The sequence below is a fragment of the Esox lucius genome, chromosome 6, assembly GCF_011004845.1.
Source record: "Esox lucius isolate fEsoLuc1 chromosome 6, fEsoLuc1.pri, whole genome shotgun sequence".
Lineage (NCBI taxonomy): Eukaryota > Metazoa > Chordata > Actinopteri > Esociformes > Esocidae > Esox > Esox lucius.
Genome location: NC_047574.1, coordinates 22,869,504 through 23,157,861, shown reverse-complemented (window position 1 = coordinate 23,157,861; position 288,358 = coordinate 22,869,504). Strand labels below are relative to the sequence as shown.

Below are 288,358 nucleotides of genomic sequence, written 5' to 3'. Positions count from 1 at the left end.
GATTGAAATAGTGATAATGATGATGACAACATTTTTGCATAGGAGCTGTTTAATAAGTGCATGGATAGATTACAAATGTAATAAATCTTGTCACTTAAAAGAGATCCGTACATAATTACAAGATCCTAATGTCTATGTCCAAAAAAATATAAGACATTGGCCAGAGTAGAATAAAGTTGCCACAAGATTCGTTTGACACGGTCAGATTTCACAGCCAAGTCAAGTTCCTGCTCATTCTCACTTTACAGCTAATTACCTTCATATTATTTGGAACATCTGATGAGCTGTGTTACATGAAGCAAAGAGTAATATGCTATGCAATGCTTGGGAATATGCATAGAATAGACTAACACAACTTTTAACTGGGCCATGCTATGGTATCCTCATGAAACAATATTGCCAGGATGTCACGTATCATACTTTTATCTGTACAATGGTAGCTACATAAGCCTTCTATTTACTCAAATAAGCCTCACGTAGCAAATAATCCCTTACATTTACTGTTGACACAGTCAGTGATCTCTATACAAAAACTCCTTCATTGATGGTTGAAAAAAACTGTAATAAACGCCACCTGCTGGAGAAGACCGATTTTATTGTCAGTTGGGCTTCTCACTTTGCTTGTTCCTTGCTGCCTGTAATTATAGTGCATTTAATCCATTAAAAGTAGGGAATGTTTTTGGTACAGACACATTTTATGTATTTCACACTGAGCTTATGTAATGAATGTTCTGCAAAGTTCGTAGCAGCAGCCTTTGTGACACATTGGGCTCTTTGTGGGGTTAGTTGGAAAAACACCAGTACTCCATCTGACCAGAAGAGGGCAGTGTCAGAGTGCCAGAACACATCCACCTATGTTTTTTACATACCCTAATGAATCCTGGTAATACAGTAAACATCTTTTTGTAGTGATTTTGTGGTGGGTGGCAATTTATAGATAAAATGTCAAAAACTAATTTAAGTTGAAGTGAAATAAACTTTGAATAAATATAATTGTTTTCTGCTTTCAATACTTTTAGAGCATTGTGAGTTCATAGCATATGAAGTGGCATTCCAAAGCATGAGTGTGTATGTGTGAGTGTGTGTGTGTGTGTGTGTGTGTGTGCACATGTGTGCATGTCTTTAAGAGACAGCAAGATGAGGAGTGAGAAAAGGATAAATAGAGTGGGGGGTCATAGGGTGTGAGAATGATCCACTGTTTTGTCTAAATGAGAGATGGTATGCTCTGTATCACATTCTTCAGGGAGACCTCTCTCCACTCAGTCACTTCTAATTTTGGAGTCATGATGTGACTTTTGTCAACAAATATCCCTTGTTATTATTTTAACTGATGTGTGGTTCCAATTTTCCTTTTTGTTCCACCATAGGAACTGGGTTGTGACAAAGTTTAGTTTTCTTTTTTTGTACTTTGATGAACCTTGCAATATGTTTCATATGATTTATTTCATATCGTTGAGTTCTTTGTTACACAAAATGAATAAACGTGAAGACGTTTTTGAGGTAATTTGAGAAAATTCATTGCATGTTTAGAATAACATGCATTGTCAATTTTCATAAATGAATAATGGTGACTGTTAAAGGAGATTAATGGTTTCAAAAAAGTTTAATGTAATCCTACTGTGCTTTATATTGTAAGAACCTTTATTAAATCTGGAATAAACAATTAAAGGTAGTAACCTGGAAGATAAAGACACATTCAAAAGTTAAATCAGAAGTCACCACAAAGCATCTCTCAGAGGAAAAATAATTGTTCAGACTTACTCTTTAATAGCAACATCTTTTGAAATGAAAATCAAGGCATCTGCCCAAGATCACATTTCTAGAGTTAGACTAAACTTGCATCCATTTTGCACAGAGAGTAGGATTAATGGAAAATAACTCCATGACTAATCATACACTCAGTCTTGACTCATGTGACTGGAATTAGATTGAGACACTTAGTCCAGCGTTCCGTAATATAGTTGAAATACTTGAAAAGGAGAATTACTGGGATACATTTCTACCCCTTCCTAGTTTTGACCTGTGCATAAACATGAACAACAATTCAAATTGTGGCATAAGTGGCATAGGCGGTCGCTCAGGGCCCCCGACTTCTAGGGGGCCCCACTCCATTAGTGAGCCCCGGAACAATAGCGAAGAGGGGCCCCACAAATACAATTTTGCTTAGGGCCCCAAAAGGCTAGGGCCTGCCCTACTGATATACTAATCAAGTAAGATCATGAACCATTTCTTCTTATTCAAACAACAGCTGGATTACATCACTAATAAAATGTTTGCCTAAGAGGATCTGAGACAGGAATGCAATGTAAGCCGCCAGAATCCTGCCTTACTTGGCATTTTAGTCATCTATGAGAGCTTTGTGATTTTAACTGTCATGGATCTCTATATATACCAGACTTAATTTGGGCTAAATATTTACAAAGGTAACACTGAACAGACATCAGCTGTTAAAACAACACGTTGCTATATTGTAAGGGCACTTGCAGCTTTGCTCATATACTTTGCTGTGCTCAGAGAGCAGTCCTCCCACTAGAGCCTAACAAGCTAGGGTAGGGCCATAAAATGGCCTTTCACACCTACGCCACTGGCCACACATTGGTTGTTAGGACAGTTGCTAGGGCAGCTGCCAATGGTCTGGACATCTGCACATCCCCCATCTCTGCAGGTCACACACTTCTTGCAGTCTCCATAAACCTTGCATTCCCAGAGACGGCATGAAAACACATTTTCATTAATCTGCTTAGGGTTGTACCAGTTTTTCAGGAGCACCAGGGCCAAAAGTACATCACAAAATATTTGTCTTCACTGACGAACAACATCTAAACATAACCTGATGAAAAATGGATGTAGGAACAGCAATGGATTGTTCAGTCTGAAATGAATATGTATTAGTCAGTGACAAATGCGTGTGGAGTTCCTGTTTATGATGACTAGGTGCTTTACTGTATTATACACAGGGATTCGATATGACTAGATCGTTAAGATCCAACTGACAGCTATGCTAATTCTACCAACAGCATCACCTGATGAAAATCAAATCCGCTAATCAACAGATATTATTAAGCAAAATGTTTAGGTTACATCATCAGTGCATTGGACAGAGCTAAAATAAACCTTTGAAATATATACTGAAAAAAAGAACAATGAAAATGCCCAGAAAACGTTGGCAATTACACTATTATTTAACAGTAGCCTGCTGCATGAAAATGAGTGACTTAAAATTGGACAGCAGGCTATATCCACTAAATCTTATTGTGGTTTGACAATAACATTAAAATGTTGCCAAGGCAGGAGAAATTGTAGCCAAGACACATTCGTTTCTAACAGTGTGTTTCCATTCAGAAAAGTCTGAGTTCGAGATGCATTGTTGGGATGTTATGTTGTTTTGGCTCCAGCGCACTGCTTTTGAAGTGAAACAATGACTATGAGGTTAAAATGCAGACGACTAAGAGGTTAAAATGCAGATTGTCAACTTTAACTTTTACATCCACAATGTAGAAATAACAACATATATTTTTGGGGACCAGTAAGAAACCAGTAAATAATTGATAAATTATCATACATACACCATCTTAAAGGGGTCACATGTAATATTTTTACTATACTATTAGCATAAATACAAGCATAAATTATGAGAAAACTGTTGATATTGTTGATAAACATGAGATTTTTCCCATTGAAACTTTCTTGCTGGTCTGTCTATGAGTTGACTTGTAGTCTCCTCATATTCGCTTTAGACACTTGCATTACTGTACCCCCCCACCCTGAACCCCCTTGACCAGCTAGTATCATTACGTTCTTGTTCGGGTTAGGGATTAGGAGGAGTCGTGTCTTTGTTTTAAATTCAGTCTTGTAAACATTACAGGCAGGATTCTACACAGTGCAACTTCAAATTAAGTTATGATATTTTGTACCTGATTAGAAATCACCTGATTTATTATCAAATTTTTTCAATACACCACATGGCTATTAAAATATGTATTTTGCCATTTGAGTTCTCAGAATAGTTTTTTAACCATGAACAATGTTTGAGTGAAGGAACAACAAAATTGCTCTGGTGACTAATCTGATTGATAGTGCAGTAATGTGCAGTATAGGCTTTAAAAGCATTTTAAACTCACTTCAGTGTTTTCCAATCACCATCTGATTACGAGTATTGCATGTAACAAACGAATACGTTTACGGATACGAGTACGACGAGATCGGCCCACCACTAATCCTTACCTTCTAACTACTTGTGCGGCTCAATTCTTTTTAAAGCCTCACACAGGCCCTTTTGTATCTGATGCAACTGTTCATCACACCAACAGTTGCTATCTATCGATGCCGAAAACGATTCAGTTTTTCCAAATCCTAGAGGTTTATAGCATCAATGCACAATGTTTAAAAGGGGTTTAAAGTCCAGGATGTGCCTGTGCGTCATTGAAACTCAGAATTAGGCAGTTGCAGAGAGAGAAGCAAGCCCCTACACTCTCTACATACCATGCAGAACAGTTCAACTCATACAGAACGGTGTGTGTATATAAAAGCCAAAATGTTTCCAACCGTTCCATATACGCACAGTGTCTGCTGTGTGTGCCAATGAAGGATTGGTGCAATTGTGAGGTGGCCCCACTCCCTGCTAACTAACGTCTCTCCTTGCATTTCACAGATCAGCCCCTAATGAAGGGTGAGTCCGTTTCTATGGGCTAGCTAAATATAGGATGGCGTCCACAACTGCTGTCCAACACTTAAAAGGACGAGGGGGTGAGGAAGCAAGATTTCTTTTTTACATTAGTGACTAAATGGCAATTAAAAATGTTTGATTAAAGGGCAATTAGTAGGTCAAGGAGGCTTTTTCCCCGTGTGGAATTGCAAGAACATGATGCTTTAGTCTAAACAGATGTCCCCCTCCCCCATGGCGGTCGCGGCTGTCGTGAACTACTTACGTAGGTTTTGTGGAAATTTACAAATATTTTTCACAGAAACAGCAAGCTGCTGCTCATGTACTTCATATCTGTATATGTATATTTTCACAGAATATGTTTTTCGAAAGAAATTGTTTAGCTCTGTAAGAATGTCTTTTTTGTAAAAAAAAAAGATATTGTTACATTTTGGAGGGGCTTGAGAATTTCATTATGTTATATGATGGCGTATCAGTTCCACTCTTTGAAGCCAAAATTCAGCCTTTAATTTATAAAAAAATGGAAATAACAATTTCAGATTGGTAGTCAAGACCTGTGTTAATAAACCACATGACAAAAGATGTAGAGGTTTGTCTTCTAAATTATTAAAATGTATAATATAATAAGGATTTATGGCACTACACTTGAATTTTTGTCACTTCTAAAACAAGGTTACAGTTAACATTTGGTCCCCCACAAACGATGCAGTGCCTACTCTTGGGCCAATTAAGATATTCCATTAATCCCAATCCAGCTGCTATAGTGGGGAGAACAAGTATTTAATACACTGCCAATTTTGATGGTCTGTAAGAAGTCTGTAATTTTTATCATAGGTACTCTTCAACTGAGTGACGGAATCTAAAAAAAAAATCTAAAAAATCACATTGTATGATTTTTAAGTAATTAATTTGCATTTTATTCCATGACATAAGTATTTGATACATCAGAAAAGCAGAACTTAATATTTGGTAAAGAAACCTTTGTTTGCAATTACAGAGATCATACGTTTCCTGTAGTTCTTGACCAGATTTTCTATTGGGTTCAGGTCTGGAGACTGGCTAGGCCACTCCAGGACTTTGAGATGCTTCTTATGGAGCAACTCCTTAGTTGCCCTGGCTGTGTGTTTCTGGTCGTTGTCATGCTGGAAGACCCAGCCACGACCCATCTTCAATGCTCTTACTGAGGGAAGGAGGTTGTTGGCCAAGATCTCCCGATACATGGCCCCATCCATCCTCCCCTCAATATGGTGCAGTCGTCCTGTCCCCTTTGCAGAAAAGGATCCCCAAAGAATGATGTTTCCACCGCCATGCCTCACGGCTGGGATGGTGTTCTTGGGGTTGTACTCATCCTTCTTCCTCCAAACACGGCGAGTGGAGTTTAGACCAAAAAGCTCTATTTCTGTCTCATCAGACCACATGACCCTCTCCCATTCCTCCTCTGGATCATCCAGATGGTCATTGGCAAACATCAGACGGGCCTGGACATGCGCTGGCTTGAGCAGGGGGACCTTGCGTGCACTTCAGGATTTTTATCCATGACGGCGTAGTGTGTTACTAATGGTTTTCTTTGAGACTGTGGTCCCAGCTCTCTTCAGGTCATTGACCACGTCCTGCCGTGTAGTTCTGGGCTCATCCCTCACCTTCCTCATGATCATTGATGCCCCACAAGATGAGATCTTGCAAGGAGCCCCAGACCGAGGGAGACTGACCGTCATCTTCAACTTCTTCCATTTTCTAATAATTGTGCCAACAGTTGTTGCCTTCTCACCAAGCTGCTTGTCTATTGTCCTGTAGCCCATCCCAGCCTTGTGCAGGTCTACAATTTTATTCCTGATGTCCTTACACACCTCTCTGGTCTTGGCCATTGTGGAGAGGTTGGAGTCTGTTTGATTGAGTGTGTGGACAGGTGCAGTTAATACAGGTAATGAGTGGAGAACAGGAGGGCATCTTAAAGAAAAACTAACAGGTCTGTGAGAGACGGAATTCTTACTGGTTGGTAGGTGATCAAATACTTACGTCATGCAATAAAATTCAAATTAATTATAAAAAAATCATACAATGTGATTATCTGGATTTTTGTAGATTCCGTCTCTCATAGTTGAAGTGTACCTATGATAAAAATGACAGACCTCTACATGCTTTGTAAGTAGGCAAACCAGCAAAATCGGCAGTGTATCAAATACTTGTCCTCCCCACTGTATGTCTTACTTGCTGGTAGTGCCACCCATGGTCACGTGTTGCGGATGAAACTCCAAGGGTTGCTTCCACAGCGTGGATAGGGGTTTGGTAAATGTATCAACTTTGGGATACACTTGAGACTTGAATGATTCCATTGACAGCTCTCTTTTAGTCAATAATACATAATACATGAAACTAAAATTAACAAATATCGTTTCAGAAGAAATTAAGCTAATTAATGGTGGTGTGGAGGGAGGTGGGAAACATTTAGGATTCAGCAATTGCTTTAGTTGATTACTATTGCTCTCCCTTTTGGCCAATCAACATAATTTAATAAATGCCAGATCTCTACAGCAAGAAGCATCATTAAACCAAGATACATCATAACATGGTGAGACACTGGCAAGACAGTTAACCCTAATTGCTCCTGGCCAATCAATGTAAATTTTGTTAACATTGGGACAGTGCTGTCTCCTGTGATGTATATAGGTATGTAAGGACAAAGTGACAAATGAAGATCTATTATTAAAAAAAAGTGTTGCTGATGCGGGGAGTTTCTCTCAAAAAAGTGAAATTGCAAAAAAAGTGTTTGGACATGTTTCAAAATGTATTGTTGACTAGCTAGCTACAATAATAAGTAACCAACAGCTGATACCTTGATTATTTCTTATTTTGAAAATGCTTTATACTTATATTTCTCCTGTAAAACCATGGGACCTTCTGGGAAGGTCCACTTCATATGTTTAATGAAAAACATATGTTGAATAAAACAAGCTACGAACCTTTTCTTCTGTTTCAGTTAATACTCCTTGCTTGTTAAACTTAGTATGATGAGATTATTTTGAGGAAAAATGGGGGTACAGTAGTTGTGTTTATGGGGACCAAATATTTGAAAAGAAAACCGGTGGACAGAATCAAGCTACTTTTACGGATCATTGCTACTTGTAAACTGATTGTAAAAGTGGCAATGTCACGCAAAAAAGGTGCCCAGAAGGTGTGTGCAATGTCATCACAGCCACTGGCTTTTAAACTTGGCATTTCATAGTTAACTACACTTTGTGGTGATTATACTTATAAATGAGGCACATTTTAAAAACATATTACATTTCCATCCCAAAATGAAATAAATCTGTTAACATAAAAAATCTCAGACTGCATCTTTAACTTTTGTTTTTAGTCTCTAGATTGCTCGTCTACTCTAGATCAGAAAAGGAAAGCAATTTGAGTATGCTTAGCTAGACATCTATAAAAATACAATCGGCTTAAAATAATATTAGATTTTCAGTCCGTTTTTAGTGGTTTCCAACCTTTTTCTGTAACTGTACCAACAGAATGTTGCTCTACTCTGAGTTTCCCTTAAGTACCCCAGATATACATTTTACTAGTGAACCTATGGTGTCCTCACTGTTCTCAGATACACCCAGTTGATAGGCCAAGTACACCCATGGGTCCTAGTACCACTGATTGGGAACCACTGCTAAGTCCAGTTGCCAAGTGCCTTCCAAGTGACAAGCATTATTCTGGCTTTGGGGGATGATTAGTCAACAAATTGAGGGATAAATTGTTGGTTTTAGTAACACTTGTCTCCTTTGGGATTGTGAATCAGGGTTTGCTTAACAAGGGGTCGCTTGGTGATTTCTGCGGTTCTCGACGTCGGACAGTGTTGAGATCCTTGTCATGGAGAGAGAATTTGGCATCGTGTTTCAATAGTAATCAGAAACGAGAAGATGTCGATGGCAGTGGGAAAGCCGCGGGTTTTTGTTGAGAAGTCCAAAAAGTGTGTTTCAAAGCTTTGGAAACTGTTTCCACACGTTTTTCTTATACTTTCACTGATCGGATATGCTGTCTTCGGAGCTGTGCTATTCTCGTACATAGAGGGAAGTAGTGCGTCCACAACAGAAAGAGAATATCATGCGTTTTTGGGTGAGCTAGTGCGGGAAATTCAGAATTATACAGGTAAGATGAATCACCGGAATTCTAGATCTATGCTGATGTTTTTTTAATAACACAATTAACTTGGTTGCAATATGTGCGTTTTACAAACGTTATAAAACATGTTTAAGGCCTAAACCAGTTTAAAATAAATACTCCCTTCATGCAAATAAGGCAATTTTTTGCAGGTAATTCGTCTAGCAATTTTACTCAAGAACAAGATTTGGTAAAACACCTAGAGAACGAAATCCCCAAGCGGTTCAAATCCATATGGCTTCAACGTCCAGATAATTGGACATTCTTTGGATCCTTGTTCTTCTGTTGTACTGTTTTCACAACCGTGGGTAAGTCATACAAATGCAACAGTTTTATTGTTTGCCTCATTTCATTGTATTTGTAAAAGCACCTATTTTTTTACGTCCGGTGATGGACTACATGGGTCCAACTCTAGTAAGAATTAATTACGTTTCTTGTTAACATGAACAAGAAAATGATTTGCAACACTAGGTATAATGTTGTAAGCCGATATGGGTTGGCTCATGATGTTGGCCTGAAGCTTGATGTAGCCTTGCTTGATTTTCTATGCATCATCAGATAGCTGTCGCGGCCGGGTATACCTGCAAGTTGTATACCTTGGGGTATACCTTAGGTTGTGTCCAATCCATTATATGAATCATTATACATTTATGGGATAAAGGTAATTCCAAAGATGAAGTCAACTTAAACACACATCCATCTGAGAGTGCAGGGCCAAACAAAGATTTATATGCAAGGAAAATGTAGCCTGCACATTAATATATGCTCCACCAAGTAGCATTATTCAAAACATGCAAACAACGTTTCTATTCCTTGGGATTTTGAAAGTCCAGATATTTAAAAAAAGATAGTTGGTGGAGCTTGAGTGTGCAGGCTCGATTTTCCTGTGAATGATGTTGTACCTGTTACTATTGACTCCTGTTAAGAAGATCGATATATGATATTGAGAGTTTCAGAGTTTTGAACAGAGTGCCATACAGTTTTTATGTTTAGGTTATGAATGGTTTATGATTGACATTGTGTCATTTACTAGATCATATTAGGGTAGCTTATGACATATTCACTATCTAGTTATCTACCTGTTGTGCTGTGGTCTGTGGGGGTTACATTGGAGGCACCACTGAGATTGTTTCAGTGCCCTATATACTATTGTTAAGTCTAGTTGCACTTTTTTTTTTACTATCTACTCTTGTGAATTATACACAAACATTTCCTTAGCAGAAGCAGTAGCTACCTGAAAAATATCTACCAACTTGTTTTTCTGTTATACCTAATCTTTAATTGCACTCACCTGGTGCCCAACGTCTAAATAAGTCCTTACACTCACCATGTGGACGCCAGTCTTGATGGACTAAGAGCGGTCTTGTACCAAGAGCATCTCAAAGGACTACACCCTGTAGCTTTTGCAAGCCGAAAACGTTAAGATGCCGAAAAGAGGTACCCAGTGCTTAAACCAGAGTTTTTAGCCCATAACTGGGCTGTAGTTGATACATTTCATGACTATTTGTATGGAGTCAGTATTAAAGTATGCATCGATAACCCGCTCCACTATGTTCTCAGCACTGCCAAGCTTAGAACTACGGCATCACTGTACAACTACCAGTTCAGCCTTCTCTATTCAGTTTTAGCACTATTCAGTGCTATATTTTTGCTTTATATATATTTTTTATTTTCACTACGTAGTTGTTGGGTGCCATGTCACAATAATTTAATTGTGCAGGGTGACACTGTGTTGCTCGGTGCATTTGATGAATATGCTTTAAAACTTGAAACTATGGGCCATTCAGCCACATAGATGCTGATGCATTGTCCACACACAGGTTTGCCAGAAGTGCTCTCCACAGACGTGCAAATAGTGTTCAAACAGCTTAATGGAATTAAGACTTGAGTGCTGTGGTGTGGCAGACGTGCTTAGCATTCCCCCAGAAACGACCTTCTTTGTATGCTTTAACTACCACCATGATCATCAACCTGGTTACACTTTGGGGTAAAGAGGGTGATTAGGGAGGTACAAAGAATTGATCATGGCCGTAATGATGTGTGGGTCACCTTTGTATCTCAGGCAGTGTTATAGGTTTTAGAACCCAAAGATCGCCTGATGTGCTGTATCACACATGCCCCCCTGTCAGTAGTGGAGCAACTGGTTGGACCATTCCAAGATCTTGTCTCCACAACTAAATGGGGCACACAGGGGTGGGGTAGAGATGTGGAGCAATATGTCAGGAACTGTAGGCGATACGTTGCCATATAACTCTTCCCCACTTAATTCAATGACTAGTAATGGCCTTTAGGACCTTGTCTGCATTGATTTTCTCTTTCCAACCTCTCACTGACATGGCACAGGAAATCTGTTAGTGGTGACTAACCATTTTACACTACAGATGAACACAAAATTAGGTCATCTTGCCAATCAAATACTGACTTGGAAGATGAAATCCGACTTTATGGTCAGCAGCCTCCTTCTGAAAATCCCACACCAAGCCAACAAGATTCTAGTGAAGTCTTAGAACAAGCCATCAAAGATTCATTACCAGAAAATGAGATAAAGGATGGAATAGAAAAAAGAGGTGGCAGAGGTGACACTGTTGGCAGGATAGGATAGCCAAGAAAGTGACATATAGAGTTTAGGGAATGACAAGTTGGACCCTTGTAGGGCTCATAAGACAGTGAAACCCCCTCATAGGCTAACGTATGATTAACTAGGAGTGTCAATTTATTTGGTTTGTATTGTCACAAGATTTGCGCCATATTTCTAACTTTTGGTGACTAATTAATTGCTGGGTTGGGTTAGCTATGAATATCCAGCTTGTGTAATTGTACAAACAAGTGAGTATCTAGTCAGCCTGCCACCTGTAAGCTAGCTCAATCCTTGGTAATTCCCCTGGTGAAGACAGCAGAGGACACGCAAATGTTACAGTTTTGGAAAACTGAAACAACAGTATGTCGCAGCCCCAAGATAGTGGGTACCCAACGTACTGGGGTTACAATGACCAACAGTTGTGTTTTTGTTATACTTGAGCTCAAATGGGTTTATGTGATTTTGTTGTGGGTGTGGCGATTTAGAGGAGATGTTCTATGTCAGGTGTCAAGTATACTTATTACTGTAAAATGTACTTAGTATTAAAATAATATTTAAGTAATATTTACACTGTAATAAGTATACTTATGATAATTATTTTGAACTGCTAAATAGTATTAACATATAATTAAAATAATATTTATGTTAATACTATTTAGTTCATCCAAAATAATACTTCTTAAGTATACTTCTGTTTTTGTGTTGGGGAACTGAGCTAGCTGGTGTCGTGAGTGCAATGATCAACCCTACTGTCCAACTTAACATATTACTACTACATATATATTTTCTCTAAACAAGTGGATGAATTATATTTTTTTTTAATCTAACTTCATTTGATTACGTCAATTGAAAAATAATCTAAATAACAACAACATTAGATCAACTTACATGTTTGTTCATATAATGACTCCTTTCAAGAAGATAAAACCAGGGTATTGGGACCTGAGAGAGTTTCAGACTATTGGACAGAGTGCCGTACAAACTATATAATTTAGGTTATGAATGGTTTGAGCTGTGATTTACATTTTCAATAAAATGTCCATCCAAATTGTGTGTCTTTTACTAGATCATACTGGGATATAAAGGACGTAGAGGGTAGACATAAAATAAGGTGGTTCTGTTCAACTATAGTGAAATCTGGGACCACTACCGATATACATATTTCTACATCCTCCTGTTCTGCTGTGGCCTGTGTAGGGGAGGTTAGCTACATGTATACAAAACCTAGTGAAACAAGTGTAAATAAATGTTCATGTAATTCTTAATCATCTATCCACTTAAGTAACCTTAAGGGAATAACTATTCAAATGAATGGTTTCAAAAAGCATTGACATAGTTGTATCTAGTAGGAAATGGCCATATTATAAATGTAAATTCCTTACTTGCCTAGCCACACGAACTCCTTGTTCTTGCCAAACACTACGTCACGCCCACAGAAGTTGGTTTTCACACTTACTCTAAATCAGTGTATTATAAAGATGTGTTTTTAGAGAGGAATGATGTGAAATATAGAGTGGAGAGCTTTTATTAAAAGAGCAGAAGGTGGGATTGAGGCTCCATGTTAACTGGAGCCAGACGGAACCTCCCTAGGACACAGTGACTTCTAGATGGTTTCTATCTAAACGTTCTGATTGACCCTAGAGATTGATGGGTTTGCTTTGACACTCTAATTGATTAGAGATTATCCGATCACATATAGCACCCCTCATTGTGATAATACCTATCCAACTTTAATGGGAGGAGTCTTTAGATTTCAAAATATGTAGGAAATCATAGGGCAGCTGAGGGTTTGTGCGGTCTAACAACATTTCTGACCGCCCCCCCTAACAATAATTTTACACATGATACATTTTTATTAAATTTTCAGAGATCAAATTACTGTCAGATTAAATCAAATCTACAGAGACAGGAACTCATTTTAATGGCAGTATGCAAATCCATATTACATCAACAATTATGTAATTTAACAGATGCGCTAATCCAGAGAAACTGACTTGACTGGCCCTTGTGGAAGTCAAACCAACACCCTGGTGTTACAAATGACGTGTTAACATTTCTGAATTCAACTCTTTTCGAAAACATGCTGAAATGTTTTACGTTAAAATCCCACTACAGTATATATCGTATCAAGAAAAATTGTTAGTGCAAGGGCTGTAGCAAAACTACCTCAGGTTCCACACACACATGTTCAATAATGATGTACCAAAAAACAACACAAGGAAGAATAATCTTTAATGAGATTTGTGATACTGTACTTGGCCATGGTTTTGCACATGGTATGACAATGAGGGAACCTTTGCTGAGAGTACAGCCAAACCTGAATGGTATCACTATTGCCTGAATTGTCAAGACGTTTAAAAAATGAAACTATGTGCAAAATGAAATTATTCATATTATCTGTAAATTGTATCTAAATATACACCGATCAGCCATAACATTGTGACCACTGACAGGTGAAGTGAATACCACTGATAATCTCGTTATCATGGCACCTGTCAGTGGGTGGGATATATTAGGCAGTAAGTGAACATTCTGTCCTCAAAGTTGATGTGTTAGAAGCAGGAGAAATGGGCAAGCATAAGAATCTGAGCGACTTTGACAGGGGCCAAATTGTGATGGCTAGGCGACTGGGTCAGAGCATTTACAAAACTGCAGCCCTTGTGGGATGTTCCTGGTCTGCAGTGGTCAGTACCCATCAAAAGTGGTCCAAGGAAGGAAAAGCGTTGAACCGGCGACAAGGTCATGGCTCATTGATGCACGTTGGGAGCGGAGTCTGGCCTGTGTGATCCAATCCTACAGACGAGCCACTGTAGCTCAAATTGCTGAAAAAGTTAATGGTGGTACTGATAGAAAGGTGTCAGAATGCACAGTGCATCGCAGTTTGTTGTATATGGGGCTGCATAGCCGCAGACCAGTCAGGGTGCCCATGCTGACCCCTGTCTGCCGAAAGCACCTTCAGTGGGAATGTGAGCATCAGAACTTGACCAAGCAATGGAAGCCTGGTCTGATGAATCGCGTTTCCTTTTACATCATGTGGGTGGCCGGGTGCGTGTGTGTCGCTTACCTGGAGAACACATGGCACCAGGATGCACTATGGGAAGGAGGCAAGCCAGCGGAGGCAGTGTGATGCTTTGGGCAATGTTCTGCAGGGAAACCTTGGGTTCTACCATTTATGTGGATGTTACTTTGACATGTACCACTGACCTAAGCATTGTTGCAGACCATGTGCACTCTTTCATGGCAACGGTATTCCCTGATTGGCCTCTTTAAGCAGGATAATGCGCCCTGCCACAATGCAAAAATGGTTCAGGAATGGTTTGAGTAACATAACAAGTTCAAGGTGTTGTCTTGGCCTCCAAATTCCCCAGATCTCAATCCAATTGAGCATCTGTGGGATGTGCTGGACAAACAAGTACGATCCATGGAGGGCCCACCTTGCAACTTACAGCACTTAAAGGATCTGCTGCTAACGTCTTGGTGCCAGATACCACAGCACACTTTCAGAGCTCTAGTGGAGTCCATGCCTCGACAAGTCAGGGCTGTTTTGGCGGAAAAAGCAGGACCCATACAATATTAGGCAGTTGGTCATAATGTTATGGCTGATCGGTGTATAGGATAAACATACACTGTTTTTATTTTTTTATTGAGAGACACCTGTTGATGGTGGTACCATGTGTAATTTCTGAGATCTATGAACTTGTCATTGTGACAAATTTCTAAATAATCTCAGTCTCCACCACATTGGATGTCCTCTGGTTTGAACTGAAGAGGGTAGTCTGAAATAATATCAAGGATCTGAAAATATTCTGTTCATGCTGTTTTCCAGTCTCATTAAACATTTTCATAAAAGGTGTAGTTTGGTTTTCCTGTCAAGGTGATGTGTTGAAAGGTATTGAAAACAGGAGTAGAAATTATTTTGAACCTAAATGTATTATGAACAACATACAGCATAAACCAAATCAGGCTTCTAGTGAAGATCATATGGTAGATCAGTGACTTAGCCTCCATCCATCTTCTTTCGAAAGCCATTTCAGACCAGAGCTTCAGGACTAGTTCCCAGCTTTGAATTGGTCTTCCCATTAATGCATCTGTAGTGTCACACATGAATGTTATATTAGTGTTGTTCAAAATCAATTTCAGGTCATAAACCATTCGACAGGGATATTTTCTACTAGTGAGCCAGACTGTGTTGAACAAAACCTTAAGCCATTGTGTATTTTCAATGTGAGATGCAGAGAATTAATCCTAGATTTTTTATTTATTTTGTTATGATGTGGGAGGAGTGGGGAGTGCCTTAACAGCTTTAGACAAATGCATTAGGAAGTCTGCTATGGTCTGATATATGATAGCTTTCACGGTCTATGGTGGTCAAACAGGAAGGCCACAAATTACTGAAGAAAGCCCCTTGAAGAGTAAGATGCATTTCCTAGACCCAGAAGCAAATTAGAACACTTAAGATGTGCTTAACGCAAACTAGGCTTCAGTAGTCAGATTTTCCATTATTGAACTTGTTAAAAATGTTGTCATGGTACATGTATTGCTGATTTAGTTATGTCCACTCCTCCGTGAGATATCATTCTTAATTAGTTATTGTTAGAGTACATTATGGAACCGTTGTCTTTAGATACATTCAAGTGAGAGACAATGCATGGTAGTTTTAACTCATTCCTTCCATCCTTTTTGCAGGACCGCGTAAGCGGAGCTGGCTAAGAAGAGCGAATGTCTCTTACTGAGTGAGTGAGTGAGTGAAAGACTGTCTGACCCTAGTTAAATAGCATAGTGGTTAGAGAGGTGGGCTCCGGAACAACAGGTCCCATGTTTGCTTCCCGTAACAGTCAAAAAGCATAATGCGTTTTGACTGTTACGGGAAACGGTTCTTGTGGATATTAAGATTTGTTCAGGATGGACAAACGCTTTACGATTCTCTCATCTTTTCACTTGACAAAAAAGTCAGTTATCGTTAGTGATGGCCATTCAAGGCTTCATTACCGTTTTTTTAGCAGCAGGATATTATACTAGCAGTGCTAACTCACATTTTCTAAAAGCCATCATTAAACTATATAAGTTAATATAGTTAACAATCTTGTCTGTATATTCTATGCCTAATCTCTGTTCCAATGTTATTCTTGTCTGTTCTTTTTCACAGACTAGATCATTAACTATATTGCCTTATACATTTCAATTATGGCTTTTATTGTGATAAAGAAAATCTAGTGCTGTTAGCATAATATCCTGCTGCTAAAATAACGCCTCGAATGGCCATCACTAGTTATCGTCACCTATATTGATAGATAGTGTATCTATGTCATTCACAAATGGTTAATTAGCTGTTAAAACGGCCAGTGACAAAAGAGGATTTGTTCAGGATAGACGCTGGCTGGCTACAACCTTGAGTACGTACGTTATGGGAAGTCTAAAATGACTGTTTACTATATTGAGGATATTTCTGGTGGATTTTCTAATTATGTCTCAGGATTTGCTCAGGATAGACAAACACTTCACTGGCTACACGATGCTCTCGTCTTATCACTTGACGAACAATTAATCGTCACCTATATTGATACAGTTTTTATTGTATCAGTGTCTTTCACGAATGGCTAATAAGCTGTTTAAATGGCCATACAGTTCATAGATGCTATTTGTGGTGGAGGTAAACTTAATAAGAAATGTTACTCAGTTTAACGCTAGTTAATGGTGTCTAACGAAATATTCTAACTTGGTGTGATGTTATAATGAGTAATATAATGTGAACAGGCTAGACTAATGCTCGGCATGTGTGCAGTTTGGTGGTTGATGACAATGCCTTTCATGTGGGCGACCCGGGTTCGATTCTCGAGAGGGTTGCCACAACCCCACATTTTATTGCGGGCCGGCTGAACTAGGATTGCCTGGTTCCGTGTTTTTAATTTGAATAAAAAGAAAATTATAACATGCATCACAATATTCAGCTTCTCATTCCAGAAGTAGTGTCTTTGGCTTTCGTTAATATTTTTAAAAGAAATAATGCACCAATATTGCATTTTATAAGCATGAAGTGTCCTTTAGTCAATGGCGTCATCAGGTGTGATGTTTTTGGTCTAGCCCAGATCTTTTGATGGTCCAATATACCTAACCATTATACCTGACATTTTGTATCTACTTTATTGTGCTGTTGTTACCAAAGAATTTGTGTTTCAAGTCCGATGTGTTTAGTGTGTTGACTCAATCATTGAAGTAGCTTTAAGCTTATGAGGACCAACACCTTTCCAATTTATGCATGAATGATCCATTTTGGGACTTTACACTGGACATTAAAGGAGAATATTTTTCAGTGTAGCCTTAAAATCTATGCTCTTTCAACTACAGTAATTAGACTGCTGGACCACCCTATACCACTTGGAGCTTTTTCTAACATGCTTTAAACACATTTTCATTTTATTATTATTATGTTTTGAATGGATCAAGTACAAGGAAATGATAAAGGACAATATGGGTGAGAAATGGATGGACTTACCCTTCAAACCAAAAACTAATTAAGGGTCATTCACGCTCCAGATAGTGAAATGCCCCTTTGTCAGGCCCTCAAAGCTTTATAATTCCTTTGACGGATGCCAACAAGGCAGGCGGCAGCTAGCCTTGTGAAAACACCTGACAGTGTTAGCAAGCTACTAACCAACAGTGACTAGCTAGCTTTGGTTGAGCATGTTTGTGTGTGCTGCACCAGTTACAAGCATCCCTTTCATGTCATTATATGAAGGTATACTGTAGATACAGTGGGGAGAACAAGTATTTGATAAGTATTTGCAGGATTTCCCTCTTACAAAGCATGTAGAGCTCTGTCATTTTTATCATAGGTACCCTTCAACTTTAAGAGACGGAATCTAAAATAAAAATCCAGAAAATCACATTGTATGATTTTTTTATAATTAATTTGCATTTTATTGCATGACATAAGTATTTGATCACCTACCAACCAGTAAGAATACCGGCTCTCACAGACCTGTTAGTTAGTCTTTAAGAAGCCCTCCTGTTCTCCACTCACTACCTGTATTAACTGCTCCTGTTTGAACTTTTTACCTGTATTAAAGACACCTGTCCACACACTCAATCAAACAGACTCCAACCTCTCCACAATGGCCAAGACCAGAGAGCTGTGTAAGGACATCAGGGATAAAATTGTAGGCCTGCACAAGGCTGGGATGGACTACAGGACAATAGACAAGCAGCTTGGTGAGAAGGCAACAACTGTTGGCGCAATTATTAGAAAATGGAAGAAGTTCAAGATGACACTAAATCTCCCTCGGTCTGGGGCTCCATGCAAGATCTCACCTCGTGGGGCATCAATGATCATGAGGAAGGTGAGGGATCAGCCCAGAACTACATGGCAGGACCTGGTCAATGACCTGAAGAGAGCTGGGACCACAGTCTCAAAGAAAAACATTAGTGACACACTACTCCGTCATGGATTAAAATCCTGCAGCGCACGCAAGGTCCCCCTGCTCAAGCCAGCACATGTCCAGGCCGTCTTAAATTTGCCAATGACCATCTGGATAATCCAGAGGAGGAATGGGAGAAGGTCATGTGGTCTGATACTTTTTGCTCTAAACTCCACTCGCCGTGTTTGGAGGTAGAAGAATAATGAGTACAACCCCAAGAACACCATCCCAACCGTTAAGCATGGAGGTGGAAACATCATTCTTTGGGGATGCTTTTTTGCAAAGGGGACAGGACGACTGCACCGTATTGAGGGGAGGATGGATGGGGCCATGTATCACGAGATCTTAGCCAACAACCTCCTTCCCTCAGTAAGAGCATTGAAGATGGGTCGTGGCTGGGTCTTCCAGCATGACAACGACCCGAAACACACAGCCAGGGCAACTAAGGAGTGGCTCCATAAGAAGCATTTAAAGTCCTGGAGTGGCCTAGCCAGTCTCCAGACCTGAACCCAATAGAAAATCTTTTGAGGGAGCTGAAAGTCCGTATTGCCCAACGACAGCCCCGCAACCTGAAGGATCTGGAGAAGGTCTGTATGGAGGAGTGGGCCAAAATCCCTGCTGCAGTGTGTGCAAACCTGGTCAAGAACTACACGAAACATATGATCTCTGTAATTGCAAACAAATGTTTCTGTACCAAATATTAAGTTCTGCTTTTCTGATGTATCAAATACTTATGTCATGCAATAAAATGCAAATTAATTATTTAAAAATCATACAATGTGATTTTCTGGATTATTGTTTTAGATTCCATCACTCACAGTTGAAGTGTACCTATAATAATAATTATAGCTTTTTTTATAACTTCTACATGCTTTGTAAGTGGGAAAACCTGCAAAATAAGCAGTGTATCAAATACTTGTTCACCCTACTGTACAATCTGTCCAGGAGATCCCATAGTTGGGATGGCTTTTCACATGAGAAATGTCTACAGTTGTCTGTTAAGCATTGTTATGACACTGGACCCATCAGAGAGTTTATTGCAGTGAATTTCATATTTAATTGCTCTCATGGTATTTCTGAATAGGAGCAGTGGGTGTCTGTGCAATTCCATTTCTTCTGTCACATCTGCTTAACCCCTGTTGGAGTGTTGCAAATAAAGAGATAAAAACTGCATCCTGTCCCATTGTAAGCTAATTTTAATGTCAACTAGCTAATATCAACTTATTTCAGTCTATATTTGGGTAAAATAAATAATGTTGTTATTATTTTTCAGGACAAAGGATAATCCTAACCCAGGCTATTTCAGTGGTGGACTTTGACTCACATTTATGTACTTGTTATTTAACATTTTTATGTAAATGAATGGCTGAATAAACATATATAAATAAACATATAAATAAAACATTAAACATTCTTCATTCTGTTGGTGTGTGTCTAACTTTTTGTGGCTGTGCTGAAGGGATCAATGTCGATATATTTTAAACAGTTTCACAACATTTATTCAGCCCAGTGGATCTTTATGTTCTTTACTGTCCGAAAAATTTGTTGCATTTGGTTGGTTGTTATGTAGGTCTAATATTTAGCCTCTTTTGCCTCTATCAAGTGCCCAGTGCAGTCACATTTTCAATCTGCTATTTACTGTGCTGAAATTCATCATCATGTCATCAATTGTAATTCACTTGCCAACACCTGAGTTAACCAGCATCTCTCTGAGACCAAGATATTTTAACAATTAGTCACAATTAGGTCCGGTTTTGCAATGACAGGTTAAGCCTAGTTCTGATAAAGCTCAATCGAGACTCCCAATTAATCTGTTTTTTTAGTCCAAATCTAGGCTTAATCTGTGTCTGTGAAAGCGGCACTTTTTGGTGTTAACCAGACAGTGAACAATGCCTCCTCCGGTACAACTTGTTCTATTGAACTGTCTGGGACTTGTGGTTTCTGGGCTTAATTTGAATCTTGTCTTCCTAATGTGTGTCCCAGTGCCACTACGGTTGGGCATACAGAGTGTGCTGTGCCGGACAGCTTCTCATCGGACCTGTATACAGCGTAACATCAACGGGATCTGCAGGATCATTGCCTCTTAAATCTACTCTGCCTCTTCATATTAATGAAAATGTTTTCTGATCAAAAGATGCAGGTGGGGGCCTGTAGGGTTTTTGGGGGACAAATGTATTAATTTACTACAGGATGAAAAAAAGCACCATCGTCTTGCTGTCCCCTAAATCTCTTCCATGCATTCCTTCCTTGCCTTGAGGTTTGATGGCAGAGTTGAACCTTTAGTGGGCAGAAAAGAGCTAGATTTGTTTCTAAAATATCAAGATATAAAACATATGCAACAAACTGTAATACCAGAACTGATGTGTTTCTTTCTAACTAAGCATCTTCTTGTGCCTGGAAAAATATATATATTTTTTTACTTAACTCCATCAAAAACACAAACATAGTTATGTTTCATTACAGGGTTGTTAAACCATGTTCTTGTCAAATAAACACTATAGACTTGAATCATGGTTGATAATGATAGTAAAATATAATGGAATGCCAGTCATTGCCTCTAGACATCTGTCTTAATTTAGAATGGTTACTTTTCTCTAGCAACATCCTTAAGCTTCTCGCCAAAACAGTGACAGATTTCTTTATTATTGTTTGACTGCAGATGGCACAAAAATGATTAAAGGCAATAAACTGGACTAATGGAAACAGGTAATGTCTGTATCATTTCAAAAATGTGTTAATTCCACATTGTTGGACAACTTGTTTGTGTGTGTAAAATTACCTGTGTGAGAAACAGTGGCTGAAAACATTATTTACATTAACTTTGATTCACATATTTATAATGTTATGTGGTCCTCCTCTCAGTATGACATATAAAAAGTTAGAATTAGATTGACAGGATGGTGAAGGTTTCCCAGAATTTGCCAATTTTTGTTATTGAACGCTTCAGATTCTCAAGGATGTTAAGTTGCACATTTAAAATATTACACTGTAACAAGGAGCATCAGCAAATGCAATGTGTAGAAATGACCAAAAGATGGCAGAATAGATCCAAATACATATGTATGCATTTTTGGTATGGTATGTTGGTAGTGTACATACTGTAGAACTGACAAAATACAATTGAGTTTAGTTAGTCACATGAAAGAAAATAGATAATTGAAATGTAATTTAGACATGTTGAAAGTTAGCTACACGGTTAACCCTGTATCCTGCTGCTCTGCTTGGTCAGGTTACGGAGAAATCTATCCAGTGACGCTGTCCGGTAAGGTGGCCTGTATCCTGTATGCCATGCTGGGTATCCCCCTCATGCTCCTGGTCATCACCGACGTGGGAGACGTCCTGGCAGTGCTTCTCTCCAGGGCCTATCGTCATCTACACACTTTCATTTGCACGTTGCCCCAATCTGGCCGCTGGTCCCCCTCTGAAGACAAGGTGAAGCCAGTGGACGGAGGCCAGGATGCCATCCCAGAAGGGTCCTACACCTTCAGCCACGAGGTGGTGGTTCAGGAGCCCATGGATATCCGTCATGTCCTACAAAGCCAGCAGTCTGTGAAACGCAAATCCATCCAGCTGCACAGAAACACTGAGATCTTTGAGCGCATCATTGCACGGGAGAACTTCAGCAGGCTTAGCCCACTGGTGCGGAGCCTCTCCTGCCCTGAGCTAGATCGCATGCCCCCTCCGCCCAAGGACTTTGCGATCTGGGACTTCACAGGTATCGGGGACAATATGGACAAGCTGGACGTCCCCCTGCTCCTCCTCCTTGTGGTGGTGTTTTCCTATATCCTGTTTGGAGGCCTCATGCTGCCACTGTGGGAGGAGTTTGGCACCTTTGACGCCTACTACTTTTGCTTCATCACCCTCACCACCATTGGCTTCGGTGACATCGTGCCCAAACACCCCAAGTATTTCATGCTCACTTTTTTCTTTATCATCATGGGCATGGCCATCATGTCCATGGCATTCAAGCTTGGCCAGTCGCGCATCGTCTGCTTCTACCAGCAGTGCATGCGCTGCATCAGTGGAGGGAAGGTGGAATTGAAAGACAAGCTGGGGAGCGAATGAGCGGATGAGTTTTGACCCTCAAACGGGTGGTACAGATGTTTAGGAGTTCTTAGGCTCTGACATTGTAGGTTCGGGAAAAAATATTAAATACAGAGTTGAAGTTCTGTACGACTGATTGGAAACAGAATCTAGCTCAGGGGGGAGTGGGAAAGTTACCCTTAGAGCTGACCCCTAATCATTAGAATGAATGAAAATGTGCATGGTTCCAAAGCAGAACTGCTTTTTATGACAGTATAGATTTTAGATTAATGGGACAGCAGCTAGACTGGCATAGCTAGGCACATTTAATCAAAAAGTTCACTTAACCGTTAATCCATTCACCAAAAAGTTTACTTTGAGAACCGTTAATTCATTAAAAATCTAATAGAAGTTAGTGATAAAAGCTTGTACATTTTTATTCACTTTTTTTTTTCCTCTAACAAAATAAATACAAAATACGCCTTTTGGGGAACTTTTAAGGGCTTGCATTAGTAATAATCTGAACTGTAAATGCTAGAAGCTTTTTTCCATTAGATTCCTGACTGCCTGACTAAGTCAAATTACATTACATAGGTCATTTTCCATCAAGGTGAGGCAGTGTAAAGTGGCGCTGAAGTTACTAAATCTTTGGAAGGTCTTGCCCTAGCATAACAATGAATAGCCAATCCATTTCACAGATACTAGAGAGCCAATCACAGATGATGTTTACAACACACGAATTGCTGCATGCAAGTAATATTAGGGTTCCCAGGTGTTTTTTTACACTTTTGATCTTCAAACTGAAGCATTGAGTCCAGGGTGCAATCTTACTGCAGAGATACATTTTTTACTTTGAAAGCATCTAGATATTCAGCACAGCAAGCATGGGATTTGTTCTCGTTCACCACTCCAGACTGAAGCAAAAATTGGCTTAGATTCTAGAGGGTCTTAAAAGTACATTTATTAGATTTTGGGGCTGGCAGACTTAACATAATGGAAGTTAAATGTTCAGTAATGATTTTCACAGGTAAATCGTTAACAAAAATGTTAACTGGTGTCCAGCTCTGTACACTTGTGTTTACAGCATCTGACAAGTTACCGAAGAGTTGCCAGATTTAATTACAAACAAACAAATCTGTTCTGTCCTTAGGCAAGACAGTACATCCAAATTGCTCCTGTAAGACACCCTGGACAGTATCATCTGCTAACTGACTTAAAATGTAAAATAATATACTATATGTACTTTGCACGATTGTAGATATGCACTATTTGGATAAATATTTTCTCCGGTTTAACTTGTTGTTCCACTTAACTACCTTTGATTTTGGAAGATGTAGAGGTTGACCATGTTGGAAGATTTGACTGAAGCTGCAATGACTCCTGCCTTGGTTAGAATGTTGTAAGATAACATTGTGAGATAAGTGAACCTTTAAGTGCCTTCTCTACAGGAAATAATATGGTAGCGAGTTATTTTTACAAGGACATATCATTGTATATATCCATCTTTTATTTATTTTAAAGGTGTAATTGGCTTTTATCAATGTGTACATTCTGGTACATACATAATATAATTCTATACAATTAGTAACTATGGTGCATAGTGAGAAATTATTGTTTAATACCCTTTATTATGTATACAAAATAATAAATGTAATTATAGTTATTATTGTGTATTGTATGTACCAGCAGTAACTCCTCAAATACAAATAATTATCTTTGTATGTTAAAAAATATAATGTGTGTGGAATGTTATTTTAATTAACCTGCATGCACAAGCTAAGTCTGTCCCTAAACTGAACCTCTTGATGATCATTAAAAAATGTCCAACTCAATGTGTCATTTCTGAATGGGACAATGTAGGACATCAAGACTTCTTTCAGTCTGACTCAAAACTGTCAATTACAATCTGCAACAGATGATTTGGCATGACAGCACATTGTCAGAGAGCAGAACGATAACTGATTGTAGTAGTCTCAGCACCGAGGTTTTACACTACTATATTATTGTGCCAGGGGAGTAGGGTCAGTTCCCTTTCTCCATTGAAAATCCTTGTAAATCTAAAGAATGCGCTCTCTAAATTTTCCTTGTCTCCTGCTCTGTTTAAACTTAGGAGGACATGATGTCTTGGCCCACACCTCGGGAGTACCAGGGTCAACAGAGTTGTTGGTGTCCCTGTCCAAACTCCTCCTGGTTGTGTTGCAGATCAAGACGATATCTGATGATTCCAGCTCCCCCCGGGTTGTCCTTGTCCTTGTCCATCATGCTTCTGATCAGGACTACGTTCTATAGACTCTGGAAAAAGCCTACATGCATTTATTAATAATTACAACTTGTACTCTTAAAATCTTCACCCGGCACAGCCAGAAGAGGACTGGTCACACCTCCGAGGCTGGTTCTTCTCTAGGTTTCTTCCTAAATGTCAGCCCCTTTAAGTAGTTTTTCCTAGCCAATGTGCTTCAACACTGTTGTTTCTTGCTCCTTGGGGTTTCGGGCTGGCACTTTGTAAAAGCACTTTGTGACAACTGCTGATGCAAAAAGGGCTTCATAAATACATTTGATTGATTGATTGATTGATAGTGAAGTCTGACATAGGAACCATAGTTCATTTCCAGTAACAATATCCTGGAGTGTGGATTGCAGTGAAAGTGTATGGAACTGAACAAAAACTGTCCAAAGGTCTCAAGCGGGCTCTCCATGGTGAATCTGTTTCTGAGAGTCCTTAGAGATATACACTGTTTGAGATTGATCTGGCACTGGGAAGCCACAGCTCATTATTGGCAAAAAAATAGTATTGGTGCAAGACCAATTACTTGTGAAAGATCAGAATTGGGCTGCCTGTGTAAGTCAGCCTTTGTGTTAATTTGGCATGGTCTCATGGACATGCAAAAGACAAAATATAACACAAGATGGTGCCATTGCCATCCTTTAAGCAATGAAGTAAGCGAAACCAATGCATACAGTAAGCCATTTAACATATTAAAGGTAGATTCAGCAATATTACGTTGAAGCAGACCAAGAGTAAAAACTAAGAGCGTTGATGTGCAATTCAAACCTGCTCCAGTGTTTTGGTGTTGGCTTTACTATGCTGCAACAGTGCAGTTAACCTGTCCACATGCATGTATGCTGTGTGTGGCTGTCTGAGAGATGTGAGGCTATAGAGGCATGCCTTGTCAAGAAATATAACATGTCCAGCAGTGGATACTCAAGTGGGAATTAAATGATTCTGTTCATTCTGTCCTAATAAGTCCATCTGTCTATGCTTGCAGCTACATATCTGATGTGTCACCCTGGTCTGGAAATTGACTACACAATGTTTGTTTGCTAGGACAGTGGTCTTTTGTGGTAATATAACATTCATTTGGTAATTAATGTAATTCTAGCGACTCTTAGTGGTTATTTCTGGATGTTTGGTAAGAATCTCAATTCTCCAAGCATGTAGGTGTGACAAATACTTTGTGACGGAGTGAACTGTGTTCATCAGAGGACACGTCTTGATGTTTGACTCAAACTTGCCATGGAGGTTATGCAAAGTGATCAGGCCATAATCTTAATCAGAATCAGACATTTGGGAGGGGTGAAACATTTTGTAAAAAAAAAAAAGAATGCCTTGCTTACTGAATAAAAGCAATGTCATTTAAAGGCATGGGTGCTGGATCTGCCTGAGCACCTGGGACAGTATGTCCAGGCACCATGGCAGTTTTCTTGGATTCCCTGAGCTCAGGGAAGCATCCGTGGTTGTCACTGTATGTGATATGCCTATTGGAGAACCATGGGACAAATGCATGACAAGGATACCCTGAGCCTCCAATAAAAGTGGCGAGATGTGTTCAAGCATGTTGAAATCCTCCACTGCTGAACCTGTTGCCTGTATTATAGCCCCAGGAAACAACGCCATCAACCCCAACACAGAGGTAGGTGTGGTAACACATTATAGCCCTACAGTCCTAAACCAATTCAAGACCCAGAAACAGAATGATTGAGTCAGGCAGCTCTTCTACAGGTTCACTCTGAAGCCCAGAGATTGAACATGGGAGAGATTAACTGAAGTGGGATAAATCAATCTTTCTGATAGGCCAACATTTTGATCCCCTTTCACCTTATTGATGATAGGGAGAGAGACAATAGGGAAAGACTTTCCCCGTTTAGGTTTATGGACAGTTTTTCTTCTATTCTTAGAAACATCTGTAAGTAAAAAACACCTGTAAGTAAAAAACATCTGTAAAAACATCAGTTTTTATATGTTTTTTAATTGAATGTACTATTACGGTACTGTACTCCCAATTGAACGGTTGTTGTTTTGTCTGTAACGGTACTGTACTCCCAATAGTACTGCTGTTGTTTTGTCTGTAACGGTACTGTACTTTGTCACATTTTTGATGTTTTATGATGAGTAGATTATGTATGTGCAATAGCATATTGGGAAATCATAATTAACTAAAATAAAATGTCCTTTTGAAAGTATAAGGTAAACTAAGATAAAAAAAAAAGGTTCATTTCCCAAGGTCCTTTTTGATGGAATTGAAAATGTTTCTAGTACAACCCTTTTACATTTGCATTTTAATAATTTAGAAGACACAACATTCCCAGAGCGACTGTTCCATTGGTATAATTGGTACATTAAATTTAAGTAAAAGATTGTAGTAGTAAGTAATAAGAAACCTGTTATTTATAGTTAATTAGCTTAAGAATACATAATTAGTGTAGGCTTGGTTACTGTGCATACAAGGATTTCCTGATGATACCCATAAACATCACCAGACACTGGGTGTCTTCACTCGTGATGCTCTGCCTGGCTATTGTCCTGCTGCAAGATGAAGGATTTGAACCAGGGTCTCCCATGTGAGAGGCAGGGTCATGTGAGAGATAGCTATACAATAACTATCAATATAGGTGATGATAACTGACTTTTTCATGAAGCAAAAAGACGAGAGAATCGTAGAAACCCCTCCCATTTTTACTGCCCAAGGGGTTGTGATCTAGCCTATATTACCCCAAAAAGCATGCATACTTTGAAAAATCCACTAGAAATAGTCGCAATACAACCATGAACAGTTTTATTTTAGGCTTACTATAACGTAGCTACTGAAGGTTGTAGCCAGAAAAGTTTTTGTCTATCCTCAACAAATCCTAATGCATAATTTGTTTTGACTGTGAGTAGGCACAAACACGGGTCCTCGTACTTGGCAGTCCACGTCTCTAACCACTACCTATTTAGTAAGGATCAGCCAAGGAATCTGCACACGGGCCGCTGTTACGGGGAAGGTCTCAGACTTTCAATTGGAGTAGGGTGATGGCCGGCAAACCACAGGCAGTTTTGCGGCGGTGCTCAATCCCGTGAGCGGTGCCGCTTTTCGTGCACTCTTGCTCGCGGGTGAAGGCGCCCAAAATTCTAATTTGTTGAACTTTTGAGCACCTGCCGCTCATGTCGACCAATGAACAGTGTTCATCTTGTCAAACAATCAAACCCCCATTCCTTGACAACACCGATATATGAGAGAGAGAAAAACGAGGATAAATATATCCTGACTGGCTAGCATCAGAGTATTTCTTAGGTGGGCCACAATAAACCCAGACAAAGTAATTAATCTATCAATTTTGTTATGTTCTCAGGATGTGCTTCTCTCTTCTGAATTACTATATTTCTTAACAGCTTTTTACTTATCATAATAACAAAGTGAATCCTATGAAAGGATGCATGCTATAGCATACCAACCAACAGTACATATGCCCTGAATGGGCCAGTAGAAATTCAGTTCTGTCCTGTAGTCTTTTGGCCGAATGCCCCAGCTGGCCATTGACAAAAAAAGTTAATGTTGATCCCTGAATGTTAAGTCTTTAAATTTTTCCCCACACTTTCCTGCCATCAATTTGGTACATGTTTTTCTTAATATCATGGAATAACATTACCTCAAATTTGATGGTCTTTAAGTCAATAGTAATATCATTCAAAATCCAAAGTTGTGGACTACCGAGACCAAAATATGATTACTACTCAAATACTTTTTTAGTTAATGAAAAACTTGTCAAGAGGCAAAGCTCTTTCTTCCAAGAGATAAATGAAGAAGACAGGAACTTTGGTACTCAAAAGGTTTAAACTAAGACAGGTAACATAAATCTGAGCATTGATGGGGAGAATTTATCTGACAGGACCAAGGTGGCAGAATGCTTTAACACTTTTTTACATTAGTGGCTAAGGAACTTCTGGAGAAGATGCCTGATCACCATGGGCTGAATTGTGAAAGTGAGGTGAAGAACTATTACTCACAGCAGGGGGTGCTAGCTGACTCATTTGGTTTTGTAAAAGTTACTCAGAGCTGGTAACTAAGAGGTTAACTAGGCTAATGTATTCTAAAGCAGCTGGTCTGGACAAAATGCTCCCAGGTTTGTAATAGATGCAGCTGGAAATATATCACCTTGCATCACATAATACCATTAATCTGTCTACCAAGCACGGGAGTATTCTCAATAAATCAAAACTTGCTTACACAAGAAATGCAGTACGGTTGTCTGTTCTGGAAGTTTTGTTCAAAGATTTGGGAAAATGTATCTATGAGCAAATTGACGAATACATATCAAAACTTTTGATTATTTGCAGTCTGGTTTAGAAAGTAGCATTTGACTGATACGTGTTCAAGGCTTTTATCAACTAGAATTTCAGAAAGCCTGATACAGCAGACCACCACATGTTGCTCTAGAAGATAAGGGCCCAAAGTTTTAATAGCATGGCAGTCAAGTGGGTTAAGTCATACCAGAAAGGCAGAAATGTATTAGAGATTCAATGTCAGTGGCTCATTCTCTGAGGCCAGGTTAACTTGCTGTGAATTTCCCCAAGGGGCGGTATTAGGGCCATCCTCTTCCTGTTATGTGTTGGTGATATGAAATCTTCCTCTTCCTGTGAACTTTTATGTATGCAGAAAATTCTGCACTTTATGACATAATAAGGCAATAGTGGAGACTCAGCTTAGTTCAGAACCGGAGCGGATTAGTGGCTGGCTTTCAGATAATAAACTGTATAAATTTTGGGGAAAACTGTGACAGCTTTATTTGATTTGAAGGCTAGGTATAGCATTAGGATTTAACATCATGGTTGGTGTCACAGCAATTACAAACAAAGGCATTTAGTTACCTAGATGGCATTTTGGACAGGTGTTTGACTGGAGAGAGCATAGAACAGAAATGTATTGCCATGGCTAAACAAATATTAAATTTCTTGCCAGAAATGCATCACTTCTTTATATGGCTACCTTGAAAATTGTTGCTGTTGCAGTATGGCTATGTTTGCGCCTCGTGGCATTGAGCCCTCAAACTCTTAACCTCAAGGACATTGGTACTCCTTTTTTCATTGTAACCTTCTAATCAAGGACTTATTTAGACCTGGGACACCAGGTCTGTGCAATTATTGATGAGGCTAAACAAAAAACTATAAGCTTTGTACCTTGAATGAGAGATTAATAGCTCCCCAAAGATAATTAAAAATACAGTTCAAATGGAACAGAATAAAATGGTAAGGGTTATACTAAATCTTACCCATGTTTTCATGTGGGCTCATCTTATTCCCAGAGAACATCAGTGTCTAACAATGGAAAAACAGGTGCTACATCTTAAGATGGGATTGCCCCATACGATTCAGCATGGCTCAGTCCCCAGGTATCTTAAAGGTAATTTTACTGCAGTAAAGCAGTACTGACTTGGTACCATCCCATTTCAAGAGTTTTACTGGTCAGGACACTTTCTATATACAGCTGTGGTTGAGTGGAATGAGTTCCTGGCTGCTGTAAACAGTTTCTACCTTGCATAGGTTTAAAAAATCCCAGCCTGTAATGTTTGTTTTCTTGTGTGGACATATACTGTATATATATGTAACTATTTTATTCTTGTTGTGATTGAGGGCATATCCTTTATTGCATTTATATCCTCATAGTTTGAGGTATGTGTATCTGCTTGGTGTGGCAAATCAAATATAGTGAAAGGAATGGTGCATCCTCTATTCAAAAATAGGTCTTTTCCTCATATAAAATGGCAAAGGTTAACTTTTCCTTGTTTTACTTTCCTTACTAAGATTTGTGGTTCCCACCAGAATCTTAAAACATGTAAGACACACACACACACACAGTCTCACACACACACACACACACACACACACACACACATAATAACTTTAGGCTATGTAGGTTGGAATTGTGTTGGTTTCAGATCATGCATATAATCAAACTGCATTAAGACTCACGATTTTTGACTCACGATTTTGACTTTGTCTTTAATTATATTTTGCTCTTGCGCATCCCTCGATGCGATGCTGTAGGATGTCCATGATAAAGGTTGCATGACGTCAAGGACCAGTCAAGTAACTATAACGCACCGCATCTATCGTTCTTTTCACTACGGTTTGCAACTGCAAGGATTTTAGCTTTTTGGGGGCTAAAGGTAAGATTTCAACACTTTTAACACATTTCGGGTCACGATCTCTTTAAGCAGATGTCCCAGTTTCTACTTTATTTTAATGACAGATTGCCTAGGCGATTAATCAATTTAGTCTACCTTGTATTAAGGCATTGCCTTGACTGAAATCTACACACACCATATAAAATGAGAATAGCTACTCGCAATATTTTTTTACGTTGCAGATTGTCACTGTTGTTCATAACGTTTGTTCTTTTCCCACCAGAGGGAAAATTCGCTCGATTTGTGGACTTTAAACATGGGACGATTTGACACCATAAGAGAATTTAATTTACTGTCATGGATGAGAGAGGAAAGACAATCGAGGAAGTTGATCTTGGTCATCGTTTTCATCGCCTTGCTGTTGGATAATATGCTTCTAACGGTTGTCGGTAGGTGCAACTTTAATATTTATCGTAACACCTGTTAGCCAATGTGCGGCTCCAGTGGTGTCCAACCTGTTGGTTTCACTCATTGAAACGAAACTCGCACGAAGAAGAGAATTTCTGCAAGCTTAAATAATCAAGAAACCATTTGGACATCTGACAGATACCATTGCACTGTTTTGTTATTTTAAGAAGGGTTTATTGTCTTTTGTTTCGATTAGTGAAATTTACTAGCCTATAACATATTTAGACTACGTTATTCATTTTAAAGCCCTGGGTATTGCTTTATAAATAAGTTATGTAGGCAGTCTTAATCCTATTATTTCCTCCTGATAATAAAGCTTTGCTTGACGTTTTGAAATTATACTTCATGTTTTACATTTGGGAAGTCGTGAGCGTTAAATAATACTATGACATTAGTTGTTAATCTGTTATCTTTTTAGTTGCATACCATATGTTATATATGTAGTTAGCATAATGTCCCACCACAAATAAAATAAATAAGGAATACGTTTCTAATAAAATGTCACATTGACGTCGGTGTTTGATTTTCACATTGGATTTAGCTCTGACAGGATGTTAGTTAGAATATAGTGAACACCCCCCAACTTGCACATTGATCTAAGGTACTTTTTTGTGGCACCAAGCTGTCCATCACCGTCTAGGTTCAAGCCTTAACTGTGCAACCAGCATTGCCCAGAGAGAGGAAATCAGTAGAGATTTTCTCCTGACTCCCTCTGGCTGCTCAAGTACTTGCAATAAGCTATGGTTGTCAGGTGACTGAGAATGCCCTTACACCACATGACTTCAAGGTTGCAACAGCAGTGTGGAAAAAGACAAAATAATTTGATAGGGATGCCTAGGTGGAAGGTCGATTTATTCCTTAACCCTTGTTAATCCATTGGGAGTCAATGAGATGAGACCGGACTGTACAGTTGTATACAATGAGAAGTAACATGAGGAAATGGGGGTAAAAGAAGAAAAATAATAGACTGGATAGTATGTTTCACCATGAAATTTCTAATGGATTCCAGTTCACATCTCTCTTTTCTGATCTTTTATTCCTGGTAGTCCCCATCATCCCAAGCTACCTGTACACAGTGGATGATGCAGCAGCCAACATGGCCAAGAATCACACCGTTGGCTCCCCGCACAGCCCTTCTGCCACCTTCCAGACCATCGTGTCCCTCTATGACAACTCTGTCCGGGTAACCAGCGGGGGGCCAATGGACTCCACACACATGCCCCCAGGTCAGACGCAGGCGACCTCTCCCTCTACTTCGGGTGTCACACCACACAATTCCACACAGCCCGACTGCCCTAAAGCAGACGACCAACTGCTCAATGAGAATGTGAAGGTTGGGCTACTGTTTGCCTCCAAGGCCACCGTGCAGCTCATTACCAACCCCTTTATTGGGCCTCTGACTAACAGGTGGGTGAAAGACAGTCAGTCACCATCACATTTATCCATATTCAAACAGCAGTGCTTTGTTCAACTCATTCTTGTTCAAACTCATTATTTTATAAATATCAAATTGTTTATCATGGTTATAAAGTTGGTTGTTTCATACAGTGGACTTGATTGGATTAATAATTAGGCTAAAGCAAGTTGTTTTGAATGAGGTAAGAAAAGAAATGACAGCAAGTAAGCTGGGCCAGTGTGACTATATTCAGTTTAATAAGTAACCCTAAGTATGCAGTGGATGTCTACAGTTCAGTTCACAGTGGCTTCCTGTTAGCCCCGAGCTAAATGGAGGTTCAGCTTGGATACTCAGTTATTATTGAATAACATATGTTTTTATCTAGGATGAATAACAGTATTAAAACTGAGATAGACCAGTAACAGACCTTTTTCAATTGACACAGAGGAAAATATGATAGCATTTGTATTGCTATTTTGAGACCAAATGTCATGTCAGTTAGATCTAATCCACTCTGCTCCTTTTTAGCTGAATTCCTGTTTAGTGGTTTCTGTTTTATTAATGTGTGCATGCATGCATTCAGTATGTACCCCAGCTCATATTGCTTTACAGCATCACACTTATATTATTACAAAATACATTTGTATGTGCTGAAGTGGCAATTCATTTTTTTTGTAGACATGTGTGTTAGCACATGTATTCTGAAAGATTAGGGTGTAAGACACCCAGTGAACCCAAGGGTAAAGTGAGGATTCATTCAAACTGTGCTGTAGCAGTGCTCACTGCTCAGTATTGGAAAATGTATGAAGGCTAGTATTTACCATCTCAGCTGGGCACCACACTGTGCAGTAATTGAAGCAAACAATAGAATCCTATTAGTTTCCCCTGGACACCTTCCGCTTGAGAAAGGACACAAGACAACAAAAGGCAAATCATGCATGTCAGGTACATGAAACAAGGTTCTCAGTACATGCTCAAGTTTTAAAACTGACAAGGACTGACATTAAAGGGGCAATATGTAGTGCAAACAATAACATAGCATATCCTCAGCCACCTCTTGGTAGGGGGAAAACAGGGACAGACCATCCATGAAAACAACTGTTTTTTAACCATATAATTCGGTTATTGTCAATCCATGTTTTTTCAGAGGCATAGCACAGATTTGGCCAATCAAAAATAATACAATCTTAGGAAAATGATCCTGCAGAAAGATGATTGAGTAAATAAAAAATGTGTTTTGATAGGATAAACTTGTATTTGCACTATGTTGTGAGACCAATATCTGTCTCGTGTTAAAGCTATGTAAAATGATGGCTGTCGGTGTGTTTATCTTAAATCTGAGCCAATTTGTTTGTATAGTTGAATGTTGCAGATTTAAGACCATGGATAATTTATTTTGTCTTGTGCCTTAATATTTAAATTACCAAGAGAGAGGAAACAGCCCTTTTCACCAAAATGGTCAGTGACACACAACACTATATACTGTAAGTAATGTATTAGCTATTTAGTTATTAAAACAGAAATAAATTACTAATTAAAATGGAAGTTAATAGGTATGTCTGCTTCTTGGAAAGTAGTAACTAACGTAGTAACTGATTAGTTATAGTACTGTTTGTATTTCTTCAGAATTATACACCATAACATAGTGTGACCTCCCCTAATGTTAACAATGTATGCAAAGTCTATATACCAACATCAAATTACAGGAATCCTCGATACACACTAAGACATCAAACATTTTAGTTTCTATTGAAGTGTATGCTTTAAATTTACAAATGTTTCCTACCTGATGGCACTCAATGCTCGTCATCTAAATATGCAAAGGAATAGTCTTCTATTCACTGTTTTTGCATATTATATGCCCGCTGACTGTCTAGCTTTCATTTTGGTGATCACAAGCAAGCTGGACAAGTCAAGAAACTTAGTTGCATTATAATTTCTATATTATTGATTTGTTTTATGGAGGGTCATATGTTTGACTTCCCTGCTCCACATCATGTACATGCAGCTACAAGTTAGTTCAACTGTCTCTGAGTTAAAGCTTGTCCTGAACGATTGAAGTCAAGCATTCACGATGGTAGACCAGGATTATTCCAATTCTGTATCAAAACGGTCTGGTGACACAAGTCCCGGACTGATATTGTCATTATTCAGTGTAGTAACACAGCCCCAGATTGCAACCCACACAATCCCAAAGTATTCAACTGTTCACATCCCTCTTGTTTGTAGAGGGAAAAATGGGCTGTAGTTTAACAGCCCTTCCACAAAATGCATTTTCAGAAATGTAACAATGGTGTGATATGATACTGGGAGGCAACTCCAGAATAACTGAGTGTTGGAGTTTTAGATGCTTCACTCATCTTACCTTGGACCAGTGATTAAAATATTATTCCTCAAATAACAGTACATAGGTAGAGAGAATTATATTCTCTCTACCTATGTGGTTTTATTGACAGCAGGAATCCGAGAAACACAGGGGATTTGGCCGTACGTGTGCATTGAGCTGGGAGCATTACCCTTTCACCACACTCCACACTGCACTGTTCCCATTTGAGGGATAATATTACAGATACTTATCACAGATAGGTAGCCATTACTATGTTACTTGTCCAAATAGGTTTGTCCGCAACGTTGTACAGCATTACCCTCAACACTGTTTGACATCAGAGAGATTTAAAACCAAGATAAAACTTTGCCCACTTAACATGCTTAACCTTTTTATTTTCATCTGCAGTAACAAAGCCTGTGCCTTCATTTTGGTCAACTGACCCACAACTAAATGCATGCTTTCATGTTTTTTGAATACTACCGACAACTACCAGAACAATAACACTCTCCCTACAATCAAACATGGGAAAGTTTGATAATGCTGTCGGGTTGCTTTGCAGCATCTGTGACAGGGGGGGCTTCAATGTACTGAAGACATCAGTTATCAATGTGTTTTGGAGTGGAATGTTCAACCCAGTGTCCAAAAACTGTATCCTTTAACGGCTGCAGGTTTTCCAGTAGGATAAGTCCAAACACAAATCAAGAGTATTCTTGAATGGTTGTCAGAAAAAAAAGAAGGAAAAGTCCAGGTCTGCAAAAGAGCTCAAAACAACAGCAGAGTGGAACAATGTGCTGCTGAAAAGTTGGCCAAATCGGCAGTGAAACAGTTAACAAGAAGCACTTTTTGACAGTTATATCAGCCAAAGGCTGTGCAACCAAGTTTTAGGATGCCAATAATTCTGTCCATACAATTTGTCTTTACAGTCTAAATGACACCTATGTTAACAAAAATGACATCGGTTCTGCAATGTTGAAAATCCAGCAACACATTGTGAAGACTAAACATTCTTCCATTTTAAGTTTTTTAATTAGACAATAGATGGTGCAGCTGCCTGAGGTCCCTTTTCATAGCTGGCCACCACAGTCTAGCTCTCAACCTTGGTTGTGCTGCCAGCTGTAGAGTGTCTGAGAAGCCCCATTGACAAATTGATCAGCATCGCCTGGTAAGGGGAGAGGCCTAGTCAGTAGGAATTTCTTGGTTTCGTCACTCGAGTGACTCCCTCAGGACGCCTGGGCACCTACAAAACTAAGGTGGTGAGGTAAGGTGCACAATGTGAGCCACGTGACATCCTAGTGGAAAGAGGAGTGAGGAAAGGCTTGGTGCAGATGACCAGGAGGGAGGCTTGCGTCAATTCTACCGAACCTGTTGGGAGCTGCCATAATTGGATAACAAAAAATCTGGGAAAAATATATAAAAAGCGTAAAAGAGGGGAGACAATAAGCAAGATACGTTATTATAAGTTTCACAATGGTTATTGGGCTATGTTTTAACAGGTGACGGAAAACTCAAAACAGGTATACGGTAGATAATACTATAAACTTTAAAATACTATGTGTACATAACCAGAGAAGGGATGTTTCTCTGAACCATAGACTCAAGCAAGCCTGTTTCTATCCCCAGTCAGAGACAGCCAGCCTGATCTCACATGATAAAAGATGGGCCTGAGCGGTTTGGTAACCACTGCGTTTGCTTCATTCAAAAACTCAGGAATTTAGCTGTTACATACTAGTTCAGCACCCATATTAACAACTCTAGTTTACTTTCATGTGAAGTCAACAACCTTTAGCCTGGCTAGTGTTCTAGCCATATCATCAAGCTACAGTGTTTTGAGAGAATGGTTTTGCTGTAAACTTGTATGTTCCATGCTCCCTCCTACCCGTCAACACTGAATGTCCACATGGTCAACACTGAATGTCCACATGGTTAACACTGAATGTCCACATGGTCAACACTGAATGTCCACATGGTCAACACTGAATGTCCACATGGACAACACTGAATGTCCACATGGTTAACACTGAATGTCCACATGGTCAACACTGAATGTCCACATGGACAACACTGAATGTCCACATGGTTAACACTGAATGTCCACATGGTTAACACTGAATGTCCACATGGTCAACACTGAATGTCCACATGGTTAACACTGAATGTCCACATGGTCAGCACTGAATGTCCACATGGTCAACACTGAATGTCCACATGGTCAGCACTGAATGTCCACATGGTCAACACTGAATGTCCACATGGTCAACACTGAATGTCCACATGGTTAACACTGAATGTCCACATGGTCAACACTGAATGTCCACATGGTCAACACTGAATGTCCAGTCACATCCAGTGGTGGGTGTAAATCCAAAAAGTGCTGCTGGTTTACTTATGCTACTGCTTGTCATGCAGTTAGTTCTGTCTGGTTTTATATAATATTGTTTTACAGTGTACAATATTGAGTACATCTCTATATGTTTACAGAATTGGATACCAGATCCCCATGTTTGCCGGGTTCTGTATTATGTTCCTGTCAACCATCAGTAAGTATTATCCACATCTGTAATAAGATATCACAGCAAGTTTAAATTGTTTTCTCATTATTTTTGTTTTCTTTTGTCTTTTTGTCTGAAATGTTATTGTTATTGTCGTTGTTGTCAAGTGTTCGCCTTCTCATCGAGCTACACTCTGCTGTTTCTGGCCAGATCCCTGCAGGGTGTGGGCTCCTCCTGCTCTTCTGTGGCTGGTAAGATCCTTGGCATTAGACCAGAAGTTTACAAATGCTTTCAGTATTAGCTTTACTTTGAGACAGCTACAGAAGCACAAAAGGACTATAGTTATTATTTTTCTCAAACAGCCTGTGCTAGCTTTTTGCATAGGCCAACCTGGAAGAATTTGCGATGGTGCTGTGGCCGAGATAATTATAGCCAGTAATAAATGAACTAATCATCCTGTTAGGCACATTAAATGGTATCCATTCCCTTTTGCCACCATCCAGTGATGTTTAAAATGCATATCATCTTGACCACAAGAGGGTGATTTTTTTAACCATCTGCTTGGTTAAATTTTAAACCACATGTTTCAAAGTGGAGGTGTGCCAATATGTTTGACTAGGCTACTGATGTCACACAGAATTCTAACTGTTTGTGTATTTGCTCATCTAGTTAGTATCCTTCATTTTACTTTGATGGAAAAAGTAGGAGGATTACTTCACTGTACACACACATTTAAAAAATAAATAAAGGAAGTGACTCTTGTGTTGACAAACTGGAGTCAATAATCACTGCGGCTAGGCTAGGTTGGTTTTTGACCAATGTGATCTATTTTATTTGACTTACAATATTGTCGCTATAAGTTTGAATCCTTAGTTTGAATTCTGTTTGGAGGCCATAATATTTGTATGGAGCCACCACTGTGGGTCATCAAGTGAAGTGGAGACTACAAGCTCTAACAAAAGCCTGAAAAGATTAGTCAACTTGCCAGTAACTGTAACATGGCTGAAATCTTTAAGCTTAGCAAGTGTCACTACAGTGTGAAAACGACACAATGGTTACATAATTATTCATCTGAAATGTCCTTCCAGCTGCAAAGTCCCACATGGCAAACCAATCCTTGTTTTAGAAGACAAAATTAGGGTGACAAACACTTCTATTATTTGAAAACAAAGAGAGCAGGTTTCCCAAAAGCACTGCTCTCTGTGTATATGTTAGAGGCAGGGTGAGCTTTATGTTAAACAAGGTGAGCTAACTCTTTGAGGACAGCATATTTTTTGGAGGAGCTTGACAATTTCAATTGGGTGAATAAGTGACCATGGTGCATCTTTAAGATTGTTAAGCTCAGAAGCCTAAAAAATACCTCGTTTTAATTTAATTTGAATAATTAAAGAAGTAATTTAATGAATGCGGTTTCCTTCTCAACACAATACCACAATTAATTTAAAATGATCATCCTGCATGTCAATTAGGTCAATTTACAATGTAAGCTAATTATCCTGACACATTTCTACAGGGACTGTAGTTAATTCAATCAGAACATGCCAGTCAACCCGAGGTAAGGATGCTTTAGGGAAAAAGTGTTTGATCATATCAATAATTGCAAAGGTTTGATAAGGATTCTGGTCTTGGATAGAATTATATAATTAGCAAATCTTTCCTGGTCGGCCTATGAGCCATACAGTTTTTCAAGAAAGTTCAGTGTGCTATATGGAACCTATACGTATATTAACCTGTCTGATCTAGCCAGACATATACAGTCAGATCCTATATGATTGACATCCCTGAAAAATATGAATAAAAAATTATAATAAAATAAACAATACAAATACACAGGTATAGTACATGTTTAAAAAGGGATTATCTACATAGGTGTACAGTGTTATGGCAATTCCATCGATCAAACATTTATAGGAGTAAGTACATAGACAAAATTCTCTTGGCACAATTAATAGTTTATTTGCAAATAGAGCCACACGTCAAACGCTTACAGAATAATCATCTGAGGAGTCTCTGATGCATGAACAGAGATGCTGCCCAGCTGTCCTATGTCAATAAAACACATTCCCTTTGTTCTATTACTACCTAGTCTTCACACAAGGGGCAAGCTGTCCACCCCCACATGGGTAACCTCTTGAACTCTAAAGAGGTATTACATAATCTGGACAAAAAATAGATAGACTCTGATGAGTTATACAGATGCGCAGATTAATGAGTAACCTTATAATCTAACGATACCAGTCAATGATGCCCCCTAGGCAAATACCAGATCCCCCACTCCTACATTCCTAAGGAACAAAGGACTGATACCCTTCTTGGTTTAAGCAGAGGAACATGGTCAGAGTACCTAATAATCCTCCGATATTATACAGACGTGTGTCACAATCAAAGTAAAGAGTTACATACCAGGCAATAGAAAGACAGACATTTCTCAAATGTACCTTAGTTCAAAATGTCCATTACAACAGTGGCCCATTATCAGCAATCATCAGTCCTGTGTTCCAATGGCACTTTGTATTTGTTAATCCAAGTTTATAATTTTTTAAGCCGTTTGTGGGTTTGATTACAGGTTCAAAATGGCCAGAAACAAAGAACTTTCTTCTGAAACTCATCAGTCAATTCTTGTTCTGAGAAATGAAGGCTATTTCATGCAAAAAATTTACCAAGGGACTGAAGATCTCGTACAATGATGTATAGTATTCCCTTAACACAACAGCTCAAACTGTCTCTAACCAGAAAAGAAAGAGGAGTGGGAGGCCCCGGTGAACAACTGAGAAAGAGGACAAATACATTAGAGTGTCTAGTTTGAGAAACAGACTTACAGGTCCTCAACTGATAGCTTCATTAAATAGCATCCACAAAACAAAAGTCTCAATGTCAACAGTGAAGTGGCGACTACAGATATGTACAGACCATGTTGCTAAATAGTCATATGTTTTCTGACAATAAGCCACAAAGAAATATACTGTATTTGCTCAATATATGGGCAACCATCAGTCAGCAATGTGACCCTGCCAGAAGAATTCACCAAATTTATTTTGGTACTGTCAAACAGTGGCTTACTTTTGAAGTCAGGTCCAGGAATGGTTACTAAAACATTATACTAGTGTTCAGGTGGTCCTTCAAACTGTACATTTGGTAGATAAAAATAAGATTTAAGACCCCAGTAAGACATCACAGTAAAATATAAGGTTATATTTGCAAAAGGAAATTGTACAAATGTTACATACTGCCTTGCCTTACCTTACTGGTAAAGATTCAGTTATGTTAAATCTGAATCAAGTGAATTCAGTTTTTTTAATCAAATATACAAAAGGTATCTGTTAGTAGAAGTATCTTTGTGTCATGTCAATTAAATTGTTCATTCAGGTTCTCCAATTAAGGAAAAGGAAATTGTTTAATTAATAAGTTACGTAACCATTTGCTAGTCATGATGACTCCAAGTCAGAACATTTTCGCAGATTTCCCTATTTATGGTAGTTTGGCCTAGCCGTTATTAGAGCATCCGAGTGGAGAATAAAATGGAAGGTTAACAAGAATGGAAGAGGCTACTTTTGTCAGTGACATCCACTGTTTGCATAGGAAATAAGGTAGCATCTCAGCTGGTAGCTTGCTAGGTCATAGAGCTTCAAAAAACCTATAGGGCCACATTTGGTGACTTCCGGGAATGCTTGCAAAGCAAACTCGACAGACCTTACCCTGGTTTCAAAATTTTCTCAAAATATAAAAGGAAAACTTAGATTTGAGCCAATGTCTTAAATAGCTCAAACAAATTACAACCATGGGAAAGTGACAAACGGTCAAAATACATTTTTTGTCATTACAAAAACTGAAAGAGTGCCTTTGTTTTGACAGCCTGTGCATGCACAGTTCAACATGATAATACCATTTGACCTAAATGATGTGTATCTGCACGTCACTGTGCAAGCAAATGTTGACATGACATAGCTTATATTCGGGATCATTGATTTCTTTTGGAGAGGCAATTTATTGCTTCATACTAAACCATATTTGGCTAGATGCACAGACAAAATGCACACAACACTAATCATTGCTCCTTCCAAGCTTGCTAACTAGTCACTGTGGTTATTATTGACATAAATAAATCACAATGAATTTGTTTCCATGAAGCAGCTGCCGCTGTTTGCTGCTGAGAGGTAATGCAGAAAGGAAAAGAAATGACGGTAATTTAAAATGATAGGATGTGAATTGGATTGAGGTAGTGAAATATGTATTCCAAAAACATGTTGCAGTTTTTGAATAATGCATCTTGTCCATTCATTAGTCTACTTAGTTTCATATTTGTAACAAAGTTTGCCCACTAATTTTAACCTCACTAATCACAAATGAAACAGGCCCAAATACAGAAAATGCAGGGTATATTATGACTCCTTATGCTATTAAGTATATAACTCAACACCCCTGTTTTGCCACCTGTTTTAATGGCGAATGTCTCTAGGGCAGCAAACTCTAGAGTAGCCAAAATATAAAATGACATTTTATCACACAGCAAAAAGCAATTAGGCTAATACAACGCAGAATCACTTTGAAAAAAGAGAGAAAATTAATTACACAGCAGCAGCTTAATAAGCCATTAGTTTCCATCGTGCTCCAGGGCATTTAGAAAAAAACTAAAGGGGATTTTACAAACGCTCCAGGGGCACCCCCTCAGCACACCTACTTTATTATTTATTTTATAGTAGGATTCTTTTCAACAAATATTCATCAAAGTACATGTGACAGTCCTGTATGTGACTGTATGTTTTGCAGAAACAAATGTACCAGTGTGTGTCAAATGTACAACTCCATGTCCTGTGATTCAGACAGTAGCTTCATGTACATTGATTCGGACCGTAGCTTCATGTATATTGATTTGGACCGTAGCTTCATTTCCAGTGATTCGGACCGTAGCTTCTTGTCCACTGATTCGGACCTTAGCTTCATGTCCAGTGATTCCGACCGTAGCTCCTGTGATTCTTGTAGGGATGGGGATGCTGGCCAGTGTCTACACAGACGATGAAGAAAGGGGAAATGCCATCGGGATCGCCCTGGGTGGCCTTGCCATGGGGGTGCTTGGTATGTACACAATTCATGAGACAGTTTGAGTGCATTGTACACTACAATAACACGCCATGGTTTGGCAAAAATCATTGACCATTGTCACTTTCCTGCAGTGGGCCCACCATTCGGCAGTGTCATGTATGAGTTTGTTGGGAAGACTGCCCCTTTCCTAATTCTGGCTGTTCTGGCTGTGTTGGATGGAGGTAATGCGCCTATGTTTTTTTTCTATCAGGAAGCTAACGTAACATCTAGAATCACCTGTTAGTGACACAATCTCTCCCAACAGCACTGCAATTGTTCATTCTTCAGCCATCAAAGGTCGAACCAGAGGTGAGCGTATTACCTTCAGATTTAAAAGATCTTTTTAGGTGTTGATGATGATTTGTTTTATTATTATAAATGGGTTTACATGCAACACATCACTATGATATGAATATTGGGATGGATTTTTTATGTATTTAATAAATACAGTATTTTTACTGTAGACTTAAAAGAGAACAAGCCAGAATTTAAAGGGATATTTTGGAAAGGCCCCTGAAAACATTTTGGCCTTTAGAATTTTATGTGGATATGGTTTAGAACACATTTTGGGTTAGGTTCACCCACGGCAGTATATGGCTTGCAGTATATGCATCTAGGCAGCCAAAGAAATGTCCGAGATGGAACACTGATCAGCAACCAACTGTTGCTGGGTGATGCTTCAACCCTGAATGTAAGTGGAAAGTCAAGTCTACAATGATGTTAATATATATATATATATCCCTTTAACAGAGAATTAATGTACTTTTTTTTGACCAAACTCTTCTACAGTATGAACAGATAAGCCAAGAAATGACCTTTAGTTGTTCACAGTGACAACCATGACTATGAGCAGTTAGGTGTCTTCTAGCTGGGTTTTAAACATAAATGCTGCCGCCTGGTTTAGTGGGCTGTGTTAGTCTTTGGTATGATGGGTCACCATCCTAGTTAAGGGAGGCGTGTGCCTGTGATGGAGATTCTTATCACAGCCCCAATTACTTTGATCAATGGGGCTGATGTGTCTTTGTCACCGCAGATACCAAGGAGGCAGTGACACAGACCCAATCAGAGAGCTTAGATGGTGGCTGTGATTATCAGAGCATTGGGGCTTGGATGTCTTTTAGTTGTGGATGATAGAGGGAGGTGGTTTTCGTTTGAAAAAGGTTAGATGTCAAACCTTGAATACGGGTCGTGACCATTAACCTATAGACATTCTTACAGTAACAAACAAGCGGTTGTTGTCAGCACTCCATCATTCATTAGGGAACTCATTGGCTATGTTTGCACATTTCCTAGTCATTACTGGAAGAGCAGGAACCTCCAGCATAAAAAGAAGGGGGAAAAAATCAGTGAGACATAAGCACAGATAGTGACCAATTGTGAACATATATGTAAAAGCACAGGCATTAATATTGTAATTTTTTGCTGTTAAGCATTATTTTTAGTTGTCTTTCAAGAAACTGATTGCTGTCTGTTTGGCATTGCATTTAATGTCTCTTTATTCTCTACAGAGCCAGAAAGGGTCATCACTGTGGAGTCTGATGAAAGATCCATACATACTAATTGCTGCAGGTAAGAATGTATACGTGAATCTGAATTACAAATTGTATTATTTTAAATTTTAGTCACACTAAGTATTTTTTATCCATTTAAAAAACTGGGTGTTTCAAAACATGGGCAAGGGCTCTGCTGTCTGGACTGAAAAGAGCTTTGACTGGGCTGGCTTGTAGCTATTATTATTAAACAAGTAGTCAGAGGGATTTAGTCATTTGCAATTGTGGAGAAAAAAAATTAAGGGAAAAAGTTGTCTTCCTTCTGCTGAAGTTATTTCTAAGCATGTAATTGGCTTGTTTAGGTACTTAGCTAACTTGTTGTATCCAGCTCACATTGTATTTAGCGACAAAACTAGCTCTACTTTACCGACCAGCATACTTTGCTTCCCATAATTAAGTTGTAGGCTTGCTGCCCCCCAGAATAAGAAGCAGGATGACATGGAAGGACTTGGGAAGATTTGACACCAAGTGGGCTGCTAGTCACTGCCTTAATTAAGTTATGCAAGAATGGCATGGTTTTGTCCAGGCCCTTTGATTTCTGGGATGGCTGTGGAGTGGTCAACCATGATAAAGAGGACTAAAATGTTTCATGAAAGTATATTTTATCAGTTAAATGTTTACCTTGAGCTCATTGTCTTACATCAGATGGTGTCTCTAATCCTCAACACTTGACCATAAACCGATCTGTCTTGTTTGATGTGTAACTAATTCAAATTTGAATATATAAAACATCCGCAATCCAAAAGAAGGCAGAATGTTAGTGGACGTTTCTAGATAAGGGCAAGTGTTTCTGTGATTTTCAGTGACCAAATTGTATAAATCCAATTGTATGCAGAAAGGGCTTGGTGGAAATGGAAGCAGTGGGGATGTGTTTCATTTCTGTTCACATTAATTCTGACTGTTTTGAAGAAAATAATGGGGTTCTGCAGTCAATGCCTCATAGGCAAAAGTTTTGATAGTTCAAGAGTTGTTGCAGCCAAAACCGACTCTCTCATTACCTTTTTATAGCAGGGGGACAAGCCCTTCTGCTTTAAATGATATCTCAATTAAAGAGGGGGGGGAGTGCAAACTTATGTGTGTGTTTTAGTATGTGCACTGCTAAAGTGTTGCATCTGTGTATACTTCAAAATAGTTCAGTTACCAGCTCCTTTGGATAGGGTTATGCGTTGCATTATGTGTGTACCCCCCATCAGTTACCAGCTCCTTTGGATAGGGTTATGTGTGGTATTATGTGTGTAAGTGGGAGAGGAGAGGAGGGGGGCGGCTGACGGGAACTCAGACGTATGAAGATGCAGAATAAAGGGCCCTGTGTCCACTTAATCCTAATCACACTCTCTTTTTCCAGGATCCATTTGTTTTGCCAACATGGCCATCGCCATGTTAGAGCCAGCCTTGCCAATTTGGATGATGCAGACCATGTGCCCAAGAAAATGGCAGCTAGGTATTTTGACATTGATTGACTTTTTCAAACACCATGATAACCCTGTTTTCACATTTATATTATAAAGCAGTTTTGACTTCAGCCGTTGTCACAAATTGCCTATACAGATAAAACCCTCAAAGGCCAACCAGTAACTTGAAGCACAGTGGTTTGGAGAGAAGCTTGGCGCTACGGGCGGCTGGTCCTCTTTTGCCTGTGCCAGTAAAAAACATTTTAAGGCCAACTTGTTCATTAACTTTTTCAAATGTTCACATGACCAGTGGGTCAAGCATACATACTCCTCAGGAGTAAATGTAAATGTCAGTTTAATAGTTGACCATTTAAAATAATCACAGTGGTTATACAGTGCACTGCATAAGGTCATATTCTCTGGAGAAAATATAAATGTCTGTTGGCATTTCATCATCGAGTGTTGAGACATGAGTAGCAACCTGAGCAGTTGGGCAATGGCCAGCAATACCACTTGTTGTCGGGCAACATTTCGATCAGCAACATAACCACGTGGACAGGGGCACTGTATAGGGGGGGAAAGTTAGGACAATTCCAAGGGCCCATGACTGACAGGGGCCCAAAAAAATAAGTAACATCTGCGCAGAGGGGGCCCAATTAGATTTTTTTTTTTGTCATGGGGCCCAAAATTCCTGGCGGTGCCCCTGCACGTGGATATTGAACAGGGACAACAAGGAGTTGTCAGGCCAGGAGGTCCAGAGGCAAGGTCTTAGAGCTCAGGTCATACTGGTTTTAGAGCAAACATGAGGCAGTGTACAGTAGGAGAGAACGATGGAGATATATTAAGAGAGAAATACAATAGAATAAAAGATAAATGACACCGGACAGGGCACACGGACCGTAGCCCAAGGCTTAGAAACTGGGGACTGAGACATGCAGGTCGGGTCAAGCCCATGACTACCAAAGGGACGTCAAGTGACTAGCGACTACTAAGACAAGGCAGATTCCAGCCAACAGAGTTCTCGCCCACCACACAAGCCTCAAGGGGAGCAAAACCAGGCAGAAAGATTCTGTCAGTGACTCAGCACAAGTCCAGTATATGCAAAAAGCCTTGCATGCTGGGATGCAGCCTCCCAGCGACGGCATGAAGGAGAACGAGTAAGGCAGCCTCAATAACAGAGTCAGTGGCAGAGTATCGCTGTGTAGTAGATATGGAAGCCTGCCAAGCAGAGACAACAAGGGTGCGTTGTCAGTCCTGTGCCTTGCCATTCACCTTCATACCCCTACTTCAGATTACACTCAATCAGAGGACTAATTGGAGAGATTAGTTGATTAAACATTAGTCGACTTATTGGAGAGATTAGTGTTTGAAAACACAGCGTAACACAACTAGAAAATGTCCTGACAACGCTGTGGATTATAACTGGACCAACAATCACTTCAGGCAGTGGTTAGGTGATGACTGAACAAGATCAGAAGTGCTCCGCCTGGAACCTCATGGAACCTCCTGTTGTAGTGAAACCTAGCCAATAGTGCCCCCCCCCCCCGCTATTAATAGTTATTTTGATCAGCAACATTGATAAAGGCAGATGAGAGAGGGGATGGAGGCAGATGGCAGGACGGGGCAGGATATTACAGTGTCTTTTGTGGGCGAGTAGAATGTGGGAGTGTTCATTACTGTGTCTAGGAGATGTGCCGGAGACTTACGATGGAGACTGATAACGTGTCTGCTTATCGGACCCCTCTCTCCCTCCCCTGATCTCACACACTCTCCTGTTTCCTCTCTCTTTATCTTTCCGTCTATCTCACTCTCCTTCTGTCCCTCTCACCCTGTCTATCTTTCCCCTCGGCCAGGCGTTGCTTTCGTGCCAGCCAGTATCTCCTACCTTATTGGAACCAACATCTTTGGCGTCCTCGCGCACAAAATGGGGAGGTAGTGAGGGAAATTACTCCCCTTTTTTCCATCTCCTTATCTTCTCTCGTTTCCTGTGATATTGAGTAACTCCAAATTAGATTTCTCTGGCAGGTTGAGTATTTGCTGTTTATTGAAGTTTCAGTGTGACTGACTAATATTTGTTTGTTTGTTACAGCTCAAATGTGTGTTCAGTCATATATGAATAGTTAGATTTTTACATCACATTATAACATTACTTGTGTTTCAGGGCTTTATTATTGCATATAATCAAACCAGTATTGTTTTACAAAGTTTGAAAATAGTCACTGATATTTGAAAATAGCCACTGATATGTCATAATCCTGACTACAGGAAAACAGCTTGCGTGTGTGAAAACCGCAATAACGGTCATGTCTCAGAGGTCGCGTGTTGCGATCATCAACTCTCCCGAGCCTGCCGGGTCATAACTACAGTTGACTACAACTAAATCGGGGAGGAAAGAGGAATAAAATAAACAACAGCGTAGGGAAGGGAGGGGGACATTGACTGTTGTCACTGGCAGACTCTGAACTTCTTTGTACTCTATTCCAGATGGCTGTGCTCTCTCATCGGGATGGTCCTCGTGGGAGTTAGCATCCTCTGTGTGAGTAGGAGACCCATCTTTAACAGCTGGCATTCAGCAGCTCAGCACAATGCTGACACAGCGCTACCCTTACCTACATGGTCTTGTGGCATCCGTATCGGGGGTTCGTGTAAAGACATAGATCATGTTTGAGTAATAATACTGGTAACACAATAGATGCAAGCAAGGCCTGTACCAAACAAAGAATAACATGAGAGAAGGGAGGAAGTAAGAATGCGTTCCGGAACAGTCCCTCTGTCTTAATGTCCTGCTATATCTCATTAGTCTCCCAATCAGATAGTTAAGGGGAGTTCAGTGAGAAGTCAATTCAACAGGCAGTCAACAAACAGTCAGTTCTCTGGACAAAGACAACCTTGTTTCTTATTCAGTTGTGCTGTGTGGGCGAGAGAACAAAGATCCTGCACATACAAAGATGTTTTTTTGATTACACTGTAAACATCTAATCACATTCATCTTGATTCATTCCCTCGCTACAGGTTCCGTTTGCTAAGAACATCTACGGACTGATACTTCCAAATTTTGGTGTAGGTTTTGCCATTGGTAAGATTTTTTCTTTATTGCATCGTACAGAGAAATTGCAAATGATGAAATTGTGAATCATTATTTGTACCAGGAAACGACTGATTTTCTGAACGTGTTGTTTCTTGTCAGGCATGGTGGATTCATCTATGATGCCGATCATGGGCTACTTGGTGGACCTGAGACATGTGTCTGTCTATGGCACTGTGTATGCCATTGCTGATGTGGCTTTTTGCATGGGCTTTGCTTTAGGTAAAGAACTGTCAGATGCTTGAAATACACAGCAGAAGCACCGTAGATGCTTGAAAATAGCATCGCAATAGCATAGGCCCTTATCGAGGCCTTTAAGCTTGCACATCAAGAGAACACAATCAAACATTAAGGACGTGTTTTAAAGTGGCGTAGTGAGATCACAGACTAGACAGAAGGATAGCCTCATGATAGCCCACTAACCTTCTATTCCTGGCAAAGGTCCTTCCACTGGAGGTGCCATAGCTAGGAGCATTGGCTTTCCCTGGCTCATGACCATCATTGGCATCGTGGACATCCTCTTTGCTCCCCTCTGCTATTTCCTGAGGAGTCCTCCTGGGAGGGAAGAGAAAATGGTGAGACGAGACGAGACGAGAACTTCATACCAACTCACACATAAGGGCACACATGGGTGGTTGACCTTTAAGCATAAAATAACGAACATCTTTTTTTATATCAGGTATACCTTTTATTCTGTGTGATTGCCGCAAATACATTGCTAGAAATGTCACCCCTGGATTTCATGTGTTAATAAACTACCTGCTCATCAAATGCCTCATTCCAAACTCATTGGCATGTAGTTGGTCCCCCCCCTTTGCTGCTATGACACTCTCCATTCTTTAGGGAAGGCTTTCCACTAGATGTTGGAACATTGGAGAGATTTACTTCCATTCAGCAACAAGAGCATTAGCGAGGTCAAGCACTGATGTTGGGCGATTAGGCCCAGTTAGTAGTCTGCATTCCAGGTCAGAGCTCTGTGCTGGACATTCAAGTTCTTCCACACTGAATTCGACAGGAAATGGCCTTTGCCCAGACAAAATTGGAAGCATAGAATATTTTTTGAATTTTACTATATGCTTCAGCGTTAAGATTTCTCATCACCGGAAGTCAGGAGCTTAGGCTGAACCAAGACCATCATTCCTTATCTATCAAACTTTACTTAACTCTCAAACAGAAAAAAGGAATACAAAGTCTGTGTAATGCTTCTGCATGTTTTTTCCATTAAGATGTTGAAAACCAAATACAAACATTAATTAAACTATTACGTGTAATAACATTAAGCAATAATGAATTGGTCTTTACGGAAAAAAAGTATCTCACAAAAGTGAGTACACCCCTCACATTTTATTTGATTATATCTTTTCATATATTTGATTATATCTTTTCAACACTGAAGAAATGACACTGCTATGTAAAAGAGTGTACAGCTATTATTTTCTGTTGAACTCCATGCCCAAGTGGGTTAAGGCAGTGCTGTAAAATAAGGGTGGCCACACAAAATATTGACACTTTGGGCCCAATTTGGACATTTTCACTTAGGGGTGTACTCACTTTTTTTGCCAGCGGTTTAGACATGAATGGCTGTGTGTTGAGTTATTTTGAGGGGACAGCAAATTGACACTGTTATTCAAGCTGTACACTCACTATTTTACATTGTAGCAAAGTGTCATTTCTTCAATGTTGTTACAAGAAAATATATTATCAAATATTTGCAAAGATGTGTGGGGTGTACTCACTTTGGTGAGATACTGTATATCCAGAGTGTGACATGAAAATAGGTGTCACACCAAAGAACGTTTCATGCAGTTTGTCAATATGGGGCTTTGTGGTGATTAATGTGGGGTTCAGCTACTATACCTAAATATGTTGACTTTATTTAGATTAATGATTTAAAACATTTGGATTATTTTGCCTTTTAGTCACACCTAAGGACAAAACAATGAGTACTAAGTGGGTAGATTGTGCATGTTAATGGTTTTGCTGAATCAGAATCATCACATGACAGGATGGCAGGGTATTTTGTTATACATAAAGTTCCCCTTTGGTTGATTGGACATTTTAGTTATGATGGAGATGGAGGGTGCATTGTTTATATTTCCCATGAAATTAAATTTGATTTAAGTTTCCATTTTGCCACTGGAGCTTTGATCCTTGACAAAATTTGTGGTCCGTTGTTTGGTTATTTTATCTCCATTATTTTCTTCTCAGGCCATCTTGATGGACTCCAACTGCTCGATGAAGACCCGATCGTACTCAACACAAGGGAACACAGAGTGTGAAGAGATGGAAACAGAGTACGATGAGTAATGATGGACACCAGGCATGTATGTTACCTTCCAGAGGATTTATTTTGTTGTAGTAAAACAGACGAAAAAAACGACAAAACAAATCAAGAAATCTGTTTCCATGTGAATGTCCCACGTACAGTCAGTCACTGTTCTATATGTCATTGTTATCGTACAACTGGAGCAAACCAAAGTTGTTCTCATTGCCCCGTTGTCACAAGCGTGTTGCTTGTGTTTATTTTTAGCCTACAGCCTTATCCAATGGGACGTGTCTAAACAGGGCTTTCATGGTCATAGTAAAACGTAATGAGTCATGTTTATTGGATAGTTCAGATAAGAGTGATGTTATAGATCACCAAATTCTGTTCTATGGTTCGTCAACAAGGAGTACAAACCTGTTTGTCTTAATAATTCACCTACAGGCCATTAACAGTCTTCATCAACATATCTAATACACAAGTATGAACAAGAACATTTTCCTTAAAGGGGCAAGCAGTTGAAACAATAACATCCTGCCACTGATGAAGTCCAAAGCTGAGACATTGGTCTAGAGAAATGTAGCCACTCAAATGATTAGGTATAGCTATGGATGCAAAAACTGACCATCTATAATGTTAAAATCAGTTTTCACCCTGCGTTGAATTTAGATAGGGTTTGTTTAAATTTATATTGTTTGCAATAGAAAAGTATATATTTTGGATCCTGGTGGGAAACGACAGTGGAACTGTTGCTCCAAAAGTACATGGACAATGACAACGCTTATATTGTTTGGCTCTGTATTGTACCACTTTAGTTTTTAAATGGTACAATGATGTGGGGTTAAAGTGCAGACTCCTGGCATTAATTTGAGGTTATTTGCATTCATATCGGATGAACCATTTAGATAGTAAAGTAATTTTTGTACATGCCTCAGAGATTATTGGCACCCTAGGTAAAGAAGAATGTAATTGTTGTTTATCAGCTTCATCTTACACTCATTAAATATCAGAAACATGCCAGCTATAATTATAGACAACCCTGAATTTAGTGATTTGCCAAGATAACAGCTGACTTCTCTCCTATGTTTGATGAGGTGGGAGAACACATAGGAAGGGATTAGACACCATTCCTCCATACAGAGACCATGGTCCTTGCTTGTGAACTCCTCGTCAGCTCACCCCACAGGTCATTTTAATGGGATTTAGGTCAGGGGCGTGTGATGGCCTTTGCATTCCAGCTTAATTCTCTGATCACATTTCTTAATTATTGTCATAATAATGGGAGATTTTTTTCTCAGACTATCCAACCAACTTCTTATAGCCATTGGCTGAATTGTGAAGGTCAGCAACCTTTTGTCTCATTTCATTTGTTTTCTCTGGCCTTTCCTATGTTGATGGATGACTGGGGGATTTCAGTCTCATATACCCCAGTGAAACCGGATGTCATGGATGACCACTTTAGAGTACATTATGTTCATAAGATCTTCTAGGGCTGACAATGTGGCATGCATGTTTTTGTAGAAAAATTATTCTATTTGATATTTATTTTTCTTAAAACAATTTTCACTAAATTTAAAGTTAGATTAATATGATATGTTGAGTATAAGATCAAGCTGATAAACAACAATGACATTTTTTGTTTGTATTTACCTGGTGCACCAATAATTCTGCAGGGATCTGTAATCTCCCCATTGTTTGGTTCCAGAAGTATCTGGACAATTGGATTCACAGCTGTCTCATAGTTATGTGTGTTTGTTAGCATTGTAAGTGCATGCACAAGAGAGCTGGCAATGTCTAGTGTTGATTCTAGGCTTTTGATTTGGATTATGTTGCTGGTGTCTGACAGCATGCGGACCAAAGACGTGCCAATGCAAGTCAAGCTGGTGAGCGCAGCAATGGCAAACAACCTGGTAGACCAATTAAGACCACTATAGTGGATGAACGAAGAATTCTTTGAATGATGACGAAAACAATCAGGAACCACCTCTAAGAGGTAAGCATAGATGTGTCAAAGACTACCATTTGCAGAAGAGTGAGCCAGCAGAACTTTAGATTGTACACAATAAGACACAAACAGTAAGCCCAGTATAAAGGAAGGGTTCAGTTTTCTAAAAAGTACCATAAAGACCCTTCAGAGTTCTGGAAACAAAGTCGTATGGACAGATGAGAGGGAAATAAACGTGTATCAAGGTCATGAAAAAACGTAAGTGTGAAGAAAAGAAAAGGAACTTACCACGAGCCAAAGTGTACCACCTCATTTGTTAAACAAGGTGGTGGTAGTGTTGGAGGTGTTATGGCTGGTCTTCCATATTGATGTGACTCCAAATGGCATCAGCAGGATGGATATTGAAGTATTCTCTGTTCAGGTACAATGTCTCAAACTCACTGTAGTATCATTATGAAGGAAGACAATGACCTGAAACACACTGCCATAGCTACCAGTGGGTTTTTCAGGGCCAAAAAGTGGATAGTTCTTAAAAGCTCCTGACCAAGTCAATAACCCAATCTGGATCTAACTGAGCATGACAATCACATGCTGAAGACAAGACTGAAGGCAAAAAAGCCCCCTAGGCTGCAGTACAGGCCTGGCAGTGCATCGCCAGGGAAGATACCCAGCGTCTGGGGATGGTTATGGGTCACAAACATCAGGCAGTCATTTTGCATGTGTGACCAAGTACTGTTTTATGTTAGTCTTTCCAAGTATCTTTTTTACTCTGAAATTGGAGAACTATGTGCAGAACATGTAGTGATGTTGAAATGTTTCATCCGATATGGATGAAAATACCCTCAAATAAAAGCAGTTAGTCTGCACTTAAACCCCAGAGTCATTGAATAATTTAAATCCAAAGTGCTGGAATTCAGAGCAAGAATTTCCCATTTCAATGCTTTTGGAGTTCAGTGTATTCTTCAAAAATCAATTGGTGCATGCAACTAAATTGTAAATCCAAGTATAGTTGTAACAACCGCAGACACTTTAAATAGTTACTGACAGTATCTGAACTGTGTTTTATTGATGTAAAAGCTGAAATCAAGACAAATCATGTCTGGACATTTTTTTACCTTGAGCAAGACTATGTAACCAACAATATTTAAGTGAAAAATTGATCATATCCAGGATAAAGAATATAAATAAAAAAACTTTGATATCCAATATATATCGGTATAGAAAGAAACTGACTACAGATCAGATCCAACATATCGAACAAGGTATAATTTGATGGTTTAGGCTTTGGAGAAATAGACTCAAGGCCTCAACTCATCAGAAGTCTGCATAGAGCCCCAAGAGAACAATGCTTAGTCTTTTTCGTTGTAGGGGTTGATCCATTGTATCATGGTTAGAGATGATAAAGGATTCAGATAGGGAGTATGACTAACTGATGAGCCAAAACATTATAACCATCTGCCTAATATGCTGTTCGTCCTCCACGTGCCGCCAAAACAGCGCCAACCTGCTGAGGTATGAACCCTACAAGACCCCTGACGGTGTCCTGTGGTATCTGGCACCAAGACATTAGCAACAGATCCTTCAAATCCTGTTAGTTACGAGGTGGAGCCACCGTGAATTGGACTTGTTGGTCCAGCACGTCCCACAAATGCTCAGTCGGATTGAGATCTGGGGAATCTGGAGGCCAGGGCAACACCTTGAACTCTTCATCATGTTCCTCAAACCATTTCTGAACAATGTGTGCAGTGTGAAAGAGGCCACTGCCATCAGAGAAATACCGTTGCCATGAAGGGGTGTACCTGGTCTGCAACAGTGTTTAAGTACGATGTTTAAGTGGCATGTGTCAAATTGACGTCCACATGAACGCCCGGACCCAGGGTTTCCCAGCAGTACAGAGCATCACAATCCCTCTACCGACTGTCTTCCCACAGTGCATCCTGGTTCCATCACTTCCCCAGGTAAACGGCGCACACTTACACGGACGTCCACGTGATGTCAAAGAAAGACCAGGTGACCTTCTTCCAATGGTCCAAGGTCCAGTTTTGACACTCGTGCACCATTGTAGGCTCTTTCAACGGTGGTCACAGGGGTCATCGCGGGCTCTCTGACCAGTTTGCGGCTACGCATCCCGCCATTTCGTGATTCATACCTCGCATAAACATCATTAACATGTTCTGTGACTTACGCCGCAGTAGACTTTATGTCAGTTTGGACCAGACGGAATAGCCTTTGTTCCCCATGCTCATCGATGAGCCTTGGGCGCTCAACACCTTGTCGCCGGTTTGTGGTTGGTCCTTCCTCGGACCGCTGTCAGTAGGTACTCACCACAGCTGACCGGGAGCACCCCACAAGCATTGCTGTTTCAGAGATGCTCTGACCCAGTTGCCTAGCCATAATAATTTGACCCTTGTCAAAGTTGCTCAGGTCTTTACATTTCCCCTGCATCCAACAAGTTGAATACAAGAACTGATTGTTTGCTTATCATCTAATCTACCCAGACCTTGACATGTGCCCTTGTTTGGCGATGATTAACATTATTTGCTTCACCTGTGAGTGGTCATAATGTTTTGGCTCATCAGTGGATCAAGTTACAAGCGATACAAGTTACTCAATACATTTGGAATGAGAATTTTTAAGGTGAACCATAATGTATAGTTTGCATTTTGCGTTAAAGGTGCTCTCCGGTCACATGATCTTCTGCCCCTAATGACCTGCTGTACACCTGAACCTCATTTTGATTCTGGTTGGGATTGGTCATGTTGGATTCAGACAGGTTGAGGTACATCTTAGACAAGGGGAGAACACCTTTTTTAAACAGAAGTGGGATTTTAAAAGAGCTTGGCAATATCAATGTGATGATGTGACTGGAGTGCACTTTTACAATAATTTCTTTAGTTGATTCAATTAACAAAACTTATTGAACACAGGTTTTTTAAATGAAAAAATTCCTGAATGGAAACATGTGTTGTCATGGAAAGTCATATTTGTAGTATTTCTTTATGTATACATGCATTGGAGTAAGCCATTTGAATGGGTGGAAAACAGGCTTGTATCTGAATGAATATGGAATGAATTATTTTCGGGACATCAGCACTTTTTACAGATAACTGAAGTGAAAATTATCTAATAGTCTGGACATTCAACTCCAATGACAATTCTAGGAACATTTTGTGAACTTACTGATCACTTGCCAGTGGCGTCGTTAGACCTGGATCTTTTGTGAATAGCCCCCGATCTCAAATTGAGATATATATTTTTTTGTAATAATAATAGCCCCTGATCAATTCATCCATTATTCGGATTATGATAATGTTTGTGTATAGGCCGCTAGCATTCAGAACCCTGTACTTTCTGTCCCAAGAATGTATTGTGATCTTAGCAATGCCTCTGCCACTTGCAATAAAAATGACTACAACAATACATGCCACTCATTTATATGAAAGATTAAATAAGATTTTCCAAATTGACCAGAAGTTAATATACATGGCATCATGCCCACTTCAGTCTCAGGCTTTCAGTGGCTGACTTGTCCCTGGCAACAATGTCTTTAAGGACTTTTGTGTGTATTCAGTTACCAGTATTAACCTACAACACTGTCCTGTTTGTCCTGAAGTAGAAAATAAAAAATATAGACTTATCTACTATTCTGCTTATTGTCAAGACCACTGTGATCTTACAGATAGAGCTTGGCATACAAAGCACAGCTAATACCCATCAAATAAATGTGCTGTTGTTCTGCAAAGTATGTTTATTTCCAGTCATTATTTGCTTCTCCAAGCAAACCTACAATTTTGATATCTTGCAAATTTGTGCAAATTGCTTTTATGCCCTTGTCATTGAAAATCACATCAGCACATTTTTAAGCATATGACATTTTATTTGCATAATGTGTTTGCTGAATTACCAGTCTTTTCAGTGGAGTTTTATATTATCCAAATGATGGAAGCATCTCTGGCGAAGTTGACAAAAAGAACGTTTACTGACACCATCACTAAGTGTCACTATTTTCCCTTATATGTATATTTCTGCTTCCTCAGTTGAAATATTGTAATGTCAAGATTGCTTCTATTCTGAAAGATAACTGTTATTTTGCAATATATTGTTGGATCATGTTAGATATACAATAGATGATATATTGTGGAAATTATATCTTTCGTCATTCATTTATATCAGAACTCTATTGCACACGTGCACAAACGTGTGTGTGCATGTGTTGATGTGTGTGCCTTCTGAAATGTTGCTTGTGTGTATATCGAATACTAACTAGTACAAAAAAAAACTGAAGTTGAGATTTTATATATTCTGGACTGGTTGTTTACGTCTAAAGTGTACTGTGTAATATATGTTGATACTCAGTGGGGATGGGATACCAAAAAATAAATGTTGTATACTCAAAGTGTTTGGGTGAAATCAGTATGTGAACACTGGCTGACCATTTTAAAAACAGCAGGAAGTTCAACTGATCGAAGTCTGCTGGTGTGGTTCACTGTTGGTGACTGAAAAGAAATGCATTCCATTCTTGATTTCTTTAAGGCCGTAGTTGATGGTGGGGGAACAGAAACTGATGATGAGGGGATGTGTCATCAGAAGACACACTGTAATCATCATCTCACTACTGGGCTCCAATTACTTACCAGATGCTCACACAATGACGTCCCACTCCAACAAGAAACACACTTATAGTTCCCACAAAATCACGACAGTCTTCAGTTTCACTTGGTCTAGCAAACAGGCCTGTCTGAGACAAAGGCGATTAGACTGATGGAATGTTTCACAAAGAGAATGTATGACAGAAGGTAAATCCTTAAAGCCATGCAACATAACAGAGGATTTGTATCATTTCAGTCAAACGTAGCGCACAAGCCAAAGTGGGTCCCCAAAAACCATCCATTCAAATAAGTAATCCATTTCATATGATGTCACAAACTCTTATATGTAATATATGTTATTAATTTCTATCTGGAAAACAAATGTTAGAAGTGCTTTACATTTAAATGTCCTTTATCCAGAGCAACTTATAGGAGCAATCAAGGATTAATGCCTTGCTAAAAGGCACCTCAACAGATAACTTGATCATGTGGGCTTGAATATTCAAACAGTCAACCTTTTGGGCACTGGCCCAATGTTCCAACCACTGCAGTTGGCTACCTTCTGCCAATAACATCACGTTCAGTATCTTTCAAAGTTTACAGTACCTTCAGAATTAGTTCAGTATTGAATCTCATTCAAAGACTATACTGTAAGAACACACAACTCAGGTGACTTCAAGTGAACTTGTTTATTGAGGCTATGTACATTAGCGCTTTATCACATGATCCATCTCTAGGACTGTGTACAACATCCCTCTTACAAATCAAAATCTCAACAGCAGAAAGCCATGGCAGACACTATGTTATACTATTGTATACTGTGAGACAGGGGGAGACATCTGGAGTATGTTAATGAGTTTAAAGAGCTAAAACAGCAGAGCAGCAGTAGTAGCGGAAATAGCGAGATACAGACCAAAATTTGTTTTGTGTACTCTTAAAATCTCAATTCTAGCCCAGGGGCCCAAAGATACTCAACAGTTCAACAGGACAGTTGACTTCAGAGAGAAAAAACAGAAGAATTATCTTTGTTTCCTACAAAAATATTGCACAAGAATCTGAATGTATGCCGATTAAGAAGGGATCAACAATAAGCAGCCAAGCCAGTATCTACAAGAGTATACATCACGTCTATTGCACATATGTGGCTTTGCTTTTTGGCCTTCACTCCTTTTCTATTATCTGTAATCTGACTGCAGTCACAAATGCCTGTACCTGACAAGCTATAGTCATGTGCTAAATCAATTTCCATAAGCCTGGTCAAAATACAATAGAAGTCATAGTGATCGTATCTAGACACTTTGGGCCCCATAGGTAGCGAATTACACTATCCTTTTCTGATATTTTACATGAAACAAATGCTATCCTGCTGTGCTTGACCACATTTTTCTTAAGTTTGCATACGTTTTTGGCCGGTCACGATTATATCACCATATTGGGTTACACCAGTGTTTGCATTTCCTTAGAGGGTTTGTGCTGGACTGTATACACACTTAAATATAAATGGACATACATTTTATTAAGTACAACTTTCAAAGGCCAATGACACTATCTAACTGCTCAGAGCATTTAACAATCAATCAGACCCAACAATCATCATCAAGTAAATAAAGGCAAACACACATACACCCACACACACACCCACACAATAAAACAAAACAAAAAAAAGAGATATGATCCTGTATCTTACACAAAAACATTCATACTGAGATGAACCAGCTAAATGAACTTTCTGCCGTGAATACATAAATACTTTGCATCTAGCGATAAGAATTTGAAAGCAAGCATTTTGTCTGAAGTAACATGATTGGATAACACCACCACCATAGTTGAGTTTTCATTCAGGAATATTACATCCATAAAAAGAAATTATTCGGAAAGAGGAGGGCAAGACAAAACAGGTGGTTAATAATTAATACATTCTAAATGACAAATATAAGAAATATTACACCACTCTAAAAGCAAAAGTCAAGAGAGAAAAATAAGTATAGTAAATGTGCTGGTTAAACAATGGGTCATAAGTGAAACCTTTTGGCCTCAGTGATACAAGCTAAATTAAGGAAGTCAGGGGACAGACCATCCTCATCCCCACAACATTGTCAGTTTCATTCTACTATCACATGAGCTTGCAGTTAGCCAAAATTCAAAAAAGTCAAAAAGAATGGAAAAGTCATGGGTGATTTCTAAAATTAAATTACGATTTACAAGTAAAAGTGCTTACAAACAGAAGATGTGTGACATATCAGACAAATGTACATTTATATCTGAAACATAAATTTCCATATGGTGGATTTCTTTTTTCTGCATTTGCACACTGTTGTCTTCCATTAGACACACTGCAAGGTGTCCAATTGAACGAAATGGGCATGCTACTCACAGCAAAACAAAGTAATATTTATTCCCTATCCCAAAGACATTTTAGATTAAACAGAGCTCTTTGCTGTTTGCATAGCTCTTACTATGGTGACCACATTTAATTTGCAACATGGAATATCAGTTGCTCTAACTTGTAACAATAAAATACTGAACTGTAACATTCAAAACATATTGAATACAAACATTTAAGTTTAACATTTTCAAGCAGTATGAAAATAGAAGTTATGTTTTAAGGTGCGCGGTAAGGAGAACAATAACAATAACAATCATAAACTTAAATAAAAGAATTGTTACACAAAAAATTCTTCAATAAGCTTAAACGTACAGATTGCCCTTAAAGACTGATCCTCAGTGCCAATTAAAGGATGTCACCATTAAGTTTGACGGCTTCCTTTAAAAGGATAATTTAAGGGAAAACAAAATGCAGTTCTTTGGGACAAAAGGAGTGGTCTCCCCAAATCAAAAATGAATCAGCTTAACAACTGATTAACAAACACACAATTACACCCTAGACCAAACCACTGTTAATCTTCAGAAGTAGGTTAAAATAATTTTGCTGTGAGTCTCAAGCCCATCCCTCATCTTATTCCTTTCTACTAGTGGAGCGCCTCAACACAGATCTGCTCCTCTGTGATGTCTTCCGACTGCTGGGCCTCAACTGGGTTGCATATGTCACTGTCATAAACCTCTGGCTCCAGCAAGGCTTCTTCCAGGGCCACCCCCTTGGTCTTTAAGCCTTGCGGCTCCGAGGGGGATGTGCTGGTACTGTCCACGGACTCAAGATCCTCAATGCCTGCCCGGTAGTGGATCATAAGCAGGGTTAGAGCCTGAAGCCTTTCCCCAGATTTAGCCAGGGCGGACGCGATCAGGGCTTTTCTCCGGGCGTCCCCTGTCTCCTTCTCCTCCAGAACCAGGGCATTGTTGTGCTCCAGCTCCTGGTCGATCTCCTGCTGCAGCTTATCCAGCATCAGCTCCAGCTTCTGCGAGCGCTCGTCAGTGGGTAGGCCCCGGTACAGGTCCCGGCCGATCTCCTTCACTGCGATGAACACGCTGTCGTCCAATCCACCCTCCCGCCGTACCAGCTTGTTGCTGCCGCCGGTAGCATGTTTGGAAGGACTGGCCCCGGTGTAGGTCTCCGTGTCACTGCTCTCGTTGTCTGAGATATCCGGGGTGTGTACTGCATCCGGCACCACATCAGCCGCTTGCTCCGCCAGCCGGCTCTTGGGCACCTGGCGCAGGTTGAGCAGACGGGTGCCGGTGTTGATGATGTGTCGGCTGAGGCCCGTTGTGGCACGGTTAATGGTAGACTTGGCCTCCGGGTCAGCACTGCGCCGGTCGGTGGCGGCCACACAGAGAGGGTACTCTGCCAGGCACTTCTCCTGGCACTTCTTGTGGCAAACGTAGGAGCAGATCATGCACTGGGATGCAGCCTTGGTCCACACCTTCTTCTTGCAGTACTCGCACCAGGTGGGGTTCTGGAACTGGGTGTCCTGGAAGTTGTGACGCACCTCCACAAGTTGTATGCCGCTGTAGGCCAGGTCTTCACGAGGAATGCAGGAAACATGCTCCCTTTCCCTCAGCTCCTCGTCTGGCACACTGGCTTTCCTCTCAAGCTCGGAGAGCCCGCCGCACATGTCTGAATCTCCATCGGCCAGGTAGCTGAAGTTGAGGGTGACGTCTCCGTAGCACAGCTTCTCGTTGAAGCCCTTGTGAGTGCTGAGGCTGCGCAGGGCAGTACGGCTAACGCTGGCCCTGGGTTCTGGGGCTTCCAGTCTGAAGGTGCTCTGGTACTCGGACGAGGACGTGGACAGGCATTCCAGGGCGATGTGCTCTAATTTCAGGCTGACATGGCCCAGACACAGCAGACTGCCTAGCTTGAAGGGGTCTTTGCACCACAGGGCCACGTTAAGGTACTTATGGTTGCTCTCCACCTCAAACACCACAGAGGCATGGCCCCAATGGGCCATTCGGTTACGGAACATGATCTCCGAAGACTCCCACGTCGATTGGTCTTCCGTGCTGTCTCTGGTATTGATGGAGCTCTCAGAAACCTTGTCTCTGGCCAAGTCCTGCTTGTTCGGGGCAGGAGGGGCCACTGGCAGCTCTTCGCAAGGTTCAGGCGGTTTGACCACCGGCTTTGGTTCAGGCTGTTTTACAGGTGTCGTCACAGCACTGTTTTTGTCGCCATTAATTCCTCCGGAGTATGTTTGAGTCTTTTCTGGGGTTTTGTCAGCCATAGCGAGTGATTCACTCCCTTCTAGCAGACTTTGGGTTTCAGAACAGGCTGACGTTAATTTAATTTGGGGTCTAGGGGGCACTGGTGGGCGAGTGGGTGGGGGTGGAGGGGGTACAGTGGGGCGCTGTGGTCCCTCTCCTGACTCGGCACTCTTGTGTGGCGAGGGCTTTGGTGTGGGTGGGGGTCTGGCCGGTGACTGAAGCCCTGCCAGGTTCAGTTTGCGGTTGAGGATGGGTGATATGCTGCCGAGGGGTTTTGAGGCCAAATTGGCCACAGTCCTTTTAGGGCTTTGGTTTACAGACAGGAAGTCCTCCCTGGCCTCTGCACTGCTGCTGAGTGAGCTAGGCTTGGGGTCCACAATCAACTCTTCAAACTCAGAGTCCATGTCTTTGCTGTCGGATATGTCAGCAAGGGTGGTAATGGGGGCCGGGTCCTCCTCGTAGCCCGCCTGTGGGGGGATGAAACTGGGTTCCTCTATATGACCCAGCCCATCCTGCTGGGCTCCCAGGCCCACAGTGGCGTTCTGGTGACGCAAAGGCCTCTCGTACAGCACCAGCACCCTTTCCCCAGCTTGTTTCAGCAGTTTGGGCACTTGGACAGAGGATGTCACATTGACACCTGCCAAGAGGAGAACATTTTAGACAGATTTTTGATCTATACAACTGAACAACATGCGGTCCACTGGTACTGAACGCTATTGTTCTTAAGCCACTTCAACCATTCTGAGATCCTGCCAGTCAGTCTGACTCATACTGCACAGGCTTTGTGTCTCACCTCCGATGGCGATGAGCCGATCGCCCCGCTGCAGGTCTGCCAGGGCGGCAGGAGAGTTGGGAGTGATCGTCTCGATGCTGACATGGACAGCATCACCCTCACTGGCGGGGACATGCCTGAATGTCATACCCACACTGCCGGAAGGTCCTTTGATCAGCTCGGTCTGAAACACAAAGACAGAAATAAACATACATTAGTACTTTCAACATAGCATTACAGTAAACTTGGATCGATTTAAGAAAATAAAGTATCCTTATACTTTAGGTTCCTCTACCTGAATTAGTTGACAGACTAATATTAAAGATTGTTGATGGCAGCATACAAATTTACAACATTAGTTGAAGAATTTCATTTCTAGAACACTGAACCTCTTGAAGGCGTCTATAGCAGTAGCCAAATGGTAAAGAGATGACGAATGTTTCTGAGCAATAAGTCTGCCTCCACACTCCGGGGTGAGACTGCGGCAAAGCACTGCAGGCTAATTCTAAGGGAAAGTTTGGTCTGCAATTATGGACAATTTTCCAACCCTGGTGTTTACCAGCTGCCTCCATCACTGTCACAGTGTTCCAAGCGCAAGTCACGGAACCCACCAAGCACCTGTTTTGATGTCGGGGCAACCTGCTTTGTCTCCATGCCCCACCGCAAAGTGACACGTGATGCTATAGTGCAGTGCTCGTAACGTAGGAGTACCCCCATTGTATGTAGAACCTCATAATACCATGTCCTCAAGAAACAATTCCCATTATAAACATAGTTCACTCATCAACACAATTACAGCTTAAGCCAAATTGTGGAGGAAGTTGAAGCTGTCTGTCATATCTTGAAAGAGAGGTCAAATATGATGAGAGATGGATGGTTAAAAAAGAAGTGAAGGGGAGGATGAGGAGAGATGAGGGGAGAGGAAGGAAGGGTTCCCAGTCTGAGAGACAGAGGACATTGAGAGTGAGACAAACGACTGTAATTTTCTAGCTGTCATTTGTTGTAATTCTTGAGGAGGGCACTGATTGAGTTAGGGGCAGGGATAAATAAGCAGATGATCTGTACGAGGGGTTGTGCATTGGTTTGATTAGAACCTTGGCATAAAAAATGATAAAAAAGCTACATGTAGCCCTGTAAAAGAAAGAACATAATGAACATACAGCACTTCCACATTTTCAAATAACTATAAAAGACATTTACTGAAGGATATTTAGAGTGCTTGTTGATATAAAAAAAAGTTTTACAATTTTGAAGTGAAATAACGTGAAACATTTGGATGGCTCAAAAGATATTGTTTAGGGATTAATTAATGCTCATAAGTATAGCCATAGTCAAGAAACGGTTAAGCAAAAAGCTACTAATACTGTGTTTGACCCCCTTTCGCCTTCAGAACTGCCTTAATTCTACATGAGATTGAATCAACAAGGTGCTGAAAGCATTCTTTAGAAATGTTGGCCCATATTGATAGGATAGCATCTTGCAGTTGGAGATTTGTGGGATGCACATCCAGGGCACAAAGCTCCCGTTCCACCACATCCCAAAGATGCTCTATTGGGTTGAGATCTGGTGACTGTGGGGGCCATTTCAGTACAGTGAACTCATTGTCATGTTCAAGGAACCAATTTGAAATGATTCGAGCTTTGTGACATGGTGCATTATCCTGCTGGAAGTAGCCATCAGATGATGGGTACATGGTGGTCATAAAGGGATGGACATGGTCAGAAACAATGCTCAGGTAGGCCGTGGCATTTAAACGATGCCCAATTGGCACTAAGGGGCCTAAAGTGTGCCAAGAAAACATCCCCCACACCATTACACCACCACCACCAGCCTGCACAGTGGTAACAAGGCATGATGGATCCATGTTCTCATTCTGTTTACGCCAAATTCTGACTCTACCATCTGAATGTCTCAACAGAAATCGAGACCCTTCAGGCCAGGCAACATTCTTCCAGTCTTCAACTGTCCAATTTTGGTGAGCTTGTGCAAATTGTAGCCTCTTTTTCATATTTGTAGTGGAGATTAGTAGTACCCGGTGGGGTCTTCTGCTGTTGTAGCCCATCCGCCTCAAGGTTGTGCGTGTTGTGGCTTCACAAATGCTTTGCTGCATACCTCGGTTGTAACGAGTGGTTATTTCAGTCAAAGTTGCTCTTCTATCAGCTTGAATCAGTCGGCCCATTCTCCTCTGACCTCTAGCATCAACAAGGCATTTTCGCCCACAGGACTGTCGCATACTGGATGTTTTTCCCTTTTCACACCATTCTTTGTAAACCCTAGAAATGGTTGTGCGTGAAAATCCCAGTAACTGAGCAGATTGTGAAATACTCAGACCAGCCCGTCTGGCACCAACAACCATGCCACGCTCAAAATTGCTTAAATCTCCTTTCTTTCCCATTCTGACATTCAGTTTGAAATTCAGGAGATTGTCTTGACCAGGACCACACCCCTAAATGCATTGAAGCAACTGCCATGTGATTGGTTGATTAGATAATTGCATTAATGAGAATTTGAACAGGTGTTCCTAATAATCCTTTAGGTGAGTGTATACAAAGATAATACATAGAATAAAACACCTAAATGGACAGTCTGAAAATATCAACACTGGTTTGGAGTTGATCACTTGAGGAGATGTGTCAAGAATTTCTGGTTTTGTGCCCACCAAGTCTGTTACCTTTTTTACCACTGAAATGCATTCCAAACTAATTAGAATATTGTTAGAATTAACAATTGATAATATCAAAACCATCTTCTCAAAAACCAGTGTTGCAAAACTCTGTATTTGAGAGTTGGTTTCGTGTTGACAGCTTATATTGTTTAGGCTCTAGAGTGAGTGGGAGAAATTGGAATAATAAGGCCAAAACCAAAGCTTTGCCTTTGGCAAAAACACCTAATTATACAGTAGCACCAACATTTTGTCCACACATTGTTTATAGTTGCAATTGAGTTATGACTTAAAGTACTACAGAAAAATAAAAATCAGGTTGACATGGGACCCATGGAAAACATCATGGTGACTGGTGCAAATATGGCTGGGACCTGTTTTTAAACCCTATAAACCCAGAAACCTGCCTTTTCATTTGAGACTTTCCTAATTCATTTAACGCAGGCCTCTGCCTCAAGGCTTAACCTGATCTGTGCCCAATGCACCCCTTCCAAGAATGTTCTAACAACATTGAAAAGGGAACAGGTGTTTGTGGGGAAACTATAAGGGTTGAAAATCAATTAATGTCTTACAGCAGATATAAAGACAAACTGCTAAACAGACCATAATTCTTAGAATATTGCTACATTAGACAAAATTGTGATCATCATCAAGTCAATGATAGAGAGCAATGTATGTGTCTCTGCATTAAAATGTCTGCTAAATCTATAGTTGAAATAGTTGCGGTTCACTGACAATAAATCAATACATGTTGAGTAGCCATTTGGCAGTCTGATTAGTTGATTTTCAAGCAGGACTGGATAAACATTTTAGGTCACTTGCCATTAACAACAGGTGAAGACATTACTTGTTGTCAAAATGAATCAATAAAAATAACATTTGGTAATATACTTTTGGACACCAACATTGCAAAAACAAAACATTTTTGAGAAACAATTGAGAAAATAACAAGCAAGTTTAATTATATAGCACAATTCATACATCGAAGCAATTTGATGTGCTTTACAAAGAAAAATCTATGAAAGTACAAAAACATAAAAACAAATACTCAAATGAAAACATCAAAACAAATGAATACATCATAATAATAAAAAATACAATAAGAAAACATATAAAAATGGGATAAAAACATAGGAAGCTATAAGGCTAAACAGTGTGGTTAAGTTTAAGTGCTCAGTCATAGGCACATGAAAAGAGAAGTGTTTTTAACCTGGATTTAAAATGGATACGTTTGGGGCACGTCTAAGATCTTCTGGTAGTTTATTCCAGTTTTGCACAGCATGAGTCCTAAACGCAGCTTCTCCATGTATAGTTCGGACTCTGGGCTCTATTAGCTGACCTGTGTTCATGGATCTAAGAGCCCTGCTCGGTTTATATTCTTCAAACATATCAGAAATGTATTCAGGTCCTAAACCATTCAGAGATTTATAAACTAAAAGCACCCCCTTAAAACTTAAAATACACAAATGAAAGACATTAATAACTGCCAGCAGTTTCTTTCTGTGGGAATCAGAGAGGCTGCTGCCTTTTTCTACTGGCAATTTGGCCCACGTTTGAAAAGCAAACTGCTTAACATTTATTGAACGTTTATGTAAAACACAAATCATATGCATCTAGGAAAAATAAAAAAAGAGAGGCTTAAATGTCCTGGAATGGAAGGGTGCCCATAGAAAGGTATAGCAAGTTCATTGCTGGCTAAAATAAGTATTTGTAAGCAGTTAGGCTACCTGTTCAGGGGTAAATACAATATTTTGTTAATGTATATCTATTCCTTACAAAAAAGGCAGTTATTTAAGAAATATGTATTTGTTGTTCATTTTGAAGTCATTTTTTCCCCTTCCTCAGCAAATGAAAGTATGTTTGGGGTCATGTCCATGTATTAGCAGTGCTATGTAGCAGATATGAATAATAGGTGGGAATGTGGTTCCCTTGGGTTATATGATGGATACATTTACTGAGCTTTGCCTAGGGTTTATGGTTAGTTCAGTAGCCCCAAACACGTCTGCTATCCATTGCAGCACCATCTGATATTAGCCCTATGGCAGCTGGCAGTTAAGTCTTTTTTGTATGTCAATAAGTTGACAACACTGTCTTGTCACAATTGAGCAGCAAACTACGGTTGCCAATTTTTCAAAAACACCACCCTTTCAAACAGAAGCTTCAGAAAAGGGTTTGAAACCACACATACATTGACCAAATTCAAGCTCAGTGTAGCCGGGCATGAGTGAATATCAAGGGCTCCGCCACCATTACTGAGGCTAATATATTCTTTGTGCCAGGAGAGAGAACTGTATGATCTAACCCTGAGGCTTTCAAGTGAGAAGGTCTTCCTCTGAAAGCACTCCAATTTGGTTGCTGGTTATGAGTCATGTCAATTGCAAATCACACAGGTTGCAAGCAACTAGACAATTGAACATCAGATCAATGGTCTGCTATTCTCTACTACAGGCACTATGCAAAGACAATTGACTGAAAATCCACAGCTGGACTCTTGTGTATTAACAATTGTATCCATCCTAAAGAAACTCAGTCATCGGAATAAGACATTCAAAAAATGTGTTCATGGTATTGTACCTTGGAAGCATCTTTAGTGTTCCAGGATTAAAATACTGTGTGATTGCCAGGTCAAGGAGGATTGATGCTGATCAGTTTGCCATTAACAGACTACCAACACAATTTGAATCCGTCAAGTCTGACATATCTTGAAGGCTGTTACATAGTAGCGAACAGTCATAAAACAAAAGAAGAAAGCAGACCAAAGACCCTCTGCTATGACAGTTCTACACACTCAGACAGCAAGTCCCTAAGACAACCCATGTATACATGTCACTGTTTTCCTAATAGGTACGGGGGAGGGGTGTTCTTCCTCACACACAGAGGAGCGTCGTGAGCCACAATTATGGGTGATTTGCAAGGATGAACGCCAACTAAAGGCCAATTACGGAGGAGATGGTGGGAACAGCAGGGAGCTGTGGAGGATTCAGCCAGGTCAATAATGTCATGAGCAGGCAGACAGATGCTACCTCACCAGGGCTGTGGCGTGCAGCACTCCGCAGCACATTGATTTACACCGCGCTGTACACAGTCCACACAGACCTGGCCCAAAGATGGCCTAGCTGTCATTACCTAGAGGATACAGACACACACCTCCATAAGGACGCCTACTCTTTCATCAGCATTTCTCCCCGAGCTGTGTGTACAACATAACAATTTGCCTTTAGTGAATGGTAAATGCAGAGAAATTAGGGCAGGTTTGCAAAAAGAGGGTACTTTACTGGAAAATGTCAAAAGCTACCAGTAAACTACCAGAATATTCTGGAATTTTCATAAAATGACATCTGCTGGCCTACTTTTAGCCTTACTACAATTACATTACATTCTATATGTTTATAACAATCTTTAGTAAGTAAAAATGTACTATGTGGTTTGGTTTCAAGCCTAGGGATCTTAAGATGAGTGCACTAACAAGTCTTTCTGGATTAAACTGTCTGCTAAATGTATATTTGGAACAGATGTAGTTCATATGACCATAATTTCAATGTGGACTTTTTTCATTTTCAGTCTATTCTCCCTAACATGTGCACAGTAAAAAATAAAATAATTAAAAAAAACATGTCATCCAAAAATTAAGTGGCAATTTTTCCTGAGTTAACACCATTATATTTATATTTAATATATCACCACAACATGTCTTTAGTTACTGTTCACAGGATTAAACGTATTATGAAATCATAAACAACACGAAGCATCGCAGTAAAAACCAATGTGCCCGCACAAACAATTGTGTGCTCTACTAAGCCAACATTGGATGCCCCTATGGTGTGTGCTCTACTAAGCCAACATTGCCTTTGAACAAAATGTACAAAGACATCAAATTGTGAGCTGCAATTGTAATGACAAGCCGTCTGACAAATTACATTGGTGAGAAACAGATTACCCGTGTAGCAGATGCCAAGAAATAGAGCAAATATGCCAGGTGACATCAACAGTTGAAACACATGGTTGGTTTGGTGAGTGCCTGTGTGCGTGTGTTTGTTTGTTTGTGTGTTGAGGGACAGTCATTGAAGCCATTGTACTGACAAACACTGTAGCCTTGTGTATACACCTGTTGCTCAAGCCTCTGTCCAATCAGCCGTCTCCTCCTCCACCTCCACAGGGTCATTTGCAAATAGGGGCCCCTCCCAGAACACACACACACAGCAGATAATGACAGGATAGACAGCACCTAATAAATGAGACTGCGGCTCTCCGAGCAATTGCTCTCCTTCTGTGTTATGTTCCTTGGTACCAGTCACCTCCAAAATGTTTGTCACCCTTGATAAAGATGATCAAAAACAAATGCAACCAGTGTTGGACCCACGCCTTCATGTGCTCAAAGAAAAGCTCACAGAAATGTTCAGTTTACACAAACAGCTAATTTCTCTTGGTGCGCACACATTTGTTTACATAGTTGTTAATAAGCATTTCCCCTTTTTCAAGACAATCCATCCACCAGAAGTGTGCCATACCAAGAAGCTAATTAAACAGCCTTATTCTTTTAGTTTAGAACTGTGCGCTGAAAAGAAGCCGGGTTGGTCCCTCTCCTCTTTAGTCCGGAGGACGCAACGTTCACACTATTCCCCTAGTCAGCCCACAGGACAGTTTTCGGCCTTTTCCCATGCGTGGAGAGATTTCTCCGGATTCTTTGAATCTTTTAATGATATTATGTATCGTAGATGAGATCCTTGAAATCTTTGGAATTTTATATTGCAAAAGTTATTCTTACGTTATTCAGTCTTTCACAGAGTGGTGAACCCCTCCTTATCCTCACTTCTGACAGACCCATCATTGCATTCTGTTTTTATTTACATTATACACAACTTCCTAACTCTTTTGGAAATGGGGTTGTACCTCAAACCCGTTGATGCTTTGATGCAATTCAGCTACCAACGCAATTACAGGAGTAAAAAGTGATGTAATATACATGGTATACATCATGTCATACATATTATATACCACAGCCATCAGTTAATCAACATTAAGGATATCTAAGAACCGGTTAATAATTAGGTTGAATCATTTTGTTTCTCCACTGCCTGATTTACGAAGGTCAAGAACCATTTGTCAGTTTTCATTGGAAAGTTCTTTGCTTTTATCCCCCATTGAGATAGAAGACACTTTCACATGCACATTACCTAACTACTACACCACAGCAAAAAAAAATATCCATGGAAAGCCACAATACTGTTTTTTTTTTTTTATCCATAGGGACGCCGTACATGATTAATACTAGCATATTTCTTAGAAAATATAGGTTATTATTGTTTTTTATGGCCTATAATTGTGGACCATTTACTTATAATTCCTTCAACCTACATAACAGAAATCAACATAAATCCTCTTAAAGTGCACCCATGCTACAGCTGACCTAAGGATGATAGGAACTTCCTTTTACTATCCAAATATAAATCATATATTTTATGTCAAGCTGTTTCTGATTAAGAAACTGAAGGAGGACTCAAAATTAACCATATTGTTGGAAAAACAAACCTTGAGAATAAACAGGGGCTGAACTCTCCTAACATTGGCACTTTTCATGGATATTTTATGCTTTTAAATTCAAATTACCGTTTCTTGTCACTTAGGAGAAAAACATATAGGCAAAGTAAAAACAGTGAATAACACAATCCACTGTCTATTTCAGAATAATTATATTTTACTTGCGCAAAAACAAAGAACATAAGCAATGTGCTTTTATATGGCCGGAAGAAGTAAGACATTATTTTCCTTGATTCATTACAGAGTATCTATTTCAAATACCAGGTTTGACTTTCACCTTACTGGCCAATAAGAAAGTCTAATTCCTTATTACAATGCCTAACAAAACCATGAATTAAAAACAACAGTGGCCTAGAATACGCAACATAAATTTAAAGACTAGCCAGGTAAGACACATTTTCCTGTGCGCAATAACCAATACCGGCCCTTTCGTTTTCTTCAGCCTATATATCCTGCATGTAAGCCAAGTAGAGCAACTGTTGTAGCTAAACTGGCTTAATCAATAGTACCCCAAAATGCACACAGTGTGTTAGCCTAAACAGTGAAGAGGCTGCTGTAGTTCAGAGGGCTGTGGCTGTTGCAGCATGGTTAGGCTGAAAGCTCTGCTCTGGGGTTGCACGTGAGCAGAGCGTCTGCCGGATGCTGGCTGGGGTGAACAAATCCTTTTCCCTGTCACTGGGCTGCCCGGTAATCTAATCTAATACCACATGTCAGATCGATTTGTGTATGGTTATAGGGTACAAGTCCCTGCGAGGCAAGCAGACAGCAATTCGCTGCCATGTCCAATTAGTGGCATCGTTGGAGGAGCCTTGAATAGCCACTGGCTAGGGGGTCTACATGAGCACTGTTCAAGTTGATTAGCTCCTTCAGAGAAACACTTGGAAAGTCACAGTAGCAAATTTGAGGGCTACTAAAGGAATAACGAGTAAATCAAACATGGTGACCCCAACTATTTAAAAAGGGCTAGTAAGACAGTCTGGCTTGATTTGGGTTGTTTTGGTTCAATATACAGTAGAATAGAATGTGTGATGGTTTTTATTTGCCTTCTATTGGCTGCTTGATATATTGTGCATGTGAAGCGTTGCAATTTGACTACACCCAATAACTGTATTAGGTTTTAAGTCAACTTCATTACTCTTGTTGGGCTTGTTGTTGATGTGCCCATCTAAATGAGGCCTCACACATAAATGACAATTATTATTGCCTGTCATGTCTCTCGTTTGCCCTTTTCTCTTTTGAAAACTCAATAACAATAATTTATACTTTTCCTGTTTATACCGCCACTTTCAGATTTTCAACATCAATATTCATTCAACCTCACAACATTGTCCTATCAGTAAAAACTATTGTAAAACAAGGAAGAAAAAAAATGCATGCTCCGGATATCAATAGAAATTTGTAATAAAAACTGCAACCTATTCAGAAAAAACTCCCTTCAAATAAAAACCAGCTGAGGGTAAGGCAGATCACATAAAGAGGCACAGTTACAGATATGAGAAACAGTCTGAAAATCATGTGATCAACAACTATCTTTTCCATTTATATTTCACAAAGGTCTTGTCAAAGCTTGCGGTCAAATTTATGCTGCAGTTTGTCATCAAGAGGATATTTGAATTTCCATGTCCTCATGGTGGCTTATGATAGGAGGCCGGCTTCAAAGCAAGAGGACAAAGGAGTTGTTATGGAGACGCAGGGGAACACTAAAAAATGTGCTCTTGACAACCCCCCCCCCCCTCCTAATTTGCAATTACACATACAGCCTCTCCAGTAGGTCCTTCACCCACACGTAGTCCACTCAGGTCCATTTATAGCATGTCCATTGTCCTTCATGCCCAAGGAATTATCTCTCATCAGCATCATGCTATAGTGCAGTTCTCCAAAAGTAAAATAAAATCACCACAAAGACACAAATGTCCTTCCTTTCATGTCAGCAATTTCCTTTAAAACAGCAGAGGGCGAAGGGGATGGCATGACGCACATCTTTCTGTTCCTTATCACATTGGTATTTCATTCTTTTTTCTTGGTACTTGGTGCTGTGAGCTTGTGCAGTCTTGTCAATCAGGCAAATGCAGTATTTGCCTGGTCATATCCTTGTCTGTGAAGTTCTCAGGTGGGGGTCATGTGCGATCTTCGGATGCAACTAAGCTCTCTAGAACTTCTCAGTGCTGACTTACCTTATTAACCCCTGGCATTTACTGAGCCTGCCTTAAAACCTCATTGGATCCCGGAAGGTAAAGAGCTATAAAGTGTACTAGTCTGGTCCCGCTAAAGTTGGTGTACTAGTCTGGTCCCGCTAAAGCTGGTGTACTAGTCTGGTCCCGCTAAAGCTGGTGTACTGGTCCGGTCTCGCTACTGCTGGTGTACTGGTCCGGTCTCGCTACTGCTGGTGTACTGGTCCATCTCGCTACTGCTGGTGTACTGGTCCGGTCTCGCTACTGCTGGTGTACTGGTCCGGTCTCGCTACAGTCTGTGTACTGGTCCGGTCTCGCTACAGTCTGTGTACTGGTCCGGTCCCGCTACAGTCTGTGTACTGGTCCGGTCCCGCTACAGTCTGTGTACTGGTCCGGTCCCGCTACAGTCTGTGTACTGGTCCGGTCCCGCTACAGTCTGTGTACTGGTCCGGTCCCGCTACTGTCGGTGTACTGGTCCGGTCTAGCTACTGTCGGTGTACTGGTCCGGTCTAGCTACTGTCGGTGTACTGGTCCGGTCTAGCTACTGTCGGTGTACTAGTCCGGTCTAGCTACTGTCGGTGTACTAGTCCGGTCTAGCTACTGTCGGTGTACTAGTCCGGTCTAGCTACTGTCTGTGTACTAGTCCGGTCTAGCTACTGTCGGTGTACTGGTCCGGTCTAGCTACTGTCGGTGTACTGGTCCGGTCTAGCTACTGTCGGTGTACTGGTCCGGTCTAGCTACTGTCTGTGTACTGGTCCGGTCTAGCTACTGTCTGTGTACTAGTCCGGTCTAGCTACTGTCTGTGTACTAGTCCGGTCTAGCTACTGTCTGTGTACTAGTCCGGTCTAGCTACTGTCTGTGTACTGGTCCGGTCTAGCTACTTTCGGTGTACTGGTCCGGTCTAGCTACTGTCGGTGTACTGGTCCGGTCTAGCTACTTTCGGTGTACTATACAACCAGCCTCGTCTACATTGGATTGGTCTGATCCAGCTACAGTAAATCCAGTGTATTAGAACATCCCATATCAAGCAACCTTCCAAACCCGACCAGAGCAGACTAAACCCTTCCAGCATCTACATGTATGGTATCATGTCATGTCATTTTACTGTACCCTTACTGTCTGACATCAGAGTTCTGGATCAGAGGAAATGTGAACCACTGCAGAATGTATTTTAAGAAATTAGACATTTTCACACATATGATTTAAAAATGATAAACCGAGGAGCAAAATGTGCCTTTTCTGTAAAACATTATATGAACATAATGCTAAAGTTAACCAGTGTGATAAACTATGCAGCCTGAGATATGCTTTGATTCCAAACCAAAGCTAAATCCAAGACCATAAATACAATGATACTGGTAAAAAAAAATTGTTTTTTTAAAAACGTCAAAGCAAAGCAGTCTGCTTTTGAATGGTTTGGTTAACAATATTGGTTTATCTTCCTGAGCCTGGGACAATTCTTACCTTTAACAGCAAATAAAGTAATTCACTCTCTAATGAGCAATGCTGTCCAATGCATCAGATGAAGGCATTCGAAGCCCAAATGACAGGAAGTCAGTAATGTGGTTCTGGCAAGATCTGTCATGCACACTATCCACCATCAATTCTACATTCACTGCTTGCAGCCCTCTAGAAGGTGAATTGATTGTAAATTCAATGATGATAACAGTCAACAAGACCTGGTGCCTGTGTCTTTAATCCGTTGCTACGTCACAGACACCCAGCTGGAAAGAGAATCAGAGTGTGGCGTTGATCAGCCACACCTAGGAAGAAGGGCCTGAGAAGTGCCACATCCTGACAGTCCATTTGTTTACTCTGTAACAGATTTGAGGTGACCAACTAGAAGAACCAGCTTCAAGTGGGTATGTGATCACCAACAGTCGACAAAAGGCAAGTGGAAAAACACTGCCGTGTCAGACAAATCCAGTCAACAGACCTCAACCCAACAATGCAGGTTTGGAATGAGATTAAACGGGCCTGTTTAATCTGCAACAGGCCCGTGAGATCCTCTAGTCTAGTGTATGCCTGTTTTTAGAGGCAGCCGACACAGAAAAGAAAGAGCCCAGACCAGCTAAAGAGTGAAAACTCAGAGAAAGCACCTAACTCCAGCTACTGAGCCAACATGAACATTGCAATAGCCACAAATATTCTCTCCAGGAACTGAGCAGTGGACTATTGTCTGCCTGCTCTGTTCACATGACCACCAGCAATGATGGGTCGATGGGGGGAACGGGGGTGGGGGGGGGTAGAGACAGCTTTCTGTGGTGAAAGACACTGAGTCCTTCCTCAGTGTAATGACCTCCTAACCACTGGGGTGAGGTGATCCTTTTGAAAGAGGAGTACTGTGCCTTCAATGTATGGGAAAAGGGCTACGTGTGCTTGTGTCTTGTTATTGTTTTCATCATGGGAAAGAAAAAACACACACAGTGGACATCCATTGTCACTGAATCAGTTCTTTGAAAGCCATTCAGCCAATCACCTTGTAATGTAAGCATGCACCTTTAGGCATGTTTGAACAAAATCCTGAAGAATCGAGTTTAATTCAAATCAACTATTTATTATTAACATTGGGGTGGGAACGACACTTGCACACAGACACCAATTCACTTTTTAACGTTAACAATAGGTTACTTAAGACCCAAATAAAATGGAAACACACACCGTAAACCCATAGGTGGAATATAAACACGTACAGAAGCCCATTGTTGTCTTCCTGTCTGTTAGGCTGTCAGGAAGCATCAGCACTCAGGACCACATGATGGAATCAGTGAGGCAGATGTGCAAACACGCCTGGCGGAGCTGCCCGCACCACAGGCTTCCTATCAGTAATAACCCAGCCAAGCTCAGTAATGGAAAAGGGCTAAATTTACCCCAGCGTCCACAACATCTTCCCTGACTGCTACACACAGGTGCTGAAGTGAACCTTACATATGGAGCAGGGTGGAGGACAGTAAGCACACCGAAGGAAACGGCCTGGGTAATGCTATGATAGCTAGGAGTGTTAAAGGGAGGGAGCACTACCAAGATTAAAAAGTGTCATTATTTTTGACGAACCCCATCGTGGATCACAACGATTTACCAGTAACATTATGGTGTGAAAATCATACTAACTGTGACCACACAACAATACTCAGTATGACTACAATCAAATTAATTGATTTTCACAAACATCCCTATGTGCTACTGAAGAGCAAGCTTAGATGGATGCTCAACTGGCAGCCAGTGTTTTTTCTTTTGTATAAAACTACTAAATAGCTATTGGCAGCAGGGGATTTTAGATCTACAGGGGAAAACTATTTTGATAATATGATTTAAGAACATGAACCAATCATACTGTAGAAATGCTACTTCGTGGGCAGAGAGTAACGTTAGTGGAATAACCGCATGAAAGCTGTTAACATACATGTGCCACACATGGGCCAGCGATCATTCATGGAATAAAATGCTAAGGGGAAAGCTAAGAAAGAAAGAGCAAGTGACCTTTTTTCAGATGGTAGCGCCTTTCATCCTTAGCATGGAGTCCTGCTGGGGACACAAGCTGGAAGACGCTGATAAAGTGGCTCAAATGCCACCTTGCATCTGAATCTCTATGCTGCATATTAATGGAGAGCTACAGTAGTGACAGCACTCGATTTGGACAGGAGCCATCAGAAAGGGACACTAGGCGACAGCCATATTGGTCAGGTCCATCACTTGCCTCAGAGCTGAGGAGTTGAGGTGGTGACACATTGGAAGGAATGTTGAGGAACTTGTGGAATTAATGGGATTCATAAGCTTTGACAAAAACATTGTAAATGCTTTCAGCTATCAATTGCCCTACTCCAAAATAGTCTGAAGAGCAATGTGAAACACTAATGCTAAGCCAAACAAGCTTCATATGGGCAAATGTGATGAGGGACGAAATGTTAATGACTTTCATGTTAAAATTGCATTCAAGTATTTCTCCACAACCTGTAGTACTGCATTGAGACCCTTCACATTATTCTGTGGAGTGTGGTAGCCTAGAGGAGACAGGATTGGTAGCTCCAAGTTGGCATATCAGTCATTGTTCGACTGACCAAGGCTATTAAGGCTCTTTACAATGTGACGCTAAAATTAGCAGACAACAGCCCACCGCAACACTGACAGAATTTGTAAAAAAAATGTTAAACGTATACAATTAATAAACATTTATATGTGTGAAATAAAACAAACTGAAGTACATGAAAATAAGTAAGACTTGATTAATACATTTTTTGCCATCAGAATACACACAATACCCCATAATAACCAAGATAAAAGTTAATATAAATTTTTTCCCCAATTTATTGAAAATATAAAATATAAGTTCCATTGGTCCACTCAAAAGTATTTCCACACTTATCCCTAAGGCACTGCAGCATTACCTTTGCTGTGTGCTTTGGGTCATTGTGGTGCTAAAACATTCACCTTGGCCCATGTTCAGCCTTGCCTCAAACCTGACCAGTTTGCCATATCTCACCACTGACAAGCATCCCCATAGCATGTCTACACCACTGTGCATTACCATAGGGAGGGTTGTGCCTGTTGATGAACGGTACCTTCTTTTTGCCAGATGTAGCGCTTGGCATTCAGGCATAATTGTTCAGATTTGATCTCATCTGACCGGAGATTATTTTCTCACATGCTTTAAGAGACCTTTAGACCGTATGTCATATGTCTTATTCTCAGGAGTGACTTACAAAGAGTCACTATACCATAAAGGCCTAATCGATCGAGTGCTACAGAGATGGTTGTCTTTCTGGCAGTTTCTGCCATCTCTGCAGAGAATCTCTGAAGCTCTGTTAGAGTGGACATTGGGTTCTCTCTCACTGACCAATGTGGTTCTTGTGCGGTTACTTAGTCTGGCAGAACGGCCACTTAACAATGATGCAGCAGACTGTGCTCTGGGTAACCTTCAATGCTTTGGCATTTATAAACTTCCCCAGATCAATGCCACAACTCCATCTCAGAGGTCTATGGAGAGTCCCGTGGCTTGATGTTTGCTCTGACATACACTGTGAAGTGTAACCTTATTTAGACAGCTGTGTGCCTTTCTAAACCATGTCCAATCCATTGCATTTGCTACAGGTGGACTCCACTGAAGTTAGAGATCTCAAGGATGATCAAAGGACACAGGAGGATTAACGTTAGATTTTTGTTAGAATCCACCCATATTAAAATGAATTAGTCAGTAGTGGTCAGGTTCTTATGTTGTAGTCTAGAAAACGTGGAGTTGAATCCATCGATGATTAACGCTATGTTAAGGGCAGATCAGTAATTCTGTCCGAGAGGCAAATTCATACCTTGTGTGGAGACGGACCTCAGTATGAAATGTTCCAACTCCAGGTTACACAGGGTGAGGGGAGTGAGCTTGTCCCAGAATATTGCCTGTTAAAGCTCCACCATGTGGCCAATTGGCCAATTGACAGCGTAGACCAATGACATTTACAATTATGCAAGATTCACCTCACCATGTCACCGGAACCTGTTGAAGAAAACCACTGACGGCAATAAACACAATATTACAATAAAATATAACAATTCAATAATTGTTCTGAGAAACTGAAATTAAATTTGAGTCAATGTAAATGCCAGTTCACAGATAGGAAATCAGTGTCAAGCATGTGTGAGTGGTGGAGTCAGTAATTTAATTTGACATTTCTGTCTCAAATAATTGTTAGTTACATCCGAACAATCCCCATGTGATAATGTTAATATCTTCTAATTGCTGCAATTGGAAAAGGTTTGCCCAGGGACTTGATTTTCTTTTTTTTGTTTTGAAAATGTCACATCAGATATTAACTTGTGAAAGGAAAAAAAATCTGTGTTGATTGATCAAGTATATTACGCTTGTACTCTATAATACAATACATTTACCACTGAATATTTACAGTTAGCAGAAAAATGAATCACAAATGTAGCCAATCTAACAAGTCAAACAATATTGTCAAATATAACAGGGAGCACCAATATGATAGTTTATTGTTCTTCTTAGAGAAAAACACTGGGTTCCATAGTTCAGTGGTTCCTCTCCTTGGGGAACAACATAATGTGGAAAGGGTAATTGGGTGGTTAATACTTATGCAATCCAATGCATGTTTTAGGTTGTTATGATTGAGAAGTGAGAATTAAGTGCATTAAATACAACCCCATTTCCAAAAATGTTGTGACGATGAGTAAAATGTATAGAAAAACAGAATGCAATGATGTTCAAATTATTTAAACCCTATATTCAATTGAAAATAGTACAAAGATAACATATCAAATGTTGTAACTGAGAAATGTTATTGTTTCTTGAAAAATATATGCCCAATTTGAATTGAATTGCCTGCAACCTGTTTCAAAAAAGCTGGGACGGGGCAACAAAAGACTGGAAAGGTTGTGTAATGCAAAAAAAAAAAAAAACCTGGTGGAAGATCTCACAACTAATTAAGTTAATTAGCAACAGGTCAGTAGCATGATCGGTTATAAAAATAAAAACCCAGAGAGGATGAGTCTTTCAAAATCTGCACAGGCAATTAGTGCAACCATTTAAGAATAACATTTTTCAACATAAAATTGCAAAGATTTTGGGGATCTAATCATCTATGGTACATCATTTCATTAAAAGATTAAGAGAATCCTGAGAAATCTTGGTATGCAAGGGAAAAGGCTGAAAACAAATATCGGATGGCCGTGATCTCCTGGCCCTCAGGAAACATTAAAAACAGACATGATTCTGGAGTGAACATCACTACATGGGTTCAGGAACACTTCTGAAAGTGTGGGATGCAAGTTAAAACTCTACCATGCAGATTTGTGTTAGACCCCACCAACATTAAAATGAATTAGTCAGTAATGGCCAGGTTCTTATGTTGTAGTCTAAAAAAATGTATCCACAAATGCAAGTTAAAACTCTATCATGCAAAAAAGAACCCATTTATAAACAAGATCCACAAACTCTGCCACCTTCTCTGGGCCCAATCTCATTAAGATGGACTGAGGCATCTTAGCGGAGTCCAGGTGCTAAACTGGCCTGCCTTCAGTCCAGACCTGTCACCGATTGAAAACATCTCACACATTATAAAACAAAAATAAGACGATAGAGACCCCGAACTGTTGACCATCTGAAATTCTATATCAAGCAAGAATGGGAAAACATTTCACTTTCAAAACAACACTGTTTGGTCTTCTCAGTTCCCAAACACTTACAGAGTAGGTGATGCACCACAGTAGTAAATGCTACTGTCCCAACTTTTTTGCTGCTGGCATCAAATTCAAAAGGGGGCATGTATTTTTCCACAAACTATAAAACGTTTCAGTTTCAACATTTGATATGTCTTTGTACTATTTTCTATTAAAAACATGGACAAATTATTTGCAAATGACTGCATTCTGTTTTATTTGCATTTTACGCAGCATCACAACTCTTTTGAAAACGGGGTTGCATATAAAATCTACTATATACAATTCTTGCGTGGGAAAAAAAGTGCTCAGTACAGAGGGAAATACCCATTGGCACTGTCCAGACTTTGTCACCGTGAAACAGAATCAGTGGAACATCTGTTCTGATATCAGTGGAGGTAAACTTCTGGAATCAAGTACAGAACTGGTTGTCAGGTCACGATATCTCTATTGAGATTAATATACAGAAAGTACTGATTGTCAGTGTAAAATATGGTTACTATCTTGTGTGCAACATTCATCTTTAAGGCTGCCTCAGAATAGATGGTACAACTGGAAAGATTTTGGGTTAGGTTGTGGGTCGCTTTTCAGTGTAGACATTATTGAGTGGGGCCGGGTTGGGATCGGGTCAAGAGGCAGATTAGTTATAGGTGAGGTGTTTGTATGTATGTGTGTGTGTGTATGTAATTAAATGTAGGTATGCAAATCTGGATGCCGGTGTGTGTGTGTTTGTGTGTGTATATACGTCATATGAGTGTGTAAGCATAAATAAGCATAGGTATGTATAAATATATATAGATGCTGTGGCCATAGCGTTCTGGTCTGGGGTGAACACTGGAGGTAAGAAACCTCATGGGAGGAACTAACATCCAATGACACAACATTGTGGAAGTAGTAAGATCCCACCTTTGAAAACGGGACAACCTAAGACAGGCTCAGATGTAGGTACGCCCAGACTCAGTGTGCACATTGTGATGAATAGAGAAGACCGTGAAGATAACGCGGGTAGGGGCTGACTTATACAGAGTAATGTTCCCCCTGGCATCGGGCAAACCTCAGATTCACAGCCTAATATATTTGTCCTGGGTTGTGGGTCTCAGAGCCCACTACGGGTCGTGGTGCTGTGGTCAGCACTGTCCATGATAGTTTTGGGTTTGATTGCCGGTGTGTGTCTGTTTGAGGTGGGTGTGCGTAGGTGTGCATGCATTCAATTCTTTTTTGAAATGATGCTAATATAGATGGTTTACAGATCGATAATGTCTGCTAATATAGATGGTTTACAGACAGGTAATGTCTGTTTGATCATGGCTGACCTACCCCCTCCCAACAAAAGTGTATTGAAATCATCAGGGAAAACACAATCTTCAGGCAAACAACATTTTAAAGAAGCCCACCGTTTTGATGGAACTGCGCGTCTTCTCTTTCCACTCGTGGCTGCTCAGCTCAAAGGTGCAGTGTACATACGTCTCTCTGTCATACGAGCCCAGGATAAAAAGCCTGAATAAGAAAACACAAAAACTAATGAAAGACAGTAGATCATTATAGATTCCCTAATTCACCTAATGTACAGCAGGTAACCTTGACTTTGTAAAAATATACAAGGAACTTTGGTGCTGAACAATGATGCTGTTGTAAACAAACTAAATTCAGTTTTCAATTGTTACTAGGACCTGAAGAAGACAAACGTCAAGGGTACTGCTGCCCCCTGGTGTAGTCAAAAAATATACAACAGGGAAAAAACTAAATACTTTAGAATATCAGTAGTAGCTATGCACAACAATGTGTTGAGATTTTAAAATCCAAACAAAATGTGGACCAATGTGAAATTGATCTTTCTAGATATTTATTCTTAAAAATAAGGATATATAAATACGTCTGACAGCTGTAATTAAAAGGCATGCAAAAAAACTGTAGTGCCTTCTTCTTGCCCCAGTATCTAACTTAACTGAGTCCTCTATTACTTTATACAACTAGGTCTATCTATGGTCAGTGTACTTGATGTGCAAATTGATATAGTGGATTCTAGAGTTTATACATATACACATATACACATATACACAGACTCTGTCTCCATCTACTGGTGATGCACAACACATTTTACACAGACTTAACTTCATAATCCAGCTACTGACTAATTCAGACTAAATTTCTAAATGTCACTAAAACCACCACTTAAACTTGGGACATCCATTTACTCAGTTGAAAAGAGTGTCTTTAGTAGTTTACTACCTAGGGGCAGCAGGGTTGGATCGTTGATACACAAGGAAAAGATACATTTTTTTTTTATAAATGTTGTGTTGTGCCCTTGAGCAAGACAGCTTTAATAGCTCCTGCAAGTCGATCTGGATAACGACGTCTGCTAAATGACTAAAAATATTACATGTTGCTGATTTGAATCCCAGATCCAATTAGTTTAAAGATCTGTCGTTGTGCCCTTAGTGAAATGACAAAACTCTCATGTCTGGCTTAAAATGAGATACAAAAACACTTTTGAATATTACTGCATTATAAATCTGTTGGATGCATGCTAGGTACGAGACAACAAGCACGCTACCATCACATCGTTAAAGGTTTCTCACTATCACAAGTGTGGATACTGACCTAGGAGGCCACTGTAACCAATAAAAACAAATAGAACACAAAGAACATGAGACCGGTAGTGCTCATGTAACCGTTTTAATCTTTGAAATATTAATTGGAAGTAGTTGCTGTTGATTTCAGACCAATGCAGTCTATTACATTATTCCAATATTCAACCCAAAATGGGTTCTTAAGACAGGAACAAAATGGGTTCTAACCGTAATTCAAAGTGGATATTAAAAAGTATCCAATGACTTTGAAATGTCCCCTTTGTAAAAAAATTCCAGAGAGAGTATTACATGAATATTAAAAACTTTTATTAAAGAAAACACAAGATCCTTTCACCGACTCCTGCAGACACAAACCCAACATTGGCCCAGTATAGTAAGATGAAGTGGATGTCCATTCTGGTTCGAGGTGACTAGCTGGCCCAGTGAGGTAAGAGGGTATCCATTTGCAGCAGTTGGGGATAGGAGTGCCAGCCAGACATCACTAGGGCCTGGCCTCATAATGGGAACGGACTGTATTATTAATGAGGAGCCTGTTCGGGTTGTCCAACCGTCTGTGGCCACTCCACTACCAGACACAAGCAGCACAACAATGGCTAACACCAACATAAGCACAGGGTGGAGGAGAAGCAGCTGCTGTCCAGAGTTCACCTTTAACCTGTACACTGTGATGTGATGGGAATGAAAACGTGTGAATGGATACCTAACCTATGAGCAGGAGGTGCATAAATGAGATGTGCAGTGGATAGCCTTGCTGATTAAATTGATTAGTGCTGTATTTTCTTTGTGTGGCCAGAGAAGAAAAGGCTTTATCAAGAGCAGGCGCGGACACCTAGCTTACAGTGCCTTCAGAAAGTATTCACTTTCTCCACATTTTGTTATGTTATCGTAACATCTGAAGGAGGAGGCAGGATACAGGTACACGGAGAACAGAGAAATGTACAAAACATAAAACAAGAACAAAGGTTACAGAAGGGAAATACAATGGCTGACAATACACAAGGGAAGAAGGAATTTAAATGGGGGCAGTGAGCGGCAACACAGGCGAGTGTGACGAGGATAATGAACAGGTGGGTGGGCACTGGATCCACAGGAGCTGCAAGCCTGCCACGTCAGCACATGACAAGTTTGGCTTCATTTAAAATTCATAAAAATAGGCTAAATATTTTTTGCCATAAGTGTAAAAAATGGTACCCGATAACAACAAAGCAAAAATGCCTTTTGGAAAAACGTGTGTAAATTTATTGAAAATAAAACACTGATCTCAGGTGCATTCTATTCTTTGATCATCGTTGAGATGTTTCTAGAACATTGTTGGAGTCCATCTATGGCAGATTCAATTGATTGATTGAAACACTTGGATATACTAGGCACTGTACAGGTGCTGGTCATATAATTAGAATATCATCAAAAAGTTGATTTATTTCAGTAATTCCATTCAAAAAGTGGAACTTGTATAATGTATACATTAATTCCACACAGCCTGATATATTTCAAGTGTTTATTTCATAAAATGTTTATGATTATAACTGACAACAAATGAAAACCCCAAATTCAGTATCTCAGAAAATTTGAATTTGTGAAAAGGTTCAATATTGAAGACACCTGGTGCCATACTCTAATCAGCTAATTAACTCAAAACACCTGCAAAGGCCTTTAAATGGTCTCTCAGTCTAGTTCTGTAGGCAATACAATCATGGGGAAGACTGCTGACTTGACAACTGTCCAAAACATGACCACTGACACCTTGCACAAAGGAGGGCAAGACACAAAAGGTCATTGCTAAAGAGGCTGGCTGTTCACAGAGCTCTGTGTCCAAGCACATTAATAGAGAGGCGAAGGGAAGGAAAAGATGTGGTAGAAAAAAGTGTCCAAGCAATAGGGATAACCTCACCCTGGAGAGGATTGTGAAACAAAACCCATTCAAAAATGTGTGGGAGATTCACAAAGAGTGGACTGCAGCTGGAGTCAGTGCTTCAAGAACCACCACGCACAGACATATGCAAGACATGGGTTTCAGCTGTCGCATTCTTTGTGTCAAGCCACTCTTGAACAAGACACAGCGTCAGAAGCATCTCGCCTGGGCTAAAGACAAAAAAGACTGGACTGCTGCTGAGTGGTCCAAAGTTATGTTCTCTGATGAAAGTACTTTTTGCATTTCCTTTGGAATTCAAGGTCCCAGAGTCTGGAGGAATAGAGGAGAGGCACAGAATCCACGTTGCTTGAAGTCCAGTGTAAAGTTTCCACAGTCAGTGATGGTTTGGGGTGCCATGTCATCTGCTGGTGTTGGTCTACTGTGTTTTCTGAGGTCCAAGGTCAACGCAGCCGTCTACCAGGAAGTTTTAGAGCACTTCATGCTTCCTGCTGCTGACCAACTTTATGGAGATGCATATTTCATTTGCCAACAGGACTTGGCACCTGCACACAGTGCCAAAGCTACCAGTACCTGGTTTAAGGACCATGGTATCCCTGTTCTAAATTGGCCAGCAAAATCGCCTGACCGTAACCCTATAGAAAATCTATTGTGAAGAGGAAGATGCGATACGCCAGACCCAACAATGCAGAAGAGCTGAAGGCCACTATCAGAGCAACCTGGGCTCTCATAAAACCTGAGCAGTGCCACAGACTGATCGACTCCATGCCACGCCGCATTGCTGCAGTAATTCAGGCAAAAGGAGCCCCAACTAAGTATTGAGTGCTGTACAAGCTCATACTTTTCATGTTCATACTTTTCAGTTGGCCAACATTTCTAAAAATCCTTTTTTTGTATTGGTCTTAAGTAATATTCTAATTTTCAGAGATACTGAATATGGGATTTTCATTAGTTGTCAGTTATAATCATTACAATTAAACAAAATAAACATTTGAAATATATCAGTATGTGTGCAATGAATGAATATAATATACAAGTTTCACTTTTTGAATGGAATTACTGACATAAATCAACTTTTTGATGATATTCAAATTATATTACCAGCACCTGTATATACTAGTGACAAAAGTAAAGTCTAGATATAGATGGGTTGGCTGATAACACAAATATTATCAGAAAGCAAAGAAGCCTGTGTGTTAATGATTATGCGGGTCGGATAGCTATCAATAAGAAGTCGCCATCTGAAGAACTGTATGTGACACATTTCAGCTCATTTCAGCTTTTTTTTATACCTGTGTTATTTGAGGGTTGTCTTCCCTAAAATGGCTAGAATTCATTACTTAGCAAAACATGTTTATGTTCAAAAGGAATTATGTTGTGCACCACAATGCTGGCAAGACATAAAAATACAGGAAAGACGGATGATTGTGAATACCTAGCATAGCATTCAAACCACCTTATAGCCCAGGGCAGCCCAACCCTGTTCCTGGAGATTTACTATCCTGTAGGTTATTTGTCCAACCCAAGTTGCGACTGACCAAATTAAGTTTCTCATTGTGCTAATTATCAGAACCCAGTGTGCCAACTCAGGATGGAGAGAAAACCTATAGGACGATAGACTTTCTGGAACAGGGTTGGGCAGTCCTGTTGTAAAACAAGCCCTAACCATAACCTATACCCCAACACTTTGACCAAACAAGCTACACGCATACAACAGTGTGAAATCATGTGGAAGCAGATTTTGTCTCCCTACCAGACACAATTTCGACCCAGAGACCAAATGCCAAAGCCATACGCGAACAAACCATAAAGTCAAGTGTCCATGACAGTATACAGTTTGCTGTGCCAGTTAATTTGACCTGATAGAAGAATAAGGGAGAGTTGGGGCTTACAGCCCATTCTAACCGAAATTAAGCAACATTTTAGTGCCTGGCAAAATTGGCAAGATTATTACTTTTCTTCAGATTTCCTCAGCAATTTCCTGATTTCCGATTAAGGTCCTGCTTTATCGCAGCAACTCCCAGTGGACTAGGGACAGGAAGTCTCAACCAAAGCTCAACCAGGAAGTCTAAACCTGAAACCTTTTGCACCGGAAGGAATCAACTCCCCAGCCTTCAATCTTGCTTGGGCTCAAGTCACCACAAGGATTTTCTAGAGCCTGATCAGGGAAGGCAACCATATTCGATTACAAAACCTCCAAACCTTAACAGTGCTATCCAATTGCGCCAACTTCCATGGGAACCCTGGACTAATGCACAAGCAGGATTGAAACCATGGTCTTGCAAAAGACAGGCACAATTTTAAGACCCAGCCTTTAATGACTTGTATTTCCTACCCCAGCAACATGGTGCATCATTTGTGCAGTACAACATGGCTGTTGTTGCATTGTGTTGATATCCAAATAAACTGTTGATCATTTATTTCTGCAATTCTATGTTTAGCCATGTAACTTAGAGATTGTTTTTATTGAGATGTTCTGTTTACTGTGAAATTCTTCAAAATTCTAGGCAATTATTTAAAAGGACGTAGCTGCTGAAGATAGTAGTATAAATAGCAAAAGTATCTGGATAATGATCCAGATTCATGTGTAGATCATGTACTGTATAAGTTAATGAAGAAGGCTAGTAGCAGCATGACCCATAACTACTCTCCTGTGCTACTGACCTACAGTATATAACCTATGGCTTATGCTTTGTAGGCTAGTTTACAATGTTGGGACGTTATAACAGTCAGAACATTACTATCATACACAGGAGTTACATCTCATCTCATGTTTTGCAGTTCAGATTGGGCTGGTCCCTTCTGCATGGTCTGTGCTTTTCAATACATTTCCTTCCTCTGCATCAAATGCGCTGAAGCTAGAAATAGCACCAGCCTACTGCTTAAACTGCCTACTGCCGTTTGGCATACATTTGCCTGAGTTAAATAACACTACTTTGAATGGCCGGCTTGTCTCTTGAGAATTATTTTTATTTTTTTATATACAGCCACTGGGTTTTTACTTCGGCAGTTAAATCTCTGACGTTCAGAAATATGATACAGACATGGGCTACATTACTAGCTTCAATTAAATTACTACTTCATCAATTAGCAAAACAACATTAAATGTAGATGTATTTATTTATTTTATAATGTTTTAAGTGTCCTCTTCTTGCATAATGCTCTATTCAAAACAACTTGAAACAGCAGTTACATTTATCTTCTTAGTAGAGAGTAACAAGGAGAATAAGGGTAACATAGAAACGGTAATGGCACAAGTGTAACACCACACTTCATTCTGAGCTCACCATGCACACCATAGAGCATAGTGATGGCTATGGGGATGCTATTCAGCGGCAGGCACTGGGAGACTGGTCAGGTTTGAGGGAAGGATAAACAGAGTGAAATACAGAGAAGTCCTTGTAGAAAACCTGATCCAGAGTTGCCAGGAACTCAGACTGGGGTGAAGATTCATCTTTCAGCATGACAATGACCCTGGAGTGGCTTTGGGACAAGTCTTTGAATGTCTCTGAGTGGCCCAGTCAAACCCCAGACCTCAATCCAATTGAGAAGACTGTCACTTCCCAAAGGTCCCCATTCTATTAGCCAAAATGGTTTGAATAATGTTAATGGGAATTTACATATAAATAACAATCCCCAAACATTATTTCTGAAAGTGTGGTAGGTGTTAAATGCTTTCCAAACTAGCTTCACCCACACAATATATATTTCATTGGTTTGACATGCTGAAAAGCATCACTCAGTTACACCGAATCCCATTCCTTTTTAGCTCACTTCAGCCAAGGACAACAGCTTTCAGAATTAGGGAAGCCTGGTTCCCATGTTAGAAATGTTTTTGTGAACTTGTATTGAATTGCCACTGCCTGTTTCAGACAACAAGCTTGTATACTTGTGTCACAAGGGAACTCATGGGTCATTGAAGATGAAATATTAAACCCCTACACTTTATTCAGTACTTATTGCAGTGGGCAAAGTTGTTTTCCTAAAGTTTTTACAAAATGTTCAAATTAGTGTGGAATCAACAGGGTTTTTTGGGCCATGTTACAAAATGTATTGAGTTGGTGGAATGACCCAGAATGAGATATCATACCTGCTACATTCGACGAGCGTGACTCTAAGACGGCCTTCGACCAATCCTGAGGCTTGAATTGAGAGGTCAAACTCACAGGAGGAGGATCCAATAGGAGGTTGAACTTGGAACGGGAAGAAAGGTTTGTATCTGGAAAAACAAATGGAATACAATGATTACATTAAACAACTGTTTTGTACTGCAAATGACTTCAGAGAACATAATAGCTGAGGGATTCAACACTGAAATTAAGACAGATTTTGAAAATCCAAGCAAATGCCAATGGCTTCGCTATTGGGAGAATAAATGAGTTGATAAGCAAACCCATGAGGACATCCAATGCTTACGCCTATGTTTGAGATAATGCTGTTAGCCCACGGCAACATTTAACAGACAAAACCGGTTAGCGTCTTTGTTTTGTCATCATCATCAGGACTAAAACATGGGCTCAGTAAAACTGCTAGAGATGCAGATCAACTAGGAAAAAGCTACAATTGGCTGTTGCTTCTTCACAAAACCTTCACAAGTGCATAGCCACACAGTGTAGCACAACTTACATGAAGGTACACAAAAAGAAAAAACAGAACCAATATGTCTACTGTATGCGTGTAAACGTGTTTAATCTGTATGTGTGTAACCTGTTTAGCCTTACAGCTTTCATAGCTTCCTATGTTTTTATCCCGTTTTTATTCTAAGTTTTATTATTAGGATGCTGTTTTTTAATGTTTTCATTTGAGTATTTGTTTTTATGCTGTTGTATTTTTATATATATACTTTTTTTTTGTAAATCACATTGAATTTGTTCTATGTATAAATTGTGCTATATAAATAAACTTGCTTGCTTGCATGAAATAATAACAACAAATGTTACAGTAATAATACAGTAAGACAGTAACAATAATTAGGGGGACTAAAGTGTTAGCTAAAGCTATATAACAGTCCCATAAATGGTTTGGGAAAAGCATTGAACAAGTATTTGAGATGAGAGACATTTAAATACAATAAACACAAAAATCGTTCCAAAATAATATGTGGAAGAGAAAGGACTGATGGAAAGAGGTGTTTAAGTTTAAAAATGATGGAAGGCTTGATTAATCAAGAGCTGGCGAGGGATATTGAGATAAGATGGAGGATGAAGAGCTAGGACGCAGAACAGAGAAATAGGATGGAGGAAGGAAAGACATGATAGAGGATGGCTGGACAGGGTGAATGACAGAGAGATAAGAGAACACATGAGGGGAAAGAGAGGAGGCGCTATCCGTGTGTGTACTAGGGTTTGTCTCTCTCTGTTTCACACAATGACCTACTCTCACAACGCTTTGCCCTTGTTGCACCTCTGCTATCTCACCCTCTCTCTTGCTGTCTCCCTCTAAACATGTGTGCAGACACCCTTACAAAACACTTCTCTCTAGCCCTGACTTCCCCTACTGAGTGTGTACAGAGGCTAAAAGCAGAACCAAGGCCAACGGTTAAACCGTAGTCAGTGGGCTAATTTCAACATGAACATCAAGTTGTTTAGGACTACAGGCCTGCTTCTACTATTTTGAGCCCCTAATGCAAACATTAGATTAATGCCTCTGGCATTTAAACACTCAAAACACTACACCTCTGGCAAAAATTTAGCCTTTGCATAAAACTCGCACTCAGCAATATATTTCTACAGAATATAAAATTGTGATTTCAAAATGGTAAGGCCACTACAGGCCATTACACAGTAAAGTGGGCATGGGTGTGGCATATCAATAAACACAAATTAGTCCTGGATATTTGCACTGAAATACAATTTGGTAGACATGTTGCAAACACTGTCAAGACTCACCCTACAACAACATATCAACCAAAACGTTGGCTGACTCCAAGTGATAAAGTTTGGCACATACATTCAGAATTATGGCTTTAGTTAATCCATGTGAAAACGTACATAGCGCAGGGCCGATTTTGACAAAGCGTGGGTGAATGACGTGTTTAGCATTTCAAATAACAATGACTGGCACAAGGGGGATACTATACGAACAGGGATGTCTCAACTGGCCAAAGGAGCAGCACCCATTCAGGAGAGAGAACATGTTTACTGTTGCTTGTGGTTCTGAATTAGCCTGTGCTTTCAGGGCATGGTTCCTTTGTAGCTTTCTATATCCAGGGCACATAAACAGCTAGAAAATAGAAGCCCAGAAGAGTAATGTAACAGCGGAGACAAAGGAACATTCTGTATTACTCCGCTGGCTGGCTAACTCTAGAGCTATGGCAAAATTCAGCACATGATAAAATGAGCAATTGCGGTTAAACATTTGAGAAAGGCTGAACAATACCTAATTTCATTATGTAGAAGTAGGGCTACGATCTACAAAAGTAAATACTTAAAAGGACAGGAGTGTTGGACCAGTGAACAAAGGGTTGCTGGTTTAAATCCCTGAGTCAACAATTTATAAACACGGTCAGATTATTCAATTTGGCCCGAAGTGTCTGGGAATAAGGATTACACCTTCTCTGTCAAATTTGACTGGGAGTGTCAGTGAACTAAGATGTTCAGGTATCCCCACAGATGTTCAAAGGGTTTCCAGTCCAGGCTTTGGCAGTGCTACTCAAGAAAAGTAAGTCCAAAGCCACTTGTGTTGTTGCATTTCACTTTGCTTCTGCCAATGAGTGGAGAAGCAAAAGCTCCTTTGTCTAGTTTTATCTGTTATCTTGCAGAGTGAACATGCAACATTCTACTGTAGATATTCTTTCAGCATTCTACTGTATGGCAAGATGTTGCATCATAGCACACCAAATTATCCACATTTCAGGAGATTACAAAAATATCAGCTCCACTTGGGAGTTCGTATCAAACCTCATTGTGATGTAATATCCTTCCAGACTATCGCAAAAATATTTTATCCCAATGTTGGTACAGACGTCTTTCAGGCACAAACATTTAATGGCGTTCAGAACTCTCACCATAGTCTTTGTAAATCAATGAAAACACAAGCACAACATTTCTATTGTTATATTTGACCTTTTTTGGATTTTAGCATTTTCATTTTAGGTGCAGAGAGTGTCTTCTAATAACATTTTGGTAATTCTAAGCTCCATTATTACTAATTACAATGGGTAATAAACAATAGTTCAATAAGTTGGTAAAGAAAGGTCATGTAAGGTAGTGTTTATAAAAAAATGTAAATACTATATTGTAAACATGATGTGGACAGCAAAATGTCAAACCATTGACCCATAGCCTCTTATTTGATATCATCAATTTATGAGTCTTGTAGAAAGGTATTATCATCAAGATTAGACATAATTATGCTGGGCAAAATATTCCTTGTATTCTGCGTTTGGCATTTTTAAATTTTAAATAGACCCAATCCGCTTATGACAGCTCATTTATTTAGAAGTCATTAGCTTTGGGAACAATGCTCTGGCCAGACATTCCGGCACTAACTTAACTTTTTAATCAGAAAGCTCTTAAAAGATTAGCATTTCTTTTGAAAAAAGGACTTGGGAACGCACAAAGAGAAGCAATGTAATAGAGGGGTAAGGAACAACTGCATGCAATAGTTTTGGAATCTTTCTTGCATACTCATTAAATTGCTAACATTCAATAAATACTGAGGACAATAATAAAACATTAGCAAATAGATCTTAGGCTTAAAACTTTTAAAAGGGCTACATGAGACTAATATGGTCAATCAATCAATCAATCAATCAAATGTATTTATAAAGCCCTTTTTACATCAGCAGTTGTCACAAAGTGCTTTTACAAAACACCTGGCCTTAAACCCCAAGGAGCAAACAACAGTAGTGTTGATTTTCATTGTCTTTGTAAGCTTTACATATAACCATACTTGATATCCACAAAGCCAGACATTTAACCAGGACATACTTGGGCAGGCCTAACCAATTTTCAAAACCTGACTAAAAATACTCAGGTATCCCATGTCAGTAGTTTTAGTGGGAAAATTCTTGGTTTGCTACTGAAGATTACCAAACTCACAATTTAATTGTCCTGCTTTATCTGCAGATATTAGCAGAAGCAACCACAAAAACGCTTAAAATCAGATGGAACAGCCAAATATTTTGTGATTCACCTAAATAATGTACAAAATCTACATTACCAAGCAAAGAAGATTCCTTTTCTACTCATTTTCTTTAAAAGGTATAATTTAGAAAACAAGAAGTACGTGGCAAAAAGTAACAACAATCACTTAAGAAATCCTATTCAACACCTGTGCATTACACTAATGCGCAAAGTTTCAGGAGGATCAGGGATCATGCGTGTGCCATCATAAACCTTGTGTGCTGAAGACTAGCAAATGCCATATTATTGCACTGAAACAAATGAATTTTTTCTTGCTGTACCTACTTCAGCATAATAAATCGTAATGAACAAGGTCCATTGCAGTGGGCTGTGTGTATAATCCAAATACATGGCTCCTTTTAAATACTAGCAATCAAAGCTTTCAAAAGTAATGAGAGTACAAGGAGCACAATGTTAACTAAATTGGTGTCCCGGCAAGGAAAGAGCATGCAATGTCATTCTATTGACACAGGCTGGACATAATGGGAGATATAAAAGATGGACTTTGCACTTCCAATCTATTTATTCACCATGACATAAAATGTGCCTTACTGCAGTAACAAAACATGTCTGTTCTATGCTAAAAGTCTGAAGTACTATTTTAGATTTCACTGTTTTATAAAACGGTTGTCTTTCTCTCTGGGATTAAGATGAAGAGCAAAATAAGGCCACCAACAGTCAACCCATCAACTGGTTGTCAGATCTCTAAATCAAGCAGTTTTCCTAAGCATGTGCACCAAATTTCATAACCAAGTAAAAATTATTATGATTTAAACTTGTCAGTAATAGCCCCACCATGTGGTCAATATTAACGTGCAAATTGTGCAAATATACAGTGGGGAGAACAAGTATTTAATACGATTTTTGCAGATTTTCCTACTTACAAAGCATGTAGAGGTCTGTCATTTTTATCATAGGTACGGAAAATAAAACAAAAATCCAGATAGTATGATTTTTTTATAGTTAATTTGTATTTTTTGCATGAAATAAGTATTTGATCACCTACCAACCAGTAAGAATTCCGGCTCTCACAGACCTGTTAGTTTTTCTTTAAGAAGGGATAGGCTACAGGACAATAGGCAAGCAGCTTGGTGAGAAGGCAACAACTGTTGGCGCAATTATTAGAAAATGGAAGAAGTTCAAGATGACGGTCAATCTCCCTCGGTCTGGGGCTCCATGAAAGATCTCACCTCGTGGGGCATCAATGATCCTGAGGAAGGTGAGGGATCAGCCCAGAACTACACGGCAGGACGTGGGCAATGACCTGAAGAGAGCTGGGACCACAGTCTCAAAGAAAACCATTAGTAACACACTACGCCGTCATGGATTAAAATCCTGCAGCGCATGCAAGGTCCCCCTGCTCAAGCCAGCACATGTCCAGGCCGTCTTAAATTTGCCAGTGACCATCTGGATAATCCAGAGGAGGAATGGGAGAAGGTCATGTGGTCTGATACTTTTTGCTCTTAACTCCACTCGCCGTGTTTGGAGGAAGAAGAATGATGAGTACAACCCCAAGAACAGCATCCCAACCGTTAAGCATGGAGGTGGAAACATCATTCTTTGGGGATGCTTTTTTGCAAAGGGGACAGGACGACCGCACCGTATTGAGGGGAGGATGGATTGGGCCATGTATAGCGAGATCTTGGCCAACAACCTCCTTCCCTCAGTAAGAGCATTGAAGGTGGGTCATGGCTGGGTCATCCAGCATGACAACGACCCGAAACACACAGCCAAGGAGTGGCTCCGTAAGAAGCATCTCAAGGTCCTGGAGTGGCCTAGCCAGTGTCCAGACCTGAAACCAACAGAAAATCTTTGGAGGGAGCTGAAAGTCTGTATTGCCCAGCGACAGCCCCGAAACCTTAAGGATCTGGAGAAGGTCTGTATGGGGGAGTGGGCCAAAATCCCTGCTGCAGTGTGTGAAAACCTGGTCAAGAACTACAGGAAACGTATGATCTCTGTAACTGCAAACAAAGGTTTCTGTACCACATATTAAGTTCTGCTTTTCTGATGTATCAAATACTTATGTCATGCAATAAAATGCAAATTAATTACTTGGATTTTTGTTTTAGATTCCGTCACTCACAGTTGAAGAGTACCTATGATAAAAATTACAGACTTCTACATGCTTTGTAAGTGCGAAAACCTGCAAAATCGGCAATGTATCAAATACTTGTTCTCCCCACTGTATGCATTTAGGAGCCAGACCACCACAATGTGAATGATTATTGTTCAATAGTAGCCATGTAATGTTAGGTACTAATCAGAAAAATATTTGAGACGTATGGACAGAAGGACATAACATATGTAACATTTGTTATTCAGTAACTTTGGAGAACTGATTAGGAGGCTGAATACGTTTACAAAGCATTGTTTATCCAGTCCCGTCCCTATCAATCAATCAAACATATTTATAAAGCCCTTTTTTACATCAGCAGATGTCACCAAGTGCTTTTACAAAACACCTGGCCTTAAAGTCCCTTAAGTCATTGTGAGGGAAAATAACAATGGTAGCTTAATCAATGATGTGTCTGAAGTCCAAAAGTATTCAGAGGGGAGCCGAGAGGAGAGTTCAAGAAGAGTCTAGTATTTTACCTACATGTGAAATCACCTATTCTCAGCTGAGTCCATCCCCAATACAAAATACTAAAGAGAATACACTACTGTTCAAAAGTTTGGTGTCACTTAGAAATGTCCTTGTTTTCAAAAGAAAAGCAATTTTTTTTGTTCATTAAAATAAGAAAATAAGAAATACAGTGTAGATATTGTTCATGTTGTAAATGATGATTGTAGCTGGAAACGGGTGATTTATAATGGCATATCTACATAGACGTACAGAGGCCCATTATCAGCAACCATCACTCCTGTGCTCCAATGGCACGTTGTGTCTGCTAATCCAAATATATAATTTTAAAAGGCTATGTGATCATAAGGAAAGGCTTTTGCAATTATGATAGCACAGCTGAAAACGGTTGTGCTGATTAAAAAAGCAATAAAACAGTCCTTCTTTAGACTTATTGAGTATCTGAAGCATCAACAATTGTGGGTTCAATTACCGGCTTAAAATGGCCAGAAACCAAGAACTTTCTTCTGGAAGTCGTCTGTCAATTCTTGTTCTGAGAAATGAAGGCTATTCCATGGGACCGGGACCTCCCACTTCTCTACCTATTCTGGTCAGACCGAGTTGGTGCTGTTCTGGGAAGGGAGCAGCACACAACGTTGTATGAGATCTTCTCACATGGAAAAGCCTTCATTTCTCAGAACAAGAAGAGACTGACGACTTTCAGAAGAAGGTTCTTGGTTTCTGGCTATTTTTAGCTTGTAATCGAGCCCACAATGAGATATGCTGAAGAAGGACAGTTTTATTGCTTCTTCTAATCAGCAAAACCGTTTTCAGCTGTTAACATAACTGCAAAAGGGTTTTCTAAGATCCTATAGCCTTTTAAAATGTTAAACGTGGTTAGCAAACACAACATACTATTGGAACACATGGTTTCTGATAATGGGCCTCTGTACACCCAAGTAGATATTCCATAAAAACAATAGTAATTTGCAATGATAATTTCTACACTGTATTTCTGATCAATTTGATGTTATTTTAATGGACAGAAAATGTGGTTTTCTTTTAAAAACAAGGACATGTCTCAGTGACCCCAAACTTTTGAACGGTAGTGTAGACAGAGGGCAGGTAGAACTGAAGAGAGAACAGATGTGTAGACCGTTTTGTCTCCCAAACAGCACAGCTGACACAGATAAAGGGAGGAAGTGGGGAATGATGCTGTAATGACTCCAACATAAGGCTTCACACATTACTAATGGTTCAGTACATCTTAAAAAACAGTCCTGTTGTGAAGAAACCTGATACACTTACAGCCAAAGTTATAACAACGGGAAAGGAATGACACACTCGAAGGTTACAGAAAAGTAGCCCAATCTCGTCTGTCATCTCACAGATAAGGATCGGGACAAGGTTAAAAGGCTTTGTGCAAAAGAATGTGATCTGATCTGCTAGGTGATTGGCTCCCCAACCTGTGAGATCTGGACTGTGTTAAATTGTCTTACCCAGCACATAAAACCGACCATTGTCGTACCAAGGTATAATACATATTTAATACCAAGATGTGTCATATCCAGTCATGATGGGGAAGCTCCAATGGCAGTGCACTGAGAAAGATGGGTGTCAAACTATGGACCAGGAGTTGTGTTTATGCGGTTTTATACGTGTATGCCAAAACTCTAACAGGAAGTACCTGCCAATGGGTCAATGAATAAGTGGTTGAACAGAGTTAAACCAAAACACTGTTTTGCAGAAAAAGACTAGACTATGTTTGAGTAATTATCTAATGATTTTGTGAAGTTTACCATATTAGTGGTAACTTTACTAAATTTGTCTGTAACACAAGAGAAGCAAGACCAAGAGTTCTAATTTTAACACTAGTATTGTACTGTGATACCTAACCTTAAATCTAAGTCGTAGCATATCATACATTAAATATAATCTGTAATGTGTTTTTTTGTTAATTCATTAGACATGACAGGTTTTCATAGAATTATCTAACGTGACATATTTTTGCAAATTCATAACATTATAATTTCAGCAGCACATTGTAATGCACTCAAACATAATGTAAAATACCACACAAATTCATAAGATTTACGTACACAAAGTTACATATTCCCACGAGACCTGGTTGGATGAAAACAACAAGCTGCACGTGTCAACTAAGGCAGAATGTCATGGTGTATTCCTTATCACTGAAATGGAAAACAGACAAGAAAAACGACCATTTAAACATAAAGAAAAATTGGCTGTTTGTCACATTCCAACTCTGGATAGGAACATATGCAGATTTTGGGGTGATAAAATAGGTGTTGTTAAGGCTCGCAGGTGCTATCAAGGAGAATATATTAACATCCCCCTTCTCAAAATTAACTTTCAACAAGAGTTTGAGTTTCAAATTCAGCGTTTTTTTTCAGCTCGTTGGCTGTAGCCTGACAATAAAAAAAAGTTTGAGAGCTTGTGGGGCTGACAGTGATTCATTTAATCTTTAGATGACTGGTAGATTTCAGTTCTGAACTTGATAAAATATGTTTTGCAATGAGAAGCAACAGTAGTACATTTGAATTTGGAAATGTGTTTTATATTGTCGGTATATAGGGGCTGGATATTACATCCAGTGAAAGTAATGGAATGCTTTTATATTAAGCTTTTTTCCCTGTCTCTTGGGGACCCTAGCCGCCACATCCTTTGACATATCCATGACAGGTTATTGGTGTGCAACCCTGTACCATTGGTTGTCGGGTGTTGCTGTTGGTAACATACATTGTTGTATGTATGTGTCACTATATGTATATCTTGTTTTACTATTTTCTATCTTAGTTTTTAGTTTATTTACTTCTACCTACATTGTTGGCTCTATGTGGGAAAGAAAACAAAAAATGAACTGAACACTGAAAAAAAATGTCAGAGCATATAGCTACACCACTGGAAAGATGGGTACAACTAAATTCTTCTGCACTTTACATTGAAGACTTCAAAAAGACAGATAGCAGAAAAAGCAAAGCAGAACTCAAGGCACAATAGCACAACAATGATGCATGCAAACCAGAACACATTGGAGCCATGACGACAGCATTAACGGATACATTCACTGTAAAAAATGAATCATGGGTCTTGTAATTTTCATTAAAAAAAATAACGTGATAATTAAATATAATGGGTACATTTCATTATTGAAATTGTGATTTTGTGTTTGATAGAATATATTAAGAAGATTTCACTAATAAAACCAAGAGATACGTTTTCCTCTTTTATTTAAGAAAATGTGTGCAATTTTTAGGCTTAATTTGAGCAAAATAAACTAATAAAATTAAGAAAAATTTTACCGATTTATTTTAAGAGAATTGGTTCAATGTCACCTCGCTGGCGGGGAAGGAGCCTGAGTTAGTGCGTGAGGTTGTGAGGTTCCGATTAGAGGTAGTTGGGATCACCTCTACGCACGGCTTGGGCTCTGGAACCACACTCCTTGAGAAAGGATGGACTCTTCACCACTCTAGAGTTGCCCATGGTGAGAGGCGGCGGGCTGGTGTGGGTTTGCTTATAGCTCCCCAGCTCTGCCGCCATGTGTTGGAGTTTACCCCGGTGAACGAGAGGGTCGTTTCCCTGCGCCTACGGGTCGGGGATAGGTCTCTCACTGTTGTTTGCGCCTACGGGCCGAACGGCAGTGCAGAGTACCCGACCTTCTTGGAGTCTCTGGGAGGGGTGCTGGAAAGTGCTCCGACTGGGGACTCTATTGATCTTTAACTCCCACCTCCGGCAGAGCTTCGACTGGATCCCGAGGGAGGTTGGAGATATTGAGTCCGAGTGGACCATGTTCTCCACCGCCATTGTCGAAGCGGCCACTCGGAGCTGTGGCCGTAAGGTCTCCGGTGCCTGTTGAGGCGGCAATCCCCGAACCCGGTGGTGGACACCGGAAGTAAGGGATGCCGTCAAGCTGAAGAAGGAGTCCTATCAGGCCTGGTTGGCTTGTGGGACTCCTGAGGCAGCTGACGGGTACCGACAGGCCAAGCGGGCTGCAGCCCAGGTGGTTGTGGAGGCAAAAACTCTGGCCTGGGAGGAGTTCGGTGAGGCCATGGAGAAGGACTATCGGCTGGCCTCGAAGAGACTTTGGCAAACCATCCGGCGCCTCAGGAGAGGGAAACAGTGCCCTACCAACGCTGTTTACAGTAGAGGTGGGCAGCTGTTGACCTCAACTGAGGATGTCGTCGGGCGGTGGAAGGAGTACTTCGAGGATCTCCTCAATCCCGCTGACACGTCTTCCATTGAGGAAGCAGAGGATGAGGGCTCAGAGGTGGACTCGTCCATCACCCGGGCTGAAGTCACAGAGGTGGTCAAGAAACTCCTCGATGGCAAGGCACCGGGGGGGTGGATGAGATCCGCCCTGAGTACCTCAAGTCTCTGGATGTTGTGGGGCTGTCTTGGTTGACACGCCTGTGCAACATCGCGTGGCGGTCGGGGACAGTGCCTCTGGGATGGCAGACCGGGGTGGTGGTCCCTCTTTTTAAGAAGGGGGACCGGAGGGTGTGTTCCAACTATAGGGGAATCACACTTCTCAGCCTCCCCGGGAAAGTCTATGCCAGGGTTCTGGAGAGGAGAATACGGCCGATAGTAGAACCTCGGATTCAGGAGGAACAGTGTGGTTTTCGTCCGGGCCGTGGAACACTGGACCAGCTCTATACCCTCTACGGGGTGTTGGAGGGTTCATGGGAGTTTGCCCAACCAATCCACATGTGTTTTGTGGATTTAGAGAAGGCATTCGACTGTGTCCCTCGCGGCATCTTGTGGAGGGTGCTTGGGGAATATGGGGTCCTGGGTCCTTTGCTAAGGGCTGTCAGGTCCCTGTACAACCGAAGCAGGAGCTTGGTCCGCATTGCCGGCAGTAAGTCAGACTTGTTCCCAGTGCATGTTGGACTCCGGCAGGGCTGCCCTTTGCGACCGGTTCTGTTCATAATTTTTATGGACAGAATTTCTAGGCGCAGCCAGGGGCCGGAGGGTGTCAGGTTTGGGGACCACACAATTTCGTCTCTGCTCTTTGCAGATGATGTTGTCGTGTTGGCCCCTTCTAACCAGGACCTTCAGCATGCATTGGGACGGTTTGCAGCCGAGTGTGAAGTGGTGGGGATGAAAATCAGTACCTCCAAATCCGAGGCCATGGTCCTCAGTCGGAAAAGGGTGGCTTGCCCACTTCAGGTTGGTGGAGAGTGCCTGCCTCAAGTGGAGGAGTTTAAGTATCTAGGGGTCTTGTTCACGAGTGAGGGAAGGATGGAACGGGAGATTGACAGACGGATCGGTGCAGCTTCTGCAGTAATGCAGTCGATGTATCGGTCTGTCGTGGTGAAGAAAGAGCTGAGCCGCAAGGCGAAGCTCTCAATTTACCAGTCAATCTACGTTCCTACTCTCACCTATGGTCATGAGCTTTGGGTCATGACCGAAAGGACAAGATCCCGGATAAAGGCGGCCGAAATGAGCTTTCTCCGCAGGGTGGCCGGGCGATCCCTTAGAGATAGGGTGAGAAGCTCGGTCAACCAGGAGGAGCTCGGAGTAGAGCCGCTGCTCCTCCACATCGAGAGGGGTCAGCTGAGGTGGCTTGGGCATCTGTTTTGGATGCCTCCGGAACGCTTTCCTGGGAAGGTGTTCCGGTCCCGTCCCACCGGGAGGAGACTCCGGGGAAGACCTAGGACACGCTGGAGGGACTATGTCTCCCGGCTGGCCTGGGAACGCCTCAGTGTCCCCCCGGAAGAGCTAGAGGAAGTGTCTGGGGAGAGGGAAGTCTGGGCATCCCTGCTTAGACTGCTGCCCCCGCGACCCGGCCCCGGATAAGCGGAAGAAGATGGATGGATGGATGGATGGATGGAATTGGTTCAATTATGCGGTTAGAGACACCATTTGAAAGTGAACGGCAGTGATCAGAAGACATTTTTGGCGGAGGGGTCGAACGTCAATCACATAAGAGGTAAGCTTAGTTATAACTATGCTTCTCATTATTTCTTAAAGCTCTTTCATAGACCAGTTATGTTCACTCTTGTTCAGTAGCATCGCTGAGTTCGCATATTTTAGTCTCATGCCGATACCTATAAGGCAAAATAGATGAGATGAGTTGTCTTAAATCAACGAAAACAAATGATATGACTTGCGAAACTATGAACGATTGTCTTATCTCCAGTGTGTACAACACCACCACATGCTTGTGCTGTGGCTAGAATATTGATTGCTAAAATAAATCGTCGTCAATGTGCTAACATTATATTCTCCATAGGCCATCGGTAAGCTTGATATTGGGAAGATTAATAGATGTAACTTTTTAAAACTTCAAATTACGTCTTTCGAAATATAATAATGTATGACAATTTAAAATGAATCTTTTAGAAAAGAGTAATAATAATTAAAAAAAATATAATAATACAAATGGCACGATGTAATATTGCGTTCATACTCGAAGCAGTAGCCTGTACGCAATGTCCCAACTCGTTCATAGAAGTAGACTCTCACGCAAATATCCTCGACCTCGTGTAGAAATTCTCTGGCTAAAACGCTAAAACCATGACTAAAACATCCAGCAGTCGTGACCATGATCGTGAAGATATTATCTTGTTCTGCAAACCATCTCGGGTATGTTTATAAGAATATAGTGTATTTTTAATGTAATGTTAAATTATGTAGTATATCATACCAGATCACAGAATATGTATCGTAACTGTGGAGCAAATTTAATCTGTATCATTGCGATTTATAAATTAATTAATTTGAAATATAACTTTGTCAGACATGTTTTAGCTGCATTGTGTTTCTAAACCTCAAGGTCAATTTAATTTGGTTATTAAAAATACATTTTATGTAGACAGCCTTAACTTTTTTTGTATTTATTTATGATTGTAATTACAAATTGAAGCAGACTGAAATTTTAAAATAAGACCGCAATTAGCCCTCTAGCCCAAAGGCTTAATAAACTAACTTATATCTATTTTAATTTGGTATGCTATAAGTTTGTGTTAAAGGGCGGTGCAGGTTAACAGATTATTGTAATGATGTTTGAGGTGAAAATCTCATTAAACTGAAATTAATTATAACTTTTAAAAATGTTGCAATTAAAAAGGTTCATTATTGTACATTACACTGACATTTTACACTTGTTTAAAAAAGTGTAAGCTTTACATAAATAAAATATTCTATAATTCAACATTTTATTTTTTCTTTACAGATCAACGTGAGGCTCCTTGTAGCAGTGTCTTAAGCATTCAGCAACGTGAGGGTCCTTGTAGCGGTGTCTTTGTAAGCATTCATGTATTTTCAGTGCAAGTGGTGCCTTTTGAAATCATGGTGTGGCAGTGCAAGGTTTGCCAATTGACAGCATCTTCAAAAGGAGCTCTTTTGAGGCACTACAGACTACAGCATGAGCCATTTACCCATAGCCATACTATACCTTGCCCACATTACAATTGTCCATGCTCTTTCAAGACGCATGGTGCCCTACGCACGCATCTAAGTAGGAATCATTTAAATGAAGACACTTTGGAGCCAGGGGCAGTATCCTTTAACTGTAACATTTGTAATACACCACATTCTTCTGAAAAGGACTATTTTCAACATTTAGGTCAACACCTCAGGAGTTACGAAACTGGAGAATGTGTATTTTCTGGGTGTGATTTTAAGACAAACGTTTATGGGACTTTTGTGACACACAAAAGCAGAAAACACAATCCTCATTCTACCAATGATTTTAAGGCTGAGGTGATTGTGTTAAGCAAGTCCAGGCATCATTCATTTGCTCCTGATCCACACTGTCAGGATTCAGAAGGAATCACTGGAGAAAGCGATGACCAGATTCCAGATGACCAGATTCCAAACGTGTCACTAACAATTCTTAATAAATTAGCCCTGTTACTGTTGAAGCTGGAGAGTGTTTATAATGTCTCTGCAAGATGTATTGATAATTTGGTAGGGGAGCTCCAGTTTATTTCTTCTCTGACAGCATGCCAAGATGTGCAAAACATTGTTGATTCAAATTTAAGGAAGAATAACTGTTTTCTCAGTGAAGATAGTATCAGTGAGTTTGTTGATTAACTTTGTAAGGTTAAATAAGGACAGCACTAGATGAAAAAGGTCCCCTTGGCACTTCTTTCAAGATAAGACATTATTTTAATGACAATTTTAAGGTTGTTGAACCTGTGGAATATATTTTGGATGCTGCTGAAAGTAGATCCTATCAGTATGTACCTATTCTCCAGACCTTGCAACAGGTGTTGAATAACAAGCACATAAGCTTGGAAACATCTCCACAGTGTTCAAGTGTCCCATCAACATTCAACTCTTTTGTTCAAGGCAAATATTTCACTGAAAACAATTTTTTTGCTGAGGATGAGATGAAAATATCTCTGATATTATATGTTGATGACTTTGAGGTGTGCAATCCACTTGGAACTTCCAAGAAAAAGCACAAAATCACTGCAGTTTATTGGCTTTTGGCAAATATGCCACCAGAATTGCGATCTGCTCTTACATCGATACATTTGGCTGTTCTCAGCAAAGCTGAAGATGTAAGAAGATTTGGATATGATGTCATCTTAGAACATCTTTTGAATGATCTTTGTACATTGGAACAAGAAGGGGTTTTTATTGCAAGATACGGAAAGAACATCAAAGGGACTGTGCTCAATGTTGTAGCAGACAACCTGTTGTAGCAGACAGCAGGAACATTCTACACTGACCCATTGCTATGGTGTCAAAAAGGTTTGTCCGTTGACCAACAAACTGAAGCATTTTCACTTTACTACTGGCTATCCCCCAAACATAGCCCATGACTTATTTGAAGGTGTCATTCCTGTGGAGCTAGCACTGTGCCTCTCTGTTCTTGTAAAGAAGAAATATTTCACTTTAAGTGAACTCAATGTGGCAATTGCTTTCTTTCCCTACAAATGGACGGACAAAACGAATAGCCCTCACGCAATACCTGAAAATTTTGCCAAACGTCGAAGTGTAGGGGGCAATATGCATGAGAACTGGGCTCTTATCCGACTTCTGCCATTCTTGATTGGGTCCAAGATACCTTTAGGTGAACCTGCTTGGCAAATTCTCATGACTTTAAAAGACATTGTTGAACTGGTCGTGTCACCTGTCCACACTGCAGAAACTATCGGTTATCTGGACTCAAAAATTTCAGAACATCGGCATCAATTTCTTGAACTTTTCCCACATGAAAGACTGCTCCCAAAACACCACTTCTTGGAGCATTATCCTCAGTTGATTGAGTGTTTTGGTCCAGTAGTTGGACTTTGGACCATACGTTTTGAATCTAAGCATAGCTTTTTCAAGCGTGTAGTGAGACATACGTCAAATTTCAAAAATGTATTGCTGTCCCTTGCTACAAGGCATCAACTAATGATTGGTTACCACTTGCATGCCAGTCCTGAGAAGACCTCATTTTATGTGAATAAAGTTTCCAATATGCAATTGGAGCTTCTGCATGTGGATGTACAGCAGGCCATAAGAAACATTTCAAATCAAGCAAGTGTCCCTTTAACCACTTCAGTGACTTATTGCGGAACAGTATACAAAGTGGGGATGATTCTGCCTTATGGCTGCACTGGAGGTTTACCTGACTTTGCTGAAATTATGCAGATTGTCATTTTGGACAAAAGTATTAGTTTCATTGTCAAGACTTTCAGTGCTTTGTATGATGAACATCTGAGATCTTACTATCTTCAGTCAAGTGGGGATGTGCGTCTTGTTGAGTTTAAGGCACTTTGTGATTGGTATCCTCTGGCCGCTTATTGTTTAGGTCAAAACCGCTTGGTCACACTGAAACATCATATCTGCTGTTCTTATTAAATGGTCAGGCTGAGCAAACATTAAATGCCTGACTGCCTCTTGTACAAATAATGTTAAGCCTAAGATCCATGAATACAAGAATGGCAATGATGGAAAATTACGACATTGGATTTTATCTACAGATATCCCTAAATGGTTTACATTTTGTGGTTTGTAACTTTAGGTCAATAGTGGTTTTGTTTTTTGCTCTTACTTCAGAGTGAACAACTTTGGATGTTTTATTTGTGCAAAAAAAAAAAAAGAAAGATTAAAAGCATGTTTGATAACAAAAAGTGCATTATGTATCCATTATTATCTTAACCTGAAAAAAAGCAGTAAACGTTATAATTCAGTAAATTTCATTCATACAAATGAGTAAATTCTGCTTGATTTATTTGTGAGACAACTTAAATTAAAAAAGCACATTCCACTAATAATATTAAATTCATCATGTGCCATAGACTAAATAATTTAGGAATTTTTACTTAATTTATTTGGGTAAATTTCACTAAAAAAACCAACCTTAAAATCTACTCAAATATAATACGTGTAATATTGTTACCATCATTTTTTAAAGCAGATAGCATGTAATATTTTTTACTGTGTTCTAAAGCAATAAATATAACTACTATTTCAAGTAGTTCTAAATAGAGCATTGTGCAAGATGAGGTAAGATGCATTGTGCATTGAAAGCTAGAATGTAGGCTTTTTTATATTTGATTAATCAAAGTGGTGATCAACAGATGAATCGATTACCAAATTAGTTGTTAGTTGCAAAAAAATTAAGCATTTCTCCTTTAATCTATGGCAATATCTAGACCTTTGCCTTCTAAGAAAAGTGCGGCCTCAAAAAACTGTTGAGAACACCTACACTAAAACTGCTACTTTATTTTATTCCCCACCATTTCAGTAGATTATTCATAAGGCTTTTGATCTGACTCAAGATGGGTGTTGTAATGCCTGGATTACCTCCAGCCACCCTCCCTTCGAGAGTCCTGCCATCTGTGACATTCAGCAAAGCCTAATGTCCACTGCTCCATCCCCAAAAGCTGCCTCATATGACATACAATGGATATGATTTTGTTTTTGTATCACAAAGTGGGATGGAAAAGGACTGAATTGTGATATTTTTTGTTTTAAGATATTTAAAGGGCTTTCTAATGGCAAGATGGAAGAAACATAAAAAGTATTAATAAAAAAATAAAACAGCAATACCAGCCACAAACACCTTTGGCAACAATCACAGCTCTGGGTAAGTTTATAGAGCTTCAGTTCATGCCCTTTTCTTTTGAAACATCCTTTGTTGAAGAACATGGCTTCACAGCAATTAAGTATTATAATAGATATTTAAGCAGATTTAAGTCAAAAAGTGAAAATAATGTTCCATATTTCAGCACTACTTCCGTCTCCAGTTGCATATAGCAATGGTTCACAAACCTTTCCTATGGACCCCAAGCCACTTACAGTCATGATTTGTTTCCCATCGATAGATCAATGCCCTTCTTTATGGGGCTTCCAAAAAGCTCATTGTTATTTGAAGCTCAATAGAAATAGAAGATCCTAATTGACTAAGGGACGGTAGAAAGCATAGTAAGTTAAAACATTGTAGAAACATCTGTTACTTCACTGAGTGAGTCCAAGTAAATGATTAAATTTAGGATTATTTTAAGAAAAAAAGTCCTCCTGGACAAATGTAGGCTTGTCTAATCAATCAATTATTATACAACAAATATATTTTAGTTATTTAACTGTCAAGATACAAAAACTTATCTAAAAACAATTTGGTGACATCTAAATTAAGAAAAGGGTGTATTTAATTCTAATTACTTGCCTTCTATAGAGATGGTATTGTGTTTGCAAATCTTAGTAATGCATTTTAGACCAATTTCGAGGTTATGCCTCAGCTTTGCACACCTGGATTTCTGCAGTTTTCCCGCTCTTTCTTGCATATCCTCTTAAACTCTGTCAGATTGGATGAGGAGAAGGCATGTTGTATGCCTGTAATTTAGGGGTGGCTTCTATCAAGTCACTCTACCATGAAGGCCTGTTAATGGAGCGCTGCATTGATGGTTGTCCTTCTGGCAGATTCTCCCATCTCTGCAGAATAACTATGTTAAGGTAGCCACAAAAGGAAATTCTTGCCTGGTTACTTAGTTTAGCCGGATAACAAAAAGGTTACATGAATGCTTGGCAAAAAGTTGAACAAACAGTTGAATGTGACTATTTCCCACCAGATTGTGAAAATGTATAAGCTTTCCGAATGTAGTGACAAGAGGATCTCCTGCCTCAAAAGCATGAGCCCTGCATCAACAAAAGAGCTGATGAGTGTCTTCCTGAACACATCCTGCCAGGCAGTTCTACTCTTTAACACACAGCTCAACCAGGAGGTTTCTTGCAAAACCTACACACTTGCAGGAAGTATTCTGGAACGTGCCCCTCACAATGGGTTGCTAGAGCATGACAAGGAAAGGCAACCCTGTACAACATCAATACCAACAAACCCTGATGTGCCACCCTCTACAAGAGTCCCTGGCACTGACAGTAATCTGTGATTAAGCTGTAATGCTGAAAAAATTAAACTGAACTATTTAGCCTTCATCGCTCTCTGTTTCAGTAATTTACCTTAAATTCACAGGTGGCTCTGCAGAAGAAAGAAATCACGCTCCTCTGTCTCCTCGGTATACACAGACCACATCTGATGTTGTATGGCCAAAAACACTTGTTGCCCACAGCATTTCATCGACTGATGCTATAGTGAGCATATGGTCTCGGTTGTTTAAAAAAAAAAAGTAATCCAATCGTCATTGAGCTGACCCCAACAGTGGGCGGTCATGTCGTAGCAGAACCACTCCAATGGGAATACTTAAAATGTCATCATATCAATAAAAACATGCATCTTGTCGGCTTCTTTTCCACCAACAGTGCTTCTCCAATAGATATTTAAATGATTATCAGAATGCTGAGTTGGTGTGATCCTACAAGAAACACAGACCTTATTTGAAGTGGATTGAAAAATCCCCAATGGGAGAAATTAATGGTGTAAGAACCAAGAGAGGCAGCTTTTCCAGTGGTTGCAACCCTATTAACAGTAGGTTAATTGGACCAAATAGGTTTTTGGCATCTACAGATGTTTACATTTTATTTTACTAATAATACATGATTTGATTAGGTTGAAGTTGAAATGGTGCTGGAATTGCATAGGCACCTCTCTTTTTCTTTTGTTTTAAATGAATAGTTGTTTAGTAGTTGGATCATGTTGGAATCCAAAACTTGACTTGACCATGCTTGTAGGTCATGTACCTGATTGTCACAGAGAATGCACTATGGACAGATACTCCTCTTTGATTTGAAATTCGACAAATGGTTGAATTTATTCTGCCACTTTAGGACTATTTGTCTCTGGCTTATACAGTAACATATGTCACAGTAACGTATGAACAAATTGCTTAGAACAGGCAACATAATTTACAAAACCTATAACATTAGGCTTAGGACCTAATAACATTTTCCTGGCTTGGCATCCTGAGTGATTTTGCCCACTCACATCCAATGGTGTTATTATATACAAAATGCTATAACACAGAAATACCCTGAAATACCCAAACATGATTCTTCAAATAAATATTGTTATTTAGAGAATAATGTGAAATTACTTGTAGGGGATTAAGTGCATCTAAATAAATAAGGTTCCAACTGTTTATTTTTATTTTAAACATAACTTTTAATTGAGTAGCCTAACTTAAGTGTGACGCTTGAAAAACTTATTTAAGAATTAAGATCAACTTGAAACTTGATGAAACACATTTGAACATATCCTAGTAGAGGTACTGACTTGCAAACAGGGGATCTTAATTTGATCACCCTTTTGCAAGAGAAAATATTTGGAAATATAATGAAATATTCTAATTTGAATGGGTCATTTTGATTGTCCCTTATAAAGTATAAACCTCTTAAACGAATGTCCATTGATTATAATCCACATTGAAATGTTCTATTGCAGTAGTCTGGGACACTGCCTCCCATTCACAAGTACTACTGCAACATAAGCATGAATTGATTGCACACCTCTTTCTGGAAAAACTCTATCATCAATCTTTTCCACTGTTTGAGCAAATAATTCATGGTTCAAAAATATATATATTTAAAAAGATGTCCTATGGCAACAAGTTAATTTTCCTGATGGAGCTAAACAAGCTGAAATGAAGATTCTACATGATTAAACCGAAATGTTTATATGAACTGTACACTGGGTGGTTCAAACCTTGAATGCTGATTGGCTTAAAGGTGCATTCCAGTCACATGATCATCATCTGAAATGTCATTACAGCAACAACAAAAAATTCCTACCATACATACTAATTATTCATTTCAAATAGTGCATCCAACTCCCCAAATGTCCTGGATACGTTAACTTCATTTTGACAGGAATTGGTAGTGATATGTCTGACATAGGATCAGGTCACTAAGGTAAGATCACTTTTTTAAACAGTTTGTTTTCAGTTCGGCAATTTCAGTGGGATGATCATGGGACCGCAACTTCAAAAGCTGTGGTATATGAGACTTCCTGTTCTACATATGTTGGTAACCACTTATTAATTGCAATAATATTTGTGGTAGGCTGTATGAGCAATATACCAAGGCTAGGGGTAGTATCCAGGCACTCTGCATTGCTCTTGCCTAGGAATAGCTCAAAATAGCACAACCACTATACAACCACATCACTCTTGGTACTCTGAGCAATTTACCTGATTTTGTAATTTGGCAAGGTGTGTTTCTTCTTGATGACTCTTTTCAACTGGTTGACAATTATTGAGGTGAGTTGAGGTAAGGGCCTTCCCTCGAACTGAGACTTCACCTCAAAGTCTATCAATGGGTCTTCAAGAAACGTGAAGGACCAGTGCGTAAAGGGCACGCGAGTGAATTGCAGTTTCAGTCTTCCAACCACACGCGTCATCTTTACGAACAGGTACGCGGACTTCCCAAAAACCAGGTCTACATCAATAGCTAGATGGAACCCGCCATTATATTCAAGGTCTACCTCGAAATTGAGTTCCTCGGGCATGCCGTCTTCATTTAAACTCACTGGCTTCATAAGTTTGGCTGTTTTAAATACGGGCAAAGAATTACCGAGGGATATATCCCTGAGACTGAGTCCTTCCAACAGCCGACCAGCTGTCTTGGTTTGTAATAGCTCCTCAAACTCCACCTTGATCTTTTTGGTCAGCCAGTGTCTAACAACGGGAGTGTCGCGGAGTTCTCTGAATAGGAAAAGAAATATAGCATTTAGAAAATTGCAGGTCTCCGGTTTGGAGGAGTGGAGGGGCTCGCTTTGATAAGGCGGTGGCGGTTGTTGTTTAGGGCTACTGCTGGTGACAGACACTTCCTGTTGCCTGGTAGAGATGGAGTCCTGCTGTTTGGATGCAGCAGATGCTGTGTTGTCTTGTTGCTGTTGGCCTGATTCGGCATGTTGGTTATTAAAGTAATCCTTCAATGCGGGATCAGGCACTGCTTTGACATATTGCACTGTCCTGGCTATGGGCTCGGGGCTTCTCCGGTAAAGCAGTAAGAACTGTAACACCAATGTAATGACTGCTCCGGATAATGCGGAAATTACTATTAAGTAAATCATTTCGAGCTGTTGCCCTCTTCCCGTTTCGTGTTAAAATGTTTCATATCCGACGTTTAATCGTATTAACAAAGCAAGTTCCACCTGGTCGCTCACAAAGCTGCCATATCATCTGCTTCTTTCCTGAGGTTCAAGCTCCTCAGCTGATTGGGCGAACGTATTACGTAGGCTAGTTGTGCGTAGTGACGGATTTCACAAAACGGCGATTTTTTTCCTTATCTCAATTACTTCCTTGTCTCCGCTCTCATCGACTCTTTCTGATAAACCATTGGAGGAGAATAACTGAGGGGAGGGACGTATTGCTTTCTCATCTAATGACATTTTAAAAACGAGGTAGAAGAGCGGAGTAAGTATGAGAACAGGCGAGAGATTGCATGAAATTGCTTAGATGGCTATATGTCATCGAACTTCTCGATAGGGCGAATGGCAGCCATATTGGTCAGGGACGAAAGTATGGCCATCATATTATTGTCACACTAAATTATTGTCAGTTATTGAAGTTTTATTCAAATTGTCTGTATAAATAGCCTCAAATGCAAAAAAAAAAGATATGTCTTTTTTTTTTTGTCTTTGCTGTAATTGCATAAACTGATTGACTGCTATGAATGCTAATGAATGCTGGAAGTGCCAGATTATCTAATGGTATTAAAACTGCAAACATTTCTGAGGCCGGATGAAAAATTGTGTCCAATAGCAATTGTAAAAGTGCGCATTAGGAGTTATGGTTGGATTGAGACTTGAAATCAGTTTTCACTTGGGGCTAAATTGCAATCTGAAAGGGGATTCAATTATCTGGCCCAGTTTACCTTGTGGAGAGCCAAGACAACCATAATTTCTACAGCAGGTGCCGCAGTTTGGTCTAGAGTTGCTGGAGGTGCCACAGGCATTAAGCGCTGTGGCACGTGTTGTAATTTGAGGTATGTGTTGTGACGGGTGCAGCAATTTTGTGGGCACCTGCCTCAAGTGTTGCACCTGAAGAGTCATATTATGTCCAGTAACAGGCTACTTGTGGTTTTGGCAGTTCAGGCTAGTTGTCCATTTACTCTTTTCAGTCTGAAATCTAATTAAATGACCTGTGTTATATTCCCAGTCGACCAATGTGTCGTGTTACTGTCAGTCAAATTCATTGTCTATTGTAACTGATGGTTAGTCTTGGTTTCTCGTTTACTTTAGTAATCTGTCTGATATTGGACTAGGTGTCTAGTGTGTGCCTGTGTTTTGTCTTTATTTGTGTCTTTGATTTATCCATTACTTAAAGTGGATGTTCTCCAGGGTTTATGCGTATGTTGCCACCACTTGGTGGAGCCAATAGTATGGTGGTTCCTGACCTTTTATGATAATAGAGTTCACCTCATTCTATTAAGAGGTTGAGATTTCAGTTGTTATAGGTTTGTAACATGTAAAAGTCTACAATATATTTTAAAATAATATAACATGTTAAGCTATGAAAATACGATGGGTTTGTGTGGGGGGTTTTGTAATGCATTTGAGAATTTCGATCAGATATCCAGTGATTAGATTAGATGACACTTTATCGTAACTGAACAGTACAAGTACAGTACAATGAAATGCAGTTTGCATCAAACCATAAGTGCAAATAGGAGTGCAGAAAAAAGTACAATAATATGTCTAAACAAGTGGAATGAATAAGTGTACAATTAATGCAAATGCATACATATGGCAATTCTAAATATGGAGTGGAAAATTCATAAATGTGCAGCAAATGTATAGGTATTAAGTAAACAGTATGTACAAGTAAATAGTTGTAGCAATTCTCAATGGCATTCTGAATTTGAAAATGAGGGAAATTGAAGAGTAAGGTAGCATGTGCCACTAAAATGCAGGGACAGCAGCAATGAGGTTCCCGAGGTAGACGTGTGTAACAATTGAAAATAAAGTACAGTGGCAGTTCTAAATGTGCAATGTTCAGTGAGAGCCGGGTTAAGGTGCAAGTTTAAGGTGCAAGTCGGCATGTGCAAATGAAATACAGGAATAGCAGTAATGGTACGTGAACTGAAAAAACCTTGTCAGACTAGTCCAGTAGCGAAATGTGGGCATAGTTAGAGATGGGAAGCTACAAAGTTCAGCAGAGGTGGCAGCAGATAGAAAGAAACTGTTCCTTAGTCCTGCTGGTCCAGCATTTAGACTTCCTGTAAACCACAATGAGCTCCTTGGTTTTCTTTGCATTGAGAACCAGGTTGTTTCAGTGCACCATGCCACCAGGCACTTGAACTCCTCCCTGTAGGCAGACTCGTCATGTTACTGATCAGGCCTACCACCGTGGTGACTTCTGCAAACTTGACGATGATGTTGAAGCTGTGTATAGGAACACAGTCGTGGGTGAAGATGGAGTACAGGAGGGGCTCAGCATGCAGCCTTGTGGAAACACCTGTGTTCAGTGTCAGGGTGGAGGGAGGTGAAGTTGTCTAACCTGACAGACTTGGGGTTTGTTGGTTAGGAAGTCCAAAGTCCAGTTACAGAGAGAAGGGCTGATCCCTAGGTCATGGAGTTTGTTGACCAGCCTAGAGGGTATGACCGTGTTGAATGCTGAGCTAAAGTCTATGAACAGCATTCTAACTTAGGTGTAGGTTTTGTCCAGGTGGGTCAGGGCAGAGTGTAAAGCTGTGGAGAAGGCGTCCTCCGTAGACCTGTTTTGACCAGTAGGCATACTGGTAGGGATCCAGTGCTGGGGGGAGGCAGGACTTGAGGTGGGCCAGAACTAGTCTTTGAAGCACTTCATGATCATGGGGGTGAGTGCAACAGGTCTAAAGTCATTCAGGCTAGCTGCAGAAGACTGCCCCGGAAACTGGCACAATGGTTGCGGTCTTGAAGCATGTGGGGACCACCGCCTGGGCCAGTGAAGACCTCAGCCAGCTGACCAGCATATACACCCGGGGAATCCATCAGGACCACCAGCCTTTGCGTGCACCCCTGCTCAGTGCAGACAGCACATCTGCGGTGGATAGACTGATCTGCTGGTGGGGGACATCCGGAGGGATTTCAGCTATGATGGCTGACTCTTTGTTCTCCATGTCGAAGTGAGCTAGAACCTGTTTAACTTGTCAGTGATGGAGACGTCGCTGGATGTGGGGGTGGGGTTAATTGGCCTATAGTCTGATGGCTTGGATGCCCTCCCACATGCGTCGAGGATCAGAGTTGTTGAAGTGCTCCTCGATACGCAGTTTGTGGTCATTTTTAGCCAACTTGATGGCCCGTTTCAGGTTGGCCCTGGATGAGCTGCAGGCCTCCGCATCGCCGGATCTGAACGCAGCGTTGCTTGCCTTTAGTAGTTGTCGGACCTCACTGTTCATCCAAGGCTTCTGGTTGGGGAAGGTCTTTATTAGTTTATGCGTGGTGATGTCATTGGTTATGTTGTCGGGTAAGTTGTTGTGTAGCCACGTTTCTGGGAAAATTGCAAGCTATATGGTCAGATGACAGAATGGCTATCAAAAATATCATTAACTCTCTAGTGAATTCCTAAATATTTAAATGAAAAGCACTAATTTATTGGACTTGTGAAATGTCTAACCCACAAGCAACGAATACCCCTTTCACTGTCATGTCCATAATGTTTCATATGAGACTATCCTTTTGGAGTATTTCCCGTCTTTATTATGGGAAATACTCCAAACTCATCTGAGGGGGTGCATCATGGAATTTTAAGCATTTAGAAATGAAATAAGGCAAAATTTATGAAATGGGAAGTATAAAATCAACTTACTGGATAATAACAAAGCTTGCAATCCAACTATGGAGAAATACAAAAAATAGCTGGCAACAAACCACAAATTATTTAGCCAGTTTTATGATTCCCTTTGGGTCTAAAGCAGACCTTAGTCAATAAAAAATGCAGAACATCCTAGTGGAATGTAATCGCAAGGAGTATTCTGAGAATTGTAAAATAAAGACCTCTTGCTGGTACAAAGACAAGAAAACTTAAACTAGAAAGAACCCAGGGACAGATGTGATTATGGAGGTACATTTGTGCCTTTTTGTCAAGAAAGAAAAAATTCTGAAAGCAAAAACAAGGCGTCAAAGTAAAAAAAAAATGTTGCAAATCAAATATTTTGTAATAGAGAGCAAAACTTTATGCATTTATTCCGAAAATATATTTAGAGAACACATTTTTTATTTATCCAATACTTTTAGGCCTTTCCTTCTGACGCAAAGGAAGTCATAGTGGACACCTACTTATGAACTTGTACCTACAAGCATCTCCGGTAAGCAGCACAGCTTTCTTCTGTTCAATTTCTACATAGCTAGTAGTTAAGCTCCTACAATTCAGTTTTGGTTTGTTACAGTCTACTATATTACAATACAGTGAGGGGGAAAAAGTATTGATTTTGTACGTTTACCCACTAATAAAGAAATTATAAGTCCATAATTTTAATGGTAGGTTTATTTGAACAGTGAGAGACAGAATAACCACATAGCAATCCAGAACAACACATTGCATTTTAATGAGAAGCAATCAATCAATCAGATTCCAAACTCTCCACTATGGCCAAGACCAAAGAGCTCTCCAAGGATGTCAGGGACAAGATTATAGACCTACACAAGGCTGGAATGGGCTACAAGACCATCGCCAAGCAGCTTGGTGAGAAGGTGACAACAGTTGGTGCGATTATTCGTAAATGGAAGAAACACAAAAGAACTGTCAATCTCCCTCTGTCTGTGGCTCCATGCAAGATCTCACCTTGTGGAGTTGCAATGATCATGAGAACGGTGAGGAAGCAGCCCAGAACTACACGGGAGGATCTTGTCAATGATCTGAAGGCAGCTGGGACCATAGTCACCAAGAAGACAATTGATTACACACTATGCTGTGAAGGACTGAAACCCTGCAGCGCCCGCAAGGTCCTCCTACTCAAGAAAGTACACCTGTCTGAAGTTTGCCAGTGAACATCTGAATGATTCAGAGGAGAACTGGGTGAAAGTGTTGTGGTCAGATGGTCAGACAAAAATCAAGCTCTTTGGCATCATTTCAACTCGCCGTGTTTGGAGGAGGAGGAATGCTGCCTATGACCACACGAACACCATCACCACCGTCAAACATGGGGGTGGAAGTATTACGCTTTGGGGGTGTTTTTCTGCTAAGGGGACAGGACTTCACAGCATTAAAGGGACGATGGAAGGGGCCATGTACCGTTAAATCTTGGGTGAGAACCTCCTATCAAAAAAATTATGTCCCTCACTGTAGACATATACATACAGCCCCATTTCCAAAAAAGTTGGACGCTTTGCAAAATGCTAATAAAAACAGAATGCAATGATGTGCAAATCATTTATCTCTGTAGTTTATTGAAAATAGTATGAAGACAACATATCAAATGTTGACACTGAGAAATGTTATTGTTTTTTGAAAAATACATGCCCATTTAGAATTTGATGCCAGCAACACGTTTAAAAAAACAATATTCTGTAAGCAATTGGAAGAAGTGAAATGTTTTCCCATTCTTGCTTGTTATAGGATTTCAGCTGCAACAGTTTGTCTCCTTTGTCTTATTTTTTGTTTCATAATGCACCAAATGTTTTCAATGCGTGACAGGTCTGGACTGCAGGCAGGGCAGTTTAGCACCTGGACTCTTTTTCTAGAGCATATATGCTGTTGCAATATGTGCAGAATGTGGTTTTGTATTGTCTAGCTGAAATAAGCATGGCCTTCCCTAAAAAAGACAATGTCTGGACGGCAGCATGTTGCTCCAAAATCTGTAAGTATTGTTCAGCATTAATGGTGAATTAACGGTAATCCCATGTGCACTAATGCACCCCCATACCATCACAGATGGTAGCTTTTGAACTGTGCGCTGATTACAAGCTGGATGGTCCCACTCCTCTTTAGCCCAGAGAATGCGATGTCCATGATTTCCAAAAATAATTTCATTTTTCATTTTTCAGAACACAGGTCAGTTTCCAATTTGCCTCAGTCCATCTTAATGAGCTTGGGCCCAGAGAAGGCAGCTGTGTTTTCAGATCTTGTTTGTATATGGTTTCTTCTTTGCATGGTAGATTTTTAACTGGAATTTTTGGATGCAGTGATCTACTGTGTTCACAGACAATGGTTTTCAGAAGTGTTTCTGAGCCCACTGCAGAATCATGTCTGTTTTTAATGCAGTGCCATCTGAGGGCCAGAAGATCACAGCCATTCAATATTATTTTTCGGCCTTGTCCCTTGAATAGAGATTTCTCCGGATTCTCTGAATCTTTTAATTATATTATGTACCGTAGATTATGAGATCCCCTAACTATTTGCCTGCGCAGACAATCACAGAGTGGTGAACTCCTTCCTATCTTTACTTCTGATAGACTCATTAATACCAAATCATGTAATTGCTAGTAATTAACCTAATGTTCCACCAGAGGGATATACAACGAATGGGGTTCAACCTGAATTATTGGCTGAATTATTATCCTTACACTAGTCGAATACAAAATGGGAAATATGACCGATTTTGCCAACGATTTGTTTATAGTAATACACTTGAAGCAAATAGCCAACCGAAAACTGCACAGTGCCTTCCCACGCGATCAACATGCCTTAAAAATCGAATGAAACCGCGATCAACCTGCCTTAAAAAAACGAATGAAACGCAGCCAAACGTGGTCATCGAATGCTGCCTTGATGTACACAATAAAATTCAACCTTTTTGCTATGAAGATCAGTGAAATATGTAGGCTAAACTCTCCTCCCAACAAGCAAACAAGTATAGCAGCAATGAGAATCGAGAGAGCGCGCGTTCACGCTAGGGGGGGGTGATTTCGGCACAACACCGGTAAATATACAGAATTCCGTCAGATGAGGATCGATATATTGATTAGAGAACATCATCGGGGTAAACTCGAGTTACACGGCCTCTAAACACACTCCCACTGCGGAGTAGGTCTCTCAAAATCCGTGCGACAATGTCAATTGGTTCTTCCAAACGTGCCTGCCTTTTTGTGGGAGGAAGGGCGGTGCTTATCGAGTTAACCATGAAGGTACGCTGCATCTTTAAACTGCACGGAGCAGGTTATGTTGCCATGACAGCATACCTCTGGTAAAACGTATTCACGGGTTATTTGCTATATACCACACCCCGTCGTGCCTTTTTGCTTAGGCATACCATCGCTATCAGCCAATCGGGATTCAAATCCCTAATTTATAACAAGGGATAAATGTCCTCCAGCGTTTTTGGACCCCTTGCAAAAGAAAATAGCTAAAATGCTACGTAGACAATGCCATTGTTGTTTGTCAGCTTGATTTTAAACTCAAAACATGGGAGAAATCTAACTTTTGAGGTGAAACTGTTCAATGACAAAACAAACGCATAACCAATTTGTACATATTTTCTAGAGAGTTTTATACAATCATTGGCACTGATAGTAATTTGTATTAACCTAATCGAATAGATGTATTGATTATAATTATCGTCATCGTGTGTGTGTTCATATGAGGTCAAAAGCTCTGTGCTGAAAAGGTGTAACCCCTAATTTAGTAAAATAGCATCGCGTGGGCTTAGAAAAGTCCCAATGTCGGGTCATTATTTAGTCATGGAAGTGACTGATAAATCTCCATTTAGGTGGGTCTGTCAGCTTCCATGTATGGCTACCGCAAGTGGAACGGGAAGTTACGCGACATGAGAGACTGTTCAGAGATGCCTTGCATTGACAGCACAACTTATTTTATGTTTATTGAGCGTCATTATCACAGCAACTAAATCTCCCGCCCCCTCAGCGCAGTCTTGGGTAGGCAACTCTGTTGCGCCAGCGGTATTACTAACCACCGCGTCAACTTTATCAGCCCCTGATAATCGTAAAGCGCTACTTACCTTTCCTTCTTATGTACACAGCATTTTGAAAAGATGACTAGCTTGAAGACATTTAAGGAGCCATTCGGTAAGTCGGCACTCTTGAAAATGTTGACATTGGCTATTTACCGGTAGGCGATGTGGTTTATCGCCCAAGCTATGCTACATGTACTTTACGGTTGTGGTTTAATGTCTTCCTATGGCCTTGGTATTTTAATCTTGTGTGCTTTTTGAACAACCAATCTTTTGTTTTGAATTCTAAATTGTTTTATATACATTTTTGTGTTACTAAAACTGTTGACATTCTGGAACAGACTAATTGCATTTGACTGGTTACATTTCCATGTGCTACTATTGCCAGTGGCATTTCCCCAAATATTAATATAGTTCATATTAATGACGATGATGGGTTTATGCTTTACAAATCTCATTGGATGTATTAGATGTGGCAGCGGAAAAAATATTTAATCTCGACAGTGTTAAAGTAGGCTAAGCCTAAATGTAAAAAAAGGACCATTCATGCGTTTTCCAATTTGAGGCATTAACACATTGGACTTGCCTGAGGTTTCAAATTGAAATTGTCTGCTGCATTAATGTTCTCTACATATTTCAATCTTTCATTGCAATCCACAATGCGAGGTAAAAATCAGGGTTGTATAAGTCATCAGCGATTGGCTCAGCTTCTAACCAATTAAGCAAAGCTAATAACTAATGTTTCAAATGTTGCTTTTCCAGAGTTTCTTCTGGCTCTGGCCCAATCTATGAGTTCATCAGACCAATTGGAGATGATATATATTTTTTGCGATCTAAAGAATCAGGTCAAGCTCTGATTCTTTCATGATAATATATGCTTCCTTATGTCCTGAAGAACAAGCTCTCTACGCTTTCTTACTATTGCCTTGTCAGTGTTCAAGGACTTACAGGGTATTCTCCCTGCTGAACAAGGTGGAACACATACGCCCACACACACACTATACAAACATACACACACAAACCCAAACCGCTCAGTCATTAAGTGTGTATAGACAAACCATTTTTTGCCAAGTATTTATCTAAATTTGCTTTAGCTATAGATACTGCTTGGATTGAGTTAGGTATTATCACAGCATTGATCTTAAGCCATGTGTCGGGGGAAAGCATGCCTTTGTCACTGCATAGCAAATCTTCCGTTGCACAGTTTGATTAAATGTTTTGAAACTCGACTAATCTTAGCAGCAAAGACATGGGTGGTCAAAAATTAGAATCCAGGTTCATCTCTATGGAATCATTGCCTCAGGGAATATATTATGATGTGGTTTCTATTTCATGTCTTGAACATCTTCCAGAGCAAGTAGATACATGTCTCTGCATTCCCTGTGCAGCAGACAATGCTGAGCGGAGCTTGGTTTCTGGTTTCTGCTTACAGGTTATGAGTGGGGGACATGTGGCTGATATGTCTCAGCTTTGCACTAAAAAGAATGTTAAAATCAGATTGAGTATGCACTACCCAAGTACCTGTAGACATGTATAGCAACCAAGGACCTGGAATACATTTGTATTTCTTTCTGTCTAACAGCCATTACATGATTATTAGTGACGCTGCTGACTTACTGCACTTCATATAGGCATTAAGCAGCATCACTGTCCTGCTGTTACTGATCTTAGTAAGAGATTAATTGAGGAGAGATCCCCTCCTGTCTCACAGTCCAAATATTCAAAACAACAGAGTGGAGAAAAATCCGCAAAATGGAATAGTCTGATATATGCTGCTGTATTGTTTGTTTTGTACCCTCCACAGAACATCATAGTTTCAGGACTATATTGTAATTATGCATTTGTTCAATCAAGTGTTGAAGTGCTTGTTTAAGTCTTGTATGACAGCAGTGTGGGCTAAACATGTCATAGTTTGTTCTCATGCCACAAAAATAAACCCCTTGATCGATCACCCTTTTTATGACAGTTGTTTTCAGTCGATGACGTGGTGAGAGACTCCTGGTGTGAGTCACCTTGCAACTCCAAGTCATCAGTGATTGACTGAGCTTCTAACCAGTTAAGCAAAGTTTATGACAAATGTTCCAAATGTTGCTTTTCCAGAGATTCTTCTGGCTCTGGCCCAACAGCACAGTTTCAGGACTGTATTGTAATTATCATATAATTGTTCAATTTAAACAGATGTTTTATTGTTTGTTTAAGTCTTGTATGACAGCATTGTGGGCTAAACATTTGACAGTTTGTCTCTCCATAAAAATAGACAGTCTAACCTTTCACCCTTTTTATGGCAGATGTTTTCAGTCAATAAAATGGTCAGATATAGACTCCTGGTGTGAGTCACCTTACAACTCCATTATGGTGTTGAGTACCAACAGTAAAATCAAATACTTAAATACTGTGTGTATGCATTTACTCCACCAATGTCTGAGGAGGTTAGCCCACCCACATGGTCTGCCTGCCTACATATTGTCATTTGAGACGTCTGCCTGGTTTACGCTAGTCTAAGCTTAAGATAGTGTCAGGTTCATTGTGTATATGGGGGTAGAAAGACCATTGGTTACAGTATTGAGCTAGGTACCGAAAAGTCAGTGGTTAAAATCCCTGAAGCGAAAAGGTGAACAATTACATTTGGCCCTTGAACAAAGAACTTAATCCTAATTGCTCTTAAATGGCTCTAGATTAAAGTGTCTGCTAAATGATTGAAAGGAAAATGCATAAATTAAGAAAGGTCAAAATAGCTTTATGTTTGGAGAGCTGAAGTCTCATACAATAGCCTCATGGTGACGCAGGCTGGCCGCTGCATGTAGAGGTAAGTTTTATGTCTGGATAGAGCGCATTGTATGTTTGCAACTCATCCATGTGTATTTCTCTTAAAATGAACTTTATCAAGATTCAGGAGACTCAGTATGGTCAAATTAAATGTATTGTCTTCATGCCGATGTTTGTTGAAATATTCAGAGCAACATTGAAGTGACTTAATGCTTTTATTACATGCAGAAATGTAGTTACAAGGTTGTCATCAGATATTTAATGTTATAGCTACCATTTTCATTATTCTCATTGTGTAATCTTGCTGTTACATCTGTCCTGTTTTGACAGATAGAATAATCTCTGAACCAGTGGAGGACATAGATACTAGCAGCTTTATGGCAGAAATGGTAAGGCAGTCTAACATCAGAAACAAACTACAGCAAATACAGTAAATGTCTTGTCTGAAATTAATTGAATAGACATGTAAGTTGTTTTTCTTCCAAATAATAGAGCAAAATGATGACCAACCTTTGGTCTGTGTAGATGTAGCTTTCAGAAAAAAAGCAATCCAAGACCATTAATGCATTGTTGAGTAGTATAGCCTACATTATGCTGAGATTCCCAACAACAGACGTACTTCAGAAGCATGTTACAACAAGCCACCTTTTGCTTTACCTCAACAGTGTACAGACGTTTTATAATTCCTATCTGTCTGTCTTAAAAAAGGTATATAATCATTAAGATCAGCATACTGTATATGTATACTACAAAGATCCCAATTTATCATTGTATCAATTCCTAGGAACGGCTAACATAAAATATGCTTGTGTCTCTTAGTCCTTGAAGTCAAACTATCCAGTCCAAGTCACAGAACCTCAAGGTAGGTGCTCTATGTTAAGTAGTCTACATCTGTTCACACAAAAGATGTGCCTTTCTTTGCACTTTCTTGAGAAAGTACAATATTAACTAAAACCATCAATATGTTCTTTCCAGATACAGTGACACTGCAGCTGAGATCATTGCCATCTGGCTGCCTCTCTCCTGACAGAATAAGACAGGTAAGTGATGTTCCCTCATGTGTTTAGGGTTAACAAGCAAATGTCTGGTCTCCTGAGCAGAAACTTGCAGAAAGTTCTGAGAATTCTGTGCGACTTCCAACTCTCAATTACTGCTATACCCACAATGTAAAAGTTTCAGACTTGAGGTTATTGGCTTTTGTGGCTATGTGAGCATAATTTAGGCCTATGATAGTTGCCCTACAAAACAAAACCAGTGGAGCACATTGTTTATATCATAGCTTTTGATTTAAATTATTTAGCCTGCTAGCCTGTATGTGGTGGCATGCTTTCTCTTAAACGTTCTTTTAAAATAAATTAGTGCCTCTAAAATGGAATAGCATTTTAAATATGTTACTGCGATGAAGCAAATTATTTGCTATGTAGTCAGATACAGTGGATATAAAAAGTCTACACATCCCTGTTAAAATGCCAGGTTCTTGTGATGTAAAAGAGTGAGACAAAGATCATGTCAGAACTTTTTCCACCTTTAACGTGGCCTATAACGTGAACAATTCAATTGAAAAACAAACTGAAATCTTTCAGGGGGAAAAATAAAAAACTCACAATAACCTGGTTGCATAAGTGAGCACACCCTTAAACTAATACATTGATTTTATTATAGCACTCAGTCTTTTTGGGTACGTGTTTATTAGCATGGCACATCTTGATGTGGCAATATTTGCCCACTTTTCTTTGCAAAAGTGCTTCAAGTCTGTCAGATTGCGAGGACATCTCCTGTGCACAGCTCTCTTCAGATCATCCCACAGATGTTCAATTGGATTCAGGTCTGGTCTCTTCAGCTTTCTAACGGACACCTGAAGGTTTTGTGCTAAATTGCCTGGTATTTGGAACTGTTCATAATTCCCTCCACCCTGACGAAGGCCCCGGTTCCAGCTGAAGATGATGATGCTGCCACCACCCTGCTTTACTGTCTGTATGGTGTTCTTTGGGTGATGTGCAGTGTTGTTTTTGCATCAAACATACCTTTTGGAATTATGGCCAACTTTAGTTTCATCAGACCATAACACATTTTCCCACATGATTTTGGAGGACTTCATGTTTGTTTTTGCAAACTTCAGCCGGGCTTGGATGTTTTTCTTTGTAAGAAAAGGCTTCCGTCTTGCCACCCTACCCCATAGCCCATTCATATGAAGAATACGGGAGATTGTTATCACATGTAGCACACAGCCAGTATTTGCCAGAAATTCCTGCAGTTCCTTTAATGTTGCTGTAGGCCTCTTGGAAGCCTCCCTGACCAGTTTTCTTCTTGTGTTTTCATCAATGTTGGAGGGATGTCCAGTTCTTGGTAATGTCTCTGTTATGCCATATTTTCTCCACTTGATAATAACTGTCTTCACTGTGTTCCATGGTATATCTAATGCTTTGGAAATTATTTTGTACCCTTCTCCTGACTGATATCTTTCTCTGCTGACCATGGCTTTTGCTCTTAGATGCAACTAAGAAAATGTCAGGAAAATCCTACTAGAACAGCTGAACTTTATTTGTGATTAATCAGAGTCACTTTAAATGATGGCAGGTGTGTAATGACTTCTATTTAACATGAGTTTGAATGTGATTGGTTAATTCTGAACACTGCTACATCCCCAGTTATAAGATGGTGTGCACACTTATGCAACCAGGTTATTGTAAGTTTTTTATTTTTCATTTTCCCCCCTCGAAGATTTCAGTTTGTTTTTCAATTGAATTGTTCACATTATATGTCACATTAAAAGTGGAACATTTCTGACATGATTTATCTTTGTCTCATTCTTTTACATAAAAAAAACATGGCATTTTCACAATGGTGTGTAGACTTTTCTTATCCACTGTAAATGGGTATAAAGTCACTCTGGCTAGTTGATGTGCGCTACTGAGGGAGTGCTAACCTAGTTGATCTAGTATCTTCCTAAATGTATGACTCCTGTGGTACATACGTATTTGCAGTAAAACGTGCAGGGGATGTTGGGGCTTTAACAAACACGTTTTGGCTAATTACCTACAGTTGTGCTTTTTGCTACTGCCTGTAAACATTTCAGTGGCAAATGGCGAATTTGCATATAGTCCTTGGCTATGGCACCAAGATCTGTCTAAGGTTCAAGATTAAATTAATGAGCTCTACTTCTGCCTACAACAAAATCACAGATATATCTTACAAATTGAGATTTGTTATTATGTTTTGATGCATTGAAACCTGTTCAATTATCAATTAGGTTTTTCTTATCAATAGTGCAAAGTGAAGTTTAATTTTGTTTGTCTGCACGATTTAGCATCTTCTGCACAGCAGACCTAGAGGAGCGCCCAGGCACAGCCTAGAGAGAAAATATGTTGATACGTTTTGACAGGTTACTCCTGTACTTGTTGCTTACTAAAGTTAGCTGAATCTGAAAAGGTCACATCCTGGCCATTGGTAATGGAGTCTTGTTCAGGGAAACTAGTGGAGGGTGTCAAAACCACAAAGACGTTAGTCATCACATGTTTCCGTGAAGGAGCGTGTGAGTTGGTTGAGTTGAGTTATTTTATTGATATCAGAATCCTTTAAAGCATTCTAAATCCTGTCTGTGGTTAACTGCACTATATAATTAGAAATACATTCAAATCCAATTGTATTTCCCACTTGCTTCCTTACCTACAGGTGTAAACAAACAATGAAAATGCAGGTCAAAGTAAATGTATAATAGCATGTATAAATATATAATAACAAAAACTGTAATGCAACTTTTTGTTCTACCCAAATTCACACAGCCAGTGGAAGATAATGTGGAGTACATTTGCTCAAGCTCCATCTCACCAGGTAATTTTAATTTAATCATGTTTTACAGTGTTCTACTGTACCACATATCTGAACATTTCCCAGTACTTGCTGTAGATCTACAACACATCTTTCTAGGCAACTACATGTACACTCAAAATAGAAATTTAAAAATGTCACTGCATAATCATTGTATATATTTGAAAGGCTTGTGATAATTCCATTTCTCCTTTGCCCCAATCCCTGCCCCCCAGACTTCCCCAAGGAGCTACAGTTCTTGAACAATCCATGTGATAAGTGCTGCTGCTCAGCTCCACCTCCAAAGATCAGTGACTTAATGGATGACAAGGACTTGCTTGATTTACTCCGTCTTAAACTTGACCCAAATCATTGCACTGTCAAGAACTGGAAGAACTTTGCGAGCCGTTGGGGTATGAGTTACGATGAGCTGACTCTGCTGGAGCACCGGACCCAGGGCTCAGTGAACAGCCCCACACAGGAGTTCCTGCTGCGCAACAATCACAAGACCGTCACCGAGCTCACTGAACTTTGCAGACTCTACCAGCGCATTGATGTGCTGCGGCTTCTGCAGCAATGGATGGAGAACGACTGGCCCTCACGCTGGCAAAACGCTCATTAACAGCTTGCCCCGAAACCCTATCCCTAACCCTAAAAAACCCATCAGAAACTCCATATTAATTTTGACATTGCTATCCACTTTATAGAATTTTTAATGACAACTGGGACGTGGAAATGTTAGCATAAGCCCATTTATTTATCAGACATTGGGTTCCGGATTTGAGAACGTTGAAGACAACTGGATCACTTGTAATATGACTCCTGCGGAGTTTAGGACAGTGGGACTGATACTAACATCTGTAGTTCTGAGCATCTCAACTAACACACATTCTTTACTTTTTCTGAGGGGTTGTTCGACCATGATACATATTTGGGTGAAATTCCGCTTACCCTGAGTTGTTCTTGAAAGCGCATGGAGTCATATTTAGCAACAAAGTATTATTCAACTCTGTCACAGCCTGGAATTAGCATTATTAGGTGACTATTTTCTGTAGCCGCCACACACATTCGGCAATGATGTCATCAGTAGTTAGCAAATGCTATGTGGTTGTTTACAAAGTATGACAATTTTTTTTTTGTATTGATACCATTTGTGAACAAAACAGACCGGTAAACAAAGGAAGTATCAGTTTAGGTAAAATCAAGATATATTGTGCAAAAATTTAAACATTATTTACAGGGATACAACATTGACAGGTTAACAACACTCCTAGTCCTTTGGAGTATTTTCCTTCTAGCAATGCAGCTTTTGTGGCTCGGGACGCATAGTTTCAATTCATGAATTTGGATCATGCTACTGATGCTAACTGCAGGCCGGGACAAAGGTGAATAATGGATTGTTGTGAAAAATGACTTCATGGGCCTTCAAGAACAACTCATGGTAAGCAGAATTTCACCCAAATATGAATATAGGTTAAACTATCCCTTAAAGGGCCTTCATTCCACCTCATTTGCCGTCTGTCCAAGAGTTGGTGCGCGCACAAAAAAAAAGAGGGCTATAGAACACAAAGTGTAACTGTATTTACCAACATACCCACATGGCACATCAAGAACAAGGGAAAAATATATTAAAATGGTGAAATGTTAATCAGTTTTTACTTTTAAGAACAGTAACCATAGTAATGACAGGAATCAGTGTAGTAGATATGGCATATGTCACAGATTTGCATTGCTGTCTTTATATTCTCATACAAATATTTTTATTTCCAAGTAATGTTTGTATTCATAGTTAATGAGTCTTGACTATTTTGGTATAGTTGGGTGAAGCAGAGTGTTCCTTTTTTTATTTTTTTTTATTAGATCTCACAATGTTCTAATCCAAATTAGGACTTTACCGTTGAGTGTTTCTCTGAATGTGGTTACAATTCCCCCCCACCCCACTTAAAGCAAATAAAAGCTAGATGTTTTCCCATCTTCTTGTTTGTTTTAATAACATGTTTAAAAGTCATCATATCCTAATATAATTCATTACGTAAAAGGTATATTAATTGAAAATAAAAAAATCCATCCCAGTGTTGAATATCCAACCATATAATAATAGGGGAGACTGAAGTTTGTTGAACTCCACACACATCATGTCTCCCTTGTTTACATTTAAAAAGATCTTGTAACAAACTATTTAAGTGATTAACAAATCAATAATTTATAAGTAATAAAGCATCAGTGCCTTGGTTGCCGAAATGTGCACATCCAACAACTATATTTTGTGAAAGCTCCTTTTGTTTGTATAGGTCTCCAGGGCATCTGGATTTTGCAATGTTAGCCCACTCGTCTTTGCAGAATGGTGTAAGCTCAGGAAAAGTTTGAGGGGGTGTCTTATGTAAAGCTCTCTTTAAGGTCAATTAACTCTCTTAAGGTATTCTATATAATTGAGGTCCGGGCTCTGACTGTGCCATTCCAGGACAATCTTTTTTACAAGCCATTCTTTGGCTGTGTGTTTTGGACTGTAGGCATGTTGAAAGGTGAAATTCTTCTTTAATTTAACAATTTGCTGGGGGCATCAGGGTTGGTGCCAAAATAAAATATCTTTGGCACTTTACATTGTCCCTGTATTCTAACCAGAGCCCCTGTTCACACAGAAGAGAAGAAATAGGGTAATATTTTATTACCCAAAATATTACCCTATTTTGGTTAATAAGCTGTGTTAGCTTTATGCCAAACATATCTTTTGGAATGTAGGCCAAAAAGTTCTACCTTGGTCCTATGAGATCATAACACATTTTCTCACTCTTTTGGGAGATTGGAAGTGTGTTCTTTGGGAGGGGTTTCTACATACAGTGGGGAGAAAAAGTATTTGATACACTGCCAATTTTGCAGGTTTTCCCACTTACAAAGCATGTAGAAGTCTGTATTTTTATCATAGGTACTCTTCAACTGTGTGTGACGGATTCTAAAACAAAAATCCAGAAAATCACATTGTATGATTTAAGTAATTCATTTAATTGCTTGACTTAAGTATTTGATACATCAGAAAAGCAGAACTTAATATTTGGTACAGAAACCTTTGTTTGCAATTACAGAGATCATAGGTTTCCTGTAGTTCTTGACCAGGTTTGCACACACTGCAGCAGGGATTTTGGCCCACTCCTCCATACAGACCTGCTCCAGATCCTTCAGGTTTCGGGGCTGTCGCTGGGCAATACGGACTTTCAGCTCCATCCAAAGATTTTCTATTTGGTTCAGGTCTGGAGACTAGCTAGGCCACTCCAGGACCTTGAGATGCTTCTTACGGAGCCACTCCTTAGTTGCCCTGGCTGTGTGTTTCGGGTCGTTGTCATGCTGGAAGACCCAGCCACGACCCATCTTCAATGCTCTTACTGAGGGAAGGAGGTTGTTGGCCAAGATCTTGCGATACATGGCCCCATCCATCCTCCCCTCAATAGAGTGCAGTCATCCTGTCCCCAAAGAATGATGTTTCCACCTCAATGCTTCATGGTTGGGATGGTGTTCTTGGGGTTGTACTCATCCTTCTTCTTCCTCCAAACACGGCGAGTGGAGTTTAGACCAAGAAGCTCTATTTTTGTCTCATCAGACCACATGACCTTCTCCCAATCCTCACCTGGATCATCCAGATGGTCATTGGCAAACTTCAGATGGGCCTGGACATGCACTGGCTTGAGCAGGGGGACCTTGTGTGTGCTGCAGGATTTTAATCCATGACGGCGTAGTGTGTTACGAATGGTTTTCTTTGAGACTGTGGTCCCAGCTCTCTTCAGGTCATTGACCACATCCTGCCGTGTAGTTCTGGGCTGATCCCTCACCTTCCTCATGATCATTGATGCCCCACGAGGTGAGATCTTGCATGGAGCCCCAGACCGAGGGAGATTGACCGTCATCTTGAACTTTTTTTAATAATTGCACCAACAGTTGTTGCCTTCTCAGCAAGCTGCTTGCCTGTAGCCCATCCCAGCCTTGTGCAGGTCTACAATTTTATCCCTGATGTCCTTACACAGCTCTCTGATCTTGGCCATTGTGGAGAGGTTGGAGTCTGTTTGATTGAGTGTGTGGATAGGTGTCTTTTATACAGGTAACGAGTTCAAACAGGTGCAGTTAATACAGGTAATGAGTGGAGAACAGGAGGGCTTCTTAAAGAAAAACTAACAGGTCTGTGAGAGCCGGAATTCTTACTGGTTGGTAGGTGATCAAATACTAATGTCATGCAATAAAATGCTAATTAATTATTTAAAAATTATACAATGTGATTATCATAGGTACTCAGAGTTGAAGAGTACCTATGATAAAAATTACAGACTTCTACATGCTTTCTAAGTGGGAAAACGGCAGTGTATTTATACTTGTTCTCCCCACTGTGTATATACAAATTAATTACAATAAAATTGCATGACGTTATATATATGTGTGTGTGTGTGTGTGTGTGTGTGTGTGTGTGTGTGTGTGTGTGTTAGGGCTGTCAAAAATAGCGCGTTAACGACGTTAATTAGTTGTTTGTCGTTAATTACGTCAATTTTTAACGCATGCGCAGTGTGACAAATTATTCAGGTCAGGAAAGTGCCTCTTTACAGTTGGGAGCTAGAGGCGAGTTGGAGCAAGGTGAGCTAAGTGGGCCTATTGACGGATTCAAATATAAAAAGAATGATGATGGTACAGTTAACAAGTACAAGGTTATTTGCAAGATTTGTAACAAGGAATTTCAATTTCACCGGAGCTGTTCAAGCTTGAGGTACCATGTCAACGCCAAACATGTTTGCTGGGCCGTCAGGTTCAGCAAGTCGTTTGCGCCAGACCACGCTGAATGTTCGCAGGCCATTAACAAAATCAACCTCAGATAATTTGACCAACACAATAGCAAAATGGATTGCAAAGGATTGTAGACCCATTAGCATTGTAGAAGACTCAGGTCTCCTTGATGTTTTGCAAGTGGCGTCTCAAGACTCATCCTATAAGCCAAGAGCCACAGTTATGACGAAAATCCACGAACTCTATGAAAACGAAAAAGAAAAAAGGAAAGAGGTCTTGGCTCAAGTAAATCATATCGCCCTGACAGGAGACCATTGGACATCAGTGAGTAACAACAATTACCTCGGAGTAACTGCACATTTCATCAGTGACACGTGGGAACTGAAGTCTTTTGCGCTGACTATATTAAAAACTGAGGAGCGTCATTTTGCGGAGGATTGTAAAGGTCAACTTTACTTTCAGAAAATGTGAACAAGTTAGTTTGCCTCAGCAACTGGCTGAAAGATGAGGAAGCTCAGTAGATTTGAAAGGTGATGTTCAAACAAAAAGACCAGTTTCAGTGCAACATGTTATAGTAGTTAGCAACTGGATTTTTGAGCAACTGGATTAAAGAATGGAGGAAAAGGTAAAGATTGTTCTTTGGTTTGATTTAAAAGTTTTATTGAAAATGTTTTTTTCCACATAAAAACGCAACAGATGACTCAAATTGTGCAAAAATGTGGTAGGCCACAATTGAATACTGTAAATTGTACATCCTGGTTAAGAGGAATGCCAAAGAGGAAGCGATGGGACATTACAAAGACAAATATTATGGTGTAGTATGTTTCAGCTTGATTTAAACCACCATTATTTGGCTCTGTTAATAAACAGTCATAATATGAAAATTATGTATCTGTGTCCTGTTATTTATCTTTTGGTATGCATTTCAGAAAGAAAAAATTGTTAGGATTCAGGTGTACTTGCAAATAGTGATTCATCCTGATTAATCCACTGAAAATTCTGATTAATTTGATTAAACATTTTAATCATTTGACAGCCCTATGTATATGTATGTGTATATATATGTATGTAGGTAGGTAGGTAGGTATACAGTTCTGGAAAAAATTAAGGGACCACTCCTAATTTTTCTTACATCAGCATCTCTACATGTATGGCAGCCATTCCATTCCAGTGTGTCTGTTAAATTCCATCACAGGCACAACTCATTTTACTTAATGAGGTACTGATTAGGTGATTACCTGAACCAAATCTAATTTAACAAGGAAAAGTGTTGAAATCACTGCTGCGTTCATTACTATCCTCTTGTAATATGACCAGCTGGATGGCAAAAACAGTGCAAGTAGTACCTAAAAGGTAATTAGAATTAAAAAATTACTATTCAGCATGACAAACGATTTGAAAAAAGCTTTGAGTGAAGAAAAGAAGGGTTCAATTCTAGCTTTACTGGCAGAGGGATACAGTGAGCGTCAGGTTGCTTCCATCCTGAAAATTTCAAAGATGGCGGTTCATAAGAACAAGGTCAAGCAACAGACATTGGGGACAACAAAAATACAGACTGACAGAGGGCAAAAACGACTGCCCACTGACCGAGATGACCGTCAACTCATTTGAATGTCATTCAACAACTGTAGAATAACATCAAGTGACCTGCAAAAAGAATGTCAAAGAGCAGCTGGGGTGAAGCGCAAGGCAAGGACAGTTCAAAACAGGCTCCTAGGGGCAGGGTTGAAGTCATGCAAAGCTAGAAAAAAGCTATTCAACTATGAGAAGCAAAGAAGAGCCAGGCTGAAGTTTGCAAAAGACCATAAGGATTGGACTGTAGAGGAATGGAGTAAGGTGATCTTATCTAACGAGTCAAATTTTCAGCATTGCCCAACACCTGGTTGTCTAAAGGTTAGATGGAGACCTGGAGAGGCAGGACAATGCTCCATGCCACACAGCCAAGTCAACAATGTGTGGATGGAGGACCACCAGATCAAGACCCTGTCATTGCCAGCCCAATCTCCAGACCTGAAACCCATTGGAGACCAATTTGATCAAGAGGAAGATCGATAGTCACACCATCAAACAAAGCAGAGCTACTTGAATTTTTGTGCCAGGTGTGGCATAAAGTCACCCAACAGCAATGTGACAGACTGGTGGAGAGCATGCCAAGTCGCATGAAAGCTGTGATAAAAAATCTGGATTATTCCACCAAATATTGATTTCTGAACTCTTCCTATGTTAAAACATTAGTATTTTGTTTTTTTGAAAATTGTGAATATGAATTGGTTTTCTTTGCACTATTTAAGGTCTGAAAACAATGCATTTGCACCACAATTTTGCTTCTACTACTACAGTGTTCTATGATATATGTACAGCTCCGAATTTTAAATTACGAGAGCCCTGCACCTTTATCTTTCCTTTCCAAAAAAGTTGAAAATGAAAGTTTTGAGTGAGGAAAAGAAGCGTTCAATTTGCAGTGGTCTCTTAATTTTAACCTTTCTATTCCTCACTCAAAACCTCCCTTTTTGAAATTTTTGGAAATGAAAGAAAAAGATGCAGTGGTCTCTTAATTTTTTCCAGAGCTGTATTAACTCCTACAGGACTGGGGCTAATCAAAATAACTTCAATTAATGGCAGGTGATGGCGAATTTCCTTGGTAAATTTATATGAAATGTGATTAAATCTGAACACTGTTAAAACACCCATTATACTAAAGCATTATTTGTTTTACATGTATACAGCTCCAGAAAAAATTAAGGAAATTGGGAACTTTGTTAAGAGACCACTGCACCTTTATCTTTCCTTTCCAAAAAAGTCATAAAGGAAGGTTTTGAGTGACGATCTTTGGAAAGGAAAAATGAAGGTGCAGTGGTCTCTTAATTTTTTCCGGAGTTATATATCGTTGATTACAGGATCTTATTAAAGATGAAACATTTCTGACATGATTTTTCTTGATTTCAGCCTTTAAATCAACAAAGTTTCCAATTTGAAGGGAGTGTAAACTTTTGAAGTCTCTTGTAATTATGTTAAAGCATTGAGGTGAGTGCAATATTTGCTTTTTTCATGGGTAAATGTAAGTACAAATATTGTTATTATTTCTTAAATCACTCACTGTATTATTTGAGGATTGATTTTGAGTATTTGAGAAGTACTTTGAGTAATTCTTTAAGATTTGATGAGTATTTAATGTTTTATGTTGAAAAGACGAACAAGAAAGTAGATTTTTTTTTTTGTGCACACGCACACACTTACTCTAAAATGTAGAAAATGTATTCAATTAATGTAACCATTTAATTAACAAAAACCAATGGCAAACACTGTCACAAACATTAATTATTGTGTGACAACCAATCTTGCTATCAACCCAAGGTTTTCTCCTAATACTGAACATTGTATTGTTAGATATACTGGTGCTGAAATATACAGTAATTACTGAAAACTGTTCTCGGTCTCCCCCAAAGAAAAACATTATTGATGACAGTTATAAATTGAAATTTAATCATCAATAAATGATAAAGGGTCATAATGGACATGTTGATACAGTATTTTATTGAAAAAGTTTTATTACATTTCACTGTTAAAAAATTGCTTTAGCTTGAAAATTTCAAGACAACATGTTCCGTACAGATTGCATACCTATGGGTGAACATTTATTATGGATACAAATTATCATGGATACAATGCTGAAACATTTGTGAAAATTAAATTGAACATTGGAATACATTACCATATGTATTATTTAAATATGTTTGAGTACACATAGAGCTAAGAGCACATTTTCCTTCATTTTGCAGTCAGTTGTTTAAATATACATGCGACATAAGGATCAATATTAACAAATTACCATGACAAACCTATATAAAAAATAATTACATGAATAACAACCTCATCCTGGCATTGAGCCATGTACAAATGGAATGGTGCTTTAGATTGATATATTTACAAATTATTAGCATTTGTGTTGGTTTATTTAGAGTTTAATAACTGCATGGTTGGAAACTAGCAATAATCTGCATCAAGCTGTTTGATATTCAACCCAAGCATATTGGAGAGCCTTACTGATAAGCTATCATTTTCCTCAGATGTGTCTATCACAGGGTATTCCAGGCCTACACCAGATTCGGGTTTAGTCCCTCTTTTTGTCTTAGTGGAACTGTCTGCATCCGAGATGGAACAGACATCAAGACCAGGGGTACTGAGCTCACCTTTCACTTCTGGTAAGACATTGGCTGTTGGTATTTTAGATTGGAATATCTTCAACCGCTCCATGATGTTAATAGCTCCTTCAGTCACATGCGGACATTTGGCAGCCTCTTGGAGGGCTCTCTCAATCTTGTTCTGTGGCAGTCTATGAAAGGTAAACATTGGTACATCGATCTTATCACTCTCTGTTTCTTCCTCACTCTGCTCTTCCCCATCAACCACATCAGAATCTTTACCATTTGAGCCAGAGGAACTAAAGCTTGGCCTGTTTAACATACTGTTGCTAGTGTCTCCCTCTTTCTCAACATCTATGTCAGATAAGTTGACATCGACATCTTGCATGTCAGCACTGGCCTTAATGTCTGGAACAGATAGACTCTGTTCAGGTGAATTAATGACTTTGGGGCCTTTCATATCTGGGATACTACCTGTACTTTCTGGAGTAGAGAGATTTTGAACAACACCATTTAATTCTGATGGAACATTTGTTGGTAAATGTTGATTTACATCTGAAAAACGAATAGAACTTCTAACATCAGGAGCCGTTAGATTGTGGTCTGGTTGAGCTGCAACAAAATCTACATTTGTGATTTCAAGTTGAGTGTCAACTCTAGAAGCTGAAACATTTATGTCAGTGACATCAACATCATGTTCGGATCCCTCTATCTTTGGACTTCTGGGAAGCTTAAAATGAGGCAGCTTGAATGTCCTTGAAGGGGCCATAATTTCTACCTCTGGTGATTGTACATCTGCGTAAGGTTTTTTGGGAACACTGATATCTATCTCTGGCACATTCATTTCACCCTCAAGTTCTTTGGTAGAAAGGTTGAGCTCAGATGTTTTCAGGTTTACTTCTGGACCTCTGATGTCAGTTTTAGGCAAACTGTTACTCAGATCTGGTGCAGTTATGGTTCCCTGGATTTTCGGGGAAGAAAGGTGTATTTTTTTCAGTTCTGCTACAGGGCTTTGGAGGTCAGCTTTTAACAATTTGAGATCCAGATCAGAAACAGTATAATCCAAATCCGGGGCTTTTGGATCAGCATCAAGGTTTGGTCCTTTAATGTTTGGCCCTGTTAAATTAAATTGCTCTACTATAGGAGCATGAAGGTTAGCTTTTGGCAAATTGACATCCACATCCGTAACTGAAATATTTAACTCAGGGGCCTCTGGATTAGCATCAAAGTTTGCTCCTTTAACTTTTGGCCCTGTTATACCTAATGGTAGGGGAAGGTTGACTCTTGGCAAGTTGTATGAATTAGTCTGAACATCAAGGTCAACTTTTGGGGCTTGAACAGCTACTTCTGCTCCTTTGAGTTCAGCTTTAGGTAAGCTGATACTTAAATCTGGTACAGTGATATCTTCCTCAATTTCGTGTGCTGAAAAGTTGAGATCTGTTGTCTTGAAGTTCAGGCCTGGCACTTTCGCATCAGCTTCAGGTAAATTAACATCAACATTCAATGCTGGGTTTTTAAGATTAGCGTTTCTTTTTTTGGGCCACTTAAATTTTGGTAACTTAAATTTTCCATCTGGTACTTTCTGGTCAGTATCAGGCAAACTGACATTGACATCTGGAACAGCAATGTCTCCAACAGCTGGTGCTGCAAGGTTAAGTTTAGGGCCTTGAGGATTTGTATCTGGTAAATTAATTTTCACTTCGGGAGCTGAGAGGTCCAAATTTGGTGTTTTCAGTTCAGCATCAATATTAAGGTCAGGTTCTTTCACCTTATTTCCAGACCAGTTAATTTTGGGCATTTTTAAGGTGGGAAATTTAGCCTTTGCTGAGGGTGTCTTTAGGTCAACCTCTGGTCCTTGAAGATTTACATCTAGAACAGGGATGTCTGACTCAATTCCTGGTGATAAGAGGTTAAGATTAGAGCCTTTCAGATCTGCTTCCGATAAATTCATATCAACCCCTGGAGATGAAAGGTCCACATTTGTTGCCTTCAGATCAGCATCAACATTGAGGTCTGGTCCCTTCATTTTATTTCCAGAAAAGTTCATTTTAGGCATTTTTAAGGTTGGAAATCTTGACTTTGCAGAGGGTGTCTTTAGGTCAACCTCTGGTCCCTGAAGATCTACATCTGGAACAGGGATGTCTTCCTCAATTCCTGGTGATGACAGATTAAGATTAGGGCCTTTCAGATCTGGTTCTGATAAATTCATATCAACCCCTGGAGATGAAAGGTCCACATTTGGTGTCTTCAGATCAGCATCAACATTGAGGTCTGGTCCCTTCATTTTATTCCCAGAAAAGTTAATTTTAGGCATTTTTAAGGTTGGAAATCTTGACTTTGTAGAGGGTGTCTTTAGGTCAACCTCTGGTCCCTGAAGATCTACATCTGGAACAGGGATGTCTGCGTCAATTGCTGGTGATGACAGATTAAGATTAGGGCCTTTCAGATCTGCTTTCGGTAAATTCACATCAACGCCTGGAGTTGAAAGGTCTACATTTGGTGTCTTCAGATCAGTATCAACATTGAGGTCTGGTCCCTTCATTTTATTTCCAGTCAAATTGATTTTAGGCATTTTTAAGGTAGGAAATCTTGACTTTGCAGAGGGTGTCTTTAGGTCAACCTCTGGTCCCTGAAGATCTACATCTGGAACAGGGATGTCTGCCTCAATTCCTGGTGATGACAGATTAAGATTAGAGCCTTTCAGATTTGCTCCTGATAAATTCATATCAACCCCTGGAGATGAAAGGTCCACATTTGGTGTCTTCAGATCAGCATCAACATTGAGGTCTGGTCCCTTCATTTTATTTCCAGAAAAGTTAATTTTAGGCATTTTTAAGGTTGGAAATCTTGACTTTGCAGAGGGTGTCTTTAGGTCAACCTCTGGTCCCTGAAGATCTACATCTGGAACAGGGATGTCTGCCTCAATTGCTGGTGAAGACAGATTAAGATTAGGGCCTTTCAGATCTGCTTCCGGTAAATTCATATCAACCCCTGGAGATGAAAGGTCCACATTTGGTGTCTTCAGATCAGCATCAACATTGAGGTCTGGTCCCTTCATTTTATTTCCAGAAAAGTTAATTTTAGGCATTTTTAAGGTTGGAAATCTTGACTTTGCAGAGGGTGTCTTTAGGTCAACCTCTGGTCCCTGAAGATCTACATCTGGAACAGGGATGTCTGCCTCAATTGCTGGTGAAGACAGATTAAGATTAGGGCCTTTCAGATCTGCTTCCGGTAAATTCACATCAACCCCTGGAGTTGAAAGGTCTACATTTGGTGTCTTCAGATCAGCATCAACATTGAGGTCTGGTCCCTTCATTTTATTTCCACTCAAATTAATTTTTGGCATTTTTAAGGTTGGAAATCTTGACTTTGCAGATGGTGTCTTTAGGTCAACCTCTGGTCCCTGAAGATCTACATCTGGAACAGGGATGTCTGCCTCAATTGTTTGTGCTGAGAGGTTAAGATCAGGGCCTTTAAGATCTGCTCCAGGTAAATTCACATCAACATTGGGAGCAGAGAGGTCCAAATTTGGTGTCTTCAGACCGGCATCAACATTAAGCCCTGGTCCCTTAACCTTATTTCCAGAAAAGTTAATTGTGGGCATTTTAAAAGTTGGAAACCGTTGCTTTCCAGAGGGTGTCTTAATGTCGACTTCTGGTGCCTGAAGATCTACATCTGGACCTTTTAAATCAGCTGTGGGTAAATTGACATTAACATCTGGTGCATTAATTTCTCCATTAATGTTTGGAGTGGAGAAATTCAAGTTTTCAGCGCCTTTAAGCTTAGGTGCAGGAAGATCAGACTTTGGCTTTTTCAAAGTAAGCCATTTGAATTTTCCTGAAGGGGGATCAATATCCACGTTGGGTGCATTCAGGTCTACTTTAGATCCTTTGATACCTGCATTTGGCAAATTGATATCTAAATTAGGCTTATCAAGCCCTCCTTCAGCTTGAGGGACAGAGAGGCTGACATCAGGTGCATTTAAAACTGCATCAGCATCAATGTTTTGAGATTTAATCTGTGGTCCATTGAGCCCAAACTTATGCTTTTTGAGTTTTGGCAACTTAACCTTTCCACTGGGAGGAGGATTAATGTCAACATTAGGACCGCTGAGGTCTGCTTTGGGCAATTGTAATTGTACATCTGGGGTGTCAATATCACCCTCATTATTTGGGGCAGAAAGATCAACAGCTGGTGTTTCTAGACTGGCTTTAACATCCACACTGGGCGATTTGACTTTTGAGCCATGAAGACCAAATTTATGTTTCTTTTGATGAGGCCATTTGAATTTACTCGAAGAAGCCTCCACCTTCATATCTGGAGATAGACCCTCAACTTTTGTTGAACTCAGATCAAGATCTGGTGAACGTATCTCTCCATCAATGTTTGGATTGGTGAGATTCATGTCAGGTGAAGAAAGTTCAGCATCCATGTCCACTTCAGGTTTCTTCACTTTTGGTTCAGATAAACCAAATTTGGGCTTGGTTAGAGTTTTCCATTTGAATTTCCCTGTAGGAGCTTCTATGTCAACATCTGAGTCTTTCAAGTCTGGTTTTGGCCCATTTAAGTGAGGCCTTTTGAATTTTGTTGGCTTGGAATTTAATCCATCTGTTTTAACCTCTGGTTTCTGCAAGTCAAGTGAGGCATCTGGAGAGTTGAACTTTGGGGTTGACATTCTGACTTTAGGGACCCTGACAGTGCCATCCAGATCTGCTCCTTTCATTACAGGCCCAGACATTCCCACAGTGGACATTGTGAACTTTGCACCTCCATCAGTTCCAGGCGTGTCCAATGTTACATTGGGCAATTCCCCATTCAAAGTGGGACCATTGATTTTACTCTTAAACCCCCTTTCTGCATTTAATTGTCCACCGAGGCCATCAACTTTAATCGTTGGTGGCTCAACTGATTGCTGCACTCTGCTGTAAGTATTCTTGAGAATCTGCAGACAATAAAATAGGAATTAAATATAGTGCTATGATAGTAAGTGGGCAAACAAGTACTAAGTTATTGATCTAAAATACAGAATAGTGCAATGACTCCTGGAATAAATTATGAAGTAGGTTTGAGTCTAAAACTTACATCTCCGGGACCTTTGAGGCCTCTTTCCAATGAGCTCACACTGCTAGTCAGATCCTGCTTTTTCAGAACTCTCATGTTGTCATCATAAGGCTCAATGATTTTGAGTAATTTCATTTTTTCATCTTTACTGAGGTGGTTCAAATTTATGGTGACCGCAACAATATCATTGTCTAAAGGAATAGAAAAAAAATACAACAAAGGCTTTGTATTTATATATATATATATTTATTTATTTATTTATTTTTAGAACTTATACTGATAAGGATCTATTATTCTTCACAAGTTACAAATCTGACATTTTACCTTCTTTTAGGTCACTCTTGTCTGTGAGACCAGGGTCTGGAATTCCATTCATGACAACTCCTTCTCCTGGGTGATGTCTTTGTGGACTTTCCCCATTCTAGTAAGGTATCAAACAAATTGAATAATTAAAATTAACGGGACAGTTCACCCACATAAAAAAGTTTACATTGAATAGTATCAAATTGACCAGCCATTAAAAATTGCAGTTTAAAATATATTTTAAGGCTATACACTTTCTTACAATGGTATTGTTTACTACTGGGCTAAAATAAACATATATTTTTGTTTCTTTTGGAAACCAAAATGTATGTTTTGGTAAAACCGTTTAGCTAAAGTCGTGAAGCTTTTGCTATATATGGTTTAGCTGTTAACTTTGTTTATTCCCTTTTCCGTGGTTATGGAAAGGACCCATCAACTTCGATCCCATCTAAAACAAATGTCTGTGTTGTACATTTCAAGGATTGTTATAAGCTTTTACATTTTACTCACCATCTTTTACAAAGTTTATTTACAGCAGCATATCATGAAATATGTCCTCACTGTAATCTGTAAAAACAACAAAAATCACATTTAAGTTGACACACCTTTTCACTCAATTAGGGTTAACTGTTTGGCTCAATGAATGGACAACAGATGGTTCTGTTTTGATTTAGCAATCTTTCCTTAAAGGATAATAATAATCTTACAAAGTTTTTTTTACTCGTCAATAAAATGCACATTGGAATGTTTTTATTTTGTGCATCCCAACAAAGCCTATTCATGGATACATTTGTACAGTGAACATGTTCAAATATTGCCATTGCTACAATTACTGATGACAAACGTGCCTTACTTTGCTATAATAGCTGCATGCGTATATGTATTCTGTACTTAACATGTTGGGGAGTTGTGGTTAGCAGAAGAAAACCACATCCTCTCCTAACCTGGTGGGTAAAACAACTACACCTACTGTATGTGCATCCATACAAAACAAGAAACAAAACAACACATGACATACATGCCCTTTTTGGGACCTTATTCCTATTGAAAATAGTAATTTCCCTTAACCATACCTCTAAATCTAATCCCCAACCACTAAATCTAACAATAATTATTTTCTCAGTTTTCTTCAATGTATTTTTTTACTAAACTTGTGCCCCCTATAGTAGAACAACATGTAAACACTCATACACCCACACACTAAATGCATCCCTCCACTCATTTTTAAATGTTTAAGAATATTTGCTAGTCTTGCATCACCAGGAGGTGATGCAGCAAGACAGGAGGTGAGATTAAGGCAGGAGGTGAGATAAATATTTGATTTGCTGTTTTGTAGTGCAGTATGTTGGCATAGCCTATTCTTGCAAGGGACCCCGCTTCTCCAACTGCTCATATATGACCTCAGCTTGATCATAGATAAGATCATGTTTGTTAAAAGCCTTTTTTATATGAACAATTCATCACACATGTTTAAAAGCCTGGGAATGCCACTCAAGTGACCAAAGGCCCCCAAATGGCTAAAAATGCTTATCTTCATACTATGCCAAAGTTTTTGTCAAAGTTCTCTGCCTTTAATGCACTGTTTGCTGTCATAACAGGTGACAGGAACCCTCACACAGCCTCATGCCTCAGGAATCCCAGGCATGACCACTGCCAGGTTGCTCAGAAGAATGTTTCACAAACCAGTTGGTTGAGATGCTTGCCTATCATACCAACTACCACAACCACATACTGCCACACCCACGACAGTTAATGTGTTCACCTAAATTGTGATACTATTACAGAAAGAGGAAATGGGCCAAGCAAAAATGATGACATCTCACATGAATTGCACGATTTGGAATTGCCGTTTTCTAATTTATATAAAAGCAGGCAACACATTTCAATGTAAGGAAATTCTATGAGACAATGATGTGAAAATGAATTTGGCTTTTTTCTAAATTCAGGCCAGGACTATGTTTTATCTAGGTCTACTGAAAGACAGTTCTTGACAAATGTTTCTCTTAGTCTAAAGTTACGAGGATTGCAATTTATTTAAAATGCCTTGCAAGAGTTATGCCAAGTGCCAAAGCTTATTAGCAATCATTTAACAATAATAACCTATATGCTAAATATTACCATTAATTACTTAGGTTTGCCATGTCCATCCATAACCTACATCCACTAATGTTGAAATAATTGCCCTAATTTCACATTTGTTTCACACCAAAGATTTGCTAAGATAATGCCACTAAAATTCACTACCAGATAATAATTGAATGTGAATTTCTACGAAACAATCAACCAATAAAAACAAATACACACTAAAAGCATAACGTAAAATCAACCATCCTCTGAAACATTCAAATTTAGTTGCTGTGTTACAAAGGTTAAATTATTTACTTCAGAAATATCTACGTCAAAGCAATTTTTCTATTTACAGATGTAGGATCTAAATTTGCAGTGCAGAAAATGTCAAACTTCTAGTGTATTCCAGGTTTTAAAATATTTCAGAAGTTTGTAATATCCACGTGAAAATGTGTCATTACGAGAAACATTTTCTTGATCAATGTGATGTGTTGATGCTGCCGGGTTGCTAAATAATACCATTAATTACTTAGGTTTGCCATGTCCATCCATAACCTACATCCAATAATGTTGAAATAATTGCCCTAATTTCACATTTGTGACACACCAAAGATTTGCTAAGATAATGCCACTAAAATTCCCTACCAGATAATAATTGAATGTGAATTTTTACGAAACAATCAACCAATAAAAACAAATACACACTAAAAGCATAACGTAAAATCAACCATCCTCTGAAACATTCAAATTTAGTTGCTGTGTTACAAAGGTTAAATTATTTACTTCAGAAATATCTACGTCAAAGCAATTTTTCTATTTACAGATGTAGGATCTAAATTTGCAGTGCAGAAAATGTCAAACTTCTAGTGTATTCCAGGTTTTAAAATATTTCAGAAGTTTGTAATATCCACGTGAAAATGTGTCATTACGAGAAACATTTTCTTGATCAATGTGATGTGTTGATGCTGCCAGGTTGTCATTAGTCATCCATTCTGTTCTAATGACATTAACAGCCCAAAGTGGCCATGTTGAGCCTCTACTGAGTTTATATTTGGATATAGGATGGTAAGGACTCACCTTTTAATGCTCCTAGAGATATGTCCTCTGACAATGTTGTCTCCTCTGTAGCTCAGAAATTCTGTCAATAGAAGGAGATCTGCAAGTTAAATGCCTTCTCTGGCCATTACCTGAACAGGTTAGGCAGCACCTAGAACGCCTCCCCAGTGCCACCCCACACACACCCCCGTACCTGGAACCCACAGGGAGTCAGGAACATTTACAGGGCTGGTGACAGCCGAAACCTGCCAAGAGTTCACTCCTCCTTAACAGGCCGAACCAGGTTTATTAAGATAAACAAGAAACAGAGGCCAGCAATGATTGCAAAACATGCACCTACTCCCATCAATATGCTGTTTGAATGTACTAATTCACTCGCTCTTTCTTTCGGAAATGCACACAAAACACACGTGCACACAAACAAACCCACACGTACATACACAGACAGGCAGTCCACTGCTGGAGATATCAAAGGAATCCAAAGACTCTCGGAGTAATGCTGGTAATAATTGAAGCCTTTTTTTCTATTTCATTTTCCTTGTCACTTCTCTCCTTGCCTCCTGAAAAGCAACTGGAAGAAAAAGGCCTGTGCAAATTACCACTGTGCAAAAGAAGGAAGCAAATTCTCCTACTTGGCAAAATGAAACACTAGGCCAAATTCGGCCCTTCATCATGGCCAAAACACAACAACAAATACTGCATGCGAGTGATGAGACAAAGCAGCAATGTCCAATATCTACCCCTCCAACCTAGGCAGGTGCTTGGCAAATTTGCTCTGCCCACTACTATTTTTACTTCCAATAGTATGAAAAAAGTAAAAAACAAAGAAAAACAGGATGACGAGGATGCCCTAAGTGATGGCTTAAGTCTCTTATGCCTGGAATTCACAGTGGGGTAAGAAAGCTTTTTAGCAGTTCATAGCGTTGCATAAACCAGAAGACATGAACACTTTGGCCACACACCCCAGTGGTGGGTTTGGGGTCCAAATAAGAGAATGTAAGAGTAGAAAAGAACCCCCAGACAAACAGGACATTTCATCTTTGATCACGGGCAGCCCCAGAATGTACATTCTCCCCCACTGTATATTTATGTACGCGGTTGAGACATGGCAGACATTTTACTTCTCTGCCCCCGTCAACCCATAAACTACAGCTTAATCCTAACCATGCTGTAGCCTCATAGTGCATTTTACTGACACGCTATCTCAGGTGAGACATAACAGAGAATAGCAGGCCACAGTGCTGACAGTCAGTGTCTCGCCTTGGTAACAATAACTGAGTTAATTCAGTAGAATGTTTACTGTGTCTGCTGATCCAAAACCAGACATACCATTCTGAGTCAATGCCCTGCCCACACCATAGATGAATACAGTACATCATACCTCATTGAGGCTTTAGGTCATAGATGCAGAACCCCCCGGGCAGTGCACTCAAGGTTTTATTTCCTGATTGGGCCTGGCAAGTCAACATGAAACTGTATCTGAGGATGAAAGCTGTTGTTGAGTCATGTTACAAAATTTGCATTCAAATGTACAGCCAAGAGATTGAAAAGACACACAGTGGCGATCCAGCATTTCCTGAATATTTTAATGAAAATAGGGAACACAAAGTATATTTGGTTTGCATTTCATAAAAGTTGACCCTGTAATATACTGTATTTTGGATTAAATTTGACATTGACTTCAGTGCGTAACATACGCCTGTTTCTGGAAGACATAGTACTTGTTTACGTTAGAATAATGCTTTCACCCAATTTCACCCTCAATCCACTAATCAAAAGACAGTCTCCTTATAAAAATGCACAGGTACGAAAGTGAGTTGTCATAATATAACTGGATATAATATAAAGCCCTGTTCTGTTGGTAGAAAGCAGTACAAATAGCACATCCAGGGTGTGGGCCGGTAGCTTTGATATGCAGATTGATTTACCAGATCCACTAAACAGTCTAGTTTCTGTACTCCCTTTCCTCCAGGCAGAAAGCTGTGAGCAGGTATTTGGAATGTCAGCACATCAACTGAGATTTACTGTTTTAAAGAAGTTGAAATGTCTTCTTATCATGCTTTTCTTTTTATCATCAACTGTAATCAGAGCAGAATTATCAGGTACATATTTGATAAATTCCCCAACTCTTAAGCATATAAGTCACTCATTCTCTCCTTCTCTTCATACACTGTAATTTAATTATTATACATCTATTACTCATGCTATCACTGGAGATACATTTAATACCTTGCTTTGTCCTTCAACGGGTAATGTAAGTGAAATTATTAGGAAGGCTGGGGAATGAACACTAATAAAGCTGATTTTACACAAGTAGAATGGACAAAGACATCCGATGCAGTAAAATTACTGAAAGTTCTCATTATAATAAATACAATTTGCACAGGGAGGTTGTGAATTTGTTCCCACATGTCTTCAACCAAGTCAAATGGTTTTGCCTGAAGGGAGGATTCTGGAATCATAAGGAGAAAAAAGGACTGCTTCTTTATTCATGTATCAGCTTCAAGTCTAAACTTGTTGTAGTCTCATAGCTAGACTTGTCTTTAATGAAAGTCTCTGAAATTATGTCAGGTGATGAGCTCCACAAACCCCAAAACGATTTGTTTTGTTTGCACAGGCCCGAACACTGCACCATTATATTCAACTACAGCAAAAAGAAACTATGTTCAAAATGTCCCAAGAACTGATTTTGTCATACCACTTACATTACACAAGAGAATTCCTCATATGCTCGACTTTAAGTTTAAAACTAAATTTTTCATTTAATAACGTGCAATTCCGCTCCATCCAAGTTTTTTCTTATGCTGTTCTTTATTGAGGAATGTTAATGGGATGGGGTCTTGCTTTTATATACAGGTGAAAAGTTAGACACTGTCAACATGGTTATGGCCAATGTACTTTATCTTAAGTGGAACCCATAGTAAAGGAAGGATTCATGAGAGACACTACAGAGCTACAGTATTCCATTTGTACGATTACTTCAAACTGGAGTCAAAGGCAATCATCTGTAATGAGTTTAACACAATGGTCATGTCAACTCTTTTGTATTCATAGATTGCAACTCTGTCACTGGGTTGCAGTGTTGCCATGGTCACTAACATTATAGAGATATATTGATGATCAGTAGTAGAAAGTGTCCGATCACTTTAAACGGGGGCTAATTACTGTTCAGTTTTCTTAACACTGTAGGCTAATATTTAGTATAAAACTTTACCATCAACATCCTATTCTCTAATTTACGTGAACAGATGGCAATGTTGTTATTAGTTAGAATATTCATTCAAGAATATCTACTTTTGTTAACTTGCTAAAAATGATTACAAATGATTTGAGTTTGTATATTCTTGTCAGTTCTATTTTACAGACTAGATAGTTAACTATATGGCCTCATACATTTCAATGATGGCTTTTATTGTGATAAAGAAAATCTGAGCTCTGCCAGCATAATGTCCTGCTGCTAAAATAACGCTAATGAAGCCTCGTTTAGCCATCACTACTTTAGACCAAATCTTCATCATCTCCTGTAGAATGCGTTGGGTGGAATGCTCTGATGGACATCAGCCCCACAACAAACATTCAAAACAATATTATGAGCAAAGGTACAATCCATTTAAACATGGTTTCTTTGTTTCATTTGAAAGTGATCGATTGATAGCTTTTTGGATTGTGTTTCACACTGATCAATGACAAAGAAAATGTTTTTCATTGTAATTAAATTTTATTCAAGGAGAGAAAAAAATCCTGTCAATATATTGTATTGTAGTAAATTGTAGTAAATATATTGTATTGTATATGTTGACATAATAGGTAAATCTTTATTGTTTCTTTGCTATTGCTATCATACACCTCTTAAATCACTCCATTCTCTTTTCCAAGCAACACTTGATACAGTCTCTGGTCATTACATACTGAGAGGGAATGCTGTCAGACTGCATTCCTTTCCAGGTGAAGCACCATTAAAGGGCAATAACAAAATATATCTAAGATTTGCCTAAGTTTATAAATTGCAAAAGCAATTGTTGGATTATGTCTCTATGTACCCATATCTACCACTCTGGGAGAGCAGCGTGGAGCTAGGATGAGTGCCATGTCAGAGGGTTACATTGCTGTCCCCCTACTAAAGCGATTTGATATAGCAATTGATAAGCGATTTGTGGAATATCAATTATTTATGTGAAAAACAAATGTTTTGTTAGAACAAAAACACAATATTGCATAACCCCAATCAATTGTGGCACATACCATATACACTTAATGTGATAAATGTCAGGTGCGCGTTTTAATGTGGGTTTTAAAGGTGACCATTTCTAACATATCCATAGATTACACATGCCATCATTGGAAGAGATTATCAGTCTTGATTGTATTGTAATTCAACATTAATTATGTTTTCCTGAACCAGAAACATTGTGTCAATTTGTTTTACCCATCCTCAGTTTTCACTTGAACTACGCCAATCAGATAGAATCCAGTTTAAGTGAATTATTTGTCAGTTCTATTCATTCTAGAGGTATGTACAGTATGTATCTCATCCAAATATAAATAAACCAATATGAGTAAGGCCTAAAAAACATTTTAGGTTGCTGCCCATTGTATAGTCTGTTTGATAATTTGAGACCCGAGCACGTCAGACATCTCAGAGATTTTAGCTATTCTGTTTTGTGGCAAAGCTGAGGAATGTCCAATTCATCAGATAGGCATCTGGAAAACAACAGTTTCAATTATGGTCCATGTGCTAATAGATAATTCCTTTTACCTTTCATATAGGCAAGGCCAAAAAAGTTAATAGTTTTTTCATATTAATAAAAATTAAGAGGCAAGGAAAAAAAGGTTGTAATGTGAGTTCCTCCAATTTAGATTAGCATTTTAAAATGAATATGTGATACGTATTGGCTGTTTGCCAGTCATATATCCTAACTAAATGGAGGGGTGACATTCTTGAATTCCTCTTTTCCCTTCCGGATTGTGTGCTTGAGCAGGTAAGTAGAGGAACTCCTTAAAAGGACAGAGGTGCTCATCTCCAGAGAAGTCTACAGGCATGGATGCGAAGAATGCTTCTCTCACTAACATAGCTAGTGTATGCAGTACTATCAGATTATTAGATGGCTTAGAGCTGTTTGATGAAATGGAAGTAATTGTATAGATAACAGACTTAAAAGGACATTGCACCTTTTTTTTGGACTGATCTTAAAATGTTACCTTTCTTGTCAAATAAAACTTAGTATTTTTGTGAAACTTACCTGAGTGTCATTTATTTTTATTAAAATGGCACTTGAGAACAAATGAACCTTTAGATATTCAGTTTTTGACAGTATAATCAGAAAATGTATACAGTGCACTTCAGAATTATTGGCAGTCTAGGTACATAACATTATTGCATATCAGCTTGTTCTTACAATAATTAAGAACTGTAAAACAACTGGAATTGTAATGAACCTGCCTGGAAGATGACACATTTGTATTTTGTGGAAATCCATATTTTTTAAGTAGGTAGTCTTAATCAAAAGACAACACTTTTAAGGGAATTTTTATAAGAACAAAAAGCTATTGTATTGAAGTGTAACATCCTGCAAATTGTTGTTTCTTTATAGTTTCCTTACACCTCACGCTTAGCTAAAAATGTCATATTAAAATTGTTTCAATTACATATATTAGTTTTACCTTGCACACTCCCTTTCCAAAATAACAATTTCAAAATCAAATGTCTGCTTTACTTTTGTCTTTATATGGAGTAGGTTGTGTAGAAAAATAGATAAAATAAAATATACAGGTTTTAGATGTAATTTCAGGCATAAAAAAAAGACTGATGCGTATCTATGTCTTTAAATAATGCCTGTGTAAGAGTAAACACAAAAAAACTCCTTCTCCAGTGACTATAAAGTACAGTGAGAATGTGAGAGAGCATTTCGTTGTTAGACATTGAGCCACTGGTTCCAATAACACATTCCAGGAGGGTAGGCCACTGAGTATACACAAAAGTATGCATTGTTCATTCTTCAACAATCTTAAAGTTACAATACTTGCTACATTCATTTTCTGTAACTAAATAGTTATAAATACAGTATTAATCAAAAGTTTGGAAACACCTACTCATTCAAGGGTATTTCATTAGTTTTACTATTTTCCACATTGCAGAATTATTGTGAAGACATCAAAAATATGAAATGACACATGGAATCACGTAGTAACCAAAAAAGTGTCAAAAACAGATCAAATTACATTTCATACTGTAGATTCTTCAAAATTATTCAGCTTTGCAAATTTTTTTTATTCTCATTCTCTCAACCAGCTTCATGAGGTAATCACCTGGAATGCATTTCAATTAACAGGTGTTAATTTGTAGAATATCTTTGCTTCTTAATGCATTTGAGCCAATCAGTCCAGAACATTTCAAGAACTTTTTTCACGCAGTCACAAAAACCATTAAGCACTATGATGAAACTGGCTCTCATGAGGACTGACACAGGAAAAGAAGGCCCAGAGTTACCTTTTCTGGAGAGGTAGTTCATTAGATTTGTCAGCCTCTGAAATCAGCAATTAACTGCACCTCATATTGCAGCCCAAATAAACACTTCACAGAGTTGAAGTAACAAACTCAATAATCACCTGTTGAGACTGCATGAATCAGGCCTCCATGGTTGAATTGCTGCAAAGAAACCACTACTGAAGGACACCAACAAGAAGAGAATTGCTCAGGCCAAGAAACACAAGAAATAGACATTAGACTGGTGGAAATCTTTGCAGGTGACACACAGTGATTTAGGCACACTCAAGTAAGTCTACCATAGCATTCTGCAGCACATTTTGTTTGGGCTAAGTGAGACTAATTTGTTTTTCATCCGGACAATTACCTAAAATACACCTCCAGGATGTGTTAGGTCTGTGACCAATGAGAGTGATGGAATTCTGCATCAGATGACCAGGCCTCCACAATCACCCAACCTCAACCCCCATGAGATGGTCTGCTCAGCATATGTGGGAACCTCTTCAAGATTGCTGGAAAAGCAGTCCAGAAGACTACCTCATGAAGCTGGTTCATCGAACGCCAAAAGTGTGCAAAGCTGTCATCAAAGCAAAGGGTTTCAAATTTTAAGAATCAAAACATGTATCTCTCTATCTCAGGGTTCCCTAAACACCTCATTTTAGTTTTAACCCTACATTGGAATACTAAAGTCAATTAATTAACTAAAGACCAATTCAATCAGGTTTAGAGGAGCACAAGTACAGAACAAAATGTATGGTTTCACTCCATGAACCAGTCTGGACTAACCGTTCAGTACTTGGTTTAACTGTCCTACCCATACCATAGCCATCAAAATCCAAAATGAAACCTGTTTGTAAAGTAAATGTAAACAAACAGTATATACTCAAAACAAGGTTAAAACTATTATTTTGATATCACGGGTAGCAAGTTCACTTCATAAACTAACACATTGTGTATGAACGAGTGGCCAATCTGACAGCTTTCCGTCAGAACAGTATGCATTGATTTGATTTGTATAATCGACAGATTCTGGCTTTAAGGGGATTACATATACTTTCACTTGTCTTCTAAAGAGTTTCTTGCACTTGAATAAACATTCTATGGCCCTGAAGTATTGTGTATTAACAATTACCAATTGCATTAATCTTTGGGTTTATAGTCTACACTATGTAAGATTCACTCAAAATCCTATAAATGAACACAATATAATGTCTAATAAAGTTGTATTTATTCAAACTAGAATCCATTTACAGGATGCTTTTAAATTAATTCCACAGTAATGCACAGTGCATGAACATACACAGTATGTCGTAAATCTAAGACTTTCACAAGGTGCCATGCTTGTGAATGTTTAAAAAAATCAGTATCAGAGGCATAATGTTTCCTGAACGCTGGAGATTAAAAAAATATCATTTTCTTCAGATGTGAGGTCCTGAAAGTTGTCCTTCACAGGTGACATAGGCTCTCCCTTCTTACTGGGGTTTATCTTCGGATTTTCTCTGAAACAAAAGACAACAGACATACTTGATGTTGTTGCCATAAAATGTATGTCACAATATAGCCATGGTTATAATTCAATCGATAAAGCTGATCAATGCTGTACACCCTTGACAACTAAAAATGACAAAAGATTTGATTAGGGAAGTAATAAGGACAACTTTCATGAATGATTGATACGGTCATGGCTTGTGAGGTCGCAGGTATGTGGCATTGGGAGAGGTGCCTGTGGTACAATAGAAAGCAGTCCATTCCTGCAAACCCATTATTAATGATTCAAGCTATAAAGAAATAATTTATCTTCAGAATTTGCACAGCACCACCCAAATTATAATGGGCTAAATCATACTCATTTACATAAGCATTTAGTTACACACCAGACCTTAGAATACTGCCTCTGCTGGATTCCACCTGAGGGAATGCCTGCTGGTGTGCTAATATTTGAGACATTTGTGACAAGTGCTTTGAATTTACATTGTTTACAGACTGGGGTACAGAAATGCCTGACCATTACAAAATAATAGGGAACATTTTATTTCCAGATGCACAGTGCTCCCAAATTAAAATTCCATGTGTAAAATATTTACGCAACCAAAATGGGCCTACAATGGGGAGTTGATATACAACTTGGTGGCTTTCATTACCTATCACTTGATTCAGTATGTAGGCTTCATCTATAATTAAGCAAGGGGCTGATATGTATGGCCAATATATTATAGCTAAGGCAAACATTTTTAATGCAAACATCCAGGTCATGTGTGAAATGTTAAGACAATGTTATTTACTCCATGAAACTGTGCACTGGTCACAGAAACAACAAAACTAACTTTATAATGACAGAGAATGGAGATGTCTTTTTCATGACTAATATTTTCTTGACTTCTACAGAACAGACTTTGAAAGCTACAAAGACCCCTGGCATTTTATTAATGTCAGGTGTGTCTATAGATAAAAAAAATGCTTATAAATGACTCTAATTATCTTAAATGTTCTTGTTAACGGAATTTAGACAGGTTTGGAAAGACATACGAGAAAGTGTTACACATCATACACACCGGAAGGAGAACACTGATGATAAATACCAATCTTTCTTAGTGACAGTAATCATTTACAAAATTGGCTACTTGTATTTCAAAATGCCCCAATTAAAGATATATGGTCAAACTCATCCGTTTAAGCCTGTAAAAAAACATGAAATACCACATCGCAAGCTAAAAATCTAAGAAAACTTTCTGGGACTGCAGAAATACAGTAGGTGCTATACTGTAACATGCAGAATGCATGTCGCAATTTTAAAAACTTGACACTAAAGAGGACAGACCGGACAAGTTAATTATCTTTAGCTGTTGTTTAAATGAGAACTCAGCAACCACCATTAGGCCTCACGTAGCCCGTACGAATGCCATAATTCTCTTTCTGCAGAATGAACAAGTTAAGCGTTTCATGGATGTGACCTGGAATAGCATTAATTCTTCTTTTGTCTCTCTAAAATACATTTAAAGGAAATAAAATGGCAAAACGATAACTTTCTGCAAATAGGTCGTCTCGAACATGTCTCTGAAATCTAACATTGGTGAATCAGCTTCCCATTCGATTTTCTTAATCTATTAAAATAATGTCATAGTTTTACATTAGCCGATAATTTAACAAATTACTATATTATTGGTCTCATTATGTATGGCCTATTACAAACTGATGTCGTCAAATTGCATGAAATATCGTAGCAGGTTAAGAAACAGGAAACATTAATTACTTTTTGAAAACGTAACTCACACTTTATACTATATTTTCCACATTAACTAATCAACATTTCAGAAGAAGTTCCCTCAACCCACCACTTGGCATATTTATTCTGATAAATCCCACACTTAAAACTGATCTCACGAGTGGTTTATGCACCGACATCATAAATGAATCCCTTGGTTAGGATTATCGGAACTTACTTCTTATAACAAAAGTTTTTCCATAGGCCACTGATAGTGGCCTGGAGGCCAGGGTTGTTCTCGTTGTTTGTGCTAAGTTTCTTTCCAGGCCCTGAAGGCTTTTTACGGAGCCCGCTGGCCCTGGCTGGCGCGGAGGGTTGGATCTTTTTCCCTTTCCCTTGGTCACCAGGTCTCATCCGCGGCAGACCTGCCACCTGCTGAAAAAGGGAGAACCAAGTACTCACTGAGGGTATACAAGCTGACCTTACGATACATTCTTACACTTCTGTCACACCAAGACCACTGAAAGTAGGCCTAACATGGTCAGCTACCTTAAGTCTTATTGGGCTGGGTTTCTTGTCATGCGTCACTGGAGAGCATCTTGGACTTTCACCTGAGTCTGAATCCTTGCTTGAGTTCATTTCCTTAGAAAACAGAAAAAGCAAAGTCAAAACACCAGAACACAATACATAAGCTGGCAGTGATGCACATTCTAGTGTTATGAAGCCTCTGCCTTACTAAGGAGCCAAGGAAACAGCGGTGTTCCGGTATGAAGGCATTCTCCAGCTGAGTGGGTGTAGACGCATTCTCTGCACTGCAGGAAGAGTGGTTAGGCTGAGAGAAGTATGCACTGTCCTGAGAAGGGGGAGAGTCTGGTGGTATATCCTTGTCTTCTTGGCCCAGGATGGGCTCTGGGGCGCTGGGAGTCTTCCTAGACCTCTGGCCTTCCTGGCTCCAAGAGAAGCTTTCCTTCTTGTGCTGGAACTGCCGCAAGGACGAGAGGCCGGATGTGGGAGCTGGGGTCCTGGATTTCTCCAGGGAGCTGGCTGACCAGCGGAACACCCCCAGACCTTGGCTGGAAGGCACAGTGGATGGTGAAAGGGAGGGGGTTTGGCTAAGAGCGTCCACCTTCTCTTCTGTCTCTGCAGGCTCGCCGAAACAAGATCTTTCAACGGGGTCCTCGGTCACCTCCTGGGACTCCTCTATGGGCTCGGGGTTCAGGCGGGCCTCCTCACTGGAGATGCTGCCACTACAGAAGAACCTACAGGGGTCCACATGCCTTGACTGTTAAGTCCACAGATACAATTATAAAAACTGTAGGAAGAAATTAAATGTAAAAATAGGGACCAATCAATGGGATCAGAAAAACAACAATTTCAGGTTCAATTGTGAAAAAGGAAAAAAAGGCCACTATTACTTATCCAATCAAACTATGGCAGTTTCAAATAACACAAGACTGTAGTATAACAGCTTACCTGCTTCGTGTGCCCTGCCCATCTTCATCCTCTTCCTGGTTCCTCCTCTGAAGCAAGGTGGCAAAACGGTTGCGTGGTCGGTGATGGGTAGCTGGGGAGCTGGGCTGGCTTCCTCTGTGTCCAGGCTCCTCCTCTCCTCTGGACCTCTTCTGGTTGGAGTACTGCAGCAGGATGTCCTGGTCAGAAACAACAGAGTCTTCGGGAGACAAAGAAATCAAAAATTTATTTATCAACAACACAAATAAATAATTGATGAGGTATTTGTTAATCACGGTGGAAACAAATTAAATCGTTATGACAGAAAAGGCCGGGATCATTCTTATTCTATATGAATGCAACACTGGATGGAGCTTCAAAATCTAAAACATTTGGGTCCGGTTTTGCAGACAAAGATTAAGCCTAGTATAGGACTAAATAAAACAAGATCATTAAACGTTTTCTATTGATCTTGATTTTATTAATCGAAGGCTTAACCTGCTAAACCGGCCCGTAAGGTTGAACTACAGACGGCCCAATGAAAACGCACAAGATGAACTGGGCTGTTATGACAATTAAACTGGTTGGCCCTGAACTACACCAAATCCTCCCACATCTCAGTCAGAGCTGGTTTTCAACAAATAATCTTCCTCTCCATCGTGACTGAAAGACCAACACACAAACATGAGACAGAGCAGCAGCAAAGACATGTCTTAGTAATCTCACCTTCTCTGGGTCTTTTAACCTGGGTGTCCCTGTGGGGAAGCCCCTGAAGACTGACAACCCTCTCCTTCCCCCTGGTGGGAGGAGGCCTCTCTGGAGAGCCCACAGGCTGGGCAGCTGAGAGGTTGCCTGGAATATAACCTCTGCTCCAGATACTGAGGTGTTTGGAGGCACGCGATTCACAGCTGTCATTCCAGCCACGACTGCGGGGTTTAACTGGCTAAGAGAAACGAAGGGGTTACGTACAATGTAAATGTTATTTGAAATAACCTGTGCCTCATGAACATTCTCTACGGTTGACATGCCATACCTTCAGAACATACAGATCTGGGGCCAGGACAGGTTAAGCACTTGTGACAAACACACTTAAGGAAGAAATTAATACGACTGTACCAACTGATCAAAAATGGCTACGGCCATTTGACTGTAAAATGGGTGACATTGGGGGGAAGGGGTTGTCAGTTGCATTGTGATTTACAATTACTAAGTAACTTACAATGTACCAGTATTTATCTGTAACAGAATAGACAACACCATGACAGAACATGTATAAAGGTATAATGCAGTGCCAAGAACAACCCATATATCCTTCAGAAATCAGTGGCACGCACAATACTTGTAAATCAGGTTGCTGTGGCTGACACAGGAGCTAGGAGCTTTTCCTCGCAAGTCAATGAGTTAACTGTATACCCCCAACTGGCCGCCAATACATTAAAACTTCCTTTGTGGTAGTTTCTGGTGTAAGTTGAATGGATTAATTATACATGTTAAATAAACTACTTGTGCTTTATAGTCAGAATCACTCATTTGCTAAATATACACTCACCTAAAGGATTATTAGGAACACCATACTAATACTGTGATTGACCCCCTTTCTCCTTCAGAACTGCCTTCATTCTACGTGGCATTGATTCAACAAGGTGCTGAAAGCATTCTTTAGAAATGTTGGCCCATATTTATAGGATAGCATCTTGCAGTTGATGGAGATTTGTGGGATGCACATCCAGGGCACGAAGCATCACAAAGATGCTCTATTGGGTTGAGATCTGGTGACTGTGGGGGCCATTTCAGTACAGTGAACTCATTGTCATGTTCAATAAACCAATTTGAAATGATTCGAGCTTTGTGACATGGTGCATTATCCTGCTGGAAGTAGCCATCAGAGGATGGGTACATGGTGGTCATAAAGGGATGGACATGGTCAGAAACAATGATCAGGTAGGCCGTGGCATTTAAACGATGCCCAATTGGCACTAAGGGGCCTAAAGTGTGCCAAGAAAACATCCCCCACACCATTACACCACCACCACCAGCCTGCACAGTGGTAACAAGGCATGATGGATCCATGTTCTCATTCTGTTTACGCCAAATTCTGACTCTACCATCTGAATGTCTCAACAGAAATCAAGAGTCATCAGACAAGGCAACACTCTTCCAGTCTTCAACTGTCCAATTTTGGTGAGCTCGTGCAAATTGTATCCCCTTTTTTTTCATATTTGTAGTGGAGATGAGTGGTATGTGGTTGGGTCTTCTGCTGTTGTAGCCTATCCGCCTCAAGATTGTGCGTTTTGTGGCTTCACAAATGCTTTGCTGCATACCTCGGATGTAACAAGTGGTTATTTCTTCTATCAGCTTGAATCAGTTGGCCCATTCTCCTCTGACCTCTAGCATCAACAAGGCATTTTCGCCCACATGACTGTCGCATACTGGATGTTTTTCCCTTTTCACACCATTCTTTGTAAACCCTAGAAATGGTTGTGCGTGAAAATCCCAGTAACTGAGCAGATTGTGAAATACTCAGACCGGCCCGTCTGGCACCAACAGCAATGCCACGCTCAAAATTGCTTAAATCACCTCTTTCCCATTCTGACATTCAGTTTGGAGTTCAGGAGATTGTCTTGACCAGGACCACGCCCCTAAATGCATTGAAGCAACTGCCATGTGATTGGTTGATTAGATAATTGCATTAAGGAGAAATTGAACAGGTGTTCCTAATAATCCTTTAGGTGAGTGTATATATATACACACATACCAAATTTTATTTGGTCTTTTAAAGGTTTTGCTTGCGATAGACAACAGCAATCAAATACAAAAAATTTAAACAAAGTAGCACATAACATTATATACAAATGGGTATGTGACAACACAGTAGTAATAACGGTTATGGCCATTTAGTCACTAAGGGACTGGATGTGACATAATAGGATATGTTATGACTCAATACTGCTACCTGCAGGGTGATAACGCGACTGCAAACAGCATACAATTCACTCCACTACACATTCTTTCTACATAGAGATTCTATGGGAAAGTCCCTTCATCAGGGCTGCATTCACTTTACAGACAAAAAATTATTTCAATCGGTCCATCTTCATGTCTGTTTTATATAGAAGCACACATTCTGTGCGCATGTCATTATTTGTTCATTGGGGTATCAATTAAGAATCAGTTTTATGTCAATGGGAAGAGGTCATTTTATTTACTTACCTAACTATTCAGAAGAATTTCTTTTAAAAAAGTTATTTCAAACGTATTATAAGTAACACTAACACAAGTAACTTAACACTAACATAGATACAGTATAAAGATGCTTATCTGCACCATAAATATAGGGTTTGTCACCAAAGTCATGTAAGAAACCATTACATTTAGAAATGGGATTCTTGCTGAATAATGGAGGAATGGAAAATGTTCATCCCAGCTAACTATTCACCAATCACATTTGAGTCATCACATTTCTGAAAGTAACAATATTACAAGTTAAATAACTATACATTTATTACTTGTAATTCATGCTGATATCCTTTAGATTATTTTTGCAGGTCCCAACTAATTTACAACTTGGAGGGCATTCCTTACAATTACACATTATGCATATGCATTATGCATGGTCCCTAGACAACAGATATACATTGTCACACTTTACTGATGAGTAACAACATAATCTTTACCAAATTCCGATTACATCAAAACAATTCTGACTAAATTCAATAAATTCTAAAACTGCTACATCATTCAAAAACACATGACCTATTTTTGCGTGGACAGATTTTGGGGTGAGCAAAACGTAGTACACAAAAGCAACTTCAACCTACCAGTAGAGCTTACTGTGATAATGAGCAAGTTAGTGTTAGTGTTGATAATTCTCATTAGTGCCTTCACCTTAGGATTTGCAGCATCTGGGTTGAAGTCATCAATCCTCTCCATGGTGTTAATATCCAAGTTTCCCAGGGCCATCTGAAACCCTTTACAATCTCCCACATTACTGGAATCACTTTATTAAGGATAACACATTTCACTTCTAGTTAATGGGAACAACCAGTGAGATCTCTACATGCTGCAGTAGTACATGTGTACCTGAGGTAGCAGCTTGGCCTGTCTACAACCACCCATGGCCATACGGTATACAACAATTCTTAACTAGCATTTGTGCATCACAGACAGTCTATGGTATCTGCAAGCATGCTATCATAGGCTTCCAGTTATTGTGCTTAAATGTTTACATTTTCTTTGTTATCTTTGAATAATCTGTCTTTGCATGCTTAGCTCACAGCCTGACAACAGACACATTGGAATAGGCAGACAGAAAAACAAGTGTCAAGATCAACAAAATAACAAATCTAGCTGAAATTCTAAATTATGTTTGGGCCTGGAGAATTAAGAGGGGTGAGCGCACGCTCCAATCCAATCAAGTTAACCGATAATTCCCCAGTTAATTGGTTACAGACAGCAGAAACTGCCAATAGTGTTTTAGAGGAAACAGTGGTTCATTCTATCTGAATGACAGATTTGCCCAATTTTTTCCCCAATCACAGATTTCTATAATCCAGTAATTTGTAGAAAGTGTCTACTCCTGTCATTTAAGCCGCCTGCCACCAACTGACCTTCCATCCACACTATTTCACGACTCCAAACCCACCCACAATCACTACAAATGCAGGTTGAGTCAAGCCACCATCAACAATACCACTCCTCAAGCATAAAACAGGAGAACATCTTGACACCTGTCTTCTCCTCAAAACGCTGAGGTCCTGATAACATCAGTACTTTAAGGGAAAACATACATGTACATTTTGGCAGAAACTCATATTCACTGCAATGCACTGAGCCTAGCAATCATATTATGAACGCTCAAAGTCGCACTGAATAAGGGCGTCTGCTAAGGGACACTTAAATGAAACCCGCCACTATGTGAAAGGATACCGGCCAGCATAGCTGAGGGTAGCAGGGTCGAGGTGCTCTGGATAGGGGTTGAGAGGCACCACTTTTCTCCTAATGGGGTCAAACACCAGCTGGTAAAGGAAGGTATGATTGGCCTTAACAAAACCCTCAATGTACTCGTCTGGCACAACCACATTCATCTTCAGGTACTGGCCAATCTTCCTGATCACCTGAAAGTGCATAGACACATTGTTTAATCATAGTTCAATATCCACCACTACACAAGTTCAACTACCAATGAAGTTCAGTTTTACCCAAAGGATGTCGGGGTTGTTTGCCATCTTAAGTAGTTTACAGGCTTTGCCCAGACCAATTCCATGGATGGAGGCCAGATAGTCACAACCAGAGAGAATACACATGTGCCTGAACTTTTCCTCTGTGAAGACGTCACCCAGGGAGCGGCACCGGCCCAGGTTGTTCTGGTCGATCTCCAGACCATTTCCCTGTTTATCCATCTTTAGGATAACCTGAGAGAAATCAGAAGCAGAACACAATAAGAGTGTGGCCTCCCAGGAATACAGTGAGATTTTCGGTGACATCTGCAGGCTAAATTAGAATTCTAGTTTATGCTGTGCCAATTATAACAGATTGTTCAATATGTTGTGCGATAGGGAAAATGATTGTGCCGTGTGGTTTGATGGAACCAAACAGTGCTGTAAATTTGCCAGTGATTAGTTGAAATGGCGAACACTCTTTTGGCACTGTGACGATGGAGAAGTTGAGTCCGGTACCAGTGCTCAAGAGCAATCTTGTGACACCATACGAAATAATTTGCACGGTTAATTCCTTATTTTATGCAACAACAGTGCAGTGATTTAGCAAATTTGCAAGCCTTGCATAATACAACAACTTTGCTTAGAATACTGCTATTGCAATACCATAACCTATGTGCCACTAAAGCTGAATGACCAATCGTGAGAAATGCATTGCAGAAATTCCAGAGTCCATAATAAGCACCATCTTTAAGGGACTAATACTGTACTTTTTTGCAACCAAACGCCAGTAAGTCGGAGTCCTCAGTAATGACAGCCTGCGCGATGCCGGCCTTGTTAAGGAAGGCCAGCTGTGCATCAGCCTCATATGGAGCCACCACACAGTCCACACCTCTGGTCCTTGCAGCCTACAGGAAAGGGAGTAACACAATGTTTCAGCCGAATACATATTTTTGAGCTGATGACATGCAACCGTGAACACAATTAGTGTTTCAGTTTGATTTAACCAGACCAAATCACAGTTCAAAACCAGCATAACGCCAAGCTTGATTCAGGATATTCATACAGCACAGATGCTAACGAAACACACTCATCATTAGTTCAGGCAATCTATGGGGATAGATTGTTAATGGGATTAGGAGACCGTGCCTTGATCACGTCATGAGCCATGGAAGGGGTGACGTTTACACAACGAGTGAAGCAGTCTCTGGCCTCAGATATCTTTCCCTCTCGTAGAAGCTGCTTGCCTTTCTGCAGATTTGCCTGACGACGCCTTGAAGAAAAAAATGTTGGTTAAAGGTTAACTGAGGTTCTACTACAAGAACAGTACATACATACACATTTCATTTTATTTGAAGGCAAATACACATTACAGTAAATACACTTACTCTCTGCGAGCTTTCTCCACCTCCTGTTTTGAAGGCAGATTACAGCCATCAAACACCAATATGGGCTTCACACCAAAAGACAACAGCATGTCCACAAATTTCATGCAGTATGTCACATACCTAGGTGAAGGAAAATGTATAGGGTTAGGCAGTTAGAATAAAACAGGTACAGCACAGACATGTGTATAAGATACTAAACTTACTGGTCAGTGGGCTCCCCTTTGGCAAGCTTCTCTGCACAAGAAAAAGCCCCCTTATGAAGCCAGCAATATGTGTCTACAGCCACTGTCTGTCCCTTGAACTTCCTCACACTGATGGGCTCGGAGGCATCTTTGAGGAACTGCAACAGCCCAGGGATCCCCATTTTTTTTCCTACAGATGCAAACTTTAAAAGTCAGTATAACTGTTTCTCTATGTGCAATGATAGAAGCAAAAGTTTTTTCTACAATACAAAACCTTTTTTTAACAACATATTATAATGACATTTTGAAAATAATAGCCAGCTTGGTCATGGCAGAAAAGTTTCAACCTCCGGTTAAGCAGTAATACCCCTTCAGATGTTCTTAATTAAAATGCCTGTTATGTCACTGCCTGGAGAGTAAGCTGTGTCATGGGAGACCAATCAAAGAAATCCAGGGAGGGTGTTCCTTCCTGCGGGTAAGGATTCAGCTATAGACCGCCTGGTTAAGCAAGCATTGCCATTCTAATAGAAATAGAATGGCATTGAATGTCGCACCAAAAGACATCTCAACATCAACTGTCCTGAGTTTGCTGGATGTTGCTGCAATGAAGCAGGGCCTTATAAACGAAATGGATATTACCAAATCGAAATAAACAGTGGAAGAAAATAAATAACATACTTTTTTTCCAACATGCTAGCCTTAAGTTGAGAAAGTATCAATAGCTGCCAGAAGTGTTGTGGAATCCAAAGGAACTATAAACTTTGTTAATAAACTAGCAGTATTTACATGATTAATAAATACAGAAACACCTAGATTGTAGAATGTTTTGAAAGACTATTTGGTCAAACTCCATAGACTTCTTTACAGCGTCTCAAATACTGTACAGTACATTCAGTTGAATAAAAACTGTAACGGTAGCTAACAAGTTAAATACAAAGCTAAATTGGCTAACGTCTAAAAGTGATATGACTAGTTAGGCTAACTACCTAATTAGCTGGAACATTCAAAGATGTTCACAAACTAACGTTACTCAACTGTAAACTAGTTATTCGAAGACGTTGCATTAAGTGGGTTAGTTAGTTACCATAGCAGTTACTGACAGTGACACCGCAGTAGTCGATCTAGCTAAGTTCAATACACCTTTTTAAAACATTTTAATAAAGACATAGCTGCCAGAATATAACAGATGCTATTAGCAAAAAATAAGGTAAAATACATACCCGTGAACTGAAAAATAATAACTGCTGCACAAAATGATAAGGATAAAAAATAATTAAAGTTAGGAACACCATGCAAACGACCAGCAAAACATCAGTATGTAGTTCGATTTTAGCGGCAAAAGGGAATTCACTTCGACCTGATGCTATTGGTCGATGAAAGAAGGCGGGGGCTAGTGAGGGAATTCTATTGTCAGACCCAGGCACCCGGGAATGTTATTTTATTTTAAAGACATTTTCATTATAGTGGTTAGACAAAGATAATGTTAAAATATTGAGGAGAGAGTTAATTTTCTAAAAGAGCAGTGGGTCGGATTTAAACCCATGCTGCAGGGGTAGGTGTACCAGGGGGTTAGAATGCTGAAACACCCTGTGCCGAAAACCGTGCGTTCAGAATTATTCTCCCATCACTGAGATAGTGGTGGGACTGCAAGTTCTGGCACACTTGAAAAGCACTTGGGTAGTTCACATTTACCAATAGTGTGTGCCACAGAAAGTATTTCACTCTGGTGATAAAAATAAGGGGGGTTCGGTAAATCCCTTTGTTTTGCCTGCCGAGATTATATTCCCCTTCCTATGTTGGAACTGCAAGGTGTGGCACGCTTTAGAAACATTTGGGTAACTTATTCTGATCGGTGGTGCGTGTCTGAAGGTATTTCAATATAGTGGCTAAACAAGGAAACAGATGCAAAGTGAGACAGAATTTAGGCAAGGACATTCCTTGCCTGACGAAATAATTATTACCCTCGCCCCATATTTGGACTCCAAGGTCACTCCTGAATAACTCACGTTGACCAGTATGTGCCACATACGTAGGTGGTTAACTCACCACTGCCTCAATCATACACTTTACAATAAGATTCATACTGAAAATAAACATTATATTTCCAACGACCATTTTGGAGAGATGTTTGGATTGTACACTTGATGGCGAGCTTTCTGCTGTTTTCTTAGGATTTGACGTGTCGTCTTTCCCAGCCTCCCTTGCACGTGAACTTCCGGCTTCAGTTGCTGTGTATCGGAACCAACGATACCTTTAACAACAAGATGGAATAATTGCGAATATTTTGTGAAATAATTTCAATGACGACGTTTTATTCACTCTTGACAAGCTATTCAATGAAACCGTTTGTTTAAATGCAAGTTCTTAGGACTAGAAGGTAGTTGGCAGAACATCAACAATGCATCTCTCTCCTACGAACGGAGATTTTACCTTCGTCTCATCAACAGAAGCCGAGGGTAAATGTTAGCAGGCCGAGAATATTCATCACTTTTTCATGATGTTTTTGTTACTGTCTACCGCATTTGTCAACACTTTATATTGAAAGTTTGACGTTTTATTGAAATGTAGCATTAGTCCAGTATATTTTCTTGTGTCGAGTTACCTAGGTTCAGTCTGAGACAGTTTCAGAAAGGTTTGACAGCTTTCTGCTGCTGCTAAAGCCTCAACCATACTGTACAGAACAGTACGTCTACGATATGCTAACGTTAGCAATCAGTCTGATATCAACTATATTACTTTAAATCCAACTATCTTAAGTATTTTAATACTATACTAAAACATAATTTTACAGTCTTGAATCAGTTTTGACGAGACAGTTGTATTGCCCAACGAGAAAATAATATTTTAATTTAATTTGGACAGCAAGTCAACGACTGGAGGATAACCACATAGCTAATTATAATGTCCTTTATTTCAATGCATGTTATAATATTATTAATTTACATCAATTTCCATACAGATCTAAGCGGGACTATTGATGCCCCAGATGTTAAATTGAATATCGGAGGCTACAATGCAAAAGACCCATATGCTACCACGTTCTTAAGGAAACGAGGTTATGGCTGGCTACTGGAAGTAGAAGAGGATGACCCTGAAGACAACAAACCTCTTTTGTGCGTACCTTCAATCGATTCTTTTTGCATTACACTTTTAATTACATTTGATTTGGCCATCACTGCAAATTGAATGTGCTAATATCTAATATTGTTTTTGCTTGCTCATATGCTTGTATTATTAGGGAGGAGCTGGACATCGATCTGAAAGACATCTACTACAAGATCCGCTGTGTGCTGATGCCAATGCCCTCATTGGGCTTCAACCGACAAGTTGTAAGGGACAACCCTGATTTCTGGGGTCCTCTGGCTGTAGTGCTTCTGTTCTCCATGATCTCCATCTACGGACAATTCAGGGTGAGATGGTTGTCCAGAAAAACTGTTTATCATAAATTCTGAAGATATGTCACTAGCCTTTGCTTTATCAGTTAGAGCAGCACGTTGTCTGCAGTAGACAGTATCATTGATTGGTGGATGGTTGTGATGAAGTAGGCATTGCACCCTATAAATTAAGTGCAATTGTTTGATGACACCCCTACCCTACAAAACAAAATCAAACATGGATCTCAGTGTTTATAGCTAGAAGTTGCATTTTATGCATGCAGCAACATGCTGCCCAATTACTGGGCTGATTAGCTAGACAAACAGTTGTAAAAGACATAGAGGTGTACATTGTAAGTGGAACACAGCATAGCATGCCTGTTTGGCTTGGATTTGTCAGAGATGGTAGCATCACAAAATTGAATATAATCTTGCATATCAAACCTGCTGCTTTAACATGCACTTTGATGTATTATTATGAAATGTATTATTATACATTATTATAATTCTCTGTATACTAGTATAGTATTTCAGTGAATAAATATCTCACATGCATATCCTGGAACGTTACTGTTTAAATAACTGTAACGACAAGCTTTGTAGGGCTAGATGAGGCATATGTATAAGTAGGGATTTTTCTTTTAAATATCCTTATGTAATATGATTTAGTAATCAGAACTATAAACTATAAGGTGAACTTTAATTGTAAGGTTGAGATTTAAAATAACATTAGAAAGGGCTTTATGTGAAGAAAACCAACAAGACATTAAATGCAACCAGTGCTTGCCCATCTAACACTCTGGAAGGCTATACTGATATCTTAATGTTCGGATGGACACCAAATATTGTTGAGCATTGTTGTTTTCATTTTGAATGAATTGTTTCATAATTTTATTTCCAAAGGTCGTGTCTTGGATAATTACCATTTGGATATTCGGATCTTTAACAATCTTTCTGCTGGCTCGTGTTCTTGGCGGTGAGGTATGGTCAACATAAGTTAACGTTTAGCTTAAATAAAAAAAGAACATTCCTGTCACAGCACAAATTACGTGGTATGCTGTGAAACATTGGTTTGTATTGTTCTGTATTGTACAGGTGTCTTATGGACAAGTCCTTGGAGTTATTGGATACTCTCTACTTCCACTTATCGTTATAGCACCTTTGCTTTTGGTCATTGGGGGTTTTGATGCTGTTTCTACACTCATAAAGGTGAGCAGACAAGCAAGATAATAAAACTGGATTTTCTCACAAAATAGTCTAATTTAAATTAGTGTTGTCCATTCTAATTCAACATACACTATGGTATTGTAAAATCTGTTATATAATGAATATAATTTTTTTAAATGTCACCAGTTGACTTTTTTAAATCAGATGTCGGTGAATTTGTCTTCTATCTTTTCCAGCTTTTTGGAGTTTTCTGGGCTGCTTACAGTGCTGCTTCTCTGCTTGTTGGGGATGAATTCAAAACCAAGAAGCCTCTTCTCATATACCCTATTTTCCTTTTGTACATCTACTTTCTGTCACTATATACCGGTGTCTGATTGGACAAATGGCTACTATTGAACTTTGATTGGACACTGACACAAAGTTCCCTGAAAGACACAAGGATTCATTCCACAATGAAAAGGAGCATTAATTATGTTTTAAAGGTGATCGTCTCCCTCTTCTTTAACCTTGTTTATTGTCCTAGACTGTTGAAATACAAGGGTGTATCCTGAAACAGCATATTTAAATGTACGCCTTCCTCTGTGATCAATAAAAAGCAGAAGTTGGTATATTCTAAGGCTAATTTCTGTTCAGACTTGTAATTAGATGCCAGGTTTGCATTCAAATTATATAATAGACTTATTATTTTAATCAAGGTGTGAAATCTGATTTCAGGAATAGTGGGTTGGTCACAAACATGCCAGTCATAGATTGTTTTGCTTTTACTCCATAGAGGAAGGTGGTGTCAAATGCAGTGCAAATATGTCAAATTCTAACTAAGGGGTTAAGACATTATCTCCTAGCTGAAGTTTCCCAATTTTTTGTAAGCGAGTGTGTTAAGCATACTGTTTATTATTCACAGTATACAGTGATTAGTTGTCATTTTATGATCTTTTTACAAACCTTTATTTCTTAACTTATGGACTTCAGCTGGGGTAGGCAAGTAGATGGGCAGTTTGTGTGAAATAAAACATTCTACTAAACGTTGGTGCCTTTCATCAGTTGTTTGATACTGTTTTATCTTTTATTGAACTGATATTGTGTATTTTTAGACAACTTGCACGATTGTGTTGTATGCATTCCTACTGAACATAGCTTAATGTATTGTAAAAGGCATAAATGTTCCTAATCGTTCCTAAACTGTAGAAGATCTCAAGATTTGTCTCTGTATAACTTGCACTAGATATTTCAAACAATGTTCCCTCTAGAGTGCTTCATCATTAATCTGCATGCCTAACTAAATTTCACACCCACTTTTTATCTAAAACAATTTATGACCTATCATAGCAATTACATACTAATGGTGGAGGGGTAAATGTAGCAATTTATATTCAATTTACAGTACATATATGAATTAATAGCTGTCAAGTTTTACTGATATGTTAGTGTATATATTTAGATTTTAGAACAATATAACACTTTTTTTTTTTTTTTTATATGGTTTGACCACAATCTTAACACAAGCGTTTCTTTGCATGCTGCTTATGAAATTGTGTATCTGGTACATGCCACTAGCTTTTAGGGTTGAAGGATGTATGAAAATATAAATAGGCTATACTGAAATGCAGACCAAGGCAATTATTGTGTTACGGTTAAGTACTTTATGGGCTTTACAAATGAAAAAAGGTGCCTTGGTGCAATGGGCTTGTTGGCTGCAAGGTATGAAGGTGTGATGATTTTTGAGTCAGTGGTGTGCATTTAAGGGTTTTGATTTATTGTATGGAGTTCCAAATCCCTTTATCAATGTAAATTTACTGCCAGTGGTTATAATCCTAAAAAGTTATGGAACACTTGAAATTCTGCGAAGAATAAAAATTGCACTCAATTAGGCAAGCATAGTGTTGACTAGTATACCTAACTTTAACTTTTTGAGAACTTCAAAAGTTACTTTGTCTGACCAAGCATCTGTATATGCATTGCATACCTCTAGCTGCACTGATACTTCTACCCTCTAAAGAGTTCCCTCTCACAGCACCCACCGTTTAACCTTCTAGCAATACTGGAAAATGAGGTGCGGAATGAGTTGGACCCATACATATCAACTGGGCTGTATAATATGGGCTTGTTCTTTTTTTGATTGTGCCTCTATTGTCTATCCAAGGATGTAGAATTGTGTTTCATATTGTGGGGTTCTGATTGAATGGTTCCCTGGATAGTGGGGGGGGGGGGGTTCCCGCCTTAAATCTACACCCATGCCACTAGCTCTCATTACAAACAAATGTAATCAAACAATCCTGCAAAGCTGCTTCCGTCATTACTCCTTCTAAAGGGGGCAACAAGCATGACCTTAATTTTAGACAGATTGGGCAGAATTCAGATGGATGACACTATCCTGTATACAACTGGTCCCTCACTGAATGCTGTCCATGCTAGAGCACAGCTTTATTTACTTTTTGCATGCTCTTTGGAATTTCAGTCTGGGTATGTGTAAAAGCACTTTGTGACAACTGCTGATATAAAAAGTGCTTTATAAAATAAATGTTATTAACATCCAACATGCCTTCTTTGACTTTCACCTACTACTCAATACCAAAAACCAAAATGTTTGCCCTTTGATTAGAGCCTACCTCAACCTGCACACACCTACAAACATCCTTGTTTGAGAATGTTGACTACAAATGTCTTGGTATTTGGCTAGGCTGCTCATTCTCAATACCCACATTGCCCACCCTCAATATGAATTTATATCCAAAATCGATCCCCTACTGCCAAGTCCTTGGCTATAGCAGTGTATTCCTAAATCCTATTTTTTTTCCTGAGTTTTCAATTGTCTTCAAGCTACTTTAATCCAAGTCATGACTTGATCAAAGGTAAATCCCAAATCAATCCATTCTTCCTCTACTGCACCCTCAGCACCCTACATAGTTGTACTGAACTATGTCATGTCAGTGTCTGATTTCGAAACTTGATATATAAAATGAAATACATCTGAAATGAAAGATAAATTGTGAATGAAGTTTATTCATTAATTCGAAAACAATTAGAAAGATTTGTACATTAGAAATTCATGCTTGTTTATTTAATTAAAAGTAGACCATGAATTGCAATTACTTCAATTCACAAGTGCGTCCTGAAGTTAATGTTTGTGTTAAATCTCTAGCTACTCCATGGTCACCTTCAGAGTTTTGTCAGCATCATGACACTATGAAGAGCACTCCAAGACTGTAGGCATCAGGGTTGGATTAGGATTTGTGGCATGTTCCTAAGGTAATAAGGAGGTTTGGAGGTCTGGGATTTCCAAAATGTTTTTATTTGATGATCATGGTTATGCCGCACACATGATTATTTACAAACAATTAGTAACTCTGACATTTCTGAGTTTCTTATTTCTGACTAGCAGCTGAATGGAGCAGAGGGCATTGCCAACTGGGTCAGAATCTTTGAGAGTGGATGAGTAGGATGTTGGGCAGGGCCGCCTTTCCTCTTCACACTTTACTGAGTGTGCACCTGTATGCTAAATCATGTCTGTTGACTGAAAAATTTGCTCTCCTCCAAGCGCATATGTATAGCTGATTACTTCCCACTTGGATGAACTTGGATCTCTCTGGAGTGTGTAAAATGAAATATTTCTCTGGACCTTCTGAAAATGTTTAGTTAATCTATAGTTTAATAATTCTCAGTTGAACATGGGTCGATTCTGGTATTTAAAATGTCCAAGTTGGAATTTTCAGAGTGGTTGTGGTCCATAATATTTTCTAGTTGGTTTGTGTTCATTGTTTTCTACATGACTTTCCAAGTAGGACATATCAGAATTTCCGAGTTCCGAGTACCCTTGAACTATTTTCCAAGCAATGTTTCCAAGTCGGAAATTTCGAGTTTCCGAGTTGTCTGGTATCGCGTGATGGCCAAGCATCACTACGCCAGTTCCGTACTTCCGTTTACCTGACGTCCATCAGACAGAGAGCGGAGCTCATAGGTTTCTCAGTACTGATGGTGAATAGCTACTGCTGCGGTAACGGGCGGAGGAGCAGAAGCCGCAGAAGGAGAGTCAGCAGTAGTAGAGGAGCGTTTGTTTGGGATTCAGCTTTTACAATAATTAATCTTACTCGTATCAACGGAGCTCCCTAAAAACATAGAAGGGAAGGGAAAAATAAAGAAAGATGGCGGCCGCGGCCTCGCCGGGCTCCTGCTCGTCCACCTCCTCAGACTGGATTGTACTGAGAGACGGTTGCCTGCGTTGCGACGAGGAGGGCCTGCGAAGCCTTTCTTACCACCCGGCCCTTAACGCTATCTTGGCCGTTACTAGTCGGGGCAGCATCAAAGTAATCGACGGCACTTCTGGGGCCATTCTCCAGGCCTCGGCCTTGCATGGTAAGTCAGGACCCCCGGGACAAGTTAACATTTTAGTAAATCGGTAGGTGACGTTAATCGTTTTTCCCATAGATTCCTGTCACCGACACCGGATTGTCATAACAATCAGATGAAACAACATTGGTCATGGTACTTATTGGGCCTGCTGCTGTGTAGTTGACTTCGGTTTAGCTAGCTAGCCATAGTTAGCTAAGTTAACTAACGTTTCAATATTTAACTTACGTGAGGTAGCATTGCTAGCTAGGTTAATAACGCGCCGTTGGAATGTGTATGTGTCATTTAGCTACAGTAGTGACTGGTTCACTAGCTACCTACAACAGTAAGCTGTTTTGTAATAATCAGAGAATCACTTGAATACGAAGTTAGCTCGTAAGGTATTTAACGTTGGTTAATTAACGGTTACAGGAGCTAGTTAGTTAACATTATTGTACATGTCTGGCTGTCAGTGTCAAGGCAGTTGGAGTTTAGGCTAACCGACGTTAACTAGCGAGTGGACGTCAAGTATACCATAGTTAGGCTACTAATAGTACTGTACTATTGTTTGCGATTTGTCATGAAAACAGCTTTTGTTTTGGTTCGTCTAAAAAGCTGCTAGTTGACGTTTCGTGTTTACATTCAAGCAATTTTTTATGTGCCTATATAATATTGTGGTTCTTTCTTGAATCCATCGCACAGTTACGTATTGTTTTGTCAACTAGCTAGGTAAGTAGCATGTAGCCAATGTTAGATAATTAGTGTCAATGTGATGACACGACCCGGTGTAGGTCGCTAACATCTAGTAAACAATACATACATCGTTTAGTTTTTTGGCTTGGGGAGTATATGTACATTGACATTGTGCTTTATGTTAAGTGTATGTACATAAAGCGCCTGTGGACAAGCGTAGTCACTTCTACTACAGATATGTCAGCTAGCGCTGTCAGTTTCTTGATGATCATCTGGCCACGCGCATATGTTGTCGCAGTGAATGTAAGGTTGGTAGTTATTCACACCTCAGCAGAACAACAAAGTAAGATTCATGTTGTTAGTAATGACCTTGTGGTATTGTAATTCTGGAATGAAACTGGTAAACGAAAGTGATTTGAAGAACTGTCAATACATAAACAATTGAAAACATTGTGGTTTGTTCTCTTACACAACCACATTAAATACAATAAGGAAAACATCTGGGGATTTTGATGCTGTCTTTCACATGCTTAGTGCATAATGTATACATGCTACATTCACTATAGTAATTTGAAATTGTAGCAGCTGCCAAGTGAACTTCATTATGGAATGACTTGTAGAGGTTCTGCCCTGACCAAATTCCTATCCAGTTTTCATTCTCAGTCTGTGTAGGCATTTTTAAATGTCATACCTAAGTGGATTTTGTTACTTTGATTGTAGGTACAAAAAAGACACATGCTTGCATGCCGCATAATTTTATTTTGTTTATTATGTAAACCAACAGTGTGTCACAGGTGAATCCTGGTGTTTCACAAGTTTTGGGGTGGATGTGTGGCTAGCTTTTTATGCCCAGGATCTTTGATAGCAATGTTCAACTTGTGCAATTGGGCTGTACTCTGCTGGCAATACTCGGCCCTCATTCAGGGTGGTTGCGGTTGGTGGGTGTCCCTTTGGTTGATGCTTGGCAATGTGGGTGGATTGATTTCCTGCCTCTTGGGCCCTGTCCGGGCCTCCCCTGGGTAGGGCCACAGTGTCGCCGTCCCCCCCTGTCTCAGTACCCAGGGACTTACGCTGCTATACTATTGTGCTGGGGGATTGGGTCAGTTCTCCTTCCCCACTAAATTCTCCTTCTCCACTATAAATTGTTGTTGATATGAGGAATGCATTTAAACTTTAGGAGGACATGAGGTCCTAGTCCACACCTGCGGAGTACCTGGTTTGGGGGGCCCGTTGCTTTCCCTGTCCTTGTCCATCTGGTCATGCTTCTGACCTAGTCTAAATTTATATAGACTCTGGATTTAGCCCACATGCATTTATTAATTATTCCAATTGGACTGTTAATATCTCACCCGGCACAGCCAGAAGAGGACTGGTCCCCCCTCTGAGCCTGGGTTCTCTCTAGGTTTCTTCCTAAATTTCGGCCTTCTTATGGAGTTTTTCCTAGCCACTGAAATTCAACACTACTGTTGTTTGCTCCTTGGGGTTTAAGGCCGGGTGTTTCTGTAAAAGCACTTTGTGACAACTGCTGTTGTAAAAAGGGCTTTATAAATACATTTGATTGATCGCAAGATCATAGTCAAGAATCTAGTTTGTTTTAGTAAGTAGACACCTCAGCTGCTAGCAATAAAGCGATGTTTAGCAATGCAACATCTCTTAAGTGGCATTTCACCATCACACAACTACTTAATGTACTAATTATTAATGTTAGCAATGATACATTTATGACCTAAAAACACAAGATCCCAACAGTGTTGACTGAGCAAATTTGAATTTTTACAATGTGGCAAAAAAGTATTTAGTTAGCCACCAATTGTGCAAGTTCTCCCACTTAAAAAGATGAGTGTCCTGTCATTTTCATCATAGGTACACTTCAACTATGAGAGACAAAATATGAAAATGACATTGTAGGATTTTTAATGAATTCATTGGTAAAATAAGTATTTGGTCACCTACAAACAAGCAAGATTTTTGGCTCTCACAGACCTGTAACTTCTTTGAGGCTCCACTGTCCTCCACTCGTTACCTGTTTTAATGGCACCTGTTTGAACTTGTTATCAGTATAAAAGACACCTGTCCACAACCTCAAACAGTCACACACCAAACTCCACTATGGCCAAGACCAAAGAGCTGTCAAAGGACACCAGAAACAAAATTGGAGACCTGCACCAGGCTGGGAAGACTGAATCTGCAATAGGTAAGCAGCTTGGTGTGAAGAAATCAACTGTGGGAGCAATTATAAGAAAATGGATCTCACCCCTTGGGGTCAAAATGATCGGTGAGCAAAAATCCCAGAACCACATGGGGGGACCTAGTGAATGACCTGCAGAGAGCTGGGACCAAAGTAACAAAGGCTACCATCAGTAACACACTATGCCGCCAGGGACTCAAATCCTGCAGTGCCAGACGTGTCCCCTTGCTTAAGCCAGTACATGTCCAGGCCCATCTGAGGTTTGCTAGAGAGCATTTGGATGGTCCTAAAGAGGATTGGGAGAATGTCATATGGTCAGATGAAACCAAAATATAACTTTTTGGTAAAAACTCAACTCGTTGTGTTTGGAGGAGAAAGAATGCTGAGTTGCATCCAAAGAACACCATACCTACTGTGAAGCATGGGGGTGGAAACATCATGCTTTGGGGCTGTTTTTCTGAAAAGGTACCAGGACGACTGATATGTGTAAAGGAAAGAATGAATGGGGCTATGTATCCTGAGATTTTGAGTGAAAACCCTTCCATCAGCAATGGCATTGAAGATGAAATGTGGCTGGGTCTTTCAGCATGACAATGATCCCAAACACACCGCCCGGGAAACAAAGGAGTGGCTTCGTAAGAAGCATTTCAAGGTCCTGGAGTGGCCTAACCAGTCACCAGATCTCAACCCCATAGAAAATCTTTGGAGGGAGTTGAAAGTCAGTGTTGTCCAGCGACAGCCCCAAAACATCACTGCTCTAGAGGAGATCTGCATTGAGGAATGGGCCAAAATACCAGCAACAGTGTGTGAAAACCTTGTGACGACTTACAGAAAACGTTTGACCTCTGTTAAATAACAATATTGCCAACAAAGGGTATATAACAAAGTATTGAGATTACATTTTTGTTATTGACCAAATACTTATTTTCCACCATAATTTACCAATAAATTCATAAAAAATCCTACAATGAGATTTTCTGGATTTATTTTCTCCTCATTTTGTCTCTCATAGTTGAAGTGTACCTATGATGAAAACTACAGGCCTCTCTCATCTTTTTAAGTGGCAGAACTTGCACAATTGGTGGCTGACTAAAAACTTTTTTGCCCCACTGTATTTCCCCTTTTTTTGGTCTGTTCATGAAATGCCACAAGTTCCAGAATTCATAGATACCTTAAATACCACCTCCCTAACGAAATGGTTATTGGAGAACATGATAATTTGTAGAAGACCAAAAACATACTTTTTAAACAACACTTGGTATATCTGCCGAGGGTGATGTCAGCCTCATTTAAATGTAGTTGGCATACTCATCCAAATTTTTTTTGTTGTTGTTGTTTTTCAATACAGGCCTAGGTTTAAAACAACTTATTTTTCATTGATCTTTTAACTATATCTTCACACATTTGGCCGGTGTTCTTTTTATGGCATCCCAGTGATCTTCCAACAATGTGTTTTTGTAAATCCAGGAATGCCACAGAAAATTTAATTTAGTTGTCAATAGTCAATGGTCAAGATATATTTTCCTTGTTGTGGGACTTTCTTTAATCTGTGTAAACCGTGAACTTCCACAGCACAGGGGTTTAATGCTTTAGTCTTATTAGGCAATTGGCTTGGGGTTTGTGTACTCTCTGTATATGAACTTATGTAAAAATTATATCCATACTCCAAACCACAAACCTTTTCACTCTTGTCTGTACCAGTGCAGGGAGTGTGGTGGTGGTTTGCTTGGAAAAATCTCAGTTTGTCTCTAGAACAAAGTTTATCCACTGATAGAAGGATTACATAATTGGTAAACATTGATATTTTGAGATATTATCTACTTTGTAAACCTGAAACCGAAACTAAATGATAATGCATCAGCAGTGCGATATTAAACAAAGCATTCAGTTATTCGAAAATGTATTCCTTGTGCATGACATTCTGTACAATATTTCAATCAATTCCATTCATAAAGCATGAAACCAGATGCATGTCCAGAAGGAGAAAACTGATAGCAAAGGAGAGAAATTGAAGGATAAGTTTTGCCTAAGTTCTAATGAGAATTAATTATTTCTGATAATTCAATGTAATGCTTAAACAATGCATTTACAAACAATGTAAATGCTTAAAGTAATTAATCTGGTGCCCTCTGACGCATAAGCCTATTTTAACCTACTATTCATTTTTATATGTGTAATTTAGCAGATGCTATTATTCTGAGTGTGCATACAGTTTTTGCTGGTCCCCATTAGGAATTGAACAATTACTATTACTAACTGCGCTCTACCGGACCAGATTGTATAACACTGAGGATCAGATCTTTTGAAATTGTAAAGCAATCCTTAGAGTGACTGACAACCAATGTTAATTTTACCAATATTACAAGTAATACTTCTACTGTTCATTTTTGCCGGACCTTGTAAGCGGAGCTGGCCAAGGAGAGCGAATGTCACTGACTGACTACTCCTTGTTAAATTGCATAGTGGTTAGAGAAGCGGACCTGCAAATTATCCCACGTATGAATCTTGTCCCAGGGAAAACAAGTTATGCATTAGGGTATCAATATTATCGTCACCTGCATTGATAGTTATTGTATCAATGTCATTCACGAATGGAAGAAAAACGAGCGTTGATGTGCCGTGAAATGAAATGGCTTTGGCAGGGAAAAGTTCATCTTCAGTTGCTAGCAATTACTCTGTTTTTATGACTAATCCAATTAGTACGTTAGTAAGTACTAGTAAGCCTATTATTGGTTAATAAGCTGTTAAAACAGTCAGTGGAAAAAGCCATGCAGTTCATAGATGCCATTTGTGGTAGAGGTAAACTTTATAAGAACCGTTAGTCAGTTTAACACAATGCTTAATGGTGTCTAGCGACTGGGCAAAAGTATATCACCGTTGCATAGTGTTTAAAGACCCAGCCTCTCACGTGTGAGACCCGTGTTCGAATCCAGTGAGGACAGCAACATTTATCACTTAATTGCAGGCCGTCTGACCTAGGCTTGCCTGGTTCCTTTTCTGGTTTTTATTTGATTAACTTTTCTCTAGATCAGGTTTTCTTCAGTTACCTCCATCTCTCTGTATTTCGCACCGTTCATCCTCCATTTAATACCGACCAGTCTCTCAGAGTCTGCTGCTGAGAAGTATCCCTATAGCACGATGCTCCAACCACCACGGTCATTTTTGGATTTTGGGCTTATCAGACCAGATCATCAGTTTCTTCATGTTCCTTCAGGTTTAATTTGATATGCATTTTACTCAGCCGTGGCTTCTGTCTAGCCATTCTCCTATAAAAGCCTAATTGATGGAGTTGCAGAGATGTTTGTCCTTGTTGCTGGTTTTGCCATCACTGTAGAGAAACCCTGAAGCTCTGTTAGTGGCCATTTGGGTCTTGGTTACCTCCCTGACCAAGGCCCTTCTTCCCCAGTTTCTTAGTTTGACTAAGCGGCCATCTCTAGGCAGAATCTTGGTGATTACACAATGGTAGAGCCAACTGTGCTTCTGGGAACTTTCAATGCTGTAGCAATTGTTCCATAACTGTTCTCAGATCTTTGGCTAGACACATTTCTGGCTTGGAAGTCTACGGAGAGTTCCCTGGACTTTATGGCCTGGTTTTGCTTTGGTAAGCTTTCTGTGGGACCTTCTTTAGACGTGTGCCATCTTATCAAGTTCTAGAGACATCTTTGGGATTGAATAAAGTACACAGGATGCATCTAATCTCAATTTGAAGTGTCACTGTAAACGGTCTGAATACCTATGTGCGTGAGATATTTGATATGACAACAATGAATCTGGGTCAGCCTTTGTGATTAGACTATATTTATTTTATTGTGTACCAGGTTTTAGTTTTGCCTGAGGGTTAAGGGTTCTGCTTTGAACATATCGAATTTGAGTTGTCGACTACATCCAGCTTTGCAATTGGTTAATAATGTTGAACGCAAAGATTTAGCCTCTCTACCAAACTAGACCACCGGACAATGATTATCTTCACTTCAGATCATACGGCTTATAGTTAGACACACTGTTTAGTATCAACAACACTGTAAAAAAATGCTGCAAATCTGGCCTCTGAAAGAGATGTCTGTCAGTGACCTAAGACCTGGGTATAGTCTCACTTTTTGAATCAAATGGCAGTACAATAAGTCTTTTATTTGAGGATAGTGATCATATGAAGCCATTTATTATCACAGTTGTTTGGCTCCTGTTGAAATCATAATGATAACAGCAGTCACCCAAACGGCCCTGATCAAAAGTTAACATTCCCTTGAATGTTTGGCCTTGTGACAGACACACAGGTAAAAATTGCTATTAAAGGTGATTTTCCCACACCAATGGCTTTTTATATTGCGGTTAGTGTCTGTGTGTAAATAGTCAGTGATTTTGTTACCTCTCACGTGGATGCAGGCTGGCTAGATACTGAGCCGTGGGGAGCAGAAAAGAACTGTCGAAAGACCTGCGTAACAAGGTGATGGAACTTTATAAAGATGGAAAAGGATATAAAATGATATCCAAAGCCTTACGAATGCCAGTCAGTACTGCTCAATCACTTCAGAAGTGGAAAATTTGGGGATCTCTTGATACCAGACCAAGAAAGATTTCAGCCAAAACTGCCAGAAGAATTGTTCGGGATGCAAGGAAAAACCCACAGGTTACCTCAGGAGAGATAAAGGTTACCTCAGAAGAGATACAGGCACCATCTTTTTCCCCCTGAAAAATATGGTGCGGTTGTTTCAAGGAGCACAATTCGACAATACTTGAAGCAAAATTTGCTGAATGGTTCAGTTGCAAGAAATAAGCCTTTACTGCGGCGATGCCACAAAAAAGCCTGGTTACAATATGTCCGAAAACACCTTGACACGCCTCACACCTTCTGGCACACTAATTTGGAGTGATGAGACCAAAATAGAGCTTTATGGTCACAACCATACACGCTATGTTTGGAGAGGGGTCAGCAAGACCTATATTAAACAGAATACCACTCTACCTGTGAAGCATAATGGTGGCTCACTGATTTTATTTGGTGTGAGTTCTAAAGACGTGGGGAATCTTGTAAAAATGTATGGCAAGATGAATGCAGCATGTTATCAGAAAATACTGGCAGACAGTTTGCATTATTCTGCATGAAAGCTGTGCATGGGACGCTCTTGGACTTTCCAGCACAACAATGACCCTAAGCACAAGGCCAAGTTGACCCTCCCGTGGTTACAGCAGTAAATGGTTCTGGAGTGGCCATCAGGTCTCCTGACCTTAATATCATAGAGCCACTCTGGGGACATCTCAAATGTGTGGTTCATGCCAGATGACCAAAGACTTTGCATGACCTGGAGGCATTTTGCCAAGAAGAATGGCCAGCTATACCACCTGCAAGAATTCGGGGCCTCATAGACAACTATTACAAAAGACTGCATGCTGTCATTGATGCTAAAGGGGGCAATACACAGTATTGAGCATTTTTTTGCTCTCTTGCCATGTTTTGTTTTATGATGGTGCCATTCTGTTATGACCTACGGTTGAATGTGAATCCCATAAGAAATTAAAGACGTGTTTTGCCTGCTCACTCATATTTTCTTTACGAATAGTCTATATTACCTATTCTCCAAGGGTATGCGAACTTTTGAGCACAACTGTATGTATTTACACGTGCACATCCTGTTTATCCATGGAATAACTGAATACAACCGTATACAGAGTTTCTTGCAAATGAGTGACCCTGTCAATGCTGAAATTAATGATTTGTGATTTGGGAATTAGGCAATGTGAAAATGTAATAATACCTTTAAAAAGAAGCTCTTTCTGGCACATTGTGTTTTCTAGCTAAACCTGGTGGCCGTGTTAGGTGTCAGTACTTCCCTGCGGTGGACAAGGTCCTCTTTGTGGACGACTATGCAGTGGGCTGCAGAAAGGATCTGAACGGCATCTTGCTACTGGACACAGCCCTGCAGGCCCCTGTAGCCAAACCCGAGGACATGGTCCAGCTGGAGCTGCCCGTCACAGAGGTAAGAAAATAAGCCATCAGACACATGACACAAAGCACACTGCAGGATAGAATTTGGTGAAATGTTGATGAAACCCGTGTTTGCAATTTCATGTGATGAGAAGGCTGATGTTCACACAGATGCGCGTCTACCGTTTACAAGTTTATAGGCTACCTTTAAATATATTTTAAATAATGCTTGTTTCAAAGATGAACAAGTTCACAATAAAGCAACCATATCCCTCCTCATCTCTAAAGTTACACTTTCATGAGTACAGGCTGCCAATATCTACAGGAACTGCTGCAATCTTTGCCTGCTGTGCCATATAGCGCTTACGTCCAAACAGATGTTAGCCACAGCTGTTCACCCACCAGTCAACATGCATCTTAATCTTTCCTGTAATACGTTTTAACGGATGGTCTCGTCAATGTAATGTCTAATAAGTAGGGTTGGGTATTGTTTCAATTAAATCAATTCCGATGCTGATTCCTCTTATCTAATCTGATTGTTATCGAATCTTGGTTCCGATTCCAATATTCTTCGGAAAGAACCCAAAATGAAATATACATTTATTCTTTGCACATTTAGGTCTTAATAAGTATTGTCACCTCTGTATAATCAACTGTCAACTGTTACAGGAAGGTTTATTTTTCCCGTCATAAAAATAAATAAAAATACTTATAAGGAATGATCATCAAAAACTATTAAAAACCAAAACTATTTAAATAAATAATAGAAAAATATAACAAAACGCGAAGTCAACAAATTATTTGAAAAAAAATACAGCCTGGTGACATTCATCCTCCTTGCTCATCTTCCCGTTCATGGCTAAAGTAAAAGGAATTTCTGTACTAAAGTAGGGTCTCTGGGGATTAACCGGAGGTGGACTGATTCTCTCCGAACTCGTATATTAGATTTATTTTTATTTTTCATTGTTTGTAGTAGACATAATTCGTCTACCTTCAGTAGAAAACTAAATGTCCTTGCTGCATGTGCTGCATTTTGCGGTGTCTTTGTTTTTTTGTGTGAAGCTAAGCCACGCTTTCGACGGTTTGCTGCGGTTTGACTCAGCCATGTTCCAGGATCTGAACAGAAGTGTCGCTCCTCACATGCTTTTTTGACCTACTGAATAACAAACCACGTTAGATCCACGTAGCAAGTGCAACTTTTATTGACTGTAAAATGGTTGATGTAGTTTAGTCAGGAGCGAGCCTGGCGCAAAGTTAGGATTTGAAATGTAGGTGTCTTATCGAATCCGTGGTTCTTTGAAATTTGGAATCGGCTCCAGCTTCGAACCGGTTCTCGATACCCTACGCTACTCATAAGTGCTGAGAGGTTTTCTGCATTTAATCTCTAACGCCATGATTTAAAGCCCTTCTTGACAAGCTGCTGTTAATGTGTGTCTATGACAGTGCCCAAGGGTTCTGAAGCTGCCTAGAACTCACCGAACGAGCTGTGAAGATGGCTGTACTCATTAATTCACTCAAATTCTTGAACCCTGGGCTTAAAATCAAACACCAGCAGAGCACGCTGAGTATCAAACCGCTGCCTTACTCAAAGAACATTTAGTTAAACACCTCCATTAGATGCATAATGGTAGGGCTAATTGTAACAGGTCCACAGTCTGGATACTCAAGTTGGATTTGAATCCGTTCAACTTTTTTGTATCATCCTCTTGTAAACGGGCTTATTTTGATTTGTTTTACCTATTTCCTGCCCATGAACCTTGTGTATGGCCATTACCTTTACCAGGAAACAGTGTTAAACATTCAGTTATGACCCTGTTGTTATGGTTTAATGTATTTTGTTATTGATCTCTGAAGAAGGAACTATGCTGGAGAGTGACAAAAGAATAGTGCAACTGTTGTCATGGTTACCTGATAAGGTGCTGCCTGTTATACATTTTTCTTTTTATATTCAGACCTTAGATTCTATGATTTCTTCACATTACTTGTCAAATTTTTTGTTTTATATTCTTAATATGGCAGCTAAAAGTTGAATTGTAGGCTACATAAAAACATACATTGTTTTGAAGCTCCACTGAATGTCCATGGACTGTAAAGTAATGCAGCATCTAAAGCAGGTTTACGGTCCATCACTAGATGCCCAGAACCGGCAATTTGTATGTGCTCCTAATTAGAAAAATCCTGGCACTCACAATTTTAGAGGTACAATATTTTTTTTAATATTCTTTTGATTGTCTCTAGGGCTGACGATTTACTGCCACAATAATGGACAATAACAGACAGCTGAAAAAATTTGAGTAAATGTATATTTCAAATGTTTTGGGTATGAGAGCTATTTAAAAAAAAAAAAAATATTTATAATAATGACCAACGTCGCAATATACTTTTCAGTCAACACACCTGGATAAACAATGGTCAGTTTACTTTGGTCTTTGAAGTATTATAAATATCTATAGCGAACAAGCATATTTCATTCCATTTGAGTTATTCAATCACATGAAGTGCTTTTGCACATCAAACAAGGAATTTTGGGTCTTTGTTAATTTTTACCTACTATTTATACAAATTCTAAATGGTATAGATGGTTTTAGTGTTTATATTTGTTGTGTAGTAGACACAGTTGCTGCGCTGAGGTAACAGAGTGCACAGGCAAGCCCAGTAGCGCCTATCAGCTGATGATCACGCGTGAACCATAGACCGGGCAAGCAACATGCTGAAAATTAATTTGCCAGACATTGTGTTATGCTTCAACGACAATAGTGGCTAAACAGTGGTGCGTTCATTTAAATGATGCATTTATTAGATTTTAGCGGGGTGACTGTAGTGTCTGATACTGTACATGTGAGACTTGTAATTTTGCCGGGGAACCCATAAACTGCATGTGGGTCAGTTTGGTGATCTGCATTACATGCAGCTGTGATGGTATAAATAAATCACACAACAAGAACTGATTTTTGTGTAGATTGAGCAGAGTGTGATTCATGTCAATTGTGCAGGGTATTATGAAACAGCGTCATGGCTGTTCTATGGTTGAAATTGGCATTCGCACATGATCAGATACTCTATTTCATGCACATACATTGTTAGTTGCATGGGACTCAAATTCTTGCCCTGTAGAATAACCGCAAATGTAATGTGGAGCTTACCTGCGTATGAGTGCAGACCACACTACCCTAATAACGTACATTACTTTTCTTTAAAAAAAAAAGTTCAACTGTGATGTGATTTTTGTTCATGAGTCTAAGGGGAAGTGTTTCAAATTTCTTGCTGGACTTTCCGTAGTTTTGTGGAACTTCGCTCTCTACTACACACTGTGGGCACAACTCTGAACGCAGTTGGAAATAAATGTATCTTTCATTCATTATAATGTATTTTTTGAAATATTATTCTAAATATTTATTTCTGAATGAATTTTCAAATATTACATTTTATGTAGCTTTTGTTTAAGGTTTTGGCTATTTCGGTGTTTGGCAATAGACTGCGCAGTGCTACGACTCTTGCGACCCATGTGCAGTGCTACGCCTCTTGCGACCCATGCGCAGTGCTACGCCTCTTGCGACCCATGTAAATATCCAGCAACAATAAGCAATGCACTGCATGCCTCTAAGTAGCAGTAGCTTTTCAAAAAAAACATGCTGTGATTTTATATAAACGTGAAGGCACATTTATAAGTTTAGTGGGTTTATGCTTTTATATAAAAGGGTATGTTCATGCTAAGAGATTGGATGTGTCTTTGCTGCTTAGTCTTATCTGATCGCCTGAATTGCTCCATGGCCAGCCAGTAGTGAATAATACTTTTATTCTGGAAAATTGATAAATTTCCCTTGGACGGGTTATTTTATGGCCAATATTTATTGTAGCTCGTTGTGAATTTTTGATTTCATGTGTGTTTATTTGGTTGGTGTCATCGTTATATGTGAACCTCTTATTGTATCATCTGTTAGACCTGGAATTGGAGCATCTTTTGTGTTTAGGGTCACATTGCATTTTTCTAATTCACAGAAGGGCTGCAAATTTTTTATGTGATGTGTTCCTGGGAACCCATTTGCAAGCCATAACATGGGAGTCTTTTATATTATCTATAGGTCCATTATCGTTTCCACATACTTTTCCATGTTGAAGGCATTCTTCAGGCCCTGCTGGCGACTGTGTTGTGAGTGTGACTCTTTGTTCCTGGCAGGCTCAGCAGATGCTCTCTGCCTGCCTGGAGAAGGTAGATGTGTCCAACACAGAAGGCTACGACCTCTTTGTCACTCAGCTCAAAGAAGGACTGAAGAATACCTCTCACGAGACTGCAGCCAATCACAAAGTGGCCAAGGTGAGTCACACTCAGCGCTTTGGCAGGAGGTGAATGTGTCTTGCTTTTGCTATGTTGCAATAGAAAAATTTGAGTGTCATTCTAGAGCTCTTAATTTACAACCTGAATGTCACCTGACATCACAGTCCTCAAACTTCCTTTATTATTATTTATTATCATTGGACTTTGTCAGTCTAATTTTAAAGGGACAAGACAAGCTGTCAAACTTTGATGTATTGCTAGCCAGGCTTTTAAAATGTTTGTCCAATGACCTCAGTGGTGCAAACTTTAGGCAAATCTGCCTTCCATTATTCAAAACCTGACCACTCTTATTAGTGTCAGTTACTCATACTGAACGTCCGCCTGTTAATATCATTATCATTCAGCTTACTGAGTCAGGGGCTTACAAGAAAATGCAATCAGGTAAAAGTATACCGCACATAGCATGTAGCCCCAGCATCTAATCAGTGTCGGGTTAGGAGAGCTGATGCCGCAGAGGCTGTTCCTGGGGCCGGGTTGTCGTCTCCCTTAGCTGAGGTGTTGCTCTGGTAGTGTTGCTCTGTAGGCTCTAACGCTTGCGGTGGTGTGCGCAGTGAAGTCAAACTAGGCTAGAGGTGCTGCTGTTTTAATGACAGCCTCACAATTGAAAATTAACATGGGGACTGAAAGGCTTACTCTGCGGTCTATAGGGGCTTCTGATTTTATCGCTAGGCTCTGTCGATTTTTAGATGGTAAGGTTTGGGTCCTAGTAATGACAGACTCTTCATTTGGCTTGCTGTAACTCCCCCACGCCCTTCCAAACCAGTGCCTTTTTGGTTCACTGCATTCCTAACAAAGAAGAGGGATTGTGGTTGTGTAACATTTCATTTGTCTGATTAAGCACACAAGCACTCTCTTTCAGTGGCGGTTAGGTCCTGAGACCTGACTGCAGTCTGCGAACACAGGGAGCAAAGACTGCAGACCTCATTGGCATATTAATAGCCAGAGCAAGGGGACCAGCACTGCTCCTGCCCCACCGCCCACTCTCCTGTCTGTGTCATTTAACCTGGACTCAAACTTATCAGAAAGATGTCAAAATCTTAAGATGCACCTTACTTCCCCCTCCTTCTGTGTTCGCTCTGGCCCGAAAGGCGTCAATGTGTAACGTGAAAGCCAAGGAGTAGGGAGATCCCTATATATTCCACTTTAATTTCCTCCACAATGTCCAATTTCTCTCCTGGTATGTGCTGGGCTGAATGGGGCCTGGGGGAGCTGCCTTTGGGACTCCCTCCCAGGGTGCTTTTGCTAGATATCACCATCCATTACACAGACTCCAGTCTGCCTGTCTCACTGGTGATCAGTGAGACTAGTCCATCCCCATAGACTCTAAGACTGAAACACACAATTTCTCAGATAATGTCTGGCACCCATGAATGACAGTCAAAGAGCTGCAAGAAACTGACATTCTGTTGGTGTGACAAATCCATGAGTAGAATATGTTAAACCATTAAACCATGGTCTTTTGCCTCGGCCTTACTACTTATGTTCCTGGCATCCACCCTTGACTGTGCTCCAAAGATCTTTAGACACACCTATGTAAAGAGATTATTGTCTTACACACACAGGGCTGGATGACCTACTAGTTTAGTATTATGTATTGGCCTGTGTGTCTCTGTAACCGTATCTGGTCTTTATGTAGCGTTTGACCATGTGACATTGAATCTAATTTGTCTTTTCTTTTCTTTTTTATCATCTGATCTGCTAGGGTTAGGGTTAACCCCATCAGAAGACAGCTTTTGCGTTCAGAGATAATTGCATTCAGTGAAACGCTTTCATATTTGCATCTAGATGCCCTTTGGTAGTGTGCTGAAGTTGATTGCTCAGTTTAAATATATTTCCACTGGATGGATAAAGAGAAGAATATGCACACTAGCAGAATCGCATTAACAGAATTTCTTAATGACAGCAGAATTTGGTAGGGAAACTAAATGCATTGCCTCTACAGAAAGTAACAAATGTAGTTTTTCTTATGATTTCCGAAGACCTACATATAGTTAAGTTCAATATATTTATATTGTAAGGAATAAGAATGGGGAAATCTTACTATTATTTTGTTTGATTGAAAGTTAGGAGGGGTTGTGCTAGAAAAGGATTGGGTTTGAATCTCATGTGCACTTTTGTACCAGAAGCAGCGGAATGGTCTACCTTTTATGATTATTTGAAGGGTGGTATTTTAATCAGAAAATTAGGTCAAATGTAGTTTTTGCTAAAGAAGCGATCATTCCAACTTGGGCAGTGCATGTGCACCGGTTGCTTAGACCACTCCAGGCCACTCTGTTTTTATTCAGTAATAATGTACCTTGTTGGGTAGGCCTGACCCTCGTTTGCATGTTGATGAGAATCTGGGTCAAAGAATTTGCTTCACGGGCTTTTGGATTTCCTACCAACATTCTGCGTTGTCAATTTGTGAATGTTTAAAAAGCTGTCGTTGTTTGGTCCTGCTCTTGATTTGGAATTTTATTTTGTCTTCCTCTTTCTGTCACCATACACCCTCATTGCAAATCAAATGCAGGACCTGGGCCTGATATTGGCAGTCGACACAACATCCTAACTCTTTTCCTTGGCAGGATCCCAGTTAATGCTGCTTTTAAACTTTACTTGGCATTTTATGATGGATTCCCCTTTTCACTTTCTTGCAGATCTCTCAAAAAATGGCAAACATGATATATGTTTTTTTTTAAATGCGGAAATCCTGTTTGTTTAATCAACTTTTGATGTACTCTGTCTGTCTCTCAGTGGGCTACGGTAACGTTCCATCTTCCACACCATGTGCTAAAACTGGTCGCCAGTGCCGTCGTAAACGAGCTGAAGAAGATCAACCAGAATGTCGCTGCCTTGTCTGTTGCCTCGTCCATAATGGACAGGCTGTCCTACCTCTTACCAAGCGCTCGGCCTGAGCTAGGAGTGGGCCCGGGGCGCTCTGTAGATAGGTGAGCAGGACCAGAAACCGCAACACACCTTTCGCCTCAGGACCAGAAACCGCAACACACCTTTCGCCAAATGATCTTTCCTCTACCAATCAAATGTTATTTTGGGGGGGGGGGGGGGGGGGGGGGGGGTGGGGGGGGGGGGGTTGTGTTGACCCTAAGATGACCCTTCCCGTCTTTCTTTCAGATCGTTGATGTACAGTGAGGCCAACAGGAGAGAGACATTCACGTCGTGGCCCCACAGCGGCTACCGATGGGCCCAGCCTGACCCCATGGCGCAGGCAGGATTTTACCACCAGGTAGGCAGTGTAAGGACATTGCGTCTCCCATCATGTCTCTATGACATATTGAATAAATCTGAATAAAGCAATTAATTTAGATGACGTGTGTGTCATGCAAACATGCAAGTGAACCCCACAGTGCCCAATTTAGAGTTCCTGACCCTTTTCCGTCCTCCCTCCCTACAGCCTGCCTCCACAGGGGATGACAGAGCCATGTGTTTCACATGTAGTGTCTGCTTAGTGTGTTGGGAGCCCACGGATGAACCATGGTGAGACACACACACACACACACACACACACTACTTTACACGTTACTTTCCCCCCACTTTCTTAACAACATAGCGACCGTGCTCTCTGTCTCCCCCTTCAGGTCCGAGCACGAGCGACATTCCCCCAACTGTCCGTTTGTAAAGGGCGAGCACACCCAAAATGTGCCCCTGTCGGTCACCCTGGCCACCAGCCCGGCCCAGTTCCCCACCCCAGACGGCACTGATAAGATAGCCTGCTACGGCTTTGGCAGCTGCCCCCACTTCCTGGTAGCCGCCACCAAACGCGGGAAGATTTGCATATGGGATGTATCCAAGCTCATGAGGGTAAGGCTGTGTGCGTTGTCTGCGTGGTGGTTGCTGATCACCTGTTGACAGCACGGAGGTTTGACCTGGGCCTTGGCGCATGGCTGAAGTCAGTTTAAATGCTGCTTCCATGTTGGGCTTTGAGGCGGTTTTCGGGGTTCCGTGAACAGGATGTCCTGGTAGTCCGGGCTCATTCCTCAAGAGTTTGTTGATTCACTTAAAACCATGCCCGGTACGGAAAGACAGGACGTCTACATACGTGTGCTTAATGCTGTCACTCATGTTTCCTGTTGTCAACCTTTTACATTCCCCTCAGGTTCACTTGAAATTTGAAATCAATCCCTATGACCCGGCAATCCTGCGGCAGCTGATACTGTCTGGGAGCGAGCCGGCCCTGGGGAGCCAGGAGTCACGGAGGCCCACCTTGGCCTGGCTGGAGGACTCATCCAGCTGTTCAGACATACCAAAACTAGAGGGGGACAGGTACTAATGGCCAGGCTTAGTCAACCAAGGCGTACGTGTTCCTGCTTTGTGTCTAATACCAAACTCTATCACAAACCCACTTGACCCCTTCTTTTTTTCCTGCTCCCTGCCAGTGATGACCAGTTGGAGGACTCTGACAGTGAAGAGCATTCCAGATCGGAGTCGGTGACAGGTACCCCCTCCTCCGATCGTCTTATTCTGTTACGTTGCCTACGTTTTTTTGGGGGTGTCGGAACTATCACGTTGTCTCCTTTCTCTGTTCCCAGGCCAGACGTCCCACCGGGAAAGCATGGAGGTGAGCCTGGGCGTGACGGCGCTCAGCGTCCTTCAGCAGCCGGAGAAGCTCCAGTGGGAGGTGGTGGCCAGTGTGCTGGAGGACACTGTCAAGGACCTCGAGGAGCTGGGGGCCAACCCTTCCCTTGCCCAGGCCAAGGCCGACAAGGCCAAGGAGAAGCCCCCGGAGCACCACAACATTCCCTTCCCCTGCCTGCTGGCTGGAGGTCTCCTGAGCTACCGCTCTGCCGCCAGCTCCCCGCTCTCCGCCCCGCCGCCCTCCTCCCGCTGCGCAATGGACGGCCCACTCAGGACCCAGGGCCCCGAGCCCCCCCATGGCGTGCCCGACCAGGGCCCCATGGAGATAGAGACCTGTAATCCCCCGCCCGCAGAGCTGGGCTCTCCCAATCCGGCCCTGCCTGCCGTGCGCAGGACTATGCCCGTTCTCTTGCTCTACAGCATCAAGGAGTCGGACGACAAGTCGTCGGGCAAGGTGTTCGCCCAGATGAACAATCTGATGAGCAAGGGGCTACACGAGGAGGGCTTCACAGTGCCGCAGATCATCGAGATGGAGTTCGACAGCCACGAGCAGCTCCTGCTCCAGGACCCCCCGGTCACCTACATCCAGCAGTTCGCGGACGCCGCCGCCAACCTCGCCGCCCTGGACGGGGACAAGTGGAGTTCGATGGCGCCGCGGCCCGGAGCCCTGGTGCAGTGCCTGCGGCTGCCCAAGCAGCTGGAGGAGGAGAACCTCTACGTGGACTCCATCACGCCCTGCTCCGACGGCGTGCACCTGCTGGTGGGGCTGCAGCCCTGCTCCGTGGAGTCCCTCAGCGCCATCAACCAGGTTGAGGCCCTGAACAACCTCAACCGGCTCCACTCGGCCCTCTGCAGCCGCCGCAAGGGTGAGCTCCAGCCGCTGCCCACACTGGCCAACGGCCACGAGGCCCTCTCGTCTGCCTCGCCCCCTCAGACCCCGCTCATCCTGCCCCCCCCGGAGCAGCAGCAGCCTTCCAGGGCCCTGGGGGGCTGCGGTGGTGGGGGCTACCTGGCCCTCTACAAGCTCAACTACTCCACCCGCATCGTCACATTGGAGGAGGAGCCGGTCAAGCTGCAGCACATCAGGGACCCCCGTGACGCGGTCACCTCCCTGATCCTGCTCCCGCCGGACGTGCTGGACGGGCGGGAGGACGACAGCGAGGAGGTCTCCGAGGAGACTCTTCAGCACGGGCTTAAGAGCGACTCCGGCCTCGGCAACGGGGCCGGGTTGGGTTGCGGGCCGGCGACTGGTACTGGCAGCACGGCTGCTCCGAGCACCGCCAAGGTGAAGCAGGCGGATGTGACCGGACTGGGCCACCTAGTGGTCACCACTCAGGCCGGTTACATCATGATCCTGGACGTATCCACTTTGGAGGTCCTGGCCAAAGTGGAGCCGCCTAAGAAGGACGGTATGGTGGATGACATTGACCCTTTCGTCTCTGTAACTTACTGCTCCGGGACTGACCGCCTGTGCGCTTGTACTAACGGTAAGGACGGATCCACTCTCTAGGGCAGAATAATCGCTACTGATTTTTATTTTATATTTCACAGGTTAAATTGGTACAGGTAATGCTTTACAGTCATTGTAATAAGTCTCAACTGCTGGATTAGTGTTGAGTATACATGATAGAACAATAAAACAACTCTGTGATGGAATACTTCAAAGATGGCGTTTGGCAGATCTGTGAATGAGGCTTGGGGAGTGGTAGTGTCTTAGGGATGGGGAATTGTTTTTCCTCTTAGAGGTTTGTCTTTGAACATTTGTATTGTGGTCTGTTCCATCAGCTTTTTCACAGACTGCTGCAGGCAGGTTTTTGAACAGGAGCAGGAAAGTAACATCACAAAGATTCATATTTTATTGCTGGCTTAAGGGATTTAAGAGAAATTCAGTTTCCTCTGGTAGAACAAAAGATACAGTCTTGATTTAGTTAATTTCTTCATTCTGACCTTCTCATCCAAGCCCTTTGAATTAGAAATGTAACTTCTGGATCTTTCATATTCTGAATGTTTTCAGTCTTACTTGTCATCTAACCCTTCTAGGTGGCGAACTTCATTTCCTTCAAATTGGAGGTGTGTGTGACGATATAGATGACGGCGACATTTTTGTCGATGGCCCCGTTTCAAAAGGGGCTGAGCAGCTGCTAGAGGGGACGAAGCCTTCCTCCAACCCCTCAAGCCCAGGGATTACAGGTAGGAGAGGCCTTTTTTGCACATTCAATACATTCCATAACCATAACCAACTCTCTCATTTTAGGTTTTGTAGTGGTGAGTAGGTGTTGAGAACTAGCAAGTCTCCTCTTCCATTTAAATCATATGTTGACTGATTTCGTGTCCCAACTGTGATTAAGCAAAAATTCATTTTCCAGATAAGTTCACATCCTGTACCCTCCTTATTGTTTTACTCTGACTCACTCATCCCTCGCATAAGGAGTTGACCTCCTCGTTGACCAAGCGTTGGCCGTCGAGAGCCTGACGTCCCTGGTGGAGCTGACCCGCTTCGAGACACTGACGCCACGCTTCTCCGCCACAGTTCCACCCTGCTGGGTGGAGGTTCAGCAGGAGCAGCAGCAGCGCCGACACCCACAACATTTACACCAGCAACACCATGGAGACGCCGCCCAGCACACGCGCACCTGGAAGCTTCAGAGCGACAGGTACGGACCTGTGGGAGTGACTGAGGCCCAATCCCAAAGTCCACACTCACAGACTTTGCAGCGTGTTCTCGCTAAGTCTGTGAGGGCTTAGGGCTGTCCCACTGCCAAATCGTCAGGTGCGCGAGGGCTCTTTCGCAGACATTTTGAGCTTTTTATGCACCCTTTTCGTAAGTCTGCATTTCCTGAGGGATTTGCCCACAGTTCATAGCGTTGTGACGTGAAACACGGGGGTTACCAGAGGAAGCCCGGATGTGAGAGTAAAATCCCGGCAAACCCACTTTATAAGAGAAGAAGAACGGGAACCTTCACTCCATTAACAAGGATTTAAGATGGCACATAGAACACATTAAATCAGAGGAATGTAATCGCCTTATTACACACCTAGTATATTCAACCATTTATTTTAGTTTTTGCTTAACAATGCTGTTTTGACCAAAAATAGTACATTGATTATTGACAAATATAGATTGTTATTGACAATTACCTCTTGTCCACTCAATAGGGCAAGAACCTGCAAGACATATAAATTAGGCAGTTGGTCTAAGTGCCCTTGGCACGAAAAAAGTTAAAAAAGAAAAAGCCCCGAAACCCCAATAGGGTGCAACAGGTTATATGTTAAAAAATAAATATATTTTTGTAATGCTAAATGTTTGTAGAATATATGTTGAATAAATTTAACTTAATTCAAAGTACATTTCAGGTATCATTATGTATTTCAGCTTCAATTCTGAAACTTATTTGAAAATGTATAAATACATTTCAGTTTTGTCCAAATCTATTTCACTGTCAAAAATGCTCTCAATTACAAAATGTTTTTTGAAGCTCATATTAAAATGCATTTTTCAGATCCTTTGAAAGTAAAAAGATTAAATGTAATTACTGAAGTATTGATTATATCACATTTAGGTGCTGAAATACATTTTATACATATACATTACCAAAATAAATATCATCTTATGGTCACGAATATATTCTAACGTGCTATAGCAATCTTGGTAAGGCGATTACTTGCCCCTCAAATTGTAATAATCCTGTTTGGAGTAGTGGTTAGTGTGCCTGACTGTCGAACATAAGGTTGCAGGTTTGAAAAACAGCCTGCCCAATGCTACAATATATTTAGACATGCATTTAAAAAAATTATTAAAACATTTTTTTGTAAATATATTGTCACCCAGGCCAGACTGACTGACTGACTGACTGGCTGGCTGGGTGTCGGGAGTGACTGGCTGGGTGTCGGGAGTGACTGGCTGGGTGTCGGGAGTGACTGGCGGGCTGGCTGGGTGTCGGGAGCGACTGGCGGGCCGGCTGGGTGTCGGGGGCGACTGGCTGGGTGTCGGGGGCGACTGGCTGGGTGTCGGGGGCGACTGGCTGGGTGTCGGGGGCGACTGGCTGGGTGTCGGGGGCGACTGGCTGGGTGTCGGGGGCGACTGGCTGGGTGTCGGGGGCGACTGGCTGGGTGTCGGGGGCGACTGGCTGGCTGACTGGCTGGGTGTCGGGGGCGACTGGCTGGCTGACTGGCTGGGTGTCGGGAGCGACTGGCTGGCTGACTGGCTGGGTGTCGGGAGCGACTGGCTGGCTGACTGGCTGGGTGTCGGGAGCGACTGGCTGGCTGGGTGTCGGGAGCGACTGGCTGGCTGGGTGTCGGGAGCGGCTGGCTGGCTGGGTGTCGGGGGCGGCTGGCTGGCTGGGTGTCGGGGGCGGCTGGCTGGCTGGGTGTGGGGGGCGGCTGACTAGCTGACTGGCTGGGTGTCGGGGGCGACTGATGGGCCGGCTGGGTGTCGGGGGCGACTGATGGGCCGGCTGGGTGTCGGGGGCGACTGGCTGGCTGACTGGCTGGGTGTCGGGGGCGACTGGCTGGCTGACTGGCTGGGTGTCGGGGGCGGCTGGCTGGCTGACTGGCTGGGTGTCGGGGGCGGCTGGCTGGCTGGGTGTCGGGGGCGGCTGGCTGGCTGGGTGTCGGGAGCGGCTGGCTGGCTGGCTGGGTGTGGGGGGCGGCTGACTGGCTGGCTGGCTGGGTGTGGGGGGCGGCTGACTGGCTGGGTGTCGGGGGCGACTGGCTGGGTGTCGGGGGAGACTGGCTGGGTGTCGGGAGCGACTGGCTGGCTGACTGGCTGGGTGTCGGGAGCGACTGGCTGGCTGACTGGCTGGGTGTCGGGAGCGACTGGCTGGGTGTCGGGAGCGACTGGCTGGCTGGGTGTCGGGAGCGACTGGCTGGCTGGGTGTCGGGAGCGACTGGCTGGCTGGGTGTCGGGAGCGGCTGGCTGGCTGGGTGTCGGGAGCGGCTGGCTGGCTGGGTGTCGGGAGCGGCTGGCTGGCTGGGTGTCGGGGGCGGCTGGCTGGCTGGGTGTGGGGGGCGGCTGACTAGCTGACTGGCTGGGTGTCGGGGGCGACTGATGGGCCGGCTGGGTGTCGGGGGCGACTGATGGGCCGGCTGGGTGTCGGGGGCGACTGGCTGGCTGACTGGCTGGGTGTCGGGGGCGACTGGCTGGCTGACTGGCTGGGTGTCGGGGGCGGCTGGCTGGCTGACTGGCTGGGTGTCGGGGGCGGCTGGCTGGCTGGGTGTCGGGGGCGGCTGGCTGGCTGGGTGTCGGGGGCGGCTGACTGGCTGGCTGGCTGGGTGTGGGGGGCGGCTGACTGGCTGGGTGTGGGGGGCGGCTGACTGGCTGGGTGTGGGGGGCGGCTGGCTGACTGGCTGGGTGTCGGGAGCGGCTGACTGGCTGGGTGTGGGGGGCGGCTGGCTGACTGGCTGGGTGTCGGGAGCGGCTGACTGGCTGACTGGCTGGGTGTCGGGAGCGACTGACTGGCTGACTGGCTGACTGGCTGGGTGTCGGGAGCGACTGACTGGCTGACTGGCTGGGTGTCGGGAGCGACTGACTGGCTGACTGGCTGGGTGTCGGGAGCGACTGACTGGCTGACTGGCTGGGTGTCGGGAGCGACTGACTGGCTGACTGGCTGACTGGCTGGGTGTCGGGGGTGACTGGCTGGCTGGCTGGGTGTCGGGGGTGACTGGCTGGCTGGCTGGGTGTCGGGGGTGACTGGCTGGCTGGCTGTCGGGGGTGACTGGCTGGCTGACTGGCTGGGTGTCGGGAGTGACTGGCTGGCTTGGTGTCGGGAGCGAGTATAATCCTTCTGGGGTGTGTATAGTCAGTAAGGGCTTTGCCGTAAGTTTGTTGGCAATTGCTGGACGTATTTAATACTAAGAATCGCAATGGCTGTACGTTCCACACGCACAAGTAATAAATTCCTCACTGAGGACCACACCTACACTTAACCTCACAAATTCCTATGCAGACATAATTACACAAGCTCCATTTAAAAACAGAACAACCTTAGATTATAATGTGTGGTTTTTGTGTGAGTGAATAATGAAGCTATGCTTTCTTTGTCTGCAGCTCCAGCTGGGACGAGCATGTGTTTGAACTGGTCCTCCCCAAGGCATGCATGGTGGGCCATGTGGACTTCAAGTTCGTCATGAATGCCAACATCACTAACATTCCTCAAATCCAGATCACCCTTCTAAAGAACAAGGCCCCAGGTCTGGGCAAGGTCAACGGTGAGGACACTACAGTATAAGTTTATTATCTCTGTGCCTTGCTTGATCTTTTTTTCACCAGTATCTGGAGAAAGATAATTAAACTAGCTGCCATAAACAACTAAGCAAACATGTTGTGGTCTTTTTCAATGGTATTAAATATGTTGAGTCTCGATAGTGTTTGTGAGATATGTAGTGAATTGGTAAGATCTTCTATAAATCTGTTTGCAAGGCCATGCCCAAGTGAAAGTTTATTAGCCAATACTAGCCATTTTCTATTAGGTCAGAACAATGTAATGTTGAGTAACCTTTGTTCATAGATCAAATCAAGTAGATCGTTCATTAGATGTCTGTGTTTTTTTCCACAACTCTGTGACTGTCACGGCAGGCTTTATGGGTTCTTTAGGCAAATATGTTCCTTATGTGAAAGAGTTAAGTACAGTATTCTACAACTTTATGTCAACTTACTGTCCCATCCTGTTTTTCTTCATGAGGGACAGCTAGACTTGGTTAGGACCATATTGATACTATAATTTATGCTTATGCAGTCATCCTTGGTCCTGTTTGTGGATCTCCATGTTCACCTCTGACTGAGGTGTTCTGTCTCCCCTCAGAGACGGCAGTGGACAGGCAGATCCCGTTCCCCCTCTCCCATGTCCTCCATGCCAACGGGGAGAGGAACGGACAGACACTTTTGCCGGACTTCGCCGATGACATCCAGTTCATGGACATCGAAGAGACCCCAGGTAGAGGGCTGCATAGATTGGCGGCCAGGGTTCACGGACGCATTTCTTCCCCTTCATTTTGTGTTTGACACAGGATTGGGTCCCCTGATTTGTAGACTAGTGATATCAGGGATTCTGATTGAAGGAGTTGCACAGCCCCCTCATCACATGTCTCTTCCCCTTCAGGCTCCAGGTTGTGTACTTTCCTAGAGGACCATAAGGAGGATATTCTCTGTGGGCCTGTGTGGTTGGCCAGTGGACTGGACCTCTCCGGTCACGCCGGGATGCTAAGCCTCACCAGCCCCAAGCTGGTCAAAGGTAATGTTATCTGCAACTTTAACCAAGACTTCTCACCATGTCAGTTTCTGTCCCTCCTGTTGTCTTCCCAGTGTTTTTCTATGAGAGCAAAAAAAATGCCCATCTGCATGCTGCTCCATCTGAATCCTCTCCCCTGCCTCTCTGTATGTATTGTATGTTAGATGTTTTCAGTGTGGTTTCTACTGGTTTGTCCTCCTCGCTGCAGGCATGGCTGGGGGCAAGTACCGCTCGTTCCTGGTGCACATAAAGGCGGTGAGCGACAAAGGCATGGAGGACAGCCCCAGGCCGGTGGTGAGAATGCCCACGGCCAAGCCCCAAAGCAACAAGGGCCATTCCCTCTCCACCCTGCTCCAGAGGGCACAGGCCACCAAGGTACACAAATTCAGTTTTACACCAGCTTTTAAACTCTGCAGTCCTGCAAGCTTAAGGCATTTGTAGTTTTAGTGGTATAAATACATTTCTCAAGCTGCTTCATGATTGCCTGGAATGCTTTTCCAACAATCTTGAAAATGATTTGATAACCCTTTAGTTTTTGCACTTGTTTCAATATTCTATTTTAAAACTACAGCTTACAGTTTAAATTAAGGTATTGGAAAAGGATAAGAAAGAATGAAAACTTTCATTTATTTTTAAGAAAACGCTTGCATTCAATTCTGGAATTGATATATTTTTTCTATTTGAGTAATTGTTTAATCGAAGTACTTATCAAAATAGTTGTTAGTTGCAGCCCTGGTTAACTTCATGGGTAGCTCTGACTTTAGCTTTTGTCACCATCTGGTGGTCGTATGCTGCCATTTCCATGTATATATTGTTGTAAGCTTATACCAGCAACATAACATTTTTGACGGATTACATTTTGTTTGTTATACAGTTTATGATTTCTAAAATGTCCACATTTCCTTCTCTCTGGTGTTCACTCTGTTTTTTGTCTTCCCGTTAAGGAAAAGGCCTCCACTTCTAAAGCAGATTGTACTGCTCAGTCGAAGAAACCTGACAACCTCCGCGGTTGCGACCTGCTCCAGGAGGTATCCGTTACTATCAGAAGGTTTAAGAAGACCTCTATACCCAAAGAAAGGTGAGGCACTTTTCTTAGTTTCACTAACACACTATTATTGAACACCTACACTGTGACCAAATGTCTTCATCTGGCATCATTTGAATTCAAGCTTTAATAGGATCACCAGGAAATCACTTTTAAAGCTAAAACATGTATTTTGCCAAGGGTGGGCATTTACAGTCATGTACCACACTGTTGGAAGTTGTATTATTATTATAAGGACTTTCTTCCATATACGGACTGTTTCAAGTCCCCCACAGCATCTGTATAGGATTGACATTTTGAAACATTCTATTGCCCCCCATTTCTTCTTTTAAACCATTCTGTTCTTGCTCTGCTGGTGTGTTTTGTATCTTTATCCTACTGTAAGATCCATGATTAGAACACACTTAAACAGTGCGCTGCAAACATCCTATTAAACTACTTGTTGCTTTCCAATTACTAGGAGGTTCCTGTGGTTTCATTCAGTGAATTAAATCCCAAAAGTTTTAACTACTGTGAGAAGTGATTGTATCAAAACACTTGAATGTTTGTCATGAGAACTGATCGGTCTGTCTGTCAAAACAGAGTCCAGCGCTGTGCAATGTTGCAGTTCCCCGATTTCCATGAGAAGCTGTTGAACGGGCTGTGTAAGCGGGTCGACGAGGGCCCCGGCACAGAGCACTCCCAGAGCCTCATCTTGGACTGCCTCTGCTGGTTGGCAGGGGTCTACTCCAATGGACCCTGCAGGTGGGACTAAGAAGGAATGGAGTCAGATGTTTGAGGAAATAAGCATAGGGCTACAGAGACCTCTCTGCTCCATACATGTTGTGAAGAGATTAATGGAATTGGACTGATACAAAGGAAACGTCATACCCTCACCAATTTCTATATGACTAATTTATTCTACCTGCTTATACGAATGGTATTTATTTCCATAAAACTGGAAAAGTGCATATTTTAAGTATATTATGCAGCAGACACTGGTCCAAATCAGATTTTGGTGACGAAATTGTGGATCTGTAGAAACACTTAACCTGTAGAGGACTTGAGGGATATCTACTTTTAATTGAGTTAAATAGTTACAGCCTATTATGGCATCTTTACTTGCGTAACATTTTCCCAACGTATAGGACTCTGAGACAGGATGTGTTTGACTATTATTGGGTCTTAAATGTCTAGGCATGGTCTTTGACACCGCCTGAAGAATTAACAAAATATATATATTTTGTGGAGATTGACAAAATACATTCAGAATAATTTTTTTGCAATTATTTTATTGGAGTGTGAATTGTTATATATATTAAATGTTTTTCTTCCAGTCTGAGAGAAGGAAAGGATGCTCTGCTGACTAAAACTAGGAAGCGTCTGACAGACATAGTGCGGGTCTGCTTTTTTGAGGCTGGGCGGAGTATAGCCCACAAATGCGCCCGCTTTCTTGCACTTTGTATTAGGTGAGTTGGGCTTCTCATGGATGTTCTACAGTTTCGTGGTCTTTGGTTGTAGATGCTTGTGAGGGTGTGACCGGTTGTGTGTTATGTCTTTAGTAATGGAAAAGGGGAGCCCAGTCAGCAAGGCTTTGGCATGGGTCTACTGAAGGCTTTGCTGGACAATATGCCTTTCCTGCCTGCTGCAGCCACAGGTGGTAAGTACATTTGATATATATTTGTTATGGGCTTGGTGTATTGGTGTGGTTTTTGAAAGGCATGGTTTGTTTAACAGTGGCACATGCCTAAATCTTGCCCTCCATCCAACCCCCCATGTCCACCCTCTCTATCTCCCTCCCTCCATCTTTTAGGGTCGGTGTTCTGGTACTTCGTCCTGTTGAACTATGTGAAGGATGAGGACCTGGCGGGCTGTAGTACGGCCTGTGCCTCGCTGTTAACCGCTGTCTCACGGCAACTACAGGACCGTCTCACGCCCCTCGAGGCTTTGCTACAGACCAGGTGGGCCTTCTAACCTATCTATTGTCTTTGCACTGCAAATGGGACCCAAAAGGCGCCTAAAAGCTACCTTCCTGTAGTTTTAGTCTCCAACACCAGTTGGGACTAACCTGGTCTGTTTATTCGTTCCAGTGCCTGGGTTGGAGAGTCTTGTAGTAACGCTCTGTGCCTTATCACTCCTCCCCAGATACGGCCTTTACAGCTCTCCCTTTGACCCTGTGCTCTTTGACTTGGAGGTCAGCGGCTCCTCCTGCAAGAATGCCTTCAATAGCAGCATTGGCGTCCAGTCTGACGAGATTGACCTTTCTGAAATCCTCTCAGGTCTGCACCGCATTCGACCACAACGCTTAACGCCAAGTCCAGTTAAAAACTGTCAGATATAATCTGGGCTGTGTTGTGGCGTGTGTGTGTTCTAACGTGTCTCTGCTCCTGTTGCAGGGAATGGTAAGGTAAGCAGTTGCGCCGCGGCCGAGGGCAGCTTCACTGCCCTCACTGGGCTCCTGGAGGTGGAGCCTCTGCACTTCGCCTGTATCTCCACCAGCGACGGCACCCGAGTGGAGAGGGACGACGCCAGCATGTTCACAGGTAACCGCCTCGACCGCCGCTCTGCCGCCGTGTTACGTGTCAGAGCGACGCCCGGCGAGTTTGAGTTGACACTCCTGACCTTTGCCCCATTTTCCCAGTGAGCACGTTCGGGGTGACCCCAGCGGTGGGCGGCCTGTCGGCTGGCACGGTGGGCGAGGCTTCGACGGCGCTGAGCTCAGCGGCCCAGGTGGCCCTGCAGTCGCTGTCCCATGCCATGGTGTCCGCAGAGCAGCAGCTCCAGGTGCTGCAGGAAAAACAGCAGCAGCTGCTGAAACTGCAGCAACAGGTCAGGGACTCTGGGGCGGACACACACACCCTACACACAAGTGCTGCTATTGACCCGCGTCATCAACACCCTCTTATCTATGTCCCTAAGCAATACGTTTCTCTGTCGGGGGTCATGTGTCCGTGCCCCTCGTTAGCCGAGTAGTAATCCTGTCTGTGTTCGGAACAGAAGGCCAAGCTGGAGGCAAAGCTACACCAGACCACTTCGGCAGCGGCGGCTGTTGCCTCTGGCGTGGGGCCCATCCACAACTCTGTGCCTTCCAACCCCTCCTCAGCCCCCGGCTTCTTCATCCACCCCTCCGACGTCATCCCGCCCACGCCCAAGACCACCCCGCTGTTCATGACCCCGCCTCTCACCCCGCCCAACGAGGCCGTGTCGGCAGCCATCAGCGTGGAGCTGGCCCAGCTCTTCCCGGGCTCCATGATCGACCCGGCGCCCGTCAACTTGGCCGCGCACAACAAGAACAGCCAGAAAGCCAAGCCGGTAAGTCACGCCCTCTGCTCTCATAGTAGTTAGTAAATTTACTCACCGCTTCATAATTTTCCCCAAAATCTTTAATTTGGACTTTTTTTCCTCTTTTTTTTTTGCCGCAGAACCCCATGGGAAGTGGCCTGGCGTTGGCCATCTCTCAAGCCTCTCACTTCCTGCAGCCTCCCCCACATCAGTCGATTATCATTGAGCGCATGCACTCTGGTAAATATGTAGCAGGATGGTGGTAGCACGCTTGAGGCGTAGCTGTTTTGTGTAGGTCTTGTTTGACACCAACGACTCCACTCTTGTCCCAGGAGCACGGAGGTTTGTGACACTGGACTTTGGTCGTCCCGTGCTGCTGACCGACGCCCTGATCCCCACCTGTGGGGACCTGGCCTCCCTGTCCATTGACATCTGGACCCTGGGTGAGGAGGTGGACGGGCGCCGGCTCGTGGTGGCCACGGACATCAGCACCCACTCCCTCATCCTGCATGACCTGCTCCCGCCCCCTGTCTGCCGCTTCATGAAGGTGAGCCTCATCTGTTATCCTCCCTCCAATTCAAGGGTGACAAGAATACCCTGAAAAATGCTTCCTCGGAGATGACTAAAACTTGAAATTAGGACTAAAGTGCTTGAATTAAACTGAAAAATCTGCCAATGGGGTGAGAAAAGGTTGCCTGTAACAAGAAAGACCATTCTGAGGTCACGCAACTTGTCTGATTCAGACAAAATATATCTGAGCAAGCCTGATAAACTTGTTTTTGGTCTTGAAAAACCAACAACCTAGGGAAACAATGTGCCTAAATTTTTAACTGAAGTATCTGAAATCTGACTTTTCTTTCCTGTTATCAGGAAGAAAAAAAAAAACAGTAGCCATTTCCCCGCCACATAACTTCACCTCTGCCTCCCGCCCTCATCACCCAACAGATCACTGTAATTGGACGTTACGGCAGCACCAACGCTCGTGCTAAAATCCCATTGGGCTTCTACTATGGCCACACCTACATCCTACCCTGGGAGAGTGAGTTGAAGCTCATGCACGACCCCCTGAGGGGAGAAAGTGAGGCGGCCAGCCAGCCTGATGTGGACCAACACCTGGCCATGATGGTGGCCTTGCAGGAGGACATCCAATGCAGGTCAGAGGACTTTCCTGATCATTCACCCAGTTCGCCACCTCTGATTATGGAGACATGTAGGGGTAAACCTGCATGAGATGTGGACCTGGTAGTTGATGTGAATTGAGTTTTGTGGATATTTCATGCCCACTTGACTCATGCACCCCGCCCCACTTCCTCCTCTCCCTAGGTACAACCTGGCGTGTCACCGGCTGGAGACGCTGCTCCAGAACATTGATTTGCCTCCCCTCAACAGTGCCAACAACGCTCAGTACTTCCTGCGGAAGCCCGACAAGGCTGTGGAGGAAGACTCCAGGGTTTTTTCAGCTTACCAGGACTGTATCCAGCTCCAGCTCCAGCTCAACCTGGCCCACCATGCCGTCCAGAGGCTCAGTGTGTCTCTCGGGGCTGGCCGCAAAGCCTTGCCCGACACTTACGATACCCGGGAGCTCATCCAGAACTCGTCTACAGAGCAGCTGAGAACCATCATTCGCTACCTGCTGGACACACTGCTCAGCCTTCTGCACTCCAACAATGGTGAGAAAGAGAAGGGGTCTGGAGAGGGGTTCAGCAGGAACCAGACGATAAGAGTGTTCACCTAGAAATATGCAATGCACTACAAACATGCTTTGCTGGAGTGTGGTGTTGCAAGCTATACAGAAACTTTGGTACTTTCCTGATGCTAAAAAAAACGAAACGCGTTGGTACCAAATTGGTGACTGTTAACTTTTGGCTAACCCGCTTCAAATGGGTATAAAATGTTTTCTAAAATGCACCTTGTTTCAATTTCAGTATGTCTTGCTGATGATGAAGAACCCACACAATGGCATTCAAATATTTGTTAGTCAGACATAGACTACGATTTTCTGTTTTAAAATGTCTTGCCAAATGCATAACTACAATTTGCAGTGTATTTAATGAAATGTTACTTATTCCAATAGCCCACTAATTTAGTTGCTATACTCTTTCCCGTTTAGCAAAGTAAAGTTGGCCATCATCTAACCTAATATTGCTATCAAAAAAGCTATCAAAAAATATTGCTATCAAAAAAGATCGCTTAGAATAAGGGCATATTGCTGACAAGTTTTAGACTTTGTAATTACTAGGAATACGAACTCAAATGAATTTCTTAATGCATTTAAAATGTGATCTAGTTGCAGCTTCAACATGATTTAGATGTAATTATTCAGCTTCACAGCTCTTTTGGGGGATGTGCACTACAGAGCATTTCTAAAAAACACATTGTTCACAAACCGCACATCACTTAGAAGATTTCTGCATCCCACGTTAGTTCTGGAGAGATTTCTATCATCTCGTAAGGATGAGGCTTCTTGATAAGTATTATATATTTTAATATATTCTCCATTGTGATTAATAATCAAGCTCTTATTGTGTTTTTAGAATACAGTATGTTTTTGGTAGAATAATATCTGTTTTGAACTTTTGGAAATGGAATATTACAGTTGTGTTTAATTCCGCTAGCTCAACATTCTCACTTGGTTTCTGCTATAATTTTGCCGATTGACTTAATTTTGCCATTGATCTATGCAGAGCTGTCAACATCTTTCACCCACCAACAGGAGGTTTTATCTCTAAATGTTTACAATTTAATTATTTAAAATGCATTATTTTTTAGCAATCAATTATTTGCAGCTTCTGGCTTTCTCTGGCCTCACTTGCTTTGAGTTGAAATGCTTTGGCTACATATTTGACATGCCTTTTCTCACAACTTATTTTAATTGCTGCGTTTGGGAAGAACAATTTGACAAAAGGAGGTTTTAAGAGTTGTTCAAAGTTATTCAGAAGCCCATGGTGCTGTGAAGTGTGCTTAACAATCTCTCTCACCATCAAATCCCCACTGAGACTACCTTGCAGCTCATCCTACACTTTTACCAATCTCATGAAGGAGAATAATGCATTATCTCATTGCTGCTGGTGCTGCCTGGCTTCACGCTGTCTCTGTACCCTCAGTGAATTCCGATGGGCCGTGTTCAGAGCAGTCAAGGCCTTTCATTTAAATTCCTTCATTATACCCAGCCTTAGGTTTGTTCTCTTACTGGCTCTTCACAGAATATACCATTTTGAGATCTCTCGCTTTCAGGTCTTGATTTAAACAAACATTTATTTCCTCTTTTCCCGTGGAGGTGAAAAACTATAACTGTTTGAAAAAGCAACCCCAGCCATTGAAATGCTTTCACATTGAAGAGAGAATGGGAAAATACATTTGCTATTCAATCACATTGTCTTCTCAGAAACCTATTTTCCTGAGTTATAACTGGATTTATTCTGTCAAAGGCTATTTCATTTAGTCCAGTACATTTTGAGATAGAATTTTTGTATTTTATTTAGCCTTTGTTGTGATTTAAATTTCTTCATGTACTCTGTCAGTTGATCTCTGTGCTTGTACAGCATTTATTTGTGTTTTGCCAGATTCTTTCCCTCCCATCTCATGTTGTTCTGCTCTCCCCGCCCTCCTCACCCCCTCCTCCGGCCTCACCTACAGGGCACTCGGTACCGTCCGTCCTGCAGAGCACGTTCCACGCGCAGGCCTGTGAGGAGCTCTTCAAGCACCTGTGCATCAGTGGCACGCCCAAGATCCGCCTGCACGCTGGCCTGCTGCTGGTGCAGCTGTGTGGAGGTGAACGCTGGTGGGGCCAGTTCCTCTCCAACGTCCTGCAGGAGCTCTACAACTCGGAGCAGCTGCTCGTCTTCCCCCAGGACAGGTGGGCTTTAGAGTTTCCAATAGCCACGGTCCCGTTATGTAGACAAACGGCACCCTTCTGGCGCACAACGTCCACATCCCGTCACAAAAAAACCCTGTTGTTGCTCTTTGACCGGTGACATTCGACGCCTCTCTAATTCTACTGCCCAGCGTTTAAATCTGGGAGGCACGCATACACCATGTCCAGAGGTTGACTGTTTTCTGTGACCTCTCCCAGGGTCTTCATGCTCCTCTCCTGCATCGGCCAAAGGTCGCTGAGCAACAGCGGCGTGCTGGAGGGCCTGCTAAACCTCCTGGACAGCCTGCTGTCCCCTCTACAGCAGCCCCTGGGTGCCGCCCAGCGCAGGACTGAAGGTGGGCTAGCCGGAGGTGGAGGGTTCCCGGGCTGGCAGCAGAGATGGGGGGCGGGGGCGGTCCCTGGCCCCAGCACCGGCCTCCCGGGGCTCCGGACCCAACCAGCAGCCTATGAGTGTGTGTCTGTGTGTACGGCAGGTGTGTTAGACGTCCCCATGATCAGCTGGGTGGTGATGCTGGTGTCGCGGCTGCTGGACTACGTGGCCAGCGTGGAGGACGAGGCGTCTGCAGGCAAGAAGCACCTGGGAGGGAAGGAGAGAGAGCGCACCTCGACAGGTAGTGTAGTGTAGGCTAGAGCGGTGTTGCTCTCCCATGAGATCTGGTGCCAGTGACTTATGAGGCCAAGAAGTCGCAAAAAGTGGTCCTTTTCCCCCCCCATCCTGTATCCCATTACCTGACTTTAAGGCGTGTGGCTTTTCTCGTTCCTTAAGGAACAGCGTTATCATACAAGTGATGTTCTAGGTTTAGGAGAGAAACCTTATCTGATTACTCTCACTTGTGAGAGGCAATGACATCTTTTTTTAATAAAAAAAAAGTATATATACAATTCTGTTTCCTAGGACCATGAATCCCATTAACAGGGTAATGTGTAAGGATTTGGAACCAAACGCACAAATCTAACCTGCCCTTTCCCTCGCCTCTCTCCTGTAAATGAAGGGAGTCAATGGAGCTTTATAAATAACAACCTCCAGTCCTCCGGCACCAACAGATCCGCCAAGGGCAACAGCAGCCTTGACCGCCTGTACTCCCGCAAGATACGCAAACAGCTGGTGCACCACAAACAGGTAAATGTGTTTGATTCAAATGCCTCCAAAAGGTCCTGCCACTTGTCCTTCTGTAGTTTTTTCTCTTAATAGGCTTTATCTCTTTGACATGTCAACTGTTTGATTGTCCCTCTTGTTTGTGACGTTGCATGATGTCCTGGCACATCATTGATTGTGCAGCATGTGTATTTATCGTGCCCTTTTCATTGTAGCAGTTAAATCTATTGAAGGCAAAACAGAAAGCTTTGGTGGAGCAAATTGAGAAGGAGAAAATCCAGAGCAACAAAGGATCCTCTTACAAACTGCTGGTGGAGCAGGCCAAACTGAAACAGGCCACATCCAAGGTGAGCATTTCAGCCGCTCTGAAATGGAAAGCTCCTCTATTTTAACTGGTTAACCTGGAAATGCTATTGGCTTGCATTTTGGGAATGCAAGATTATGAAGTAAAATGCCCTGAAAGATGCATGTTAGTTCACCTTTAAACCATCCATGCCTGTACTGCACATGCACAGGTTTCAGTTATGCTAGTTTGAGTAATGACCGATGGAAACCTGCGTGTTAACTGACCCCCCCCCCCCCCCCGTCTCTGGCAGCACTTTAAGGACCTGATCCGTCTGAGGCGCACAGCCGAGTGGCCCCGCTCCACCCTGGACACAGAGGCCACAGCCGCCAAGGAGGCCCCTGAGGTGGAGCCCCTTCCCTTCACGCTGGCCCACGAGCGCTGCATCTCTGTGGTGCAGAAACTGGCTCTCTTCCTCCTCTCCATGGACTTCACCTGCCACGCCGACCTCCTGCTTTTCGTCTGCAAGGTAGCCATAGCTGCAGCGTTGAATGGGCTGACTACAGGGGGCCCTTTTGCTGCAAGTAAATGATGATGGTTATGGCAAAGATGGGGATTTAGGTAGAAGGCAACGTGAATGGATCCTCTCAGATCACACGTCTGGTCTTTGCAGGTCTTAGCCAGGATCGCCAACGCCACCAGGCCCACCATCCACCTGTGTGAAGTGGTGTCTGAGCATCAACTGGAGCGTCTGCTGCTTCTGCTGGTCGGGACGGACTTCAACAGGGGGGACATCTCCTGGGGAGGGGCCTGGGCCCAGTACTCACTCACCTGTATGCTCCAGGACATCCTGGCAGGTAGGGGGTGCCACAACTCTTCAGTTTATTGTTAAAGGCTCTGTGCAGGGAGGGGTTAGTACTGTGAGTGGAGTGTGTAGAATTCAAGTCAATACAGACGGCCAGGCGTGCACGTTTTAAATGGGGAATATGCCGGGCTCTGTGATGGAAATTCCATGTATCGACACTCGGAGTAAGGGACACAGAGACAAAGTTCTCTTGGCACATTCTAACAGTTTTATTAACTATTATACAAATAAGAGAGATCCGTCAAACGCTTACATACATAATCATCCGAGGAGTCTCTAACTCCATACATGAACAATCCGTATTTATTACATAGAAAAAGGGGTGTGGTAAGATGCTGCCATCTGTCTTGTCACAAGAGTTTACCCAAAGGGCGGGCTGTCCCCCCACCTTATCCTTCTCAACTCCTGAGGAGACACAATATCTGGATAGTCAACAGAGACACTAAAGGGTTATACAGATTTACGAGTACCCCTCTAATCCACCCGTGCCGGTCAAGGATGTCTCCTATTCAAACACCAGACCCCTCTCGGTATCTTTAACTAGTAACTCATTCATACATGTATATGACGACAAAGAATACATCCTTCTTCTAGGCAGGAGGACATGGCCCAAATACCTAATACTCCTCTGATATTATACAGACGTGTGTCACAATCAAAGTACAGATTTACATATCAGCCAATGGAAAGACAGACATTTCTCAAATGCACCTTAGTTCAACATTTCCATAACAGCTTCTTGAATGTTTTTTTTTTTTGAAAAAAAGGATTTGAAACATTAAATTGATATGTCTTCTGGTAATGAAGTACAGGAACAATCTTGTGTAGCGGTGTGGCGTTGCTTAGTATGTCCCAGCGCTTCATTCTGTTCCCTGGTCTCAGGGGAGCTGCTGTCCCCTGGGTCCCTGGATGGTATGGATGAAGGGGCATCGGGCGAGGAGGCGGGTGCATCTTCATCTTCAGCTGGGATAGACTCGGATGACTCCCTGGCTCAGCCCTCCCCTATTCCTCTGGTGGAGACCATGGAGGAGGCCCTGGCTCCTGAAATCATCGCAGGTACTCCTGGGACCTCCTCTGTTTTCCAAAGTGCGTTGGTAGGCCCGTCACCGACACCATTTTCCAAATGGACACCCTCACAATGAATGCATTTGCGTTAAATTGTTTTATTTTTCCTCCCTTTTAACTAGCTGCATGTTTATTCTCTCTGTATTTTGTCTGTGTTTTGTATGGCTTCCTGATTTTATGTTGAAAGAGAATAATGAGAGTTTCTGGAACTAATTAATTCTGAATGTCATGTTATCTTTGCCTTTTGAATTGGGAGTTTAAGCAGTCCTTCATTATTATATTTTGTTAGGAGGTGCTTTTTCAAACACTAATACATTTTTAATTTGTGTAAAAGTGTAACTAATTTATGGTAGAAATCCTGACTTGAGATTGCATACCGAAATCTTCAACAATATCCTCAAAAGCACCTAGTCACAATTTTGTCAGAGTTGTCTGATTAGTGGTTTAACCGTTAATAGGTAGGACTCCCTTACAACTGCAAATGTACATTTATGTAGGCCTTAAAATTGCCTAGTAACTTCCTAAATGAAGGCCTCTGTGAGTTTGCTGGTTTTAGTGCGCTTGCTTGGCAATATTAAAGCTCTTTTCGTTATCCAAAGGTGCTCCACCTCTGTCATCTTTGGAAAAAGATAAAGACATTGACTTTGACTTGCTACAAGACCTCATGGATGTTGATATTGATCCTTTAGATATTGATTTGGAAAAAGATCCCCTCGCCGCCAAAGTCTTTAAGGTACGTACCTGGCAAGGTTCACCCGTGTTTCATATTCTACACCTCTCCTCACTGTATGCTCTCCTGCATTTCTATCCATTTCATTCTTGATAGGGTAATCTCAGGGGCTCATATCGATTTTCCCCAACAACAAGAAATATCTGTAGTACTTTGAGTCCACTGATCAATGATGTACCTGTACACGCTTGAAAGATACTTTAGTGTTTGACTTACACTCAAAATACATTTTAAAATCATACTATGACGGTTTTCTGCAGTCATATTTACACCCTCTCTAAACCCTGCGCCCTTAAATGTTACCAATTTCACTCCGCTTAGGGACTTGGGACCATTGTATGTGTGTAGACCCAGTCAATCATCCAACTAACAAACTGGGGATAGTTATTCCCATTACTTCTGTTTCTGAGGAACCCCACTGCATGCTAAATAATGACGCGTCGGTGTGCATGTGGCGTCTGACGCGTACCTAGCATCCGAGGGGAATGACCGCATTCACCTGTGTCTCTGTCTCTCCCTACAGCCTATTAGCAGCACCTGGTATGACTACTGGGGCGCTGACTATGGCACATACGGGTACAACCCTTACATAGGGGGGGTTGGGATCGCCGTGTCCAAGCCCCCGGCTGCTGTCGAAAAGCCTGGCTCTCAGAATCTGTCTGTCTCCGTATCACAAGGTAGGGGCTCCCCTCAGCACCCTCGCCATCTCCGGATATTAGTCCCCGGGCAGGATTCCACCCTGGCGCTTGAGTGTCGTGTTTTTAAGAGGGCTTTTTGAAAATGTAACCTTTGACCTCGCCCTCAGCTCTGGACGCCCGCCTGGAGGTGGGGCTGGAGCAGCAGGCGGAGCTCATGCTGAAGATGATGGCCACGCTGGAGGCCGACTCCATCTTACAGGCGCTCACGTCAACCTCCCCCACAGGTACTGGCCGCCCAGCGACAGAACACAATCGTAAACCTGGCGAAACGTCCAGGACGGCTGAACATGTGCTCCTCTCTCTCCCCCCTGCAGTATCCCAGGCCTCCAATGGGACAGACGATTCGCTGCTGCGCGGCCTCCACGGGGGCTCTCCCCCGGGAAGCAGCCTCATGGTGCAGGCCTCTTCCATCCCCATGCTGAGCACCTGCTTCAACAAGCTGTTCTCCATGCTCCAGGTTCACCACGTACAGGTCAGTCGGCCGGCCGCTTTAGCCCAGAGTCTTGCGCGTCTCTGCGAGACTCCTGTGACTTGTTGCGCATCACTGTTTTGTTCGTCCCTCTTCACAGCCTGGTAGTGATGTGGCAGTCGAGGTAACGTACTGTACCCTTGTCAAGAATACGTTCGCTTCCCTGGAATAGTGAACGTCTTGACATCGATCTCCCCCGTTAGAGCCTCACTTGAATTTTTCTGCCACCAGCTGGAGTCACTTCTGCAGCTGTGGCTGACCCTCAGTCTCAACTCCTGCTCTGGGGGCAGTGAGGAGAGTGGATCGGACATCTTCATGTTCAACGCCAGCAGAGTGCCCACCATCCCGCTCAACCAAGGTCAGATGTCGCCTTGTGCCTCACTTCAATCCACTCCCTTCCCTGCTTAACTCCCAAACTGTCCAAGTTCTTGGGTTTCTTCAGCCAGTCACTCTGAGGTCAGGGCTAGGTGATCGCGCTGTTTGGCAGTATGGTTTGGAAGTTAAATGTTCTGTCTCTTCCCATAGCCTCAATCAGCAGCTTCCTGACGGTTCTAGCCTGGTACCCCAACACTTCCTTGCGGACTTGGTGTCTGGTTCTACACTCCCTCACCCTCATGACCAACATGCCCTCCAGCGGTGAGTCCAGCCACCCCAGGAGAAGTCTTACTGATGTTTCCCATTGAAGAAGTGTTGAAACCAGAGATCCATCAGTTGGACCAAGGGTTACTTCAACAGCGTTTGATTGAATCCATTTTGCTTCTCGGCCCTGTGTCAGCAGTGTCCAGCAGTGGAATGGGAGCTCCAGAGAGCATGGCCCAGCAGATGGTGTCCGACCCGACGCTGGTGCACGTGCTCGTTCGCTTCCTGTCCGGGAGCAATCCTCACGGCACCAGCCAGCACAGCTCCCAGGTCGGCCCCACCGCCACCCAAGCTATGCAGGAGTTCCTCACCCGGCTCCAGGTTCACCTGTCCTCCACCTGCCCACAGATGTTCAGCGAGTTCCTGCTCAAATTAATGCACATCCTGTCCACTGAGAGGTAACCTTGACTAAAGACACACAGCTGTTTTTATTCCATTGTGAATTATACACCTGATTGTAATACTACCATATTGTAGTCTAGAGTTGATCTAATGTACTGTAGTATTACCGCAAATGTCTGAATGATTATTATTTTATAGTGTTTCCCTGACCGCTTAAGCGGAGCCAGCCAAGAAGGGCAAATGTCTCTTACTCACTGACTGACTTGACTACCCCTTTTTTAGTAGCGTAGTGGTTATAGAAGCGACCCTGCAAACGAAAGGTCCTTCGTTCGAATCTCGTCACAGTCAAAACAAATTGTGTTAGGATTTTTTCTGGATACACAGAAACTTTGCTGGCTACAACCTTCAGTAGCTACATTTATAGTAAGCCTAAAATAAAACTGTTTGCAATACAATATTGCGACTGTTTCTGGTGGATTTTCGAAGTATGCTTCCGTGCATGCTTTTTGGGGTAATATAGGCTTTATCAAAATCCCTTGGCCAGTAAAAGGGGAGGGGTTTCCATGATTCTCTCGTTTTTTCACTTGACGAAAATGTCAGTTTATATAATAGTTATTTTATCAATGTAATTCATGAATGAACGAAAAATGTATGAAAAGCCATGAAATGAAATGGCTTTGGCTGTGTAATCTTCAGTCTTGTTAGCAATTGCTCAATTCTTATGACTATTCCAAGTATTAAGTTATTAGATACTATTAAGCCTATTACTGGCTAATAAGATGTTAAAACGGCCAGTGCCAAAAGCCATACAGTTCACAGATGCTATTTGTGGAGGTGGTAAACCTAATTTAAAAAAAAATCGTTTAACACAATGCTTAATCGTGTCTAGCAAAATATTCCAACTTGGCGTGATGTTAATGTGTGACAAAATGATCTAATGTCGAGATGCTATTCCGACACTTGGCAAACGTATAGCTTCATGGCGTAGTTGTTAAAGACACAGTTGGGTCTTGAGAACAATAAATTGTTGTAATACGTTATGATGTGGATTCGCAATATACCATCAAAATGTGTGGACAATGTGTGTGTGTATATATACTTACTTTTTGCTGGTTATAATAAAGTAAATTGTACTACTTGAAATGTGCCAGTGTCAATAATCCCAAAATTTCTCCTGTCTTATAGGGGTCCCTTTCAGTCTGGCCAGGGTCCTTTGGACGCCCAGGTCAAGCTGTTAGAGTTCACCCTGGAGCAGAACTTTGAGGTGGTGTCAGTGAGCACCATCTCCTCGGTCATCGAGTCCATCACCTTCCTCGTCCACCATTACATCACCTGCTCTGACAAGGTGGTCTCCCGCAGTGGCTCCGACAGTTCGGTGGGTGCCCGCGCCTGCTTCGGCGGCCTCTTTGCCAACATAATCCGACCGGGCGACGCCAAGGCGGTGTGCGGAGAGACCACCCGAGACCAGCTCATGTTTGACCTGCTCAAGCTAGTCAATGCCTTGGTCCTCCTTCCCCTGTCGGGTGACCGTGAGTTCAGCGGGCGTCTGCCCCCGGCCGGCAGTGGCGCTTCAGACAGCAGTGTGTCCGACGAGGAGAAGGTGTGCGGTAGCAAGGAGGGGCCGGCCGGAGTGTCCAGCCCTAACCAGGGCCCAGCGGCCGGAGTGGCCGACCTGGTTCTGGCCAACCAGCAGATCATGAGCCAAATCCTCTCGGCCCTGGGCCAGTGCAACAGCAGTGCCATGGCCATGATCATAGGTAAGCCCCCTCCTCTCAACTCTTCCATCTTGTGACAGGACAACCATTGCTTCTTATTGACGTCACTCACGTTTCACGTCTTCAGGCGCCAGCGGTCTCCACCTGACCAAGCATGAGAATTTCCACGGAGGACTGGATGCCATCTCTGTAGGCGACGGCCTGTTCACCATCCTCACCACGCTGAGCAAGAGGGCCACTTCGGTCCAGGTCATGTTGCAGCCCATTCTCACCTACATGGCCTGTGGCTACATGGGCAGACAGGTGAGACCGAGCTCAGCCGCCCAACGGCAGTCTACAGGTCAAACTTAAAAGACTAATCACTTTTGCTTTTATCGTACTTGTTTTAAATCACAAGCAGTCGTTGTATTTCTCCCAGGGCTCTCTGTCTACGTGCCAGCTCTCCGAGCCCCTGCTCTGGTTCATCCTTCGAGTGCTGGACACCAGCGAGGCACTGAAAGCATTCCACGACATGGGTACGCAAACGCTTGCCCTGGGACAATGGTTTCACCTGTTCCCCGGTCATTTTGTCTGAACCCCTTGTTTTTGACTTGTGTAGGTGGGGTCCAGTTGATCTGCAACAACATGGTGACCAGCACTCGGGCCATAGTGAACACAGCCCGCAGCATGGTGTCCACAATCATGAAGTTCCTGGACACGGGGCCGGGGAAGGCCGCGGACGGCAGCCTCAAGGCCCGGGTCCTGGCCTCAGAGCCCGACAACGCTGAGGGACTGCACAACTTCGCTCCACTTGGTACGCGGCGCTTAACCCCTTCGACTGGTGCTGAGCGATTATGAAAAGGGTTCCCTCTGTGGTCTAAATGTCATGTGACGTTTGTCCCTCCCCAGGCACCATCACCTCCAGCAGCCCCACGGCCCAGCCGGCAGAGGTCCTTCTTCAGGCTACGCCCCCCCACAGACGTGCCCGCTCGGCGGCCTGGTCGTACATATTCCTGCCGGAGGAGGCGTGGTGCGACTTAACCATCCACCTCCCTGCGGCCGTGCTGCTCAAAGAGCTGCATATCCAGCCACACCTAGCCTCCCTGGCCAGTAAGTACAGCACCGCAACCCTGATCTCCGGGCCTCCGGCAGAGACTGGTTGTGTGATCTGAGATTTAATTTAATATTAACAGCTCTGAGAAATCTCTCGCTGAGCAATGCTGCTGCTAGTTGTCTAATAAGCGCAGTTTTCCGCATTCTACTTTTTAAATCTCTTTAAAATGTTCCCTAGCAGTGCCCACTAGTGCCGTTTTACATAAAGACCTACAACATTTCTGTCAGCCACTGTTAGACCTTAACGGTTGAGTGACGATATGAAGTCCAGCAAATTTCACCGTTCACAATGTCATCTGTCCTCTCCCCAGCCTGCCCGTCCTCCGTGTCGGTGGAGATCAGCGCCGACGGGGTCAACATGCTGCCTCTCTCCACGCCCATCATCACCAGCGGCCTCACCTACATCAAGATCCAGCTGGTCAAGGCCGAGGTGGCGTCCGCCGTGTGCCTGAGGCTGCACCGTCCTCGTGACGCCAGCACCTTGGGCCTGTCCCAGATCAAACTGCTGGGCCTCACCGCCTTCGGCAACACCTCCTCAGCCACCGTCAATAACCCCTTCCTGCCCTCCGAGGACCAGGTCTCCAAAACTAGGTACGGGCCCTTCAAGGAACCTCTTGGGTTTTATTTCACAGTCATGTGCGCGGTTAGGAAATGTATCCGCGGCCTTTGACCTTGTCTTCCGTCTCCTGTAGTATTGGCTGGCTGCGTCTGCTTCACCACTGTCTGACCCACGTCAGTGACCTGGAGGCTATGATGGCCAGCGCCGCTGCGCCCACCGCCAACCTGCTGCAGACCTGCGCTGCCCTGCTGATGTCGCCCTACTGCGGCATGCACTCGCCTAACATCGAGGCCGTGCTGGTCAAGATCGGCCTGCAGTCCACTCGCATTGGCCTCAAGCTCATCGACATCCTGCTGAGGAACTGTGCAGCTTCCGGCACCGACCCGACCAGTACGCTTCATCTTAACAGTACGCTCCCTCCACGTGAATTAAACACATTGACCTCAACACTACGCACCCTCCACGTGAATTAAACACATTGACCTCAACACTACGCTCCCTCCACGTGAATTAAACACGTTGACCTCAACACTACGCTCCCTCCACGTGAATTAAACACGTTGACCTCAACACTACGCTCCCTCCACTTGAATTAAACACGTTGACCTCAACACTACGCTCCCTCCACGTGAATTAAACACATTGACCTCAACACTACGCACCCTCCACGTGAATTAAACACATTGACCTCAACGCTACGCACCCTCCACGTGAATTAAACACGTTGACCTCAACACTACGCTCCCCCCACGTGAATTAAACACATTGACCTTAACACTACGCTCCCCCCACGTGAATTAAACACATTGACCTCAACACTACGCTCCCTCCACGTGAATTAAACACGTTGACCTCAACACTACGCTCCCTCCACTTGAATTAAACACGTTGACCTCAACACTACGCTCCCTCCACGTGAATTAAACACATTGACCTCAACACTACGCACCCTCCACGTGAATTAAACACATTGACCTCAACACTACGCTCCCTCCACGTGAATTAAACACATTGACCTCAACACTACGCTCCCTCCACGTGAATTAAACACATTGACCTCAACACTACGCTCCCTCCACTTGAATTAAACACGTTGACCTCAACACTACGCTCCCTCCACTTGAATTAAACACGTTGACCTCAACACTACGCTCCCTCCACGTGAATTAAACACGTTGACCTCAACACTACGCACCCTCCAAGTGAATTAAACACGTTGACCTCAACACTACGCTCCCTCCACTTGAATTAAACACGTTGACCTCAACACTACGCTCCCTCCACGTGAATTAAACACGTTGACCTCAACACTACGCTCCCTCCACGTGAATTAAACACATTGACCTCAACACTACGCTCCCTCCACGTGAATTAAACACATTGACCTCAACACTACGCACCCTCCACGTGAATTAAACACGTTGACCTCAACACTACGCTCCCTCCACCTAAATAAAACACATTGACCTCAACACTGCGAACCGCCACGTGAATAAAAGTAATTAAGTCATTGGGATTTTTCTTTTGTGTAGACCTCAACAGTCCCCTGCTCTTTGGGAGACTCAACGGTCTTTCTTCAGACTCCACCATCGACATCCTCTACCAGCTGGGAACAACACAAGATGCTGGGACCAAGGACAGGTACCGACCCCATAACGCTGTTGAGTCTAGAATGTAACCTGGCTCAGTGGAAGTGGATTTCGACTTGCCATGTCTCTGTCTCCGTCTCCAGGATCCAGGCCCTTCTCCAGTGGGTCCATGACTCGTCGCTGGTGGCGGCCCACAAGAGGAGTGGCCCAATGGGGTACACTCGCCAGAGCAGCTCCTCGTCGCGGGAGTATGGTCTCGTCATGCCCTCTCCTTCCCACCTACACTGTGTGGCAGCCATCTTGTGGCACAGCTATGAGCTGCCCGTGGACTACGATCTCCCGGTGCTGCTTGACAGGGAGCTCTTTGAGTGAGTGTTTCTCCTGTCAGTAAATACCACAGCGCTTCTCTTCACTGAAGCGGGGCCGCTGTTATTCGCTGCTCTTTGTTCAGGCATCAGAAGCTAAGCAGAGCTTTCGAATGCTTGGAGACTTTTGTTTTTAAAGAGCATATTTCTTTTCCCCTGTTTCTTTGGGAGAAATGCCACTGCTTGATGTTTCCAAGCTGTAGATGAATATTAAAGTGAATCCCATCTCCACTTTAGCCACATTCTCTGCAGACATGAATACGGAATATCTACTCTGAAAACATGAATTCTTTACGTTGAGTGGGGAATACGCGATACAAAAGCTAACATCTTTCTCCTTTGCATTTGCAAACAAAATATCCATCCGTAGGAAATGGAAAAGAAGTCCATTGTTGCTTGCTTTGTTCATTAAATTGTCCCGTTTTCTCCTTTAGACTGCTGTACAACTGGTCCATGTCTCTGCCCTGTAACGTGGTTCTGAAGAAGGCGGTGGACAGCCTGCTGTGCTCCATGTGTCACATCCACCCCAGCTACTTCTCCCTGCTCATGTCCTGGATGGGAATCATAGCCCCGCCCACGGCCGCACAGTCCCAGCACCGCCTATCCATGACGGACGACGGCAAGAAGCAGCACGACCTCAGCAGTGCCAGCGGCCTCACCGACGACTCCAAGCACGCGCGGCCGCCCGTCGCCCTGTCCGAGTCCCAGCTGGCCACCCTGGCCGCAGCCTCCCAGTCCCCCGGGGCCATAGAGCAGCTCCTGGACTCTGGGCTGCCCTCCCTCCTGGTCCGCAGCCTGGCCGGCCTCTGCTGTGGCCTCCTGGCTGCCGCTGACTTGCCTCTGCCCGCCACCGCCCAGGCCGAGCGGCGGCAGTACCATCACAACCACCATCCCCTCTCCTCCCAGAGCCGGACGCCCCTGTCCGCCGAGCTGGCCGCCCCCGTGCTGCGTTTCCTCACCGAGGTGGGAAACAGCCATGCCATGAAGGACTGGCTCGGCGGGCCCGAGGTGAACCCGCTGTGGACCGCCCTACTCTTCCTCCTGTGCCACTCCAGCGCCAGCGCGGGGGGCGCAGCTAGCGGCCTCCAAGGGCACGCGGGGGTCCGCTCCGCTGCCTCGGGGGGCGCGTGCTGCCCCCCACCTCCGCCCCCGGCCCAGCCTTCTGGGTCGCGTTACTCTCTGGCGTCCTCGGCCCGGGGCAGCGGGTTCACCACCCAGCAGAGGACAGCAATCGAGAACGCCACGGTGGCCTTCTTCCTGCAGTGCATCTCCTGCCACCCAAACAACCAGCGGCTCATGGCACAGGTCTGCAGGGACACACTGTGACTACATTTTCCTCCTGACCGAAAGTAGCTCTGATGGGTCACCAACATGTGTCTGCATTGTTTTCCCGCATCTCTGTAGGTGCTGTGTGAGCTGTTCCAGTCCGCCCCCCAGCACGGGAACGTGCCCATATCTGGCAACATCTCCGGATTCATCCGCAGACTCTTCCTGCAGCTCATGCTGGAGGACGAGAAGGTCACCGTCTTCCTGCATTCCCCGTGTCCGGTGGGTACAATGTTTTGGCCGGCTGTTAGAGTTCCTGATTGCAACTAAAACAGTCACGTTTTCATCTGTTTGACTTGGCGGTGGAACACCAGATGTTTATTGGTTTGCACAATCGCAAAGAAATAATATGCTTGTTTTTTGGTAGAATTCATTTTGAGTTTTTTTTTCTAATCATGATTTAGTCACACATTGAGGTAATGTGCATGTGACCCCAAATAAACAGTGATAAATGCGTGTCCCTGTTTCCCTGTCGGCGGTTGGATGCCTGCCACTCCTCCCTCCCCCTGCTGTGTGCATAGAGGACAGCCATGCATTCCAATAAGCTCAAACATGTAACCGTTGGTCAAAAAGCTAACTATCCATGAGGCCTGTTTTGAAGCTGCTACCGTTGTTCAAGTTACAGTTACAGCTTTTTGTGTGAGCATATTTCATGCATAATTCTCAGCTCTTTATATTGAGTTCATGGCACAGCTTTACAGCTGGAGTTGGCTTTAATATATTTTCATGTGGAGTTGAACATTTGGTCTTTTCAGTTAATTGATCTACACTAGCCTCGGTAAGTGTTTTCTCTGACTAATACAGCTTAGGACACAGATGTCCAAAAATGACCTAATACTTTTTGGATCATTTTTGTGATAGTTGCAATTACTATCAAAAATGTATTAATTAGATATGTTATATGAAAACAATTACACTTCATACCAAGATATGCAAAGGTTTACTGAATACTAGTCTACAAATTCACAACTTGCAGCCCTCATGACTGGTTGAGAAAATATGTTCTTTTGAAATGGTGTCTGACTTCAAGGGGCAACACCCCTTTTTAAGTCCTCTAAATTGTTTACTTTAGTAACAAATAAGGTTTTGAATTGCTAAAGCGTATACAGCATTTTAATACCTGTACATACCATATACAGTTCATAGAGAAATCCTCTATGACCCCATAGTGTGTTTTGGGCATGTAGGCTTTTTTTGTGTGACTGTCCCATGAGGGCCAGTGAGGGGGGTCAAAACCTTTGTAAATCTCTCCAAATAAAGATGTCATTATCTACCCTTTTCTGTTAGTCAGGTACATAATGAAAAACTAATTTGAGACCAAAATGTGCTGGTTCCATAAACAGAAGGTTCTGGCGCCATGTTTTGGATCAGGTTTCCACATTGTCAGTTCTTAATCATAATGTGGGTAGATTCCTAACTGCAATGCGTTCTCCTCCCTTTTGTTTTGCATTTGAAATGAATAGACGGGTGTTATGTATTGTCCCCAATTGGCCACAAGGGGCCAGCCCAGCAGTACTGATCATGTACCCCTCAAACTCACTGGCAGGCTGCTTGTTGCAAAACAGCTCCTCAGTCACAAAAATGATCTATATTTCACCCTCCTCAATGATTAGTTGTCAGGAGAGGTGTTGAGAGAGCAGTCCCTGAGGGTTGGTGGGGGGTAGTGGTTTCAATTGTCTAAAGCTAATTTCATTTTAACCTCCAGCCTCTTGTTGTCCTCATTATTCAGCACCATCCTGTTTTGATGATACATTAAGAGTATCAGGGAAGGGTGAGGGTCATTTTACGGGCAAAGTGAAGTATGACTGTTGTTGTTGTCATGCCATGAGCTGCCAGATTATGCCCGACGAGACAAACATTCATTTTTCCCAATCTAAAGATGTCCTTTGTTTGCTAAATGACATAATGCCTCCTGGGAATCCCATCAGTGAAGGTTAATCATGTATGATCAGTAGGTGATTAATAGCAGTGTAGTGCTAAATGCTTATGTTTATACTGTTTTTTTTTTTTTTACTGAAATAGAAATCAGGCCATATAAATTCTCCAGAAATATTCCCTCGCTCAACATTGAGTTAATTGGTCTTGATATTATGACATTTGATATGTAGGAGAAGTGCACTAAATGTCTTGCTTATATGCAGCTCACTGGAGGGAGGCTGTTTTCTTTATGCTAGCTACCATACCAAGAAATGCATTTGTGGGCATTATCCTTCCTTTCAGAGAGGTATCAGACTTGCCCTTTTAGAGGTACACGTTTCCCACAGTCTTTGCTGTCACATGATCTAAGTGTATTTTCCTGCCAGGCTGGTGCCTGTAGTGTGGTGAGCTGTGTCTGGAGTGTGTACTGTGGGGACGGAGCTGGCTGAGGTTGTGTTCTGAGCTGCAACACCATGCCTGTCGCCCACAGGTCTCGGGAACCACAAGATGTGGCTTGATGTGCACATGTAACATTCATGCTGAACGAGAAGACGTGTCAGCTCCAATGAAGGCAGAGGCAGGATTGGAAGTCTTCATTCAGTCTTAATGTGGCCCTGCTTAGAGCCCCTGAATGTCTTTCCATAACTGATACTGTTCTTCCTCTGCTTGTGAACCATCAGAGGCATTTGATTTAATTAGTCAAGGATTTGGTTCTATTTGACTAATTGGATCACCGGGGCCCGTTAACATGTGAATGATCTGGTGATTCCCTGACCCGACGGGGAATCGGTGCAGCGTTGAGTTAGCAGTCGTGGTCACACGACGGCGATGCGTACTTGGTCTCGTACTGATCTTTTCACCCATCTCTCTTCAGCTCTACAAGGGACGCATCAACGCCACCAGCCACGTGATCCAGCACCCAATGTACGGTGCAGGCCACAAGTACCGCACCCTCCACCTGCCCATCTCCACCAGCCTGGCCGAAGTCCTGGACCGCGTGTCCGGTACGTCTGCCCCTCCCACACCGTGACCGCTGGCCTCATTTGGGCCAGGGGCTGCCCGGTGACTCCGCAGTCCCCCTCCAACAGACACACCGAATATAAATGGATGAAACCCCTCTCTCAGTACCCAGTTCTTCATTCAAGCATTTTATCCCCTCGCTGGGTCCTTAAATTTTAAAAGGCAGACATATTTGAAGTTAATGCCCCTTGTCAGCACCTTACACAAGCACAGACACACACACAGACACACACACAGACACACACACACGCACAAACAGAACAACACACATTCACTCACATTCTCCCTGGGTATTAACACTGACCTTTCCAGCCGACTGCTGCTCCCACTCACATGGCCTCATTAGTAGCATTGCGGAAGTAGCTTTCCAGCAGGTGGAGATGCCTCTGATTAATTGCTATGGAGTGAATCAGCTGGTACTGACTCTGTTTAGAGAACCCCTCCATCTAAAACTCCACTCACAAACGTGGCGTTGTGCCAGATCAGCTATACCCATAACCCACTCCTGCGCCCTGCTGGTCGATCCTGAAGTTGAAACAGTTCTTTTCCAGTCTCTGGACCGATATAAACAGGGAATAGTTGCTGAATTTGATTGTTCTAGCGTAATCTGAGTGATGTATGTATTCACTGTGACCTATAAGATGAAAAAAGAGACGTTATCCACGCTTCATCTCCACAGTGGTATTAATGTGTGTGTGAAATTAAAATGGGCTTCCGCCGCCACCTATGTTTGGATTGATGGATACTACTGAGTGCAGCGGTCATTGCCGTTACCTTGCACTCGGGTGGGGAGTCAGATATACTATGCTTGGTTTGTCACAACATGGTCCTGGTAATGCCGGGCTGAGTCTGGAGGCTGTGGGTGTGCTCCAGGCCTGCCTAAATCTAGAAAGCACAATGTTTTAAAAAGTGTTTTGAAGACAATATTATAATATGAATTTAATTGCTATCCTGGCAAAGTGACTGAAGTCAGGGTTGTAGTGATGCGGCCATTTAAACAATGCACCAAGTTGTTTGGAGCCCAGAAGCCCTCTGAAGACAAACAGCCTTTGATTATGGTTCACCAGTGTGCACTAACCTGAATGGGAGAAGTTTTTCATTTTCAATTTCAAGGTGCTATCTGGGCGTCAAGGTCGTGTGGGTGGGTGGGTGGGTGAGTGTGTGGGTGGACGTGTGTGGGTGGGTGGGTGTGTGGGTGGACGTGTGTGTGTGTGTGTGTGTGTGTGTGTGTGTGCGGGCGGGCGTAGGCGTGGGTGCATGGATGGTAGAGGCTTTGGGCTCCAGTTTGTGACAGAGTGGCACAGTTAGCTGTGTGGCTATGATAAATGTCTCTCTTGGGACCTTGAGCACCAGATAGAGGCCTGATATACAGGGGTTTTATGAGCCGCTGCCCAGGGAGCGGATTGCCGACTCGGTTAACAGCACAGCAGAGAGCGTTTTAAGGGCCCTGTTGTTAGTGGCTTTTGGAATTGCTAATGCCAGATGATCTGCTATTGGGCCCATCATATCTAACTCTGACGGAGTGGAGGACTAGGGATATGGGGCTGATTGCGTTGCCCTGTTGGTGCATGCATCACAGCTAATGGCAATACTTGTATGCACACGGCCAGTTAGCTGCTGCCACCTGAGGCTTCACTTTGTGTCGATTAGCATCTACTTCTTCACATAAGGGACTTTGATGGCTTCTTACTCAACTGCCTTTTTTCTCTCCCTTTCTCTTTCAATTTAATTCAAGGGCTTTATTGGCATGGGAAACATTTGTTTGCATTGCCAAAGCAAGTGGAAAATAATCTTTCTCTCTCCCAATCTTTCTGTCCCTCTCTCCAGACACCCCCAGCATCACAGCCAAGCTGATCAACGAGCAGAAGGAGGACAAGGAAAAGAAGAATCATGAGGAGAAGGAGAAGATGAAGACTGACAGCGGTTTCCAGGACAACTACAGTGTTGTTGTGGCCTCAGGTACCCCCTCCCCCTCTTCCTCACACAGCGCCTTCATTCTGTGGGCCACCCCCGCCAATCATTGTGGCTTAGCAGAAACTCATTACTCAAGTCTTAATGAAACCAAGGGGAATGTTTTGCTTTTCGCTGTGTTACCAGTTGTATGTTATGTTGAGCTCCTTTATTTACTTACTTGGTATTTTGCCATGCTTTATTCCACAAGTGCTTTCCTAAACTATAACATTTACAGTGTTTGTTTGAAGCCCAGCTCGGGCATCACGTTCAGATGATTATAAAAGACCTACTTTACCATGGTTTAATGAACAAAGGTCATTTCCCTCTAAGGCTTAAAATCCCAGTCGAAGAGGGCGCTGTCAACACCTCCCCGCCCCCCTTCGCGGAGGGGCCGCGTGATGAGTGACAAGCTGACAGCCTCATCAGGTGTGGATCCCTCTGCCAAAACTCTCAGCGTGCCTGTCTTCCACCTCTACCACAAGCTGCTCCCAGGTACCGTACACACAGACTCAAATCCCCTCCTATCGATCCTGCCTGTTTAATGAAGCTGTGACCTCCGTCGCGGTCAATTCATCGAGCCAGTGTGTCTGTCCTTTGGCTCTGGTCTGTTGTGCTGCGGCCCGCAGTGGGTCAAGGTGAACATGCCTGTGTTTAATCAGCCTTTGATCCCTAAGACTTGGGGTCAATGCTAAAAATCTAAGCCAGTAAGATCCAAATATTACCTGACTCTGGGAAGGTAAAGACATGATTAGACTTGTTTGAATGGATTCAAATGTTTACTGTACTGTGGTCAAAAGCAGTAGTTCATCCGCAATGTCCTGTCTTCAGGTTTAGTCACCGCTATCTAGGTCACTAGCCTTAATGCCACTTAGCTGTCATGTATTTCCTGCCCCTCCGGGCCTGGTTGTGTGACGGGAGGGTCCACGAGGCTTTGGTTCCCCACCGTGAGCACTGTCTCCGTCCCTCCACCCCATCAGGTCAGCCCCTCCCGGCAGAGATGACTCTGGCCCAGCTGTTGGCCCTGCTCTATGACCGCAAGCTGCCCCAGGGCTACCGCTCCATCGACTTGACCGTCAAGCTGGGCTCCAAGGTCATCTCTGACCCCGGTCTTTCCAAGACGGACTCCTTCAAGCGGCTGCGCACTGAGAAAGGTATGGCTGAGTGCCCACGCATCCATGCTTGGGCTGGGAATTGCCTGGGACTTCCCCATGCGATTCTTAGTTTTTTTTTACAATATACTTAGTCTTATCTGATATATTGGGATGCGTTATTTAATATTTGTATTTTTCATAAATATTTCTCTGTTATAATCCTGCCAATAAGGACTAATGTTGACATAAATCAGTTGAAAACACCTTTAAATCAACTTTTGTTTTTGCAGATTAATATTATAAACCGTGGTCTTTGAACACATCTGAGGGAGGCTCTTGGGCTACTTAGATATGTTTACTTGTATGCAATAGAGATGCTGTTATTCAAAAAATAGCTGCCAATAAGAATATAATATATTCGTTAATGTCGTGTCATTTTTTAAAATAATGTTAATTAAAAGCGCCATAATACACAAAACAGATGTGTAAAGTTTCCTAAAGAATAGAAGAAGTTTTAGTAACAAATAGCTTGCTATATTACTGCACAATTAAAAAAATATAGTTGCCACACCTGATTGAAATAGTACTGCTATGAAATGAAATGTCCCCATATACTTTGAAAACATCAGCAGGAGATCTTTTTGTGCTATAAATCAGAAGTTGCATATAGTCATACTTTAGAGTACTTTGTCACAAAAAGTGAGTGAAACACTTCCACAGTAAAGAGCCTTGAGTAACCCCCCGCCCCCACCAGTATGGCTGGTGAGTTTTTTTTTACCGCCAATACTGAAATCTACCCTTATTTGGCGGTCGATGACTGCTAATTTTATGCTTGGTTCATTAATCTCAATAAAAATGTGTTCTTGGTGTCAGTGTGTCAATACAATACTAAAGGAAAACTCGCCTTTCGGCGTATTAGCATGCGCGCACACACGTTCTAACTCCCTCTGGATCCGTCATCATGCCTCTTGCTCTGAAAAGTGAGACGCAAACGGCTCTCTCCATGGGTCCCTGGGAGTCTATTCCCCCCAAGGATTAATGGATCTCCACCTCCGCTGCCATTCATTTCTCCGTCTGGGCGCAGGGCCCCTGTCTCCTGAGATGTCATCAGGGGCCGTTACCAGTCTGGGGAACAGGTGGTGCAGTGTGAGCTGTTGCATACTCAAAAGGCCCCATCCACCGTCATCCTGTTCTTTGACTGTGTTGTGTATAATGGGGCTAGGGGAGCTAATGTCTATCCATTTTTACAATGATGCTGTTGACCTTCTCACTCGTGGGTTGGGGTTTGCTTCAGATGGAAAACCATTATGTTATGATCATAAATTGGCCTTATTGACTTTACTCTTTGGGAAACATGAAAATATTCACAGAGTGCCATGAATGAATCAATTCCAACCACCAAATCAGCGCTCAGGTGACTTAAAATGGCGCACGTGCCTGTTAAAGATGTAGTCTGACTTTTGTTTAACCATATTAGAGTTTTAAAACTTATTTTAACCGTTTAACCTTTTTTGGTGTCATCTATGTATGCCCAATCTATGAAAAAATTCACCATCATAAGCTCTGTTGACAATGAAATTCCAAGTGTTTTTTTAAATGGTTTTGATGACCTACTGCACAAGTCGCCACATACGTGAAATTTCTTTGCTGCGTCTTTGATGGCTGGCTGTAATCAATGCAGGTCAGTCTGTCTCCCGCCGTCACGTCCTGTTAGAATGTAATGGAGTTATTTTGGTTTTCGCCATGCTTCACCTGATGTTCCTTGGAAAGCAATGCTCTGATGCCTGTAAGCTCTTGGAGCTCAACTCTTGACCCTCCCAATACCGAATTACCCCGCTTGTTCCCATATCTGTTTTAGCGCTAATGTTAGGGAAAGATTTATTCGTTTATGTCCTCTATACATTTCACTCAAGTGTCTCGCTGTATCATATTGTCATGTATAGATTTTATTCTGTCATGCTTTGGTCCATGTAATGGTTTCATGTTTTGTGGGACACGATCACACTCAATTTTCTGTCAATACAGGGTTTTTAGTGGGATAGGTTGTTTTAGCCTCCCCTTCTAGCCTTGACAGTCATTGCCAGGGCACACATGACGCAAAGGGCACACAGCAATTTTGGCCATTATGATATAACAGCTAGTCTGCTGGAGTAGTTTGTCTCGGTTTGATGATGTCAGTAACCCAGTTGAAATTGCATACTATTCTTTCCAGCCATGACAGATCCTTATACAAAGGAGTTGAAGGGAAAATATAGCTACTCGTTCCAGGCTGCATCTCATAATGTGGTTGGTTTCTCCTTGCATGTGGGAGAAATGTGAAAAATGTACGTGTTCAACAAGCCAGTTATTTAACTTGTAGCCTATGGCTACACACACGTGCTAAGGTGCTTGCATCTCCACCATACTGAATGTAGGTTTGTGGCTGCTGGGTGGTGCACTGCTCACATAGTGCTTGTGAAACCACTTCTCCAAGGGCTGCAAGGGCTGATGGTCAAGCTGGCATTATGCCAAGACGAGTGTGGACCAAACTGATCAATTTGGAAAATAATACACACTACTAGGCCCTGTGATTCTATACCAGACACTCAAATCAGGGATGAATTCTATGTTATTTCCGCCACGCTCTGATATAAAGCTTTGCATTAAGATAATGTCCGCTTTACACAGGGACTCACTTAAATGCCGTTTGTTCTGTCTTGCTGCAGGCTTGTTTTGGGAGAGCCCATGCTTAGATGCGGTGCTCCACAGCCCAGAGCCTGTCTCTTTCGGTAACTGTGTGTGTGTTGATCCTCCCCAGTGCCCGTTCACAGGCTGTATGGTTCCTCTCACACCCTGGGGCTAATTGCTAACACAATGCGCCACCACCTGCAGTCCACGATGGGCTGGGCAATAACTACCCCCTGCAATGCACCCTTGCCTTCTGCCCCTCGTTGGTGCGCCAGTCTGCCATTCACACTTCGTCCATCCCTCCCTGTTCAGTGGCGTATCTTAAAAGGCAATGACTGTCAATCAGTTCAGCTACCCAAATCCTAGAACAGCGAGGCTGGTTAGCCTAGTTCCGAGACAATTACGCCCCCATGTTATCTACTAATGAAGGTCTCTGTCCAGCTCCAAACCCCATTTCACTAAGACCATCTTCGGCCGGACACTAACCACCTGATTAGGTAAATCGTTGTCTTCATCGAACCAATTTAGTTTCACCTCCGCGCTCCCCGGAGTTAAAATAATTACCTCAGACATATAGATTAGAAACAGTCTGGAGCCTGCCAATGCTGGGTATTCGCACCCCCCGCTTTCTTCTCAAGTCTAGGACAAAGAATCACTTCAAGCGTGTGGTTCAGTTGAGATGCTTTGGACACGTAATTGGTGCACATTTTTTGCTATCTATCGCTATTGATAGGTTATAGCCTGATTTTCCTGTGTGAGCCTCTTCATATACTCGGCTATTTGCAGTAAAATCCATTCCACCAACACTTTCCCCAGATAGCTTTTGATACGTGAATTCCCAGAACAAATCTTTTCTGGAATCTTCTGACTTGAGGCCCATTGAGGCAAATAAAGGGAGGGGAGTGTTAACCGTCTTGTGTGAGAGAGGGAAAGGGATGGATAGAGGTCACTAAAGCTGGTATGGAGGCTTTGACCAGGGGGAGCTTACAAAATCCATTTACTAGGCACAGCCTCGCTAACAGCCATCTACTCAACTGAAGGCCGGTACATGGAGAGATCTACAACAAGCCTCCTTAAAAGCCTTCAGTATCTATTAATAGGACAGGCCTTTTAAAGCAAAATGGGTTTTGTCTCTACAACCATTTTAAGTCTCAAGGCTTCCTCCTGATTAATCATGTGGAACTCAATAGGGTTCACCTTGCTTTGGAAAGGTACTCGAACATTCCAGCCAAATCTTTTTGTTCTTGAGCAGAATTCCAGAATCCCTTGTCATTCACTTTCTCCACAGTCTCTCTGATCTTCTCAAGTCTAATGAAGCCTTGGATGCATTTCAAATGTCACCATAATTCACTCAGTCGGTGCTGTTCAGGTATTCTCTGGGCGGCCTGTCTCTCCTTGCGGCCTGCTCAAAGACGAGTGGTTCCCTCTCCGTCACGTCTCTTCCAGACAGCGCAGGCCTGCTAAAAACCCGTCACAACTCTGGTGACTTTTTAATTCACCACCAGACGTAGGAGGAGGGCAAAATCCTGTTAGAGACGTGAGCAATGAATCATTTAGTTTATTTTCTTCTCCGGGAAAGATGAAGTGCAGCTTTTTTGTCGATGACCCATCAATCGACTGATGCTTTATATCATCATCATAAAACAGGCCAGCCACACCGCACAATGAAAACATTAATGGGGGGCTATATTTACTCTTCTCTCTCTATCCATTTAGTTTTGACTTTGTCTACAGAGCCACCCCCTCTGACGTGCAAACAAGGACAAGTAGACGGTGCCCTTGATGTTCCTTTTTAATCAGTGTGCACTTCATCCAGTGTCACATCCTTTTTCCAAGTACAACCATTAGTGCATATTTATGCATTCAGATATAAAAGTTTAAATGGCACTCCCCACCCCCTTATGTCTGGAAAACTGCTGTCAGCTTCTCATCCTCTCACTTTCATCGTTGTTGCTTGAGCTTGATAAAGGATGTGTGATAGCTTTGGTTTTCCCCTCGAATGAGGGATGCGCTATTACATGATTTATCCCATTAGGTGTGTGAGATGCAATGTGAAACACTGTTCCTCTATTCTATTATTCACTCGCTTTGATTGGTTGAGTGGTGGTTTACTGAAAATCTGTACTTTAGTAAAAGCACTGTTACTTATTTTGTAATTTACGGAAGTACTCAAATGTGAAAAATATCCTTTCGGGAAGCTACAAAATAATATTTTAAATCTTCTGGGTAACTCTGACAGCAAACACAATGGAAAACAATGTCATTGTTTTTTTACCGGATAGATTATTCTCTTGTGTATATCTTTTACCAAATAAATGTAATTAACTTGCTGACAGTGGTCCTCATTCATAGTATGCAATTAATGAGTAGGCTGGCAAAATTTTTAGAAGCGAAATAAATTTGAGGAATAACACTAGTTCTGGCTGACAAGCACACTAATTTCCTTATATTAACACCCCTACTGTTTTACTGTTGAAATAAAAATAGGATAATAAAGTGTTCTGGAATTATGTAAATATACCCCTGCCCCATCATATTTCCTTACTGTCGCACAATAAGATCTACTGTCTTTTCAGTATCACAGCCCCCTGAGTTTAGTCCAACAAATGTCAATCACTAAATGAGTGGACCAGGCCAAAGTGTATGGTAATTGCCTTTTGTTTTCTAAAATGTTGTGTAAAAAAATAAATATATAAATATATTTATATTGTATTGGTAATACCAACTACCTAATTTGTCTGACTTTGTAGCCTACAAGAAAACCGAGTTTAAAATTAAATTACATCTCAATTTACTTTTCCGCAACTCTGGAATGTTGATGAGCAGTTCTTTAAAATGTGCATCCAATCTCTGCTGGTCTCTGCCGGAGACTGTAATTGGTTTAGTTAAGTGATCTCCCACGTAACTAAACCAATCATATGCTTCAATATGCTGCGTTTCACTGTGCTGTTGTAGTTCTGCAATGTTTGCAGCTGTTGGTACAGCTGTCCAGGCGGAATTGGAATTTTTGAAAAATGGGTCGTCTATCATCATACTGTAGATTTATGTATGATTACTCTATTTGATTTGTCATTAGTGATTTGGTAAATCGTAAGATAAAGATACTACTTTCAAATTACTAGAAAGAAATTTCGAAGTACAACCAAGAGAGAGTAACTAGACAAGTACTAAATTGTCCCAAAAATATACTAAAATGCATGTAACACAGTGTATAACTACACCCCTCGTTGAAAGCAGCATAGATAATAATCCAAGTCACATTGAACATGGGTGCAGTTGCATCCTGATCTCAAACTCTCCAGAATGAAGACGTGGCATATTCTGTAACCAGTGTTCCTCTCTCCACCAGTGGAACACTGCGACATGCTGAGCAGCTGTCCCGAGGACGAGCCAATGACCCCAGGTGACGAGTGTCTTGATGCAGCCATCGACGAGTCCCTGCTGGAGACCAACCCCATCCAATCTCCCCTGCAGGTGTTTGCAGGCATGGGTGGGTTGGCCCTGATTGCAGAGAGGCTGCCAATGCTCTACCCCGATGTCATCCAACAGGTTAGACCGCCGTCCCAACACCAACACACGGAATATAACCAATATCACCAGTCCAATAGTACTCCAGCATCCCGTGTTTTTGGGTTCTTTTTGTACAATGTTTAGCCTGTTTAAAAAAAGATCCAAGTCAGATCTGCAGTTGCCAAAGTAATGGCGTCTGTCTACTCTGGCTCCGGCCTATTGAGAGGCTGTCCGAGTCTGTGTTTGTCTCCCCTTGTGCCCCTTAGTGCTACATCATCCTTGCTAAATGAAAGTAAATTGATACTTTAAACAGTTATTGATAGTTCTTAGTGACAAGGTGAGGAGCTGGAATGGATTCTCAGAGCTGCCAGGTACTAAATCTGTTTTGTTATTTTCTTCCCATTCCAAATGGTTGCAGCGAATTGAATTATTCAGGCAGTCTCCCAGAGCTACTGGTGGTTTGAAGCAGACGCCCCACGAGGGCTATCAAGTGAGATGATTTGTTTTGTACTTAGCATTGTGATGAATATGAAACATTTACATGATTGGTCATTGATTGGTTGTTCATATCCCCCTCTCAACTGGATGTTCTACCTTTGTTGAACCTGTTGTCTCACTGTTCGTAAGGCACGCTCTTGAGGCTGTGAATAATTCAAGTGTTTTGCACCCACCCTGAGACTACTAGCAAAGTAAACCCAAGACATCCATATTGATGCTGGCTAGTATGTCGTTTCCAACACCTGTACTGGCCAAGTGTAGCATGTTCTGGGGGGTGGGAGGTGAGCTGAACAGCCAGGTCTGTGTCATATATTGTCCGTTGTGGTGTTTAGCTGTTTACCCCCATCGCAGCCTGTTCCTGGGGATTCACTCTGGGCCCTGACTCTTAGTGCAGCTCAGCGTGAATTGATTATATTGATCCCGACCATGCAGTACTGCAGCTCTAATACTTGCCTTCATCCTGGGCAGACTGGGCACGATTTAAAACTGGAGGGGACAAATAAACAACCCAACTGTAACAGGAGCTCAGAGAGTGAGCGAGACCTATTGACTGCTAAGAGGGACTGTTAAATGTGTAAATAAGTTGACCCCCCCCCCCCCCCCGTATCCCATCAAGTAAGTGTTGAGTTAGAGGTTCTGTGTCCAGGGCAATATGCCCAGGCCCACAGCAGCTCCATGAGTATGGACAACAGCTCTTTTGTTCCATAACCCCCCCCCCCCTCAGTGCCACAACATTTGACATTGAGATCCAGTCAGGCCTTGTGTCAGCGTTTTCTGTGTGCCGTCCCCCACCCCGTCCTGACCCTGTCCTGACCCTGGCTGGTCCTGCGTGCAGGTAAGCGCCCCGGTGGTGCCCTCCACCACACAGGAGAAGCCCAAGGACAGCGACCAGTTCGAGTGGGTCACCATCGAGCAGTCCGGCGAGCTGGTGTACGAGGCTCCGGAGGCTATGGCCGCTGAGCCTCCGCCCATCAGCAAGTCGTCGGTGCAGACCATGTCGCCAATCCCCGCCCACTCGCTGGCGGCCTTTGGCCTGTTCCTGCGCCTGCCGGGCTACGCCGAGGTGCTGCTGAAGGAGAGGAAGCACGCCCAGTGTCTCCTTCGCCTGGTGCTGGGGGTAACCGACGACGGAGAGGGCAGTAAGTGAAAGTTACACGGCCATTGAGGGTAAACGCTGCCCTCCAGTCTACGCTGCAGGTTTACTGTGGTCAAACTGTCTGGGCCCTGCTAGTGTCAAGGACTTGAATCTGACAATGCCAGTCATTTTAGCCCCTGAATACATATCTGATTGGACTGTAGCTAGGTTCCCATGGTGCTGATTTTATTATGCATGAAACCAATGTTATTCTCTTCTGTTAGACATTTGCCAAGCATCCATCATCATGTCCCCAGAATAAGACCCACACTTTTTATTGATCAGCTGCATAAAGCTCTTAGATTGTCCTGATGGGAGGACCACTAAAGTTATTATATTAGGGGTTTCTTTATTTATAGACACACAGATCCTGTTTTGCTTAGTGTAATTTCTTTAGACGTTTGGCAATCTTTTTGAGTCATAATTTGGCCAGTACATGTATGTAGACTTCAGCAGCATGTAGAGCAACTTCAGATGACTGAAGGGATCGATATGAATCCCACGATTTACAGTCCTGTCCTATCATATATTACAACTACTCCTGGCTTTTACATCGTCCTGTCATTTTGTACCTTACAGCTCCTTAGATTTAATATTAACTAGACCTGCCTTCTTGAACATTACAAATTAATTTGTTTAAAAGCTTGCTCTATTGTATCAGATTTCCTTAAGTCCTTGCTCCAGTATTATGATTAACTAATTGATTAACTAATTGCTTGGGTGTTTTTCCTGACATTTCAATTGACGGTAGCTGTGCTACCCTGTTTGCGATAAAACCATGTGTAGTTATCCTACCGTAAACATCTATTAACTTCACCTTGTCGTTCAATGCATTAAGTTATTGAAACCGAGATGTACATCCTTTTGACCTATTACTGCTGTTGTGTCTCATGCCAATTCTTCTCAAACAGTTGTTAGTCACCTCTGATTTGCTGCATCTCTCGCTTTTTTCCTAGGTCATATTCTGCAGTCACCATCGGCCAATGTGCTGCCTACACTGCCCTTCCACGTTCTGCGGGCCCTTTTCAGCACCACGCCCCTCACCACAGATGACGGCGTGCTTCTGCGCCGTATGGCTCTGGAGATAGGAGCCATCCACCTCATCTTGGCTTGCCTGTCTGCCCTGAGTCACCACGCGCCCCGTGTCCCCAACGCCAGTGGAAACTCCTCAGAGGTGAGGGCCAAACACTCACATGAGGAGACTTGTGAAGAGTTACTTTTTCAAGTCATCCTACAGATGACTTTTTGATTTATGTTACCTGTCAGACAAATGAGATTCCAAAGTTCTAAAATATCTACGTTTGCCAAACAACTCTTAAAATGTAGCGTATTGGCTTTATTTCAAAATATATATACTTTGCAGTCTGTAAGTATTTTTAATTAAATGTTTTACTTTGTACTCCAGCACTTATGATTTAAAATCATTTACATGCTACATTAACAATAAAGAAAGCCCTGGTTAGCGCCGCAATAGTAAATGTCCTATTAGACCAAGGAATACCTCTACAGTGGATGACCGAAGAATGCTGAAAAACAACAAAGATCTCGGAAATGAAAAAAAAAAAAACCGATCTGTAGATTGCTGCGTTACAAGTCTGGGCGAGCATCAGCAGGGAGATACCTGTGTCTGGTCATTTCTATTCCTCACCAAGGAACAAGGAACAAAGTACTGAATATATAATATAAGCTGATTTACTTTGTCCCCCTAAACAAGGGACTTTGTATAAAAAGGATGGTCATTCTGCAAATGGACTGACTTTATTACTGTTAATGGATTTAAATACCATCAAATTAAATCTAAAAGTTTGCGCTGTAGATGTCAAATTCTATCTGTCCTCAAGTATTAAGGATGTGAACACTTAGAAAAACATAAATCAAAGTGTGCATGTTTTAATGATGTGAAATAAAGATTTGTGAATGTGTTTTTTGGTGGTATTCCAAACTCTATCAAGTATAGTGTACCCAAAATCAGAGTCATTAGATGATCCAAATATGTTCAGCTGGCCCTTTAAGGGATTGAGCTTTAGTAACTGGATACATGCAGGAAAACAATCTGATTGAATGTCTCACTATGTCCAAGACAACTCACAGGCAGAGTCAGAATTGAGGAGCTTTTCTTGCCAATAAGACCAACGTCCGGATGAATGCTTTGGAGTAATATAACTGTTTACTGTTGGTCTAGGAAAACCCACCAGCTTATCTGGCTAAATATGTTTTTATCAACAAAGAACTAAATCTACTCACGTGGTCAGGGGTACATAGATAACACTTCAATTATGGTATTTTTTGTGGCATTTCAAAAAATTTACCCAAGACCCTCAAACTCAACCAAGAGATTATTTCAATTGTTGCATATACAGGTGCATCTTAAAAAATAAGAATAGCGTGGAGAAGTTCATTCCCCCCCATAATTCAAATAAAGGGACATTATAGATTCATTACACAAAGTGAAACTTTTCAAGCCTTTTTTGTTTCAATCTTGGTGATTATGGCTTATATCTCATGGAAATAAAAATGCAGTTTCTCAAAATATAATAAAAAATGCATTTACAGAAATGTCCACCTGGGGCTATAGTCAGTGAACCAAGAATTACGGAGAAAAAAAAGACCTTTTCCACAATATACCTAATTTCTTTAGATGCACATGTGTGTAGTTATTTATTATATTGTTTGAGAATTGGGATGCCTTGGGATTTGTTTAATCTTGTTCTAAAAGGAATAATGTAAATTAAGTTCACACAATCTTTTGTGGTGAGATGTACCCTCAATCAAGTTACCTAGTTGTGACAAAGGCTGAGACCTCTTCTAGGAGTTGGGTTAACACAGCTTTGTTTACACAGCTTTGTGTGATGGGCTGCGTTTGCAAATGCAGTCCAATTCTGATCTCTTTTTTTCTGATGTTGGTATTTTGAGCAGTCAGCTCAACTCTGAAATAGATCACACGTGTTACCTCAAAATAATTCCGGTGTTTGCTAAAAAAAAAAATCTGATTTAGCCTGTATGTTAAAACAGTGGTGTCAAAATATTTTCTGATATTTAGATGCTGCCTATGATGCTTTTTGCTTGACCCAATAGTAGGTTCTCATTCCAGTGAGAATGACGTTGTTTTGCCTCAATGAGAGAAGGGCGCTAAAGATCAGTTATGTTATTAATCGCCTGGCAGGGCTTTACTCAGGCCTCTTATGCATATCTCCACTGAGCCCTTGACAAATTGGGTAATTGTTTAGTGAGAATGATAAGAGACATGTCTGGCTTTAAACGAGGATGTGTCCTTTATTGCCATCTCCAGGCTGAAGAGAACATCATGAATAGGAATTGAATCATTGACTGTCAGACTGCCTTGCCCATTAAATGGAGTGATTAGTCTTCTATTTAGCTTTTGGCTTGACTTCAACACACATCACCTACTCAAAGCCGTCTGAAGTCCTCTGGACTTGTCTGGGACCACTGAGACGCAAGAGATGACTTAAAAACCCAGATTCATTCCAACAATTTCAATCAATCACAATATTAATTTTGATTTTGATTACTATGCGTTCTTTACCAACATCACCCCAAAATGTCCCCACAATTAAATGCCTTAAACTTAATGAACCAGGCTGAACTACTAAGCCTTGCTCTTGCCCAAACAGGACCCACACACCTATACAAAACACACACACTGTATCTTAACAGTGAAAAAGCTCACCAGAGAGTGACAGATTAATCGATGTAAATGCTGTATCTTTTTCATTGCACCCCTGTTGACTGATACGCTTGACAGTGATCTCTTTTGGCAGAGGTGCCTGAAGATGTACGGCCCCTCCGTTAGCTGGAAGACATTCCCACGACTCTTGTGTGCTCACCCAGAGCATAGTAACGATGTTAAAGATGTGCCGGGTGTGCGGGGCGTTAGCCGCTAGTTTGTCAGCTGTTTCTCTTCCCGTGGATCTGTAGCACGCTACGTCGAGCCTGATGATTGTCAAAGCTGCTCTGTCAGAAAAGGTGCATTTTCAAGATGGCTAAACGTTACTTCCAACACATACATGCTTGCATATCAGTCTCTGGTTCTCTTCTTTCTTGCATGCATCACACTGCCTCTCCATACCGAAGGGAACTGTCGTCGCGCAAATGTCAGATGTACAACACTGGGTCTTGGTTTAGCCCTCACATACAATCTTGTCCTCCACGACTCTTCTGACTTTGATGTGACTCCTATTTTTTTGTTTGCTTGTGGCATCTCTTGCATCCATCACAGTAGTATGTGAAGGGTAATGTTTTGAATCGAATACCACACACAACAAATCTGGAGATATTTTGGAATGGATTCGAGATGGGTTTCAATACTGTTAACTGTAGTGTCTTTAAATGTGCAAAGTAAATACATGCAGTAATCACTTGTGATATGTTAGGAGATAAAGCAGACCAAGCAGATTGTTATTCATCTGTTCAAGCTTACCTTGTGGCAAACTGGAGCCCGGTCAGTCGTGCAATTTGTTCGCAAGCTGGTGGTGAGTCATTTAGTTTTTGTTAGCCAAGTAAGTGGCTAACCCAATGATCCATCACAGTGTTAGCTTTTTTGCAGTGTTTAAGAAGTAAAAAAGAACATTGAAGTTCTGTAGGCATTAATCTACCCTCTGTGCTCCTGCTTTCTGTTCACTCAGGTGTATACAGACACACACAAACACACAGACAGCTACACAGTCTCAAGCCCTGCAAAGAAATTATGTATCAGAACCTGCTATAACACATTGTTTTAAATTCTAACCAAATTCGAACAACATGTCCTAAATAAACGTTAAGTCTTAGGGTGAACAAACTAGCTATGTATATTCTGCAGGCTACCAGTGATTATGTAGTCGTAAGGGATTATGCCTTTGTAAGACTAAATTCCTTCACATATCTAATTTGTTTGTTCAGCCAAGCCTAATGGAAGTCAATGGTTTGACATAAGACTTATAATGTCTGATTTTCATTCGTATTTTCGCCACAATATTGTGACATCCGTACTGATTCCAATTGGCTTCCTATGACATTATTCTTAAGTCTACTTTTTTGATACTATCTGGCATCAATGATTAGATATTTTTTGACCATTCTGTGAGACACCAAATTTGCATATCTTGTTAGACTAATTTGGTCTTGGAGGTTTTTCTTTTCCACTGATCAGGATTCCACTGGTACAATACTGGCAGACGTAGTTGTAGCTAAAAATGGGATGGAGCGACCAACATGTTTGTGTCCGTTCCATTTTTAAAATGATGCAAATTATACAAATTTAATGCTGGAATCTTCCATATATGAATGCAGCGGAACTAGAAGGGCTGCCACAAACAGGACTGGATCTGTAATGTTTTCTTTGTTTTGTTTTCCTTCACGGAAAACCTGCATTGACCTCTGAATTGGCATTTTAAAAAGGAATAAATGAATCCTTTTAATTATGTGTTCCCTGTGCTGCAATTAAACATAGAAATTGTTCTGTGTAGCTGATTTCATGAGCTTATGGAACACCATTATATGCAGGCCAGGCCTGTCGTCATCACACAGGACCAAACCTACACCCCTGTGTGGTTGTGCTGATCACCATTGTGTCTGTCTGTCCCCAGCCCGCCGTGTCCACTGGTCACGGAGGCGGCACCAGCGAGGAGCAGCAGCTGTACTGGGCCAAGGGCACTGGGTTTGGGACGGGCTCCACTGCGTCGGGCTGGGACGTGGAGCAGGCCCTCACCAAACAGAGGCTGGAGGAGGAGCACGTCACCTGTTTGCTCCAGGTAAGCCAGACTGGGGGTTTCCCCCAGTGACATGAAAGTGTTACCTGGGCTAACAACAGGACCGCTGGCGCACTTCATTTTTACGAGTAGTTGCCCCAGAGTGAAGCCTGTGTAATTTTCTTAGTGTTTGAGTGCTCCGTCTCGGTCTCCTGTCCTCCAGGTGTTGGCCAGCTACATTAACCCAGCAGGCTGTGTGGGCCATGGAGAGACCCCCGCTGGGGAGAGCAGGGGCCATAACAGCAACGCCCTTCCCACTGTGCTGCAGGAGCTTCTCAGCCAGTCGTGCCTCATTCCGGCCATGTCCTCCTACCTACGCAATGACTCCGGTGAGTGAGCGCCCGCTCCGTTTCCCCGCGGCTTGGGGGCGCCGGAGTTAGGAATGGCTCGCCCCTTTTAATGAAACAGGCGACCCGACAGCAGATTTTAATTGGTTGACTGCATCTGCGCTGCCTGCGATGCTGCCTTTTGGTTGTTTCTGCTCTTCTCGTGGCGATCTATGGCTTCTACCCGTCTCTGATCTGCTTGTTGTTCAATTATTTGTGGGAAAGCCTTTGGACGGTACTGTCATGTTGCCTAGCGAGGTGCAGCTCTTGTTCTGCCGGTCCTCTCTGGATTGGGACTTCCTTGTAAATTGCAGCGAGGTGTGTGTTGATGGGTGCTTAATGAGGCGGCAGGCAGAGCTGCAGTGTCTTCTAACACTGGGCCAGCCACCTTTATTAGAGGGAGATTCATTTTGGCTTTGAAGGAGCTCCACACAACATGAGCCTTTTATAAGCACTGTAGCGGCAGCCTCTGATAATCAGCATCACGGACAGCAGCGGGATCAAACTGAATGCCAGATCAAATTACCACAAAATCTGATGTTCAGGTTCAGGGAACCATGGACTGGACAAAGCTTGTGTCTGGTGGAATTGCCGGGAGAATTGGAACTCGTGAACAAAGAAAATACGCTACATATTGATGTTTATTATTTGAATACCAACAAACAAAGGAACATTTGTTCTCCAGTTAATTATTGAATGGCTATCCACAGCAAGCCCTGGAGAAATATAATAATGAAAGATAGATATGCTGCACGTGTGCTGTAATTCCTTCATGCTCTGAGCTAGTCAGGCAGCATTCCAGCATGTTCCAAGGTGTCCGCGTTCTCCCAAAGCCAGCCCACAGCTAAACTGCGTAAATGTTATTTATTAAACTGATTCAGTAGAATGTTACTATATAATAATATCTTTAAAGGAGCCACAGAGGGGGGTTGGTGACTAGGGATGCACTGATCAGTTGGCTCATATTAGCTGAAAATTGGCCTTGGGCAGTCGGCTAATTATCTCCTTTTCCAGTGTTCGATTGGGAGAACCAATTTCTGACGTTAAACCCATGAGTCTCAAATCCTATTTGATTCAATTTTTCTTTCTCATGAGTTCATATCGCTATGCATGTGTGGATCCATCAGAAGTCACTATAAAGGGTGGGGCATGGTAAGGTTCCTGTCACCTCCCGACGCTGTTGTCGATCAGGGCATCCCTATTGGCGAATCGAAGTCAGTCGCTGTTGGTCTCGTGTTGGTCGACTCTGTCCAATTAATTAACTCCAAGCAATTTCAATTACATGAATCCATGCTTTCAAGATACCCGTAATTGAGACTTTTCATGCGAGAGAACGAATAGACTTTTTCTAACTGGATTAGTTGTTTCTTGTGACTTGTTGTCTGGCAAATTTGATTAAATGTTATTTAGTCTGAAAATGGGACACATTGAACAATAGGAGTGCCTTCTCTCTGCTGAATTAAACCGTTTTTTAGACGTTTGAATATGCAACATGCGTTTTTGTTCGAGATAATTTGCTTTGTCTTGCCAAGCAACTCATAGAAGTATTGCGGTAGAGAAGTTTAGTATAGGTCATTCTTATTCTGGGCATGTACCATCATAATTTTAACTTTACAGTTAGGTCTGTTGGGAGTCTACTCTGAGGATGTAAAAAGGATTTTTGTGATCCTCAAAAGTAATCCCTAGTCCCTGGTGGTGAGAGCTGGCCCACTGGTAAGTGAACACTGATCTTCTACCTGAGCTATAGTAGATGGCAGATCAGTCCATTGCTCTGAGTGGGTTTACTTTCTGTTTGGCAGTGACCCTGCACTTCCCAGAAAGGCCTGTGTTCTGTCAGTCAGCTGATATCCTCAGTGAGAATCTATTCATCCAATCCTCTTAATGTAAGTGTTAACAGGTCCCCCCAGCAACACAGAATCCATCCGCTGTCTGTTGTGGCTGGGCATAGTGGGGTTTGTATGAATAGTAGGATCTGTGAGGTTAGTGGAGTCTGTACATAGGATATAATCTATCCCTTGCTTGTGGGGATCTATCCCAATTTTCTGGTCATTTTTATGGCAATAGTCACTTAAGAATAACATTTTGATCAAAGTTGCTTGCAGACCTTGAGGTATTGCCAATTCTAAAATGGTGATTTGGCACAATTTCAAGGAAATAAAAGAACCTTGAACAAATCTTTTCATTGCCTTAAATATTTTGCCACATTCATCAGTGTTCTCAATATAGGCAGGTTATTGGAGGAAAAAAATATCTCACAAAATATGTAGAATAAACACAAAATTATTCATATGATTCTGTCTGTTCTCTGCTAGAATGGGACAGTCAGTATGTTTACATAACTTCCATTTACAAGGACTTGTTTTATAATGTATTGCCTATCAGCTGGTGGTAGCTCTGTGTGTATTGCTGCCGCCACCTCTTTGTCCAGTGCTGTTAGTGTGTCTGTTCACAGGAGCGTGTCTTTGCTGGTGTACATTAATGTGCCCCATGTCTAATAATTAAATAACAGCAGATAAAGAGATGAGTATTGTAATTGCTCTCATTATATGGTAAATGCCTCAGACACACTCGCGTGTGGAGTGCAGAAACATGCAGCCATGCTATTAAATCACATGACGTGACATTACTGCTTTTTCCCCACTGCCGTTCTCCTGTCTCATAATAACGTTCAAACATTTACTTTAAGATGAACTAACCCCGCGATTGACAGGTTTTAACACTCCGTTTAAAAGGCAACAGTGTTTTTGTTGATTGGTCTTCTGTGCGTTATGGTCACTTAAGTGGGTTTAGTGTGTGAGCACTGATGGTGGAGCAGGGCTTCTCACTCTGGTGTGTCGGTGCCAGCCCTCAGGAGCTGTGAACTGTCAATAAATGTCAAGGGGCTGCTGGTAATGAAGAAGCAGGAAGCGACCTAAAAGCACTCCTGTCTTTTTATTTATTTTTATAATGCGGTGTGTGTTTGGAGTGGGGGGGCATTCAGAAAGTGTTTAGGGCTGGTTAGGTGTTCAAGCAGTCCTTAGCGGCAGATACGTGTGGGAGTGTGTGGGTGACAGAGGCAGACTTGGTATTCAGTACGAGTGCGGCCCGGATGACATGGGGATGAAATTGTTCTTTGCCTCATGGGCCAGGATCAACCGATATTATGCCACTGAAGGAAGGATTGAAACCTTGATCTCATTCCTAGACAGTGCCCTGCTTTCACATTACATTTTGTATACCATTTGCCTTCAGGATGGTTGTATAAACATTCATGTATTTTATCATTGGGCGAAATTCCTCAGAGTCTTGGGCTGGTCTGTTGTGTTTTGGTACAGATGGCTTTGCATCAGAAATGATGGGTCTTTTAAGGTAAATAGGCTACTCTAGTCTGAACCCATTCTCATTACCATGCACTAATCCTCCAGCGTTGCTACATTAAAAGCCTGGCTTCTTTATTAAGGGGTAACATCCTAGTTTACGTTAGAAGCCTGGCTTCTTTATTGAGGGGTACCATTCTTGTTAGCATTAAATGCCTGGCTACTTCACTAAGGGGTACCATTCTATTTTTCATTAAAAGCCTGGTTACTATATTAAGTGGTACCATCCTAGTTTACATTAAAAGCCTGGCTATGTTATTCAGGGGTACCATCCTAGTTTACATTAAAAGCCTGGCTATGTTATTCAGGGGTTCCATCCTAGTTTACATTCAACTAGGATGTCTCTTTAACCTCTGTGTGCTGCGTAACAGCTGCTGTGCTGTGATGTCTATTTTAGCCCTGCCTGAGCCTGCTCTCCAAGGAGGTGAACCCCTCTGGTGTCCCTTAGCATGGCCCCTGCCAGCCCCTGTTCCCTTCCTCAGTCCCTCAGTCGGTCCACCGCCTCGGCCCACGCTCCTTCCTCCCGCTAATCTCCCAAGTCGGCCACGCTTCTCTCCTATTGTTCCACATTAGTCATCGGTGTCTTGGCAGTCCTTCTGGGACACATTACGCCGACTCTGCGCGCTCCGTCACAGGAAGCTCAGCCATTAGTGAGAGGTAATGCCTTTTAATGTCACTGCCAAACTCATTTATTTTAATTGAAAATTTCATTTCTTTCTCCCCTTGCTCACTCCCTGGCTCCAAACCGGCCACGCTTAGACGCGCGCGCACGCACGCACATGACCCTCCCTCCCCCGCGCCTGCACCGGCCCTCCTTGAGTGGTTGTCAGGAGTAGCTCGGCGAGCAGGATGTGGACCTCATCACCGCGTCCGTCTAGTGTTTTCAGTGAGTCGCATCTGGGCGAGGGAGCCGCTTTATTTATGCCCATCGCGTCCATAATTGGAGATGGCTTGGTTTCACAGCGTTAGCACCTCCTCCACTCCTCCTGCGTTCCTATTCTGCCCCGTCAAAAGCAGATGTGATTTAAAGTTATCCTAGGCTGTGTCAGGCGTCGGCACAGGAAAAAGCCACCAGAAAATAGCTGCCATCATTCATGTTTAGCGGGCTTGTACATTGACGTGGTGGGTAATCTGAACAGGAGTGCCTTCCGGAGCGGGGGCTGATGATTCATACGTGGGAGTGCCCTGTGCTTCTCTAGTCGCCGTCTAGGCTGCCCTCCTCCAGTGTTGTTCCAACTGCTTGACCTGTTCCTGGGGGATCTGAATCCACAAGCTGATTCCTCAATGAATCGCAGGCCCGTATTCATTAATACTTTCTCCCACCTGTGCGCATATGACATTGGACCTCAGACTAGACCGTTACAGTGGTATGTTCTATTAGCATGTGATTTTCTCTTTAGAGGCAGAGCCTATGAAACCCGGTTTTAATGAAGCTCACAATTTCAGCTCTGTAGTGTTTCGTGTTGTCTACCCACGGTGCGTTTGTTTGTTTGCGTAGTCACTCTGTACCGCTAGCTGCTTTGTGTTGTGCGTCGCCAAACCTTTAGGATTCCACATGATGTGCACGTTCCCCACACATGCATGCCTACGTCCATGTTCCATGGGCGCCTTGGAAATCGGCTTGTTGCGTCCGACAGTCTCGTTGTCCAATGAGTGTTGCAGGTTTCAGATAGTTGATCCATCTGAAAGGGTGCTCACATCAGATCTTCCCCTCTGCTTAGCATGCAGGACGCCCGTGTTAGTTTGGGAACATGGTTTTCCTTATGTTGCATGTGTCTGGGAACATGCCATCCTGACCTTTTGCGAAAGCTGAGGAAGCTTTCTGAATCTCAATCCAGTACTCCGTAGGCATGAGTCCAAGTGAAGGAACGTGTTGTAGGGTTAGGAGACGAGCATACGAAGACCCAGCCATGACATGTTTCCTGTCTTCCACCCCATAACGGCCTCGCCATGTTATGGTTCTGATCCATAGTGCTGTCTATGCATTTATCCTGGTACACACACGCACACAGGTCTGTACTTTCACATTTATTTGCCACAGAATCACTCATAGATAAGGCGTGAGGTTAGTCTAATTCATATATTCTCATTTTATTGTTGAAATTTGTCCTATTGCACAGTACATCTAGAGTTTATTCATATAGTTATAAAAGCTTTGATTTATTCATACAGAAATAGGATCGCTAACACTACCCTGAAATAAACATGAACATAGAGCCTACATCAACAGGGACTGTCAGTCATCCCTATAACAGCCCCTCCCCCCACAACCAAACATGGAATAATGATGCACATAGAAGAAGTGGAAGTCTGGCCTTATGTATTCATATTTGCTGAAGGTTTTACCCACCAGGTCTTAGAAAAAGTCCCCCTCTCCACCAGTACCAAGTGGTCGGTTTAAATAGAAATGTGTCCTTGTCATTGTCACTCCTGCTGGTCGTCTTGCAGATCACTTCTTGGGCGGAAGTGAGATACTGCCAGTGGAGAGATGTTTCGTTGTTTAGAAGCGGTGACTAACGCTTTGGTGCGCGTGGCCTTTCTGGCGGAAGCGGTGCGGTACATAACGGCGCCGCCAGAGCTACCTGGCCAGGGCATCGTTGGATGTGACCACCAATGGACATGATGGCGTTCAGTTCCTCTGCGGCGGCTTCCCAATGTTCAGTGTATTCACTGCCTCCTCCGTGCCTCGCCCCTGAAATCGCCCACGCCAGTGACATCCATGTCCCTTCGTCCCTTTTTCTAATCCATTTGACTAGAAAGGGCAAATTGTCAGTAACACTGTCAGTTTCCCTCATTCCAATGAGTCCAAGGTGGAGTTAGCTCACCCCAGCCTGTGCGGTCCTGTGTCCCAGGGATGTCAACCCTGGCTGTAGCTGGGTTAGTGTCTCTCTGCCCCTCTGGGATCCAGAGGCAACACATCCATGGTCCTGGTGTCTCTGCCAGGCCACTGTTATCTCCCTGGTTCATGGCTGTGAGATGCATCCTCCAAACTGTCCACACTCACTGTCTTTGTGGGAGAATTGCTCATGTCTCAGGCCCACCCACCCACCCACCCCCTCCCCTTTTATGTATACACGCTTAAAAAATGAAAGAAATGAACCAGAATCCAAGTCAGTGAAAGTCAGAATTTTAAATCCACAAAGTCTTTGTTGGCGTTGTGGGCCCTGTCCATTTTGAGTATGGCTGGCCCTCGGCTCGGCTCACAGGACGGTGTAGATGTAAACGAACACAATGACGAAGAGGTTGAGGAAGGTCCCTATTATGCCCAGCAAGGCCAAGATGGACTCCTCCTGCTCCTCCTTGCCCTCCAGCGCCCGCACCTCCTCAATAGTGATGGCTGTGGGGCCCATGGCCGTGACGGTTGCCCGACCTGGGGGGGGCTGCTGGCACTTATCTGCGGAGAGGGAGACAGAGGCAGCCAATGAGACGTAAACATTAAATAAGAGGATCCGATTGCTGTTGTGTTTAAGGCTACATTCAGACGTGACACAGCCAACTCCTCTCCACTCCTTGCTTGTCCTCCCTTAAATGTGCTTCATACGACACCCTGGGGAAAGTGGACACGACCAGCCCTCTGTTAGCCTTGCCAACATTATCTTCCAGAAGAGATCAATGGTGATCGAGCCGAACAGTAGCCACACTCAGAACAATGAAGATTTGGCTGTGAACGCCGAGTTTTATTACCCGCCAAAGCTGTTGCGTTCCCCACCGCAATAGGTTAAGTCCCCTACCCGCAATGAAAGTGTTGAACGGACAGCAAATGTTCAATGCCATTGCCATGTCAGAACCATGCTCCCATTTGAAGCCCCTTAACCCCCCCCCCCCCCCGCCTCCCCCTCCAAAGGAAGTTAATGATTTTCTCCCCACCCCTCGGTGTAAGTGAATGTCCTGAGGATGATCTCCCTACGGAGCAGTCTGAGAAGAAGACAGCCGCTCTGGCTGCTGTCAAAGCTCAAGGGAAATTTCCAAGTCGGGAATGGTCAGAGCCGCAGCCAGCCGGGGCTGAGAGGCAGGCAGGCAGGCAGGCAGCGAGCGCAGAGCTACGGCCACGCGTCAACAACAGGCAGCCCACGGCAACAAACCAGCCCGCCGCCGAATCTCCAACGGGCACGGTCTACACATTACCAGAAAGACAGAAGGGGAGTAGGGCAGAGGAGAGATTGGAGGAAAAAGGTCTCTTACCCTACAGCGTCTGAGAAGTGGGGCGACATCCAGCATGCTTTAGGGTCCTCAGCTGAGAAGCTTTGGCACACGCGAGAGTCTGCATTAGGGGGGCGCGACGGACGGGGGAGGCTGGCTCCGTAGCAGCGCTCCCCGTGTCAACGGAGAGAGGAAAAGAAAGGAAGACGCGGGCTGCCAACTGCGCGGCACTGAGCACAGACACGGCTCTGGAAATCAAGCCCTTCTCGCCTGTGTAAATTCTCCAGTCCTCTGCACCACCCACCTGGGTTAAACGCTGCCTTGGTTTTGGTTGTGTTATAATCTCCTTTTTGCTTTTGTTATTTTATTCCTCAACTCTCCACTACCGAAGCTGAAGCACTAGGGGGCTAGTAGAAACCCTCTCCCCGAACACTCCCCCTCCCTCCCCACATCCTCCCACCTCTCTCGCTCTCTCGCTTACCATCGAATTCCCCCACAGCCCCCCTCTGCTGCCACCACCTCCTCTGCTCTTCCTTGCCTCTTTGACCCTCTTAGCAGCTCAAAGAGAGCGCCAACGTCTCCTGTGACGAAAGTACACGCCCCCCCCCCCCCCCCCCTTTCTCCTCCTTCCTCCTCCCTCCTTCGGGAGCTGAGCAATTAGTGCCTTTCAGAGGCGCCTCTCCCGCTCGCCTGCCGCGGGATCTTGAAGCTACGGCCGCGCATGGTTTCACCAGTGGTTTAACTCGCGCAGCTACCGCGACACCTTCCGGTTCGCCGGTGGAGCGATCGGCTGGAGCCACAGACAACGAAGACCTCAGCAGGTGGTATTCCAGGGAGCGCCGTAAGATCCCAGAGAGCTGCGTGCGGAGAAGCGGATAGCCGGAGCGCTGTTGCCGTGCTGTTGCCGTGCTGCTGCCTTGCTGTTGCCGTGCAGGTCTGCACCTTCAGCTGGTGGCAGCTGCGTTGTGGCGGGTCCCCTGTGCAAGCCGAGCCGCGGGAGAGCCGCGCATTGCATAACCAAGCGGAGGGAGGGAGGGAGGGAGGGAGGCCGGGTCCCTGAGACTCCTGTAGCGGCAGGGGTGTGTAAGGGAGTAGACAGAGGGGAGGGGGTACAATGCTCAGGCTCTTCTCCTTTGGTATCCCCCCCCCCCCCCCCCAAGGAAAAAGAGACGAAAGAGAGAGGGGATGGAAAGATGTGAGCTTAAATGTAATAAAGGGTCCTTTTCCTTACCGCGGCATGGCGGCAGAATAATGTACGCAGCGTTCCGTCTAACCCTTTGTCATGCACAGCTAGACTGTCAGACCTGCGGAGAGCTAGGAGGCGGTGGAGGAGGAGGGGACAGGAATAGGAGGTGGCTAAGAGATGAGGCTGTGGTAGTGGAGGGGGAGCGGGGGCTGTAGAAAGATCTCGTCTTCAGGGGTCTCGGTTCTGAATAGCTCTAACAGCGAAGCGGTCAGGCACTAGAGCCTTTTGCTCTCCAGCACCCCTGTTTCTCTCATCCTCACCAGAAGTACTGTTGTCATGTTCTGGTTCTCCCATCAACCCGCCCACTGACGAATGTGCATAAAGATTCCCGAATTCATGATATCGTTGTTTTAGCGCCTGTCATGGTTGTTTGTTCCACCAAAAATGAAATCCTGCAGAAAACAAATACTTTCTCAAAATGTGTTTGTTGATGACGTCTTGATGCTGAAATTGGAATGTTGTGTAATGTTCGAATAGTAAGTTAAATAAAGCTGTGTATCGTATGCTGAATTCAGCCAAACAAGGAACTTGTAGTAAGTAGCTTACATGGTGGCAACCATCTTTATTCAGCTCTGATATTGCCTTGTCATGTTGTGTGAAAATGGAAACCCCAGTGAAACGTCACACCATGTGTCCTCCATACCTCGACTTCTGTAGCCAACACGCAGAAGGGATGTGGGCCCGCTGACAAACGGGTCTGTTTTGGCACTGATTTCCCTAGAGGAGGCAGTTATTTTATTAGAATAGCTTTTTGTAAATGTACATCAATGTCTTTGATCCGTAATCCATGATAGTATGTTTATTCAACAGTGACTCAGTCTAGCCCTCATCCATTTGAGTTACCCTTTTGATATTTCATTCTTCTTCCCATCTAATGTTACGTTACAGTGAAGTATCTACAGTCGCTAAAACATTCAGAATTTAGTTTTTATTTTTCCTTAAATCTGCTTCATGTTTCCAGAGTAAAAGAAAAATTATAAAACATGTCTCTTTAATATTTATGCTGGTGTATGTCTTCACACATGCTAATCATTCTTGATGGAAGTGCATTTAGAAGGCATTGCAGCTGTTAAACATTTTGCTTGATTCTGCAGCTATGCAGATGTATTTTAGCGTTACAATGTGTAATTGACTAGTTAAAGACAGAGGCAGGGTTTACTCAAACGTATCAAACTGCTCTTGATCCTGACGAACAAGATACAGCCAACATGATACTTTGCATTCACTCTGCATTCCTGGCCTGTAAAGAAAAATGTAATCCACTCTAAAATAATATTTAATACTTCAGTACAGCATTGTTTTAAATTATAGAACTACAGGATTTGGAACACAACACAGAATGGAACCCTCATTATTGACTGCCAGTAGCACTCGGTTTCTAACCTCAGTGATAGGTTTGTTAAATATGCTTTCCAGGATACATGTTACAGAAGTGGCCCAGAATGAGAGAGAAAAACATTATTCCCAAAAGTCCCTGAATGCATCTTAATGAAATGTTTGTTCTCCAACCTGGTTTGTCGGCCTTGTCTTTTTTTTGAATGTGTAGGCCCAACACATTGTCCCTTTGCAGCACAATCAATTATTTATCGTTTCAATTTTGCTTTTATCCCACCCTCGAGGTAATACAGGGCGCTACGTTGGGGTCAAGCCAGGTCAAAAAAAAAGGGACAAACGATCAGCCAGTTCATGTCTTGGCCCTGGCCCCAGGTCAGCCCTGCTGTTACTAACCTGTTTGGAACAGAGACTTACCGTGACTGTGAAGGTCCACTCATTCCCTGAAGGATTTGTTGTTGCCTTGCAAACAGATCCCACGTAGCGTACTCTGAGTGGACTGCGCATACACTTGGTTGCAGTGCAGCAGTGGGCATTAAAGCACATGAGGCTAGACGCCTCTTCCACAGATAACCCAGTAGCGATTGACTGACGGGGGTTGGCTAGGACGCGCCACTGCAGGCGCAGTGCTTCCATCGTTTCCTCAGCCCTCTAGGGAGAAGGGAGGACCTGGTGAGGAGGTGGACACCCAGGGGAGAGGGTAGGTGGTGGGGAGGGGACTAATCCACTCCCCAGGAAGACTCAATGCTGACCTGTTTAAGGTCACTTAACTTGACTCTGTGCCCTGTTAGGGTTAAGAAAGTGCCTAGTGGGGTTAATAGGACCTATGAATGTCCTGGCCTGGTTTCACAGCAGTGTTATGGCACAGGGGAATCTCCGGCTGTCATTCTGTAGTCGTCACTGAGCTGGAATCATGTGGTATTGATTAGCCACACTGGTGGCAGCCATGTTGACGTGCTACCTGGTCTGAATGAATCAACCAGATTCTTCTTACGGCTTGCGTTTCAGTGGGTCAATGCACGCTATGTGAGCTTACATGTTGTTTTATGAGCCAGTCTATGTATTGGTGAAGTTACATTTTTATTGGCACCCCTTGAACAGCCCCACCCTGTTTTCCATGACTCCTGTAGCCATTTTTGAGCCAATGGTAGAAAGCTCTTTATTCTTGATGTTTTTTATTTTTCTGGCATTGCTGTGAATGTTTGACCAGTTGCAGTGCTTAAGCACTCAGATATTCTGAAGTAAACACCTCTAACTGTAATGAGTGGTTGAACACCTCTCAGATCATTTGGATCTACACGCACCAATCACTCTAATGCTGGGAAATGACAGGCCAGGCCAATTAAAGGCAATTATTAGCGGGGGAAATTCTACAGTGTCAGCCTCCACATAGCCCAGTCAGCCAATTGGAAATGACTCCAATCCCATGAGTCAAATTCCAACTTGAGTAAAATGATTATGCTACCTGGTGTTTTGTTGCACTCAGAGAAACACCTTGTTCTCAAGGGGACTGGAGAAGCATTTTTACAGTTCCGTGTTTTGGCTTGATTAGAAAACTATAAAGCTGATACCACTTTACTTGATGAAGAGCATAGTTTTCTTCATGAAATGTGTTCCTAATGTTAATCTACAATGTAACATTTTTGCTTGGATGGATATGAAACTTGATAAGCAGGAAACCAATAGAGATGGATTGGTTGTTTTGCGACATAAAGAATGTGAAAATAATTCAGTTGAACACCGAAATGTACTTTTAAAACACCTCTTGAAGAGATTCTAATGTTCCCGTTTCTATTCGGTGCTGCCGAATGTTTGCATAATGGTATAGTTGCAAGGTTGTTTTAGAGCCAAACAATTTTCTACCTAAAATGTTCTTATTCCTAAAATATATAAGATATTACAAGTTCCTGCCACATTAATCGGTAAAGGTTACTCATTTTAAGAAAGGTTGGAAACCTTTCATGCAATTAGAGAAATGCCATTTCCTTATGCAGCATAATTTAGTGCTAAAATTTAAATCCGGTGCGCTTATGATTAGAAAATCAGTTGCAAAAAACTTGGAAGGATGATTTGTCATTAACTGAATGGATGTGTGATGACACATCATTGCAAGATCCAATGTCCTGTCAGAGTTCCTCAAGATATTTTATTGATGCCCATGAATGGGAAGGGCTGCAAAGACATTTCATATTAAATCATATCCGACAGGATATTCTAGACCACTGGCAGTCTACATAGGACAAATCTAGATGCCTTTTCTCTCAAAAAGTAATTTCAAGACATGACGGACGTTTGCCAGACAACAGTAGGGTTAAGGTCAAAACTCTGAAACAATGTGCTCTGGACAGATGAAGTCAACGGTTGGTGTTGTCAGCAATGCCCGATATTTTGTTGGGCAGAGAGAAACACTGCCTCTAAACTAAAGTTCCTCTTAACCAACAATAAAGCATTGGAGGCGGTCGCATTATGGTTTGGTGCTTCCTCAGGTGCTGGCCCAACTTGTCATCAGTGAGTCAGCTATACATACTGTACCAGAAATTTTTTGAGGAGAATGTGAGCCATCTGTCAAAAAGAGAAAACCGTTCATGAATCTTGCAACAGGACAATGACCCAAACACACAATGGCTCAAAATGAGAAATGGAGGGTTATGGACTGGAGTCAAAGCACAGATTTCAATCCTATCAAATGCTTTTGGGAGAGTTGATGCTGGCTGTAATGCAAGCCAAGCCCTTGAATATAAAAATTTGAAGCAATGCTTTAAAGACGAGTGGGCCAAAATTCCTTACAAGAAATAGCTACAGTTAAGTTATTTCAGCTGTTGAAGCTTGAAGGTGTACTTATATTTCTATAGATTTTTGATGAATAAATGATTGCAAGTATAATCTTGTAGTAACAATTGTTAAATTAGGTTACTTTTTATTTTTCATAAGTGAATATGTACATAAGGGGTCTTAGGAGATTACTTATCCATATGGCCAATATTTTAAATAAACTTTAGAACTTTCCATGGGGGTGTTTAACTGTTTAACTTAAGTCACCTGAAAACAAACTCCACTGCAGTTTCATGTTGATGATTGTAATCTTACCGTCAGAATCCTATACTTCCTTAATACACAGCCTGCTTCTGCCTTATGTGTCTTAATGTATTATATGCGGGCCTCTTATAGGGGTAAAAAAACTGGCGCCAAATAATTGTTTTAAGAGGCCACATAACAATAGCACTTTATTCACCTTGTTGTGTGCATGTCTCTCCTCTTCCGACTTATGAACTATATACAGTCAAATTTTAAAAATTACACAGATTTTCATTACCACTATCCTGGATTTAATACATAGAAAATGTATATAGCAGACAAATAATAATCACAACGTAAGGCTACGCGGCGCATGAACTGGAGATTATATCATCATGAACCGAATCGTAGCCTACTCGCCTCACAGGCCTGAAAAAAGTATCCAGAACAAAATATATATATATTTAGGCATATCTATATATATTCCTAAACCGTAGGAATGTGCATTTCTCTCTTGTGCGTTCACTAGCCTACGGCAAAGATCGCAAGTCAGTAGGCAACCTTAATCTTTGCAGCGACAGAAAACACTTGTTTATTAATAAACATAAAAATGTCTCATTGCAAACCTAGACATAGCATATAAGAGGCGCAAACAGAGCGGAAATTGCAGGCGCGGGCTCGAAATGGCTGTTATTTCAAATGGAGCATATTTTAAAACTAACGGTTAACCTGTTTTCAAACCGGCTAATGAGGCTTGGCGGTCGAGTCAAGAACATTTTTATGTGGAAGGGGGCCCTCAAGACTAGTACAAATGAATGACGTTAACAAAACAAATGAAGCGATAGGCTACTGGTTATAAAACATGCATGTAGGATGCAAATAAATATATTTGGTCGCAAATGCAGCCATTTTAGTCGCAGTTTGGAGCCCTGATTATACATCATTATCTGATCTATGGTCACAAATATCCGTCCTCTTAATGTTTCTGCTGCTGAGAAAAGGTTTTCAGAAACATCCGTAGTTCAAGAACAGTCTCGCGACGAAAGAACCGCACACAGCAGTATTACACTATCACGATGAAAGAACCGCACGTAGCTGATAGCAGTATTATAACATCATGATGAAAAAACACACACGACTGATAGCAAAACAGCTGCCTGTTAGGACCACTCTCCCTGGCAAACCTCATTGTTGGCCTTTTTCTTCTTCCCTTTGATGTTGTTCATCCTATTGTGTTGTGGCCTGCCTGTCAGTCTCTCTCCATCTTCTCTCGCCCCCGTCTCCTTAATTGTTGAGGCCCTGGTCTCTTCTGGGCTCTTAAACAGCACGCCTCCGCCAGTCCAGTGGAAATGCATCACACTTTCTCTCTCATCAGAAATGCTAACATCTGCATAACAGTGCTCTGTCCTCGTGGTCGAAAAGAGAGGCAGTAAAGAAGTGAAAAGATGAAGACTGGGGTACATTTTTAAAAGCGACTCTTTAAGCGCCTCTGAGATCTTATTCCCTTTACAAACCTTTGTCTACCTCAGACCAAAGACAACAGTGTGTTTATTTTCTGTAGTTTTACAGGTCTATTGTGCCGCTCCTGGTTTTCTGCCCTGGCATGAGTACACTGTTCACTCCTGAATGCCAATTAACAAACACAGGAGTCTGTTTTTATAGCAGGAGCCCTTTTTCAGTGCCTTTTCCCCCCACAGTGTGGAGGTGTGGATATCTCCGCCTCTCCTTCTGTGACATACCAAGCATCAACCCTGGTCCTGTCAGGTTTAATTACGCTGACAAGTTCTACTCCTCCACAGCGATCGCAGGGCTCTAAATTGGAAGATGGGTAATCCTGGAGGCAGTTGGCAATGGGGTTTTGGGGTTAATTAAAATGGAGGGGCTCAGGAACATGACAGGAGTCAGAAGCAAATTGAAGACTACGTCTTTGTGGGGGTGGATGACCCATGCCTTTTCAACCCGACAATCCCTTCAACTTCCATCCTTAAGAAGACCGTGGTCATGCTAGAGTTAACGCAGCAGCAGGATATCTTCATTATTCTTGAGTTTACTGGTAAAATCCTGGAAATGAAAAGGGCATAATTCATCATTTTTATATTGTTTTTTAAATTAACTGCTTCAATAGAATATATAGATGGTGAGGGGTTAGGGATTGGTTGGTCGACTCTAACATTTTCTAATGTAGATGATCGGTTTGAAAATGTATTTCCAACTAAAACACTGGGATTAATCACATTTTCGAACTAACATCAGAGTCTGCCAGAAATAGATGTTAAGTAACAGAATTTATCAGAAATTATAATATTAATGATGTTGTTGAAGAATTATAGTGGTGAAAAGTGCAAGGATAATAAAGGGCCTTTGCGTTTTCCAAACCTGTGTATCATTTGAAGCTTTTATTGCTTTTCAGGGAAATGATACTCCTCTGGCTTGAGACATTACCACAATCAGATGGTTGCATAATGTTTCTCTCGGCTGTCTGAACGCTGATGTTTGTGGAAAGATCTGTTTTTCCTGTGTTATGTTAGAAGTCTAAGTCGTTAGCCACTTGTTTTCCATCAACGGCATTACCACATACACGCACAAAGGCCCACTATCTTTTTTTTTCTAATTGAATAAAGGATAGGTCATTGACTGGTTAATGATGGTTTATGACTTGATTGATAAAATGGTTGTACCATTTAAGGAGCATCTCGTTTACACAATGCCTTTAATATCCTCTGGAATGTTGAGGTGGGGACTATTATGATGACTCTTGATTGTATACCTAGCGGTGTGAAGGTAATTGAAAAAACGTGTGACTGCTGGTTATGGTTTAACAGCGTTGTGAACATAATATAACCGAGAAAGGTAAACATGTTTTTTTTTTTTTACTTTTATGTAGAAACTTGTGTTGTCTTTTATGTAGAAAACCATTAAAATGAGCATGGGGTTTTAGTAATGGTTTTTCATGCTCTAGTAGCCGATGTTTCCGTGTTGAGTCATTTTAAAATGTAGCCCATAGCCTAGTTTTTGAAAACATAAGGTTGGCCTATCTTTTAAAAGAAATATATATCTTAAGGAATTAATATACATTTGCTTTTGGAGCTGACTTGGTTAGCTACCGTTTTGAGAGCTGTCTGTGTGTGTATTTGCTTGTTCAGAAATGTTCCTACAGGAGCAAGCCATGTCTAGACTCAATAATTACCAAATCATATAGTAAAAACTTATTCTCAGTTGTTTAGCCTACATTTCTCTCATTATTATGTATTCTTTAAGAACTTAATTCCTAAGCCACAACTTTTTTTTCACCAACAATTACTGCAGTAGAATAGTTATTTTTCTTTATTGAATTACATGAGTCCATTGCCACATGAGGTATAAGGGTTTTCTGAGGGGATTCTGAAAGTCACAGTCATTATTTGTCTGTATTGACACTATTAGTGAGCTATATTGATTGAAATAGAAAATACATTGACATTCAAGCAATAATCCCATACACATGATAAAGCAACACTTGTCAAAATACCTTTTAAATGTAATGTAGAAGCTTGAGAATATTGCCCATACCCAATGTAGGAAGTTTAGAAATTAGGGTCGCCTGTAGCCTGCTGGGAGTTTATAGCAGATTGTGAAATTAGCTTTCAAATACATTTATAGATATCTCAATAGCGCACCACGCTTGTTTCTGCCAGAACTTCTCGCAAGGGAATCAAATCTGCAGCGGCCCCCCAGTTATGTCGGTAACCAAGTTTATTGACCCAGCCAATCACTGTAACCTCAAATTCCAATTCCGTCACAGCGCTTGTGTATATCATGGGCTTAAAGCAACAGTGCTGTTGCACATTGGAATGTGTGAATACTACTGTTGGACGTCAGTGTGTATGCTGTGTACTCCTCCTCAAATTGTAACACTTGTTTTTTGGATTGGTTGTGTCCGGTTCTTATTTAGCATGAATGCTGTTCTCCATTAGCAGTGGGACTTTCCATTGACTTATCTGTTATTGCTTTATTGACCTTGCTAAGTGTTGTTTGGTCACCTGCTGTTTTTCTCCCATGATGAGCTGAGAATGGAGCTGTTTGTAGGGAGCTCACGTCCCCTGGCTACGCAACGCGTCACTGTCCCTAAACAGTCACCCACAAGGACGGGTATTTACTTCTTTTCTACCCAACTGAACGTAATTGCGGAGACATGCCAGGGATTCCCTGCGAAGGGTTGTTTAGCATAATGGTTGCGGATTTCATTTTTACGCGTCACAACATATTTAGAATCAACGATGTTGCTGTGTCTCCTTCCCCATTCCCCCTCGCCACGCTTCTTTGTTTACGCTGTTCACTCATTTTTACTACCTCTCCCTCATCTGCCTGAGCCGAGCCCCCAGTTGTGGACTAACAGGGCTGGACATTGTCCCTTGTGCCAGGCTGCTGTCACTCACTGACGACCCCCCCCCCCTTCCCTCTGGGCCCACAGGAGTGGCCAGGCTAATGTGACCTACATAGGGGCCCTCCTATGAGCATCTTTCTCTCATACTGTCCCTGGCAAACCTGAATTGTTTCTGTCTAATTTCAGAGGAAGTTTGTTAGGTCACCTGACATCTTTTCATAACACACAAAGCTGTTTACTTGCAGATGACGATTACTGCGCTCCCTAATGTTATCGTACTGCTCCCTGGATGTTATTAATGTTCTCTTGCAATGTGCTTTAAGTTCTATGGTGGATGTCACAGATGTTGTGAACATTTTAGTGACTGTTAGGAGTACATTCAATGAATAGCTTAAAAAATGTAAACAATAAAAATAAAAATGACATCCTTATCCCCCCCAAATTAAAGAACCTTAAAGCTTTTTAATCAAACTTATTTTCATGCTTTGTCATTTGATTTTAGCTGATATAGTACCTTTGGTCTCTGACAAATCTCGCATTTTTGTTGCAGTTCTAATTTGTGTTTATGGCTTAAAATACAGTAGAACATTTATCTATGTCCCATTATTAACCAAAACCGTGTGGCCTTTTGTGACACGTTTGACTCAATCCGCACCTGTAGGAGGAACATGAGACATGGAACCGGAGAAGGTGAGCATTTGTTCCTCTTATATTGAAGCTGCCAACAGTGGTGGGAGTCTTGTCTGAACACTAATGTGCCAGTACACAAGGCAGTGGCAGCATTGCATCCTCTCATCCCTTGTTCCCAATCCAGGTCTCTTGTATTACCCCAGTCTCTTGTTTTCTTTGTTTCGTATCTAATTTCAAACCCGCGGCCACAGGGGGAATGTGGCTGCCGTAGTTGAAGGTGGGCCAGACACTGGTCGTGTTTTGTTGTGATTGTGTAGACAAGCGGTTGAAGCATGCCCCTGCTAATCTGGAGCCGACCCTGTTCCCTTCCACTAGATGGAGTGACACACTTTGACTTGTTAAATGATGCCAACATAATAAAACCAGCATTCACGCTAAACACGTAAAACAAGAAAGCAAGCACATTCCCTGTAATTTTATTATACAAATAATTTCATGTACATAATTCAGTACTTAGGCCTGATTCAGAGCAGTGTCATCACACGGATCTATCCTCTTTTAATATCCTAAAAAGCTCTATTCCAAGAATAGCTTTGGACCTAATGGCCCATTAAATAGAAAATATTGAGCTGCGCTCCCTTCGTTTTCCATTTCATTTAACTTCTTCAGCATGTCTAAATTGGATAAAGAGTGACAGTGCCGCTAAACTTTACCTCATATGGCAGGGGAGATGTAGAAGTGTACATTTTCATCAAAAAGGTATGCTTGAATTTGCTCTAGTGCAGAGATCTTCAACCTTTTCTAGTATGGTAACTACTTTTTAAAAAGCCCATTTTCTCTCCACAAGTTCCCTAGGTCTTTAGTCTTCAAGGGAAAGTACAGAGCTGTTTTCTGTAATTTATACCTTTTTAAAATAAATATTAAATTCCAATCAAGGAACCTTTAAAATATTGTTTTCTCTTTTAGTATTCGGTTTATAATTCATTTTTCACTCAAATTACAATTCTGTACCGAGAAACACAATTTATTCTTTTGTATCCTTTTCCATAATGAAAATCTCTTAAGTTCTGCTTTAATATTGCATCTGGACTGTTAATTTCTGTTGGTGTGAGGTTCAGGTTTTGTGATGTTCTTTTAAAGCTGCTGCTTATATCATCGTAAAGTTTGTAATCTTCACAAATAATATGCACAAATTTCAGGGCTTTTTTCAGCTTTCAGTTTTAAGGTTTTGGAGGTGTTCAATGTATTTCTGTCTATAACAAAAGCGAGAGTTTCAAAATTGGTTTGACTGGATAGTTACATGCTCTCAGATTTAATGTCAGATTTGTTTAATAGTTGGCGGTGGAATATTAAATGTATCAGATTTGTGTGGTGAGCTGCTGGTAGCTCACTCAAACTGTTGGAGACTTCTGTTCTGGAGTCTTGTTTTTCATCAGTGGAATAATTTTGTTTTTAAATGACAACCATAAACTACTAATAATTGGAATTTTTACATTTGTTATTAGCTACTTTATTGATGTATGGAGAATGAATGAGCCAGTTAGAAGCTGGTTATGTTTAATCAAATTTGACAGCTTTGTTGGACATTCAGCCCAGACACTGGGGGTTAACTGCCTCTACCTCCTACGATGCAAGATATTCTGTGACCACAGAGTCACAACTGGTGTTAATCACCCCATTCAAAAGACAACAGTCGTAGGGTAATATCCCCTTTGCTTCTGAGTCATCAGTTCTTGGTCTCCAACACCACTTCTAGCAGCATCTCGTCTCCCATCCAGGAACAAACCAGGACACACCCCATTTGCTTCAGAGGCAAAACAGCCGTGTCTCGCAGGGGGACATTCCCCCGAACAAGGTGTTTTGTTGCATTGACATGTTTAACAATGTAGGCCTAGATAACATGGGGGGTGCTCTGTTTTTAATGCTTGTACTTCTACTTTGTGGATTAGCAAAGGCTTTCTGCTTTCAGTTGTAGTCACACATACATTATGTATGTAGCTAACCCAGGATTGAGTTCTTACAGTCTGTCTGGAGTGGCGTATTTCAACAGCACACTAAGCTTGATGTACCATTTCAATCTCCATCTGTGATTTCTAAGGCTATGTAAGATGCCTCCCTGTTTGGCCTTTTGGACCATGTCTGGGATTTGTTTATGTGCTGTCACCGCCACGAAGCATTTGAGTCCATCTCTTAGTCATGTTCTCCTTCTTGGATCTCATTTCCCTAAATAGCACCTCTTTTTCTTTCTGGTTATTTTTGTCTCTTTCTTTCATGGTCGTCCCTCTGAGGGCAATACATCACTGAGTGATACTTTTTAGGGATGTGAATAATTTTTGTAGTTTCTACACCAACTGTGGAATGTGGTGATGAAAATGCATGAGGTTTAGCAGCCCCAGTCAGCCACCAGTGGTGCAGAGTCCATCAGTAGCATGGTGGCGTTGGCCACGCCTACAGCCTGAGGGCTGCCAGCCAATGTTGCGCTCTACCAGTTCCAACGACAAGTGGCGTGAATAAATCCAAGGAAATCCCCATCTTCTCCCGTGTGTCAGAAGCGGTTGTTGTTACTGTCGAATAACTGTTTAAACTTTAACCAACCCACAGGGTGAAAATAGAAAGCTGTGTTATGTATGTTGTTGAGGGGTTTTGTGTTTGTGTGTCACTGACTTTCCCAGCTCTAGAAAGTTCCTGGTATTTAGCCTTCTTCTTGAATACTGACAATAATATTGTTCACCCTCAAACCGTTGTAAGCCGATTGTAAGATTTAGGCTTAGGCTATCCATCTTGTTATAAAAATACAGTATGCAGAGAAGGTTGGGAGTCTGGGTTTTCAGAGAACGCATCAATGCTCCAATCCAATTCTATGTTCTGTCTTTTCTCTATCGACTTCTTTCTCCCTCTCACTGACTGGGAGGCTGTAGAATGGTTTTGGTGACACAACCACTGACACCAGAGGGTGATTGACGTCCAGTGTGTTCACTCTGACCCTCTGTCCATGTCTACTAGCACATCAGCAGATACTGCGGTGTGTTTCTCTGGTAATCATGCCACTTTCCAGCCTCACTTAAAGCGTGAAGTGACTCATGCAGCTTCATTTTGAGTTTCCACATATTAGGTAACAGTGGTATGGGAGAACAGAGAGGCATTAAGCCCTAGTTGAAGAGCCAGTTCTGGGCTGAGTCATCATCGGTGCTGCTCAGGTGGGGCTTAGGTGTTAATCACACAACACATCCGCTCCCCATATGAAGCGTCCCAGTATATATTGCCTGCCAGCAGGACCTTAAATCAGACCTCAATGCCGTCAGCGTCAACCTCTCTCAGGACTTGGGGTCAGTCTTGACAATCCAGCCTGTGTCTTGATGGATGCCAAGTTTACTGTAGTTCATTTCCTGTGTTTCCCAGGTAACTTTTGTGTCATGATGTACTGTACACAGCCAGAAATTACAGCCAGGTTTGAATATTTTCAGTTCTGCTCCGTGTGGGCATTTTTTATAGGGTCTGAATATGAATTTAGGGGGTGACTCACTTGTTGTGACTTGTTGGGTTGTCCAGTATTTCCATCTGATGGACAAAATTATCTTCTACCTTAGGAGAATGAAGGTTATATCAGAGCCAGACCTGTTTCCATAGACCAGCTGCTGTTGCTGAGCTTTCTTCACTTTGTTTATCACCCACTGAGAAAAGCTAGAGTCTAAATGTATTATTCTGTTCTGCGTATTTTGCCTTTCCTTTGGCTGAGAAATACCTTTTTTGGGTGGTTGTAAATCAGACCAAATTAAATGATAGCGAGCAGGCGATGGACTTGAAATTAGGAATAAAATAAGTCTGACATTGACTGGGCAATTTAGACCAAGATATATCTCCCAAATCAATCACATCCCTTACTGGAACCTAGCATTAGTTGTTTGAATTCATTAAGTAGGCTGGGGATTTGTATTTTTCTCTGGACGAAGTTCAAAGACACTGGAAAGGTTTGCAACACAGATTAAAGTGGAGATCGGTCAATGTTGTTCCAATTCTGGGAAAGGGACGTTTGGGCCGGGAATTCCACTATAAATGTAAAGCAGGCTTGGACCCAGTGAGGGCCGTCCTACTCCATTTGAGTCTGCACCCAGACCGGTAGATGCTCACAAAGTGACATAGCTTCACACACGTGCCCATCTTCAAATGGTCCTTCCTGTACTATCCCCGGCGGCAGTCTCTTTCCACCCACAGACTGGATATGCCTAGCCATAATGGACTCTGTCCAAGATCAGCGTCCATCCTGACCACTTTAAGGCTTTACAATCTAACCTGTATACATGTTGAAAGTGGCATATTTGGACAGATGCAATGCCGTGCCTCTATTGGAATACAGTGGCTGTGCAATAGCGTGAAATAGTGTCAGACTTCAGGCTGTGCTTCAGAGCGCTGTTTGCTGCTGCAAAAGTGCCCCCATTCCACTTGCTAAGTGAGCAACTTTTGGAATGTTTGTGTTGTCTGAGTGATGGGAAATGTCCAGTTAGGAGAAAGGTGTGTTTTGATTATAGCACGTCAATAGAAGCCATACACCCGTGAGTCCAAATAACCACTTAGCATTTCCATATCATTAAACCCATGAAAGGCACAGTCAGCGATTATGACCACTGTTATATATTGTACATGGATTCATACCCTGTGTTCTTCTAAACAGAATGTGCATATTTCATTGCTGGAGGAAAGTTGAAGCTGAACTCATGACTCAACCACAGACCACAGTTTTTATTCGTATTTTTAAAGAAATATTTAATTGTGGCTATGTCCGTGTAGTCTAATTGGGCTTTATACGTTCAGGGATATCGGTTAAGCTATAAGAAAGGGGTTGCACTTTGTGTTTGAGGATAAATGAGAAGCGATAAAGAAGATCATCGGAGAAAGAAGCTATGGACAAGATGGCTGTCTGTGTGCTCTCTGCTGTTGCTGTTTTATCCATCAATCTTTTTGCTCTTTCAAGTCAGACTTATTTGAATACAATCTTCAAATCCTCCCCATTGCTCTGGGATTATGTCTGGGTGATCTTTTTTTTTTATTCCCCAAAAGGAAACCCAATTAACCACTCACAAAGAAACCCAGCACATCCTTTTCTAAGTGGTCTCACCATAGCCAAGACTGGGGCTGTTGTCGGGGCCTTTCTCACAGTCGTTTGAAACAAGGATACATTTTTCTGAGGGTTTTGGGTCTTTCCCATTGTAGTCCCCCAGTCTAGTACTTCACAAGGGTGTTTAGGTGCTGGGCTCAGTAGGTTCAACACCACAACCCAATATTAAAACGTAGATGAAGGCTGTGCAGCGGAAACTCTGTCCTTGTCAGTTACAAGGGAGCTGTACTGTAAGGAATCCCATCGCACTGAACCAAGCAGCTGGGCCGAACCATGTCCATCATGTCACTGTCCCGTCGGGATCATTTCGTCCCTGCAAATCGAATATCTCTCCCCCTCTCTCTTCATGCTCTTTTTCCCGGCTCTTTCTTGCTCCACTGCAGTGGGTTTTCCAATCTATCATGCTGCCTGACTCGTCGAAGATGGTAGAAAATGACCTGCAACATTCATTATTTCATTATTTCTCATTTGTTTCGGTCATGTGTCTGGGGGTGGTGAGGGGTTGGTGGGCCTGGGGCTTATTTTTATTTTTTTTTAGATTTGCTTTCTTTCATGGCCATCCTCTTGACTTGCTGGCTTGGCTTTATTTCTGGGCCTAGAACATGGGGCTTTTTGCGGCACGTTCCGGGCAGGGAGGCAGTGTTTTGGGAAAGCGGGTCATACATTTGTTTGTGAGGAGTCTAAATTGAGTTCTGGTCTTGGTCTGGCCGCCTCAGGGCTGTTCTTGGAGCATGTGTGTCGTTTGTCATTTGTCCATTCCTGGAAATCTAATAATCTTTAATATCCCTTCTCACCAGCTTGTTCTCACTGTGATCCATCTCTAGTCCTGCTGCTCGTCTCCACTATCCAAGTGCAATCTCAGAGCAATCTGGAGTTCTCATGTACTCCTATATCAAAGAGTTTTTCAGTGGATTCTTGGAAAGCAAATTTCAAGTTGTAAACGTTGAGTGTGACGTCAAATGTCATTCATTGTTTTCTTTTTACGTTTATGCATAGTTTGATGGCTGGGGGGGGGGGTTCTGAATGATCCGTTTTTATTTCCGTTCACTTTCCAAACGCTCAGAGTTCCCTGTCTGATGCATTCCTAGACCTGTGTGGTCTTCCATCCTAACCCCCGTTCCTGTGTCTCTTCTCCCACAGTGCTGGACATGGCGCGCCACGTGCCCCTCTACCGGGCCCTGCTGGAGCTGCTGAGGGCCATCTCCACCTCCACCGCCTTGGTGCCCCTGCTACTTCCCCTGTCAGGAGACCCCAGCCAGGAGGAGGAGGAGGAGGAAGAGCGCTCGGAGGGACAGACCTCTGTGGGCATGCTGCTGGCCAAGATGAAGACCTGCGTTGACACCTACACCAACCGCCTCAGGTGGGGACTTAGACGGACAGAGTAAGAACATGCAGCACAGGCAAAGAACAAAGCCTTATTGCCCCTTTTATCGATGTGAATTGATGCTTTTAGCTGAGTGGGAGAGTTTCAGCTGGGGTGGGGGGGTCAAATTCCAGCTGCCATTATTGGGGATTAAATCCTGGGTCAGCCTCCTGGTCTCTGTAGACGGTGAGTGATCAGCTTCCGAACAATAGGGAGCTTCAAGACATGACCTCTGGGTTTGGGACCATCCATTATTAATCTGTGGTCCGCAGGAAGCCCACGTTACTGTGCCTCCGCTACACAATTAACAGTATGTGAAAAAGAGCCTTTACCCCCTCCAATACATCACCCCACTAGCCCAGCGCTGACTGGGCCTTACCGTGACAGTAGTAGGATACCTCAAGAGACTAAGCGGCCCTTCGCTGAAGTGCAGAGGGACGCAGTTACCTGGTTGATTAGGTTGTCTCACAGCCGGCAGTGACTGGTAGTTCCACTGAGTGGTGCTCAGTTTTGCTGTGTCCAGGATTGGCCTGGGTAGGACCAGATGGCTTTATTCCTCGGCTCATTGCGCTTCCGGGCTTGACGCGTGATAAGAAACAATGCGGCTCGGCTGGGCGTTTTGTGGAGGATCCGGGATCCAGATTTTGTGCCTTTCCCAAGTGTGTTGCTGCAACAAGGTAAGGTTGTAACTACAAATTGGATACCACAAAACTAGTGAAATTGCATGAACGAGAGAAAACCACTGCAGCTACGTCCCACCCTACAGGACACATTATACCCATCCACAGAGTGGAATCATCAATATTCCATGGGATTCCATCCCAGAAGTCAATATTTATGGTTTGACATGGAGACACGTACGATACGGTTCCAGCTCATGTAGCATTCCCACAGACGTGCCAGTTGTTTCCCTGCGTATTCCCTTGTGTCATTATGAATTGAAGGCTGTGTGAGTTATTTTGAGAAGGCATCGCCCATCCTCTCGAAAGCTCCACCAGCAGACGTGCTAGGACCCATGCCCGTGGCTTACCGATGTGAAGCGTTACAGGTCATCTGCCGTGGGGGACTGTGATAGACCTACATGCTGGTTTCTACTGCTGCTTATCAGCAGCGCCGTTATTACCGTCTGAGGATGGTCCAGAATGGAGTTGTGGTTTCTTCACCAACAATGGGGGGGGAAAGGAAACTGCCCTGCTATCGGCTCGGCCATGCCCCATAACCGTTTCATAAGCATCATATCCACAGCTATCATATCAGGCTGGGCTCTGAGGACTGGGTCCAGACACAGAGAGAGTGTAATGAAAGCATGGCCCCAGGCGTTTAGGATGGCTAGGCAGCCACAGCAGATTGTGATCGGCTTCTTTTTATTCAACTGTCTCTCCCCATTTGTGTCCAGCCTGTCCAAGTTCTCTATGGCCGTCTTGCCTGCTATGAAATGGAAAGTGGTGGCCTATGAGGGCAGGGGAGTGGCTCTGGCTTGCTATGAATTGGAAAGAGATGGCCAATGAGGACAGGGGGGTGGCCCTGGCATGCTATGAAATGGAAAGCGATGGCCAATAAGTACAGGGGGGTGGCCCTGGCCTGCTATGAAATGGGAAGAGATGGCCAATGAGTACAGGGGGACTGGCTTAAGACTACAGCAGAGTGGTGGAATGGTGACAGAAGACCTTCACTGACTGTCCTCTGTGAAGCAGGGGACTCTGGGGCGAGGGAGGGAGGTAGGGAATTTGGCCACCATTCAACTTCACAAAAGGTCACACGGAAAAGGAGTTTTTCAGCAATCCGTCAGCAAGGCCATGGACTTGATTCTTCTGTCTGCTCCCTGAGTGTCTGATGTTGAAGGACTCTCTACCTCCCTTGTGTGTTTCAGCCACGTCGGGGTCATCAAATGAACCCTGGAGTTTTAAAGCTGGGACTTAATTCAACTGTCCAGTTTAGTCCTCATATTAAACTCCATCGACATGCTTCTGTGCTTATCTAGTTGTGAGGACCAAAGTATTTATGCTGTAAGGCTTCACGAAGCTGGTTAAATTATTCATAGCACCTGGACAGAGAAATGGTTGCCTTGGCCCTGCGTTCTGTCTGTCTGAACATTGGGTCAGATGTTATTTTCTTCTTGGTTTTGAATCTTCACCCTTGGACGCGCACAGCACACCCATTTAACAGAGCATAAAAATGGAGTTTCACTCACCTGGAGGTAGGGAATAGCCGGACTCTGGGGAAATATGAGAATCACTAGTGACATGTACAGTGCTGGGTATGGGAAAATCTCCAGGATTGTTGCTCACTGGGAATAAAAACTTCACCTCACAAACAGTGATCATCTACCGAAACTGTCCACATTGAGAAGTTTTGTTAGGTTTAATTTTGCATTGTGTACAGCACACTGGTGTCCGTTAGCATGTCCCATCAGTAATAAATAAACCCCAAATTCCCTGCCATTATAGAATTCAGTAAAAATAAATTGGCAATATACATACATGTCCGTGCAGGATTTTCAAGAGGAATGTGTTAGCTGAACAAAAATGTGTGTATTTTTGTTCTTTCCAGGTCAAAGAAAGACAAGGCAAAGGGTGTGGTGAAGCCTGATAGCTCAGACCCAGAGCCCGAGGGCCTGACTCTCCTGGTCCCTGACATCCAGAGGACGGCTGACATAGTCTATGCTGCCACCACCAGCCTACGTCAGGCCAACCAGGGTAAGACCAGCCACACACACACCTCCCTGTCTCCCTGGCCTAGGGCCAAACCATGCTGAGTGAGGGGACTTTCAGTCTTACACACGTTTATTGTAATTCAGTGAGACACACTCAAATGTTAGCCAATGTCTTTTTAAAGGTTGTTTGGTTTTGGCTGCTCCAATAGATCCCTCCTCTCCCCCTGCAGACGCTTGGTTGAATTATTTCAGCAGGTCTCAAACGCTACATTTTTCTTCTCGCCTGCACCCTCTTTTGTCCTGTGTTCTTGGGCCAAGGACAAGGAAAATGGGTCTCTAAGTTTAGCTTCCACAAGTATGAATTCCCTGGGGTGTGATTGACTAGAGCCCTTAAGTTTCAATTTCATCTTAATCAAGCTAACAGTGGCCAGTTTTAGGCTTGAACATCTTCTACCAACATCTCTGGCCACACAGAGGTACGATGATGCGCCCTTCTGGGGCACCAAATGGACCCTTGTGATGTAATGCGCCATGCTGAGAATGAGAGTCCGTTTGGGATCGTCTAGCCTCCCATGTGGAGTAGAGTAGTCTTTGTTTTGTTATGTTCAGTAAAATAGAATATGTGATGGTAAATACAGTGTTAAGTAAAAAATCCCAACAGCAGGCAATGCACATAAACATGACCGTAGCTTGTTAAGAAAATGTGCTGCAGAAGTACATTTTATTGGTTTTAAACCGAGGCATCCGTTATCTGCGTGCTGAGGGAACAATATGGAATTCACCAAAAAAATCAATCAAATTTATTTATAAAGCTATTTTTACATCAGTAGTTGTCGCAGTGCTTTTACAAAACACCCAGCCTTAAACCCCAAGAGAAAACAACAGTAGTGTTGAATTTCAGTGACTGGGAAAAACTCCCTAAGAAGGCCGAAATTTAGGAGGAAACCTAGAGAGGAACAAGGATCAGAGGGTGACGAGTAGGCAAACATTTTGGAAGACGTTATTACCAATAACCTTACTGTTCTGTGTCACAATGTTGTTTAGTCTCTTCTTACTTTTTATATTGAGGTTACCAAAGCAGCTGGTCATATTAAAATGGATTGAGAAAATGAGTGGTAGACGCAGGTCATCAGCATCTTATCCACCCTGAAGCTGCAGAGTTTTCTTATTAAGATGAGGCGCTGATTTCTCTTAGCACAGATGGCATCCATGGTTGCTTAGACTTTTTCTTTAAGATCCAGTTAAGTACCAGGTATTTGTATTGGTCAACGATCTCCACCGACTCGCCATTAATCAGAGTCTGCTTAGGTATCAGGGGGTTCCTACGGAAGTCAATGATAGTATCTTTAGTTTTACTGATTAAGTTCTAGGAAGGAGCGGTTACACCATCTAGTAGAGTCTTCCATGACCAGGCCGTGGTTTACTTCCTCGTCCGTTAAAACTCACAGTAACTGAGTCACCCGCAAACTTAATCATGTGTCTAGAGTCATGGTTGCTCTGGCAGTTATTAGTATATAAAATGGAGAAAGAAGGCATTGTTGTGGGGAACCAGTCGAGGAGGATAGTGTATCTGACAATGATCCGTTTACGCTTTGCAATTTATTTGTTAAATCTATTATCCTGCTAACTAGAATTCATGTCTGACAAAAAGCATCTCTGCTAAGACAAGACATAGGGTTGAATACAGTTAAAAACTGATTAGAAATCTACAAATAAATGTCTAGCATGGGTTTCTCTTCCCTCAAGGTGTGTAAGGACAAAGTTAAGGAGAGTGGTGGTTGCATTTTCCACCCCTCTCCCAGCCCTATAAGCAAACTGCAGAGGGTCTAGACGGTCCTGGACCTTGGCCATGTTCAGATACATGGTTTTGTTTCTGTTGTGCCAACCAATGGTGCAAACCACTTGAAGCCAGAGGTTTGAATTGCACATGTCAACTGATTCTTGCTTTAACAGCTTAAAGATTTGTCTGTGTTAACTTACGTTTCGTCAGCGTGTTTCGCATCACACTGGGTTTTTCGATTTGGTGTCAACGACCTGGTGTGTGCGCGCGCATCTGTCTGTCTGTGTGCGCGCGCGCACCTGTGTGTGTGCGCGCGTATGTCTGTCTGTGTGTGTGTGCGCGCGCCCCCGTGTGTGTGCGCGCGCACCCGTGTGTGTGTGCGCGCGCACCCGTGTGTGTGTGCGCGCGCACCCGTGTGTGTGTGTGTGCGCGCGCACGTCTGTCTGTCTGTCTGTGTGTGTGTGTGTGTGCGCGCGCGCGCACCCGTGTGTGTGTGCGCGTGCCCCCATGCTTCGGCCACCTGTCCAACCGTTTTCACGCCGCTCATCAGTCAGCGTCCATACTGTGGAGAGGGACACGGCACCCCCACAGAGCCCCCAGAGCAGACCGTTCCCACAGGTTTGGTAGGGATGGGCTGAGGCTGCGGGTCATAAAACCTGCTGCCCTGAGACTCCTGCAGGCCATTACTCACTGTCAATAAAGAAAGCTGCCCATCGATGCGGCTCTGATGTATGATTGACCGTTACGCCTCCCCACTCCCCCCAACTATGCTATGTGTATTATTAATTAGCCTGCCTCTCTCCCTGTAGGTCTCTTGTATTCTGCACCATCAATAGTGCTCTAAGTGAGCATTGGGCTTGGGGGGTGAAGCAAGTAAAAGGGATGGGGGGGCCTGATGATCAATGCGGCCGTCACTTTACATAAGGAAATCCATATGATAACTGCCACTAGATTCATGTTCCAGAAAGGGAGTGGGCGGTATAGGGGTAGGCCTGAACTGATGTATAATTGCTTAATTAGTACCGAGCCGTTTTAAAAAAGATCCGGAGACGGGCAAACAGATTGACGTGGAAACAGTCTGAGCGCTCTTCTCACATCCTGGTATTGACTGGTGAGACTGGAGACAGTCTCCAGGTACTATCTCTCTTCAATGCTAATGTGCCAACAGAACTGAAAATAAATGAAGGTTTCAACTGCTTTTTTATGCCCCTCTGGCATTCTTTGTCGGGTCATAATAGGCCAGTTAATTACACCTGTAATTTAATAGGCGGCACATCTGTCCAAGTAGCTGTGCAGAGGACGGTAGCAGGGTTGAGTTGCTATAAATGTGCTATATATAGACAGTTCATTATGTTGATGCATTAACTGCTCTGTTTCCCATAGCTTCGCTGGGTTTTATCGGTGGGAAAATTGGTAGGCGTTCCATTATCATTTGTCTTGGCCATGGTTTAGCTGTCAATACGACTCAGGCTTGGAAGAGACTAGAGTGGTGGGTGTGTGGAAATTACATGTTAGCACCTACAAATGATGGCAGATTCATTTATCAATGTGAAGAAGTCAACAAATTGGGGGATAAAGCAGTGTGAGAACCTTACGTGCGAGTCCAATTTTATTCTGAGAGGATCTTGTTGAACCTAAAAGGTGTACAGCTTGAATTTGAGTGTGATTATGGTATGAATCTATTCTTTGTCGGAGTAAACTAGGTGGTTGTATCAAAAAAGTGGTGACCTGAGCAGTACATTCTCCCAGCGGTTGTGTGCTAGATGAATGCAAAGAAGCTAGGTTCAGGTCTGACACTAGGCTTTTGATGACTAATGGCCCAGCTGTTTCAACATGCCATGCTAACTCCATTTCCCTCTCCTCTTCATTCAGAGCGGAAGCTAGCGGAGTCCTCAAAAAAGGCAACAACAAGACCCAAACCCCTGTCCATCTTACGCTCACTAGAGGAGAAATATGTGGCTGTAATGAAGAAGCTCCAGTTTGGTGAGTGCTTTAAACTATGTTTCTGTGGGTTTGTCGTGTATGGGTGTGTCGTTTTGTCAGTTTTGTTTAATATTAGGTTGTTTCTCTTAAGCTTTTTACGTTGCTATGAAGTCTTGATGTGACTTTATTCTGTAGCAAAATGAGAAGGTGCTCACTGCAACTCACTGTTGCTAGGGCTCCCTTTTTGTGCTTCCTGCTTATGCCAGCCAACCCCTGTTACTTATCTAGAACGCTTTGTGTTCAGCCTTCCCAAGTTCTCCCTTTTCAACCCGCTTCTCCACCCATTGCACTGGCTTCCGGTTGAAGCTGACATCCCTGTGGCCGGTTCTATGACAGAAAAATCCATGCACGTTTTCCGATACCCTTTTGAAACCCACCTTTTTCAAGTAATATCAAGAGTGTTTAATATATCGTTGCACCCCCTGTCCCTCCACCACCTCCATTCAAAGAATTGAGGTCTTCTTTTAATTAATACTTCATGGCCAACTGATGCCAATCTATCTTTCTCCACATTCAATGTCAGTTTTATACTGGACTTTACACCTTAGCGGAAACACAGGAGGGTGTTCCATTAATTTTATTTCAGTGTCAAAGGCTGTGGTGTTTTTCAAATGTGACAAGGGGGGACCTGGGGAACAAAGTTGGGACATAGTTACTTTGTTCACACATGGGCTTGTTTACTCCAGTACATTTTTTAAATGAGATGAGCTTCACAGGCCCATGTAGACTAGCTGTTTGGGTTTTTGTGTGGCAATTAAGAGCTTATTGACCTCAGCACTTGAATATAATTTAATAATTAAATGTATACATTATTTTCCCTTAGACGTTACACTGTCACTTGTACTGGGCATGTTATTTTCTCTATAGTATGTACAGTAGCAGACTCACTGTCTGGGACAGCTGGTCGGAAATAAGTCAACTAGCTTATGGATGCAAACAATGTTCTCCTCCAAAGCATGTCTAACCGACCTCATCTGTCTCAGTTAGATAACTAGCAAGGTGTCATGTCATCTCAACATTACAATTATTCATGTAATTTTTGTTTTTGTTGAAGATGGTTGTGTTTGGATACATTTTGTTCCAGATTAGCAGCTGCTTTATGTTTGGTTTTATGGCAGCCTGTCTCAATATGGTTGGCAAGCTTTATTTTAATTGAAAAACAAGTGAATGCTAGTTATATGGAAAACTAAAACATTAATAAGAATATTGAAAATGTCTTTAGTCGTTATTTTCAGGCTGTTTGCATTGGTTCCTGCATTCTCTTGATTCCAAGATGCACGCACATCCCTGCCTGATGTCAATGTGAAGTCAACTGGAAAACAGTCTATAACCTGCTTCGAGATGAAAGGAGTATTTCTCACACAATGCCCAAGCTGAAATAGATCAACTCTAATATGGGGTTGTCTAGTTTTTCTATTCATTACTTGTTTTGTTTGCAGATGAATAATACATACAGACTCTTCAAGGATTTTCAAAGTGTCCCTCTGCAAAAATAAGTTCCATATTTTTTGCCCTGGTGGGCATGTTTTGATGTGGCGCAGGGGAAGATTTGAATGACTATTTTATAATTAGTTTTTTGTCACATTATTTTCTTAAAGATGTCTTGTAATTAACGTTTACACTGAACGTGTTTTCCATAGCCAAATTAACAACCGCAAAATATACATTTTCCATTTAAAATGTTTGTCCCTAACCTTCGGCCCAAAGAAACCTAAAATGTCTGAAATATCCCTGTCCTTGTCCCTAAGTCCCGTCATACTCCTCTTTGAAATGATACATAACGCAATTCTTTTCACTGTCTCGGGGGAGGAAGAGCTTTTCTGTCTGTCACTTTTCATCCTGCAACGTCGTGATTGATTACGGGACTTTTGTTGTGGCGCAATTGATTTTTGCGAGCGGCAGACGTCGAATGTAATCGCAAGTGACATGAATGTAAATGTAAACAGGTTGGCTCTGGTCCAAAACCCGAAGAGAGACTAGACGAGGTAACCAGGCAGGGACTTTGCTGTAGAATAAGATTAAAGGACAGGAGATAGGGCCATATCATTTATGAATAGTGATTTACTGGCAGATGTGTTCATACTAGTGGGAGGATTTCTGCGTGGTGCGTCGGCAGCATGTTTCTTTCACATCTTACTCCCTTGGAAAGTGTTTAACCCTTCTGTGTGTCAGTCCCAGCGGGTGTTGACATGACCTCTGACCTGTATTGTCGCTCCCTGACAGACACCTTTGAGATGGTCTCGGAGGACGATGACGGAAAGCTTGTGTTCAAGGTGAACTACCACTACATGTCTCAGGTGAAGAACGCCAGCGATGCCAACAGCGCTGCCCGTGCCCGCCGCCTCGCTCAGGAGGCCGTGACGCTCTCCACCTCGCTGCCCCTCTCTTCGTCATCTAGCGTCTTCGTCCGCTGCGATGAGGAGCGTCTGGACATTATGAAGGTACAGAGATAATTTTTGGTATTGTATGTATGGTGCATGCACATAGTCTATGGGGTTCTGTTTAGGTACAAAACATCATTGGAGCTCTGTGAAGTTACGTATATCGTCATTGGTCTTCTGTGAATGTAAAATTTTTATCTAGAGTGCGATGGGATGGCACAAATATACTCAATGTTGCTCTGTGAAATTAGACATCTGTGGTGCTCTGAATATACAGATTAGGGCTGCAACTAACAAATATTTGGAAATTGATTATTATGTAAATTAGTTGGAAGTAGCTTGCAGGCCCTGCTCAACTGTGGACTAACTCTGGTGAAAGCAGCCCACCGGTTTGATGTTTCCTATGTTGCTGGAAACTCAACATGTTTTTGATTCATCTTATTTTGCTCTGCCCTTGTCTTCCCCTGTCATCATGGCTCCAATGTATTTTCTTATCAGGTGCTCGTGTATAACCGTCTCTCTCCTGAGCAACGCCAGTTTAGCTTGACACGTTTTGCAGCAAGGTGTTCTCTTTGTAGTATTCAATGTAAAGTGTTCCCATGCTTTAGACAACTTAATCGTACACAACATTTCGGATTTGTAGCCTCTGCCTCCACCATCTGTCTTTTTTGCCTCCCTGTAGACCTATCTAATTAACACAGTTGCAGATCTCCTCTGTGGTCCATTATGATACTATATATCTTCTCTGTGGTCCACTATGATACAGCAGATCTCCTCTGTGATCCACTATGATACTATACACTCACCTAAAGGATTAGGGACACCTGTTCAATTTCTCATGAATTAAATTATCTTATCAACCAGTCACATGGCAGTTGCTTCAATGCATTTAGGGGTGTGGTCCTGGTCAAGACAATCTCCTGAACTCCAAACTGAATGTCAGAATGGGAAAGAAAGGTGATTTAAGCCAGACGGGCCGGTCTGAGCCGGTATGAGTATTTCACAATCTGCTCAGTTACTGGGATTTTCACGCACAACCATTTCTAGGGTTTACAAAGAATGGTGTGAAAAGGGAAAAACCTCCAGTATGCGGCAGTCCTGTGGGCGAAAATGCCTTGTTGATGCTAGAGGTCAGAGGAGAATGGGCCGAATGATTCAAGCTGATAGAAGAGCAACTTTGACTGAAATAACCACTCGTTACAACCGAGGTATGCAGCAAAGCATTTGTGAAGCCGCAACACGCACAACCTTGAGGCGGATGGGCTACAACAGCAGAAGACCCCACCGGGTACCACTCATCTCCACTACAAATAGAAAAAAGAGGCTACAATTTGCACGAGCTCACCAAAACTGGACAGTTGAAGACTGGAAGAATGTTGCCTGGTCTGATGTCAGAATTTGGCGTAAACAGAATGAGAACATGATCCATCATGCCTTGTTACCACTGTGCAGGCTGGTGGTGGTGGTGTAATGGTGTGGGAGATGTTCTTGGCACACTTTAGGCCCCTTAGTGCCAATTGGGCATAGTTTAAATGCCACGGCCTACCTGAGCATTGTTTCAGACCATGTCCATCCCTTTATGACCACCATGTACCCATCCTCTGATGGCTACTTCCAGCAGGATAATGCACCATGTCACAAAGCTCGAATCATTTCAAATTGGTTTCTTGAACATGACAATGAGTTCACTGAACTGAAATGGCCCCCACAGTCACCAGATCTCAACCCAATAGAGCATCTTTTGGATGTGGTGGAACGGGAGCTTCGTGCCCTGGATGTGCATCCCACAAATCTCCAACTGCACGATGCTATCCTATCAATATGGGCCAACATTTCTAAAGAATGCTTTCAGCACCTTGTTGAATCAATGCCACGTAGAATGAAGGCAGTTCTGAAGGCGAAAGGGGGTCAAACACAGTATTAGTATGGTGTTCCTAATAATCCTTTAGGTGAGTGTATATCTCCACTGTGATACTACAGATCTCCTCTGTGGTCCACTTTGATACTACAGATCTCCTCTGTGGTCCATTATGATACTACAGATCTCCTCTGTGGTCCACTATGATACTATATTTCTTCTCTGTGGTCCACTATAACTTATTAGAGGCATTCTTATATCTCTTATAACCATTTTATTCCTACCCACGGTCATCAACCCACCCTTTATTAAGTGCTTTCTGAATCTTCCATCATCTCGTTAACAAGCCGCATCTACCTATCCTATTATTCTGTCTGATTTTGTATGTAGAGTGACCTACCCAAGCCACATGTGACCCAAGCCACATTTCCGTAATGATCTGTGAATAAAATGATGAATGGTACTCCTGGTATGTATGGAGAGCCTGTCTGTCGGGTACGGGATGTGCAGGATGTTACGGTACTGTTCCAGTCAAATGGATGCTGCCTGGGGACCTAACTTTGCATTTAAAGCAGCAGGAGTGAGGAAAGCGTCTTGGTCTCTCGGGACTCAGTCTGCCGTTGATACCTTGTGCTTTTGCATTCTAGTGCTCATTCAGCGACTGGCATCATTGACAGTCTTACTCATTTTCAAATGACATTTAATAAATGGCCCTGACCCGGCAAAGTCTCATTTGGTAAATGTCAAAAATGTCCTGGGTTTTGGTTCGTTCCTACAAAGATCACTGCCAGTAAACTCTTTCCTCAGTAGCACAATGGAAAGGCTAGTTAGCCAAGAGGCGAGTCTACATCTAGTGACCTGGCTAGAGCTCACTGCGCCCCGCGTTTGATGTGTCCTACTGCTACAGACAGTATGCGCTCTTTCACTGGGTGCTGTAACCTCATGCAATCTTAATCGACATTAATAGCAAAAGCAACTAGCTCCAGATTTCTGGGAGGAGCGCTAAAAGTGTTGGGTCTGAATGTTCATGTCAAAATATACTTAGTGCCTGAGTGACACTTGACACCCTTAAGCCATCTTGCAAGTCCTCTGCTGATCTCAATCGGCATGACAACCCTTGCTACTCATGCCTGATGCTGCTTGGCCACAGGGATCAAATAGTTTGTGTGTTTCACTCTCGCATCTACGTACCTCCCCGCGTCGTCTTCTTGCACCTTGTTCAAACCTGCCTGGTTTTGTACTACTTCCCTCCCCTGGATACATGATTTATTTATTTACTCTGTGTGTCCCGTCCTCACCCACACTGCGGCTTCTGTCTTTCCTCCAGCGGCAAGCCGCTCTCTGCTGCACTCAGCCTGGCAGCACCGCCAGCTCTTTCCCCTCCCGGTTCCCCCCTCCTCTACGACTCCAAAACAGCCCCTGGGACACTTCGCTCATACACCTTGTTTGTTGAAGCCGGAACTCAGGCCTCTCCCCCCGGTCGTCCCCATATGCCACCGTGCATGTACCACGCCTCGATTCCTGGCCCCTGCTGAAACTCGGAATCCCGGGTGTAATAATGTAAAAATAAAACAAGCCTGAGCCAAACTCGCTGTGCAGTAGGCATCAGATCAGATCAGCACCCCGCTGTCAGGGCCTCCTGTGAGCGGCTAATGTAGAAAATCACTGTCCTCCCCTCGCCCACCATACCCAATCACCCCCACCCCCCAACTCCCCCCCCCCCCCCCCCCCGTTCAGGCACGCCACGCTTGAGCTTGAATACCTTTGACTGGGTAATAACCCGCTGCTCTGGAGACGGTCTTCTCATCAGTGTGTGTTAGCGGGGAAGGGGCTGTGTGTGGATTTTCTCCCACATCCATCAAGCAGAGCCATTGAAACTGGTACAGGTGTCCTGGTCACTGAAACGGGCACGGGTGTCCTGGTCACTGAAACGGGCACGGGTGTCCTGGTCACTGAAACGGGCACGGGTGTCCTGGTCACTGAAACAGGCACGGGTGTCCTGGTCACTGAAACGGGCACAGGTGTCCTGGTCACTGAAACAGGCACGGGTGTCCTGGTCACTGAAACGGGCACGGGTGTCCTGGTCACTGAAACGGGCACGGGTGTCCTGGTCACTGAAACGGGCACGGGTGTCCTGGTCACTGTAATGGTCACTGAAACGGGCACGGGTGTCCTGGTCACTGAAAACACAAGGATAGTCCAGCAGAACTGCCGAGATTCCAATGTTGTTGTTTTTATTTTTTTAAATTTTTTTATTAACACGCTGTTCCCAAGTGCATCCGAATGTGTGTTCACCATTTCCTTCAGATAATTATCTCTTGATATATTGTGGAAATGACTTGGATTTGTATAATAGCCATGGGGTTTGTTTTAGCTACCAAAGGGAGTGACTTGTCAGTAACCCCTTGTGGTGCGTTTCTTTCAGGTTCTCATCACTGGCCCGGCAGACACGCCGTACGCCAACGGCTGCTTTGAGTTTGACGTCTACTTCCCCCAGGACTACCCCAACTCCCCTCCCCTGGTCAACTTGGAGACCACCGGTGGACACAGCGTGCGCTTCAATCCGAACCTCTACAACGACGGAAAAGTGAGTCCCTCGCGGTTACTCGGGGTTAGGCGCCCGTCGACCCCTTAGCTCGCCGTCTGGTGGGAGGAGAGAGAGAGAGAGGCTCCACTCGAGTAGCCTTCCCGCAAGACTAGTTTATTTTCGGTGTGCGGACAAAAATAAAAAAAAGTTCTCTCCTCGCCGGGTGAGAAGCTGTAAAGGTGCTGGTGCCTGGTGCATCTGCTGCTCCTCATTAGGAAGGCTGCGACAGGGAACATCTATTTTCATAATGGAAGGAGACAGCTGCTATAAGAATTACTGTAGGCTTTCTATAGTGGAGATGCCACTCGGGTGGGGAGGCCGGTGAAAACGCTCAGTTCTCCTCCTGGCGGATGATGGATGGACGTGTGGAGGGGTGGGAGGAGTGTGGAGGTTTAACTGACACGGCTGTGATGTCGTCTGTCTTTCCCAGGTGTGTTTAAGTATCCTGAACACCTGGCACGGGAGACCCGAGGAGAAGTGGAACCCTCAGACGTCTAGCTTTTTACAGGTGAGACTGAAATCCGGTCGGTTCCGCCGCCGCACTTTTCACATGTTCAACGTCAGAAACCTGTGTTTCTCGTCCGTCATCGGGGATGTTTGATCATGAGCCCGCCTCTCTGACTGCAGGGTGTGTTCATGGGTGGCTGCTTGGACAGATGCCGTTACTAGGGCAGAGCCATGCTAGTGGCAGCCTTAACTGTCAGTTAACCCCAAGGCTGTAGGGTGTGAACCCCCATCACTCCGTGGACTGACAGGGACCGTTTGGGGCTACTGTCGTCTGCTTTGTATGGTGCTGCTTTTGACCTGGGTTGTGCACTTGCTTATGTGAAGTGTGATGTCATCCTGTTAACACAGTACAGTGGCGGTTAGACAGCCAGCGCCGGAGGGAGGGAGGATCCATCATGCTAATAAAGCTATAAATCTCCCTGTCCCCGGGGGGTGTTTGTCTGGCCGGCCACTGGGAGACACCCGGAGAGGGAAGCACATCTCTAACTGAACACACACACACACACTGGAGAGTGCCTTCATCATACATGTCATCCACTGTGCATACTGGGGAGTCGTTTTCTATGTATATCGACCGGCGACAAGCCTTTTGGATCCCTTGGATATGGCTCCATTTTATTTTATTTTTATTCCCTGGTTTGCAGAGTTGGAGGGTTCATCGAGATGTCTCCATTGATTATCATTCTAGTTAGTGTCTGCCTGATCAATAATGGAAATGCCAGGCTGGATGGGGGAGCAGGGAATAAAGTGAAAATCAGGCCTGATATGTAGATTTGAGAGGGAAGGAATTGAGGTGGTGTGAAAAGCTAAGGTGGCCAGAGATTGTTGACTCAATCAGTGTCAGTTTGTTTTCCCACGCGGACCAATGCTTCAAATAAGAATTGTGCTTTGGGTCAATTAGATCTATCCTCCGGCTCTACATGACCTTCAGGACCTTTTTGTATTGTCCAGTGTTGTTCGGGGGGTTAGGTTGATATAACACTGTACCCACTCTCCTAATGATCACACAGGGCATCATTGAATCATTAATAAAGACAGACAGAACAATGCTCTTTTTGTCTGATGCTTTTTTAGTGTCCTTACTCCATGCATTCTTCTGCCGTGCACCGTTTATTTTATTTCCCTCATTCTCTTTGCTCTCATCTCTTACCTGCTCCTTTCTTCCTCTCTTCCTCCTACTTTGGTAACCTCCTTACAAGGGATTTGGCTGGGGTTTGTTTTGTAATGATCAGTCACCCTCCCCCTCCCTCCTCAGGTGCTGGTGTCTGTGCAGTCTCTGATCCTGGTGTCGGAGCCCTACTTCAATGAGCCAGGCTACGAGCGTTCTCGAGGAACCCCCAGCGGCACACAGAGCTCCCGGGAGTACGACGGAAACATCCGGCAGGCCTCGGTCAAGTGGGCCATGCTGGAGCAGATGCGCAATCCCTCGCCTTGCTTCAAAGAGGTGAGTGGTCGCGTCCGCTTTGACTTCAAAGTTTTTTGTGTTCAGTCCCCTCAGCCTTTCCCCCGACCGGTTTGGTTAACTTCCGCCCTCACTCAGGGGCAAGACTATAAAATAATGTGGTCCATTCCTTCCATTACAATCAAGCGCCAACGCAATCATGCCCCTTCATTACAGTATCTACTAGCCTGTACAAAATAAATTCAAGGACTAGACGTGCTGCCTCCTGTGGGACGGCTTGCGGGCCGTTGGCGACCATAAATTCACTGTTTATTTATTCTGCTGTTCGTACTATCCTCTGGATGTTCCCACATTTTTTGCCAATTGTTTTTAATTTTATTTCCTGCTGTCCTTGACACAGGCTATGCATGCTGATAGCGCAGGCAGAGAGCGATCAGTCACAAGCTTTACCTGGAGAGAAGTGTGGGGGGGGGGGGCAGAGATTGAGGGAGGTGGCGATTGTTTCCACTATCGAGAGAAATGTTTTTGTAGGCTACATTAGGCTGCATTTGAGATTTGTTTCAGGTTATCAAAACTTCATAGCCTATCCTTTACCGTGGATTTAAAAAGTCTACACACCCCTGTTAAAATGGCAGGTTCTTGTGATGTAAAAGAATGAGACAAAAGAGAAATCATGTCAGAACTTTTTCTACCTTTAATGTGACCTATAACGTGAACAATTAAATTGAAACACAAACTGAAATCTTTGAGTGGGAATAATAAAAATATAACCTGGTTGTGTCAGTGTGCACACCCTTAAACTAATACTTTGTTGAAGCTCCTTTGGATTTTATTACAGCACTCAATCTTTTGGGGTAGGAGTCTATAAGCACTGCACATCTTGACGTGGCAATATTTGCCCACTCTTCTTTGCAAAAGCTCTCCAAATCTGTCAGATTGCGAGGACAACTCCTGTGCACAGCCCTCTTCAGATCACCCCACAAATGTTCAATTGGAATCAGGTCTGGGCTCTGGCTGGGCCATTCCAAAACATTAATCTTCTTCTGGTAAAGCCATGCTTTTGTTGATTTGGATTTGTGCTTTGGGTTGTTGTCATGCTGAAAGGTGAACTTCCCCTTCAACTTCAGCTTTCTAACAGATACCTGAAGGTTTTGTGCAAAAATTGCTTGGTATTTGGAACTGTTCATAATTCCCTCCACCCTGACTAAGGCCCCGATTCCAGCTGAAGAAGAACTGCCCCAAAGCATGATGCTGCCACCACCATGCTTCACTGTGGGTATGGTGTTCTTTGGGTGATATGCATTGTTGTTTTTGCGCCAAACGTACCTTTTGGAATAATGGCCAAAAAGTTAAACCTTGGTTTCATCAGACCATAACACATTTTCCCACGTGCTTTTGGGGGACTTGATGTTTGTTTTTGCCAACTTCAGCTGGGCCTTAGGCTTTCGTCTTGCCACCCTCCCCATAGCCCATTCATATGAAGAATACGGGAGATTGTTGTCACATGTAGCACACAGCCAGTACTTGCCAGACATTCCTGCAGTTCCTTTACTGTTGCTGTAGGCCTCTTGGAAGCCTCCCTGTCCAGTTTTCTTCTCGTCTTTTCATCACTTTTGGAGGGACATCCAGTCCTTGGTAATCTCTGTGTTGTGCCATATTTTCTCCACTTGATGATGACTGTCTTCACTGTGTTCCATGGTATATATAATGCTTTGGAAGCTTTCTGCAGACCATGGCTTTTGCTCTGAGATGCAATCAAGAAAATTTCAGGAAAAGAACAGAACAGCTGAACTTTATTTGTGATTAATCAGTCACTTTAAATGATGGCAGGTGTGTAATGTCTTTTTAACATGAGTTTGAATGTGATTGGTTAATTCTGATCACAGCCACAACCCCAGTTATAAGAGGGTGTGCACACTTATGCAACCAGGTTATTGTAAGGTTTTTGTTTTTCAATTGTTCACATTATAGGTCAAATGATTTCTGACATGATTTCTGTCTCATTCTTTGTCTCATCACAAAAACCTGGCATTTTCACAGGGGTGTGTAGACTTTTTATATTCACTGTATATGTCAGCGGTGTTGCATTGGACATTAGTTTCAGTGGTAGCAATATTTTTATGGTGCATTTTGGAATGTTAGCCTGTATTGAAGTAAAATGTTTCAGACTACTAGTGTCTGTATACCTAAATAAAACATGCCGGAATGGATAATATGGACAAGATTAAAATTACAAATGGTGTTTGAGCATTAATATGTTCAGACCTACCCCTGTAGAATTCATCCTGTATGCAAATCTAATCAGAATTGCCTGTAAAATGTTATATTCCCCTGCCAAATTGATAGCCAGAGACGTTGCATTGCGTAACAATGTTTCATTACAGCAACAACACTGGCCTCTATACTTAAACAAATCTTCAAATAGGTTTGACATAAGCTACTAACAGTCTGTGTCTGTTTTCACGTCAGAAAAATTAAATCAATTTATGATATGTTCTGCACCTGCAGGTGTGCGCAGTCCCATTCTGTCATTAAAGCATTTGGTGAGTTTTAGTTATTTGGCAGAAAATGTATGCTATAAAAACATTCACTTTGATCTCGTATTCGTTCCTTTGATCTAGTCATGCTACCTGGGAAAGTAGCGTCTTCCCAGCGGGTTGAGTGGGCAATTTATGCAAGTAAACAAAATGTGTTATAGAGCACCAGTCGGCAGTATAGACACATCCGTTCTTTTAAAACTTCCTTATGTCTGAAACACAAGCTTCCAGGGTAGGTAATTTTGGGGTTTCTCCATGTTTCATCGAAATATACAACTGTGTCATCTGCATAGCAGCGAAAAATGACATTTTGATCACCAAGAGGCAGTGAAAATAATAGTGGTCCCAAAAACGAGCCTTGCGGAAGACAAAAAGTTACCTTTGATTAGTCAGGGGACAGGCCATCCACCCCAGTACTCTTGGAAAACAACTCCTGCGTAGATTTATGTTACCAGAGGTTTAAAGCAGACTAAAGTAGGTTTTCCTCTGGTACGTTTCCTTTCTTGAACCGGCTTAAAGATATATTTAATGTCTGATTTGTTCTACTTTTCTACTGACCACTGTCCCTATGACTGTCAGTCATAAACTCCCTGGTCTTAGTAGTTGAGTTAGTACTTGACTGAGGGACATTACAGGTATTGTATGTCTAGCATGAGGGCTCAGGAAGGCATTGTAATTTAAACATTGATTGAGTTTTCCCACAGTGGTTAAGACCAGTCCCCAGCCATGTGTTACAGTTTTGATTTTGATCAAAATCACAGAACCTTAGTCCTGAACTAGGGTAAACATCCCTAATAAGCCCCCCGAATCTGCTTTTCAGAATTTTTTTATTTATACTGCCCCAATTTAAGTGAGAACATTTTAGTTAAAATGAAAGTGTCATCTCTCTTTTGAAGTGTCAATAATGAATAAATAGCAAGTTCTAATGTTTTTAATTTGTTTAATTTGTCAAAATATGTTGAAAGACTGGCATAGGCTTAATGGCTAACTAATGTACCCTTTAAGCCCATGGATGTTCCAAATAAGGCCACTTCAGATTTGTACATACACACACACACACACACACACACACACAAAAAAAAAACAATACAGACTTGTTCTATTCAAATCTGTAATGTCTTAGCGCTCAATAGTTATTTTCATTTCTTCTCCACATGTATTTTATGGCCTGTAAGTGACATTTGAAATTGGCATGACCCGCCTTTTTGCTGTGTTGTCTTACAACATGTCTTTGAAATGTAGCCAAAAAACTATTTACGAACAGAATCAGAACTATAGTGGAAATGACTCTTCAGTACTTTCCGCTGTTCCCTTTCTGTACAGACGGCATGCTTCTATCATACATTGGCATGAAGTGTTTTAGTCATCTCAAACTAAACCTCATCTGAAAAGTATGCCTAAAGATTTGTAAAAAATGATTGTAAATGTTAGGATAGAATGCAGGCCTATCCAGAATGAATTGACCTATCCAACATGACTGATGTTTAAATATGGGTTTTAATTATCTGAATTATGGAGCTGATTTATCAGATGAAGTCAACATTAGGGAGGAAAATGGTCAAAAGTAAGAAAATCCCCATTGAAACAGTCAAGTGGGCTAAATAACAAGCAGGTGGGCGTAAAGGGGAGCATTAGTGAATGTATGGTTAAAAGACAGAATATTTTATTCTACGTACATGACATTAAACAACTATATGAAATAAATCTATATATGGTGCACTAACATAACATGAAATGTATGAACTTATCAAGCAATTAATTTAAGTAATCAGCTATACTGATGTATATCCACCCCAGGCAGTGTGATATTTTTGCTTGCATCCCCTTTAAGCCCACCAGGTAAAAATGTGAATTCAAAAATGTATAAAGATGAATATAAAAATGTAATGTCTTTAACAGTATAATGATACAAACTGCATACAAAAATGTAAACTATACCTGCTTATCATGCTTTGTCATTGCAATCGACCATATTGGGCAGCTAATGTACAGCATGTGGTCTGTTTGCTAGCATGCCAAAACTGATATTTTAATTTCAAAAGAAGCAATATTTATAATTCTAATAACATTCTAACATATGTCTTATTCAAAACACTAATCACTTAAATGTTGTTAACAAATGAGTACCTTTCCAAAAACAGGTAAAAATATGTAATCTTCTATTGCAACTTCTTCTGGGATCAGCAGGCAAATGCCACACACATACTTTGATAACTCAATATTGACAAATCTGATCGGCTTACAATAATAGGTGTCATTTATATAACAAGCCGCTTCATGGAAAAAACAATCAAACAGCAATTTTTATTTTATTTTTTATTGACAAAGAAGTTGCAATTGGGGTTATATGGTACATGGACTTAATAGGGCCCTAATTCAGGCTTGCATAAACAAGTAAGGTGAATTATTTTGCAACTTTGTTATACATTTTTTCAATGTATAGATTTTCACTTTGATGTTTGTGTAAATCAATCCCAAAAAAGAGCCCTTTAATCCATTACTTTGTAACGCAGCAGTGTCCGCAGCAGTACCTATTTCATGCACCTTTCATGCACCTAGCATGAATACATCTAGAACAAGCATACTAACTTTTTCTCAGCCCGATTCTTTGCTCTGTGGTAGAAGCATGGCAATGTCTTTTCCAGGTCCCAGAGTGTAAATTGTCAGCTTTTGCACGGCAGCAATCTCTGTAATAAAACTACAGGGTTCTGACGTCAGAGCATCTCAATGTGAAATGGGCCATTGGAGCCGGGAGCTGGGGAAAAGGCAGCAGGTTTCTGCAGTGCTGCCTGAGTGGCCTCCTGAAATTCAATTAGGCTTGTGTGACACTCCTGCACGATCCTGAGCTGCCCTTTTCCCATCTCAGCCCCAGGCTGAGGCGCAGAAAAAAATACTGGCCACAAACATCGTAGAGCTATAGCTGTGGCAACACACACACACAGTACTATATGTACTACACAGTCTGTTCTGATTACAATGCAAGCTTAGCATGCTATCTTTCATCTTGCTGTGACACCATAGACTTTTTCTGTTTGGCGCTGCCTTATCATGTTTGTGACAACGTTTCTTTGCTCTATTTGTGGTTTGAGATGAAGAATAAAAAGTGACTGCGTAATGCAGCAGGAGACTGTCAAGTGGAATTAAAAAACGTTGGCCGTTAACTTCGGTGTGGAGCTCATTATCATTCACAGGGCTGACTGCTGGTGTGCGACGGTGGTCATGGAACACGGGAAGTTATTACGTGAAGTGCTAAGAGGAGATTATGTCCCTGGTCAGGTGTACTATACAGTCTGGCAGATTGACGGTCCGTAGACCTTCCCGAGCAGATGGTGCTATCGACCTTACATGTTCATTTATCACGTGAACAAGGGGAGGAACCACTCGCTCTGACTTCTGCTCACACACCCTATCCAGGAAAGAAGCCGTTGAGCAGAGCACTCTCCATTGCTGTGCATTATTGATGTTTTGTAGCGCGACACCTCCTTCCAGTGGGGACTTCTGGAGGCTTGGCTGTTGACTCCTCGTCAACCGCTAACCGAGCCCAGCCTGCCTCTGTGTAGTCAGCCTGGAAAACAAGCTTGCCTGGTTTTGGTTGCAAAAACGCACACAGAAACGCATACATGAAAACAGGGAAAGTGATGTGCCACTGCCGTTGGGGTTTCCATGGCTATGCTGGCAAGGAAATTGTTTCATTTCACTGCCTCCCCCTCCTCCCTCATCCTCTGTGCCTCCCGTGGCCCTGTTCCACAGCTGCTGGCCTCTGCAGATGGCCTGAGAGTGTCAGTCAAAAGTCATGATGAGGGCCTCAGAATGTCAGTGGTTAGTCACCGGGATCTGTGTGCCTGATGAGTAGGAGGTCTTGTCCTAGGCAGTGGGGGGGGGGGGGGGGGCGTACTGCTGTTGACCATCACCATGTCTCTGTCAAGATTGGGAATGCTGATGATAACACACACCGCTGGGCTGTTCAAGTCAGCACATATGTCCTGTTTTTCCAGTCTCAGGCAGCCATTGGATCTTGCAACAGGAAGCTGCACCCCTCTCCCATCCATGCATCAGTCCCACACACATCCTGTGTCCTGCTGGTACCAAAGCCTGACTGAAAATATAAACGAATCGCTTATTTGACCCTTGTCGTAATACATTCTAATTACTGGCTTATGAATGACTCCCGTTATAACGGTTGTAAAACCATTCTAGAGGCCAGTGACTTCGCCTTTAACTGCTTATTTTTTCAGTGCCTGTATATTGTTGGAGCCAGACCTTCTTTGGTACCTTAAATCAGTGTTTCTCAACTCCAACCCTAGGGACCTGGTATAGTCCTGGCTTTCTGTTCCACCTGGTAGTTGCTGCGTTAGTGTTTTAATTTGGTGTCCCTGGTTTAAATCAGTCCCCAATCAGAGGGCTTGAATGAAACCCTGTAGGACCACAGGTTCTGAGGCCTGGTGGCAAGAATGGCTATATTAAATGGGATGGCACTGAATATAATACAACTAATTAGCCATGAAGTTACTGTAGATAAGCCTGTATTAGCAGCAAATTAGCAATTATCTTATCATATATCCGTTCCTAATTTGGCCACATTAAGTTGAGTGGATAGGTGAAAGCAATACAATACATGCAGTGGTGAAAGCAATACAATACATGCAGTACCAATTCCGTCAAGTGGGATCAGTAATCAATGGACCTGACGAGAGTGAGCAGCTATGTTTTTTTAAGGCATTAATACTGGGGACCAATGAATGTCTACCTCTAGTACTGAGCAGGCTTCTGGTGCATTCTGTTCTCCATCTGTACTCTATGAATACTGAGAGGGGAGGGGGAGGTCCAGCCTTGGCGTAAGTAGGAGTCTTTTGTCCGGAGTAAGGACCGGCAGGCTAGCAACACTGCTGAGGTGCAGGGAAAGAACTTTGAAATGGCCACAGTGTGATTCATACTTACCCTTGACCCCAACGTGTTTGGAAGGCGCCGGATAACATCGGGGGGACATCGGCCCTCTGGAAGGAGTGGGTGGCGGTTCACTTAGTTTATCTGGAAAGGTCACTTAGTTTATCCGGAAATGAGCGCCATCAGCAGACTGGGGCCGTGTGTGCAACCGTGCATTCATTCGTCTGTTTGGGTTGGGCGCATCACTCAAGGATTTGTTGGTGTGTTTTTGTTTGTGTCTGTCTGGTATACTGTTTAAAGGTCATTTGTCACGGCACCCTACTCTGGCGGGTACGAGCATACCATGTTCAATGTCTTGGGATTCGTACACAAGGCTCGTGTCAATACCGTAATCAATGCGTGTACCGAAATGCCAAACGCCACGTGTGATGCCCTTTACAACGCGAAACGCCCCGGGAGACCTAGTCGTTTTCTAGGCTAAGGACTTCGTAAATAGCTACGTTAAATGTTGGTCAGCCACATGACTTCTGCCTTTCTAATGTTGTATTGTTTTCTGTTGGTTTTGAAACCGTTGGCCTTCTGCAAACATTACCAGTGTCACTGCCCACTGTCTGGTCGTCTGGGGGCTGTTGAGTACCGGCGGGAGTAGAAGCACTTTGTTTGTTAACGGCTGTGAGGGAGGTGACAACACCGATCACTCCTACGTTTACCCAGGATTTTGACCTTGGAACGTTTGTGGCAATCAGCGGGTGAGCATCAGAGCACTCATCAGAAATAAGTCAAGCACCAAAGTCGAGGGGGGAAGGAACTCCATTTTCGCTGCCACTCCAGAGTGATCCTGGTAAATAACAAACCAGCAGCCTTGATCATAACTAATCCCCCCACAGAAAATGTGAAAGGCAACATGAGGAGTTGTAGCGTCCCCCCTTTTCCACTGCAGAGTATCTTGCTTTGAAGCTGGGAGGACAAAGAAAGAGGAGAACTGACCATAGTCTGTAGGAGGGGGGGGGCATTGTGACCTCCGGGCTGGTGCACAGCAAAAGGCCTGCTACAACCCCACAGTGTGGAGAAAGTGATATTGACTAAGAAAGTATATTGCCAACCATGCCTCAGACATTACAATACACATTCGCATCCCAATAATTAGGACTGTATAGATCCCCACAAAACTAGGCTACATCTGTTCTAATCTAGCGTCTAATCAACGTCTCAGTGGAGGGCCAATTCTAGCCCTCAGGTCTTCTTGCCTTTGTAACTTGGTGGCTAATTTGTTTAACTGGCAAAGTAAATAGTCATGCCAGCTTTACTTTGACAGCACTAATTTAGCTGTGTTTTTTTGGTTCTGCTCAATCCTATAGCCATAGCTTATAGCGTTCCGTGCCTAGCAACAATCATCCTGCTATCTGATTAGACTGCTTCCATCAGAATAACCTCTGATAAGCTGTAGTAATTGGAATAAGGTTTGTTCTTGGCAGTTGTAGATCTACTTTGTTGAAGATCTAATAGCCTGCCGGTTCTTTCCATTGGAAAGGCTGTCTGCCTATTCATCCCTTTGGAGTTCAGTTCCTATTCATAACCAGTAGCTCAGGCTCTGTGCAGACCTGGATAACTTGGAGTCAAGGGACACATCAGAGAACTCCACTAGAACCTTTTCAGTGGCGAGATGGTGCTTGTCTTGATTATCTATACTCTTTAAAGCCCCCTGTCTGCTTGAGATCCTTCCTTACCAGTTGGTGAATCACCAGTTGTCCTGCTACAAACAAGAACTATCAGAATTTGGTCTTTTGGCGGTTGGGTGGGTGTTAGGGCACCTGAGAGGCCCGAAACAGCCTTGGGCGTCCCTGATCAGAAATAATGCCTAACAAAGAAATTGTATTAGTTTCAGTGTCACTGCACTCCCCTTTGTCCTTTACATGGGGAACCATGGGGAATTTCAGGGGATTTTATTTCCAAAGCTGGCTGGCTCTCATTTCCCCATTCCATAATCTGGACCATACGACGATGGTTTAGTAATGTTACATTAGGATTATGTTGAAGGCAGAACAAAGGGCAAGTTTGATTGAATTATGCTTGCGTTATGCTGATAGTTGTCCCTATTATGCATTGTGTCATTTCCTAAGTAGATTTCATGCATTCTAACTTCCACCCAGAGTTTTCTTGGTCTGGTCATGCAATTTCTATATCGCTATAAACTTATTTCCCTCTCACAATTTGTTTGAAGTCCACTTTTTAGATTATGGCCATGCTTCAGCGCAACGTCTCTGCAGAGACAGAGTTGCAGATGGAAACGTCCTTCAACGCCGCGTGCCACGCCAGGCGCCTTGCTGCTTCATATGGCACTGCTCGCTCGACCAGGACCTTTATACCCTGTCATACATGTGCCGGAGCTGAATGCTATCCTCATCCAATAACCCTGATTGACCGCGCAGTGACTGACCCTTAAACACTGGGCTGCTGTGATGCTGCTTTACTGTGAGGCCGTGACCACTGAGCCACTTGAACCCTCAGTGCCTTTTTTTAAAAGACGGCACTCGATGTGCAGCATCGCAGCACAAATCACCACGCAGCGTTGAGAGTTTCATTCTGACGAGACACGCGTGAGGCTGTTTACTGTGATGTCCGGCACTGCATGGAAATGGGTTGCAGCAAACTCAGACAACGGGTTTGTTAGCTTCCTGAACGTCTGTGTCATCACAGATTGTGATGTAAAAATGTGTCTCCTGAAATACACTCTGAATACCGAAACAATATCCCTATCAAATATTATAAAATGTAATTTTCATTTTGTACAACCAAGTCCGGGAGGGGAGTGAACGGACCTGAGCCGCAGCGCGTATGTCTTGATGTGTTGTGTTTGCGTGAGGCCTTTCAGATGAGTTTCCCGTATGAATTCCCTGCAGGTACAATGTGTTAAGTGTTGTGTCTGTGTTACATGGGTGTTTTGTTGTATTCCCCAGGTGATCCACAAGCACTTCTATCTGAAGCGAGTAGAAGTCATGGCTCAGTGTGAGGAGTGGATCGCAGACATCCAGCAATACAGCAGTGACAAGCGAGTGGGGCGCACCATGTCCCATCATGCTGCTGCATTGAAGGTAAACCGATACTGTTCCACGATAGAAGACCTTGTACAGTAACAGAACTTTGTCCTTCGCCACAGTCAACTGAACCCACCCTCCTTTCACTTACCTTCACACATACCCACAAAAAACACACAGTCCTGTTTTGTGTTAATTAATTCTGAATTGGTAGCTCAGGGCTGAAATCCCTGGTGTTTATACATGGTGTAGAGGCTTGATTCATGCCGCAGTCAGCTTCCCCCCTCCTCTGACAGGCTCAAGAAGTGGCCGTGAAGGAGCAGATAAGGACCGCGTCCTATTTTCTTCAGCTCACTGGGAGCCAGACTCTCTACCTCTGGCCATTAATAACCACAATTAATACCAGATGTAAATAATCTCCTCGACACCCTGATAAATATAGAGGGGCTGCAGCAAGCCACTCAGTGCTGTTTTAAAGCAGGGCCAAAATGGTCTTTGTAGTCCCGTTATCTTTATGCCTTTTTTTCTTTTCCTGCAGCATATAGGTAGAAATCCCGAAATTAGGTATTAGGTTTACCGTGCATTATTCTTTTGCCTTTCAGATATGGTGTGGGAAGTGGATACTTGTTCATACATAGTTTCATAGTCATAGAAAGACTACTGATTAATTGATTAATTTGTGCACAAGAATATTTTTATTATCAAGATACATTCATTTTGCAATTATTTGTTTTGAGGTATACAGTGTGTATAGAGAATCACCACCGGCTTTCAAAGTGTTCACCTTTTGGTGCCTTATAGCCTGAAATGAAAACGCAAAATCAATTACATAGTTTTGCCCTTTTGGCATTAATTAAAACAAATATTCCTGGTGTCAATGTATCGATACAATGTTGTCACAGGAAAAAAATGAAACATAAATTGTATTGATTTTTTTTCACCCCACCCCTATGCATTTGTATTGGTTTTGAAGAGCTTTGCAAGTGCAGACCTTGTCATATTCTTTGTGAAGGGTACATCTGTTTTGTAGTCCGGACCCATGTTTGTACTTGCTGCCTCATCACGGCATGTACAGCAGGTCTGAACAGAGCCCCATGTGTAACTGGGTGTCCTCAATCCCTTTTTCAGAGGCACACGGCCCAGCTACGAGAGGAGCTGCTGAAGCTACCCTGCCCAGATGGCCTGGAGCCGGACGGGGAGGAGTTCTCAGAGAAGAGTGCCGCCCTTATGATCAAGGAGCTGCCCAATCAGGAGGCCGAGAAGCCCAGTGGAAGTCAAGACGGCCCCTGCAGTGAGGGCCCGCTATGAGTCCCGCCCCTATCTCCGCCCTCCACCCTTAGCAGCGGCCACTCCTCCTCACGACTATTACTATAGTTATTAAATAGACTTTGACGGCTTCGAAGCACAAGCCACCATTTTGTCAATATTTGTATGTAAGAATCTAATTATGTAATAGCTGAAAAAAGAGGACAAAAAACATGAGAATGAAACTGCTTACAAACCAACAAAAATAAGACAAAACTCTGAACTATGCTATGCCCTTAAGGAAACAGTCGACAAACAAATCTTTTATTTACCTGTAAAAGAGTGTAAAACTTTTTGTGCTTTTTTTTTTTCAATTGTGAAATAACCACTGATTGGTATGTTATTAAACTTGTTTATGTATACATAATGACAGAGGAAATCACAGAATATATAAGGGAACTAGCCTACCTTTAGAGAAGAATGTTTACTGAATGTTAATTTCCATATTTTTGACTGTTAGCGCAAGGACAGTTGTAACCAAGAATATATTGGTCGTTCTTCAAGGATAATATTTAAAATTTACAAAAACATACACTTTCCTGAATTTGAGAAATCTTCTGGTTGCCCATTGACATCGCTTATTTGATTTCTACAGGATCCTGTAAACTTCAATAAAGGCTGGAATTGAAATTCTTAAGTGCTATATTTACTTGTTGCCCTTTTTACAGGCTGTTCAGAAATGCTATGAATTTCTTTTTTTGCCTCACTAATGCAAGTTTAATAAATGCAACCTGTTTTACTTTTCCGGGATATATACATTTATCTGATTATGTAGATATGTCTGTGTATGTAAGATGTGCTTGGGATATGTACCGATATGCGAAGGCTTGTGCATGTATGTTCTTTTGTGCGTGTTCAACAATCCTGCTAAGATACAAAGCTGCTATGTGCCTTTTATCTACAGTGACAGCATACCACCAAATACTTTGAAAGTTAATTCACTGATTATTTTGATCTCTACACACTGATCATTCCTCTCTGTTTGCGTGGAAAATTCCTTGATCCATTTTATGTTGATTCTAGTAAAAGAAAAAGCACTTTCTATTTTACTTCCTCCCGGTTCAGTCACATGCTACTTTTGGTAGGTCATTAAATGGAGCTTGAAAATTTGGATTGATTGTGCGAATGCTTTTTTCTGCATTTTTGAACAGCACTCGGACATGAACCTCTTAACAAATAAAAAGTATTTCAGAACATGGGAGATCGGTCTCAATGGGAGTAATCGTTACAAAAGCAAAGTTACATGGAAAGCCCAAGTGCAAGGAAACAGGCTGTCTATATGGGCAACATATTTGATGTAAGTTACTAACGTATTTGGCTATGCTTTTTTTTTTTTTTATTATTATTTTTTTAGCGGGTGCAATTT

General features: G+C 42.0%; 8 protein-coding genes and 1 long non-coding RNA gene across 31 annotated transcripts; 5 read left to right on the top strand and 4 right to left on the bottom strand.

Moving 5' to 3' along the window:
• The first annotated feature begins 8,347 nt into the window (after positions 1–8,347).
• kcnk18 (potassium channel, subfamily K, member 18) lies at positions 8,348–24,647 on the top strand. The gene is made up of 3 exons (XM_010892254.3): positions 8,348–8,797; positions 8,962–9,117; positions 22,032–24,647. The coding sequence occupies exons 1-3, from the start codon at positions 8,569–8,571 to the stop codon at positions 22,865–22,867; spliced, it is 1,221 nt and encodes a 406-aa protein (XP_010890556.2). The 5' UTR covers positions 8,348–8,568; the 3' UTR covers positions 22,868–24,647.
• Positions 24,648–31,155: 6,508 nt separating this feature from the next.
• slc18a2 (solute carrier family 18 member 2) lies at positions 31,156–54,886 on the top strand. 2 transcript variants are annotated; one of them, XM_020047075.2, is made up of 17 exons: positions 31,156–31,249; positions 31,491–31,656; positions 32,722–33,082; positions 37,879–37,937; positions 38,057–38,140; positions 42,870–42,962; positions 43,061–43,150; positions 43,234–43,277; positions 44,477–44,537; positions 45,864–45,959; positions 47,763–47,841; positions 48,394–48,445; positions 48,922–48,985; positions 49,097–49,216; positions 49,436–49,569; positions 51,203–51,318; positions 53,104–54,886. In XM_020047075.2, exons 2-16 carry the CDS (start codon positions 31,524–31,526, stop codon positions 51,299–51,301), a joined length of 1,569 nt encoding a protein of 522 aa, XP_019902634.1. In that variant the 5' UTR covers positions 31,156–31,249; positions 31,491–31,523; the 3' UTR covers positions 51,302–51,318; positions 53,104–54,886. The 2 variants fall into 2 exon arrangements, with proteins under 2 accessions (XP_019902634.1, XP_010890557.1); XM_010892255.3 differs by having other exon boundaries at positions 51,203–54,886.
• Positions 54,887–58,461: 3,575 nt separating this feature from the next.
• pdzd8 (PDZ domain containing 8) lies at positions 58,462–111,444 on the bottom strand. Its single transcript, XM_010892256.5, has 5 exons — positions 110,382–111,444; positions 89,240–89,368; positions 82,083–82,185; positions 63,175–63,337; positions 58,462–63,018 (listed from the first exon to the last, which is right to left on the bottom strand). The coding sequence occupies exons 1-5, from the start codon at positions 111,263–111,265 to the stop codon at positions 60,761–60,763; spliced, it is 3,537 nt and encodes a 1,178-aa protein (XP_010890558.1). The 5' UTR covers positions 111,266–111,444; the 3' UTR covers positions 58,462–60,760.
• A 6,694-nt stretch (positions 111,445–118,138) lies between these two features.
• edaradd (EDAR-associated death domain) lies at positions 118,139–127,562 on the top strand. 5 transcript variants are annotated; one of them, XM_020047507.3, is made up of 7 exons: positions 118,139–118,540; positions 118,822–119,137; positions 122,119–122,177; positions 122,608–122,650; positions 122,764–122,828; positions 125,571–125,619; positions 125,832–127,562. In XM_020047507.3, exons 2-7 carry the CDS (start codon positions 119,104–119,106, stop codon positions 126,215–126,217), a joined length of 636 nt encoding a protein of 211 aa, XP_019903066.1. In that variant the 5' UTR covers positions 118,139–118,540; positions 118,822–119,103; the 3' UTR covers positions 126,218–127,562. The 5 variants fall into 5 exon arrangements, with proteins under 5 accessions (XP_019903066.1, XP_019903067.1, XP_019903065.1 ...); XM_020047508.2 differs by lacking the exon at positions 118,139–118,540 and having other exon boundaries at positions 118,683–118,987; positions 119,092–119,137; XM_010892262.5 differs by lacking the exon at positions 118,139–118,540 and adding an exon at positions 120,989–121,077 and having other exon boundaries at positions 118,689–119,137.
• A 6,304-nt stretch (positions 127,563–133,866) lies between these two features.
• On the bottom strand, positions 133,867–143,092 carry si:ch211-125o16.4 (neuroblast differentiation-associated protein AHNAK). Its single transcript, XM_029120176.2, has 5 exons — positions 143,004–143,092; positions 140,370–140,426; positions 139,881–139,977; positions 139,578–139,747; positions 133,867–139,437 (listed from the first exon to the last, which is right to left on the bottom strand). The coding sequence occupies exons 2-5, from the start codon at positions 140,370–140,372 to the stop codon at positions 134,338–134,340; spliced, it is 5,370 nt and encodes a 1,789-aa protein (XP_028976009.2). The 5' UTR covers positions 140,373–140,426; positions 143,004–143,092; the 3' UTR covers positions 133,867–134,337.
• A 7,585-nt stretch (positions 143,093–150,677) lies between these two features.
• Positions 150,678–162,223, bottom strand: exo1 (exonuclease 1). Of its 2 annotated transcripts, none has more exons than XM_034292912.1 (14): positions 162,064–162,223; positions 160,865–161,033; positions 160,662–160,781; positions 160,423–160,546; positions 160,044–160,181; positions 159,316–159,528; positions 159,044–159,231; positions 158,003–158,105; positions 154,844–155,060; positions 154,142–154,337; positions 153,405–153,927; positions 153,218–153,310; positions 152,907–153,100; positions 150,678–150,965 (listed from the first exon to the last, which is right to left on the bottom strand). In XM_034292912.1, exons 2-14 carry the CDS (start codon positions 161,023–161,025, stop codon positions 150,833–150,835), a joined length of 2,403 nt encoding a protein of 800 aa, XP_034148803.1. In that variant the 5' UTR covers positions 161,026–161,033; positions 162,064–162,223; the 3' UTR covers positions 150,678–150,832. The 2 variants fall into 2 exon arrangements, with proteins under 2 accessions (XP_034148803.1, XP_010890568.2); XM_010892266.5 differs by having other exon boundaries at positions 152,907–153,103; positions 162,064–162,220.
• Positions 162,224–163,070: 847 nt separating this feature from the next.
• yipf4 (Yip1 domain family, member 4) lies at positions 163,071–166,404 on the top strand. Its single transcript, NM_001311058.1, is given in 6 exon segments — positions 163,071–163,299; positions 163,803–163,956; positions 164,082–164,253; positions 165,121–165,198; positions 165,313–165,426; positions 165,621–166,404. Coding segments are annotated over 6 exon segments (714 nt in total). The 5' UTR covers positions 163,071–163,241; the 3' UTR covers positions 165,759–166,404.
• A 2,898-nt stretch (positions 166,405–169,302) lies between these two features.
• On the top strand, positions 169,303–287,736 carry birc6 (baculoviral IAP repeat containing 6). 17 transcript variants are annotated; one of them, XM_034292811.1, is made up of 74 exons: positions 169,303–169,734; positions 178,382–178,563; positions 182,689–182,826; positions 185,581–185,774; positions 185,959–186,079; positions 186,239–186,321; positions 186,423–186,645; positions 186,941–187,107; positions 187,221–187,279; positions 187,374–188,906; positions 189,460–189,609; positions 189,848–190,073; positions 193,466–193,626; positions 194,220–194,351; positions 194,517–194,648; positions 194,854–195,020; positions 195,590–195,723; positions 196,273–196,434; positions 197,007–197,138; positions 197,232–197,329; positions 197,483–197,630; positions 197,815–197,948; positions 198,066–198,212; positions 198,311–198,498; positions 198,667–198,981; positions 199,092–199,191; positions 199,284–199,498; positions 199,897–200,105; positions 200,275–200,621; positions 202,588–202,807; positions 203,024–203,160; positions 203,299–203,436; positions 203,818–203,945; positions 204,137–204,268; positions 204,518–204,733; positions 204,878–205,061; positions 205,952–206,155; positions 206,734–206,867; positions 207,388–207,541; positions 207,670–207,786; positions 207,877–208,034; positions 208,263–208,389; positions 208,557–208,667; positions 208,807–209,068; positions 210,198–210,769; positions 210,855–211,030; positions 211,128–211,242; positions 211,326–211,520; positions 211,616–211,816; positions 212,131–212,410; positions 212,512–212,786; positions 213,911–214,019; positions 214,111–214,335; positions 214,767–215,637; positions 215,737–215,880; positions 218,450–218,579; positions 220,423–220,554; positions 220,879–221,040; positions 221,526–221,699; positions 227,656–227,855; positions 228,235–228,306; positions 229,150–229,453; positions 230,406–230,623; positions 235,035–235,199; positions 235,360–235,525; positions 259,858–260,098; positions 262,631–262,776; positions 266,386–266,496; positions 268,720–268,937; positions 273,161–273,322; positions 273,753–273,830; positions 275,085–275,273; positions 285,610–285,744; positions 286,816–287,736. In XM_034292811.1, the coding sequence occupies exons 1-74, from the start codon at positions 169,524–169,526 to the stop codon at positions 286,993–286,995; spliced, it is 14,976 nt and encodes a 4,991-aa protein (XP_034148702.1). In that variant the 5' UTR covers positions 169,303–169,523; the 3' UTR covers positions 286,996–287,736. The 17 variants fall into 17 exon arrangements, with proteins under 17 accessions (XP_034148702.1, XP_019902909.2, XP_034148695.1 ...); XM_020047350.2 differs by lacking the exon at positions 228,235–228,306 and having other exon boundaries at positions 185,959–186,070; positions 205,952–206,125; positions 211,146–211,242; positions 212,512–212,768; positions 259,858–260,077; XM_034292804.1 differs by having other exon boundaries at positions 185,959–186,070; positions 203,024–203,436.
• Positions 240,944–243,463, bottom strand: LOC109615868. Its single transcript, XR_003781888.2, has 2 exons — positions 243,061–243,463; positions 240,944–242,272 (listed from the first exon to the last, which is right to left on the bottom strand). It is a non-coding gene; the product is annotated as an uncharacterized LOC109615868 (long non-coding RNA).
• Positions 287,737–288,358: the final 622 nt, after the last annotated feature.

Coding starts and splice junctions, on each gene's coding strand:
- kcnk18 (XM_010892254.3), top strand. CDS start 8,569: ATGTCGATGGCAGTGGGAAAGCCGCGGGTTTTTGTTGAGAAGTCCAAA. Junction 8,798..8,961: donor GGAAATTCAGAATTATACAG/GTAAGATGAATC, acceptor AATTTTTTGCAG/GTAATTCGTCTAGCAATTTT. Junction 9,118..22,031: donor TACTGTTTTCACAACCGTGG/GTAAGTCATACA, acceptor CTGCTTGGTCAG/GTTACGGAGAAATCTATCCA.
- slc18a2 (XM_020047075.2), top strand. CDS start 31,524: ATGGGACGATTTGACACCATAAGAGAATTTAATTTACTGTCATGGATG. Junction 45,960..47,762: donor CCCAAGAAAATGGCAGCTAG/GTATTTTGACAT, acceptor CCCCTCGGCCAG/GCGTTGCTTTCGTGCCAGCC. Junction 49,217..49,435: donor TTGCATGGGCTTTGCTTTAG/GTAAAGAACTGT, acceptor TTCCTGGCAAAG/GTCCTTCCACTGGAGGTGCC.
- pdzd8 (XM_010892256.5), bottom strand. CDS start 111,265: ATGATTTACTTAATAGTAATTTCCGCATTATCCGGAGCAGTCATTACA. Junction 63,338..82,082: donor CGCGCAGTTCCATCAAAACG/GTGGGCTTCTTT, acceptor TTTGTGTTTCAG/ACCGAGCTGATCAAAGGACC. Junction 63,019..63,174: donor TCGGCTCATCGCCATCGGAG/GTGAGACACAAA, acceptor TCCTCTTGGCAG/GTGTCAATGTGACATCCTCT.
- edaradd (XM_020047507.3), top strand. CDS start 119,104: ATGACTAGCTTGAAGACATTTAAGGAGCCATTCG. Junction 119,138..122,118: donor GACATTTAAGGAGCCATTCG/GTAAGTCGGCAC, acceptor CTGTTTTGACAG/ATAGAATAATCTCTGAACCA. Junction 122,651..122,763: donor CCAAGTCACAGAACCTCAAG/GTAGGTGCTCTA, acceptor TGTTCTTTCCAG/ATACAGTGACACTGCAGCTG.
- si:ch211-125o16.4 (XM_029120176.2), bottom strand. Junction 139,748..139,880: donor CAAGAGTGACCTAAAAGAAG/GTAAAATGTCAG, acceptor CTATTCCTTTAG/ACAATGATATTGTTGCGGTC. Junction 139,438..139,577: donor GCCTCAAAGGTCCCGGAGAT/GTAAGTTTTAGA, acceptor TATTGTCTGCAG/ATTCTCAAGAATACTTACAG.
- exo1 (XM_010892266.5), bottom strand. CDS start 161,025: ATGGGGATCCCTGGGCTGTTGCAGTTCCTCAAAGATGCCTCCGAGCCC. Junction 154,338..154,843: donor GGTTAAAAGACCCAGAGAAG/GTGAGATTACTA, acceptor TGTCTCCCGAAG/ACTCTGTTGTTTCTGACCAG. Junction 153,311..153,404: donor GCTGTTTCCTTGGCTCCTTA/GTAAGGCAGAGG, acceptor CTGTTTTCTAAG/GAAATGAACTCAAGCAAGGA.
- birc6 (XM_034292800.1), top strand. CDS start 169,524: ATGGCGGCCGCGGCCTCGCCGGGCTCCTGCTCGTCCACCTCCTCAGAC. Junction 212,787..213,910: donor CAGTACGCTTCATCTTAACA/GTACGCTCCCTC, acceptor TCTTTTGTGTAG/ACCTCAACAGTCCCCTGCTC. Junction 215,881..218,449: donor TCCTGCATTCCCCGTGTCCG/GTGGGTACAATG, acceptor ATCTCTCTTCAG/CTCTACAAGGGACGCATCAA.